Genomic DNA, 269,928 nt, shown 5'->3' with positions numbered 1-269,928 from the left:
GAAAAATCCGCAACCTTGACTTGAAAAAAATAGTCTGGGTGATGTGATGCAATGTTAAAGATGTAGATATTAATCAGGATGAGGTAAAAAAAAAATAGTTTTTCACTCTTATATGCTTTTATTAATTATGTTAGTTATTTCTGAAAATATTTGTATGGAATAACATGTAACAAAGCGAATTATAAAACATATAAGAGTTCCACTTATGAATGCACTCCATTCCAAACAAATGACAGATCGTACCATCAGATTAATATTGCTCACATTTTTTTTTTTTTTTTTCATTCAAATGGATTATAAAAATTGTTCTTTAAACACAAAAATTCAGTCTATGTACGGATATTTATTACACTAAAAATACAAAAATTCAACGTATATACGAATAACTGTTGTTTTCAAACTACAAAATCTACGAAAGAGTAATTATTAAACTTAAAACACAAAAATTCTTTCCATAACTGTGCAATCAATAATTATTGCACATAACGTGAAAAAAACATCCCTGATAAGTTCTCTACAGTATATAATAAAAAAACAAAATTTCTACGTGAAAATACGTTTTATTTCGAAATTTTTTAACGCTTGAAAGTGCGGATGATCCTAAATCAATGTGAAAGTTTATATATTTTATAAAAGTTTCAAAAATTAAATTCAAGACAAATATAAAAGCAGAAAAGTATGATACGATATAGTTTTTACAAATATGTTTTCCAAGATATGTAAAACTTAATATTGTGATAAACGGACTTCTATTCATATGCTAGTGATCGTTTCAATAAAGTTATTAGTTTATTTTATTGAAATGAAATAAAAGTCAAATTGTATCTTGAAAATCTGATTTTGAACAATTCAATGAGCCCTGGAAACCTCCTTTTCTTGTGTCTCCGCTCTAAATTTAAAATACTTTTTCAGATGATTGTGTCATCTCAAGTTGACATAAAAAACAAACACAATGAAATAAATGAAGTAAATACCCCGCCGATTTTTTATTTCATCTTAAATTCTGCGAGAAAACAGTGCCTAATTCATCAATAAATAAAAAATATATAAATATTCCGCAAAAAAGAAAAAAAACACGTAATTATCGTGTTTTGTATTTTTTAATATATACAACACATTAAATTATATTTCTAATTCTATTGCATATCATTACTCAAATTATATCTAACTTTGAAAAAGAAATTAAAGAAAAGCTTATTTACTTCAAAAATTTTCTTTTGATTGTAAATTAAAATTACGTTTTAATTGAAATCTTATCACCCTCATTTCCAAGACTTTTTATATAAAATAAATCATTCAAAATACGGAATCCGACGATGGTTTTTATGAATTCTAGCAAAAAACTTTTTGTTAGTCCGAGAATCTTACAGACAGACTTTGAAAGTAACATTATTACCATTGCAAAGACAAATAGATAAAATAAAAGTCAAAGCAAGAATTTTTTTTAATGAATTCTTTTCATCATCAAGAATTTTAAAAATTATTAGTTGAAATAAGAAAATAAAATAAATTATATAATGTAAGAAAATAAAAATAATGCTGCTGATTATTTTTTGGAATGAGATTTTTTCAACAAAATGAAGCCAAATAACGTATTCCTGGATCTCGTTGTAGGGTCGTATACTCTATTATTTCATCACTTTATAATCGAACTTAAATGTTTTGTACATATTTGAAACGATTTTAAAAAAAATCAATGATACATTTTTAATGCAGAATTTTAAGCGTATCAAAAGTAGCTATCTGAAATTTATTAATTCACGCCAAATTTCTTTGATTCATTTTTTTTTTTTTAACGAAACGAGAGTTAAATGTAAGTATTGATAGCAGATTAGACATAACATTATTTCCCTTTTAGAAGAAACCAATAGGATTGATCTCCTCAAACTTTCTCGCATACTTTCAAATAAATGTGCTACCCGCCCCTCTGTCCATTCGCATAAAGCTATGAAATTTGGCCTAGACTGTGAATGCCACAAGTGCTCAGATTTTTAGTTTCAGAGTCTCACAGAAAAGAGTTGTAGTATAGTGAAATAAATAAACAGTCTTAACTGCATGGCATTAGAGAACAGTAGTTACGAATTATTGATCTTTGGTTTCAATCTGATGTGTGATCCTTAGCGGGTTTTTTTGAGGAATGGCGGGGGCGATTAAACACTGGCATGCATTTAATACAAAAGCACTAGTGAATCCAATGCATATTTTGGACGACACTTTACCAATCAATTGAAACCAATTTTGACATAAAACTACAATTGTAGTCAGTCACAAGATCACATGCCAAATTTCATTTATTTAAATCATTGATTTTTTTAACTTCTTACGTTTTTATGTATGGAAATATACAGGCCAACAGACGATGTACCTTTAGTTATATACGATTCAAAATTGACACAGACTTGCAAATTAAATGTTAAACTTCTGTATCAAATTTTATTTATCAAGCGCATTACATTTTTTAAATATCATGCTCAATGGACAGCAGAACAAACAGACTTCTTCTCACTGAATTTTGTTCAAAATTTAATAGAAATCCACAAACATGTTGTTAAGTCCATGTATCAAATTCTATCCATCTCGCACGTCCACAGACAGATATAACCCGAAAATTTTGTTTTGCGCATTCAGGGAGGTATGAAGCATGGAGATTCGCCAAAATTTCGCGTTCAAATTTTTCTGACGACTGCAATCCTATGTATACCAGAAAGTGATGATTGAATCGCATTCATTTTTTTCTTACTCAGAAGTAATGTTCAAAAAGTTCTAATGTTACGAAATATGTATTTTCACGATTGTTAATTTCAAGAGTATATAAAGCAAGTATAAAGAGAAGTTTCATTTCTTTTCTTATTGATGTATATATTATGTGCTTCTTCAAGATATGTATTATCTTTATTTTATGATAGAGCATGTTGCATGTAAAATCAAAATAATGCTGTCTTCTGTAAAATACTATTGGTACTATTCTATTTTCACTTAAAAAGATGTTTTGTTACAAAATGTATATTTGCTAAAATATGTATTCGTCAATTAAAAACTGGAGCATTTTTTGAATATTTTTTTATTAATTTTTTGAATTTCAGATAATTTACTTTTACTATGATTTAGATATGTAAACTGATCCATATTAAAAATGCACTTCATATTTCACAGTCCTTATGGAAAAGAAATTATTTCTCCTTACTAAATAATAATTAATCATTTTCAAAATCAGTGTTTTTGAGATGTTTATGATTTTTTCAATTAGTAATTTCAGAATAGAATTTCAAATTAGAAATCCATCGAATTTTCTATTATTTACTGATATGATGAAGCGCTTTAAAACTTATAAAATTTTGTTTGTTTTATAGAAATAAATTTCTTTTTTTTTTTCATGAAAGAAAAAAGAGAACTTTGAATTGATATATTATTTGAATATATTGTTTGAACTTTGAATTTATATATTGTTGGCATACAACAAATGAAGAATAGAGAAATTACTCGTTGATAAAATTTTGGCAGTAAAATCCATCAAATTAAATTATTAATTGAAAAAATATTTAATCGTAAAAGAGCAACTTGTCTTTTATGATTCCATGAATAATATTTGCATTTTATGAGCTAAAAATAAAGCAGAAAAGTATGTATCTGGTTACGAATAAAGTTTTCCCCTTTATTGATGATTTGTTAACATATTGAAGATGAATTCTTATCGCTTTAGAAGATTGTACTTAAAACTGATAATTATAAATTGCAAGAATATGGATGTGTAAATAAATGAAACATTTTTTTCTCTCATAAGTTTTTTGTTGCGTAATCTTTTATTTATATGTTTTTATCATGTCGGAAAAGAGCTTTTAACATTAATAATGAAATATTTTTATATTCAAATGTTAGAAAGAATTATATAGAAAAAAAAATAAAGATTGTAAGATTGTTGCCAAAATCTTTATACATATAAACCGCTAACCTACATAGAGCAAAAATCATTCTTATTGCATGCTAGCCGCCTTTAGCGATCAGCCGGTTCGTCAGTATTAATGCCGTAAAAATATTCAATTAACTTAACCTATGATTAATATAAAGACGTATTTTTGTGTATCCCAGTATGTCTTTAAAAATATATATATGTGAACTGAAAGCAGATTCGTTCGGCATTGAAGTCTTATAAGCACTGCAGTACAATTTTCATCATTTATAATATCTCAAAGAATTATTCAAAAAAAATTTCACTGCTGCAATGAAAAATTCAGATTTTAGTTTTATTTGTAAAAGGAAATAAACGCTGTCAATAATAATATTTTATTTCTTTTTTCGGTTTTTAAATGTATTTCAAAAAATTATGAATTATGAAATTATGAAGAAGTTTAAACAGTCCTTTGGTCCAAAGGAAACATATTCTGCAAAATATTCTTACTCTCCAACTTTTAAATAAACAAATAAATGTTTCTATTTTCTACGTTCAAATCTGACCGATTTATTAAGTTTTGAATATTACAATATTAGAACAGTCAACATTTTCATAATCTAGGCCAATCACTTTTGATAAACCCTGGGAGATGATTGGCTTCTTTGAGACTGTCGATGAAGCAATCTATAGTCACCCGTTTTTATAGAAAACTGAAATTTTTATAAGTCTGCCAGCTTTTTAGTCAATTGGAGTGCAAATCTTTTATTTATTTAGTCGATTGAAGTGCAAATTTTTTAATTTAAAATATTTGTGTCTTAAGAATATTTTGTTAAATGTGACTCACAGGGTACAGCATATAAGTAAAAATTAAATTCGTAATTCATCAGCATTTATTGACATAAATTATATAAAATATAATTATTTATTTCATTTAGACCATTTGATTACAGATGTATGTCTGTTACTAACGGTTTATAAATTAGCTGTTAAACTTCGATTAGACTAGATATTTTGTACATATTAAACCATATTTGCCTTAAATAAAACTGTTTAATTGAATCAGTAATATAGGTATTGTAAAAATCATAGAAAACGTATCCTTGCACTTATTTTTCAAAAAATATCATGTTTCATATTTATTTAATTTCATACAGACACGTGCTGAAAATAACATTTTGATATATGTAATTTGAAATGATAGTTAACTTATTTTTTTAATATGAACTTTTATCAATATAATGACAAGTTTAGTTTAGTTTAGTTATATTAACGTCCCGTTTGAAGCAACACTAGGGCTATTTTGGGACGGACCTCGTAATTTTGAACCGCGGTCAGATGACGAGGACGACACCTGAGCTGGCACCCCCCTCTCCACACCACACCACACCAGCGGGAGGACGTATATAATGGCAAAGCGTTGATAAAAGTTAATTTTTTTTCTCTTTAACGCGGAACAAGCTCGTCCATCTTAAATTTTATTTTTAATTTGCTTGAAAAAAATTGTTGAAAAATATGATTAAATTATTTTTTAAAAATTCATTAAAAATAGAAATTTAATTTGTGTTTGTTAAAACATTAGTATCATTGAAAAGATTATTTCTTAAACTTCAATGTGATATAAAAATCAATTTTGTGCTGTAATATTTTTGGAAGTTATAGCGGGAAAATGCCAAAAAACCACTTAATTTTTAATTAATTGAAAAAATTTGTAAAAAATCGGTCCGAGATGCACATTCTCAGCTTCCAAAGTATACACACTTGCCAAATTTCGTAGCTGTAGGTAGAACAGTCTGGCCGGTAGAGCGCCAACACACACATTGAGCTTTATTATAAGTACAGATTGTTGAATGGTAACAGTCAAATGTAAACAAATCACTGTACGAACGTTTCAAACTCTTCATTAAACATTTTACAGCTACATTTAATTCAACGTTTTGCTGATTAACGAAGTTGCAAAATATTATCAAAAATTCTCGAGATAGGGATCGGCAAAAAACTCTTAGGAAAGGAAATAAGATATAAAAGAAATCAAGAAATAAGCGTTATATAAAGTTTAATAGAGTGCAAAATAGATTTAACCATTACCAGATAAGTAATGGTTCATAGGAACTTATCTATGGAATTAATGAACACTTCTTCCAAAACTATTATCTTAAAAAAATGATTTTTGAATTACATTAAAACTCAAGAAATTAACGTTTTATTGATATCAATTTTATTCCTATATGTTTTTATTTTTTATAATTTTTTAATGTAGTACACAATTTTTAATGGTAAGATGAAATTCACGTTCATTTATCAAAACATTCAATTGTGTGCTTTTGTGTGTGCACGCACGATGGATGAATAATATAAAAATAATTTATATAAAAAGTTAATATAAAGTATTTTTTTCTTTGAACATTAATTTCGATGCAGGGTTTTCTATCCAGTTTTTTTCGTAGTATGTAAGTTTTTAATATAAACGCTTTAGAACTGATATTGATTTATTCAATTAAATTCAAATCGTTTTCCGCTTTTATCAAATAACATTCAGTGAAATTAAAAAATGAATAAATGCGTACCATGTTGATATTTAAAAGCCTAAAAATTTAATTTGGCCGAACAAGCTGATTGCCAAAGCGGCTACTATCGTTTAATCTACATGACGCCCGTTTTTAAACATTATTTTGCCTATTCTGAAATTAAAAAGTAATATTATTTATAACTCCCCTAAAAAACAATTTATTCCTAAATCAAAAGTCGAACTTCAAAAAAAAATTATCAATTTAAAACTTATTTATGTGATTATTTTGGTGAATTTCGATTCCTTTTATTCGTTTTCTTTTTATTCTGTTGACATTAGGCTTGCAATTCTGCTCTGATATGAATAGTTGTCACACTTATTATCACTACTCAAAAAAAATAAGTTGTTACTTTAAAGAATCTCGTTTAATAATGTTGAGACGATGGCAAAATGTCGTATGTAACATTCGTAGCGCATATTTTCAAGCAAAATAAGCAAGTTGTTACTGTCATGTAAAATTTTTTAAACATAACATACAACATTTTGCTTTATTTGAATGCATAATTATAATGCTTACTTGTTATTTATAATATCTTGAAAATTATATAATCCATTATTAATAGAATTTTTTCGAGCTTCAAAATATTGTGTATATCACAAAATCAGATAAGTAATAGTAAAAAGCAAGTTGGCGATCCTCTTCAAAACAATCTACCCACACTAAAATAACCTTCACATACGGGAGTAAAATAAATACGGTAGACTTTGCATTATTTTCAATGATGGAATGGAAATTAGTGATGGCGGAACATATACTTTATCACTAACGGATCTGAGGTTCTACGGATTTCTGAGATTTTGCGGATTTACTTTACTATGGATCACAATGATAATAAAAATGATTAAATCAAATCAAATGATTAAATATCACGTCCTCTTTCCTTCCATATTCAAAGAAAACCTTTCCTTTGAATGTTAGTAACGTTTTTAAAATTCAAAAAGAAAAAAATATATAAACAATCTCATATATCGAAGCATTCTCGCTTATGGTCACATTGACATTAATACAAATCTTGAATAGATAGTAAGGAACCTTTTGAGACATTGTAAAGATCCAAATCTACTTCCGGTTCAAAAGGGTTAATTCCTGAAAGAAGAGTTGAAAACTCGGAGTTGATGACTGCTTAACACAAAATGAAAAGATTTCTTTTTATGGGAGACTTTTGAGTGGTGATGAGTTTGGATTTTTGATAAAACGAAAGTAAAATGTATCTCCCAAACGTTAAAATTCTGCATTATTATTATTTTTTCAATTTTCTTGTATCATTATGTAGCTCCGTGCTGTTGTAGTTTAAATAATAAAAAAGGATTTTTGAAGAGTGCTATAGACAGGATACATACATTTTGAAATTCAACTATCATGGCACAGCCACCTACTAGAATAAATTACTTTGAGAACCTTTACTGCTATTCTTATCAATAATTCAAATTGATATTTTGAAGTAAAAACGATTTGTTTATGTAAATATCATGAAAGTAGTCAAATGAAAAGCTTAAATGTAAGCAATTCTTAAATGTAACAAATGTAAGAGCCATGTAAGTGCCATGTTACCATTTTCGAATTTGTAAACTTTATTCAGTTTCGTCAATTGATTTTTAAATTGGCAAATTTAGAATCCTATTTCTAGGCATTTCAGTTATTGTAGTTCTTACATATATAGTTTGGTTATACAGTTTCGGTATTTAACGCAGTGGAATAGCATCGAGTGTGATGTGACTTAAATGTGCATAGATTCTCGGAACACCTGTCTTAGGTGAATTCATTGAGAAAAAATTGTTAGTGAGTTTATATCACTTTTTAAAGCAAAATATGATCAAGAGGCGAAAAAAATTATATCGTGTTCCAGCGCCACTGACCTTCACTCGCCGGCCAGAGATTCCCCGTGCGCTTGGTGGCTGATGCGCGTATAAATCTGTCGTGGTCTCAAAGTCCTAAATGCCGAGAGTAATGCCACTGGGGGTTCTGGATCAGAATGAAGTCCGCCCTGTAAAAAGGGTTGTGGCGTGTGAGTAGCTAAGTCGTAATCTTGGCCCTAGTTGGCGCTCCTAAAAAAACAAGAGACGCACCCCCACCAGCTTAAAATCGCTGTCTTTGTAACAGCGGGCTTGTCCATGACAACTGCCATAAGAAACAACAACAACAGAACTCACTTTGATCTGCTCCTATTGTTCAATATAAAGAAACGGTAAAAAATATAATAAAACAACTTTTTTTCCATTCATCTTGAGGATTGATTCAAATTGAAAACCAAGAAAGAATTTACATTGTGTCGCACACTTGTTAATGAATATGACTTGCCATATCAATTTTCATCTTATTTAATATTTTTATTTTACTTGAATGATTTTTTTCAAGATTTGTTCTTTTTATTTACTATCTGATAATATTATTCTCACTTTATGTGATCTTTTCCAATCTGAAAGCATCGTTTTGAATACACCATGACATCTAGACATCTCTTCCTGTTTCAAAAAAATTAAAAAGTGATTTTTTTTAAGGTTTTGGGAGTTTTGCACTTAGCATGATAGTAATTCATCAGCAATTTTAATGACGTTATTTATCATTATGGTTTCAATATTTAAAGTTTCTAGAACTTAATAACAATTATAACTAACTAATTTAATTAAGTGAAGATGTTTAATGTTCGCAGTTCAGTATTGTAACCATATAGTTATATATTGTAATTTCTTTTCTTAAAACTGAACTGTAATGTAATTTGAAAAAATATTTCAAAGTTTGAGTCTTGAAAGTAAATATGAGTAATCTAAATAAAATATTTCCTTTCCCCAAAATTTTTATTCAAATTCAAATTTCTCAAGAATTTACATCTGAAGTCACCTTTTCGAACTGGCAGCATAAAATAATAAATGAATAATTATATAATGTTTTCCATGATAAATCTAAGAAGCAGCGGATTTCCGACAAAGCAGGTTCTATGAACTGAGGGCTGACGATGAGGGGGAGGGGGGTGAAATAGATTAATAAGATGTAAATTAGACTAGTTGCCAAATAAAAAATGACTTTGTGAAAAAATACAAAGTGTACAATAATCTTTACACTTTGCCAAGTATAATTGGTTAGGTTCCAGTCAGTTTTATCACATTCACTAAGATATTACACTATTTATAAACATCGAACATCTGCTTAAATAATAGTGATTAAAAGCTGGGATGCCACACAGGTACGAGACATAATAAATGCATAGATTCATATGCATATTCATAAAGTTGCTATAATAAAAAGAAAACCTGAAATAAATCAGTGGTATGATGTTAAGCTAAAAATCTGGTGAAATGTGAAACTAAATTGACAGTTTAGTAAACGAGGGGACCACATACTGTGCATTGCCTTAGGCTGAAAAATAACTTAATCCGCCACTGAATCTAAGAAACGCCTCTTTTATTCTTCGATTCTTTCGTATCATTTGCATCCTTTCAAAATTGAAACAGCAAGAAGCTATCAAAGACTGAGAACCATCGCATGATTATCCCATTAATTTGAATTGATGAATAGCAAGAGAGAGGCGACGTTCTTCATCAAATGGCAAATGTATCTTTAATCTCTTACTAAGAAATAACTTTTACTACATCTTTTTGAGTAATCAATAAAGAATTTGACAAACTGCTCAATTCTCCTTCTTCTTTTTCTTTTTTTATCACACCTATTTCGATTCATTTTTCACTCTGTCCGTAACAGCGAATGCCTACTATTAACGATTTATATTGAAAGCCGCAGCTGTCCAATTCAAAGTCGAAAACCTCTACTTAACCCTTTGGCAGCTTATAAAATCGCCTATTGAACTATTTATCTTTTCCTTTTCTCGGTCCTCTTTCTTTATTTTTGTTATCGGAACGTGAGAACATTAACACTTCTCTATCTAATCGAGTGCCGTTGAAGACTGATTAATGTCAAGAGGGGGGCAACACAACATCCCCTATCGGTCCTGGCTTGCAATGTCTGGCCGGTCCTCTCAATGTTAGGGCGTCGATGTAGTTAGAGGCCCTAACATCGTAAATTAGGGACTCGGTGCTTTACTGGCAGTTGAGGAAAAACTACCAACTCATAGCCAACAAAGATTAGAAAAAAAGAAAGACAAATTGCGCTGTGATCGTGGATAGTTACTATATTCTACTGCAGATGCGCGTGAGGCATTCTAATGCTGTTTTCTTTAGCCGCAAATTGTTTTCGGTTTTTATTATTTATTATTTATTTCGGAGGTTAGTTAAGGTCTTGAAGAAGCGGTGACAGAATTTAAGGCTCGGCAACCCATTTCTCACCAAGTAACCTCGTGGAGAGAGAGAGCGTCTGGGTTTTGTTTTCTTCCGAACTCTTAAGAAACGATGTTTCTTATTTTAAAATTGAATACCATAATTTTGAAACTATAAAAGCTATCTAAGAGGGCCGGCCGAACACAAAGTAGAAGACCTCGTGTCAGGACGTCTGGGTGTTAGGTGAAAACTAGCATGAGGACACATTCTTTTCAGAGCGTGAACCGACTGCAGCTATTAGGACAGCATTTTGAAATAACCTTAGGGTCAGATTTGAAATTCTGTATCAAGTTTAAATACTTCTATAAATGAAATTTCACGATTCATAGAGGGCGACGAATATTTTTGAAGCAAAACATGCTAATTTCGAGCTTTACATGAGAAAAAAAATTGAATAAAAAGAACGCACCCTTTCTATCTCAAAAAGAAATCTTAAAAAATAAATGCAAAAACAGTAATCCGAAGTACTGAAAATCTAAGTATTATACGAATCAGCTCGTAAATAAGAGATAATAAGATTTTATTTTCTCTCTGAATAATTCAGCATTACATGCAATTTGCTTTTAAACGCTATAATAACATATGGATCTCATTTTTTTATTTGGCAGATTTTACAAATAAGTAGCAATGATAATATTTTATCTGGAATCCCTACCAAGTTAGAGATTTAATGATCTTAGTGTGATTTATACTGACGTTTTTCAACTGAATAAGCCAAGTTGATGATATTGCATTGTTATGGAAGTTCGATTATCACTTACATTATAGTATTTATGTTTAAAATTAACATAAATACTACAATTACGTCTATACTATAATTAATGGTGAACTAAAACTAACATAAAGATAAAAATTCACGAAAAAAAATCTGTTCCAATTTAACGCTTTATTTTATTTCATTTAACTTTTGTTTTTATTTCATTTTTATTTCAAAATTTACGATTTTATATGGCTCAGCCAGAAGATTATTCATATTTTATCACAATGTTATAGATATTTCTTTATTTCAAATTATGAACTTAAAAAGCATATCGAAGATAGACAAATTAACATATTGCCTTCTGTTCTTGTTTCTCATAAATACTTTCTTTGTAATTGTTAGAATGAATGTATTAATCGAATATCTATTTTCTGTAGAATTACGAATATTATGAAATATAGTTTTATATTAAAGATTTATTATTAACATGCGCCATTTCAGATGAATTAAAAACTTAAGAACGGTAAGTAAAATAAAAATCATTTCTAAAGTTTTGTTAACAATTAACTTTTTTTTTACATTTATTTATTTATTTTGTTATTATTGTTCTTTTTAATATAAAGTAAGGAAATTTTCATCAAATATTCTAATCATGTTCTATAAATAAAGCATTAAAAATAATTCTTTTCTAGCAATTTATTCTCCACTTAAACACGAATGATTGAACTAGTAAAATTCAGCGCAGCAAGTGTTACTTTATTCGAAATAAACTAGTAATATCCCTTAAATCCCCGAGTTACCAGAATTCAACTTCATGTCTAAATTAAAAACACATAGTCTTGATAAAGCAGATGCACTTTAAAGATGAATATGCGAGTGAATATTAGTTTCATTAATTTGGTTGGTATTAAAATTAAATATTAATAAAATTAATTTTCTAATATAATGTCTTCTGAAATTTATAATCACAAGTTTTTACTTTAAAGTCCGAATAACTATTTCTATAATTTTCCAGATAAATGGCCAAGTTGTCATCCCTGTATTAGTCATGATCGTTCGAATTTGTATTAAATGTTCCAGAGTGTTCTGAATAGCTGCCTTTGGCGACCTGGTTTTGGCCCATCATTCTAATGGCATTAATTAATATCAGCCAACTTTGATGAAGTACAACTTATTACTCCAAATGGAAGTAATATTTTAAAATACACTGACATATAACATCAGAAAAGCATTGATTACATATATATATTTCACATTATGAAATTAACAAGTTTTACGTCTTCCTTTTAACTTTCATTATATACAGATTATAAACAAACTTATATGAGTTGTGGCTGAATTATCGTGAAGACAAAATGCTTATCATAGAAAACTTTAATTATTATAGTTCTTTGTTTGTTTCCCTGCTATTTTTACTTTCTCGCTTACGAAGTATTTAAAGAGAAAATATTGTAATTGCCAAAAAAAAAAAAAAAAACTGGAACTCAACATTTTGGCGAATTTCAACGTTTTAGACATTCCAGAGTTTGACAAGCACATTTTTGGAATTATGTCTGTAGCTCAGTCTGCTACTCGAAAATATTTTGAGTTAAATAAATGATGTGTAATAAGTGGACATTATACCAAATTTGCAGATTTTCTATCAAATTTTTGAATGAAATTCATTCACAGGAAGTTTGTCTGGCTGGCTGTCTGAATAAAAGCGAATATGATAATTGCAAAACGTGAAGAGCTGTGTGGATAAAATTTGGTAGACAAATTCATCATCTAACTTGTAAAATTCTGCCAAAATTTAAACCAAATTCGATAAGGTATTGGCCGTCTGCCGGTTTGTACTTTCGCGTGCATATAAACAAGACAACTCGGAAATGGAAGTACTTAAGTAATTGAGATTTAATACCTTTTAAAGTATAGATTCTCATCAAATTTTGAACCAATCCGGTCAAAAGATTGACCGTCGGTCGGTCTGTGCAATCATATGCACATAAACGTGATAACTCAAAAATACAGTCTTACATAAATGAAATTTGATGTATGATTCCGTTTTTAAAATTGTTGTCCTATGTCAAAGTTTTGTTCCAATCAATTGAATAAAAAGTCTCCATAATGCACACTTATGTTTCTTTATTATATTACGAAGCACCAAACTCTCATGTGCAGGACTATTAAAATAAAAATTAGAACACTTGTAATTTTCAAAATCTTACCGAAGTTCATAATTTTAGGCGGAATTAGGAATCTCTTATGCTTTTATTAAAGAGTAAATGAGAAAGTTGTATGGAGACTACTCCTGCTGGTTTGAAATGTTTCGATAATTAACAAATTAATTTTTTTCTGATTTTTTTTTCTCAGATTGAAATTTAGGAATTTTGATCATTTTAGTGAAGACTGCTTATCTATCATAAGCTATGGATGGCAATTTAAAATTTTGTTTTATGTACATAACACTGAAATTATCTATACTAAACTTGAACTTTTATTCGAAAGACAAATAATTTTCATTTTGATTTTAAATATTTATATAAAGAATTTTAAGTAACAGTAGTGAATTTAAGAAAATGTATTTAAATCTCAATATATTGCTATGAGTAACCAGTGGGAGTGGTCTCCGAAAAACTTTCTCGCATACTCTCTATTAAACTTGGCATCCCAGAGAATGTCTTGCATCGCATTGGTGTGCAACAGTACGAAATATTAACGTTTGGCGTGGATATAGCATTTTTACTGAATCTATCATGTCATCCTTGGCGTGTTTTTTGGCGATTAATCCCTGGCCTGCCGTTAATAATATTTGAAAATCGAATTTGTGCTTTAGACACATTTTTCCCAACCAATTGAAAAAATATTGATACAAAACTGCAGTTGTAGCCTCAAAATCCCATACCAAATTTCATATATTTAGTTTACCAAAATTTAGCGTCTACATTATAGATGTTAAGTCTGTGCACCGAATTTTATCTCTCTATCTCTATTCGTTTTGTAGTTATTGTGTTAACTTACATTCGAACAACTGAACAGACAAACGACCTCTAGTCAGTTTTTGCTCAAAATTTGATAGAAATATGAAAATTTGGTGTAAAGATCGTATACCAAGTTTCAATAGTCTAGCTCAACGCGTTTTTGAGTTATCTTTGTCACAAACAGGTAGACAGACAGGCGAACATTTTCCAAAAATGTGTTTTTAACTCAAGGGGGTCTAAAACATGGTAATTCGTCAAAATTACATACATCTCTCTATATTACGTATATGAGAAAATAAAAAGTGACCCTTTCTTGTAAATACAGGATCTTCATATTCTTATAATCTAAATCTGACATTCTCAACCTTTTAAAATTCTGTATCACATAAATAAGAATAAAAAAATATGTGTATATGTTCCATCATCAAAATCATTTTTCAATTAATAATCAATGTATCATCGGAATTTTATGCTAAAATTTATAATGCTATTAAAATATAAATAGAATATTCAATATCATAATTATTTATGCAAAATGACAATAAATTTTAGTTGTTTTTAATTTGTTTTCCTAATCAGATTTATCTATTAAATTATGCAAATTTAATTTTTGAAGATAGCCTGTGAAATAATTTCCCACACTCGTACAGAGAAACCTATGACAATTTAATAAAAGACATATTTCGGGCATGATAAAAATTCTCCTCGCATGATATCATACAAGAAAGAGAAAAAGAAAATATGAAAATATTATTTTTATCTGTACTTATTGAGTTAATAGAATTCTAATATCATCATAATCTTTAAGCAATGAAATTTTTAATAAATTAAATTATAAAAAACAAGCGAAAAATAAAATGTGAATACATTAAAATAAAATATGAATATATTAATAATAAGGCAAAATATATGAATAAACAATGGAAAAAATAAATTGTTTTAAAATAAATCATTAAAAATTGCTGTAATAAAATTAATAATATAATTGTTAATGCATGATTAATTAACAGTTCATTGCTTTAATTTCATGATTTAAATTTAATCTTTGGACCTACGAATTTATTTAACTTTCTGATTAGATGACCTATTCTAATATGAATGTTTATTATTATTCTAATTTGTATAATAATATAAGAAGCATTAATTTCAAAGCATTTTTAAAGGATTTTTGCATTTTAAATTAGTATTTTCACTTAATTGCAGATTTAAAAGTAAAAATGCAGTAATTCAACGCGCGTTTCAGATAGGTTATTGTATGCGAAAGAGTTAATAGCATTCTACTTATTAATTCAGTTTCTTAATTCATGTCTAATTAATTCAACTATGACCAGTAAATAATTTCAAAGCGATTGAATACGTATATTGCTTAACCAATTAGAGGAAGAAATGTTAAGTTTCCGGCAATTAATCTGACTGTGTTTCTATCAGTCATGTGGGAATGTGATTTTAAAATAACACTCACAGTGTTTTATATAACTTTGTTTACATTCAATAAATTAGATAATTAGAAAGAATAATCCAAGATTAAAGTATTATAAGTGACAATATCTTGTAAATTAAATTTTTGGAATTAATCATAAATATGAGTATCTCAATTTGAGTTACGTTACTACATGAACTCAGTGGAAAATTGCATATTTTGAATAAAGTCGCCTAGTCTTATAACTGAGCCCCGCACAATCCTAATGTAAAACTCAATATATGAATGATAATTGAATCCAGATCAGAAAGATTTTGAGATGTATTACATTAATAATTATTCCAATGATAAACTATAAAGATTTATTAAATAAATAAATAGCTTGAAAAAATATACAGCGAGTCTCCATTCGAAGAATTTTGATTTAACTCAATTTTTTTTTGGAAGCATAAATCTTTTTAATCGATCTTTACATTTTTTTCTTCTTCTCAATAGAACAGAAGATAATTTCTATATAACGATTTCGATAGAACTTGGCTTCCATAGTTATAAAATAACACTCTCTGTTGGAGGCATCTATAACTAAAACTAATTAATGGAATGAAGCCAAATTCCTTATACAGGTTGAGAAAGGTATGAAAAGATAAAATTCATAAAACAAGTTGTTAATACGCTATCTTATGCACAAAAGTGAGATCAGTACATTGAAAATGTAACCATAAAGTACATTAATAAAAGAATGCTTTATGCCATTTTTATACTGCCTGTTATCGGTTTCTGCATATGCATTTTTTATCACTTATTTCTGCATGAGCATTTATTTCCAATGCTTTTTCCCCGTTTATCTTATCTATGCTATGTTTTATCACTCGAATATTAATATATTAATAAAATTCTGCATAATTCGTTTTCTGTTCATATTTCTTTTCAGTTCCAGTGGCTTTAATATGTCTCCAGTTGGAGAATTTTGTTATGAAGTTCTGTGTGTGTGTGCATGTAGAATTCATTTCACTTGTCTTCCACAGTGTATTAAATTTGGTTTAATTCTGTGCATCAGTTTTAGCTGCAAATGTCTCCAAATGGGGAAAGTTATTTCACACTCATCCTCCAGTATTTCTGACTAATTTTTTTTGTTTCATTTTTTTCTTCTTTTGTTATTTTCTTTTTGAAAATTGAGCACAAGCTTTCATTGATCGAAATTCTAAGAAAATAAATCAAGTCGCCTTCCGCGAAAAATGACAGTATCTGAAAGACTATCAATGATATCGATATAAGATGTAAAGTTTTTTCCACGTTGATGCTTAAATATATATATATATATATATATATATATATATATATATATATATATATGATCCGCCACTGTAAAATTATGCTATATTTTTAACCCCTTAGACTTTCCTAAGATTTTCTTTTATTTCCTCGAAAAATAAGTTTAAAGAAAGTACTAGAATGGGCGAAACAATTCGAACTCGAGATTTCAATGAATCTCGATGTTTCAAACCTCCCTGAATTCGGAAGACACATTTTCGGCATTATGTCTGTCTGTCTGCCTGTGAATATAATAATTCAAAAATTATTGACTTGGACAAATTTAGACCAATATGTTTGGTATATGGACTTGGCACAACTCTGAATATGGATCAAATCTGTGAATTTCTGTCGAATTTTGAAAACCCTTCTGAGAAAGTCTGTCTGTCCAGTTGGCTGAATGCAAATGAACACGATAATTACAAATCATAAAGATCTAGATGAATAAAATTCAGGTTCTTTTCAAAATTTGAACTAAATATGTCAAAGGGTTGACTGTCTCTCGGTCTATACTATCGTATGCATGCAAATGCAATATTCAAATCAGTAAAATTCGGTGTGTAATCTTGTGATTACAATTGCTGTTCCATGCCAAATTTTGATTTCAATCGGACGAGAAAAAAAAAAGCATCCAAAATATATATTCCCACCAAAAAGTTTGTAAAGATGTTAAATTCATGCCAAAGATAAGTATTTTGTAACTATTCTTCTCCAATGACGTGCAAGGCACTAGTGGCTTTAACCATGGTCGACAGTTTTATGCAGAAAGAGGGGGGGGGGTATGACTTTTATTTGAAAAAAATGTAGAAAGTTAATGGAAAATAACTCCCACTGACTTGAAATGGATCGAATTTACACCTAAGTTATTCAGAATTATAATTTCTCTGGTAGGAAAATATTTTTACATGGTTTGAATTTCTTATCCATACCGACAGATAAGGTAGACCCTAAAGCAAAGCTTATTTGAGTGGCTTTGAAAAATGAAATTCGTGCAACATAATAATAATAATATGTTGCATTTCACCATTTATTACAATGCAGAAATAGGTGTAATAAGAATTTGATTCAAATGTAAATGATAAATAATTAAAGGATTTTTATGAAGTTAACGATTTAGTCATAAATATATCCGTGATAATTTTTAAAAAATTGTATCTTCAGATGCTTATAAAATACAACGTGATATCTTAATAGATAACATGAAAATATTCTCAAAGTTAATATATTGTCTATTTCGGATTCGATAGATACAGTACCAAGGAAATAGATCGTTCTCAATTCTTTCAGTTTTCAGCAATTTTGTATTATTTTCAATCTTGTAATAAAATTCGAAGAACCCAATGTGCTTTGTATTAATAAATGTAAAATATGCAAAAAAAAATCGAATGAAAACATTCAAAGCTATGTATATTTGATTTAAAACAAAACAGAAAAGATGTGAAGACATTTTTCTGTTTGTAAAATTTCTGAGTGGTGTGGGGTCGCGTGTGTTCACGCAATTTTCAATCCCGTCAGACCGACCCGATAGAAAACAGATAGACGGCTTTCAAAAAATCATCTTCCTTATTTCTTTTAATAATTTGAAGCTGCTGAAAGCCTTATCCGATAATTGGATTAGATAAAAGCGATCATGGCAAATACATATCGAGTTCTGTGTCACAACTCATCTTCTGGGGAACTTCGCTCTAACCAATCCATCCTCCGAGGACTGGACGAAGACGGCAATCATTCCAAACCCGAGACGGCGACATGACGCGAGGGCATGTACACATCAGTTTTAATTACTACACGCCTGATTGAGACTGGAGGAAAGGAAGATAAAATAGTGCTTACAGCGTGGGCCTGAAAAACCGCAAATCACCATCGACGCCACAAACAACTCGCGCTTGGCTTTCCCGAAAAATAAAAATATAAAAAGGGGGGAAGGAATGTTTGGCCGCACCTGCCGAGCGGAAGGTCAGCTACAAAAACAGCCCTGCGACGCTAATAAAAGAGGCCAATAGGTGACACTTAAGAAAAGAGCTCCATTCCGTCCATACCATTTGCTGGTTGTCTCAATTTCAGCAGATTGCTGCGATGCACACCTGAACACAGTTTGGATAAGTTTTTGCAAAATGCGTGCATCGTGCGCCAGAAAAACAGGGCATGCTCGCTTTGGTTGTTCGACATAATTAACATCATCCTTGGAAGGTGTCGCTAAAGTGATACATCTCTTGAATTTTAAATAATGATTGTAATTGATGTTTATTTAATGCGATAATGACACCCATCAAACATCGTAAACAGTAGAAATTTTCTAGCCCACTGCGATACCTGGAAATCGGAGTTGTTAATTATATGTCTAATTACCTTAAATTAATGATGTTGGTGACTTTGATGGATTTAATTTGATTACATGCTTATTTTGCATGAAGTACTAAACAAGGAACTTATTTATGAACATTTTTTTATCCGAAAGTGAGTTGGGTTCTAAACAGATATTGGCTTAAAATTGAAGTAGCTTTTTTTCCAGCTTTACTTGGATTATTTCTTCAACCCTCAGGATTAGAAAAGAGAATTTATAAAAACTCTGAGACACTTTTAAAGGTGATGGTAGAGTGATAGTGATTTTAATTCAAAAGAGACAAAGTTAATTTTATCAACAACTATGAAAATGACACCCGAAATTTAGCAGACTGAAAATATACACGTTTCGTACAGTTTGAAACCTAAATGAGCCTAATTCTGAATGAACCCTAAATTCTTGTGGAAAGCCAAAGTCATTGTCTGTTCCAAAAATTAGTTTAAATTTCCAAAGAAGATGACAAGTAATCATTAGTATCAAAAAACTGGTCGACTGAAATTTTTAAAAAAATCGGTAATAAGGATTATTCAGAAATTTGAAGAAAAGTCAGATGTAACTTAAACCATAAATGTAAGAAATCTACATAAATTAAAGATTCTACTTTTTTGTCGTCATTCAGAGATATCCTAATATAAGTAGAAGATAGAAATTCGTGTCAAATAATCTTAAGGATTTTTTTTTCCCCTTACGGGAAGTGTTGTGGAACTGCAGTAGTTCGCAACAGAATCTCAGCTTCTGCTCCAGAAGGTTACAAGCTGGAGACTCTATTTCATGAATTCACTATTTGTATAGATCTAATGTGCGTGAAACCGATCAAAGATCAGATGCTATTCTAAAGGGTCGTTCTACTGATGTAGTGAGGAAGTTTGAAAAAGAATTAGGTACCATACTTACCATTTGATACAAGTTCAAAATTATAAGATACGTTTCAAATATTCATCACATAGCCGCAAAATAGTATGTTAATTTGATTAAACTAAACTAAACTGAAAATATAGTTTTTAATTAATTTAACGGAAACTGCAATTTCTAATTCGAAATATCAGAACATAATGTTTTACGTTTAATTTTTCTGTTTTTTGTTAAAAAAAAAAAAAGTCTAATATAATCTTAATTACGAGAAAGATAACATACATACAAAACTATGTTTAATATTATCGTATCCTCATATTCATTTGTATAGAAGAAGTAACGAAATAATGAAAATATTACTGTAAAATATACTTTAAAATATTTCGAAAGACTTGTCGAAATTAGAGAAAAAAAATGGCATGAAAATAAAATTAGTAACATTGAAAATTAATTTATTTTAAATTTTAAATAAATATAAAAATGCTTTATGTGCAAAAGTATGCTTCTAAATTACATAGAGAACTAAACGCTTGCCATTCAAAAGATAACCGAATGCCAAGTTTGGTAGCTTTAAATCTAATGCCCTGTCATGTAAAGCGTTTAAAAAAGTTTTTAATCTTGCAAGTCACTTCACGCATAAATTTATGTATGCTATGATTCCATATTGTGATTAATTATTACTGTGTTGGAAATAAAAGAAATTGATGACAGAAATTATATCTTTTTATAATTGTCTTCTTTTTTCTTTCTAAATTTTTCTTTATTATTTTATTGGTTGTTTCAAAAGGGGGGAGGGAGGTAATTCATAAAAAAAAAAAAAAATATGAAGCTGGAAATCTCAATTATACAAAAAAGTCAGAAAATATTGAGAAATATTTGCTTTTATACTTATTTTAATTGTTGTAAGTATTACCGTTGCTCTTTTGTGTTACCCAAGCACAGGTTGGGAAAGTTCAAGTAAATATAAACACCTAGACATTTTAAATTGATGTAATATTTGCTTCTTCAGCATGAGCTTCATTTCCAACTCACTTCTTCCTGAGCTTTCCATTTCAACACCCTTCATTTTCCAAAGATAAATTATTCTTATTCGTGAATCGTGATCTTGGTTTGATTAATCGTATTTCTTGTCAGAAGGTGGTGCAAAAATTAAATTACTTTTCTGCGTGTATCAGATAAAATCTCATGCTAGTTGAAAGTTTGTAGCGCGAAAAAGTCTTCAAATTAACACCTTCCCTTCCTTTTTAACCGAGAGTTTTGTTTATTCTTGAAGTCGTGACAGCAACTTAGATTACAAATAGAAAGGACTTTTTTTCCATTCCTGGAATATATTGTTTAATCATCTACCAATTTTAATGACAAGTATCGTATGAAAAATTACACTTTAAGCTGCATTCAATTTCGCATATTCTTGAGAAGGGATGTTTACAATATGAACACTAAAATTGTTTTTTTTTTTAAACATTGAGTCTAAAAGTATACACATAATTTTAAAAAGTAGATATGCATTAATCTTACGTGATAAATGTTATCTACACTTATAAAAGAAAGTGTGCATGTGTCTTTCTGCGCTATATAGGATATACCATTATATCTGCAACTTCCAGATTTGTCATAGATATTTCTTAGAATGTGAGAATATGTACTTAGTAGCGGTTTTTATAAAATTTTAATTAGAATTTTAATTCATGAACGAATTTTTAATTTTTTTCCGCCATAATTTTAGAAGATAATATCTCTCAAATTTGATTTTTGTGTCACTTTTAATGAAAAAAAAATTTTTTTTTATTGAAATCAGGCTAATTGCCGTGAAATCTTTTCCTAAATTTTTACAATTTAAAAATTTTTATATGATTTTCAACAATATATTTCATTGTTACAATGGATTTCAAATTGTTTCCAATCAATTCGTCAAATATTTATTTAATCGCATATTTTTTTCCACTGTAAAAGCTAAAGAAGAAGGATTCTGTTAAATATTTGCAAAACTCATATTAATAATCAGAAAGTCAAATTACGTTATCGCAGAAGACAACATGCAATTTGAAATAGATTATCCAGACATGACGTTTAATATGGAACTTGACTTCATCAGTCAAATGAGAGAATCATGAATATTAAGTCATACATAAGCGATTCAAATGATATTAAATACAACCAATTGATTCCTTAAGCTTTATTGTGATAGCATTATTTACTATATAAATATTTTAAAATGTTTAGTATGAGAAGATTTGCGAATGTTACTAATATTTGATGTTCCCTATATATATATATATATATATCAAGAAAACGAAATTTTCCATCAAATTTACTGTGCCATTTTTTTTTTACGAAGATGCGTGGAATTTGCTTTTATCACTATCAAAATGGTCAATAATGTAACTCCATTCCATTTTTTTTTCTGCCTCTTTGAATTATGAAAGATCGTCTCACAACCACGATCGTTTATAACACACCTCTTATTGAAAATTATCTTCAGTGTCAATTTTGATAGCTTTTTATAAAAAACTCGATGACTATTAAAATACTAGCCACCTTTGGAGATCAGTTTGTTTGCCGGGATTAATGTCTGCTAAAAATTTCAATTAAATATTTTGTGTAACTTTGTCTTAATGGCCTCTTCAGCAAAATGATTTTAAAGTTCAAATTTTGATAGATATATTTCATACTCTATTAGAAGCCTTATACCTTAGTGTCCATTGCAAAGTATTTTCCAAGTTTTATATCTTTATCATTCAATTATATCAAAGAAAATAACAATAAGGCTTAAAAATGGCTGCTTTTAAAAAAATGTTCATCATGAGTAGGAAATCAGAACTACACAAATACAGAAACACAAAACGTTCAAGGAGAATTTGCTGAAGAATAATACTCCAACTACTCTCTCAACTCGACTACACAATTGCTAATTCTCGTCTGAAGTCTTTCACTCTGAATAGGTCGCTTGACAGAATGTCGAATGTTCTAGAACAAACACTGAAACTCGACTCCTCATTGGACTATCGCCAAAATTCACAAATATTCGAGATCTTTCATTTTTGCCTCCAAATCGTCAAATAATTGTCAAATCAAATCGCCATGGCGGGAGTCATTGACTCAGTACCCATTGCTATATCTCTAAAATTATTTTCTTTACAGGTGACTTAGTTCACAGAGAAGCAATATTATAAATTCATAATAATATTCACAATTTGGAAAATAAGTTGCTCTTTCAAACCTTTCCTTCACTTTTTACATATTATTAATTAAGTCGGTAATTTAACATTACTTATAAAGATTTAATAATGCGTTTTTTAGCTATCCTGATAAAAGATTTAACAATGTTTTTTTGCTATCCTTATAAAGATATTCTTCTGGAATTATCATTCAAAATATGAACATAATTTGTCAAAATATGAACACAAAATCACATATTTTTACCATCGAGTTCATTTTTGGAAAAAACAATATAAGTAATTCTTTGATATTAATGAAAACTTTTTATATCCAATTATTTATCCATACACGAACTATATACTTTTAAGTTCCCTTCTTTAATCTCAATTTATAAAACACTGATGATTAGATATTTCATTATATTACTCTTTATATTTAGAATAAGAGTCACTCGAATATCCAGAGAAAAATAATATTAAAAAAATACTTTATTAGAATTATATTTTGCAAAAAACGACAAGTACATTCTTGTTTTTTAAAACTTCCTTAGCAATGAGATTTCCAAAATAAAATTTCCATGGAGCGACTGTTAAAATCAACTGCGAAAATTTTTTTGATGTGACTTTCATATTCAGTGGCTTTTTTTACTGTGTTTCTCCCAGGGATGCAATTATCACAGGTTTGGACCTCTAATTTAAAGTAATATCTATTATTTATTTCATTATTTAGTAAATATACAGTTAGATACACGTAGGAAAACCAGCAGTAATGGTCTCCCCAAAATTTTCTCGCTTTCTCTCTCATAAACTTGTCATTCCAGAAAATGCCTTGTATAACAATGGCGTACAAGATATACCAAATATATTTTTTGGCATGGATTTAGAATTTTTTACGGGATCTATCGTGCCATTCTTGGCGAAATATTTTTTTCACTTAATCCTTGGCAGGCCGTTAAAAGTATCCGAAAATCGAATTTGGGCTTTAGACAAATTTTTCTCAACCGATTGAAACAAAGATTTGACATAAAACTACCCCAGTAGTCACAAAATCTAACACCAAATTTCATATATTTATATTTTCATATATTTGGCTCAAAATTTGCTAGATGCCTACGCTATAGATGTTATCTCTGTGCACTGAATTTTATTTATCTCTCTTCGTTTTGTAATTATCGTATTAAATTTTATTCGAACAGCCGGACAGACGGACTTACTCTAAGCAGATTTTATTCTGAATTTGACAGAAATCTTCAAATTTGGTGCAAAGGCCGTATAACAAATTTTAACCGTTTAACTCAAGGCTTTTTTAATTTATCTTTGTCACAGATAAACGGACGGACATTTTCTAAAAATATCTTTTTCTAACTGAAGATTCGTCAAAAAGGCGAGTTCGAATTTTTTTAACGTTTACTATACTTCCTCTATACTATGTATAAGAGAAAGTAAAAATTCGTAAGAACTTGTTTTATAAAACTCTTACACAATACACAAAAGAAAAAGTCTAACTCTGAGGAAATATATACATTTATTTATACATACTAATAAGAAATTTCTTTGACAGATATTTCATACGCTATTAGCATTCTTTGTCTTTTTTTGCTACACAATCAACTCCTTTGCACCCAAAGAATAGGCTAATTTATCTATGTCGATGTGGTTCGGTTTCTTTCCTACACTAAGATCGAATATCTGCGGTAGGAACTTTCCGTCTCCACTGCCCTGAGACTGCCCGGCCACGCGGATGGCAGAAGTGACCACTTGAGACATCAGGGAACTCTGGGGTAACCCAGCGGCCGAAGCAGTGACGATTCTTCGCCGGGACTCTTGGCGAGTTCGATCAATGGTTTCTTGAAGAGGTTTCATCAGATCTTCCCGGATGGCGAATCCATTCTTATCTGAAAAGAAAGACAGAATATAGTGCTTTTAATTCTATTATAGCATTTTTAATTCGTTTTTTTTATTGTTATTTTGTTGAGCCTGTGATTGGTGGAAGAAGTATGATAAATTCTATAAAATTCGTGCCAAATGTAGAATATCCAGGTTTGTTAATTTTAATTATGTGAAAATCAGGCTATCAGCATGCCGTGTTATCTGATGACTATCGCAATTTTCTCAAACCGCTCTCAGAATGTTTTTTGTTGTTGTTGTTGTTGTTGTTGCTGTTGAAAAGTTGACAAGAATATTTTTCAAAAAGTGATTTTTTTTTAATAAAGTTTTATAGAAATCAGACTAAATATTTTCCCTACTGTCAGAACACACCTTTAATAAAGTTTTCAAGACATAAGAATGTAAGTATCTTTTCTAACGCTCTATTTTATGCTGCCTCTCAACCTGAAACACCTATATAAAATCCAGATATGGATTTGTGTGATTTAACTATTTCAAGTATTCTCCTATTCATTCTAATTCATTATTCGAGGAAAATCTTTTTTTTAATGTTATTATAATGTAATAATGTTGTTAATGCGTTTAATGCGCCAACGATAAATGAATTTTCTTTGCATCCGCTTACTGAAAATAGCTTGGTCTGGTGTCTTTGACAAAAGTTGAACGTGACTGAGGAGTGCCTTGTCTTTGATAAATTCGCAAAGTCTTGATTAGCAGTAAAAAAAACTTTATAAAAGTTATTAAATATTTGTTCATAGATTATCAAGTAACAATGATGTATAAGTAATAACGTTTAACAAATTTTAAATAAATTTGTAATGTGAATCAAAATATTGCTTTTAAAAAAATCTGTCATAATGTTTGCTTGTTTGGGTTGAAAATTTTGATTCTTTGTAATAAGTTAAATATATATTGACATTTTCATCCTAATATAATTTGTAATTAGGTAATATAAATTCGTAATAACACTTAATTTTTCAACAGTAATAATGCCTGGAGTTTAAGAAACCACTGAGACTATATATTCTCAGCTTCAACTTCAGAGCATTTAACCATATTTTGATACTGTTGTAATTAATATGATGATTATTTTCTATGTTAGTGTACTCTTTGTAAATTATATCTTACTCTCGAGCAACATATATGCTACGCAATATGAATGATAGGAAATAAAATAACGCTCTACAAGGAAGAATGTTGCTCTTAGAGCTAGTAAATTGGACAGGAAGTTACTTCTTGGAGCTCAAGAAAAAAGAAGTTTTCAAAACTTTAAATAGATTTTTAATTAAAAATAATAAAATTAACAATTCATGAAAATCTTTTTCGAATTGAAAAACTAGCTTTTAAGTTATATCAGTTTTCTGTCGGTACAATTTTTGCCCTGATTTTAATATAGTTTTTTAATTTACTTCACAAAAAAACTTTTCATTATTTTGTTATTTTTATTTATTTTCAGCCAACGATATAAGATACGTATTTTTGTGTGCATATGTTATATCACCTGTAAAAGATTATTCAAAATTGATCTATCATTGCCACAAGCGTTCAACTTTTGCAGAAAAATTGAAATTGAAAACACATTTTGTTTATTTGTCCAAAATTTAAAACAATATATAACGTTTCGAACAAAGTTGGGTATAGTCCCACTGTATTTTGAGTGGATCTTCAACCAATCAGGAACGTCAAATAAGGAAAAAATTTATCGTTTTCAGTAATATTTAAAAAATATTTCTAATTTACATGCTGAATAAAACATACCACTTATCCTTGAACTTCTACATTTTAACTCACGTTTTTCCTCAATTTGATATAAAGCGACTGAAAATAATCATATATCAAAATTTACAACTCAAACGTCAGCTATTGTTATCATAAAATGTAAATATTTAAAAACAAAATAAAGATAGACGAATCAAATCATACCATGCTACGCTGTTTCGAACTAGAATCTCGAATCGCATTTAATTTATTTTTTTAATTTCAAATTCTGAATCTCGAATCGCATTTAATTTATATTTTAACTTCAAATTCTAAAAGAAAATATTATTGCCGGTAAAAAAATATCAATAAACAGCAAAAAAAAAAAAATTCTTGTTAATTTTGATACAAAAATCAGATTAGGCCGTACTACGTCAAATACACATCACAAGCAAACAAGTAATAACAGAAATTGCTTGAGATTACAAATCTAGACATGCGTTGGCAAGTTAAATGTATTTCACTCAAGAATTTATGATGCCTGAAATATTCATTTTTATGTCAGTATCCTCATAACAATTCAGCTCCTATCCTGATTTATATATATTGACACCATTAGAAAGAATATATTAAAACATTGAAGATCTAGCTAATAATGCAGACAGTTGAATGGAATGCCAACTTATTATTAATATCCATCTCATTAATAGTTTAATTCTGCACGCGCGCTCTATATGCTATCTTTAGACTTTATTATGGATCACTATTTTATTTGATGATGAAAATAATGAAGGGATCATTAAGTGCAGCTAAAGATGATGAATATAATATCCATAAAGTAGAAGCAATAATCGCATAAATAAGTAACTACCCAAATTCTAAAAATAAAAAAATAAAGTATCAGGCTCTTAAGAACAACCATTTCGTGCCTCATTTGTTTACATGAATATTTATGCGTAACGGGTTTAATTTGCTCATAAAACTTGTTTTTGATACTGGCGAAAAATAACTCTTTCGAAAATGGTAATAAATCTAATTAAAACATAAGAATTTACGATGTCTGTAGGATACGCAAAGGTTTTACAAGTAAGGATGGTTTCCACCGTAAATGAAATTTGACAGTGTCTTACAGAGTGAAAGTGATTGTTTTTATGCCATTTGGAAATTTCTAAACATTAATAGCATTAATATTTCAAAACATTTTGAAATTTTGGAAAACGATCAAATAATATAATCTTTTTCTTTATTTCATTAACACACACACGTTTCTAAAGATTCCATTATGTATTCTTCTTCAGTTTTCAATCAGGTAGTAAATGTATTTTTTATGCCACTATTTTCCCCCAATAATAATAAAATCCGGAGGTAAAGAACTATTGAGTTCAAAAACTCCATTAACCCGTTTCTCATCGGCACGTTTTAAAAATAAAGAAATCTTCTGATAAGAATTGTGTAGAATAAAAAATATACGTAAAAGCAGAAAAGATATTATACATGTATATGATCTGCAATTCGAAGAATTTAAAATATTTTCTTTGAAATGTCAAATCTTAGAAATTTTCCCCATCTCACATCGCATATTCAACACTAGGTCATTTTTTGCTTGTCTTTGCAATTAGCATTCGTTAGCCTTAATATAAATTAAATTAATAAATTTTCGATGACAAAAGTGAATTAATCCAATTTATTTTATCAAAAGTCTACATTCTAAAATATTTTTTGTTTCCTCATAAGTAAAATGAGAAAGTACATTCTAAAATCGTCTAAATGTTCGATTTTGAGATTTTAATGCATGGATTCCCACAATATTTATATAAATCAGATCTTTGACTTATGTCTTTGTAAATACATCAGATAATACTCTATATATAACTCATCGTCAATTTGATATGCGCTCTAAACCTCTAAATTGTCGATTTATAACTAATTGAGAATAGAATCAATGGAGAATGGATTCAACAAGAAATTTTTTCATGTCTACCTGACCGTATGTGCGTGAATAAAATAACTCAAAGGAAGCAACGGGTTAAATAGATGAAATTCGTCATATAGTATTATGCTAGAATTACGGATATTTATCGTATTTGTATCTACTTCATAAATACGTTAGTTGCATATCGGTTTGTTCATTCGAATATAGATGAAATTGGTGACTCAATAAGTTAGATCCACGAATATTGGAATATGATATTGAGACAAAAATTTTGCATTAAATCCGTCAAAAGGCATATTATCTGTTTATTTCCTACTTGTAAGTGACTAAGTTAAATTAAAATCACAAAAGCCAGATAAATGAAATTTTGTATGAGATCTTAATAGCAATATTGTAAATCTATTTCAAAGTTTATATCTAATATAATAGCTGGAAAAGGCCCCATATACTATATTCTTTTCATTATTCTACAAAGCTAAATACAAAATGAGCCAAAATAAATTGAAATGGAAAACGGTTATATAAGATGATTTCAAAATATAGCATTAAAGGGAACAATTTACTAAAATTTTGAATGTATTATTGCCAGCTTTTACGTTTTCTATACGTTTAACGTTTGCCCATGTTTACAAAACTTTTTTATTTTCTTCTTTCAGATTACATTTAAAATGTAATCAATGTAAATTCTTTTTTTTATTATTTACGTTTTACCTCGGTTTACGTAACTAATCTTCTGGTCTCTTGAAAAGTATTAAAGAAGAGTTGTGTTTCTCTAAATTTCCCATTCTATTTGTTAGGATAAGTTAAGCCTCTATGACTAACATAATAAGTATGGTATTTTTTTTTCCTTGCTTCTTGAAATAAATTTCGCATTCGATCTTTTTATTTATTTATTTCCACTTTGGCTTATCCAGTAACTGCAAGCCTGCACGAAAGGTTATTTTCTATTAAAAGAATTAGTTATAGCACGCTAATAAGAAAAAAAAGAACCCTCTTCCTTCGATTCAACAGGTTGCATTGCCATTTCGTGCCCAGAAGTCTGCTTTCCTGGACAGGTTAAATTAGACTGTCTAACGTTTGATCTTTAGATAGCTTTGAATTCAAGCTTTATGTCCATAGGTTCCATGAAACAAATGCACTATTAAATAAATATATACGCCGAGGTGTCTGTTACGAGACTTCCGAAACCATTTAGGAGACTTCTAAATCAAATATCTATAATGCTTTTGTCTGGGATTTATTATTAACCTTTTTATGAGACTCTTTGAGCCGTGATGTCCAACCTGGCAAGATACTAGAATATATTTTAGATTTTTCTTTTCGCTTTCAGAGCTATATTATCTTTCGTTTCAAAACAAAAGTCTGATTTGCGTTCTTTTATTAGAGGATTAACTTTATGAGAGGTCTAAGTTAAATATACGTTTGAATATAAATGTTGTTGATAAGAGCATGCAATTTCAGTATCTAATAGTTGGAGATACAGGACTTAGGGATGAATTTTAGAAATGGTGAGATTTCAAAAATATTGAAGGTGTCTAGGCTAATGGTGTCTCAATATTTAATTTTTAACTATTAGAGTCTAACCAATTGATAGGCAGTATTTAACCAATTGATAGGTAGTATTCAACCAATTGATAGGCATATGCTATCAATTGGAAAAATACTTTAAATAATGTAGAGAATTAGAATTTATTTTTAATCGTACTGGTAAAAAGTAATGAAATCTAAATTTTTATACTGTTTCTTGGGGGTTTTTTTAATTAGATTTTGTAAAATATTCTTGACACACTAATATTTTAAACAGAAAGAAAATTCCACACTTTTGCGATTAAACCTAAACATTATAAAAATTTGGAATATCACCATTTTAGATCATCTTAATTTAATTTTTAAAGATCCGCGAAACAGCACACACATCGCTACCTCGAAGTTGCGATTGATTTATCTAAAATAATGAAATTCAAAGCTCCATAACTTTATCAGTTTTGAAAGCATAGAAGTGGAACTTTTTTCTTTGAAATGTTAACATATCAAGAATAATTTACTAAATATGACTAGAATTAGGGGTTGTATAAAAGTTTAGATTTTGTAATCTTTACAGCAGGGCATTCATTAATTACAATATAAAATAAAATTCTTTATGTCATATGAGGCATTTTCCCAAGTAGAAGTATAAACATTCTATCGCAATTAAGTTATCGTTACAATTAAGAGAAAAATTAAAAAATAAAATGTAAAGCTCAAAGAAAAAAATTTAAAATCATGTATTAATGAACATAAAATTAAAAAAAATTAACAAGGCGGAAAATAGGCTTATGTACATGAAGACATTCTTTATGTAAGTTTTAAATTTTAAAATCATCATGATCAGAATGTTACAGTTGTTGCAATCAAAGCAGATACAAAATCAAACTAAAAGAATCATGCCCTAAATATCATCATGTTTCGGATTATCGGTTTCAATTTCTTTAAGAAAAAGAAAAACTTTTCAATAAGACTGTCCATCCACTTACCTGCGATGTACTTGACGATTCTGGGACTTCTTTTAACTTCTGCTATGAAAGGTCTTTTGCCATCAAGAACGAAATTTTCCCTGGCTCGTCTCGGACTACCAGCCATTCTTGGTCTTTTTTGACGCCCTCGGCTTTCTACAAAATGGGATGAAGACCACGGCTTGGACAGTCGCTTGGGTCTTACAGGTTCGTTATCTGGGACACCTCGAAATCCGTCTTCGTACCTTTAGATTGATAATAACCGCAAATAAAAACAAGTCGATTTTTAAAAAATGAAAAGCTAATTACGTCCTAATTTTTTTATTTGTGAGGAGGGAAATTGTGTAGGTCAATTTTTTTTCCTATGAAATAATCACATTTTCAAGTTTGAATTTATAAGAGATTTCTTAAATTTTTTAACTCAATGTGTAGCATATTAGATAATGTTAAGGCAAGTTACGTTAAAAAGTCGACTTTTTGAGAATTAATGAAATTTTTTTTTATTTAATATTCTTACTGTTTGAACAGGTTTCTTTATAAAACTGTTAGATTTTGTTTCTAAGTCTATTTGTTGGCAAGTAACATTGATTTTTATATTTGCATTTACATGCTATTTTACATCTTTAGATGCTATTTTCAATGTAAAAAAAATGATAGAAGTTTCTTACGAAGAACTTCATAAGTTAAAATGTAATGCATATTTTTTGTTCAAATTTAGCATAATAATTTTTCAACATATTATGCAGTTCCCGAACTACAGAATAAGTAACCGATTCATTTAGAAATATTTTATAGTTGTTTTAGTGCTCTACAATGTGAAAAAAACTAAAAATTTCATCTTATTTATCATTTGAACTCCAATATTTAAAGAATGGATAGAAATACAGCTTATTTTTTAGATCAGGAACTAGATAATATATTTCTTAAGCTATCTGAAAAATTTTAAGCAAATCAATAGATAAATCTCTATGAAGATTTTTATTTTATACATCATTTTAGCAAAAAAAAAAGGGGGGGGGGGCTCTTTTTCTCATTTTTTAACTTTCGACACCTAACTGGTATATTTTGGTTTCATGGACAATTTTCAATCTTTTCCATGCAAATATTCAAAAACATAATTACTTTCAAACATTTTTCAAAAAATTCATTAGGAACGTAGTAATAATAGTTTTCAATAATTTTTTATAGTGATTTTTTATTCCTCGTTTAACTTTCTGTTCGACAGCAATGAAACTTTGCAATGTACTTGCTTCAGAAATAAGCTTTGTTATGTAGATCATTAATTAGTGAGCAAATCATTAATAACAAATTGCATTTTTCAACAAAATGTATAAATATTAAAATAAATAAAATATTTTCATTATTTCTTATTTATCCTTAATTATATTTACAGCATAATTATTGTGGAATCGACGTAGTTTATTTTTCCCAACATAATAATATTTACAGATTGGATGGAATCTGTGAACCGTTGAATGGCATGCATAACAGAAAAAGTTCCTTCAGAAAGTGGTACAGTTGAGACTAACAAGACTTACAGCTACCATATTTGGCACGTAGCTATTCTTTAGGTAATTGCTGCTCATCAAGATTTTTTTTTCAAAATTTTTATAACTTAATAAAATAAAAACGTTCTTCTTCAATAATTTTAGAGCACAAAGCTATTTTAACATTACTAAAATAAAAATAAAAATAGATTTCAGTGATATTAATTTTACTTCTGTGATTTTAATATTTAAAATAATATAATTTTCATTTTTTAATTACTGCATATATGCATACACTACCATATTATGTGCTATACCATATAATGGTATATATGTACAATAACATACGCATACTACGTACTGCCTATTTACATACATACCAGAAAAAAAATTACATCATTTTTAAATTAACAAAACAATAACATTGGTTTGATTTCCACGCAGTTTTTCCTTTAATTGCAATAAATTTTTAAAAATATTTTTAGATATCCTTTGCAATTATACTTTTGTTTGTTTTAGTTTCTACATTTGTACACACTCTTGTTGCCATAATTTTTGCGCGCATTATCGTTGCTATAATTAAAAGAAAAAATTTAACATTTTATACAACCTTTGGGATAAGCGAATCATCATGAAAAAGACCAACGCGAATCAAGCCAAAAACCTTATAATTTTAAGATAATTTGGATTAGAAGATAAAATTCGAAAGACATACTTATTTAACTATTTTTGCTTTTCAGTTAATATTGTATATAGTTTATCCAAACACTGAACTGCTCATAAACAACTAATTAATCAAACCAATTTAAAATATATTAATAAAAATTTCAATTTAAAAAATTTGTAATAATTTTTTGAACTTGGCATGAACAGAAGAATATTTTACTTTACCTAATATTTCTAGGCTCCAAATCTCTCGGTCCTTGAAATTTATCAAGTCTTCGGATCTGCAAATCTTTCACCCCTTGATATTTATCATTTCTTTCTCGAGGTTCATAGTTGGTCGTCCCTTGGTACTTGTCGTTTCTTGGTCGGCCGGAAAACTCCTTGGGCCCTTGAAAATTTCCATCGTAATGCCTTCTTTCAAAATCGCGTGAAATCCCGTGAAATTTCTCATCGCTCTGCCTGCTCTCGTAATCCCGTGCCTCCGGAAACTTGTTGATCCTTTGATGGTCCTCGAAATCTCTCACATCTCGAAGTTTGTCATCGAGACCATTCTGGTAGCCTCCGTAAGGCCTTCTGACGAACTCTCCTGCAGGTTGCTGTTGGTTGCTCTCAACGCTTGAGGACTGAGATCCGAAGCTTGAGAATTGGAAATGAGTCGGTTCGTGCAAGCTGTTGTATTGAAGAAAAGAGTGTGGCTCTTTGCGTTTAGAGAATTCCGTGTCTTCATATTGTTCGCTTAGGCATATAAAAGTGCTTAGAAAAACCTAAAAGTAAAAATTTGAATTAAAATATCAATATTTCCATACTTTTTTAAAGTATTGTATCGAATAACTAGGCATGACATGAAATAACAAACGTCGAATTGATAAGATATGAAAAAAATATTCAATAAAATGCATTTGGAAATGTAATTATAAAATAATACATGAGGGATTTTTGCACGCAAAGAGAAGAAAATCTTAATTTATTTTTCATTGAAGAGTAAACTAAAAATATGATTTAAATTGCATTTAATTAACTTGAAAAGTCATGTCCTTTCGATGAATTTTGTCTTGATTAAATTATTAATGAACATATGGAGATCTCATTTCAGTTGACAGATTAAAGTTACAGTCTTGTAAGTCGCATTTCCTTTGTTTTTCAAAAATGAACGTCTCTTAAAACATACTATAATATTCGACAGCAAAAATATCTCAACGTTATTATTTTAGTGATCTCTTAGATCCAAATTTAACATAAGAAATGAATTTAAATGGAATTATGCATTGCGTACTGTTTTAAACACTACTTTCTTATTTTTTAAAAAGTGACTTAACCCTTTCTAGGGCCGTGGGAAGTATGCTTTCCACCAAATTTATCAATCTCTGTATGAAATTATATAGGTTAACATCAGTTCTGACTTTTTTTTTAGAAAGACAGAAACTTAGATGCTTCAGTTCTTTATCTTACACAAAATGATGTGTCATGATTTGTTACTTAATTATTAATTAACCAAATTAATTAATTAATCAAATTAAATTTATTTAATAAGCTAAATGAATCCCTATCTTATTCTAATCTTATTCTAATTTTAAGCCTAAAAATATTTAAACATAATATGACTAGAAAAAAATGGCCCTTTAAAGGGTTAAATCACTAAAACGTTGACCCATCCAAATATAAGCAAAAGAGTAGCGGATAAGGTCTCAAGAGAACTTTCCCGTATGTTCTGTATTAAACGTACTTGTGTATTATTAGGCGCATGCCAACAGCAAATGATAATTAAGAAACAGCTTATTAGCGTGCTAAAATAGCTTTGGCGATTTTTTTCTCCGATAATTCACTGGGATGTCGTCGATACACAAGCTCTAGAAAACCGAATGTTTATTTTAAACTCCATTTTTTTTAACCAATTAAAACCAAAATTTGATACAAAAGTGCAATTGTAGTCACAGAATCACTTACCAAATTTCACATATTTAAGTCATTGCGTTCTGAGTCATCGCGTTTGCATTCTTGTGAAAATACAGATCGACAGAAGGATCTCTTTGTCGGATTTAATTCCAAATTTGAAAACTGTAACACTTTAAATGTTAAATATGTGTACAAATTTTATTCACCGAGCTTTATTCGTTTTGCAGTTACTATGTTTAGTTATATTCGAACAGTCGAATATATAAATTTCCTATAAATTGTTTAAAATTTCACAGAAAATGGCAAATTTGGTGTTAAGACCATATATCGAATTTCATTTGTTTTCCATCAAAGAGTTTTTTAATCATCGTGTTTACAGCCAGACAGACATAATTCCAAAAATATGTTTTTCGGGATTCATGGAAGTCTGGAATGTGGAGATGAGTCAAAATTTCGAATTCGAATTTTTTGACAATTATAATATTTTTTCTTTGTATATTACGTATATAAGAAAGTGATAAAGGTAACGCATGAATCAATAGTTAAAAACTTTGAAGGAGTTTCTAACCTTCATTTCTATGTCAAGAAATAAAGGAGTTTCTATGTCAATTGTTTTCAAATTAAATTTAAACATCGACTATTATTTGCAATTATTATTTAAAGAGCACATTTATCTTATTTTTAAGAGTTGGTTAAAATTTTTTGGTTTAAAACACTTCAGTTGTTCGATGCAAAAAAGTAATACCATCTATAAATTTATAGAAAATATCTTGAAATAATTTGCTGTTCGACCAAAGTGAATTTATAAATCTGAACAACTTTGAATAGAAACAATTATCTGAGAACTACTTGTAAATCAGAAATAAAAACAAGATACAAATGAATCCATGCGATTTTCATAGCAACACGACAACATTATGATCAATAATCCAGAAACAGAAAATAAAAACCTCCACAAGCAGGAATTTCATCTTATGTATGTGGTCATAATAATACAGAAATTCGCATAAAATTCCTTTTTCATAAGCGAAGATGCTTTTTAAAACACGAAATCTGTTCTTCAGTTTAAAATTAATCTTATAAAATTCCCTTAACTGAGTAAATTATTGACTATATCTAAACTGAAAAAATGTGGACTACTCTTTCAATTCCTTTGTTTGATTCTAAAAAGTGAAAAAAAGATAGGGACAAATAAACAATGAATATCTGCGGAATTCACCAATAATATGAATATTACGAAATAGAAAAAAAAAACGATGAACAGTAGCATTTTTCTTTTTTTTTTTTTAAGCACAAAGTCAAAATCGATAAATGATGTATTCTCAAAAAATTTGACTGATTCTAGACAATCAACGACTCCGAAGAATTTAAAAAACTTCAAGTGAATGTTAACAATTGCTAAAAAAAAGAGAGAGAGAAAAGAAGGAGGGAGAGGGGGGAACAGTGGTAGTTGTCTCCTCAAAACTTTCTCGCATACTCTCTAATAAAGGTGTTATACCAGAGAACGCCTTGCATGACACTGGCGTACAATAGTTACGAAATATTAACCTTTGATGTGAATTTAGCACTTATATTGAATCTGTCTTGACAACTTTGACAAGTTATTTGCTGGTTAATCCTTGCATGCAGTTAATAACATTTGAAAATCGAATTGGAAATTTAGATGCGTTTATCCCAACCTTTTGAAACCAAAATTTGATGGGTATCTTACACTATAGATGTTAAATATTTGTACCGAATCTTATCTATTAGCTTTTTCCGTTTTACAGTTATCTTGTTAAATTACATTTGAATAGCAGGATAGATAGATTTCCTCTAAACGAATTTTGCTCAAAATTGATAAAAATCTACAAATTTGGTGCAAATATCAAATACCAAATTTCATCCTTCTAGCTCAAAGCCTTTTGAGTTATCATTGTCACAGATAGACAGACGGATATTTTCCAAAAATGTGTTTTTCGAACTCATGTAGGTTAAAAACGTGAAAATTAGTCAAGAACTCGAGTTCGAATTTTTTGACTATTGCTATATTTTCTCTATACCATGTATACGAGAAAGTAGAGATGATGAAATGACCGAACTGCCTTTTTTAAAATCTTATATATTATCACAAAATCGAATTGTTGAGATCTCATAACCTCATGAAATTTTACTGCATCGACAGACATCATCAATAATTTATAATCAAACAAATTTTTTTCAAATCTGAGATGTTTTCTGCTCTATTATTAGAAACAATTGAGGGAATGTTACGAATTGGAATAAACGTAAAATGGCAAAACTATTTTCCTCAAAATTTTATCACAAAATCGAATTATTCAGATCAGAAATCATTCATAAAGTTTTACTAAATCGCGATAAATCACCATCAATAAATTTTGAAATATACAAATCTGAAATGTTTTCTGCTTTTTCCTGGAGAATACAGATAAGTAAGTGAATTTTACGAACTCGAAGGAACACAAAATTTTTACACTTATTCTATTCAAACAGAAAATACGTTACCAGTCCCAGAATCATCTTGCCACTTCTGAAGATGTTTGACCAAGAGAACGATATGACCGAGACACGATCTCAGAAAGCTTTTATATCCCTTCCCTACAGGATGTATCTGCTTTATTTGTTGTGAAATGGATAAGATTCTAAAGATGTCGTGCGAAACATAGATTCCACCTTTCGTATCCATTCAGATTTCTACATGGGCAGATGACCGTGAATTTTTGTGTGCATTCCCGTTTATTCTGGTGCATTCAGAGCGACAAATGAGTCATTGTGTGCAGCACAAAAGGTTGCTGATAGCTTCGCGTATTGCACCCGCTCGGCTCTGGTTACAATTTCCAAAGTACATAAGATCTTTTAAAGTATTCCGAATTTTGAAATCGAAGATAAAAGAAAAAAGTGCTTTTTTTCCCTTTAAATTTATGACTGATGTTTGAGTCCTTTAAAAATGCCAGGACTATTGTAACTATCTCAACCGGATGATCGTTCCATTAGGAATTACTTTCGTTTCCGTTAAACGTTTTTATTTATTTAAAAGGGCTTGTCCATGGCAAGTGCCATAAGAAACAACAACAACAACAACAATTTATTTGAAAGAATATTTTCTTCAGTTTCAGTTTGTTCAAAAATCTAAGGAAAAAAATAGCAAATTATTACTTTATTTAGTTACTTTTTGATGGCCTAGTTAAACTTCTGAATTTTCCCCTCTCTTCTAATATGTCTTTGTCCCGCCTGCCCCATCGCTTCTTATAAAGTATTAAGTGGATAATTTATGAAACAAAAATTCCGCTTTGTATCAAAATTTTGAAATCAGTTGATTGTTTTATCCAGTTGATTGTAACTATCAATCATTATTATATCAGTTCATTGTAACTATTCTGGATATCGATATGTTTATATAAAATCTCTCATGGTCCAATGTATCGAATGTGCTATATTAACTCTATAGAGTACGAACTTTTCTTCTATAAATGAAATAATATTTGAAAAATCTACTTCACTCGGCATTTTTTTTTTTTTTTTTTGTAAATTTGTGGGGTTTTTTTTAATGTTTTTTTTTTTTTGGACAAAATATTTAGATTCGAATCACATATTGATTACTTATGAATATTTTTCAATCTTGCCTTCTTATGAACCGGACATATAAATAAAAAAAAATCATGAATGCACTTAGTTTAACTTATTATTCGAAACAATCTGCTATATTACAGCATTCATTTTACAGTTGATCTGTCATTACTTATTTTTTGAACTTGCACTCAGTTTTACCATGCTGAAATCGGGTCCGAGATGGCGCTCTATGACATTGTCAGCATGAGAGTAGACAGCAAAAAAAAGCTTTAATAGTTAGTTATAAAAATATTTTGTTGTGTGTAAAATCGCGTTTTTTTCCTGGGAAAACACCTATATTAAAAAAAAAAAAAAAAAAAAAAAACTTCAAAAGTAAAATCCTAACTAAATATAAAATTTGATCCAAATCTTTAAAGCCGTTTCCCAGATACACGAAATAAATAAATTTATATATATATACAAGAATTGCTTGTTTCCAGTTATAAGATTCGCCTATTTTGATGTCATTTATATACATTTTAACTTCTATTATTCGATTATATTTCATTCTGTTTGCGAATAATTGCTTTACCTTTATAGACATTAAAAATCACTGCCAAGAGCCGCAAATGGTGCAAATCTGCTTCTGGTTAAAGCATTTGAAAATATTTAAAAAGATCAGATACGAGTTATTTTTTTTTTTTAATTTTGCAAGATCGAGGAAGCTATACTGAAATTGGAAAAATGGTACAAAACAAGAATATACATATGACTGTGCCATTCGCTATAGTCAAGTCACTGAATATGTTGCAACTTTGAGATTGTTTAGCTTCAAACCTTTTCAATATGATGCGATTGATAGTAATAATAATAAAGCTGTATAGTAAGTAAAAATGCTTGCTTTTCGGAAAAACGATGTTCTCAATAGTAAAATATATATCTGAAAGTCATTTTTTTTAAATGAGTCTGATAATGTATTTAACATGAACGAAACTGGTATTTTTTTATCAGGTGTTTACCTGATAACACTCTTACTTTGGAAAACTATAAAGGCTTTGTAGAGAGGTCCGAATAAAGGGAAGAAAATACTGCAAAGTGAATATGATCGGTAAGAAAAAAACTATTATTATTATTATTTATTTATTTATTTTGTGATAAGAAAAAACAAGCAGGTGTTTTGTTTCAAAGATAATATAGTCAATTTCATAACTTGAAATTGACTATGACTTAAAAACACTACCTAAAAATACTACCTAATCACGGTGATCCCCTCGCATGAAATTGATGTGTTCGCACAAGTATTGAGTTTTTTTTGTTTTGTTTTTTCAGAATTTCACACAGGAGAATTTTATGCCTCATAGTATAATGAAAAGCATGGATTATCTAGTACCTAGGTAATTCATATGAGAGTACCTACCATTGATTTTGAACGCTTTTTTTATGGACAGAGAGAAATCAAAATTAATAGCAATTTTAGTAACAAGATAACATACCAAATTTCATACATATAAGTTGATGCGCTCTTGCACGAACGAAAATGCACGCAAACATACGGTCAATCTCTTGACAGCTTTTGTTCAGATTTTGATACAGATATACATTTTAGATGTTTAAGCTGAGCACCAAATTTCACTAACCAGGGTCTAGGTTTTGTAATCATCTCGTAAATCGCATTTTGTAATCTTCTACTTGGAAAGACAGACAGATTTTCTTTGTATGGATTTCGTTCAACATTTTATAGAAATCTACAAATTCAATCTAAGGCCCCCACATCAAATCTAATCTATACTGATCAAGGCGTTTATGACAAGCAAATATAATTCCGAAGTAGATATAATTCATAGATAAACAGATGTAATTCCGAAAGAAAAAAAAATCCGGTCTCAAAGAAATATGAAACGTGAAAATTCGATCAAAGTCTCGATTTCGAGTGTTTTGACAATACATTCTCTTTGTATACTTCGTTTGTGATAAAGTAATAATCTTAAATGATCGAAGTTTTTTTTTTAAATTTTATTTTATTTATTTATTTGAAAAGTGGGTAATTAACTTTGCTAAACGAATGATGAAACACACATAGGAAAAACTTCTTTTTATGGACAACAGATTACCTCCATTCAATCGAAAGATAAATGACAAACTTTAACCTCATTTTCTTCGATCCTAAACAGCCATTATGACACAAGGATTAAAATATCATTAAAAATTTAAAAACTCATTAGCGAAACTAAATTCTCAAGTGTTTTATCCTTACTTTTAAAAATAACTAGTTGGCAAAAAAGTAAATATTTATATTACTTAAAGTATGAGAGCGTAATACTTTATTAACTAAGTTAAAAACTGTTTTGTTAAATCTGGCTTTGTAGAAGAAATTAAAAGAAAAAAAGCAAAAGGTAAAAAGGAACAAAAAGCAGAAAATAAAAGAGAAAATTGATACTGAAAATAAAAGGAACATCTCATTTTACCAGATGATAAAAACGACAGTATTCATTTTGTGTAATTTTTACACGTAGATGAGAATTAATTGTGACTGATTATCCCTTGATAAGAACATAATGAACAGCTTCAATGACCAAGATGAATCCAAAGATAATGATGTTAATAACAAAGATGCATAATTGAAACCTTCTTATTGATAATTGAGCCGAATTATTCAACCTGGCTCGAATTGTAACATTTTATTGGCATTTTTAAAGGAGATTAAAATTCTCGTCTGCAACATAGTAGAATGGCTTAATTAAGCTACTCTCATTTTATTTTTAAAATTCGCTGTAAATTATATATCTGTAAAAACTGGTGCACAAAAAATAGATTTGTTATCATTGAAACAGGCGTCGGTATAAATGTCGTAATTAATACATGAAAAAAACTGTTGTTCAAATGTACTTAAAAATATTCTTAGAAATTTATATATAATTAAAAAAAATAGCAAGGACATAAAATTTATTTTTTTGAATTCGAAAATATGCAAAAATCTTTCTTTGTGCGACAGTGTGTTTCAAAATTATTGATGAAATACGTTAAAAAGAAGATTAATTTTTAATTTAATATTTAATTCTTAAAACGTAATTCTATATTACGGGCCACATTTAGTAGTCCTAGATTCAACTGCGTTCTTTGTAGAGCATTTTGAATAATTTTTTTTTCATCATGTATGTCATATCCTAATATTTACAAATAGTAAACCAGCCTATAAACTTCATAACAATAAAAATAATTAATTTGTTTTTTTAGTATTGGAACATACATTTTTAATATGTTTTTAACAAATTTGGAAGCTGGATTCACATTTGTACATATTTTTATAAAAGTTTCTTTGGTAGTTTAATTTTTTAAGTTTTCTATAACGCTAAAAAATAAAAATTGTATAATTGTTTCTTATTAAGAAAGTGGTGAAAAGGTCACCAAAATGCACTTGTGTTTATATCAATATTTCTATACATCATCTTTCTTTCTTTTTTTTTTTTTTTAGCAAACTTTTTTTCCTTTGAAGTTTTATTTGCTTACTTCTCAAAGAGAGAAAAAAAAATGTTGCACGTGAAGGGTAAATATTGAAAGTCAAAATTTCACTCAGTTATACCATACTTCTGAATATGGCCTTAATTATCAGATTTCCAATACGCAAATTAATCTTTAGTTATTAGATCTTTTATGAAAGTATACATTTAAGTTAAAGAAAGCAAATTTTTGTTGAAAGAAGCACCATAACTGTATAGCAATTCTTTAATTAGCTGCAGATTTTCTCAATTATTATTTAATTGCACTTATAATTTTTAGAGCTCTTACTATTTCTACTAAACATTTTTTTTCACTAATACTACAAAAATAAAAATAGCAAATTAGAAAGATAGAACCGTGTAAAATATTAATTGCATTGCATATCTTTCATCATGATTTTTTAAAACTATTTTAGAACGATTTATTGCTACCAACAAATATCTTTAATTTCCAATTATCTGATTTTTTTTAATACTTTTTCATACCTCATTTCAATTTTCATTGGAAACCAAATGTAACGGCTCTTATTTACTGAAGATCAAATAGATAATTTTGGACTTTATTCCTACAAAACTGATAATTGAATGACAATTTCCAATTTTCCGAAAAGTTTGCAGTTTCACCGATTATTAAAGAATGTGGCGCCATCTATTTTTCAATAATGTTACTTTCCTTAATAACAATAAGAAAATTATATTTGTTTTAGATGCAATATCTTATGATTCGTTGCCATGGAAACAGAATTCTTTCATTTCTGTTTGCTCGCTACACTAATTTTCCTTGCATTTTTATCTTTGTATGGAGAATTATTCAGTTATCGAATATCATTATGAGTAGTAAAAATCAGCAGCCTTCAAAAGGAAGTGCTGTTACGAAGAAAGCAGAATTAGCACTGATTGAGAAACTGCTACCAGAGACTTACTGTAAGTATTTATTAATAAATCAATATCTTACCAAGATGTCGATAAATATTATTCGGGGATTATTTTGGTGTTTACTTAAATCCTTTAATATTATTCTTAAAAAAAGGGGGACAGAATATTTTAAACCTAACTTTGAAAAATGGACGTGCAAAGTTGAAAGCGATCTTACATTTCATTAATTAAAAATTATTTTTATACGAGAAAGATACTTCCTTTTTTTAATGTACTGTAAACACATTTGTAAAGAAGCATCTTTTACATGCGTTAAGTACGAGTACTTTTAAAAAACTTGTAGACAATAACAAAAAAAAAAAACCTTGTGCAAATTTTTACCACAAAAGTACAAGTTCTTTTATGATCTGTAAAGCTTACAGTGATTTATATTTAAAAGTAAAAATTTCAAAGTTATTTAAATTATATTATATATTTTGAATTAAAGTACTTTTAATTTAAGAGGGGAAATGTTATTCCATAGATTTCTAAAATTAATTTAAATATTAAATATCTTAAAGAGGCAAGCCACTGACATAAAAAACATAAAAACGCTTATAATGTAATTGCTTGGTCCTTTCTCTTAACTTTCGTGATACTTCAACTTCACTTTTTTATTCGCTTTGCAATTATTACACAAAATAGTTCGCTTTGCAGATATTACACAAAATAGTTCTCTCTTGATTTTCAACAAAAGACAAAAATCACATAATTAAATATTTGATGAAACAATAAGAATGGTATTAATTTCAAATGTATCTATCAAAACTATTGTTTGAATTTGCGTAAGAAAAATATTTTTAAAAAATGCCAAAAGGCTTGAAAACTTTTTCTTCACTACTTGACTGGTATTATTAAAAAAACTGGGGTTTTTTTTTTTTTTTTTTTTTTTTTAATTTTTAAAATAATGTAAAATTCAGTCTTGTGAATAATATTTTCGAAAGTCCTGGTGAAGAAAAATTTTGCTTAATTCCTTAATTAATTAAAATTTAAAAAAACTCTCTACGATGGACATATTTTCATCTTAGAAAGCAAAGCCAAATTCACTTTTTCAGCCAGCTTCTGAGCCAAATTTGGCAGCACTAGGTCTAGCAATTTGTCCTACAAAGCTCCAACATACATGCGTATTTTCATCTTTATTATTAATAGAGATAGAGATAAAATAAAAGATATCTCATTAATTACAGATTAAAGTTCGTATTCTTTAAACTTTTTATTTATAATTAATTTTATATACTATGAAAGGCAAATTATAATCCCTTTAGATATCCTATCTAACACGTCACAGAATTTAAATTAATAATATAACAATTTAAAATAATAGTATAATCAATACATTTCGATTTGAATTACATTACTTAAATAATATTTTTAAGGTTTTTATTCAGTAAAAATTCCTTAGCCCCATCTTTGTTTTTTTTAAAAGTTTAAACATCCATGATAAAAGCCAAAATTTAAATTTTAATAAAAGTTATAAATTTTAGTTATGTGTCTATCAAGGAAAAGCTATTTATCTTTCTTCGATATAAAAAAATTAATTCAGTGTTTTAATTTTCAGCTTGCAGATTAAGTGATCAAGACTATATTAATTATCATATATTATCTTCTTTTTTTTTTCAGTTTCTGAAAATGAGTTCAAATATATTATCAAATTCTTTAAAAAGCATTCAAATGAAACTCCTTTCATCGAAAAGCCGGACTTTCTGGAAATGCTGCATGAAGTTTTTGGATACACAGAGCATTTTTTCATGAACAGAGGTATATTTTTAAGCCTTTTTATTTAACTTGAATTTGTTTCATATTGTTTTGTCTGCTTAATTTTTATGTTTGCAAAAATGGAATTTCGTTATCAATTTTTCACCCTCATCCTAATGCAATAGTGCTCTGAAATATGTACATTTATGCTTTCATATACACAGAGACAGAAATTTGTATCTGTTGTGATTTTACCATTAGATTCTGATAGGGATTTCTTTGTCACTTGTCGATTTAGGCAGGGAAACATTAAGTATCTTTGAAAGGTAGGTGCAAGTGTTAGGAATTTTTATCCTTTCGCTCGGAGAGTGAGAAAATGCATGTCATCAGTTTTCTAAAGAGCGTGTTAAAAACATTTAAATAAAAAGTGGGAATTGGATCAGGAAATGATAAAACATTTTAGAATTAAGTTAATATGGGCTTAGTAAAGATAAGAAGGAAATTAATTAAGATTTAAATAAGATTTAAAAATATCGTTACATATATATCAATGACGTAAATAAGGAGATGAAACTGCTTTATATGTTTAAATGCTATTGATTATGTATTTTTTTTTTTTTCGAAAAATGCGTTGAAATAATTTTTCAAAATTCTAATTCGTAATATGTAATCAATTTTTTTCCCCTTAGTTTTTCTTCAGGCTGATATAAACAAAGACGGGAGAATCGGCTTGGAAGAATTCATTCGTTTAATGTCTCTGTTGCTTCGAGGAGCAAAAGAAGAAAAAATAAGATGTAAGGAATAGCAATTATTTTTTTTAATTTGCTTTTTATAGGTCTCTGTCTTAAGAATTTATACTGCACAGTGTTTTTCAAATATTGTTTGCCAGCGGATTCTAAAATCCTCCATGCTTTTGCGCATCCGTTAGGATGGGTTTAATTCGGCAAAATATAGGCGAGAGGAGAGAGAAAAGGAGATGTTTACATTAAACAATAATGTTAATTCCGGAAACTGCGCACATACTTCCGTGTGTCACCCCTTAGTGAGATAGAACCGCCGAAAAGTGGCCGTCTCAGAATACTGAAACGGACAGTAAGCCAGTTTTGAAATTATAAACACACAACTATACTTATTCTGTCAATTTTATTTTTACATAAAATATTTAACTTTAATTCATTTTTCAACAGAATGTTCACTATATAAAGACATTTGCCGTATCATATAACCATTTTTTGAGTTCTAACTTCATAAAAATCTAATTTCGTAAACACTACAGCACAGCCGTTTTGAGGTCATCATCATTCTCTCAGTGATGACCATCAAGAAGCTTAAAGTTAAACGCAGGAACAAGTGGTAGCCACTAGATCCAAGATCAGGTGTGAGCAGAGGGTGATCAAGTTTTTTCCAGCCAGTTAAGCGATAAGATCTTAAATATGGCTAACCTCTTGTGGACTGGCAATGTCATGAAATAAAACAGTCCACTTTTTTTAGCATACTAGGCTTTTTGTTTTGTATTCTATTGTATAGTTTAGTTAAAACCTCTCGACAAAGCTCAGAATTTATTGTATCATCGCAAGGTTAAAACTCCATAAGCACCCCCCCCCCCTGGATCTGTTACAAAATACAATATACGTGATTTGAGAGGCTGTAATTATTTGCCTGAATTTCATTTTCTAAAGTGATAATGAATGCCAAGATACCAAAAACTATTATTTCGATTTCGTACATAACATGGAGCATTCATGTTTCGTCGTTTATAAAAATATTGTAATATTCAAGGAAAGACAACATACTGGTTGTGTGCATCTCAGTCAACATTTTCGTTACCAAACGTGAACACAACTTATGATAATTTAAGTGTTCGACCGCAGATCCATAAAGAATACGCCCTGAACGTGAAGAAACTTGTTAGACAAAGATAAAATCATAAAGCGCCTGTTTTCGCCAACTTTTCCATCAACTTTCTATATCAAGTTTTCGGTAATGGCAGAGTCCACTCCGCTCCTCATCATTTACAAGCGCATTCATGCACCATCTTTAAATGCTCTAACCGATTTTCTTACTATTGCTTCGTTCATAATGTTTCCTCCATACATATCACTAATTTACTGATGAATTTCAACCATTTTCACTTTTGTAGAGCACGTTTCATTGTCAGTGGGATGAAGTCTGTTTTCCATGAAAAAGCTTTTCCTTGTTTTCATAAACATCATAGACATCATGAATAAATAGCTCTCTCCCTCGCACCTTTCTTTCTAGTATTTTTCAAAGCTAACCTATATAAGTCTCTCAATTTAGGTGAGCTTTCAAGAGCCACTAAATCTAAAAAATATCTTTAAATCAATTACCGAAAGTGAAATTCAAGAATATTGTATTCTTTTATCCAATACTGTATGCAAAGAGGATGTTACATTATGAATAAGAAAAACAATTAATTAGCATAAATATTTCCATACTAATAAACTGTTTTTGTAATTTTCCGTTATATTAATATTTTAATATTTTTTATTTCCTGAATATTTAGTATTTTAATATTTTTTATTTCCTGAATATTTAATATTAACAATCCAACAAAACCTAAATCATTTGAAGCGGGATAGGAGCTGAAAGTGTGGCAGTTTCGAACGGGTTTTCTCTGCTATTCAATTAATTTTGTCACTATTTAACACTTGTTAATATTAAAGAAAAATTTACTTTTTAAAGAAGTTTAATCATTAATTATATTTAAGCGAAGTTTAATATAATTAATATATTAATTACGATATTAAAGAAAACTTTAATATTAAGGAAAGTGATGCTTTTACTAATAAGAAGTTATAAAAACTATCCAATGAATATTTTTTTATTAAAAATCTATTTGGATTGACAGAAAATAAAAGAATGGAAATGGCTAAAAAGAAACCTGTATTTTTATAATTAAAATAATTCAAACCTAGTTGAACATATTTGTTTGCCATTTTATTTAAAAATCATATGTTAACTATTATTCACCTGATCAAATTATACAGTGAAAGTAATTGTTATTTTATTTATTTTTCTCTTATAGTATAAGGTATTTACAAAATCTGATCTTTAAAAAAATACCAAATGTTTAAAAACAATCTTTATGAAAGAACCGCATTATTTAAAACTAGAGTAATTAGAATTAAACTTTATGCTATCGCAAATTTTTTTCAACCATTTAAATAATTTTTGCAGTCCACAAACATTTTTTTGTATGCAAAATAATTCAAGCTGCTCATCATATTGACAGCATTATTTTAAGTAACGACGATTTTATCAATAAAAAATAATTAAATATCTGTACCTTGAATTCTAATGTTACTAATTCTTCGTCTTTTTGTTCAAATTTAAGCATTTATTTAACGATTCTTTTCCAGTTTGCTTCAATTGCTACGACTTGAATGAAACAATGCAACTGAGTCGAGATGTCATCATCACACTCCTTAATCAGACAAGTACAGAGGTGAGAAATTGAATTGAAAAAAAAAATCAATTTAAAAATACTGTTTATATTTTAGAGAATTTTGGAGATCGTATTTATCAATATTAATAATCGTCTGCTTAGTAAATAAAATACTGCCCGTTAACAAAATGTTTGCAAACGATTTTAATACTTAATAAATTAATTAATGAAAAAATGCGATAGCGGTTCCATAATCATGTGCAATTCATATTTGATACCATGTGAAAAGATGCATGGTATATTATTAAATCTTCTTAAATAGCGCAATCATGATCCTAATAAATTTAAAGCATATAAATAAAGCAAGTGATTTAATTAAATTGATAATAATAATTTTAATTTAAAGCTAATTTTAATTTAATCTGGTTAACAAAAATGAGTTTTTCGGAGAGAATACTGTTAGATTTTGCTTCTAAAGACCCTTTACATTTTTCAAACTTCTTTGAAGCAGTGACATATAACGACATTCTTAAGACTATTACTAATTGTAGATATTAATATTCATTATACACAAATTGATATTTACTTTTGATGAATGGAAAATCTCAATACTATTATTCCTATTTAAAATTAGATCAGAGCAATGGAAGTTTTTTTTAAAGCAAACATACCGAACACTAAATCAAGAGATAAAATTTCAAAGATATTTTTCATGTTCTTGAAGGGAAATGATCAGCTTTATTATGGGAAAAAGGGTGATTATTCCACGAGAAAGATGCCTCAAACATCAATCATCTCCTATTAGCACCAAAAATATGTATTTGCTGTATCCCCTCTAGATGCTTGCCAAGTTTCCCTATCAAAATCAATTAATCTTCAGTAAAACCACAATGTGAGTGCAAATGGTAGATGTGAATGAGTGAGTTCAAGTATCAATATTCCTTTTATTTTACTGAGTTAAATCAGCCTAATTATTTAGTAGCTATTGATTTTCAGAAATATTATTTGAACTAGTTCTTCACTTTCTTTTTTTTCGGGGGGGGGATTATTTTATACGATTGCTGGATTTTATACGTGCTATTTTATTTTCCTTTAATGCGAGTCAAGAAAGTAGTTCGTATTTTTATGCAACTTTTAATATAAGCTGTAGCAGCTAAATTGCATTAAACGAAATCAAAACTGACTGCAATTATCAAAAGAAAAAGAACAATTATTAAAGAGAAGAAAGAATTACCAAAGCTAAATTCTATTAAAAAAGATTTAAGCAAGGTTCACGCAAGGCCTACTATTCCGCTCAATGGAAGGCCACGCCTACTTCAGGAAGATCAAGTGACCGTAATAAGACAATGGCAAATAGTTGTCCCGAAGTGACAACCCCGAAGCGAAGCCATTGCCCCGTTGGAATCATGTGATGTTCCTGAGATAGGCGTGGCCTTCCATTGCGTGCAATAGTTGACCTCGTGTGAACGCTGCTTTAGAGAGGATAAAAAGCAAGTGGAATTTATAAAAAATCAGCGGCAGCGATCTCCTTGAAACTTTCTCACATATTCACCAATAAATTTTTTATGCCTCCCCGCGCATAAAATAGTAGACTTTGAATAAGACACAAAACTGCAGTTTTAGTCACAATAAAACATAACGAATTTCACTTATTTATGTCTTTGCTTTTATGAATTATCGCATTTGCTTGCATTACATTATAAGTACAAACCGACAGAAAGTTAATGATTTGACAGATTTGGTTCAAAATTTGATAAGAATCTGTATTTTAGATACTAAACCTTCGTACCAAATTACATCTGTATAGCTGTTTGCGTTTTGTAGTTATTCGAGTTCTCTTGTACTAGAACAGACACACTTCCTGTGAATGGAATTCATTCAAAATTTGATTTTAAAAATCTACAAATTTGGTTGTAGATTTCATCCATTTAGCTCAGAATGTTTTGGAGTTAGCGAGTTCATAGATCGACTGACCGATATACATAATGTCAAAAAATGTTTTTCAGGCTCAGGGAGATTTGAAATGTGGAGATGCATCAAAATCTGGAGTTCGAATTTTTTGGAATTTACAATATTTCTTTTATATTCCATATACGAGAAAATAAAAAGGAAGAGAAATTTCATTCAATATGTATTTCTAAATAAAATTAATTAGTTTTCATGAAAAGCTAGTTTATTTATATTGAAAAGAAATTTATAATCTTACTAATTTCATTTAAATTATTTATTATAATTACTTTATTGAATAGTTATCTTAATGATTATTTTATTGAAATAAAATTAATTTTCTTATTGAAAAGTCAATTATTGTTACTGGAAATTAAAAAAAAAATACTTAATGTTTCCAATCATTTTAAAGAAGTTCCGTTTTATCTTTCCCCTCTAACAAAATAAAACTTATTTTTTCAGGCAGTAGAGAGAAATCCAGATATGGTATTAGATCTTCTGGAAATGATACTGAAGAAAATGGTAGATTTCATTACATTTTTCATTTCCTAATCTCATTCTTTATCTAATTCTTAATTAATTAAACTTAAAGAACTTATTCTTTTTCTTTAATGCTGCATTCAGTCTTTCTATAAAAATCATGATTAGAAAAATGATTTCTTGTTCTATTACGTTATCAATTAACCATATAAAATCATTAATTTAAAAAAATTAATTTAAATTTATACCTGCAGTTTACTGCAGTTGGAAATTTATACAAATAAATGCAGCCAGATTTTCGAAAAACAATAAATTTCTTTCATTCTTGGAAATTAAGTATTATAAAATTTAGTTTAAGTTTAAAAAAACATTAATAGCAAAAGTGTTTCATGAAAATTATATAAAGTAAAAGCGTATTTGTCATTAAAATATATTTATAAATATAAATAACATAATTTTAGCAAATTCGTATTTTTTTTAAGCTCATTTTCAGGAACAAAAATTCCTTTAATTTTTTACAATGATTCTAAAAAAATAATAAAAATTCGTTCTCCCTTTCTTTCCCATACTAAAAAAGAAAATATTTCAAAAAAATTAATAATTCGTCTAAATATGGCACATAAATTATATATTAACTTAGTGTGCTTTATAAAGCTAAACATAAATATTTCAGAGCCCGTCTCTAATTTTAAACCTCAATCGGACAATTAAAAAAACATGAAATTTAAATAAGTTTCTAATTTTAAATTAGCCACCAAATACATGTCTTACAATCCAGATAGATTTAGCATATACTAATGTATCTTTATGAAAGGTCTGAAGCACTATCAATCCTATAGTCATACCATTAGGAAACTTTTTTGAAACCAAGTGGTCTCAGTAGCCTCAGTTTAGGGGTCGGAGGATCTTGATTCGAAATCCGATTCCACCTTAAAACCGCCGTTTAAGCGAGTCGTGTGCACGTTAATTCCGCCAAGGCCCTCCACTGATATAGCGCCGAAGTTTGAAGAAAGGGTTCCAGTTGAAGTGCAGTCCTCGTCATCTGCCATCATCTTACCGGAGTTAAAGATTATGAAGTTCTTCCCAAAATAGCCCTAGAGTTGTTTTCAAACGTTATATCAGCGTAACTAAACTAAGCTAAAGTTCTGCAACCAAAAATCTGCATAGTTGCATTCAGGAGATACAGTTTTGTTCATTTTCTTGAGAATCTCATCTATAAAAGAGATAATATGAATTATCCTAAAGTGGGTAATATTCAAAGTATTAATCCTGTTTTAACCCTTTTAGGGCCGTGGGAAGTATGCTTCCCACCAAATTTATCAATATTTGTATGGAACTATGTAGGTTGGCATATGTTCTGACAATTTTTTTACAAAGACATAAACTTAGATGCTCCGGTTCTTTATCTTACACAAAATAATGTGTCTTGATTTGTTACTTAATTAGTAATTAACCAAATTAATTAATTAATCAAATTAAATTTATCTAATAAGTTAAATGAATCCCTTTTCTTATTCTAATTTCAAGCCTAAAAATATTTTAATATGATATGACTAGAAAAAAAATGGCCCTTTAAAGGGTTAATACATTTACTATAGACTGTCATCAATATTTGCGTCTAAATAGTTTTCCATACATGCTGTTAACCCTTTGCATACAGCGACGAGTTTCATTCACGCATCAATTACTGAACTTTTAATTTTAAATATGCAAATAAGAAAAGGTATAAAATAATTTAAAATGAAAAAAAATCGTTTAATAATGTCTCAATACTTCAAAAGCCCTTCTATTATTATAGGAATTATAATAAATATCCCAAACAAAATGTAGAAGTTAAGCAAATTCGTAGGTCAAAGGGTTAAAAAAAAACTCAAAAGTAAACTTTCCATTGTAGATTGCTTCTTTCCCCAAGAAGAAACAACATTCTGACAAAACATTATGTTGTTACTATTTGTATACGAAATGTTCACTGATAAATGAGCAGAAGAATGGTTCCTTTAAAGCGTCTCTTTACTTTTCTTCTTCACATGCAAGGAAAAATGTTCCCCTCATAAACGATTTCAATTTTCTGTTGGATAATCATGGCCATGAAATGTGCTGTTAACAACCGTGCGAACAATAGAGAAGGGGGCAAAGGGATGCTTTCAAACCTTTTTTGCGCTAGAGATGAGATTTTTCCCTTGAAAACATTTCCTTGGGCCCTGGAATTTTCACGTGATATTGAGTCAATGGTAGAAGCTTAAATTACTGAAATTAGACCCAGAGAAAGTAAGAAAAACCAAAACTTAAAAGAAAGAGTTATCTTGTGAACAGGATTACTAGAATAATTTTATTTGGATTTTAACTGACTTGGAATACATTAAAGAAAACGAAAAACCTCGGACGAGTTCGTAGATGGGCAATCTAACCCAAAGTGGGTGAAAATGGTGGGGAGAAGTTGAAATTTTCATTTCGCTATAAATTTCTTAATATTGAAGAAAATAAAAATAAATGCAATTAGCCAAATTAGCACCTCATTAAGATAAACAACTTTTGTATTTAAATTTTTTTATAACTGTAATATCTTAGAAGTTAGAGGCTGAAAAGTGATCTTCAAGCCCTGATATTGACTATTTCTAACATCAACAATTTATGTTGCCAGATAGCAACTTAAATTCCTTATTCATTCACATCTTTATTATTTTAGGATCAAGACGGAGATGGTGTTCTCATCTTCGAGGAATTCAAAAACGCTGCTTTGGAAGACTGGCTATTGATAGAGGCATTCGGGCAATGTTTGCCAGATTATAAGGTAGGCAAAATAATAATAATATGCAATTTTGCCAATGGTTTCGAAATTATTGATTATTTTTCATTCTTTTTCTTTCAGTGCCATGTGTCTTTCCTGGAACGAATGGCTAAGCAATAAATCGAGAAATAATGAGAGAAATGATTTCTTCTTTTAGCTGATTATGTCTATATACTGGGTACTTTTATATGTATAAACTGCGAATTGTGAAAAATAAACATGTATGAAGCGACAAATACGATGCGACAAATACGAAGCGACAAATACGAAATAGGTACTTACTAAGCGAGGTTTTTCTGAATTTTTATTGAAAATGAATTTTACTAATGTCTTTATTCAAAGACTCACGAACGTATTGCTGCACAAAGAAAATCTTTGCATTATTTTAAAACTCATTCACTTAGCTTTATAGAGATGCCAATTTTTTAATGAAATGTGCTCTAATTTTGATCAATTAAAAAACGCTTATAACAATATTTTACAAAAAATACTTTTTAATTGTTTTAGTTACTGCGTTTGCAGACGAGAACGTTCTGAAGATATTTAATATTCTTTCTGAAAACTCATTTAGTCAGTTGTGCAGCTATTTCCTTTAGCTACACCACTGAGATTAATACCCTGTATTTCTGTAATAATGCCCTGTATGTGTGTGTGTTGCTATAATTAAGTGTAAGTTCCTAAAAATAGTATAAAGAATCCATTCTAAAGCATCTTTAAGTTTTCGAAATAGGGGTGAGAATCACCTATAAATTTTATTTTATTTTTTGATTGTCGCTTCCAAGCCTAATTTTGCCAACTATTCAAAAACTGAAGATCCTTTTTCATTCTTTTTCTTTCAATACCATGTCTCTTTCTTGATGTGAATGGAATAACCAATAAATCGAATGAAAATTGGAGAAATTGTTTCTTTCTTTTTTTTTTATCTTTTAGCGTTACGATTTTAAAAGAAATTATTTTTCATCGTTTTAAATAAATTAGAATTTCTTCTAAAAATATAATTAATTAACAATAGTTAAAATCAAATGGAAACAAGATAAAATACAATGAGATGGAATATGTTGTGATGTCGCAAGAACACCAGTTAAGACAAGATACATTACAACATTATTATGATATCTTCACACTTTAAAATATTCAAATCATCGAACAACATCGTGGAGATATCTGATAGGATATATCGAAGCAATATCTTGTGCTAATAGAGTTATGGAGTCCGAAATGTGTTATTCCTCCCTCTCCAAACATATTCCATAAATTCACTTCTACCCCAAAAGGTACGGTGCCTCCCCCTTCCTTTCTAGTCTTTACCCATCTATAAATATGCTTGTTTTTTCAGAAAAAGAATGTGGCAAAAAAAAAAAAAAGACGAGAAATATATACTGTATTTATACTGTATTTCGAGCTCCACTTTCTTTAATTACGCCACTGAGATGAATGTCCTGTATGTTTTGACATGAAATAAAATTGATTTGTACCGTATTTGTAATGAAAAGAACAATCACCAAAATCTTTTAAACTTTATTCTTGAGAAACAAGACTCAATAGGCAAGAACAGTAGCAGCAACAGTTACAAGTAGATCAATAACGCTAAAATAGGAATCGACAAAGTATTTACAAAAGGCATACTTTGGGAAAGCCAGCATAATGAATCACCCACTATCATCCAATATCAGACGCTTGGTTACTCATTTTCCGATTTGCACTTCCTCAGACGCTGTAATCCCGCTTCATCACTTGATTATGTATTTGTTATTTACTTAGTCAAACATATCGGAGAAAGAAGTTTCTCCTAATAAAAGAAAAAAATAAAGAAGCGTTAAGAGAGATTTGACACAGCACTGATGACAATTCATTAAAAGAAATTTAAAATTTTAGAATAAAATGTTCCATCAATGTAAAATTTATAGAGATGTTTTCTGAAAGTGTATGAACTATTTAAAGCATTATCTCTCCATCACTCATAACCAGCAGTAAATATTACAGGTATAGAAAAAGAATGAAAGTATACTATAAAGTAATATTAGAGATGTGTTTTCTTACAACAGTTACTACACAAGAATAACACATTAAGAATTTTAATAATGTTTCTAATTATACTTAACACTTCGAAAAAGGCACAGCTAATATGAAAATAATTGAAAACATTATTTACATATTTTGTACTTGAAGATGCTTGTTAAATTTGTTCTATAAATTTATTTTTTGACCTCCATAAAGGATATTTCGATTCAAAAAATTCATATTTATCTCTTCCTCTTTTACATTCTTAGATGTAATAACGGGTATGTAAATGATCAAAGAACAAGGATGATGCCAGTGGGGGCTTCTGGGAGGGGCCTACCTTCCCCCGAATTTTCGGGTGAAATAAAATATCTTGTGGGGAGGGGGGGTTCTGCTGGAGAAATTTTTGCATTTTTCTTCTTACTTGCAACTTTTCTTGATTTCGCTAAGCCATTACGACATTCATAGTGCACACATGGATAGCTGAGTCCTGGTCACTATTAGGCATATTGGCTTTGACAATACAGTCACCACTCTTTTGGAGACAAAATATATCTTGCTTTCGTCCTGGAATATATGTTTCCTGTTTTTGCAAGGAAACAAGATGCGTCTAAACCGAAAACATAATTAAATCTTCAAAGGTATATTTTTCGCGTTGCTGTTGTGTTTTATGAAATGAATAAAAGGATAAATATTGCATGCTCCCAACCATTGACAGCATATACATGGGAAAAAATGTTCGCACGATTTCAAATTGTTAAAAAAAATATATACGAACTACTATGGTTCAAAATAGGCTTCAAAACTTTATATCTTTAGAGTGCATAGTTGTAGATCAAGGAACTAGATATGCATTATATAATTGAAAAGCTTGATAAAAGTATTCAAAAGGCTGAAAAGCCGATAAAAGTATTTAAATGGCCAGGTGTACCTATTATCACTATGAGCTGGTTTATCATATTTTCTAATAAAGCATAATAAATTTCCCCATTTGTGGTATGTCTCTTTTGTGACATTACATTTATTTATTGCTATTCTCCTTTGGCGACCAACTGGTTCACCAGTGATATTGGTTACATTTAATTTCCTTTAACCTCTTAACTGTTTTGCCAGTATGCCATACGTACATCGATTTATCGAATTTTTATAGTAGTAAGCAAAAAATAAATCATTCATTACGATTATAATTCAATATTAAAATTACTTCGGTTACATAGATAAGTCAAGTATTCAATGGATTTCCATTTGAATTAAAATAAGAAAATATTCCCGAAATAGAAAGTGTCATCTTATTAAATAGTAAAGAAAATAAAACAGTTAAGTAGTTAAATCGTTTCGGTAAAACCTCATGGTAATATTCCATCAAAGTGATCGACATTAAAGCCGTATTATTTTAATAGTCTTACATATGTTCTGTTCATCGTATAATGAATTTCCTATAAAGACCAGTTCCATTACATTATATCGCTTTATGCTCGGTTCATCGCTAAATATAGCAGTATTTTAACTTCGCTTTTTGACTCGTCCTGTAAACTTCATAGATTTTAAATAGGATCCTTCTTTAGTTTTCAACAATAATAGAAAATCACACTATCAAAATTGTATTAAAACAATGAAAATTATTTCGATTTCCTTCAAATTAATGAAAAAATTGTTGTAGATATACTTATAAATATATTTCAAAGTTAATGGGGTCAATTCATGTGACGTAAAAGTCACATGTCATGAGCTATCCGCGCATGGCATTTAAGCTTCATCCGCACAGCTTTCGTCGATTAGTCTGCCATTAACGTTCTCCGCCGAGTATGAAGCGGATTTTTTTGTTTACATTTGAAGGTATAATTTTTTAGTCATTTTCTTTCCCCTTATTATGTGTTAAAAGAGGAAATACTGGTGTGCTGATGGATGCTTTAATGCGAAACACAAGAGTGACTGTCATGATAAAATGTTTTCTTATTTTCCTTTCAACAATCCTGCCTAGGGTTGGTACCTTTGGTATAGATTTTTTCAAGCCTTCGAAGTCGGTGATATGCTTCGATCATTTTGAAGAATTCATTTAGTGTGTGTTCATTTATTAAATCGTAAATGGAATTCCAGTAATCGCAAATGTTTCAGTAATTTTTTAGAAAAATTCTTCAAAAAAAAGAATTTGCTAAGCGATTTGCCAACAAAAACAATGAAACAAAATCGTAAGAGCATTTCTAATTCACTTTATTCACATTTGATGAAATTTCTGATAATTTTGAATATGCTTAGAAGGTTTTAAAATGTTTACATGAATATTACATTGCATTTTCTAAAAACTCTTATCTAAATTTAATTAATGTAAGTAAACAAACTCCTGCTGCAAAAATAACAACTGCTACAATGCTAAACTTAAGTGGAAGTGAATAAATTTCTTAAAGATTTATTTAATAAGTGAAATCTTTACTAACTACTGAAAATTGAATTTTCTTATTGACTGTTATAATATATATATAATTCATGTATTTTATTAAAAGTGCTCTTAATTTGATAAATTGAATGCTATATATAAGAAATATATATATATATATATATTTAAGTTTTGAAAACACATGTCATTTAATTAAGTATATAAATCAGTTAAGTAAAAACCATTAATTAACGTCAAATAATTTTTGCATTTGCTTTTTAGTTTTTGGCATTAAAATAAAATGCCTTATGAGGTTTTACTTTTTTATTATGAACCTTAAAGTTTCCTTTATCTTTTAGTAATTCATGTTATTCAGTTATTGATGGGTAATCATGTCTAATAACAAAAGAGCAAAATGGAGGACTCCAGAAACCATTATTACTAGTTTTCTAATTACACTTGCAGATTTGTGATGGATTTAAAGTGAATTTATATCAAACAACTTGTCTATTGTTAAAAATGAAATGTCAATAGTTTATTGTATTTAAACTGAGATTGACTGTTATCATAATATCATGTTATACCATTATGCACCTCAGTGATTTCTGTTTTAATAAATACAGGTCTTTTCATTGAAAATCAATTTCCATATCAGCATTTATTATATAATTTTTATTCCCAACTTCATTGCTACATGCATGTTTCACTTTTTATTTATTTTTACTTTTTTAACATATCAATTTTGAATCATAAAATTCTGTAAAAGCATAAAAGTGTTTCTTCTAACTCATCTTTATATCCTATTTAATTTCTCTCTCTCTCTCTCTCTCTCTCTCTCTCTCTCTATATATATATATATATATATATATATATATATATATATATATAAGATTCAACATTCAATAATATGTAAAAAAAAGAACATATGTAATTTTTCAAAAACACTGCCATAGTCATTTGTCAAAATGTATGCTTTGGATAAAAAAAGGATATGGGAAAGGAAAGTATAAAGCAGCACCAAACGAATTAAAAATCGACGTTAATTAATTATGCAAAAACAATAATTCCATTGAAAATACTAATTAAAATTTTAATATAAGAAATAAAATTATCTAACTACGAAAATTTGGAGAAAATAATTCAAAATAATATCTTTAAAAAAATCAGAAGTTTTTAATAATTGATCGGCTAGCGTAACATTTACTAAACAATGGTTTCATCAACGTTTTCGGCAGACACTCCGACATGCGCAGAACGGTTGAAAATTGAACAAAAAAGGTTTGTTTGGTACCTGACACGTGACCGTGAATTGACCCCATTAAATCTAGATTAAGGAATTTTACAGGCACTAAATTGGCATGTTTGAAAAGATCGGAGAACAGATTCGTTTTGTGTGGGATTATTTTCGGAAATTATTGTGGAAAAAAAACATCAAAATGTAGATTATTTTTAAGCTAATTAAATTATTTAAAAAAAGAAAGCGCTCTGAGGTGTAAATTATTACCTGCAAAGCAAATCTGGGCCAAATTTGGTAGCTCTAGGTTAACGGTCTGACTCATAAAGCTAAAAACATGCACACATTCATCTTTATTATAAGTAGAGATTATTTAAAAGTCCCATTTCTTTTGTAATGTTAATGTCTGAGAACGGAAATAAAATCGAACTATCTGCTAGTAAGTATTTAAATTAAATGTTTCTCACATGTTAAATGTATATCGCATATGCTCAGATATTCTTGTTCTTAATTTATCACAAAGGTTTCAATAATTCTTATTAAAATTCTTGTGATGTATGTAGTAAGAAAAAGTTAAAATGCTGTTTCTTAAAGTTGCTGAGATACACAAATTACATGTGTTATGGTAATTCTAAGATTTAAAATTTGACTGTCAGAACCTATTCCCGTGCTTTGTTTCAGCTGGAGTTAAATTGACAATAGTTAAATTGACATTATTATTAATAATAATAATAATAGAAAAACAGAATTACGTAATTTTGTCAGTGATGAAAACAATTATTTGTTTTGAAATGTGTATAGCCAGAATAATAAGCTACCTACAAAGAAGGTTTATCTGCAGATTTTGGCAATATTTTTTATACCCTGTTATGTAAGTATCATGCATTTTCATATCCCAGAAGCCAGTGAGCATTAATTTCCCAGTGGAACGTGAAATTTTAAAATTCTTTCGGGCAGGCGAAGATGAATGTTTAAGCATCGTGCTTGGAAATTTTGTCTCCTGTGTAAAATACAATATCCAAATCTCATATCCTTTGACAATATCTGTCAATCATTATCCTCTTGTTGTAGTGCTGCAAATTTTTCACATTGCAAGCAATTCTTCTTCCATTTTGCCTTTCCGACACTTGTTTCGAGACCAATCCTGAATACATTTTCTTCTAATTAAGCTTCTTATAAGCAATATCCCAGGAAGTTTCACAAAAAATGTTGAACTGTTTCTTTATTTCATTCAACATAGTCAAATAGTTCTCTCGTATGACATTATCAATTGCATTTTAATTTTCATAGATACTGACAAAATCTGACTTCATCACATTCGTTTTTTCATTTTTAAATATTTTACATCATCTTACAACGTTAACACTGGAACGTCCGTCGGCGTCGATTGGACTCCTGCATCTGTTTAGTTTGTTCTCCTTTCCACATTTTTGCAGGGAATTTTAAAATTTTTCATGACTTTTATTCATTTTCCATGGTGACTACACAGAAAAAGGTTTGTGGTTCTAGGTTAACTAGGAGAGATTTTACAATTAAATATATCTAGAATGCCCGCTGATGTCGTTCCGACACCAAGACAATTTATCGTTATAAATAGCTGTCATTCAACCAAAAATAGTCCACTAAGTAAAACAAACTTCCCAAAATGCTATCGCTCATTTATTTGAGCTTGAATGCAGTGTTATTGGGTTCATAGTGGAAATGGATCAATTATACTAAATTTTTTGTGTATAAGTATTTCGTTACATAGCAATTTTTTATCTGCTCATTCAAAAAAAATTCATTTGATTTTTGAACCCTGTGCAGAGCAGACACCCTGAAATGATGGCTCGTAGGAAAGGTCTAAGACTTGTTGAAATTGCTAATTTGTTGAGAGAGCTTTCTGAGAATGAATCGGATGATGGTGAACTGTCTTGTTCTAATTTAGATTCCGATGAAGACATAAGATTGCGTGAAAGTAACTGCGAAGAATCTGAAGAAAGTGTAGATGAAATTGATAATATTGAAAATTGAAATAATACTGAAATTAAAGGAACAAATTCTGAATTTAAAGGAATTATAATTTCGCTAAAACTCAAAAAGTGCGAAATTAAAGAGTGTTATGGAAATGCAACTAAAAAAAATGTGAAAATGATGTGCGAAAAATGTATAGAAAAAATTGAATATCACTGTATTCATTGCAAATGAGGCATGTACAAAACATTATGCATAAAAACGATAAATAATGATTTAAAAACTTGCATTCTCACAAAAATTACAATTTTGCTTATTATACTAATATTTATGAATATTATTGTTTTATTTCATTTTACAAGATTAAGTAATTTGTTTCGTTACAGTTTTTTTTAATGTTATAAAGGGTAATAATATATGATAACTACATGAAATGGTATTAAAAAGTCTTAAAACTAAACCCTACTGAACAGTACTCCTGCATTTATTGAGTTATTACAATTATTTTATATATTTTATATCGAGGTGTCGTGATTACACCGGTAGACGTTTAAGGCTAATCGAAATCCCGGACGTTTTAATGTTAATATAGCCAACACAGTCTACTCTAATATACTCTAAACAGTCTTTTCCCAATGGATTTTCCCAACTTCCTTTCCTTTTTAGTAACAGAAATCTTATCATTGCTCACTTCATCTTCACAATTGAAGAAATAATCGCAAATGGCATTTTAATGATAACGCACTCAACTGAAATGGAATTATTGTAATCTTCGCTTCATTTTGTACTCCATCTATTGCAACCATTCACAATTTTACCAAATAATTCCATACATGCTGTTCGGATTGGTGGGAAACAGAATACTGTTATTTCATTTAATTTTTTATAATCGATGCAAGATCTTCCTCCTCAGGGATTCAAAGGATTTCATTAATTTAATATGTTCAAATGCATCCGGTTTAATAACGCAAATGATTTTTTTTATCTTACTTTAATTGATACTTCCAACTGTCTGTTTTTGAAATACAGAAAATAAAAGTAAATCTCAGAAATATATGGTTTGAACTCCACATTTATTTTAGTTTACATCAAAAAAAAAAACCCATGAAACTTTCTTTATTTATTATTCTTTATTTTAAGAAAATTACTATTTTATCGAAAAATAAAACATCGTTACTTGAGTAATCTACTTTGATTATATAAACGTCCTTTTCCAACGAAACACAGCGCCCGTTTTGAACCTCGATCAGAAGACACTTAAGTCAAAATTCTCTTTCCGCAGTAAATACCTAGAGAATATTTTATCCCTGTCATATTTAACTTAGGGCAGTCCCGTATAAATATCAAATATGCTAAAGAAATAGATTTCAATTTCTCGACCCTTCACTTTCCATGTTCAAGCACAAGATCTATCTGTCCCCTTTGTGGGATGTTTTAGTGGAGAAGGTTGCAAATTGGGATAGTTAAGTTACATCCACACATAAAGAATGAGCGACGACTTTTTTTATATAAAAATAAACATCTTTTAATTTTTAACGCTAACACATCGACAGACAACAGATTTTGTGAAAGACCGGAAATTGATCTTTTTAATTCGCACAGCTTGCGCGCTTGATCGTAGATAACTGCTTCGTACTTCCGGTGCGCAGTTAGGAAAATAGTTTTTCGAATACAGTCATTTTGATGGAAGCAGGATCGCCACAGTACTCCCCTCTCTAGTAGTGCAGCAGGCACTGAAGTTAGAGGTAACGAGTGTTGAAGCGAACTCGTCGGCCAGATCTGGTCACATAAGGTACTGGAGTAGAATTTGTAGGTGACACAGGACTCGATGGAGACAGTTCAGGTACTGGTTTTGGTGAAGTCGGAACTGCAACTGGTGGTGATATTGCTGGTGCAGAGGACTGGTGAGAGTTCTCGAAGAACGCAGGCTTTAAGCGATCAATGTTGATCGTGGACTGTTTGCCGTTCTTTTCAATTGTGAACATTTTATCAGTTCGTTTGAGTACGAGGTATGGTCCATCGTATGGCGCTTGTAAAGGTTTTTTAACAGCATCGTGGCGCACGAACACATGTGAACAAGTGTCCAGAGCTGGATGAACGAATACTTTCTTGGTGTCATGAGGTGCAGTAGCAACAGGTTTAAGTTGATCCATCAAGGTCCGTAAATTTATTAGGAACTCATGAGGCTCGACGTTAATTGAAGGGGATTCAAAAAATTCTGATGGTAGTTTAAGGGTTGAGCCATAAACTAGTTCGGCCGATGTGCACTGTAGATTTTCTTTTAATGCGGTTCGGAGTCCGAGCAAAACCAAAGGAATTGATTCGGTCCATTTCGTAGATGCATGACATCGGAGGCTTTGTTTAAGAGATCGATGGAATCGCTCGACTATTCCATTGCTTTTTGGGTGGTATGGGGTCGTTCGGATCTTTTGGACACCCAAGAGTTTGCTGAGCAAAGAAAACAAGTTGCTTTGGAATTGTCGTCCTTGATCTGTCGTGATTATTGAAGGCAAACCGAAGCGTGAGATCCAATGAGTTATGAATGCACGCGCAACAGTTTCAGCAGAAATATCAGGAATGGGAATTGCCTCAGGCCATCGTGTGAAACGATCTATGCAGGTAAGTAGGTATCCGCAATTGTTTGAAGGTGGAAGAGGTCCTACGAGATCTAGATGAACATGATCGAATCTGGCTGCAGGTAATTGAAAAGATTTAAGAGGACTATTGGTGTGTCTAGCTATTTTAGATTTTTGGCAATCTAGACATGAACGGGTGAAATTTGAAATGTCCTTTTGCATGGACGGCCAAAAGAATCTCTCTGAAATCAAATGTTTAGTAGCACGGATACCTGGGTGGGAAATATTGTGCAAAGATAGAAAAACTTTCTTTCGGAAAATTTCTGGGACGTAAGGTCTAATTTTGTTTTGCTTGACATCACAGTAAAGTTTAGATGAATTGGGGTCGGTTGAGAGAGGTTTTAAACAAAGTGACAGTTCATTCTTTGCCAAAATAGTCTGAAGTTCTTCATCAGATGCTTGTGCTTCCGCCATGGCAGAAAAGTCTTTTTTTGGTAACTGTATTTCATTAATACGAGATAAGGTATCAGCTACAACGTTTTTTGAGCCCGATACGTGCCTGATGTCGGTGCTGAATTGTGCAATGAAATCAAGGTATCTTAGTTGTCTTGGAGAAGAAGAGTCAGATTTTTTGGTGAAAGCAAAAGTAAGAGGTCGATGATCTGTAAATATTATGAAATTTTGACCTTCCAACAAGTGTCGAAAATGTTTGATAGTTGCATATATCGCCAAAAGTTCCCTATCATACGTACTGTATTTACGTTCTGAGGGCGTAAGTTTTCGGGAATAAAATGCTAGAGGTTGTTGACCATTAGACGTAGTTGTATGGAGGACAGATCCGATGGCTGAGTCTGAAGCATCAACCATGATAGATAATTGCTGGTTAGGTGAATGGAAGTTCAAAGTAGCTGCATTTGCAATATCAGATTTGCATTTTTCGAAAGCTTCTGTAGTGAGGTCAGTCCAAGGAATAAGTCGCTTATCATTCTTTTTAGAGTTTTTTAAAAGTTCGTGTAGGCTAGCTTGAGTCTGAGCGGCATGAGGCAAAAATCGACGGTAAAAATTGAGCATGGCCAAGAAACGCTTTAGCTCAGATATATTTTGAGGTTTGGGAAAATCAGAAATGGCTTGAACTTTTTCCGGTAAAGGTTTCACGCCTTCAGATGTAATTAGACAACCTAGAAACTTTACCGATTGCTTCCCAAGGACGCATTTTGAATGGTTTAGTTTCAATCCGTGCTGAGATAATCGTTCAAATACTGTTTTTAAATGTTGTTTGTGCTGTCCTACATTATTTGATGCAATCAGTATGTCATCAAAATAAGGAATGCAGAAATCTAAATTTGGCAAAACTTGATGTATATAACGTTGAAAGGTTTGTCCCGCGTTTCTTAAACCAAAGGGCATATAAACATATTCAAAAAGACCAAATGGGGTTGTGATTGCTGTTTTTGGAATGTCCGCTGGGTTAATAGGAATTTGATGATAAGCTCGGATCAAATCCAGGGTGGAGAAAATGGTTTTATTGAAAAACATTTGAGTGCAATCTTGAATATGAGGAACTGGGTATCTATCAGGAACGGTAATTGAATTTAAACGACGGTAGTCGCCACACGGTCTCCATTCTCCATTAGACTTTTTCACCATGTGTAGAGGACTTGCCCATGGGCTACTAGAAGGACGGATAATACCTTGAGACATTAAAAATTCAAATTCCTGACGTGCAATTTTTAGCAACTCGGGAGATAAGCGACGAGGTCTCGAAAATACTGGTTGACCAGTTGTTTCAATAAAGTGATGTATTTTAGTTGATACTTTGCTTTTTGTTGGTTGAGATGGATTAGTGAGGTCTTGGAATTGCGATAAAATGTCATAGAATTCTGAATCACCAAGCAAAATGGATATACCAGAAGTTAATGAATCTGTGTTTGTATATTTGCCTTGAGTGGTTAATTTAGTTATGCCATCAATCAAACAACCACTTTTAACATCAACCAAAAGATTATAGTGTTTTAAAAAATCAACACCTATAATTGGTTGGTTCACATTTGCAATTATGAAAGACCAAGTAAAATTTCGCCGTAAATTTAAGTCTAGCGTAAGGCGTTTTTTACCAAAAGTGGCTATTTTTGTGCCATTAGCAGCTAAGAGGAGTAATTCATTAGAGGAATCAGCTTTAGGAGCATAATTGTTTGGTAAAACAGATACGTCTGCGCCTGTATCCACTAAAAATTTCCATTTACTAACTTTATCGGCCAGCATAATTCTATTAATTTTGCGATCGTGGCCAAGGCCAGTGGACGACCGCCGATTTAGTTTCCCGAATTCTTGAAAGAGCAAGGCAAACTACATTTTTTTGCTTTTGTGCCAAAATTTGTATGATAAAAGCAAATGCCATCAGCAGGTTCTTTATATTTTTTAAGCGATCACGAGAGCAACTACGACTGTTTTTAAAAGGTCGATTTCTATTTCTGCTTTGAGAGCGTGATTGGCGCATTGTTGTAGTAAGCTCGCCAACTAAAGTCGTCAAATGGGCGACTTGTTTTTCAAGTTGGGCTATTTGATTATTCGAAGATTGAGGAGTAACGGAATTAATGTTTGAATGGCCAGCCAAATCATTTATTTTATCTGCAACTGATGCTAAACCAGCTAAATCTTCATTCAAAGCAGTTAAAATAGTTTGTGTGCTGTTTGGCAGTCTTCCGAGCCAAAGAGATTTTAAGAGTGGCTCGCCAACAGTATCGCCCGCCAATGTTTTCATACGAGCTAATAACTGAGATGGTCGTTGGTCGCCAAGTTCTAGGCCTTGTAGCAGCGTACGTATTTTCGAAGCTTCACTTTCAGAATGCAACTCAATTAAACGTTTTTTTAATGTTGGATATTTATCAGTATCAGGAGGTTTCAATATTATATCGCTTACACAATTCAAAATATCAGAATCAACTGCAGAAATAACATGATTAAATTTTGTATCGTCAGCAGTAATTCCCGCCAAGGCGAATTGCGCCTCAAGTTGAACAAACCATAATGCAGGGTTAGCTTTCCAGAAAGGCGGAAGTTTGACGCCAACACGAGAAACTGTTGCGTCGTTGTTGGCGGAATTTGGAGTATCTCCTGGCATGTTTTATTCAAGAAATCAAAGGCACGTTATAAATATAATTTCACAAAACTGCTTTGAAATACGAAAATACAAATAATATACTGATAATCAGAGTAAATAATATGAAAATGCTAATCCAAATTATATAACAGAAGTTCGGATGGAAATTATTTAGGCTGTGAAAATAGAAACAATATTCAACGATACGCTTACCGCCATTAGGAAGAAATGCGCTATGTCGCCATTTAATGCATAAAGAAAACTGGGAAAGTTATCCTTTCACTTTTCGAGTCACCAAATGTGGGATGTTTTAGTGGAGAAGGTTGCAAATTGGGATAGTTAAGTTACATCCACACATAAAGAATGAGCGACGACTTTTTTTATATAAAAATAAACATCTTTTAATTTTTAACGCTAACACATCGACAGACAACAGATTTTGTGAAAGACCGGAAATTGATCTTTTTAATTCGCACAGCTTGCGCGCTTGATCGTAGATAACTGCTTCGTACTTCCGGTGCGCAGTTAGGAAAATAGTTTTTCGAATACAGTCATTTTGATGGAAGCAGGATCGCCACACCTTAAACGACCTGAAAGCAAGAGATATCTGCCCACCTGTCACCGTCTTCTGGATATCCTTTTAAAAGAAAATAAAAAAATCTCAAAGTCAAAAGAAAAGCATTCATTATTTAGAATCTAAGAAAAAGATTGGCCAGAAATAGTTAATTTTTAGAAATTTACATTTCAATTCTGCTGGATGTGCTTATCGGCGTATGACTCTGCGTTTTAATGTGCAGATTGTAAACGCTCGATACATAAAATAAACATTTCTTATTTTAGGATATTACGACCAACGATTTAAAGTATTTTAAAGAAATTAAAATAAAAACACAAACTACGTCAAATCCAAGCAACGGCGAGCATCTCACTCGTTCTATTTTATTTTTTACAATATAAATCTCGTTGCCAGATGCAACAGCAGAAAAATAGTTTCATTTAACACAAAAATAATATATAAAATATTTTTGATGCAATTACTTCAAAAACAAACATGAACAATTATAACAATTAAACAAATACAAAACATTAATAATTATTTATAATATTTAGTTACGTGTGAACCACAATAACTTGCGATGATGAGTTGCGTTACTTACAACCTGTTCCTACATCACTCCCTTGCCAGTAACGAAGTTACGCTAATTAGAAAAAAAAATTGAAAATGACATTTAAATTTAATATGAATATAATGCACTAGAACAACATTTTATGCATCGTCTGTAAAACGCACAGGTCGTTTTATTTTCCTTCCACAACGTGTTTGTGTGGTTAAAGCAGTCAGTTTCTCGTCCTTTATTGAATCACTTAATGCACTCTTATGTTGCATCCTTTCAGTTGAGTCACTTCTTTTGGGTTCACAAGATGCAGGACTGTTAACAGTTGATGGCAATGGAGCATCAGAAGTGTCAAAATGTGTTAACTTATAGGCTGGTTTAATTCGATCAATAGAAATATTTACATGTTCACCTTTGATTAACAACGTGAAAAATTTTTGCGTTCGTTGTAATACTAAAAATGGTCCTTCATATGGCGGTTCTAAGGGTTTTTTTACGCGATCAATCCTAAGAAATACGTGAGTAGTTGTATTTAAATCTTGTGGAACAAAAATGTGTTGTTTACATTTTTGCTTGGGTATTCTTGGTTTTATTAACTGCATCTGTTTTCGCAGATTATCAACAAAAGAATCTGTAATGGACACAGTTTTCGAATCTTCAAAAAATTCACCAGGTAATTTGATAGATTTACCAAATACCATTTCTGCTATTGTAAAACTACAATCGTCTCGAAGAGAAGCTCGTAAACCCATGAGAACCGTAGGCAACGACTCAGTCCATCGAATACAGTTGTGGCATCTAATGGCTGCTTTTAGCGTGCGATGTAGGCGTTCTATCTTTCCATTGCTTTGGGGATGATAAGACGTCGTATGCCGTAATTTTACACCACAAATGATTGCTAATTTTCTGAATAATTCTGAAGTAAACTGAGTTCCTCGATCCGTAACCACGAGAGAAGGTACTCCAAATCGTGTTATCCAGCATTCGTAAAAAGCTTGTGCAACAACTTCAGCAGTGATCTGCCGTAAAGGAACCACTTCCATCCAAGATGTGTGTCTATCGATGCATGTCAAACAATAGATGTATCCATCCGATGGAGAATACGGCCCAATCAAATCAATATGAATTACACTAAAACGATCATCTGGCGGTTTAAAAGTTCCACATTCGGATTTTGTATGCCGCGAAATTTTATTTTTTTGGCAATGTAGACATGCTCGTGTCCAGTTACGAACTTCCTGTTTCAGTGAAGACCAAATGAATCGTGATGACATTTCTTTAACTGTTGTACGAATTCCGGGGTGAGCTAAACAATGGATTTGTTGAAACATCCGCATACGGAAAGGCTTTGGAATAAAAGGTCTAACCTTTGATGTAGATGTGTCGCACCATAAAAATTTTCCGGATGGAAGTTGACACTGCTTAAATTTCAAGGATTTATTGTAAAGTCGCAGTTGTTTCAGTTCGTCATCATCAATTTGGGCATCAGCAATTTGATCATAGTCTATAGATAGCAGGTTAACATTAGCAATTCTCGATAATGTATCTGCGACAATATTTTCCTGACCATTTACATGACATATATTTGTGGTAAATTGAGAAATATACTGTAAATGTCTCAACTGTCTTGGCGACGCTTTGTCGTTCTTTTGCTTAAAAGCAAAAACTAAAGGTTTATGATCAGTGAAGATTTGGAAATCTCTACCTTCCAAATAATGCTTAAAATGTTTTACGGACAAATAAATAGCCAAAAGTTCACGATCGTACGTCGAATAATTGGTTTGTGCTTCATTTAACTTTTTTGAATAAAATGCGATAGGTTTCAACCCATCAGGTTCGTGTTGTTGCAAAACTGCTCCTATAGCCAAATCCGATGCGTCTGTGTGAAGAGACAGAGGATAATCGGAATTTGGATATGTCAACATTGCAACTTCTGCTATATCCATTTTGCATTTTTCAAATAATTTTACAGTTGCCTCACTCCAAGGCACTTTTCTCTGATCTTTCTTTTTGGCACCTTTTAAAAATTCATGAAGAGGGGCTTGAATTTCCGCAGCATTTTTTATGTATGGACGATAGAAGTTTAGCATACCCAAAAATGTACGCAATTTTTGGAGGGTATTTGGCAATGGATACTCTAATATGGCCTTTACTTTTTCAGGCAGGGGCCTTGATCCTTTAGCCGAAATTTTATAGCCCAAAAATTCTAGTGAATCAACTCCGAAAACTGATTTGCTGACATTTATGCGAAGGCCGTAATCATTTAAGCGTTGAAAAACAATTTTGAGATGTGAGCGATGTTCTTCTGCACTAGAAGAGGCAATCAATACATCATCTAAATAAGGGAACACAAAGTCTAAATTTCGAAATACTTCGTGAATAAATCTTTGGAATGTTGCCGGAGCATTCCGCAAACCAAAACTCATTCTGTTAAATTCGTAAAGTCCAAACGGAGTAATAATAGCCGTTTTTTTCTTGTCCTCCTCTGCAACAGGAATATGAAAATAGGCCTTAAAAAGGTCAATTTTAGAAAATATGACTTTGTTTGGCAAAATGTGCTGAAAATCTTCGAGTCTAGGAATTGGATATCTATCTGGGAGTGTTTGGTCATTCAACCTTCTGTAGTCCCCGCATGGTCGGAAAGATCCATCTTTCTTCGAGACCATATGCAGTGGACTGGCCCACTCTGATTTAGATGGACGAATAATATTATTGTCCAGCATAAACTTAAATTCCTGTTTGGCAGTTTCTAATTTCTTCGGATCTAATCGTCTTGCCTTAGAGTACACTGGTGGTCCCCTAGTTTCTATGTGGTGTTTTATAGTATGCTTTACATCAGAAATAAAAAAATTAGGTTTTGTAATAGATGGGTACAAATACAATAAATCTGAATATTTACAGGCACTGTACATTGTATTTACACTGACGTTTAAGGCAGGTGCAACTTTACCTTCAGTAGAGAGGTTAGTTATTCCATCAATTAATGTTTTATTCTTAACGTCAACTAACAAATGGAAACGATTTAGGAAATCTGCTCCTAAAATTGGCTGTTTTATATTTGCTATGATAAAAGGCCATTGGAATTCACGACGTAATCCCAAATCAAGGGTTAATACTTTCGTTCCATATGTTTCAATTTCAGTACCATTTGCAGCATATAATTTATAGTCACTAGTTGAAATTTGTTTTGCGGTATTGGGAATAATGCTAACATCAGCTCCACTGTCCACAAGAAAACGCAAACCCGTTGTTTTGTCAAAGACAAATAGACGGTATTTACGGCAATCCTGATTTACTTCCGCAGCAGAACTCGCCGTTAAGTCTGCTGCTGATGCTAGTTTTCCGAATTTGCATTTTTCCCCTCGCAAGGTTGTTTACATTTATCAGGGTAACATTTTGCTCCAAATTTATAATGAAAAAAACAGTACTTGCCAGCAGGATTAAATCGTTTACGAGACGCGCTGCGTCCCCGATTGTTTTTATTAGCAGCTCTGCTCCTTGAACGACTGCGTTCAAGTTGTAAGCGGTTGATTTTACGCTCTAAAGAAACAATCTGCGAACGTAAACGATTTATTTCACTATCCTGCTGTATATCATCTCTAGATGTAGCATATATTTCCCGATTCGGATGCATTTCTACAATACGGTCAGCCATTTCGGCAAGTTTCCGGATATCTTCATTGCTGACGATTAGGATATTTCGGATGGAATCCGGCATTTTTTGAAGAAATAGAGTTTTCAACACATTATCCGAAATCCCATCTGTCGCCAAACTACGCATTTTTTGAAGTAGTTGAGTTGGCCGTAAATCGCCTAACTCCATTTCTGACACGAGCCGCTGAATACGTCTATTTTCGCTTTCTTTAAAGGTATTCAGCAATCTCTCCTTCGCAGCGGTATATTTATTTTCATTAGCATCAGTGACTATATCCCATAAATTTTCAACAAATTTTGGTTCCATCTGCGCAATTAAATAATGAAATTTTGTTTCCTCTGATTTAATACCACTAATGGAAAATTGCGCCTCCACTTGGTAAAACCAAATTTCTGGTTTTTCTGTCCAAAATGGAGGAATTTTTACACTAACCTTGGCTACTTCACCATTAGATGCTGTAACCGCTGCACTTAGTTTCGGTTCGTCTTTTTCGCTGGTCGCCATTGCAGTTCTGTTTCCGGGTCACCACTTTATCGGCGTATGACTCTGCGTTTTAATGTGCAGATTGTAAACGCTCGATACATAAAATAAACATTTCTTATTTTAGAATATTACGACCAACGATTTAAAGTATTTTAAAGAAATTAAAATAAAAACACAAACTACGTCAAATCCAAGCAACGGCGAGCATCTCACTCGTTCTATTTTATTTTTTACAATATAAATCTCGTTGCCAGATGCAACAGCAGAAAAATAGTTTCATTTAACACAAAAATAATATATAAAATATTTTTGATGCAATTACTTCAAAAACAAACATGAACAATTATAACAATTAAACAAATACAAAACATTAATAATTATTTATAATATTTAGTTACGTGTGAACCACAATAACTTGCGATGATGAGTTGCGTTACTCACAACCTGTTCCTACATGCTACACCAGCCAATTGAAATGGAAGATTCCAGTAATTTTTAAGACTAATTAATAGAAGCTCAGATTAAATTGGTGAGCATTCTTTTAAAATGAATAAATGAAAAAGAAAGTCATTTAGAAATCTTTAAAATGAAATTCTAGTCTTTACTATCCGCAAAATGCTAATAGCGAGCTCCATATTCCAACTATTGTTCTGTAAGAAACATTTCTATAGCGGTGATTGGCAACAAACCTTTGGAACTGCAAGAAAACGTACTTCATTCATTTTGTTTCACGTGGACTTGAAACATCTAGGCCGGAGGTATGTAATCTTATTAATTAATAATTATAACTTCATAATATTATTATGATTTTCAACATTTTATCAATGTAAATTATACTTTCAGCCATGGGTCGTGTAATCAGAGCTCAACGTAAAGGTGCAGGTAGTGTGTTCAAATCCCATACGAAGCACAGAAAAGGTGCTCCAAAATTGCGTGCTGTAGATTATGCCGAGAGACATGGTTACATTAAAGGAATTGTCAAGGTAATTTTCTTAATCTGTTATGGCTAGCATTTCATTACATTTTTTGTTCATAATTGTTTTTATGCTTATTTTATCAGAATAAAATGAGAAATGGCGGAGTTGATTCAGTTACTAATTTATCTTGTAATTCATTAAAGTAAAGAAAAATTGATATTAGTAATGCAGATTTGAGTTGTAATACAGTATGTTTTTATGAAATTTATTCAACCTTTCAAATAAGCTATACAATATGAATTTGGAATCCACGCCGCTATTAGGCTTAACTGTTTGTTATACTCGTCTGTATAGTAATTGTTATTTATTGTTTAATTTTTTTTATGAGAAAAGTATATTTAAAGTCATTTTACTTCTGCTGTTTAATAAAACAGATCGATTGGTAAGAAGAGCGTCTTGGATTGAAATCAGTGATCTTCATTTTTATGTAAAATTTCATTTAACTGTAAGCTCGTAATGGTATAAAATAATGTGATTGAATTTTGCTTTGATTCTAATGTGCTTTTTCTATGAAAAAGATATTTCCTTTTGAAATGATATACAATCTTTATAAATTATTGTTTTGATTGCATCAAGATATGGTAACATTAAGAATCTTGAAATATATATCTTAATTTGGTTTCTTTAACTTCTCATTGTATTTTACTCTATTTAGTAAGTAATTAAATGCTTTGGATTCAAAGTTATGTATTTGTAAAACTAAAATTTGATGCACATTAAAAATGGTTGATTTGGATCTATTCGACAATGAATCTTTTATTTTGGGTTAAATTTCAAATATCTATTAATTTATATGACAACTGTTTAACATTTTTAAGTAGGCATTTCTTTTATAATTTAACAGGAAATTATTCACGACCCTGGTCGGGGTGCACCATTGGCAGTTGTCGTTTTCAGAGATCCATACAGATACAAGCAAAAGAAGGAATTATTTATTGCAGCTGAAGGAATGTACACAGGACAATTCATCTATTGTGGAAAAAAAGGTAATTTATTGATATATCCAAATGCATCAAAATGGCATCTTTGAAATTGAAATGCAATACAGATGAACAGAAAGTCTTGCGGAATTTGCAATAAAATAAAGTGTTCGATTTTAGTAGTTTAAGCACATGAATTTTTATAATCACACTGAACTCTAAACTCATCCAGTATAATTGAAATTTAAAATAATAATCTATTGCTTTTCATTTTGCCTTTTTATGAAGTAGTATGAAAGCTACTTGAATGTGGAATAATATCATATTTAAATATAACTTCCAAACTTGAGTAATTTTTTAAAGAATTAAATTGTTCAAAAATTTGATTTCGTACTTTTATTAATTTTGAATTTATTAAATTTTCAATTGTAGTTTATTAAATTTTAGTTTATAAACAAATAATTGTGTCTGTAAAATTAGTAGGGCTATTAAAGTTTCTAAGTACAGAAATCTGCTGCATATTGATTTACAGCATTTTACCATTGATTTGTGTAAATTTTTGTCTTATCTTTAGTTCAGTTAGTGTGCAATTGAGAGATTGTCGTTATAAATTGTGTACAGTATAAAATTCATCATTTAATCTTCAGCTGTGGCTACAAATTAAGCATTTGTGCCTTGTTTATTATTTTCATATAATCTTCCAGCATTTGGATTGTAATTTCTTGTGGAAGCTGACCTGACTTTGTATGTATCTTAATTTCCAGTGGGATAATGACATTTTCCTATTATTGCTTCCTCTTTCTCTACGTGCAATTATTTGTATCAAGAATGCACTATGAAAGTAGGGAACTTTTACTATTGAATAAATGTGTAACTCTTCATTACAATAAAGTGCAGAATAAGAATTGCATCCTATCATGGAATTAAGTATCTTTCAATTGGCTAGATTTCATAACTTTAAAAAATTTTTAGACTTCTACTTCTTTCAGATTTTTGCTCTGAAAATTTGGATTTACCTTTATGTATTTTAACATTGACTCGTACTTAAAATTTCAAGTGTTGTATTAAATATTCATAGATTTTCAGATTTACCTTTCTAATTATGTTTAATATGTTTCTTATAAGAATTTATGATAGTCTTTCAAGTAAATTATTTAACTTAAATCTCATTAAAATTTAATTTTAAATTATAATTTTCTTATTGTGTAGAAATTATTTTACTTCTGTAAAGTCATATCTATTGTCATAGAATTAATGCACACAATTATTATCCTATGAAGAAGGTCAATTTCTTATAAACATTTCTGGGAAAGTGGTTATCTGAAAGTTATAGTTCTGGAATATTTTACTGTATTCTTTACTATGTTAGATTTCTTTAAAAAAAGTAATAAGCCAGTTTTCTTGGCAAATGTTATCTGAGTGTTTCTGGCTCCTAAGAATATGGTTTGTGAACTGGTTAGAAAGTTATTAATGTTTTTATATTTTGATTCTGGAGCTATTGTTTTCAATTTGATCTTGTTATATCTGTTAAATTATTTTAACTCACATTTGCTTTTTTTTTTTTTTTTTTACCTTGTAGCTGTTTTACAAGTTGGAAATGTATTGCCTGTCGGAACAATGCCTGAAGGTACTATTATTTGTAATCTTGAAGAAAAGTCTGGAGACCGTGGTCGTCTTGCCAGAGGCTCTGGAAATTATGCTACTGTAATTTCTCACAATCCAGATTCTAAAAAAACTAGAGTAAAATTGCCCTCTGGAGCAAAAAAAGTTCTGCCATCCTCTAACAGAGCTATGGTTGGTAAGTAAAGTTTTGTCTTATCTTGAAAACAATACTGTTTGTAGATGTCTTTATTTGGCCATTCTTATTTTGCTTTTGTTTTTAACATTTGTATTTGTAATTTGACATTGCAATGTTTACAATTTTATTCTCTTTTATGTAAAAGTATGTGGACAGAATTTTTTAGAATAAAATTTTTGGCACACAATTAATGCTTTAATATTTTTATAATAGGTATTGTAGCTGGAGGTGGTCGTATTGACAAACCTATATTGAAGGCTGGCAGAGCATATCATAAGTACAAGGCTAAGAGAAACTCATGGCCTAAAGTTAGAGGTGTAGCCATGAACGTAAGTATCTTATTCCTTTTAATAAACTTCAAGATTTTAGGCTAAATATGTATAAAAAAATTATTTAAATATTTGCTTTAGTTTAAGCATCTTGTTCTGCCTTTTAATGAAAATTTAACATTTTAAAACTTGCTAAATTTTGAATTGTTTTTTCCTGGTGTATCTTATCTCAAGTAAATCTAAAGTATAATCGTGGATGTTTATATTTCTGTTTGTTTAAATTTCCAAGTTTTAATTGTCTTAAGCCTAAAGATTTTCAGATTCCTTTTCAATGTTGAAGCATTGAAACCAAACTTTGAAAATTAGTGTTAAGAATCTTCCTGGTGGTTTAATTTTTTGCAGATACTGTGACATCTAAAGTTATTAGAGAGGTCATTTCTTTATTATTAGAAGGTTTTTAAAGTTATATTTCAGAACATACTGGTTATATGTTGAAGTAATTTTAAAGGAAGGGGAGGTATTAAATTCTGTGATGGAAAAATATCAGAAAGTTCTTTTAAACTGAGAAATAAGGTTTTCTGATAAAAATGAGAAATACAGTACACTCCCGATTATCCACGGATAACTAAAGTCGCGGATAATCCGAAAAAAGCTAAAAATGGGTACAGCAAAAGAGAAAACAGTCATTCCAACTTTGAAAATCGTTTTATGTACAATAAAACGTAAAATAAACAGCAAGAAATGTTTAACACTTAATATTTTAGTATATCACTCAAAACTAACCTAAAATGCATTTTGTTAATGAAAACAGAAATGTGCTTTGTACTTACGAGAGTGGTTACACAGGATACACAGAAAAATTAATACATACGTACTGTTTTAATACTGTAATGTACTATGTAATTAAAAAGCATAACTGTAAAACTACACCTTTTTGAAGAAATTAGTCATTTGTGTTTGCTTCTTGCTTTGGAAACATTTTCTCTTGATTCGAGATTGCATTTTTCGTAACATAAGTTTCTTGGCCACCTCGGATCACTTGCTCATCAGAGGGGAAGGTTCCGAGAAGGCCTGGGATATTTTTGCCATAAATAAGCATGATGTTAGCAAATTTAACGTTTCGCTCAGTTTTGTGAACATATTTATTTTCTTTGCTTTACACTTGTAAAAAAAAACTTTTGTGCGGCAGGCGCGGATAATCGGAAGTCTACTGTATTAATATAGTTAACATTTCCTTTCTGATGTCTTTAATTAGTAGATTAGGGTACCTCATTAATAAAGAGGAAACCTATTCTGCTAATTAAAAGAAATCTTATTGTTATCGTTGTAAAGTGTATAGTATGAGGAAACAGCTTTAAAAAGTCATGTTTTAATTTCAAATAAGAAATTAAAACAAGATTGAAATTAATTTTTGAACTGCAATTTTAGTTGAGAAAAATAAAACTACGATCTCTACAGGTATAGACCTTAAATAGCGACTTTTAATCTGTTACAAAATAAATTGTTCTCAGTTGTGCAAAAACAAAGGATATGCAGTTATGAATGTAAATATTAAATGTTTTCCTTTTTATCAATACTTATACTACTGTATACATGTTATAATTAGAAAGTAAAATTGGGTATTTTTCTTAATGCACAGCATTTTATAGTAAAAAATATAAACAGCAATTTTTAGAACTTAACCTCAATATCAGTCAAGTTATTTAAATTAGACAATTGGTTTTTAAGCTGTCAGGGAAACAAATTAATATAATGGATTATTTTTTGTAAATTGTGTTATTCTATTAAATGTGACATTACTAATGATATTTTTAAATTATGTGTGTTTAAAGCATTCTTTGATTTAAAGATACAGATGTATAGTTCTTTAACAATTCTTATTCTTTATATTGAGGAATTTTAATCCATTAACAAGATTTCTTTGTAAGGATCATGATTAGTACAACATACTGAATAGGAAGGCGGAAAATAGTGAAGGAAGCCCGGAAAAGGAATTTGTTGATACTTTGTCATATGTTAAAATTATAATGGAGATAAAGTTTGAGTAATTAGGAAATTTTAATACATGTTTACCTTTTATGTTTTAAAGGTCATGTGAATATAAAATCGTTGATAGATTATTGCATGAATTTATTTTCAGAAAAATGTCTTGTATGTTTGTTTCATTTTGATTTTTGTGTAAAATAAGGTTTGTAATTTTTTATAATTTTGTTAATGAGTATGGTATCATTGTAGCCTGTTGAACATCCTCACGGTGGTGGTAACCATCAACATATTGGTAAAGCTTCAACTGTACGAAGAGATGCTTCTGCTGGTAGAAAGGTATGCGATATATTAATTTTGTATTTTAATGGCCTTTTTGACACTTTAATTGAAATATTTTCTGGTTTTTTTTTTTTTTTTTTTTTTTTTTTTTTAGTTTTAGTTTCCATTTGTATAATCGGCATAGTTTCATTTTAAATTCTATGGATTTTAATTATTTCAATTTTTAAGTTACTTATTTTTTATATTTTTAAAATATTTAAATGTTTATTTTTATCAGTCTATAAATATAATTTTGCAATTTTCTTGCTTACAGGTTGGTCTTATTGCTGCCCGTCGTACTGGTCGTATTCGTGGTGGCAAGACATCAGTACATGGAAAAGACGATTAGAAATTGTAATTTGTGTGAATAAAAAAATTTTTTGAACATTTCTTGTTTATCATTGCTAGTTTAAATTTAGAATGTAATTAAATGTATCTTGAATATCTTTAGGGAAAGAAAAGTCTGTTTGCTAAAAAGAATTGTCTGTTATCAGAAAGAATCATCTGTTAATTATATTTTGAGCATTAAATATGCTAAAGTACTTTTCTAGCTAAATATGTTAATTTTGGATACGAGAATATACATTTCAAGTAGGTGAGGTTTATATTTTCCTGTCTGCCAAAGTTTGCTCTGTAATGTACATTCAATTTTTACCCGATTTGGTCTCGTTTATATAGATCATTGTTCGATTTTAAAATTGATCTTGTAATTTTGAATTCAGTTAGAAGTCTCTACTTACTGTATCCCATTTTGAAAGAGGAAGATAAAATATGACCGTGACAAGAATATATAAATTTCTTTTTGTTGTTGTAAATGTATTATTTTATAATTGGGTTGTTCTGTTTAAATATAAAGTTTAAAAGGGTGTTTATTGATGCAATTCTGAGGAAGAAAGTTTAGATGTACAGTTTTGAATGCATGTGGCTGCATAATAGAAAATGTTAGTAGAATCTTCTAGATCTTCTTTTGGTCACTAGTTTTATAATAAAATTTATTGCGAAAATGATTTTAAATTTGTTTATTCTTAACTTTGTCAGGCTACAAGATCATTTTTAAAAATATATATTGCAGCTACAGAAAAAGTGTAATTTATTGAAAATTAAAGAGTTCAATTGACTGAACAAAATTACACGAGTGTGTATAGAGTGAAATGGAGCAAAGCAATTAAGTTGTGTAACTATTGCTTGATAGTGAATATATTTGGTCTAATTTTCAGAATCGTACGCAAAAAAAGTCATTTTAAGTTAAATTTTAAATTTATTAAACTAATTTAAAGTTTTACTCCACCCTGGATTCCTAAAACGATCTATTTAGAAAAGGAGAGATCTAATTATCATTCGATGGGCATGGCATAAAATATGCATTAGAGTAACATTGCACCTACAGCAAAATAAAAATGAGAATCGTGGCATCAAAAAATTGTCAATTTCAACGTTATTAGGAGTAAAAATATGAAACGTTGCCTGTGATTATTTTCAGTGTATTGATCCATTTACATTTCTACTGAATTATTTTCCATGTACATGGAGAATAATCCTGTAGAAATTATGGATAAAACGTTCTATTCCTTTCAATTTCTAGTGACAGCTACATTATTCTAGAATAATCGAAACTTGAAACAGAAATAAATGGTCAATTACTTGAAAAGACTTTTTGAGAATATATATTACAAACTTATCAATCTTTGGAAACAAAATATCTTGATTTCAAGGTATTTTTTGAAAGAAAAACCTGATTCATTCCATGGGAATTCATTATCAAGTCGAAATTAAGGCTGAAAACTATCATAGAGAGGATTCTAAATTTACATAATAAAAACAAGGTCTGTGACAATAGCTAAATAGAATAGTATTGACATAGGTAGAAATGAACGATAAAGCGATTTGGTAATTACCTTTTTTATTTTCAAGTAGAACTAGTTTATTTTGGGAACGGCAAGAATTTTATTGTTGATGGGGAATTTATTTTACGTAGTATTTTGATTTGACATCTTTTGGTATGGTGTTTACTCTAAATGGACGTAAATTAATGTTATTTTCAAAAAGTTCCGTTTTTTAATAAATTCCTTTTTGGAAGACTACCTATTGCAATGGCTGTCATGATACGACTCTTAAGAAAATTTCTGAAGATCTTCAGACTACCATAGTCCCTAGAACCCAAACCCATTCTTTGTTCAAAAATTATATATACATATAGGCGTGTGTAGTAATTTTGTTTGGATTATTACTGGTTTGGAATGTGTTGTAAGAAGTGTAAAACTTCGAACGAGTTCCATTTAGCTCAATGGGCGGGCTTTAAAATTTTAATTTACTTATAACCCCCTTAACCCTTATGTTCATTTTGTATAGTATACCATACATACAACTTTATAAAAATATACTACCATTATAAAATAATTTTAACTTAGTTTTATTGAACACATGACATTCTAGATTTTTTAAATTTATTTTTTGATGTTTTTATAGCGTAAAGAAGCTACCTATATACATTTTTTTTTCTTAAAAAAAGCAGTCTTGCCACGATGAGGGTTAATATTGAAGATAGAAAAATCAATCGAATTAGCTGCTCATCTAGACGAACAACTTTTGTATTTAAAGTTTTCGATTTCTTGGAAGTTAAGGGCTAACAAGCGATTTTCAACTCCTAATTTTGATTGTTTATAGCATCAACAATTTATGTTGTGACTTTTGAAAAAAATGAAATAAAGCTTCGATCCTTATTTCTTTTCCATAGTTTGAAATTGTTTAAATGTATATGAAGTAATGGAATAAAATAAAAGCAAAGAAATGAAAGATTTAATGGCAACATTATTTAAACTGGTCAGTAAAAAAAAATTACTGAGATGTTGCATTGTTTTTAGCTGTTGTAAATGTATTTCTTTAAAAAAAAAATTACAATTTGGCACCATACGACATGTATCCGATTTTCTTATACAGCCATTCCTTTTTTAAAATAAACCAAATTATTTTCTAAATTTGTATTTTCTTCGTGACAATATACAAAAAAAAAAGAGGGAGAAATATTACTCACTGATTTCGGAATTTCAATTATCATTAGGGATTCATTTGAAATTTTTCAAGAGTTGTTTCTTGATAATAAACGTCTTTAAATGTGATAAATATTCTGAATGTTTTAATCAATCTGTCGTGGCTGGTTCGTGAGTGCTTTGAAAAAAATTAGGCAAATAGAAAACTTAACAGATTTATTTCAGATTCGTTCGAGTTACTCTGCTCAGTAACTCCTTCTCCTCCAAGAGCCAACACTCGAATGACATCACTCTTTGAATTACACTCGCGCTAGTTGCCTAGCGCCATCTATGAACGTTTATTTTCTTAACGCTTCAAAATCCAATCACTACACCCCCAACGTAAGAGTAGTGTTTATATGAAAACATAAACATACCTCTGAATTAAAATTATGAATTGGATTTTAAAACGTATCTAATAACATCAAATTATCCAAATAAAAATAAACACAAATGCAAAGTTAACTCGAATGAATAACTAATTACTAACAAACATTTAAGAAAGCAACGAGGTAAAATAAGAAATGCACAATTGAATATAAATACCATCTTGATAATAAGAAACTCACTTATCAGTTAATATATACTTAATAATGTATATAATCACTTATCAACTAATAAACACAAATTTATAATGAATATAATCACTTAGTAAACATTAATACATAATTAAGAAAGGATTTCACTTGATAAACATTATTCAAATAATATTTCAAATATAACCAAAACTGCTGAATGAAAATTTATAACAAACACTAGAAAAAGTTATATTCCTATAACCAATCCTATTTCAAACAGTTTTGCACATTATACTCTTAAACTTGCGAATACCAATTATTCAACATATTAAGAAAATGATAATAACAAAAAAAAAAAAAAAACATTAAAACAAATATACATAATATCAAGTATAAATTATTATTATTTTATAGTCACTAATCCCATATTGATATATAAAACAGAAAAATGATATTAGTACTAAAAAAATGTTTTTCAGTCTATTTTGGTAATAAACGTGACAGGGCATCAGCATGCGGCATTTTAGAACCAGGGCAATGTTTTAATGTTATGTTGAATCTCTGCAAGGCAAATACCCACCTTTGTAGTCGAGATGACTGAGGAGCGCACTTGGTCAAATAAGGAAGGGGGTTATGATCGGTAAAAATGTGGATCTCGGATCCAAACACAAGGGTTTCAAACTTTTTCAAGCTCCAAACTATAGCAAATGCTTCCCGTTCGATTGTCGACCTAGATTGTTGGCTTTTGTTTAATTTTTGACTTGCATAAGCGATAGGGCACATTTTTCCATCAACAGTCTGTGATAAACACGAGCCAATCCCGATTGACGAGGCATCACAATGAATCACAAAGGGTTTGCTCATATTCGGAGTGTGTAGAGTAGGAGCGTGTAACAATGCTGATTTTAATTTTTCAAAAGCAACATTATGCATTTCACACCACGGTAATACATCAGGGCTTCTTTTCTTTGTTAGTTCCGTTAATGGAAAGGCAATCTCGGCGAAATTCGCAATATAATCACGATAATAGTTGAACAGGCCAAGAGCACCACGTAGTTGTTTCTTGGTTTCAGGTACGGGCAAACGAGAGATCGTTTCTAACTTAGCTGGATCAGCTTGATGCTTTCCTGAGCCAATTATATGTCCCAGGTATGAAATTTCAGATTTCGCGAAAGCACACTTTGAAAGATTAACAGTGAATTGCAACTCTTCCAATCTATCCAGCACCAAATGAAGATGTTTCAAGTGAGAGGAAATATCATTGGAGAATATAGCAATGTCATCAATATAAGCACGGCAAAATTCTCTGTATGGCGACAATGCTTTGTTCATTTCCCTTTGAAAAGTAGCAGCTGCATTTTTCAGCCCAAAAGGCATTACCTTAAAACGATATTGTGCTCTATGGGTCTTAAAAGATGTATAATCCCGCGAATCTTCTTCCATGGGAAGCGAATAGTACCCCTTCAAAAGATCTAACACACTAATCACATTTGCCTGTCCTATGGAATATATTAATTCCGTTGCGTCTTCCATGGGGAAATCGTCGGTTTTAGTCACTGCATTCAAAGCTCGATAATCCACGCACATCCTGATAGATCCATCCTTCTTGTTTACACAGACTATAGGATAAGCAATGTCAGCTGAGCTCTCTTCGATTAGATCTAGTTTTAGGAGTTCTTCGATTTGGGAGTCTATTTGAGGTTTCAACGCTTCAGGAATCCTGTACACGTAAGGTTTTTTCCTTTCTTTATCTTCCTCTAATTTTATCTTGTGATGACCAACCTTTGCAACTCTAACTTGTCCGGTAAATATTGAATGATGATTCCACAATAAGTTCAGGATTTGACATTTCACTTCCTCAGAAAGATGTCGCAAATCCACTTGATCAAATATCTCTTTCCGGTAACATACAGTTTTATAACTGGGGGATGAATAAACTTCTCCAAAGTCTGCATCATCTTCAAAGATCATGCCTACAGCATTAATTCTTGGATAGTATTTCCGAATTTTATTTGCATGACAATGCCGAATTTTTCCATCGCTAAGTTTTACTTTATATGAATGTGGAGGGCAATGCTCGATAATTTCTCCAGGACCAGTCCAACGGGCATACAATTTGTTCGATGAATCAGGTATTAATAAATAAACTTGGTCACCTGGCTTAAATTCCTTAGAAGCGGTTCGGCGGTTAAAATATTCTGCATATGCCTGTTGTTTACCAGAAGCGATGAGAGATGCTTCCTCTGCAGCTCTTTCTAAGTTTATTTTTTGCTCCTGTAAATAATCCACAACTGATTTCTCCATGTTTAACGGAATGGCAATATCACCACACCAGCTCGATTTTAGAACACTGAGAGGTCCTCGTGCTTCACGTCCATACATCAACTTGAATGGCGAAACACCCGTCGTACAGTTAGGAACTTCCCTGTACGCAAAAAGCATATATGGAATGTATTTATCCCAATTACTCGGATCAGTTCTGATAATGTGATGGAGTGAATTTTTGAACACCCTATTATATCTTTCTATAAGGCCATTCCCAGCTGGATGGTTAGGCGCCGTAAATCTGGGAGCAGAACCTAATATTTTCATGAATTCCTGGGTTAACTTAGAAATAAAGTTCGTTCCATTATCACTTGCAATAACATTGGGTATTCCAGTCCGCATGAATATCCCCAATAAAGCATCACACGTAGCTTTAGCCGTTAACGAACGAAGAGGGATAGCCTCAGGCCATCGAGAATGCTGGTCCATTAGACATAATACATACTTATGCCGACGAGCAGAAGGGGGTTCAATGGGTCCTATTAGGTCTATATTTACTATCTCAAATGGCAATTCCGGACGGAGAACAGGAGTAATAGGAATTTTATCAATCATTTTTTCCGGACTCCTCAACTGGCATTCTTTACAGGATTTATAAAAGTTTTTGATATCATCTGTCATATTTGGCCAATAAAAACTGTATTTAATTCTTTCACTAGTCTTTTTTAATCCCATATGGCATCCGAAAATTGATTCATGTGCTAATTTAAGAACTTGCTGTCTCTTATTTTTGGGCAAAACCAACTGATTCACTTTTTCGCCTAATATTTTATCCCGGTGGAATATTAATTCATCATTCATAAAAAAGTTTCCTTTTCCAAGGGATAAATTTTTTCTTACTGACAGCAAAGTATCACATTTTCTTTGTTCTTCTTTCAACGCATTAATTTTGTTTTTCTTATCCAAAGAATCGCTTTCATTTCCGCTCGGTTGTTCTTCGCTCTGACTAATTCCACAACAAATCATAAATTCATCAAAGCTCTCTTCCATCGGCGCCTCTAATCCAGACGTGTTTTGGCTGCGGCTGTGGTTTATGCTTTCTCCCAATAAGTTTAATACAGAGGGGGAATTGCTCTTGAATTCTATCCGTGACAGCTGCAACTATCTCAATAGGCCTGGAAAACCCTTCGTTGTTTTTATATTTTAATGATATTTGAAAACTCGAAAGAGTAGCGTTAATCCTTTCTCCAAATGCACTTTTTAAAATGATTTTTCCTTTTTCTTTTTGTTCACTCGACACATATTTAGAATTTAAAACTGGTATCATAGCACCTGAGTCAACTAGGGTTTTCAGTTCTCTATTGTCCACACAAATATCAACGTATTGTAAAGGGTTGATATTTAAGCTTTTTTCACCATTAATTAATTCCGACTGAATTTCCGCGGTTAAAATGTCTTCCCGTTTCTTTTCTGCCGCAGATTCTCTCAACTGCGATTTTTTATGTCTATTTGGGCAGTCTCTAGCAAAATGCGACAATCCACAAATGTAACAGTCTCTTGTTACTTTTCTTGAATTTGTAGTTTCGTTTTTATGAAAGTTTTTGTTTCTGAATTCTCGTTGATGCGGGGGTACATATTTCCGTTCCGAAAAATATCTCTCTTCTCTTTCGTCGTAGGTTTGATGTTTAGAACAGTTATTCTCTTGATATAGTTCTTTCTTTTTCCTCACACTGTTTGATTGCACATTTTCATAATCATCTAATTTGCTTGCAGTTTCGTTTGGGTTCGTGAATTGTGACCAAACATCAATAAAATGTTCTTTAATATCCGTAGGTACTTTTCGCTTTATCTGTTCTGTTATGATTAAACCCGACAAACTTTCAAAAGTAGTTATTTCCAATCCTTGAATCCATTGCTCAAAATAATTTTTAAGTTCGTAAGTAAAATCGCACCAGGTAGTCTCCGGTCTTTTAAAATGAGTCATAAACTTTTGCCTGAATTTTTCCGGGCTGAGTTTAAATCGTTTCACTAATAAACTCTTGATGTGGTCATAGTCCTTAACTTTCTCGATTGGCTCTCGAGCGATGAGTTGGGTTATATCCGTTGGCAATAATCCTAATAGATGCGACACGTAATCTTCTCGTTTTATTTGAGCCCACTCGGCTTGCCTCTCGAACAACAGCAAATATAAACTGATATCACTGTTCTTTTCATCGAATTTTTGCATCACGTGCCTGAGTTCTATCTTGGGAGTTGGTAATTCGACGTCCACGGGTACACTGGAATATTGCAGCTTCAGTTTCTCAAGTTCGAATTCTCGTTCTTCTTGTGCCTTTTTCTCCTGCAATTCCCGCTCTTCTTTAATTTTTCTTTCTTCAAATTCTCGTTCTTCTTTAATTTTTCTTTCTTCAAATTCTCGTTCTTCTTTAATTTTTCTTTCTTCCAATTCTCGTTCTTCTTGCTTTCGTTTTTGTTCTTCTTGCTTTCGTTTTTGATCTTCTCTCGCTTTTCTATCCTCTATGATAACTATCATTTGTTTCTTCACAAACTCTTCCTCGCAATTTTCACTTCCAGTAATTAATTTTTTTAAGTCCACAATTTTCATCTCTAATGAAACAGTTTCACCCAGCTCTTCCGCCAACAACTTCAAATCTTCCTTTTTCGCACTGCCTAGGAAGGCCATATCGATACCGAAAGCACACACCTTTATCGAATAAAGTTCGATTTCAAGTTCGTCAAAAATAGCACTCGATTCTCAATCCTTTCGACTGCGCCAAATGTCGTGGCTGGTTCGTGAGTGCTTTGAAAAAAATTTGGCAAATAGAAAACTTAACAGATTTATTTCAGATTCGTTCGAGTTACTCTGCTCAGTAACTCCTTCTCCTCCAAGAGCCAACACTCGAATGACATCACTCTTTGAATTACACTCGCGCTAGTTGCCTAGCGCCATCTATGAACGTTTATTTTCTTAACGCTTCAAAATCCAATCACTACACAATCCTCAACTATTTAAAGAAAATACTTAAGAAACTGACTGTCGTAGTGTTAAACCAATTTACTAACTAGATGTCAATTATGTTGTCAAAGTTTAAAATAATTTGCTGAATAAATATTGAATTATATTTTGCAATATTTATTATATGAGGAATAATTTTTTTATGATATTTTGCATATATTGTGAAATACACAATTTTTTTATTTAAATGCATTTATTGTTATGGAGGTTTTGTTTATTTTTCGGTCCTTTGGTTAGATGGCTGCCGTGTTACTGAAAAAGATAACCATTATAACTGTGTGGGTACTTGTATTAAACGCATAATAGCAATTTCCAAAATTAACATACTAGTTATTTTCTAGGCTCACACCTTCATGCAGTTAATATATAAATGCCGAAGTATATATTAAAAAAAATTGATTTAAAAAAAGAACTTCCTTTTACTAGAATTAATAATTATAATTGAATTATTCAAACCTGCAACAAATAAGATCTTTAATAAAGAAAAGCAGGCAGTTTTTTCCTACAATTGAAAGTAATAAGTCAAAGTAATTGAAAGTCATATTTTCTATCATAAAATGGTATTCTCTGAATTTAATTGAAAGAAGAATAATTACAAACGATAGCTAATTTCAAATGTGTTTAAAATACAAAGATAAGCTTTTAATTTTTGCCAAGTGATAAAAACTTTTGGATTTCTTTAAAAACGTCAAAGATTTTCAGTAATATAAACTTTGAAACAAACCTGTATCTGTAAACTATTTTTATAATATTTGTAGTCTTAATATTATTTATTTTGCAATATTATTTAATAATTGAAATTATTAATAATTTTTTTTTTATCCCTTCACAACGAATTTCAATAAATAATAAAATAAAATGCAGACTTATTTTGATTGTTCATTGAATTCGTTACCTGTTTGAACTTGAAAGAGGACCTAACAAATCACATTTTTTGTTGGGAAATGTTTCTCAAGGTCACTGTCATAATTCTTACTGAATATATTACTTGCTCCATTTTATTATTGTACAACTCTCTAAACATGCAATTAAACATTTGGCAATTTTACTCAAAAGTATAAATTTAAATTCCAAAGTTACTTTTTTTTTTTTTTTTTTTGTGCAATGCATAAGATAATTTTTATTTTTAAAACTGGAGACAGTATCAGCATTAACCATTAACATACTATGTGAAATAAATATTTTCTTAATTTGCAAAAATCTAAATTTTATTCCCATGGTACTATGGTTTCCTCAATCCCATCTTCTGATTTCACCTAAGACGATATTTTGGGTATTTTTTTACATTCTATCAAATTACTATTTTTTAATAAATAAAAAAATATCTGAACTCATTAAATTTTTAAACATATCAAACCAAATATTTGCAGCCTTTTTTTTTTTTTAATATGATTACCAAACAAGTCATTAACCTCAAATTTCATCAAATAGAAATCTATTTCTTAACTTAAAATAAAAAAATTAATGGGAAAATAAATTTTTAAAAAAACGCTCACATCAATTGTTTTTCTTAGGAAATGCTTTGTAAAACACTTCATATCAGTCATGTTTTTATGGTTGATCTCGCAACCGAAAAATAGTAAACAATAATTACTACGAGCAGATAATGGGGAATTTCACAAAAATATGGAAAGCAGATTGTTTGGTATTTGTCACTTGAGGATGAATTGATCCCTTTGCAAAGGGTAGCCTCATTTTCGTACTTAAGATAATAAAATACGTTTGCTTATAAATATAAAGTAATTTGAAAGAAAAAAATGTTATGGACCATAAAACAATAGAAGTATTTTTATAAAACATAACAAAGTATAGTTGAAATTAAAAAAAGAAAACAATCCTAAAACATATATTTTTATAAAATATTTCATCTACAGGTAACGAAAAATAATAAAATAATTTTCAAGCTAGTTTTTCATTTACGAATTATTAATTAAGCTTACAAAAAACTAAATGGTTTGTAAATAGAGAAATTTTATTTATGAAATTCTTTTTAATAAAGATATTAAATAATACTTTTTTAATAAAGATACAGCTTTATTTCAGAAGTCGAATACATAGAGAAAATTATATCTAAACATTCAAATATTCAGAGTTATTAATGATGTTTCTGGGCTAATATAGTTGTCCATTGTTTCTAATGTCGATAAACATACGCAAGTATTTTTTCTAAATTAGATGCTATATTTATAAGTTTTTTTTTTTTTTTTTTTTTTGTTCTTACTGCACTTGGCGATAAATTTGAGTAAAAGAGAAAGCATGTTCCTTTCAATCTTTATAAAATAAAGATTGAAGTTAGTATTTTGGAATAATTCATTTAATCTTTTAAAATATTTATCAATTCTTTTCTTTATTTTTGTTGTTGTTTGTTCTTGTTTATAATGGCACTTGCCAAGGACAAGCTCGCTGACGAAGTCAGTTTATTTTTGTAATTTCTTATAAATACTTTATATATATATATACTAACTGACCCGGCAATCGTTGTTCTACCATATAAATCATTTCTAGTGAATATTTTGGCTGTTAATTAAAAAATAAAGAATGTATTGTGTGTAGGGATGGGATCTATGACAGAAAGAGGAATGGAGCGCTGTAGACGATGATCGCCAATAAAAACAAAAAAACACCAACCATTCATTTTTTCAATACAATGCATTTCATTAACGTAACGAACATATACATTGTTTGATCTCTTAAAAGTTAAACATAAAATGAAAAAAGTAATATATTTTTTGTCCTAAAGTATAAAAATGAAATAAAGAAAATCAATATTCATTTCGAAGAGCAATTGAGTGTAGGATATTTTTTCTCAGTCCGTCTTTAGCCAACACAATAAGCTCGATGATTTGCCCATACCAGAACATGCCACATATAATTGTCTGCGTGAAAAACATGGTGTGCCCTAATCTAAGCCGCAAGCAGACATCGTTTGGCCTTGCTACTTATTGATTGTCACGGCGAATGCGAAACTAATAGGAAATTGAACGCGTTTGAATTCGATTGGCATGTCTGTGAGAATCAATGGAATTCGTGGCAACAAAACATTTTCGGCTCGGAATTTGCCATTCAAAATGGTGGCTTCGATAGCGTTTTTCATCAACTTTTTAATGACCAATCGCGTGTCATTGCACAGCTATGGTGGGTTCAAATTCCGAAGTAAAATAACCGGAGATCCAACTTTCAGTCGAAGTTGTAGTGACATGTCTGGCAAATCCAGTGAGTTCAAATCTCTGTTGGATAATTTACAGCTTCGTTAGCATCGGAAACTGTATTGATCGATTTGTATGATATCATGTCGCCTGGGAATGACTGCTATATCTTGAAGTTTAAATCGTCGACGTCCACATATTTTGCTGCCAAAATGTCTCTTTCTGCCAGCCACGCATGATTTATGTATTGTGTGCGTATATCGGGAAATATGCGGTCAATGAGAGCATTTTGCGAATCAACGACAGAACAGAAATTAGTGCGCAATTTTATGCCTCCAGTATTTTCAAAGACAGCAACTTTTCCATCGCCGATATCTAACAATTGGTCCGAGAATGTGTCAACAGATGGATTTTGTAGCATTTGGACACGCATATTTATTTTTACCTGGACTTTTTCAACATTACGTCACAGTGGCGATGATTTCAAGCAAGCGTTGATCTCCTCATCGGAAAGTGAACGTGGATAGGAACACCCTAATTACTTAGCGTTGTGAAATATTCTTTACGACCTATTCCCATACCTACCAAATACACATAAAAAATTTCATGAAAATCGGTCGAGCCGTTTCGGAGGAGAACGAACACAAACACCGTGATATGAGATTTTTACATATTAGATATATGATCAAATATTGTTGCAGGATGACAAGGGTACTAAACCTTATTAGCACTTACAAAGATATTTAACTACATTATGCAATATTTTCAATGTCATGCAATATTGCAAAGCATTTTATGTTTAAGGAAGTCATGAAAATCCTATATATGAAAGGAAATACTGTTTTTAGTGTGAAAAAATATGTCTTGCAAGATTTTCACAAAAAACTCAAAACATTTTATGAAGACACTATTTGTTGACTGTCGCACCACAACGAATAAAATACCCCCTCCCCAGTCTTCTTGAACTTCTACTTCAACTGCTGTCTGATTTCGTCTGCTTTTGTTATTAGTTGTAATAAAACCGTGCGACTTGTGGATTTAAAATGTCTTGTTTTCCTTTTCCTCTTTGAAGTGAAAATATTTACCAAAAATTGTTTTGAATATCATGCAGATATATTTTACTAAACTTTCTTTTATAATGCTATAAAAATGTCATGTTTAATTGGAGCCGCAAATTTAAAAAGTATGTATTTTTTTGTGAAATGTAAATGGAAATGATCAAATATTATATTGATTGTTTCGAATTTTCGCTTTTGATTGCGTACTGTTATTAGTTGAACAATTTTCATTATTTGAAGTTCTTTTTAAAAATGAAGCTTTTTGATGAATATAAACAATTTAATTTGTGTCATAAATTTTTTAAAAATGTAATTGGGGCCATATTCTCTATAAATATTTACCAGTGAAATATAAAAATCATTTTTTTAGCTGAAATAATTAATTTGTAGTTCACACTGGTTTTTTATACTCATGCAGTGAAATACGAAATACATATACATTTTAAATGCATTTTCATAATCAATCATCTGATTGTATCTGCTTTTTCATTCCTTAAGAATCAATGAAGTATACTTGAATCATGACGTGTAACTTTCGAATTGCAACTTTTAGAATAACTTCACTTTTGTTGTTAGAGCTGCTGTCATTAAAAAAAATGGATTCTGTGAGAATATTTTAAGCAACTGGAATTTTATATTTATCTCTAATAAATAATATTAAAGTTGGAATTTTTCATATAACTATCATAATCTTTTTTTTTACATCCTTTCTAGAAAAGATGCGCACACACAAATATTTTTTTATAAATATTTTGTATGTTACGGTTTTCTTTTTCTTCTCAATTTTATCTGTTAAAAGTTCAGTTCTCTGTCTAATTTATCAATCTTTTGTTTGAAGATATTCAATAAACATATTTTTTGGATACAAGATCATATTTATAATGTATAAATTCTTTGCAATAAATTTAGAAAAATAGAAATGTTAATCATATTTTGAATATCTTAAAATGAAAAAATTATTTCCTTAATGTTTAATTTTAAATTTCTGTTAGTGTTAATTTTTTTAAAAAAATTATGAATAAATCACATTTAGAATTAGTTTATGATCCTATAAAGTATAGTACATAAATTTAACATTTTTTTCTCTATCAAACCTTTTACATTATTAAAACCTTACTTTTTAAATATTAAAAGATTTAATATTTAAAAATACCTATGTCCTAATTTAAATATACTTATAATTTATCTAAGAGTTAATTATGCTACAGCAATCAAGGTGTTAAATATTTATATACTTAGTATTCAACATTTTAAAATATTAGATATTATTAGTTATGCTACAGCAATCAAGGTGTTAAATATTTATACACTTAGTATTCGACATTTTAAAATATTAGATATTATTAATTATGCTACAGCAATCAAGGTGTAAAATATTTATATACTTAGTATTCAACATTTTAAAATATTAGATATTATCTGAAATTGTCTAGTAAATTATAGATAGTTTTTGATATATATTAGCTTTGTAGCATGGAAGATAATTTACAGCTGAATCTCTCAACATCAAGTCGGATATTATTTTATTCTGTATATTAATTTTGTTTTATAGTTTTGATGAAATCCTTATAAACCTGTTATATGTTCTCTTTAGCAAAAATAATGTATTAAAATTTATTTAGTATTAATTTGCTATGCTTAATTTCCCGATTACAAGAGAATTGATGTTTTAATTCTATTTTTATTCTTTTAAATATGATTTGTAAAAATTACTGGATTTACAAAATTTATTATTAAGTTTTGATCATGTGAATATTTGTACATGTTTTTATATTTTATGTGTGTTGCAGTTTTCGGTAAAGCTTTTCATGCATTGATACGCATTGCTGATGACTTGTATATAGAAGCTCTACCGTCTGGAGTATGTATATTATAAACATTAAATATAGTTAACATTTTTTTAAATAAATTTTAGGTTTTTCTATAAATATTGTAATGCTTGTTTCTATATTTTTTCAGTTAGTTTTTCACACTGTCAATTCATCCAAATCTGCATATGCTTGTTTTACATTTAAACCAGATTTCTTCATATCTTATAGAGATGATTCAGCTGAAAAAAGAAAAGTGTTGCTTAAGGTACTTTTGATTATTTAATTTTTTTTAATGTGTAAAAATATATTTAATTGAAAATTTAATTTTGATCTCTTTTTCTTTTATATTTCATTTGATTGAACTTTTGCAAATACAAATTAGCTGGGATATGTATATTTGATTATCAACCATTATATTTATACTATGAAAATTGTTTTATAAATTTTACAGTTTTTGCTACCATTTTATACACTTGCATAAAACCATGTTTTGTAAGATGTAAATCAATAAAATTGTATACCCATAAAATGACGACAATGTAAAAAAAATTGTCTTACAAAATTTTAACTATTTGTGAAAGTTTCATACTATCAGAACAAATTTTATGATTAAGTATTTTGAGAATAATAATAATTTTGTTGTGAATTTAAGGAAGATATTTCAGGTTTATTAATTTTTTTTTCTTTTTATCTGTTTAGTCGTGTTTGATGGCATTTCGGTCCTTGCCACATTTAGAAAAAACTGTTGAAAAGTTTCTGTTTGATTTAACATCCTCATCAGATTATCTACTTCTCAAATTCTTTTGCAAACATGGTAAGGAAAAAAAAAATTACTATTTTATTATTTTTTTCTTTAGTAAATGATTATTAGCATTCTTGAGATATAAAATTTAATCATTCATTTGATACTGTAATTTTAGCCTTTTCCCCTTTCAACATATTTATATTTCTTGAAAATATTCAAATAGAAATAACTGAATTTTCTTCACCTTCATAAATTTTGTTGATTACCAGTGAATTTTAGTGAAATATTTATGATCCATAATTTTAATAAAGAAAAATGTAAAATATATATTTGTAACTATTTAGATTTTTTTTAGTACAATTTATGTAATATTTAATTTGCACAATTCTAACTGTTGCTAAGTATTTTTTGGAAGTTTTAAGAATTTTCTAAAATAGTCAACAGGGACTTATGGAATTCTAAAATGCATTCCTTAAATTTCAAGATACTCGTTACTTATTAATTTATATGGTTATTATAAATATGAGCACTTAATAATACTGAATTAGACTGTAGCTATTATAATTTGTATTTTATTTATGATGCATACTTTTTATAACATTACAATCAATTTCAGTTTAATATATTTTTAGTATGTAGAATACAAACTTAGTCATAACTAGTATAAGAGACAGTTGTTTGAGAATTTCATAATATTATTGCCAATATATTTATTTATTCTTTTAATTTGCTGGCAAGCTACTATATATATATTTAAAAAAAATTTAGGAATTTTTTTATATTTAATATTTAAATTGATGACTCTTTAATAGATTCTCAATAATCTAGTAGATATCAGATTAGAAGACTAAATATTTATTGAAAAAGAATGCATTATAATAACAAAACCTGTGTTTATTGCACATTAATTACATATCGTACTAAATTATACAGAAAATTATACTATTTATTATAAATATTTTAAAATAATATAATATTTTAATAAAATATTCAAAATAAAATCTGTCATAATAAGGCTACTGAAATTCATATAAAATAACTTGTTTTTTCTGCATTTCTGCCTTATAGTGGTTTTCTGATTTTATGGTCAAGATAGTGTGAAATAAATTATTCTTTTTGAAAAGAAATTACATATGTGATTTAATTTAAATTAATTGTTTCTTGCATTTTTGTTTTAGTGTATCATAATTATATCCAGTTTTAAATCATAGATTTTAGAGAAATTTTCATTTTGTTAACAATAAGTTGATTAGTTTACTGGCTTTTAAAAAAATTAAATTTTCAGCAATATAATATAGACTATGGCTATGTTATTTAAAAAATTTTGATGGTCCAAGTGATAAAAATTATGATTCATTTAAAAGGAACATATATTTCATAAAACAAAGGAAAATTTTGTATGTAATTTTTATATACTTGGTAAGTTGTATTTCAAATAGATGCTACTATACTAAAAATTAATGATGAGGCAAATATAAAGAAAATATAAATTAAAGAACCTATCCACATGCTTCCAAAGTGCCCAGCTGCCATAATGAGTCTTAAGGTTCTCACTGGGATAGCACAAAATATTATATCATTTTCAGAATTTCATTTATATTTTTAAATAAATTTTATAAGGTATGATATTTTTGCTAATACTTATGAAAGCTTATCGTCTGGATTAAAAATATCAACAATTTTGCATGAATTGAAGATTCCTTTTAATGCCATTATTTTTAAAAAATTAATATCCTTTCTTAAGTGCTAAAATAATTTTTTTTATTTTTTTTTATTTCACTTACTTCTCATTTGTGCACTGCTGGGTTTTCTGTAGTTATTGTCTTAAAGGCTTGATTCAAATCTATGATTTGAAAAAATATGCAATAATTAATACCCATTCTAATAATTATTATATTTATTGAATAAATTTTTATTTAATATAATTTTTTTTTTGTTTAACTATAATAAAAGTTTTACTATCTATAAAGGTTTACTATTTTGTTAAAAAATTATTTGGAGTTTTATCATTAGTACTATGGGTAGAGGATGGAAATCTAGATTCACCAAGGCTGCCAAAAAAAAAAAAAAAAAAAAAAAAAGTATCTTAGGAACTACTGAGTTATTAGTCTTTCTCTCTTTTTTTTTCATACCTTTATTTATAAAGTTTTGGTTTATATAGATGTTCTATTAAAAAGGTATGTAGATATTGCAGATTGTTCTTCGTTAGTACCTAATTGTGATTCAATAATTAACTGCATTAAATGGAATTTCTCTATTATTTTGAACTACTGGTTCACACATTGCCCTTTTAATATAAATAAATGTTGTATGTTAATTCATGAATTAAAATTTTAATTTTAAATTTATAAATTAAACAATACTGACATATGATTTTGAATTAAAGTAATCTTATGAGATTATCTTAATATTTTCAGATAATTCATTCTTAAAATTTATTTAAATATATTACTTAACTTCAATTTATCGAGCTTGCTTATTAATAATCCCCGCAAAAAATCTAAATTCTGAGTAAATGTCCAAAAAGTAATAATTTTATCTGAATGTTCATGAAATGATAATCATTATCATTTATTTAGGTATGGTTAAGATATATCAACTGCATTATGTGGAGAATGAAACTGTGCAAGGTTCATTTCCAACTAGTGGATTCTTATGTCAGCTAAATGCTTCATCACGGTAGGGGCCAAGTAGTATATAATTGTTTTTTCATTTTACTATTTTTCTTGATATTATAATAAAGCAAAAATTTGAAGTACAAGATGTTTTATGTGTCATTATCATTCTAAAATAATTTTTTAAATTATGAAGTTGAAAATTTAAATTTAAGGATTACTAATTTTTGATTTTAAAGCTTTTTATCTTTATTCATTTCCAATTTTTTTTTTTTTTTTTTTTTAGTTTGCTCCATGATGGTATTCAAAATTTCAGTACATCAGTTGAAGAAGTAACTTTAACAGTTTGTTCAAATAAGGTTTTATTACGAAACTATGTTGATGATGAGCCAGGTATTTGTTCTAAATTTTAATTTTTCAAACTTTAAATTTCATAGATTTCCTAATCAAAAGAAAATGAAAATATCCTATTTTTTTTCTAATACATTATTTAATTTTGGTTCCTGAGAGTGCCAATTACAAAAAGAATATTGAAAATTTACTATTTGATATATTAGAAAAGGTGGAAATAAAAATTTGTATTTAAATTTCAAGAAATATTTTTAAAATATTGATTATCTTCTATGTCTTCCTTGTTAGCTTTATCAAAATTTCCTACCATTTATGATACTATTTATTGTAAGTATTTCCATGCAGATCCAAATAAAGTTGTGCATACAGAATTAACATTAGAATCAGAAGAATTTGAATTGTTTGAAGTTGACCAAGAAACAAAAATTACATTTTGTTTAAAAGAATTGAAAGTAAGTGTGGTATTTTTATTTCTTCATATTTATTTGCAAAATTTTATAAATAGTCAATGAAAAGTTATATAAGCCATTTTAGAACATTTATTATTATTTTAAAGAAATATATAATATAATTTTTTTCCATATATTAAAGGTGTTTGAAATTCAGTTTCTATTGTTCTTCTTTATGACACAAAAAAGTTAATTGAAATCCTTCTGAAGAAATTGTTACCTCCTTAAGATTATTTTTCCTGTTAGCCATGTTTCATAGTTTTTGTTCATATATTTCACTATAAATTAATTCTTTGTAGTGAAAAGTTCAATTGTTTATTGAATGTTTTAAAGAAGAACACTGATGAATCTTCCAGTTAGATATTGGGCCCCCAAAAGGAAGAGGCTTGAATAAAAAAAATTAATTACCTAGATACAAAATATATAAATATTCAAAAAATTATCTTTGAATCATAAATTATTATGATGCAATATGTGTTCCCATTGAATTACTGTTATTAAATAAATTAAAGTATAATTAAATGCTTTTTTATTGTATATTGGATATATAAATATTAATTTAATTGGTTATGCTGTTTTTCACTTGAGAGGTCGTGTAAAATATTGATATAATATTGTAAAATATTAAATGTTATATTTGTTTGAAGTTTATTATTACTTTACAAATTGTCATAATAATTAAATGCTTTGACTGTGAGAAATTTATTAGCTAAACACATTATAATTGATTTTTCAAGAATATTATTACTTTAGTTACTTTTTCCATATACATATATTAAAAATGTAAATGAATAAAAACATATTATTAAGTTTAAAAAAATTCATTTGAAGTAAATTGTTTGCTTATTAATTAAATTAAAAATGTTTTGAAATGTTAAACTAAACTGGCCAGTTATTTAAAGAGAGGGTTTATAATATGCACTGCTTGAGGCTGCAGTGCTACATTTTCCACTGTCAAAAAGTGTGATTTTTTCCCTTCCTAGTTAAAGAAATGATTTATTAGCATTTTTATATATATGGTAGAAATTTTCTTATTCATTTAAATTATTTAAAAAGAAATTTAGCAATGAAATGTAAACATGTGCCCATTTAAATTATATCTACATATATAATATCTATCTTTCATTCTATTTTTAACTGTTGGGAAATTTAGATAGTTTGTAATCACTTTTATACTTAAAAAAGAAAAACTTGCAGTCCTTTCAATTAAATTAATGTTTTATTCAAGTCTTAGTTCAGAAATTCAAGCACACCAAGCAAAATATTATAGTTAAAATAGTGAAAGTTTTTGATAAATATAGTTTATTCAGTTATGAATTTTTAAACCTTAAATTTACGAATCAGTTTTAAAATTAATGAGTGTAAATAACTATTTATTCACTTTGGAACTAATCTTACTAGGTTTTCTTTTCTAGGCTGTGTTAAATTTTTGTGAAGGTTTTAATGTTCCTGTTTCAATCAAATGCCAAACAGGAGGAAGGTAAGAAGTTTTTAAAATATGATATGGTATTTCAACATCAAAATAACTCTAAATGTCTTTAAAATACCATTTTTTTCCCTATATTACACATGTTATAAGTTTGTTTTAATCCTTTTTTTTTTTTTTTTAAGACCAATCACATTTAGCGTAACTGGGTTACGTGGGGTTGATGTGCAGTTCGTATTAGCAACTTTAGCTGACAGAGAAAGTCAATCGTTATCTTCTAGTTGTGTTTCTAGAAGTTCAGTTGCTCAGACATCACAGATTGTCAAAAAGTAACTTTTTTTTTAGAATTATTTTTGCTGAATTTGCATTATTAAAAAGATAATTTGTCTATTTTATACATTGATTACTTCTGAATATTATTTTAGGGGTGGAATTTTGATTATTGTTGATGAAATAATTAAATAAGCATGAAAATGTTAAAGTCTAAGAAAAAATAATTTCATTATGAAAATATTTAGCTGATGGGATTTTGTGGGAATTATTAAAGCTATTTGTTTTTAATACGGTTTTCGAATCAAAAATATAATCAATTGACAGACAAGCAAATTAAAGTGAATGGGAAACATTAAATAAAAATCATTAAAACAAAATTCATTGAATAAATAGGAAAGATTTATAAACGAGATAATTATTTTGAATGCATTAATTCACGTTTGGAAATGGTAGAAATTGAAATGAGAAAATAGAACACACACACACACATATATATATAGTATAATACTATGGTGCTTTTCTTTTCTTTTTTTGGTTTTAGTTTGAATTATAAATAATTTTTAGTTGCAATTCCAAAATTATTTAATTTTGTTTAAAAAATACTTTTAATTTTAGATATGGTTTCTTATATATATATATTATATATATAAATACATACATAATTCAATTCAGTAAACTTGAAAATACAATAATACTCTTGCAAAATCAATTTTTCGAATGTATTTGCTTACACTTCACTATATTTTGATTCATTTGGGAGAAGGGACTTTTTTTAAATAAATGAATTCTTAGTTTTATTCTCAATCCAGGCTTTTTGTGGTCAATAAAGACAATCAATTAATCTAGCTTGTTTTTAATTATTTTGGGCTGATAAAAATTGTATAATCTGAACTATATTTTTAAATATTTGATAAACAGCTGGATTCAGTGTTATTTGCTCGGTTATCATTAATTTATCTGAATTCCTTTGTCAATAACTTTTTTTTTTTTTTTTTTTTTTTTTTTTTACAATTGGCTTGCTAAATGGCATAAATTAATCCAAAGGTTAATCTGATGAAAAGTATAATTAAAATACTTCGCTCACTTCTGAGATCCTTCTTTCCTGAATGTCCTTTTCTGAAATTATGACATCTGGATTGTTGGGGAGTGATATATATTTTTTTAATGTTCAACATGTGTATGAATAGAAAATAAGTACTTTGTCATGTTAAAAATCATTATATCTTCCTTATATTGGAATGAGTATGCTGAAGGCCAAGTTAGTTAAATTTGCAGATTGGAAATTGTACAAAGTTGAATTACAAAGTTGTACATTCAAACAAATAGTTTCTTATATCAATCTCTTGACATCACAATTTTTGCACTTAGTGTTTGATTGGGGATATTGACATATACAAACAGGAACTTAGGATGTGTACTGTTTTTTTGCTCTGTGAGCTGGTTTGCTATCTTTTATTATGTATCATTGTTTAAACTTTTTTTAAAAATTAGTGCTGAAGTAATAGTTTGCTAATTATATTTAGTAATAAAAATAAACAATAAAATTGTTTAGTAAGTCCTTCGACTTCATTTTCTAAGATTTAATATCCATTTACAGTTATTTTTCCATCAATGTAGCTAAAGGCCCTTACATATTTAGAAGCCAAATGACTAGAGATTTGCTCACAAGTAGTGATTTTTTTTTTTTTTTTGGTTTTATTTGGAAAAAAAAAATCTTATTCGTTTTACAATAAATGCAAGGGATATGCAGTTTAAATGTGTTCATGCAGTTTATCATTCTTGGTCAAATTTGCAAAGCAGGAATTTTGTGTAAACATTTCTTGGAATTGTTTTGTGCTTGTTTATTTTCTTCCACTGTTATTTTAAAAAATTAATTACACAATTACTATTTTATTAATATGGATACTATACATTTTTATATAATTTTCATTTATTATTAATAATAATTTTATACTATATTATTTTTATAACTTAGCTATTATTTAACTTTGTTTTATGTATAAAATTAGGCACCAATGATGACCAATTTGTTTACTTCCAATATTGATCTTCTTGGAAGTAATGTTGAGAATAATGAGAATGCAAATATTTAAAATTATAACTTCATTCTTCAATAAGATTGAAAATATGATTTTAATAAAAAATGAAAGTGCAAAAAATGCTTTTATGTAAAAAAGAACGTCTTCACTGCTGGAAATGAGGCATTTTAATTAAAAGTGTTTAGGACTCTATGTCAGTGAGTAAACATGACAGCAAAAATTTAACAGGTGAGAAAAGTTGCAAAATATTTACATCATTAAACATATTGAATGAAAGAGTATGAAAGCTAAAACTAAATGAATCTTGAAAAGCTAAATTAAATTACATAATAAAATTTTTTCTTTTTTAAAACAGTATCAAGAAAAGTATTAAATATCATTTTAAAAAGAGAATTAACTGTCAGAATTTATAAATAATATATTTGAAATTATTAATAATTTTGTGATGAATAATAATTTATTATTATTTTTTAAGTCAGAAGATTAAAAATAAGGAAAATCTGAATTATAATAGTTAAAAATATATATATAAAATTCTTCTTAAAATCTGTAATAAAAAACAAAGCAAAAAGTAAATACCTTTTATTAGATAAAAAAAATGATGAATTTCAAATTAGTGTGAGCAAATATTTAACTTTATAAAATTTATTAAATAAATCAAAATTACTTCATTTAATAGGTTTAAGTGCAAGTCTGCTTTGGAATTAATGGAGGAAAGAAAACATTTTTAATCATAGGCTTTACAATGAAATATAAAATTAATTTCATAGTGTGAGCAAATATTTAACTTTATAAAATTTATTAAATAAATCAAAATTACTTCATTCATGGAGGTTTAAGTGCAAGTCTGATTTGGAATTAATGGAGGAAAGAAAACATTGTTAATCATAGGCTTTACAACGAAATATAAAATTGATTTCATTTTTTTTTTATTAGAACAAAAACAAGAATCAGTTGAAGTAGTGACTTATTCTTATGAAAGGAAATAAGTTTTGGATAAAGTCCTATATATTGATATCGATTTTATTTTAGTTTTGAAATAGAAACCATTGAAAATATGATTTCATTTGAAATAGGGAAGTAGAGACATTCACTATCATACTTTTCAAAAAAAAAATATTATTTTGTAAAATTGAATAGTCTTATCCCCTCTTCTTACAGCTATCGTTTCATAAGATCTTTTTCATTTGGCCCACATCATATTTGATATTCTTGTTGATTAATTTTTAGAAATAACGGAAGTGTTATTTCTTGAATTTAACAATGACAATGCTTTGAGGAATGTAAAAAAAAACACTAACATTTTGTACTGGCTTCCATAATAAAAATATATTTAATACTTATATTAGGCACATATCTACAATGGATGATTTTTATAAGATTGATTTTAAAAAATCACATCTTGTATTTTTTTTATATACAGTTATAAACTGTTTGACTTAGAGGCATATTTTAATAATATATGTTTGAATAAGTTCTTCATTACATGAACTTATTTATAACCATTCCAATGTATTTATTTTTAGTTTGCATACAGAGAAAAAGAGAAATAATGCAGACACTCAGAGTATATCAAGCAATTCGCAAGCTAATTCATTCAGTAGTTCTCTTCCAAATTCATCTACTACACATAAGGTTCAACCAGTTGTTTTAACACTTAGTAGTGATGATGATGATAACGACAACAATGATGTAATGCTTCAGGATCCTATTCCTGATGATGATGTGATTCCTTCTACCCCACCTCATAAAAAGGTAAGCATTACCAATTGCTTATTGTCTAATGTTTAGTTTCTTTAAAAAGAAAATATGCTTTCAGTAATAATTGTTTTTTAAATAAATTTCAGAAATTTATGAAAATATATTTATTGGTTTCTGTTTGAATCGTAAGTGATTCACACCTACTTTCTATTTACGACTTCTCTTCTATAATTAAAAATAGCAAAGAAAGGATGGTCTATTTAGATAGATGACCCAGTTTACAGGACATGAATCATGTTAAATATTAATCATGTTGGAAAGAGAGAGTGAGAGAAAAAAAAAAGTGAAATAGTAAGGTATTTTCAGCTTAAAATAAAAATATTTCCCAAAAAATAAGCTTATTATTATTTTCAGAATTGTTCTTGCTTATATTAGTTGCAATTAATTTTAAAATTTGCACTTTACTAGGATCAGTATCATAGAAAAATTAAACAATTTTTGCTGATATACTTATTATTCTTTTACTGAATAAGACTTGTAAGTTGCAAAGAAATATTGTTAATTCTGATTTCAAGTCAATTAAACAACAATGATATTTTATGTGCAAGTAAGATGCTAAACAACATTATGACTGCTATCAAATATTTTGCTGAAGAAATAAATAAACTGTTAAAGCACTATTGGCTAATAAAGAATTCGACTAGAATTCTTCAAATCAAAGCTTTAAAATACCTTTAATTAATGTAATAATACTACTACCTTACCTTGATACAACTATTCATTGTGATAATTTAAACTGAGAAAACAATGGAAATATTTAAATTTTATAACAATTAAGAATTAGTGAAAAAAAAAAAAAAAAAAGGCACAGCCTTTTATCAGTTTTATTCAAATGTAACAAATTTTTATTTAAATATTATTTTCTCAAGAATCACTCCATAAAAAGTATGTAAAATTGAAATAAGGCATACTTTTTACCACTGTCTGAAATACGTAATATTGATAGTGCAAATGTTTGTGCAATAATATCACTAGCAGAACATTTTCCCAATATTGGTGATTTGGTTACTTATCAAAAGTGACAATGAATGTTGTATTCTAACAGTTTATTTATTTAATTTTGAGAATTTAAATAATTTACAAGAATATATTTATTGAAATTTGTTTTCTTATGTAATGAATTTCTTTTTTTTTTTTTCTAGTTTCGATCAATGTTTTTGGGTTTATCACAAGCAACATATACAACTATGGCACCAGATCCAGATGAAGTGCTTGTTGCTAACAGTGATGATGAGCATGGATGAATTCAAAAAAGTGCACAGAAAATAATATCGACTATATGATATACCCATGTAAGAGAGCTTATTATGTCCTTTATTGATCCTGTCACAAAGTTCCGAAATGCTATGGATCTCCATATTTCATTTCAAAATATGTGGCATTTTTATTGATTTATTAAAATAAATCACTTTTATAGTTGCTTTATTATTTTAACTAAATAAATACAAAATAATCAAAATATTCAAATCGTTTATTTTCTATAAATTGAAACTATTACATTCTTTGTTCATTTAGAAAAATGCATACATCAGATTCTCATATAAACACATCTATATCATGCTTATACATTAAAAATAAATATTCAATAATACACAAATAACAAGCAGACCAACTCAGTTGCAAAGAATTGGTTATACACAATATTTAACACCGAAAAATAATCTCATGCTATTTATAGTTTTGAACATGGAAAAACTGCAAATATAATTAATTTTTTTTTTTATCGTAATGAAGTTATTTAACAAGCAACACTACTTATTTCAATTTTCCATAGGAAGAAAACTTTTTAAAAAATCTATTTAAAGCAAATTACAATCTTGTAATGGAACCCCCCCCCACTTCTCTTGTAAAAATGGAAAATTGAAATAGGTATTATTGTTAGGCAATCTATAATTTCTTAGTTTTAAAAAATAAGAATTGATATTACACATAATCAGCTTAGAGTACAACATTTTAAATTGGTCCCTTGTCTCTAAAGCAAATAAATTACTAGGATAATAATATTTTTACAGAAATGTATCTGTTAATATCAAATCAAATAAATCAACTATCAAATAAAATATAATATATCATCAACAAACATTAATTTTATGGATTCTATAGTTTTTGAATAAGTAAATGAATGAGCTTATTTATTAGATTTTTAAGTAATAGGCATAATTAACAATAAAGTAAAAGATTTTGTACCCTTTTATTGGTATTCAGAGTATTATTCCACAATAAAAAAAATTATATATATATATATAAAAAACTATAGAGCATCTCATTTAATCACTGTTACTCAGTTTTTCCAGCCTTTGTAAAGAATAAATAGTTTCAATAGGAGACGATCATGCAGTATTACTGAATAACTGTAAAAATTAATTAATTTACAATATATCTTTACAATTTTTTACGATAAATTCCTTAAATTATTCAAAGGGAGGGCATTCACCGGTATCAAGATCAGACTTTTTTTTTTTTTTTATTACTTTAGACTCCACTCTTCCCTTTTCATAAATTAAAGAAATCTTTTTTAGATTGAACATTCAATTTCCACCACACAAGAACATCACAGAAAGTATCAAAACACACAAAAATATACCACTGCCAACAAATATATGTCATTACAGAATGTTTATATTACACTAGTATATAAGGAGTATTTACAAAATTATAAACATTTCTCATTAAAAAAAAAAAAGCTTAAATGAAAGAATGATTTGGAAGAAACAAATTAAAAGTTTATAGGGGGAAAAAAAAAAAAAAATGTCAGGATTTTTTTCTACTGTAACAAAATATTAAATATACAATATAAAATCTATGCATAAAAATTTTAATCTAATTCCTTTTAATAAAATGCATTAATTACTTTTAAGTTTGTGCAAAATAAAATTTGTGAGGAAAATATGAAAAAAAAAAAAAAAAAAAAAATTACAAAATGTTTTAAAAGCATGTATTGAAGTGTCAAATTGAAAAGCATTGATCTCAAGCATAATTTTAAAATGTTTTCAAACAAATATTGGGCAATTTGGTCTTTTTTAACTAAATTTTTGGTGTAATTATAAATAAACATATTCACACATCAAATAAATAAAGTTTTCTTGGGATAAAATTTTTCTTAAAATAAATAATTTGCACAATTGGAAGGATGTTCCATATTCTATTAATCAGTCTTTTTTTTTTTTTTTTTTTTTAATTCATGGCTCAGCTAAAAAAATTAATACATAGTTGATATAGATTAAAGTACCAGATTTAAAAAGGAGATTTATAATAGTGCAGTCAAAAATAATAATTACTTAGAATATTAATGTACAATGATATGTGAAATGATAATTGGCACAGTAAAAATGTTCCCTGATGTAAATAAAGTCTAAACTTGTTTAAAATCATAATCATTCATATACATTTTAGGCTTAATAAACTGCATTTTTATGAAGCCTACAATTGCTAATGACTATCATTTTATTATGATCCATGCTGACAAATTAAAAACATACTTATTATCTTCTTAACCATGCAATAAATTTTTATGCAAGGGAATATTGAGTTTTTAGAATCTTAAAGATTTTTTAAAAAACTTTAAACGTTTATTTATAGGCCCAAAAATTTAAAATAAAGGTGAATTTAACAAATCTTTAATGTGGATGCATCATACCTTTATTTAAAAATCTCGTTAGAACGTTTTGTATATTCTCTTCCTTTCATCATAAATATTTTCAAAACAATGAAATAATCTTATCTTAATTATTTTAAATACATACATTAAAATTCAAATGTAATAATATACTTTTTGCTTCCTTCAATCCACATGTAGCTTAAAAATAATACTACTAAATGCATTAGTAGCGCTTTTTTTTTAAATTACTAAATTGATAGCTAAATTCTGTAAGTTCTATCAACACATCTAATCCATCTTCAATTATCACTTTTCTTTCTCTATAATCATTGTAAGATATAAAAACAAGATATCTTCTTTCTTAGAAATTATTATCATCCATGATCTGATGAGCAAGTATGTTGAGCAACTACAGCAGCAATAGAGTCTGACTTTTCACCAAATAAATTAGTGACAGCAGCCAATAACACAGTTACATCATCTGGTTTACCACCTACAAAAGAAATAAAATATTCAATTTTACTGTTAATAGAAAATTTGATATAAATACGAAGAATAAGAAGTAAATAAGAAGATAAATTAAAAGTGATAAGTAAGTAAAACAAATACAATCATTTATAGTTATGAAGAACACATTCAACACAGTTATAAAATTCATAAAGTACCAGCCTCTTTGTAATGCAGGATTGTAATAAAAGAAAAGTTGCTCTGCTGGTGGTACTGAATTAACCCTTTTTTTTAATTATTAACCAACAAATTATGTATATTGTAATGCATATGTGTTCTGCTATTAGTAAATATTTCTAGAAGCCACATTAGTTCAAGCTTTCAAAATTATTAAATTTATTGCACCATCATAATAAGAAATTAAAGGCATTATCAGTTTAAACTTTTCTTAAAAACAATTTTATGATATTAATATATTTATCATAAAACAAAAACTAATTTAATGAAGGTAATCTTTAATTACTTAAAAGTAAAAGTTGTTAAAAATACATTTGACAAATATAAAAGGATTAAATTAAAAAGGTTGCAAAAATAAGCTATTAATTACACACAAATACTGCAATATCAAATGAATTACGTTACCTAGAACATCGATGCCATTTTCTCGTGCTCTTTTAGAAAAAGGTGACAGATAATTTGCATCAAATGCTAATCGATGTGCTTGAAATGCTAATGAATTTACCATTTTCTGCAAATTTTCCATGTTATGATCCTATAAAATAATTTAAATAAATACAACCAGAAATATTATAATAATATTTACAACTATGATGAAACAATCTAATTAATATGCGATTTCCATTAAAAATGATTCCTGAAAAATTTTCCATTAAAAATAATAAATATGTTCAATAATTCTTTAATAAACCTATTTTTCCTTAAAGCAAAATTGTAAATTAAATATTTGAATTTGTTTCATGCAAGTAATAGCAGAGACTAAATATTTGACAAATAATTTTAAAAGAAAAATACAGTAATAAAATATCAATGATATAAATCAAAAAGGAATGTGATGCAGATAAAGAAATGGTATAAAATTTTAGATGATTTGTTAAAAGTTAGTTTTAATCACAAGTATATTTTATACTTTGATTTGAAGAACTGAACAGAGAAGTAAACTTCTTACAATTTTTTTTGTTAAAATAATAGAATGAATAAAGCATCTTTTATTGCAATAAAATACTACGTATGAATTGAGAACACTGAACATTTAAATATGAAAAGGCAAACAATTGCAAATTGCTAGATAATGTGGAAATTAAGCTAAACAAATTATACATACAACACATATTTCATGTAAATTGTTTTAAGTTTAAATTGAATCTTTATTAATGGATCATCACCAAAATAGAAATGAACAATCAGCTAACTAAAAAAAAAGCAATCATTAAGGGGAAAAAAAAAAAAAAAAAAAAACTGAACAGACACTATTTGAAATTAAAATTTGCTATTGTCATGAAGGTCACTTTTCAAAAAGTTAAATGCTATTCAACAGCTAAAATTCCAATACCAATGCACACATTAAATATCATCATAGATTTAAAATAATAATTTGATTTCTTTAAATTCCAACCAAAAAAGAATAAATTAATATTTAGGCATTTCTTCTGAACTAGTTAACAGTCAGTTAAGCACAAAAATACACACAAAAGCCAAGATGATACCAAATCAATAGTCTGTTGTACATGTATGTTCATCCATCTCCCCTTCCATTTCTGTCATTTTCCCCAATTCCTCAATAATGTCTTTCTTAATTCATAGCTCTATACATATATAAAATTCCTACTTTTAAAGAGAAGTGTTTTTGTTTTTGGTTGTGCTGCAATTAAGAGAAATAATCTTTAAGAGCTTGAGATAATCTCCACCATATGATCGTTTATCAAGACAAGAAAATTTATTGTATTATTTCTGTTGCATTACAGATTTAGTGAAAAAAAAAAAAAAGTGTGTTGCTTATTTTATTAAGAATTTGGAGAATCGTGACAAACTTTAGGTCCCACACTATGCACATAATATGTGGTTAGAAAGTTTGATTATTCCAGACAAGATTTTATTTCCACCACTTCATGTAAAATATCTCTAAAATAATTTAATAAAGCCTTATCAAAAAGTGAATATTTCAGCTATCTTTGTGAACAATTTCTGGACACATCCAAAGCAAGGCTGAAGGAAGAAGTATTTGTACGATCTGACATCAAGAAACTAATGAAGAACAAAAGTTTTCATTTCAAAGTGGACACAAACAATCAAAAAGCATGAAAATCTTTCGAACTTACGGTAACTAGTCAACTTGGAAACTACAAATTTATTATAGCAGAAGTATTGGCTACTTTCAAGATAGCAATAAGAACAAAAATTTCATTTTCCCCAGTTATACAAAGCTGTTCCCACCCACTTCTGAAAATTTAAATGCAATCAATGAAACACAAAGTGTAAGAATTTACCAAAATATAAAAGAAATGTAAAAAGACATCAATGGAAGTTGAATATCAGCTTGATTGCCAGCTACTGCTAAATATTCATATAAGGGGGAAAAGAGAGAGAGAGAGAGAGAGAGAGAGAGAGAGAGAGAGAGAAAAATACTATTTTGTGAAGTTTTAATTTTTTAAAAATAAACTTAACATTTAAAAATGATCAAGAATAAAAATGCAAAGTATGTATGCACTAAAATAACATTATTGCATTTTTTTATTTATTAATTTCTCTCACATTATGAAAAAAATTTGTGGGAAAAAAAAATAAATTTAGGCAACGAAAAAAAGCTTTCCTTTTACAACTAAACTCAAAACTTTCCTTTACAAAAAAAGTACTAAAATTACATAAAAATCTATTATCAATTTAAATGTTTTCCAAAAAGTTTCTTTTTCAGATTTGTGCAATTGGGAATTAAGAACTGATTTATATAAACTACAATTAATATATTTCATTCGAAAAACATAAAAATCTCTTTCCAGATTTCCCTTCAAATAAAATTTTTGTCATCTCCTTTAGTAGTGTTTATTCTTCAGCTTTTTTTTTTTTTTTTTTTTAAATAAGGAAAATCTACCAACTGCAGTATATCTCCCATTTAAATAATCAACAGACAGGGCAAAACAATAATAAGCAGCAAAACTGTATCATAATACATACCCCAAGTTTTGATAGTTGTTGTACAATAACTGATTCTGGAAGATTGTCAAACAAGCCGTCAGTTGCAAGAAGAATAAGATCTCCTTCTTGTACTGGTAGTGAAGATGTGTCTGCAGTGTCAGGACTATGCAGAAAATTTAAAATGTATAATAAATACAATTAATTATAGTAGAAATGTTTATTTACAGTTGAGCAAATTAAAAGAATAATGCTCCCAAAGAATTTATGTTATAAAAAAAAGCTTTGAAAATATTAGCCCTACCTATCGCTATGAACAAGACCTGTGATATTTACTGGAGCTAAAGATAGTTGAAATGGAGTATTAAAATAATGCTGCTGTTCTTCAGACCTATGCACTACCTGTCCATTGCGCATCACTAAAAATCCACTATCACCTATATTAGCAGTGTACAGCATTTGATCTGTTCTATTGAGCACAACAACACAAGCAGTACTGCTACCTGTGTAAGAATCAGAAAATACAGAAAACAAAATATTAATTTTTAAATTCTTCTGAAAATATGAGAATAAAATTTTTCAAGACCACATACAGATTTTTATTATGTCAGCATTTATTTCTAAACTTTTTGTAAAGAGCGACAATTTATAATAATAAATTAATTGCAGTAAAAAAAAAAAAAAAAACTAAAAGAGAATTGAAATGCTATGAAGTTTACATAAATATTATATTTAATATTGCAGAAGTTTTCTTTAAATATAAAACAAAAAAATAAAGCTGTTATAAAAATTTTCAACTTGTGATTTACAACATTTTTAAACAAACAAAAAAAAAGAGGTATCTTCAATCATTTATTATTACGGTAATAATTAGCTATGGCTAAATCTAGTACTCATACTTTAAATTCAAGCTGTGGCTAAACAATTTTAAAATCTAAATAGCATGAAAATGCCAAAAGCTTTTATTCAACAATTCATCAAATTTGTCTAAGTAGTACAGACAGTTAGCGTAAAAATAAAGAGAAAGAACATGATGAGTAAAAAGAGAGATTACTTCATTCATAATTTGTTTAATTAGTCAAGAGGAGAGATAAATTGGAATAGAATTTAAAACGGACTACAAATAAGAACACAGATGTTTAAAAATATACAGCACAATGAAAGCAGAAGGAAAATAAGTAAAGTAAAATACTTTAGATACAGTAAATAAAATTTATGCTTGTATATAAAAGGTTAAGATATACCTAAAATTTGCTCCTTATTTTCTAGCAGCTCATAATAACTAGCTGCTATTAAATGACCAGGATTTCTAGGGTTAAACCTTCCACTAACAACAAGTCTTTCACATGTTTCCATTAGGGTGTAAGAAAAAAGAGAAGGGTCGATGCCATAATTTCTCCAACCACCAACCCCATCTGCTACACCTTTAAAAAAATCAGAAAAAATAAATTAATAATGAACAATAGTAAAGGGGGGAAAAAAAAAGATACAATGAATCACTACACAAAAGTCATGCACATTAATTTATTCATACACGTCTCATTTTAATATTATTACTAATAGTAATTTTATGACATGTAGCTAATGCTACATATTCCAAACTTTCCAATAACATAGTTCTTTTCATATCTAATCTTTGATAGCTTTAGAACTATTATACACAGTTTTCTAAATGATGGAGTGAATAATAACTCTCATCTCATCACATTCCTAAGAATCATAATTTTAATATCTCTATTCATTCCTTTCTTTTCCCATTTACAAGCAAACAGATAAGTGAGAGTGAAGCATCTTGTTAGGTATGTATAGCTTTTATATATAATTTCAATATAATTAATTGTATTTTTTCTTTTATTAAACAGTATAAAGTACACAGAATGTTTCTGTTAATTCTTATTAATGAACCAACTGACTTAGGTCATCAGCTGATTTGCCTGAGACACTGCTTATATTTCATTTCAGTTAAACTGTTTCAATATAACTTCATTCCACGATTCATGAAATTATTAGTCATTAAAGCAGTGTTATTTTGATTGCAAATATTCTGATTACCTGTAATGAACCTTTTTAATAGGGAACAATTTAATGATATCATAGTGCTATTAAAAGTGTAAATGTATGGTTAATCTATTTTCAAAATTGTGTGATATTGTAACTTCAGTTTTTTTTCATCTATCCTGTAAATTACACAGATATTAAACAGAGTCCTTCTTTTTTTAGCTTTCAATAATGGAAGTAAATCATATGATTAACTATTTGAAGAAACAATGCAAAAACAATTAGAATTTCAAAGCAACAAGTAATCTAGTGTTGAAAATTAAATAAAAGAATAATACATAAATTCTCAGAATTCAGAAAAAAATACAGGACTATCAAATAAGTAAAATTAAAAAGACAGTTTTTTTAAATTTTAAAATGATATAAAAATTATTTTTTGGAATATTTCTGGAAGTTAGGAGGAAAAACATGAAAATTTTGACTAATTTGTAAGTTATGACTAATTTGTAGTTAAAATTAAAAAAAAAAAAAAAAAAAAAAAAAAAAAATCTAAAGCATTTATTGTTTTGAATTTCTAAGATGTATGTGTCATGTCCAATTTGATAGCTGCAGACCAAACGATCTGGCCAGTAGAGCATCAGCATACACATTCATTTGTATTATCAGCAGAGACTTAAGAACATATTTTGAAGAATGACTATGTATGAGAAAATTCCACAAAAGAAATACACAATTGATTTTTTAAATAGATGTATAAATAGATAAGCAAATTTTTTAATTTACAAAAAATTTATAGTTTTAATTTTTAAATACATCTTCCAAACAGAACAGTTTCAAAACTTCTGTTATGAATGAAATGGCTGGCATAACCACAAAAAAATTAAATTTATAAATTTGACCAATAAATTGTTTAATGATATAAATTAAATTATTAGCAAATCAAAAAGACAGAAGCTCCTTTCACAAAGAGATCGCAAAATTCATATCTCAAAGTAAGGAAATTAATTACTCAAATTTCATGCCTTATGACAGATATCTATAATTCACAGGATAGTCTCGAATTTTGATAATTTGCTCTGCATTATCTAGCTTTTTGTTTTTAGTTGATCAGTTGCAAATGGAAATACTTCATATATGATTGTTAAATTGTTCATGAACAATATGATGAATCATTATACTTGTTGACAAAGAGTATTTTAATTGAATTGAATTGCAGGAAATATTGAATGCAAAGATATTAGATATGTTAACTGAATTTAAAATCTTTTTTTAATAAAAATTATCAGCAAATTTCTCCTTACTATAAAAAAAAGAGAAAATATTACAATTTTTAAATAATTCCAAGATTTGGATGTATCAGTACTTGATCTTTCTGACCCTTAAAAAAAACATTTTTGGAATTTTTTTGTGTATACTTATGAGCATGAGATGTAATTCCTAAACATCACAATGTAAATGTATGAAATTTGACATAGAATCTTTACAAAAATCATAAACTTCTAACAAATTTTTACTTGAATATATTTAAATAAAGCACATTTCTGAGTCTATCAGCATATAAGTGAGAATAATAACTCAAAACAAAGCAAGTTAGATAAAATTTTGTACATGAATTCCTTACTAGAATCTCAAATTTACATCAAATTTTTGACTAAATAAGTCAAAAAGTTAATTGTCTATTCATTCATATGCAAACATGATAATTGCAAAAAAAAAAAAAAAAAAAAAAAAAAAAAAAAACTAACTGGATGAATTTTTAATGCATGATCTTAAAATTGAAACTGCAGGTATCTTTCTAATTATGAGCTATATAAATAATGGCTAATTTGTCTCATAAGATGCATTTCCTTTACTATCAAAGTATGCATATACATTATTATCAATAATTCTTCTTCATATATGATCTCCTTATTGTTGCACATCAAAACATTATATAAATAAAAAAAAAATAAGACAAACTAATAAATATGTAAATTTCCTAAATATGAATACCAAAAGCGAGCACACACACACATTTAAATTCTACTATTGCTTCTTAAAGTGAACATGTGAAATTTTAAAAATAATTCACAAAGAGGCACCAATATTGTGTCTAGATAATAACTGGGACTCCACTAAAAGAATATTATTCATTTTATGTCAAGTGGTATTTCCAAAATAAATAATTACTTTCTAGCATCATATTTTGGCTACGATATTTTTAAATTAAAGTAATTTTTTCCTCTAATTAAAAAGTATCATTGCCAAAAAATAATATTTGTAAATAATATAATCATACTTTTTAGGAATGATGTTGTCACAAATTATGATTTCAAATCATAAAACAGTAGAAATATGCAAGAAAGGATTTTGCACCTTCCCAGATCATACTGCAATGGAGTTTGATAACAAAATTTTAAATTAGGGGAAAAAAACTGATTAAAAAATTAAAACTAGTTCACATAAACTTCAGTACCACATAATATAGGATGACAACACATTTAAAATTTCATTATAAGCCAAATGAAAATTTTCAGCAGCAAATGCCTAAATAATAAATTTCTAGAAGTGAAGTTCTAATAGAGGCTGTTGAATATAAAGAATGACATATTTAAAATCTGATAAATTTAAACAACCTTCATAGGTAAGATAGAGGAACATGAAAGGTAGAATTACTTTTTTATTAAATAAATAATAACATTTTAAATTCCCGCAATACAGAAAAAATAAAATCTTATGATTTACAATAATTCCTCAATGTCAAAAATATATTTTATAATGCATTTTATATAATCAATGTGTATTATATGGAACAAATGTACTATTTAAATGAAACCAACCAAGTTCAAGAACGAGTCAAGGGGAAAAAAAATATATATTAAACTACATTTGTTTCATAAGTACATATACACAATTCTTTCTTTTTTCCCCTTTTTGTCTAATAATATATGCTTGGATAGAAATTATTAATAAGAACTATTACAAAATGTTACACAAAAGGAAACATTTCTATTTTTTGTTTTAAAAAATTACACTTTTGCAGACTTTGAAAATGGATAATGCAATAACCTTGCAGCAGTATTTCAGCCTTCATTATACTTAATTCTAAATTTTTGGCTAATCACCTTTCACATTTAGGCGCAAAATTTCATTATATGCTTATACCAAATATAATTTGAAGTCTGTGGCATAATAAGGTAAACAAAAAAAGTTTAAACGAAAAATAGTTTACTTATATCAATAAAATAATATTACAAAGGCCTGCATTCACATGATAAAGAAAATAAATTTTGAACAAAATATGAACGACATTCCCATTATTTGAAGGTCATAGGTTTTCATTCATATTTTAAACAGAAAATTAATACATATCTTAACAAATTTGAAAAATAATCTATAGATATTTGAAACTAACAAACTAAAAGAAAAATAAAATAAAAATGGATTTACCTAAGACATCAGCTGTTTTATACCTGGCAAAGAAACTAGCATCATCACCGTATCGTCCACGATTCAAAAGTGCCGAAAATCGAGAAGACACTTTCGGAAATCCACAAGCTACAGCTAGTAGTCTAAAATCTCTTTCTCTTTTACGATTAACAGCTGCTTCTGTACTGCTCGAATAATTATATACACCATTTATTAAAGCACGGGTTAAGAACCGACCGTATACCAAGACAGACTGCATTCTTTATGGTGTTCTCATTTTCATGGATAATCAACACAAATAACAAACTTTAGAGTTTCGTGAGATTCCGTGTAATAATAATGGTTTGTATCAGATGTTCAACTATCATTCTTTACGAAAAAAATCCAAACATACACAAGAGAATTCCAATCAGTGCAACACCATGGCATACAATACACCACGTGGTACAAATATTCTATACGCACAAGCTACGCCAAACGCTGCGCATTTCGTAATTTCAATCTGTTACTAAGCAGACAAACAAAGCGAAAATTACTGAAAATAGACACAATCCTTGAGAAATTACTTACATAGTAAATAATATGCATTTTTTACACCAAACAGTTTATTTAGAACATATAAATGCTGTAAAAGATTTTTAAAAAACTTTGGGTCATGTTATAATCATTAATAAGGTCATATTATAATCATTAATAACAAAGGGAAAAAATTAGTCGATTTTTTAAAATTTAATTCCTTTATATCCAAATAAATCAAAATTCTTCTTTTAAATCTGATACAAACATGTTATCAAAAATTTATTTTTCATGCAGAAACGCATAAAATAGAAATCCAACAGTTTATCATTGTTTACTTAGCCAAAAGTAAAATAAAACTTCCAGCAAAATACCATTCACTATCTTCAGTTTCAGAAATTGATCCCTTATAAACAAGTGAAAAGACTAATTAAACTTAAAGTATTATATTAAAAAAAAATAAAGTATATATTAAAAAAATATATATTTTGTAAATCGATAATCTGCGAACAACACCCGCTTTTCATTCTGAATCTTTTACTTTTTTTTAAAAAAAAAAGGTAAAATAAAAGCTTTAATCACATATTAAAGGTATTAAAATTAAAATTATCTTTAATTTGTACAACGATTTTTCATTTCCTCTGCAAGTAAAATATGCTGAAGCTAACACACATGAATTTTTGAGATGGATAATGCGATAAGATAAATAAATGCGCCAAAATGGAGTGAATAATTTCGGGAAAAAAAAAAAGGCATCTTTTAAAAGTAAATAAAGATTTGTATGTCTGTTTTTTTCAATAAAGAAACTGAGAAATCGTCGTTTTATTTTCGATTTCACAAGGACAGAAGAAATTTCTTTGTTTTGAAGTGTGTTGCCACTCTACAAATATTCCTTATTTGGATATTAAATCCCCGCAGGCTAGATTGATCAGTATGGCTTCAGTATTCCTTACGGGATGGCTGTGATGTACGACTGCTTTGATCTTGTGTATTTAGGATGTTATATTTAATGATCATTTAAACGTGAAGAAATGAATTCTGTGTTCAGTATGCTGTTTTTCGAAAGTTGATATTCAGCTGCAAATGCGTGAAACATAAAATATCAAAATCTCTTGTACATTGTATATTTATTCAAAAATAATACTTAAATCTGGCTAGACATGACGAACATTTGATATTAAATCTTAATTACTTGGCCATTTTAAAATTCATTTCATGTCAAAAATATGTCAATTTCATGTCTACACTTCGGAATATGAGTGTAAATTAAAGTAATTATGAAACGTTGAATCAGAACATCTAATACAAAGCAACTGAGAGAGATTTGCTCTGGTGTTTACATCAACTATTTATCACTTAGATAAATGTTGGAAATGTCTGAATACCAATGGTAAGATATTTGGAAATTTATATTTGCGTGAATTGATCTTAAGCTAATTTTTTCATATGTATTTCAATTACAATGTTGAACATTGATGAAAAAAATTTGTTTTGTCATTAACTGAATTAGAATATTAGTATTTTTTCATAGTTTTAAAGCTATTGAAGAGTCGATTCTGTTAATAAATATGCATACAAAATATTTTCATTTCTGAAATCACTTAAGTTAATTGTATTAATCCGAATACTATAATTTTTAATATTATTAGATATTAATATTTAAAAAAATGCTGTCTGTTGCAATTTGTATTGAAATTTTAGAGATCTTTGCCGTTTTAAATATTTTACTTTAAATTAAGCTGATTTGGATTGTCTAATGGTTTTGTTTAATTTGAAATGACATTATGCTTTTGAGCTGTGCTCACAAGAATTTTGTCTGTTCCTTATAATTTATAAAACACTTATCATATGCTATTTTCATCTAAATTTGATTTTCAAACTATTGTTACTGTATTCCCCCACCAAAAAAAAAGAAAAAGAGGAGTTCGGATATGTTATTAATTTATTCTCTATAAAAATGCTACAGATGTCATTCAATCAATTCATATTAAATGTTAAAATTTAATTCAGTTTCTTTTGTCATTTCCCCCTTTATTTAGCATAATGATTTTGCCCATTATAAAGTAGAAATTTGTATCTGTTCTTAATTTTGTTGAATAATTCCTTTCTTTTTTTTTCTTTTTGCTTAAACTGAAGATTAAACTTTTAAGATTTGCTTAAACTTGATGTTGAATTAAATAAAGCTGTTGAAATATATGTTATCAAAAATAATTTTAGATTAGAAATCCTGCATTTTATTTTGAAATTTCCTTTCATCTTTTTGTGTTTTACTAAAAGAAAATAATTATAATGATTTTTGTTCATGTATATAAATAATTTAGATGTAAAGGGATTTATTTATTATTTAAGTAATGTTAACAATTACAACAAGTATAACTAATTTTTTTGGAAAAATTTTCTGAAAAGTTGTTTTTTATATTGTTGCAACTAAAATTCTTTTTTTGTTTTCAGAAAGTTTTTTTAATAATAATATATTGCTTCGAAGTATGTTTAAGTATGATATCAAATACATGACATTATCCATCTGAGTAGGATTTTTTTTAAAGTTTATTAATATAAATGTTATAAGAGTATTAAGATTATAATGTTGGTTTCAGCTGTTGATTATTAGAGAATGTTTGCATTTTAGAAAGCTTAAATGAATTTTTCAGTCAAAGAAGCAAGGAGGAAAAGAAAACAATATATTATTATGTTAGTTAATGCATATTATTAGTTTTTACTTTAGAATTTCTTAATATTACTTTTTTAATTGTTCTAGAAAGTTTTATGGTCGAATTTTAAAATGCAGTTTTTGTTTGTTTGCTACGGAATTAAATTTCTGGAAACAATGTAAAGGTTTTTTTTACATTTTTTTTATTGATAATATCAGAAAAATATTAGCTAAAACTAATGAATGAAAGTGAAGATGGTAATGTTTTTTAAAATTAAATATTTTTATTATTTTTAAAGAGAATGCTTGTATTATGAAGTAGAATAATATTAGCATAATAAAATTTGAGAGTGATTGATGGACTAACATCAAGGGGATCACAGATGGCAACACTTGAAATATATTTTAAGGAACTGAAATTTTGCCATCTTCTTCTAATAGTACATCTTCTGTGATCATTATAAAGCACTGTTGTCACGTTGAAATTTTGAAATATGTAATTGCATTGAATATTTACGCTTTTTATTCTATATTGTACTGTATGATATGGAATATGAAGTGAAAGATTTTAATATATTTAAAAAATATTTTATTAAATAATGAAAATTAGATTGCTTTTCCTGAAACATTGAAAGAGCATTTGTAATAAACATTTATACTAATCATAGTGCATTTAATAGCCTAAATTTATGATGGTCAGTGGCTAAATGACAATGTGCTAAAACACAAATATTCGTAAATCATAGAGACAAAACATAAGTATATGTCTATTATTTTTTAAAGCTAAATATGATGAGAGATTTTTAAATAATGCAGTATACTCCAAATGCCATTCATTGTTTCTATTTGATTAATGACATTTGGGGCAAAAAAACAAAAATGCTTTTGTCCATTGTCACCTATTATCCTCACAATGCTATCGCTGATGCTATAAAAACAATTAAAAAGAAAAAAAAATAGATGAGGAATAAAATTTTATATGGTATGCAATAATTTCCAGAAAATAATAAAAATTTCTATTTAGAGCAATTTAACTAATTTTGAAGTTATTATAATTGGCAAAGTGGCTTCTGAAGTTGAATTTTCATATCTTTCTAAGAATCTTTCTAAGAAGTTGAATTTTCATATCTTTCATTTTCTTTCTTACTGGTGGAAATATCTAAAATCTTACTTCTCATGTATACATAAAAATTTAAACTATTCTCTAAAATAATAATAAATATTTTTTAAAATGAAATTTAAGAAAAATACAATTAAGTTATATTAAATGAATTGAATTATATTAAATCATATGTGAACAAATTAAATTCCAAATTTTATTTACAATTTTAATTGAAATAGAATTTTTATCATAATCTTTGTTTATATTTTATGTTTTATTCTGTAATTTTAAATAACTTGATGTGGTTGATATTATTTAAAATAATGTTTCTATAATATTTTGCTATTTCAATATAAAATAATAAAAATAATTGAAAAGCAGTTAGATTTTGATTATTATTATTTTGCTTGGCACATGTGAACATTCATAACTTTTAGTTGCTAGTTTTTGACAATTCTTGATATAGGAATATTAAAAGCAACCTTTTTTAGTGTAGTGATTTTTTAGTTTAATGTTTTTTAGTGTAGATTTATTGATATTATTCTACTGCTTTCAGTTTCTTAGAGGCTGTTTTGAAATATTACAAATGAAATATCAATATTCTTGTTATTTCTGCTTAAAAACTAAAATTTGAAATTTAAATGTGCTTTTATTTTATTAATTTTCTTTCCTATAGGGCGTATTCACTTGTGGATTCGTCACGAGTATCAACATTTCTCATTTCCATACTCCTCATTGTGTATGGAAGTTTCAGGTATTACCATCTTGAAATATTTTTCATGTATTTAAAATTATTTATTAAAAGTTGATAAACAATAAATTTCTTCATAAACTGTTTGACATATTTGAGAAAAAATTATTTTTATGTTACAATTTTCTGTGAGATTTCATCTTCTCTTATTTTATTTATATCAGTTTCAATGAAATCTTCTTAAATATGCTATAATTTTCCTGTCTATGTTTTTGATAGACCTTTCAAAATGTTTTCTGGCATTAAATTTGCAAAAACTTTTATGGTTCTGGTAAATAATACAAATATAAATGAATAAAAAGTAATAAAAAACAAAATATAATCTAGTGTTACAATTAAGCAATATACCAATGTGCAGAAAAATAAATTTTTTTTAATGTAATATGCTTTATCAAATCAGTATATATGGATTTTTTTTATGTGATTTACCATGTAATTTTTTTCTTTATTATTTTGTGAACAAAATTTATAACTATTTGTAGCATTTTGGAAAATATTTTTTCACTTTTTTTATGCGATTCTATTCACTGCACAAAACTAATTTTGGACACACAATATTATTAATATAAAAAGAACTTTTGTATAAAATTTCATAGTGTATAACATTCCACTCTTAATCTATTTTATTTTGAATTAATATTACAATATTGCTTTGGTCCAGGTATTTTTAAATTTCATAGCTTTTTGAGAAAGCTATAAAATTAAATAATTTTTCAAAACTTTCAAAATCTTAAGTTTTAGTTATCTGATTAAAATAAATTATTAAAAATTTAAATGAATGAATTTTATTTAATTAAATTTATTAAAATAATTTAACAAAATTTAATTAAAAACTGAAGGTGATATGAATATAATTATTTAAAATATTTTTAATATTTTCATTTAATAGAAATTGTAATACTATTACTAAAATGCTTCCTTTGTGTGGAAACATAATTTTTACATAACAAGGAATTAACTATTTAATTATCGTGAAAATTTCTCCAAAACTTTATTTTTTTTTTGCTTTAGAATATTTTGAAAGAAATGTGATAAGAAATATATTGAAAAGTTTAGATTTTTCTTACCTATGCACTATTTATGAATTTCTATTTATGACTATTATTTATATAGATGATAACGAAATACCATTTCCTTAAAACTTGTTCATTTTCTAAAATTTCTTTGTCATTTATTTAACAACAGATAAGAAAGTACTTAATCTCAGTTTATTAATCTTTAATATAAAAATTTGTTAATAAAGCATTTCATAGACTTAAAATTTTTTTTTTATTCACATTTTATGCTTGTAAATAAACTTGCTTAGGAGTATCGTATTTTGATTTGAAATTTTTAAATTATTTTATTTAAACGATAAAATATATTTGCAGTTTCCTTATAATTACTTTTGAATTGAACCAGTTTCTCCTCCTCTCCCCCCACCTTAATTTGGCTGAATGAGATTTAGCATTTTGTAAAATAGCCCTTTTAATACAATTGTAAGGTGAATTGTGTTGAAATGAAAGTAATTATATGTATTTCTGCCATAATATGAGGCATTGTATAAAATATTTTTCATCTAAACATTTAGTTTGGCATATCATTTATTAATCTATCATTAAATATCACTGCAAGAATTTCTATTATCAATTAGTTAATAGTTTATAAATTTTTTTTGAAAATTCATAATCTTAAAAATTAATTTTCAAATAATCTGTATTTTTATTGGTTAATAAATTCAACAAAATACAGGATATTTTTTCAAAATTGGAACAGAAGGCTTCTGATTATCAATTTACCTTTTCTATTTCTAAATGTTAATTTTTTCTAATGTTAAAAAAAATTCAACAGTCATTGAACCTGAACGATCAATATAATGAATATTTTCTTACCTAAAAATGATGGAAGCTAATAAGGTAAGAATGTATGCATTGATCAGTTTGCAATGACTTTCTAATTAACTTGAATTAAACTATTGTAAAGCAACATTATTTATGAAAAAAGAATTTCTTAACAAAGATTACAGAGAAATATTTTTTCATTATCGATATATTGGATTAGGAAATTGGTTGTTAAAAAAGCAATTAATTGCAGTTTTCAAATAGCAGTTTCATTTGAAAAGATTAAAGTTATTTGAAGTTGGCTTTTTAAAATTGAGATCAATAATTTCAAGAACTGATTAATTTAATCGATACAAGTATTATTTAAACTAGTGGTTTGGTTGCTTTTGGGAAAATGGGAGAAACTTAAGATGCATAGCAGGTGATTATGCGAGAGTATAATTGTAACTAAAATCTTATAATAGGACTAAGCATTTATTATAATATAAAGATGGGTATTAAACATGTATTGTAGTATAAAGAGTTTACCTATTTAAATTAATATAATAATATTTTTTCTTTTGCATGTTGTTTTATCTCAAAATATAATCAATACATTACAAGCAAGTCTGATAAAATGTTTATTTGTCCTAGTTTTGATGTCTAATTTGTTTTTATGATGCTTAAGCAAGAATCTTGATCATTTGCATTTTTCAATTTCAACTTTTGAATTTTGATGCCAAGAAATAAATTGTGAAGTGCTAATTATGATATTTTCAATGATGATATCGGTGCCGATTGAGTAAAAGATAAAACTTGATTGCTGTAACAAAATAAATTCAATGTTTTAAACAACTGATTCAGTTAGTGTTTTTGATGATGAATGCTTCATTTCTCTGTATTTCAAGTTTTCTCTCTTTCCTTAATATATAAATTAAGATGTAACATTTAGCAATTTTATTTAATGTTCTGCTATTGATTAATTTATTTTGTAGATTTCAAAAATTCAGTTTCTTGTCCTGCAATTTTCTGTTAACCTTTTCCTATGGCCATTTTCTAGTAAACATTTTTAAAAATTTAAGTTTATTAATTTTAAGTTAATTTTTATAATTTTTTTTAAAAAATTTGTGCCCTGAAAAAAAACATTTTCTTGATTAAGATAGAAATGTAATGTAACATAATTGCTTGGATAATTTAACATTTCTTTTATATCTAGTTTTTATTAGGCTATCAAATCTGACTTCATTATTATTAAAAGCAATCAGATTTAGTTTTTTAAAGTATTTACATACATTGATGAAATATGTTTATATAAAGTTCAGGTTAGCTGAGGTAGCAATTGATGCATCATTAGAAGTGTTGATGCTTGTTATTTTTCAAATTTCAAAATTAATTCAATAGATCAATTGAATTGATGTATCAGTTGATAGTCATTTGGAGTAATGATTTTAATGTAAAACTAAAACTAAAATAAAATGTACTATGCATATGTATAGCTTCTTTGTTAAATGAAATCCATATATATATTTCCTCTGCAAGACACTAATTTTTATCAGTTTACCATAGAGTAACTGAATTAATGATAGATTGATCTATTTTGTATTTTATATAATTTTATTTTGTATTTTATATAATTTTAGATGGTACTTTTAAAAAGCTTAATTATTTATAAAAATATTATTTCTTAAAGTAATTATATGTAAAAAAAGAAATACTAAAGTTGCAATGTGTTATTCATTCTATTTGCATTCCCCCCTCCCTTCTAATTTTCAAGATGTAAAAAAGTTAGTGTAAAAAGCAGTATTTTTCATAGATCCTCAGTAGCTTTCAAGTACCTAGGACATAATATTTATTTTTTTGTCCCTTGTTTCATTCTGGGTTTCCTATATTACAATAGATGCTATATGTATCCCTTGAATAATTTAACTAACCACAAATGTTTTAATATTTAAATAAATAAAAACTAATATTTTCTCTAATTTATGTTGATTTTTTTTTTTTTTTGAGTGTGTGTGTATCTTCTACAATTGAAATGTAACGTTATTACTTCTTGCCATGTTTGAATTAAAAAAAGAAATATTAAAAAATTGATTGATAATATTTAAGTAATTGTTTATAACTATTACGTGATTGATATTATTATTTTTAATATCGAGGAATTAGCAAGAAAAGTTTAAGAGAAGAATATGAGGTTTTCTTAGTTTTGTTTCGTCTTTTTTCTAGCGTTTTGCGCGCATGATTACTCGAATTTCAAATTGAATATTTTTTTATTTTAGCTTTCGGAATTAATCTTATTTATTACATTATATTTCGAACTGGATATCCGGGTTACCTCTTTTCTTAAATTTTTTTTTTCTTTTAATGAAATAAATTGGGGATGTAAGAATTGAATTAAAAGATGTTATTTTTTTTAAAGTTTTTTTTGTAACTGTTTTTTTCTGACTACTTATATAAAAAAGACGATGAGATGCTAGTCTTGTGTGACGTACAAAAAGTCATGCTTCTTGGCCTGGAACCGACATCCAAGGTCACTGACATATACATACCCTAAGATAGCGACCTCTTTCCTCTTTGTTTTAAATGACCGGAAGTTTTCTATCTGTGAAGGATTGACTACTCGAAAGGAAAATTTCTTTTCTTTGTTCATTTACAAACATCGATAGTTATATTTTATTATTGAATACATTATCCATTGATATCACAAAGTTAACTATGATTGGTTATGAAATAGTTATTACTTTGTAAGAATCGTGGCTGATTTGTTATTCTTCTTTCGGAATTAGATTTTTTACAGTATTTTTTGTGAAATAACTGTATTCCGTTATAGAAAACACAATTTGCATTGATTTTGTTTGCAAATTTAAAACATCTGAGCTAGCAGTTTAGCAGTTTAGCTTATCAATTCTGTGAAAATTCAACGGTTTCATCCTGAATAGCAAACACGCACGCACGCACGCACGCACGCACGCACGCACACACACACACACACACACACGCACGCGCGCACACACACACGCACGCACACACACACGCACACACACACACACACGCACGCACACACACACACACACACACACACACACACACACACGACTCGAAAAGTTTATTTGGCATCTCAATCTGTTCTAATCGATGTATATAAAATAAAATTATTATATTTTGAACTTAGAAATAAAGATGTAACTTATTTCAAAAGTATGTAAACAAACAAAAAGGAAGCATAAATATTACAATTATTGCCGTTACCTTTATTATTAGGAAAAATGATAATCGTAATGGGTCAATCATATTAAGATGACTATTTTCTCCACCTTCATAAACTTTTTAAAAATATAAATCTTATTAATCATTTTATAATATAGACAGATAAATAAAAATTGGCACAATCCAGAATACTTCTTACATTCATTAGCAAAGGGTGGACAGTTCGAATAACCGAAATTCTGAATCGGGTCAGATGTGCCGTTCAGCGTTAAATTTTTCATTTACTAAAATTGTTGAAAAAGTCATGCCTTATTTTAGGATAGATAACTTATGCATTTTTTTGAAGCAACTATTACATAGTATTAAGACATTCAGTATAATTTGAAGCTTTTGATAAAATAAAAAAAAAACCTTTTTATTTATATATATATTTTTAACATTTTAAGAAAGTTTAGATAAATATAATTTCTCTATCCAGTGTGCTTAATTTGTAGATCTGGTTGGTAGGGTTTATTCTTCAAAATTTTATAGACAAAGCACGTAGGGTTTTTTTAAAAAAATTATTTTATTAAAAATATCTTGCTTGCGTTTCTAATCGTTTAATGCTGTGTGTTATCACTGTTTCCATGTAGTCAATTATTTTATAAATGTATAACGAGTTCTTTTTATATAAAAGTAATATACAAAACTGTAGGAATTTGTCGACCATGTTTAATTCAATATGATTACTAAATATTGCAAACTTCCTATTATCCACGGTATTTACTGTCGAGGCAATCACTGATAACCGAATTTCGCTGACAATTTAAAAACGGTTGTTAAAGAATGCTAATCAGCACGAAACTGCTTTTAATCTTTTTTTTTTTTTTTTTAATTTGCTGCAGGTAAATCTGTGTATACAGCTGTGGCTTACTTAAAAGTAGAATTTTGTATTTCTTCGTTGGTTTATTTTTCTTTATACAAATAAATTGCCAATTTTTTTATAAAACATTTTTTTTTCAATTGTGAGTAGTTTTTAACGATTTCGGATCGTAATAAAAAATATGTTTAATCAACAATCTATTTTATTGAAAAATTGGTTTATATGTTTTATAATTAATTATATACAGTCAAATCTCGTTTATAGAACATCGCTTATAACGAGCAAACAAATTGTAAAAAAAAGTGACTCGTTTAATAGGCACTGTTTCGCCGCACCAGTAGCGCAGAGACACTTCTGACGTCACATGCTGGATTGGCTTTTATCAGACTGTATTGAATGTTTGTTTCAAGAGAGCTTTTATATCTACAAAAAAAGAAATAGAGAAACGGATAGCGTTGTCAAACACGACTTTGAGCGGTTTTGAGCAAGTGCCTGTGGAGTCTTAATCGACGAGATTTTGTCTCTGGCCAATATTGTGGAGCTAGAAGTAGATAGCAACGTCATTAATGAGTTGATGGAAGAACAAAACCAGAAACTACCAAACAGCTTATAGAACTGCATTCTGTATCACAGCAAAAGGCTGTGAAGGAAATTTGGTAAGATGAAGAAATGATAGACGCAAAAGAGCAATAACGTTCCAATGAAACAACAGACATGCTGAAAACATCGAAAATTATTGCATTGTATATTGAGCAACATCATCTTGGTAAGGCATTAGCGGTATGCACTACAAATTCCTTTAACGACAATTATTTTTGTCAAATTTTGAAGCGTAGCTATAGACAAATATTCTATATTTTTTTCGGAATGGAACACATTGGCCTATTTTACATAGATTTCTATGGAAAAATCGTTACATTTAACGAGTATTTCCATTACGAGTAAGATTTGTGAATGAATTATATTTAAACGAGGTTCCGCTGTAATGTAAATTTCCAATATTGATCTAATTCTGGGATATTAATAGTCGTGGCAGGTCATCCGAATCTCTTGTATATCCTATTAACACAATTCACTGAAGAAACTACAAAAGCGTGGATATGTATTCTAATTTTTTTTTAAAGTTCATCTTCATTTATTGTTTTGCAAGAATTTTAGTTTTAAGTTCTAAACTGCTCTTTTTCATTTATTCTCTAAAACAGCCATATTTGTCCACGTTTTAATAAAATGATGACTTTAAATTCTCTCTCTCCCTCTTTTTTTTAAAGTAGAATTAAAAAAAAAAAAATTACAGCAGGCTTGTGTTGTTTTGTTACCTTCGAGTCTAAAATAAGCACAACTAAAGAAAGAAATAAGTTTTTGTGGTCACTGCCGAGTACAGGTTGAGAATAGAGGCGAAAAAAAAAAAAAAAAAATCGTTATGGAGAAGAGGTCAAGTGTAGAGTTGTATAAGAATTGGTTGTTTAAACGTTAAGTAGTGCGTGAAGTACAAAATGTTTCTTCAGCACGCGAGTTCAAACAGAAAAATTCACTTCTTGGTTTTCGATGTGTTTCCGTGACATAGGCATGTAAAAAATCGTTGTTATGATAGTTTTTGAACACAGATGTTTCAAAAGGGGGGGGGTAAATGAATTTCTTTCTTAATACTTGGCATATGTGAAATATGAATTCTCTGAATTGCAATAATTAATATTTTAGATAGTTATACCCTCCCCCCCCTTTTTTTTTCTCTGCCTCATTCTCTGTAACGATTAGATTTTTAAAGGTAATATTAAACTATATATTAAAACAATATTTTCAAAGTGAAACATTTTATTATAAAGTATATAGACATCCTCTGCAGTGGCATGGAATTATTCAGGATTATCAGTAAGTGAAAAGACAATCGCTAAACCACTTTTTGTGATTTTTTTTTTTTCGCTCTAGAGATTAATTTTGCCTTTAAAAAAGTTTGATTCCAGATAGCTTTTGTTTTTATACAAAACTGTGGTTAAATTTATTAAATTCTGAAGAGTAAGTGTACTAGCCTTGAAATCCAACGGGTTTTCACACATCTTTTGTTCGGGAAGACAACTATTCTTTTCTTCTTTTTTTTATTACGTATTTTTATTGCAACTTGTAGTCGATTATTTGTTTTAATGTGGACAATAGTAACATTAGCGCAAGTTAAATCTAACATGTCCCGAATGTCCATGCATTTATATTGAGCCATCCCTACATTGAACTTATGATTTACTGTTTTTCGAAAATTGGGAGGTCGTTGCTGGCGATTAAATGAATCTCGTAGTGCAAAACTTTACTCAATAAAAAAAGAGCCACGGTGGCGTGGTGGTAAGATCTCGTCTTCGGGACCTGAGGATACAAGTTCGAGACCCGATTTCACCGAAGAACCGAGCTATAAGCTGGTCTGGTGCACGCTTGTCAGGGCCAAATACCCCCCCCCCCCGCCCGCGCTGGTATAGAGCTGAAGTTTGTAGAGAGTGGTACCAGCTGAGATGTCGCTCTCATCATCTGACTACGGTTCAGAATTTCGAGGTCCGCCCCAAAATAGTCCTAGTGTTGCTTTAAAATGGGATATTAATATAATTAAAATTAAACTAAAATTAGACAATCTGAATGAAGCAGGATGTTCTATTAACAGTCACATTATACTTTTTTCTAAATAAAAGCTTAAAGTAAAATCATTTAAAAAATGTTTGTCCAAATAGTTACATAATTGAAAAGTTAAAATCAAATTTTTGGAAAATTTTATTTAAAATTTCTTATAAAATGCATCTTTTTTTAAAAAACACCTATGATATAAATACAAAATTGTCTTTTTGACTATTATGTCAAGTTCTTTCGAAATAAATATTTTTGATTATTTAATAGTTTTTATTTTCATATATCAGTGCAGAAACTGTTTTGTAATTTACTTTATGGGGACTTCGTATGCGATTTTTAAAGCAATTTGCGTTTCTTGTGTTTTTTCAATTTTATTGGCTGTTTCCGTGACAGTACAATTTATCTATTATTGTTTTTGTAGTACATATACATCTTGTAATGCTTCTTATTAGTATTCATATATTTTAAAGCAGAAACTATTATTCCGCTATTGACTCGTGTTCTAATTATGACTATTCATTTCGTTCATGCCAAACTAATTTTATTGTACTGAGTTCTCCATTTTAATTTACTATTAGTTGCATTTTTATTTTTTTGAGTTATGTGTGTTTTACTATTCATTTATCGATTGCAATCGTTGAAACTGAAGTCTCAGTTTCACCGTCCTTTTCAATTATGAATGCAGATTCACATAATTCTAAAAATACATTCAATCAATAATACAAGAATGCTTTGGTTGTGTAGCAACAAGTAATTTTTATTTAGCTAATTGAGGGGTTACTTCAATAGCTGTTTCGAAGATACGCTTCTGATTTGCTTTTGTATTGAGGCGTTCAAATATTAGATGCATGTTTGGTATTTTCAGTTATGATAATTTAAAAATTAATCTTTAATGAGACGAGCTACTTATAAATAATAAATTATTTTACTTTCCATGCATAGAAAACTTTTAATATATTTGTTTTTACAGTAAACAATATAGTATATTCGGTAATAATCATAATCCTATATGTAATTCGTATTGTGGAATAGAATTAATGGAAAATGACAACGGAGTTTGTTTCAGCAGTGGTTATCAAGTTATCGGTTATAAGATATTTATTAGATAATAATATTATATGCAACTTTTTTTTTCAATAATATATTGAATAAAGAATTTTTATTTCTTTGAAAAGATATTAAAACTAAGACTGAATGGATGAAAATTTTATTGATGAATTAAGCAATTAGTTTTCTATTTTTGGATAACCATGAGTAAAAATTTAATTTCAATTAATTAGATTTTTATTTATTTACCTTAGCAAAAGCAGAATAATTAAATATTTTGGTTTCATATTCATTTCTGAATCTGATTGAGCTTTTAGTATTCTCTGAGAATTTTTATTCCGTTCGTTTTCAAATATGATCCTTGACATCTGCAGGTAAGTGAACAAGTTTACATTTTCCCACATGATTTCAAAAGAATAAGGGAGGGGGGAAAACGGGCCAACCGGAAGTCACGTATATTTTCACATGCTCCTCCTCTCCCAACTTCCGGCTTGTCAGCCTTTTTTTTCTTTCTTTTTTTTTTCTTTCTTTAACCCACTCCGTGCAGGGATTAAAAATTCCGAAAGTTATCATGCCATTCCTCTTTGTTACATGTGCAAAGAAATGGCCTTGAAAGACTAATTGAATTATGGTGTATTTTTCTTGATATTGTGTTTATGAGGTCAGGAGTCGTGCTGTTCCCAATCTAGGTCTCGCTCAAAAACAGCACAATAATTAGTAAAAGACATATCAGCCCTTGAAAGAATATATGGATAAAGGGTTGTAATTTGTGAGTTCCTTGAACTACAAGCTTTATTTTTCGTACAAGCTGATACGGTTTTGAAATGTAAGATAAGGTGTAACAAAAAATATCGCGGATCGTATTTTCTATCTCTTATCAATTCATATGTCAGCGTTTGTTGTTAAACATAGAAGTCCAGATTGTTACTGTCACAAAATTTCTTGCATTGTAATTGATTCGCAAACATGGGGTAATATTTATTCTTAGATTGATTGTGATTAAAAGTTGTGACAGATTGTGTTTTGTCTGCCATTTTTGTTCCTGGATAAAGTAAAAAGTGACTGTGTGGGGGTGATAAAAAGGCATTCGATTTTTTTTTTTTTTTTATAGAAGGGATTATTTGCAGGTATAGCAACTGCGCTTTAGATTTTGAAATTTAATGCTTTTTTGCTTTAGATTTTGAAATTTAATGTTACTAACTATTTATAGTTAATTTTTCTGTGTAACATTTGGTATTTGATCTCCATTTAAAGTGATTTCAGATATTGACTTCAGTTTCATTTAATGATATTTTCTATGATTTAAAATTTTATGTTTGATGAAAAGAAAAAAACTATATTGTAAAATTTTGGTTTTCCTTAGCTCTTTTCTTCAAATAAAAATTTATTATGAAAAAAGTATCAAAGCTTGTTAAATATTAAAAAAATATTAAATTTCGTATGTCTTTTTTTTACATTCATGTCGCGTGAATGTTTGACGAATCTGATGCTAGCTATCCGGTTTTATCTCCATTGTCTGACCATGTTTAAAAATTGAAATGTTACTATTAGGAATCTTAATGTTTAATAACTCCTAATAAAGAAACATGATTCTAATACAGATATACCATTAAAGTCTAGATTAAAACGATATGCACTTTAAAAGTAAAAGTAAAGAAATAATTTAAAAGTAAAAGTAAAGAAGCAATTTAAAAGTAAAAGTAAAGAAACAATTTAAAAGTAAAAGTAAAGAAATAATTTAAAAGTAAAAGTAAAGAATTAAGTTAAATGTAAAAGTCTGTTTTTTTTTTTTTTTTTTTTAATGACTTGCGTTTTTAATTCATTCCTATTTCTTACTTTGTAAAGATATTTAATGGTATCAGACATGTCCAAATCATTTGCAACGTATCTGCACATTTTTAGATAAAAAGGCTTCTGAAGCCATCTTTACGGTATGAAGAATCCTTAGAAAGGGTCGAATTTTCTAGCAAAATCAGAGTTATAGAAAAATAGCTATATTTTTCCTTTATGTCTGAAAACACTGTGAAATGAATCATCAGAGATTTGGGGAGCAGGTTTTTGCTTACTCTTCGTTTCAGTGATGACCACTTTTCGGCGGTTCTATCTCACTAAGGGGTGTGCCATTTCTGGAATTTACTTTATTGTTAAATTTAGGTTTCTCCTCCCACCCCTATTTTGCCGACCTAACTCATCCTAACGCATGCGCAAAACCCTGGTGGGTTTTAGAATCCGTTGGCAACTCGAATACACTCGAATTTCTGCATTAAGTTCTGGTCGAGTTCTTTGTAAAGAACTTTTCAGATTTGTTTAAATATGCAGTTAATAAAAGTAAATTATAATTAATTAGCAAGTTAGCTTTCTTTTCTGTGATTTGAGAGGTAAAATAAAACTGCTTTTTTCATCATCATCATTTTTGATTAATTATATTAATTAAAATTCTTATAATTTATAAATGACAATTTATATTAATAAATCATGTTAATTAAATTATATTAAATTTTTTTATAAATTTATATTAATTGAAGATCGTTTGTTAATAGAAACCCGTCTTTTATGATCTTAGAGAATCTTCTAAAAAATTTAGGCCTTTTCGCGGATTTTATTAAATGCGTAAAAGAATTCCTTCGTGAATGATAGTAAAAATTGTTTTTTCGTCCTATTCAATTAAAATTTGTAGATAATGATAAAATGCTTAGATCATTCATCACTCATCATCTTCTGAAAATGCAATCTGCATTGATAACGAAGTGAATCTTCCTAACTGGCTTTTTTTTTTCTGTTATTAGATGGCATCTTTTATTTGGAATTTTTTTTTTGTGGTATTGATTTAAATGGAAATCTATCAAATACTGAGACATTTGTGTATTCTACCTAATGCTAGTGTTTAATCATAACATTTATGAATGGTTTGATGGCTTTTTAAAAGTGTAAAAATGCGGCAAATCGATTGCACGTACGGTATGTGGTCAAACCGGTTAAGGGGTTAAATGTATTTCTGATAAATGTAAACTGTATAATGCTTAATTTTTTTTTGTCTAATAAAAGTAAAGAAAGCAAATTGAAATGTTAGCATTCATTTCAAGGGCCACGGAGTTATTCTTGTGTATGAAAAATTATGTAGATCGGAATGTACAGTATTTTCAAAACCGCGTTTTATCCGTAAATGCAGTATCTGTATCTGTTTTATCCATAGCTGTCTAAGATAAAGAAACCAGGCCAATCCATAAAGGATATGTGACTACCCATAGATATATAAAAGATATCCATATTAACAATTAATTCCTTTTTTGCGCATTGAAATATTATAAATGTCATAAAATACCTATTTTGTTGAGCCTCTCTAATGCCGAAAAAAATGTGTGAATATCTTTGTGTCTGTGTGATTGTGTTATTTTAACATTACAGCTCAAGAGATTGGATAAAAATTTTTTAGCTATACAGATTATTTGTAGAGGTATATTAAATTTTGACCAAAATCCATTTGTCATAAAAAAGCAGTTATTATTTTTTTTTTAATTAGGGAAAAAAATTAAAATTATGAAAAGCCTTTTTTGATGAGAACCAAATTTGCAATAGGTATCTACATGCCAAATTTCAAAGTTCAATTATCTGCTCTGTAGACTATTCGGATCAATTTTCCCCCCTCTCAACCATATGGAATCATGCAATTTGAAGAACATGCCAATCTAAAAGCATTATTATATTAAAAGAAAATGTCTACTTTGTAACTGATGTCATTGAATAGAGATAATTTTATTAAATTTTGAGAGACTGAAAATTGTTTTCTTCATATAAGATTCCAAAGGCTTCACTAGAAAGTATCAAAATTATGAAAGAGAGAGAGAGAGAGAGAGAAAAAAAAAAAATGTTTACGTGGTAAATGTAATTTTTTAAGCTGTTCAGAATTTCTCGACATCTTTCATAAATTCATTTTTTAATATCAGTTTGACAAATTTATTTTTAGCTAAATGTTATATAACATGTCCTTTATATGGAAAAATCTGATACAGTCGTTGGGAGAACAACTTCAGTTTTAATAATATTGAGCGAAAAAATATGATTCTGCTCTTTTTTAATAACTTTGTCAAAATACTGCTTGCATTCAAGTGAATCTCGGAAACTCTTGTATTTGACATTCATTTTTACTAGTACGAGACATCTGCCAAAAGTGTAAAAACTAATTATTTTTAGCTCCAAAAGGCGTTTGAGTTTTATTCGGAATTAACTACATTTGCAAGAATTGTTGTTATTTAATGGTATTGGGAATTGCTTTAAAAGCGCACCATTGTGTACACACGCACGCACACACACACAGAGAGAGAGAGAATTTTTAGGTTAGCTGTATGCTTTTGTAATTAAATTATATTAATTAAAAATTGTATTAATTTAAAGCATAAATTCTACGGGAGCTAACAGAGAATTAGAGAGATACATATTACGTTATGGCTGAAGGCCTTTATTATATTATGAGTAAATTATATGATTATCAAAATTTGAAGTTTTAAAATATTTTATGAAGAAGCTATTCAAATGGGAGTTACATAAAATATTTAATTATTAAAATTTGAACGAGCATTAAGACTGGCGAACCGGCTGGTTGCCAAAGGCGGCTAGTTTAACAATAAAATAAACTCGGGATTACTAGCAGACTGAATTAAAATAATGCGGTCAAAAACGACATGTTATTCACATACAAGTGAAAAAAATTCAACAAAAAGTATCTAATAGGACGAAAATCAAGGTCAAAGAATGACGAAGACTTCTGGAAATGGGCTCATTCTTCCGCTTCTCTCCCCTTAATGAGATAGAATCGTCGAAAAGTGGTCGTCTCAAAATACTGAAACGAACAATACCTAAATTTCCGGCAAAAATTATTTCTGTGATTTCATTTGAATTGGATTTTAAATTCATAAAAAAGATTATTATGCAAATGAATATTGTAGATTCGATAATTTAGGTAATTATAAAAATTTTGTTAATTGGCATATCAAAATAAAACACGAGTTCTTCCGAAGTTACATGAAAAATATTTTTCATTAGTTGATTCAGATTCGATTCGAATCGAATTGTGAGCTTTAACGTCAAGTTGAAAGAAAACTCTTGATTTAAATTAGACTGATAAAACTGTTTATGTCGAAACTCTGATTTCACTATCTATATCAAATAGTCCCGTCTAGTGTAATCTATTATTTAAAATTGCAAATTCTGCTATCTCGGTTTTTTGCAAACTCATTGATTATTAGTTTTTCACCATTCCCAACAAATTTTAATGTACTAGCATGTGATGTTGTATCATCAGCTTTCAGAATGATTGCTTATTTTTCCAAATTTCTGAAATTATATAAAAATTCGGAGATTTTAAGATTTTATTATAATGGCGACTTTTTAATTTTTTTTATTCGTCACGCAGTTTACCATTTCATTGGAAGCGATTTTTAATTGTTTTTCTTAATTATTAGTTTTTTCTTATCAACTCTAAAAAAACCAGGTAAAGAAAACCTCATGTATTTCTAAGTTTTAACTTTTTTTTGTTAATATTTCATTGAATATAATTCCATACACCAAGGGACTATAAAATTTAGGCCTCTTAATTTTTTCAAAAATATATTTATTGGTTGAAATAAAATAAAATATTATTTATATCTTGAAAATTCTTTTGAAAGTAAAAACTAAAAACTGAATTTTATGATCAATCAAAGTAATTTTTATTGAATAATTCTTTGAGATATTATACGTATTATAAAAAAAAAATATTCTGTATGGCACATAAGACTTCAGTGCTGAACGATTCTGTTTTCTGTTCTCATATTTTTTTTATAAAAAATATTTGTTTTCTGCAAAAATTTTTTCGCGTTAATTGAAGTTTGGTTACCTTCGATTCAATTTAAGGTTCATATTTTGAGGGAGAGAATTAGTGAGATCTATAGCACAATGAATATAACAACGTAATTTTTTTTAATAGTATGAGCTATATGGCTATCAAAATATAAATAAAAATATTTTTCTTAAGGAGTTGTTAAAAGACCAAGTTACATAAAATATTTAATTGAAAATTTTAACGAGCATTAATCCTAATCAACCAGCTGGTCGTTAGAGGCGGTTAGTTTAATATAAAATGAGGCATTTTTGTTATTTGCCTGTTTTGTTCAATATACTTATTTCCATTATTTGAACCAAATTTATTCAGATGTTGATCATGTTTTCTAACAGGGCCATCTCTGGTTTGTTCAAAAGGTGTAAACGCGAAACTGAAATAATAGGAAAGAAAAAAGAAAGGGAAGGGAGAACGGAAAAATAAATCCAGCAAAAATATATTTTGGGAAGATTTGCAAGCTCATATTTGTTTGTTGCAGGATATTGCAGATGATTATTGCAGTTAAAAATATAATGATATAAAACATTTTTTAATTTTTTTTTTTTGTGTATCAATATGTTTATATCTAGTGACGAATACTTAATCTGGATTTACGTTTCCCACGTTTATTTTTTATTGTTAGTACAGTTTAGTTTATTATTCCACTAAAATTCTTTCATAATGATAGCCATTGTCTTTCCCCAGTAATTATACTTAATATGAGTTTGGCTCTTCTTTTTCCATGATGTGCAATAGCCGTAAAAGTGCTTTCTTATATGATGATTGTTCCGGTCTCACATTAATCAATTTAATTAACACTTGAAGTCCGGCTTCGACGAAGCGATAAGAAAGCTGGTTAGTATTGATCTCACGACCAAAGTCTGATAAATTGCTTTATCGCTGGTTAATCCACCTATTGGGAAGGGGAGGGGGGGATGGCGTCCTGACTCCTGCTTTCGGAACAAGAAGCACCCAAATTGAATCGTTTAGAACATCTCTTTTCTTTTTTTCTTTCTTTTTCGAAACGTTTTTTCTGAAAAGCTAGTGACGGTAGGACTGTGGGTTGCTGACTGTTATCTCGAATGATTTCCGAAATTCTCAGTGAATAATAGTGTGATATTGTTCATTTCAAATTCTTGTTTCTTCTTTTCACCTTTCTTCTTCCTTTTTCTTTTCTTTTAAGATGTTCGTTTGAAATGCGGATAATGGTTTTTTTTTTCTTCTTTGAAAACAGTGACGCAAAAAGAATCTTTCAAAGTGAATAAGTATTTTCAACGAATGGCATTCAATATTATGTAGATTATTTCCCATTTTATTTCTTTTTTTATGTGACCTGAGGGTTTTCCAAATTATTTCCTTGTGAGAAATAATGATGTAGGTTTTTTGATTTTTTCTTCTTTGTTTTGTTTACTTATTACTTATTTTGAAACTTTGGAAGTTTACTTTGAAAAGAATCTTGAGAGAGTAAATGTTTAAAACTGTGGAAAATAAGCCATTAAATCGTAGTTGCTTGAAAAAAGTTTGAAACTGAAAAATAAGTCATTAAATCGTAGTAGTTGTTTGAAATGATTTCCAGTGTGAAATAGGCATTGAAACTGCATTTTAGAATTATAGTTAGGTAAAGAATTTATAAATCTTTAATCTGCTTTAATTTAGATATTTTCTGTTTCCCGAATAATGGATTGGTTACATTTAACATTTCGTAAGATAACGGTAATATAATTTTTATATCTCTTAAGTTTGTTCTTCAAGCATTTTATAAAACTAGCTGCTTTTGATGACCAGATGATTCGCATAGGTTACAGGGTTTTTTGGTTATTAAATCATGATTGTGGAATGCATTTTTTGTAGAATCTCACCTTGTTGTCTGATATGACTGAAAAAAATTTAGTTTAAATAAAAAATGTGCTAATTAATTACTGTGGGTGCAAATTATAGTGGAAGTAAAAATCCTAGAAAGCAATTTTTTAAATTCTAATTTTAAATTAGTAAAAGTATGTATGTTATGATGGAAGAATTTCACCATAACATTAAAAGCATAGTTACAAGTGCTTTTAATTGCAACGTTTGGTATCTTGTTCAAATAGCATAATTATGAGCGAATAAACAGAAAACAGGATTTTTTACTTTGTTTAAAGGATTACTAGCAAAGCCTTGTTTTACAAGCAGCATAAGTCAGTAAAATTTAAAATAGTTACACATTGTGTATTGCATTAAAACTTTTTTTTATTAAAGATAAAGAAAAAAAGTTGTACAGAAGGGAATTTGATATAATTATAAAGGTGCGTTCCTATTTGTATTTTAAGATAATGTAAAAGCTATTTTTGTAAAATAATAGTTTTGGAAGGCATTGCCATCAATTTGCATGGATAAGTCATAAAAATTAGTCATCTGGCGACGATTAATCTTCTTTTCATGCTGGATTAAACTTTGTTTGACGCCAGTTTCTTGATGTCCTTTACATGTTCTGTCCTCTGACTGAATGGAGTTTTTGGTGACATGACTCCATTAACTAGTGAAGCGGTGAATAATCACAGCTAGAAGAACGCTCAATAAAGAAGTCTGATGTGTTCGTACAGCGATTTGTTTATATTTGAATATTGCCATCTAACAATAAGTAATGAGGGCAGTTTCTCTCCATGTACGTTAGCATTTTGTTTATATATAATCATTTGCTGATTGTATTCATAATTTCATATTAATCAGTCTCCTGAATGATTATTCATAGATTACCTTGTATATGAACTCCGTTTCATATGCAATCGGTATCAACTTGATTTTAAAATCTTGATAAATAACACTTATTAATACATCGTTTGCGTTGTTACTGTTAATATTGTGGACGTTCTGTTTTCTTTATGTAAAGGTAGTCGTTACATTGAAAATTTTTATTATAAATTGAGTTATCAAATTTTGTGTATTGAAGATACTGAATTTTTTTAGCACAAGTGTTGACATGATCTTTTTGTAAATGTTGGTTGCAATTATCACGGATGAAGAGGAAACATGGAAAGAGCTATTCAGATTTTTGGCGGAACTTTTTATAGTTTCGAAACAAGTGATATTCTTAATTTGGGATTCAAGAAGTAAGAAATAACTGGTTGGGGCACTTTGGCAGGATTCGAGAAGTTCATTGGAACTTGCCAATCGACTAAGTCAAAATTAGTTGTAGTATTTTGACTTGAAAATCGCGTTTAAGGAAAAAGAATTTATTACACACTATCTTGATATATTATACTTACCATTACTTGATATAGAATTTCATGTTTGTTAATGAAATTCCATTTGTCACTAATGAAAAAATAGCGATTTAATTAATTTGCACACAATTTTTTTCCTTCAATTTTACTTATACCTGAGCCTTTTTCAGAAAAAAATTTAAATTTATCTTATGCAAGAAAACTAACAATCTATTTAATATTTGCAATTGATTGAATTCCAACGCATATTCAAAAATAATACATAATTTGCTTTCAATGCAAAATATATGAAAAGCTATAATATATAAATTTTTGCTATCCTCAGAAACTTATATTTTAATTTAAATGAAAAGAGTTTTAAAATATTGATTGTTCCAAAGGATTTTTAAAAACCGCTGAAAGTGATTCTCTCCATGTGTTAATAAAATTATTTTAAGAAAATTATTTGAAATACAGTTAAAAATTGTGAGTGACAACTTAAACGTTTGTTTACAATACGGATTATGAAGGTAGCCATTTTCAACAGTTTCAATTTCCATCGGCCAAGTTTTGAATTAATTTGAATTAACTGAAACCTCAAATTAATTTTTCTAAGTAAAGAAAATATTTTTCAGTATCAATGAGATAAAAGAAATCCTATTTAAATATCTATTTCCCATTCTTTTAAAATGTTCAGTTCACTAAATAAGCTTTAAGCATTATTATGCTGTTTGCTTGTGCTTCATCTCGCATCTGCAAAGAAAATATAATTTTTAATTAATAAAAAAATTAACTATTATAATTTTTATACTTAGTAGTATCGTAAGAAAAATTTAAAGAGGATTTCTGTAGTGAATATAAGAATTGCCTCGTCAGTTTTTTCCCCACCTGTACTAATGGAGAAAGTTTATGTATACAAATTATAAGCTTTAAAATTTATATCGAAACCTTGCATTTTGAATTCTATGAAGGTTCATCGAAATTTTTTTCGGTTAAAAAAATCTATTGGCCGTATTTGCTTTATTCATTTGCAATCTAAGTCGATTAATTTGTGTTTTAATAAATCGTTTCGATTATATAATACGACTTCTCGTATCCTCTTCCCATCGAATTCATAACAAAACAAAATACATGCTGATTTCAGCTATTTAAAGAATGCCGACACAAAAAAATTTGCGTATTAAATGACATTCATGTGTTGCGAGCTCATTTATCATGAATCACGAATAGAATTTACTTTCCAGTATTGTGAACCGCTTTCCCAAATCTAAATATATATTGAAAATTTAAATTAAATATTTGCTGTCGCCATGAAATCTGCTGGCAGTTTCTTTTTCCTTATTGCTGAATTAAATTGAAAAGCAACCGTCAGATGTTTGATGAATTTGAACTCATTTTCTTCTAAGAAAAAAAAAACTCATTGTTTTGTATTTAAATCGTACGTTAACTTTCATAGATTTAAAAATGTAAAATTGCATTTTAAAATCTCCAGAAAAAAAATAATAAAGAATATATTCACATAGTGTTTAATTGAAAGTGTATATGCCCAACATTGAAGCTAAATATTTCCATTTTTTGTTTTGTTTTATTTATAATAAACATTTAAACTATAGAGTATTAAATAAGGGGCTTATAACTGGTGAAGTTATCAAAAAGTAATGATTTATAATACCAAGGTTCGGTAAGACCATTATAATACCTGCCAGTTGTGATAATTTCACAAATAATAAATTCTAACAGTTTTACTTACATAAATAAAGGTCCATTGAAAAATAAATTAACGGATAAAAACTTATAATGCAAGAATTAATCAAGCTTGAATAATATAAATCTCCAAAGGCTATAATTTATCCCAGTTAATTGATTGTTACAAGCTCAGTCTTTTCAGTCACTCCTACCTCCTAATATCATTTAGTTTTAATTAATTAATATAGAAATAGGTGAATTAATTATTGACATTAATTTTTTTATATGCCAATTTAATTATTTGTATTTGCCAATTTGTAAGATGAAATTTAATATATGCAATATAAAAATCCTTTTAATTTTCTAACTGTAATGAATTTTTAACCTTTTTTAAATCTTCGAGTGCTTTATAGTGGAGAATTATTGATTGAACATTGATTGTTTCATTTCCCTATCATTATAAAAGAATTAAGCTTTATTGCTGCTGACCAATGCATCATAAATTGAATGCTTTCAGTAAATACAGCCTGCCTATTACAAGCAGCATTAGTATTCTGAAGATTTTTTTCGAGCACTTATGTAATATACCATCTTCTATTCTATCACCCTCTGAAATATCTAAATATAAGCGGGAGCAGGTAGTATAGGAAAGGAAGCGATACACCCCTGAAGATCACCACAGTCCGCAAGCATGAGTGGTCTTCCCCCCCATTTCCATGCAATGACGATGTATGACATGCTTTGAGCCCTATAATATAATACAGATAACCGCGTATGCATTCCTTTCCACCTATTGAATCGAAAATTTTATCAAGATATACAATTTTGCTTACAAGATTGAATGATAAATTTTGTTTATCTAAATCATGGCATTTTTGAGTAATTTGACTCAAAGATAGGCAGACATAATTACAAAGTGTTTGCTTTTGGACTCGGGGGGGGGGGGAATCTGTACACATAGATTTACCAAAATCCGTAGGTCGATTTCTTTTTAACGATTACAGCACAATCATTTTTTTTTTTTTTTTTTTTTTTTTTTTTTACAATTAGAGTGAAATTATCATAAATCCAATTTTTATTTTCTCTTTTTGACTTCATATGAACAAAAGTTGAAAGGGATGATTTTAATCGATTATCATTTATAAGATCTTGTATAGGTGATTATACAAGATCTTATAAATGTATCTGTCTGCACATTAGTTCGAAACGGAAAATACTGCATTCTCGTTTCGTAATGGCGTTACTCAATGTGATAGTTGATGCATTAAAGTCTGATAGATATAGTCAGTTCTATGATTTATTTCGTAATAATTGCTGACTTTTCCTTATTGAGAGTTCATTATGTTATGCAAATAAAGGTGAAACTATTTGTTAACCAAATAGTATAACTACAATAATGTTGTGAAAACCGGTTGCTATTTCATGAAACATCACTACGAAATAAATTAATAAGCAGAAAACTAGCACTGAATATCTTGAATTTTTGCTCATAATCAATTAATACTCATGGCAAGATAACATTTGAATAAGTATTATATTTTCAGACCGATATTGGTCATGTTGCCCCCCTTTCCCATATTGCATATTATTATGCCATTTCTCTTATCTACTATTAGCAATGTTGAATGTGTGTGTGTATTTATACCCTACAGGCCGATCGTTTGATCTAAAGCTATAAAACTTTTCCATATATACACTTTGAAATATGGGAATGTGCACTGTTTCGTTTTTTTAAAAAATTGATTTAAACTGTTTAAAAATTGGGTAAAGTTTTGACATTTTCCTACAATAACTTCCAAACATATTACTGGATAAAAATATTTATATATATATTTTTTATTTTTAGTTAATTAAAGTAAGCGTATTTTACAAAAAAAAAAAAAAAAAAAAAAAAAAAATTACTGTAAGAGTTAAATTGAAATAATTTTTATTAATGCTGTTATTAATGTTGCATCGGCATATATTATCAACAAAATATTATAAATAAAAAACTTTTCTATTTAACAAAATGCTGGAACATCAGATTGTTTTAATCCGTGAAATTGATATGGAACTAGACAAATTTGCTTTTGTGAAAAGAATTTTAATGAAACCAATATTTACAAAAAAAAAAAAAAAAAAAAAAAAAAGCGTAAAGAATTTTATTAAATTATCGTTTGCGTTTTTCAAGAAATTGTTAAGTTGAGAGGTTTAAATAAAATCATGTACTCGACAATTAATATTTCATTTAAACTTTGTTGATCAAAATATAATCTTGAATAGGTTTAAATAAAAGGGATGCATTTATTAAAACTTTAGAAATTTTGTTGTACTTACAATTAAAGTTCAATTCTAGAATCAAACAATAGTGAACATATTTTAAAGTGCGCTAATTTTTAAACATTGTTGTTTCCTGGATTATAATTGGATGTATAAAGACAGAAAATTGGGGAATAAATGGTGCAGTGAATAGAACAGTGTAAAGCTTCTAACATAGTATAATTTACATATCTATCAAAATATGAAGTTTAAAAATATTTTTCTGAGGAAACCATTTAGCCATTAAGACAGAAATTGTGTAATTGAAATTTTAGCAGCCATTAATCTAGGTGAAACAAATGACTTCCTGGTTGATTGTTAAATATGGAAAAAAAAGGAGGAAAAAAAAATCACCTTTTGGAACATTTTAATGTTTTATTGAAATATTTTCATATATCTGTTTGAAATTACGACGCACATTAACTGTGAGGACCTTGCAAGGAAAGCTACACATCCAAACTAGTTGAAGCGATGACACTTTTAGCTGAAATTTACGATGGCAGGATGAACTACTTTCAAAGAACAGAAAAAGGTGAACTGGATCAAGTGGGATGTTATGAAACAGCCTTAGTCGGTTTTGTTTTCTTCATAAAAGCAGACTGGATTGCGGAAGAAAAAGTCATTACGGTCAAATGATAACAAATAAAATGATTTGTTCTTCTGCTTTCCTTGAAGTCATTTCGAAACTGTAATAATTCGAAACTATCTTTTCTTGAGAAGAGAGGAGACAGTAATTAAGATTCTGCTTATGTAGTTACTATAAACAATTCAGTTACCCAAAATTTCCAATTGTTCCCCTTCCCATAATAAAATGTATACAAGTTAATAAGAATCTCTTACTGAATGTTTCTCATTGGTGGATTGAGACATTTTGAAACCATAAGAAGTGCACATTTTGACGCCACTCGATTAAAAAACTGGTTAACTTAGTTTTAGATTCCAGCATATATTTTATCTTAATCATTATTTTAATTATTTATTTTATATTTTTGTTATTTTAGTAATTTCATGAAAATGTTTTATTTATTTATTTATTATGTCTTATAGCTTTATTCATGTTTGTTCACAATATTGAGAAATTGGCAATTGAAAATATTGTAATAACTAAGTGAACATAGAACTACATATAAGAACCAATTATACTTGACAAAATGTTAATATTGTCCTAATATTTTATAATTCATAAAATTTGTTTTTTATTATCAATTTATTTAGCTAATAGACTAATAATATTTTTTAAACGATTTATCTGCGTTACCTTTCCAATCTAACGGTTCTACCTGTTCTGATTTGACGTCATCTGCTACTGATGCTTTGCGTTAAATTAAAATATAGCATATTTTCATTTATCTCTCGGTTGCGTAGAAAATGGTTATTGGTTAAATTTAGCCATTAACCAACGTATTAATTTTTTTTTTGTGAAAATTCCGAATTATAAATAAATTGATACTCTGCATGAAATCCAAATTTAATTTTTGTCTTAGCAATTAATACTGTATTTTCACTCTTAGGCTATATATAATTCCCAAATTAATACCAAACATTAAATATAACAAATTTTTTGAATTGTATTTTGAATTTTGAATATGATTGCATAAAAGACAGATAACTACTTAGTTTTTCATATATTCATCAGAGAAAGGAATTGAAAAAGTGTATTAACAGTGAGATATAGACATTAGAAAAGTTAATTTTGGAGTAATTTGTTTTAAATTTTTTAAAAATATTTTTTATAATTATTTTATACCTTAGAAATTATTACTAATTTTGGGTATTTTAATATTGTTTTATTTTCAAATTCTTAAAATACGCTTTAATAAGGTATATTTAATCAGGTTTGGAATTTTATCTGAAATATTAAATACATGAAATCTTCTGTAGTTGGCAATGCTTGTTTGTAGTCAGGTTCTCAAATCACGGCACTTATACACTATTTGTTTATTATATTGATTTTCGTAATATAGTTTTTAGCTAGAGACTTTAATCAGTGTTCAAAATGAATGTAAAACAGCATTCCTTTTTTTTACATTTTTTTTTGTTATTTTTCAGATATTGATTTGAATTCTTTCACATTATTTCAAACAGTTAAAAAAAAAAAAAGATTTTTTTTTAAGTAAAAAAAAATGCAATATTGCTGTAATTCAAGTCAATATTTAACAGATAATCGTTTGCAGTTATTGAAATCATAGTTTATACATTTATAAAAGAAAACATTGATATGATTAAAAATTTAGTGAAATATTAAACAGATTTTTTTTTAAATCTCTTCTATTCTATTTGTGATGTTATAATTGAGTTGGTTGAGAAATTCTCTCTATGTAGTTTGAAACAGCATTAAAACTTTGAACAAGGCAACATATAGAAAGATGACTTTTCACTTTTTAATATGATTAGGAAGTATTTTTCGCTTAAAATGCTTTTAAAATGTTTGACAATTATACAAAAAATTGTACAAAAAAGAAAAAAAAAAAAAAAAAACACACATCTTAAAATCTGACCATTATTTATTAAAAATTAAAAATTTCGAGCAAACTTTTATCGGTGGTTGGTGAACTGTAGTTCTGAGGTAGTAACATTGAACATCCGAAGCAAAAATGGGGAATTGGGAAAGAGAATAAAATCCTCTCTATTCAGGTCAAAAATGGAGCAGTAAGCTTGACCTAGATTCACGACCTTGCAGTGAAGAATATTATCAATTTCGTTAACTTTTGCTAATTTTTCAGTGATACTTTAAGCATTTTTTTTTAATTAGATAAAATATCCTACAGGAAAAAGAACACTTGGAAAGATAAAATTTTGCACTTTAAAAATACCATGAAAATAATTATCTCTGGGAAAAAATGATCTAATAGTTCAAAACTGACTTACTTAGCAAATTAGAATAAACTGAAAAAAAAAAAAAAATGATCCCAGAGTGCACATTTTCAGCATTTAAAGTATACCTGTGTCAAATTGGGTAGTTAGTCATCAACTGTCTCTAAATTAGACAGTTTGTTGCCTACAAACAGTCAGTCTTTCATCTTTATTAGTATTAAAGATAAACCCAGCATACCGTAATTATTTATAATAAAACAGGCTCGCTTGTCGCATTAATTGTTGTCAGTTACAAATCTTTAATGTTTTTGTTATGTATTGCTATCCACTTTTTACTACAATATACCAAGAATTTATATTTTTAAAATAAGAGTTTGATTTACGAATATAAATGAATGATATAAATTTAAAACGCTTTATTCTCTTTGAATATTAATACTGTATTTATGCTGCATTGGCTTTTAAAGTTTCAACTCTTTAGGTATACGTTTCAGAGCGTAATGCATTTTTTGATTTATGTTTTTTTTTTTTTTTTTTTTTTTTTGTAATACTTAATATTCTAAGTTATCTCAATATCATGAATAATATGAAATAAATGAATTTTTGCATAAAATCTACTGCTTTTAACTATCCAAAAAATTGTGTCCTAAATGAAAAAAAAAAAAAAAAAGTGTATCTAAAAGGTTAATTCAGTATTCTAAACTTCTGAACTGTTTTTGTTTTTATAACTGCTTGGATTTTAGGAAGTTACCTTCATTTTCTCGAATTCTTACTTTTGTTAAAATCTTAAGCTTACGAAGAACCTCATAAACTAAAATCTAATGTATATTTGTTATTAAAATTTGGTGTAATGATTTTTGAACATGTTCTGCAGTTTCTGAACTACAAGATAAAAAATCTTCATTTAGAATAATTTAAGTTGTTTTAATGCGAAAAAAAAAATTGGAAAATTTCATGCTATTTATCGAACTTATCGGACGGTAATATTTAATTAAAGATAGAAATACAGCGTGTTTCTTGTTCAAGAATTAGGTAATATATTTTTAAAATTAGTTTCCTAATTTTGAAAATTAGTTAAAAAAATATTTTTATGTAAAACTTTCTACAATATTTTTCATTGTTGCAGTAACATTTAAACAATTTTCATTGTTTCATCATGCATTTGCTTGCCTATTTTCCTTCAGTGCATGGAAAATTAAGCATTATTGTTAAAGGACAAGAAATAAAAATTTTGTTTACACTTTTATATTCTTTGATTATATCGTAATGACTTTTTATTTTCTGATTTTATTTTATACAGATCTTTTGAAATTTTTAAATAAAGTTCAGTAAAATGTTAGACATATTCTGAAATGCATTCGGGATGCTAAATTATCATTGTTATTATGTTCTTATTTTTTTGTTTTTTGTATCAGTATGTATCTACCCATACTATATCTATATAGTTTTCCTTACTATATCTGTCATCTGCCCATATTATATCTATCTTTTTCTCATACTATATCTATGTATCTATTTATTGAACGTGCTCATGCAATGTTCTTAAATGCTCATATAATGCCCATTAATGTTGGAAATAGCTAATTTTGCTTAAGAAATAAGAATTTGTATTTATAGCAGTGCACAAGACAACGGAAAGTTAGATAATATGGACAGATACGTTTTTTATCCTATTGGAACATGACTTCATTAAATAGTACAATAGGCGTGATGCTACTAAAACAACATTGCTTAAATTTCTAAATCAATTTTGAATTTATTTTTTTATTTTTCTGTAAGAGGGGGGAAAAATATTTTGCTGAGGTTTCATTGGTTGCAAAAGGAAATAATCATTCTAAATGTTTAAATGAGATTTTCATTTATTTTTAAAGAAGTTGAGTTTTCGCTTTTATTTACACCAAAAGTTGTGAATATGATCATGCTCTGCCGGTGATTAATGCAAAACTTCTGAAACTCAATATACTATTTCACTTATTTATTTAAACGTCTGATTATTCAATCTGGGGTACATTTAAGCATCCCAAAAAAAGAATAAGATGATAAAGTATATCTTTTTATTTTGCTTTTTTATTCCTTGGACAAAAATACTGCATTTTTCCATTATAGTAGCTCTGCTCTTATTCAGATCATGCATGAAAGTATAGTTCTATAAAAACCTTTTCTAGAAACTAAATTTAATTTTTTTTTCATTCGTCTACCCTACAGTAATATCTTTATAAACTTAATTTAGTCAAATCTTTAAACATTTTTAAAATCAAGTTAAAAAAACTTTATCAAGAGTTTTTTTTTTCTTCTTTTCTCTCTCTCTCTCTTTTTTTTAAAACATGGTTATCTTTTAGGCTGGTTTTTCATTTTTTTAGTCTGCTGCAGTAATCTACCTCATTCAGTATTGTTTGTAAATTTGTTGTTTGTAAAATAAAATACTTGAATTATTATTTATAATATTAATATATAATTGAAATACTATAAATAATAATTCGAGATTCTTATTTACATTAATATTATAATTATATAATCTTGAATTATTAATTATAATTAATTCAAGAAGTAACTGTGTTAATTAATTTTAACACAGTTACCTCTTGAATAATAAGAGCTCGTCAGGAAAGGGTTTTTAATTAAAAATGAATCGAAATTTTAATATTTTTCGTCAGTATCTTCGGAATATAATATCTGACAAACATTTTTTATACCGCTTTAAAATCCAATAAATATTAGCTTTTCAATGATATCAATTTTATTTCGGTGCAATATTTTTATTAACCCAAATAAATTGTTCTGGATTTCTGATATAACAGCTGATTCTGTACATTTTCCCATGAAATGCTTAATAGACTGTTTAATCGGAGAATCTGCATGTACAGTAAAAGCTTTAATTCAAAAGATTTTAAAGCCATTTTAAAAATTTTATATTTAATCTATGAAAATTTCACATTTTTTAAAATATAATTTTATGATTTTGTAAAATTGATTTAGAAACGGCAACAAAATAGTATGAATCGCAGACAATAAAATAATGTTTTTATCATAAAACTACCATACTACGATTTTCGAACTAAAGGTTCGAATACTTTTATATATTTTTGCTTCTTTAGAGCTGTAATTGAAATGTAATTATTTACTCTTTTCACTACCTTAAAGATTTAGATTGCCTTGTGGTGTGTGCTTGTTTCTTTTTGGGGGATCACTGCAATACTGCTTGTGAATTATGCTGCTTGAGGCACGCTGCTAAAGATACCCGTAGTCTAGTAATTAAAAAAAAAATTAAATATACTCGATCTTAAATATTTTATTTTTAAAGTCTACTCTTTATTTTAGAACAGTGTGTGTGTGTGTGTGTGTGTCAGTGCGCGCGCATCCAAATATTTAATATCATTGCAATGTATGCGAATATAAAGGCAGTAACTGAAAGAATAAAAAACATTGTTGTAAAACATACTTAGAAATAGTTTTAAACATTTATTATAATTAGTGGGAAAAAAACTGTACTAAAATCAAATTGAAATATTGATGATAAAATTAATAGGTAAGTAAAGGGTTAGACGATTTTTTCATAATGCATGTTGCATTTTAGAGATAGTGTGTTAACCTATAAACATTATCACTAATAAATGTGCTATTGTTACTAGATTATTAGTAGTTATGTCTGTGCGTATTAACGTATGATTATAAAGATGATTTGTATGGATGTGATTGCTTCTGTAAATGCTGTTAGAACTAAAGAACTCTTTCTGTGAGAAAGATAATTGGTCTGAGTTGTAGCTAATATAGGATTTTTTTTTTAACCTCTTTATTTTGAGTTTTGTGGAGTCATAATTCTTTTTCCGAGTTGCTAATCAAACCTTACTGATCTTTTGTTGGCTTTTCCTTCACAGGTCGCTGAACATGGAACAAGAGGCGAAACAGAAAGAAAAAGAAAGGAATGGGCAACCTGATAACAGTGAGTAGTAGAAGTATTTTATTTACAGCTTTTCATAATTTGTCTGTGTGCGGTGAATTTTTCCTATTGAAATTACTGCCAAATTAGTTGAAATTCTTGCAGCGATTTCAGTTTTTCAATTTATCTATTTCTTGTCATTTTATTGAAAAATTAAATCGAGTGAATAAACATATGCCAAATGTTACATTTTTAAATTGGATGCTAGGTGAATCAACTTTAATTTTTTTTACGAATTTTTCTGTTCTGGAAATAACGTAATATATCAAAATTGTGTCATACTACCTTTTTAAACAAGAACCGGGCCTTTTTGACCAAAGGAATTTTTAGAGCTCCAGATAAGGACGGTTCCAGAGTATTCGATGTCCTATGTGTGATATTATTGTGACGCCATAGTCCTTTGTACATACACTGTATATTGATACATATGCTTAGTCCTGAATAGGGTGAAAGCATATAAGTAATTCTTTCAATGCATATTGAAAATGCAGTTAAAGGGGAAAAAGAGTATAAGAGGTTAAAAATAGTAGATGACATTTTATTATCTTATGCCACTTAAGTTTATTAAATCCCAAGGGATGAATTGTGTAGGTTCAAAGTTAAAAAAAAAAAAAAAAAAAAAATCGTTGAAATTTATGCTATTCTTTAAAGCTTATAACCGTATATCATATATAAGATTTTTCTGGGGGGGGGGGAACTTCATGGAATATATTTAAGATGAATTTTTTTTTTTCATTTTTTTACGATTAAGCTAGATTAATAAAAGATTTAACTGTGCTATGAAGACAATCCGCCAATAATACTATATTATTATTAATTTCACAAATGCTTATAAATTAGGAAACGTAACATTTCAATCGACTATATTTATCGCTATTATTTCGATGTTTGTGTTTAATTTCCGTTTTTGTTGGAGTCATATTCTGGTGCACAAATTTTCAAATGTATGATGGGAATTGTCGTCTTTACATACTCGGTGCTACAAGTGTGCAAGTTGCAAACCCTTGGAGCCAGCTCTGCTTCCGGGAAACAAATACAAATATCCAGTATATCAAAATAGATTTTTTAAAATTAAAAACTGTAAATTTGGGCAAAATATATTGTTTTTTTTTCTCTATTGAGAGGCTTCATCAAGGAATGCCCAATGCTTTTTAGTATTCTATGATCAATATTAGTTTGTTTCGATGTTTAATCATAATAAATATAATATTTTATTTGTTTTATTTGAATGAAGAACAGTAAATTCAATATCTGACCATTATCACAACAATTGCCTTTCATATAACATTATTTGTAATTCCTAATTATTTTAAAGAGACAGCTCTTCATGTAGGAGTTTATTTTGGAAATTCTTTTTATTCTGGGTTTTTTACTTTACCGATTCACATTTCCATTTTGGTTAGAAGCGGGGTGCGGATAAAAAAATGCATAAGCGACATTAAAAGTTTATAAGGATATAAGAAATGAAGTATTAATGAATAATTAAAGCAAGATTAAAGGTAATAATAAAAAAAGTATTATTGTCTTTTAAATAATTGTTTTTATTTATAAACGTGGAAAAAAAAAACCTGAAAAAAGTTTTCTCAAATCGAGCAATTTTCTGTGTTACCTTACTTGGAATTTCACCTCACAGTTTAGAGAGGCCTGGTCGTTGTGTTCCGCGTTTTCATATGTGAATTTACAAAAGTATCCGGAAATTTGACCATATGAGGTTGAGGATGTGCCTCTAAATATAGTGCATCTATTAAAATATTGCATTTTTTATCTTGGAAACTTATAATGCATTATTCTTACGTTTTGTATCATCTACAACGAATCACAAAGCTCATTAATGTCTTTAAATCAAATATGTAGTCGAACGTAAGCGGGGCATTTAACAAGATAATAATCTTTAGGGGCTGGCATTTTTGTAAATTTCATGATGTGACACGCATGATGGCGGGAAAAAAATCATCTAAAAGGGAGGCTAGATCATGAACCTAGAATTACCAAATTTGACTCATAGGTAATACTGTGAAAAGAATTTCGAAACTTGTTAGATTTTTAATTAAAAAAATAATTAAAATATTAATGATTTTTTTTCAGTAACATCGGAGCTAACATTAGTGCGCAAAAATCACTTTAATGCCATTTCAAGAAGTGATCTTTTCAATGTTATCAATTTTATTTCCGTAATATTTTAAGCATATTTTACTACCATACTTTTTATTGTTTTAATCTTAGATTTATATTCATGAGAGCTACGACGAAATTAAATACATTTTCTTTGTGTAAATATTTTCTCTGCTATATAATTAAGAGCAAAATTTAAAATTAAGATAGACGAATCAAGCATAAAATATTACCATGCAAAGATGTTTTGAATTAGTTCTCAACTCTTTTTTTTTCTTTCTTTTTTTTAAAGTCTGGGTTATTTATAGGATAAATATAGTTTAGGTGGAATCACGAATTATTTGTGGGAAAGGGATACCGGAAATGGTTTGGAATGGAATCAGCAAATGCCTATTCCACACCAGTGATAAGGAATGGAATTAGCAAATGCTTGATTTTAGTTCCACAGCAAGAAAATGCACAACAATATAGATATGAGTTTTTATATTTATTAATGAGGTTTTTAATTCAACATTTACTTAATATTCAAGTGCTTATTATTATAATATGCAGAATGCAGCGATATTTGTTTAATATTTAGATTTGCTTGAAAAAATTTAAATAAAGGAAAAAAATATCCGAAAAAGATTTTAGTCTAAATCTATGTAAAACTTTTTAGAATAGCTACGGAGGAGACGGGTGCTGGCCCTTATTCTTAAAGCCAAATCCTATCATCCATAACGTTGATATCTCCTTAAACTAAAATCAGGATGCTGTTTTCAGATACTGATGCTGTAATTTCTTGAGTAATTTAAAACTGCAAATTTGCACACAGATAACAACAAACGAAAAAAAAAAATATTGCAGCATATTAATACAAATTAACATAAAACCATTGCTAAAATTGTTTTGTGTATTTATGGTCAAATTTAAATATATGCATCCTAATTTGGCTATGGGGAAAAAAAAAATATCTGTGAAGCCATGTATTTTATGTTATTATTTGATTGACTAAACTAAAATTACATTTATGTTCCGATTGATAAATCATATAAACTTATAAAGCGAATGTTGACCAGTAGTTGCGTTGTTAATAATCAAATCATAACAAACCTCTTTGCTTTGTTTTAAAACAATAATTATGCAAATTTTACATGTGATGTATATGTAAAACTGTGTTCGGGTGAAAGCAACTTGCAATACATTGTTCGGATTGTGTTGCAATACATTGTTCTTAATGTGTTTGATTACAACATTAACATTTTTTAATTCATCCTGTTTCAGTGGAAACATGTTTCATGAATAAAATTTTTATTTCAAAATCTTAGTGTTCTTTTAAAAAATAATTTACTTTTAAAAATATTTTTAATAAGAAGCAAAAAATAAGTTAACAAGAAACAATCAGAAAATATCCAGCATTCATTCTCTGGATATTTTTTGATTGTTTCTTGTTGAAATTTGTCGGTTCTGAATCAAGCGATTGTGACATCAGCATTACGTCATCATTATCTTGATGGGTTATTTTAGCGGAAGAGTATCGTTTGGAAGAACCAATTTAAAAAAAAAAATCATATCATTGGATGTCTTGCAATTTATTAAAAATGTGTTATTCTCCTAAAATTATAACTCATGATGGTCATTCAGAATAATATTTTATGCAGTTACTGATTGTCAGTTGCGTTTGTGAAATCGAAAAATATGATTTTCAGATTTCAAGCATTTTTTTTTTATTTCCAAAAGATTTAGCTTTGTAATTTTTAAAATGAACATATAAGATTCTGAACTTTTTAGTTAGGATGTTAGCTGACGTTCTTTACATCTGTTATTAAAAATATTTTTTTATTATAAACTAGTCGCTTCTGGCGACCAACTGGTTTCCGAAGATATTATTTTTAATAAAATTTCAGTTAGATTACTTAGACGAAATTTCATGTCAATGATTATGCCAAATTGTCAGACATTAAAGCCGTGTTATTTTAAATGTGGTGCATTTGATTTGTTTATTATGTACATGGAACTTTCTAATGAAGACCAGATCCATATCATAGCGCTATTAAAAATGTGAGTGCCCCGATCTTAACATAATCGAACGGTAATGGTTTATTTTGTAGCGTTCAAACCGGAATTAATATCTTCCACTGGCATCTCTACCGGAACTTTCACAATGTCTCCAGGAAGAAATGATCCAATATTCCTCTAAACACCATTCAGCGCTTGTATGATTCGATTCCGAAGCGAATCTCAGCCATATTACATGCTAAAGGTGGCTTTAAATAATTTTAATGAAGATTTGTATTTGTTTGTGATGTTTCCATTATTTTGATAATTACCTTCACATTTAAGAGGGGAAATGGTGTAAATATAGTAAAGTTTATGCAGTTTCATCCGATAATGTCCAGATGAATAATGAATTTTATATTTTTATACAGACAGTCGATGCTATGAATCATATTTAATAAAATATTCTTGAGACATAAACTTTTTAAATTAAAGGGAAGCACCACTGTATTGCCACTAAAACTGCGTAAGTTATGAAAAGTCGAATCGAAAATGCGCGATTTTAGACCACACCATAAACTGTCTTAAAGGAGATATGCTATTCAGCGTCCAGAGTTTCTCAAGATTGATTGGCCTAAGATTATGAAAATATTGATTGTTCTAAATTTGTAATATTCAACACTATAATACGGCCAGATTAGGTCGCAGAAGATAGAAATGTTTATTTTTGAAGTGTCAAGAATATTTCAAAGAATATGATTCCTTTGGAACAAAGGAGTGATTTCTTAATTCCTTAGACGTCTTAATTTTTTCGAAAGTACATTAATTGATTGTAACAAAATAAAATATTATTTACATCATTGAAATCCATTTAAAAATAAAAATAAAAACTGAATTTTATGATGAACCAGAGAAATTTTTATTAAATAATTCGAGAATTATTTAATTTAATAATTTGAGATATTACATAAATTATGAAAATTATTCTGTCGTGGTCATAAAACGAACTAAGACAGTTTTAGAGAGAAGATAAGATAGTTTTGAATGCCAAACGATTCTGTTTTTTTCCTACTCAGGCGAATTGTCGAATGCATAAAATAGCGTGCTTAGTTTCAGCAAAAAAATGTTCTTATATTTATAGAAGTTTAATTATTTCTACTTAATTTAAATTACTCTTTTTATGTGAGTTGACGGATCATTAGATACATAATACAATGAACAGAACGGCTTAAGGCTTCTATAATAGAATATAAGTTATATGAACCATCGAAATTTGAAAAATATTTGCTGTAGAACCTATTAAAAGACCAAATTACATTAAATATTTAATTACAAATTTTAATTAGCTAGTCGCCAAAGTCAGCTAATATTTATTAATTTATTATCTTTTCGCCTTTACTAGCATTTTCTAATGCGATAATAGTTTTCAGGCTGGCATACTATTTCTAAATTGTGAAATTCGAAAATCTTTATGTAAAGGATGCAACATTTTATTGGATCTCTGTGCCTAGAGTTATCGAATTTGATCTGCAATTATTTTCTGGGTCATAACTGGTTTTAACTTTCAAAATTTTAACCAGACTTTTTAATTAAGCAAAATTTATTAGAAATTGGAAAATTACTTTAAAAAGAGTAACTTTGCAGTAAAATCAATTTTATTTCTATGCAATTTTTTTCTTTTTAATAAATTTTTCGGTATTACTTATTGACACAATTTAAAGCAACGCTTTTTATAGTTGTAATGAAATTCAAATCAGTTTTATTATTCAATCAAATTTTCCACTTGTATTTTTTTTTGTTAATGTTATGATAAAAAATATCATTAAAACTTTTCTAAAGCAGCTGTTATTAGTATATTAATATTTTTAGGCAGACATTTTTTTCTATAAACTGAGTGATGTAGAAACGATTTCACACATAATATAATGAATGAAGACTGATGAATCGATCTTAATATACTATCATGCTTTGCACTAAAGATTTGATATTTAAGATTTTTTTTTTTTTTAATGTGGGTGGCTTTTTTTTCTTTTCTTTTTTACCTGGTTATCGACCATTAAATTTAAATATCATCTGTTTTAAAGTAGGAAATGAATGTGCAACATTCTGATTCATTTTTTAATTCTCCAGTTGATAATACTCATTTCGATATACTCCGATGTTCTTTATCGATTTATCTTTAAAGAATTTAATATTTCACAATAATCATTTTACCTGTGTATCATTCAAACTCGTCAGCTGCTTTGAATGCTTTGTTTTGTTGTTTTTTGAGATAAGCGTGCTTATTCATTTTTTTTTGTTTTTGAAAATTTAGAATTCTGTTTGAAATAAGAACTTTTCCAACGATGTATCTTTTAAAATATATTACATAATATTCTAAAGAAAAAAAATTATGTTGTGACATAGTACAATGCAAATCATTTGGAATAAATATCATTCGCATGAAATATTTTTAAACATTCTTGGAATTAATTCTAATTTGAATTCTAAAAAGGTCATTATTCAAAGAAATTTTTAATTCATTTGAATAGTCCATTCTGTACCCGTTTTAGTCCTACATAAGCATACAGCACTGAAATTCAAGCAGTTGTTAGGTATGCGAATTGCTTACCTAATTGCAAACACAGTCATTTTTTTTTCTTCAGTCGGTTCACTTTTAGCCTTTTCTTGTTTACTTTTCTAAAGCGATGAAAGTTCATGAGCAGCAGACTGAAAACAGCTCAGTCTGCCAACTCGTATTTGGTTAAGCTTAAAATTTTCCTTCAGGCTAAACTTCGACATTTCGATTTGTTACTTGCGATCGTGAGATAATGTTTTCAAATGGGATAGGGAAATACATTTTAAATTTAAAAAAAAAAAAAAAAATTAAGTTCAAATTCTTAATATTCATGTGTAGTTGTCAGATAATTTTCACTGCTGAAGAGAATTTTCTTTTCGTTAAAACTAACTTGAATTTCGTTTAGAGATTTAATTTAAAAGATTTTTTTTTTATGTATTTGGAGACCGGGAATGAATTCCGAAAGACAGGAATAAGTCAAGGAAATTTATTCTAAAACTGGAATTTTTTTTTATATCAGTAATTCTTATCGAACTTGACAGTGCGTTGGTGTTTTTTTATAAATAGAATTAAACATCGTTTACAACCAAGGAAAATTATTCATTTACCGGTAGTCAAAAACAGACTATCCGTGTTAAGCATTTTGTCAGTATGCAAAATTTTTAAAAATTATTATTCTAATTGTGGGTTAAAAGTTGATGCAATTTTGCAATAATTGGATAATTTTTCTCATTTTAATACAGTGTTTTCATTTTGCGTTTGTAAATAATTTTTCGCCCTATTAATAGAATTATTGTTTTTTTTTTTTTTTTTTTTTTTTTTCTGATTTGTTTTTTGATTAATAGTATGCATGGGTGAAAGACCTCATTGGAAGAAAACTAATCATTTCATTCTTAAGCACTCTCTCAATGTACGTAAAATTCAGTTTAGATGGCTATTCATCTTCTAGTATTGGTAAATATATTTGAAAAAAAAAAGTAATTAAAAAGTGTTTACATAATTGAAGCTAACTTGAAATCCATTAAGTGAAATTGTTTTGTTTCCTGAACATTTAATTTTATTTTACATTCATTTTAGTAAAGATTAGAACAGTTTTTAACATATAGTTAAGAATATATTGTGCAATAAATAAACAAAATAAAATAAAGCAATAATATTCTAAAGATATTAGATACATCCGAAAGTTTTGTATATGTATTGGATACAAAAAAAAATTGTTATAAAACTTGGAAATATCAGCGAAAAAGTGAGAAAATCAAACAGCAGAAATGATGGTCACAGTGACTAAATTTAATTTCGAAACAACATTTATTATTTGCTTAGTAATTTTACCCTTCAGGAGATCGACAATCAACAATGGTTTGAATGCTATTAAAATGTTTGAAACTTTATATAGATAAAGATATAATCTTGCTAATATAGGAAAAATGTTTCATCAGATTCTGTCGCATTTTCAAGTGTATTGCGACATTTGCGTAATAGAAAGAAATAGCTAATAAATTCCTATTTGAAGTTGCATTTTGTTCATAAAAGTTTCATTTTGTTATAAAAGTTTTTTAAATTACAGCCAGACACCCTTTTACCACAGAACTAAGCCTTATAAACTGAGCTTATTGTGACTGGTTGTTATGGTCATTAATTATGCAGTTTTTGCATAATATTTTGTTAAAATCATCACTCTCCATAATGAGTTTCCCTCTAATTTCGTCGCATTTTGTTATGTAATGCTAAATCGAGCCTATTTACCCACATATAGTTTTTTTTTAATAGTTTATTTGACTACTGTGGCGGAGTTTCGATTTGCCACAATCGTCATGTCAGTTACTTGTTATCCTTCAATTATCTGTTAAAAACTTCACTATTCAAAATTAGGTGAAGCAATAGTGCTGCTGACGATACCAGAATATGAAATTTTTTCATACGCATTTGGTGGCTAGTACGGGACATAAGTTATTAATCAGAATTTGCAATAAGTTATGAAAATTAAAAAAAACTCAATTGTAAAACAATGCCTAGTTTTTAAAGGAACTCAGTTTTGTCTTTAAAAATAATATTTAAAACTAATTTGGCACGATACTATTTCACAAATTATGCATTTCAAAGAACAAACAAAAACAAAAATGCATTATGCAAAGTATTCGAGTGCTAGTAACTTTGTTGCTAGTAATATCTCTTCTTGTAAATAAAGCGCTTAAATGGCAAAAATACTAAAAGCATTTTCTTTCTCTTTCTTTGTATAATTTTTTTCTTTCCTTTTTAGGCAGCATTTTAATTATGGACATTTTATATATGTGTTCTGATTTAAAAGAGGATTATTCTTGTTTCTTTTTACTTTATTTTGTTTTTTAGAATATTTGTATTTAACTGGTAGCCATCTAAAAATATGCTTTTTATTTGATTCTCTATTCATATGCTTGAAAACGAAAAGTGTTTTAATACCTTTTGTTCCATATATTTTTAGTGTCATAAACGAAGTAGTTTTTGCACATTAAAATAACCTTTCTTTTTGTTGGTTTCACAAAGAAGTTAAAGGCCATTAAACATCCTTGAGTGGCTTACAAGTTTCTTAAATTTGTGTTCTGAAAAAAAACCCATCAAAATGTTCTTGAGGAAAGTATTTATGCACAATAGCGTTAGTACTTCAGGGGACTTTATGGTAACAACCACATAAAAATTTTCATGCAGGCACTGTTAAATCATCCTTTTCTAATGCCGGGGTTTCATTTGTTTTCCGTTACTTTAGCAAACATTTAGCTTTAGTGAAGTTGAAAATGGACGCTATTCTCTGAAATGTAGCCAATGATCTAAAACTAATGTTTGCTAGCCTTTTCATAGTGATTCTATATCTATTCATTTCTAATGTTTTAATTTCTGTTAAAGAGAGCCATAAAATGTCTTCAGCAGAAAATAACTGTTTTAGTCAAAAAGCTTTATATTTTTCTCTAAAATTTTGTATCCTTTCTGCTTTTAATAGTTTTTGTGGGTTAAGAGGACTGCAATACGAGGTGATTTTACTTGATGCCATTTTATATGACATGAATATAAACTGTTTTGACCGCTTTTATAGCTGATTAAGCGGTGGTAAAATCAATTGCTTTCTTGTATACGGCATTAACTAATTTTGATACGATTTCTCGAATGTTTCTTGTTATGATTCATCATTTTCGTATCAAAAGTAAAATGATTTGGATACAGTTTAAAAAGTAGCAAACATAAACATACATAGATATTCCATAATTTAACGCTCTCGTTGTATAGGTGAAAGCAAATTAAAATCGATCTGAGCTTGTTTTACATGTAATAAAATACGAAATTAGGAACTCGATTTTTTTTTTGTACACATGCACACTCGATTCCCTCATCTCGGTATAGAATTTTTATATTTTAAATTTAACAAATACTATTGCATGTGTTATATTGTACTTTGGGTCACCGATACAGTGTCAATAACGCAATTTTATAGCAGTCGGATTACATATTTAATCCTGTCTGTGTTTATCTAACCAAATAAAGATGTACTTAAAAAAATTTAATTGATACCTTTTTTTTAATGTTTTTAAAGAGTTTATTTTCGAATGGCATTTTATTTAGAATTAATTTATGCTGATTGTACGTACGAGGCAGCGGCTGGAGATTTCATTTAAGAATTCTTATAATATATTTTACTGAATACTTTTGTAATATGTTTATATTTTTTATAATATGTTTACTGAATAATATGTTTTTAAATTTTATGAATTGTCAATAATTATTATGAAATTTTGAAATTGTTTAAAACTGTGTTGAAACTGTGAATTAGTTTAAACTCTGTTTAATTAATTAAAACTCAAATTAGTTTAAACTAATTTAAGTTTTAAAACTGTTCTTTATAATGGGAAATTTAAGTATATCGGTGAAATGTATACCTATTTTATTGGCATCTTCTTTCGATTGAACCATATATGAGAATTTGAAATTACATGATAACAAGAATAATTTATTCATTTTTATCTAGAGACTTATAAAATAGTTTGCATTTTAGTTTCCAATTAACACTTCGTTTATTGTGTTTTAATGACTTTCAAATAATTAGACATTTTTTTCAGCAAAAATTGAATCGGAAAATTTTTACTCTAAAGCTTCCTGTGCTTTAAGAGAAATATGAATATACTTAAAAAATAATTACGTTTAATCTAGTGAAGAAAATGCGACGAATTATTTGGATTTTTTTCTCTTTCGATATTTGTTTCGAATTGTAAATGCATTTGATTTCAGATTCATATGCTTTTGTTGGCTTTCAGCTATGGCTTGATGCTCTTTTATAGGACGGCTATTTATTGAATGATGATTCTGTAGATAGTTGGTGTTGCTCACATTACTTTCGCGTCCAAAGTTTCCTCTCCTTTGCATTTCCAAAGCTGTTCCATGAATTTAATGTTCCTGACAAATACAAATTGTCGATTTAAGAGGCTATATTAGTTTGATCGGTGATACGAATCAAAATGAGCGCAACTGTTTCGATTTTATTTATTTTTACTCTGTTTTCTATCTGTTGCTGAAAATTCTGTGCTTGAGTGTATGCTCTGCAACGCATGCATCCTGTAAAGAAATTGGATTGATCTTGCCATGAAAAGTAACTGATAACAACCGAAAAATAAATGTTATATAACGAACTATAATTATCTGCGAAGTGATAAACGTTAGATAACCGAGATTTATTTTAGGCTTCTGTGAATTAGACCAGATTCGAGACAAACGAATTATTATAGAAACTCTTTTAGATTCTTCAAGACCAGCATCAGATCTGTATTTGCATCTTTTGAATCTTTTTTTTTAACCGTTTCGTAGCAAACTCAGATATTCCATCAGCTGGCTATCTCTGTAGCAGCTTTCCAGACAATAAAATATTGCTGTTATTAATAAATAATAAGCATAACCTTAAATAACAACATTTAGATTGAAGCGATACGTGTTTATATTTTGCAGTTATTGTAAAATTATCCTTTAGAATAATAATATTCATTTTGGAAAATATGCACCTTTTTATTATTTTATCAGAAGGACATTGAACAGAATTATCTTATTTGAAATAAGTAGTTATAGAAATAAGAAGCAAACTGCATAGGAAAAGGAAGCAAAATAGGAATAATCAAGAGGTGGAGGTGGAACTTAGACACTTATGATTAAAAAAAAAAAAAAAAAAAAAATCGCCCAAAACTTTTTTTTGAAAAGGGCTGATATTCAAAATGTGCATATTAAACGATGAATTGCTAATCATTTTCTCGATTCAGATATCCCTTATTTTTAATAGTGATAGCCGCTTATGATCGTTTAGAAAATTTTTCGGTTATGGACCTACCCAGTCATTGATATATCTAGAACTTCTCAGTCCTATCATTACCTTTGGGAAACACTAAATTACAATTCTTTTATATTTCCACCATGTTAGTTAAAATTCTTCTGGCTTAGAAAAAAATATTATTTTTATAATTATATATTTTTTAAAAATAAAATGCATAATTTTCTAAAAAAATAATTTAAAAAAAATTGGAATTAAAAAAAATATTTTTCTAATATTCTTTTATTTATCTAAAACTGATTATCAGAAAAAGTAATGAAATTTTTAATTTAGAACTGATCAGGTTTAAAGAGACTAATCTGTTTTTTTTTTAAAAAGAATTTTTTAGCTCATTCAGACATTTATTACTTTATTAATATTTACTTAAATGATCGATGATAAGTATGGTGCTGTATTTTATGTCACTTACAATTTTAGTTTATCATTCTTAATATACGTCTGTACATATTCTTAATATTCTTCTGTGCATTAATATGAAATAGAAATTAATGCATAAAATGATTCCAAATGTGATTAATAATGCTAAGATTTACTAAATGTTGGAATAAGTCAACTATATACTTCTGAAAAAATTTTTTCGAACTCATTCTTAATATTCTTTTGTACGTTAATATGAAAAAGAAATTAATGCATAAAATGATTCCAAATGTGATTAATAATGCTAAAATATACTACATATTTTAATAAGTCAAATATATTCTCTAGAAGCTTAATATGATTAGGATTTTTATTTATACCGATGCAACAAAATCTCACTACAATGAAATGAATGCTTGATTTCTTCCTTAAATATATCCAACAGTCTGTGGAACAGTTTCAAAGGAACGTATGTAAATATGCTATTGTTAAGTACATATTTTCCTTTCTACTTTTTTTTACTGATAAAAGTAAATAAATTTCGGCGAAAAGGCACGAATTTCTTCAATCTTTTTGACATGCATTTATGCAGTCCCGTTTTCTCTATTTATGGTTACCCTGGTTAATATTCAGTTGTAATGCTAAACAAAGGTCATACAATCTCACGCCGTGTAAAATTTATTACTTGAAAGGAGCAGTGATATTGAATGCTGGCGGAAGAGTATAATTCTTGAAGGAGCTAAGTTTTCTTGGTATAGCAAAATGTCTTTATTTCTAACCACTGCTACTATTTAATTTCGCAACAATGTTCTTTTGTTTTTCTCGTGTACGAAGTATATATACAAAAAGAAAGGAATTTTTCTCGTGTACGAAGTATATATACAAAAAGAAAGGAATTTTTCTCGTGTACGAAGTATATATACAAAAAGAAAGGAATTTTTCTCGTGTACAAAGTATATATACAAAAAGAAAGGAATTTTTCTCGTGTACAAAGTATATATACAAAAAGAAAGGAATTTTTCTCGTGTACAAAGTATATATACAAAAAGAAAGGAATTTTTCTCGTGTACAAAGTATATATACAAAAAGAAAGGAATTTTTCTCGTGTACAAAGTATATATACAAAAAGAAAGGAATTTTTCTCGTGTACAAAGTATATATACAAAAAGAAAGGAATTTTTCTCGTGTACGAAGTATATATACAAAAAGAAAAGATTGTAATCATCAAAAATTTGAACTCTTTTAAGTTATGACAGATTTTCCACGCTTCCGATCTCCTTGAGGTTGAAAAATAATTTTTGGAATTAAGTCTGTGTTTGTGAACACGATAATTCATAAACGTTTTAAGCTAGACAGATGAAATTTGCTACATGGTCTTTACATCAACTTTGTAAATTTCTCTCGAATTTTGAACGAAATCCCTTCAGAAGTCTATCCGGCTGTGCAATTACAAATGAACACAATAAGTGCAACGAGCTAGATTGATTAAATTTGGTCAACAGGTTTAACATTTTAAATGTAGGTTCGTATTAAACTTGGCACCAAATCCATCAAAGGACTGACCGTCTGTCGGACTGTTTTTCGCTTGCATATAAATACTGTTACTCCAAAACACAAGGACTTAAATAAATGAAGGTTGGAATGTGTTCTGATGATTAAAATTGTAGCTAGTTTCAATCAATCGAGGGAAAAAAAAGCGTTGAAAATACATATTCGCCTTTCTTTACTGTTCTATAAAACACACTATACTCTCACGTGTGGAACCCAGAAAATAAAAATCTGAGTACTTGGGGTGTTCAGGGCCTTTTCCAAAGCTCGTAATTTTATGGGTTGGTATTCTAGAGAGTATTCGAGAAAGTTTTGGGAAAATCTGTTCCGCTGGTTCTTTGCCTTAGTTTCTTAAAATTAATGACGCCATTAAAGAATTACCAGATAACAGAACTAAGCAAAATATTGCGAGGAACCCTGAAATGGGAAATTTCCTGTTGCACTTAAGTAATGTTACTTTGATCAGGTTTTTTTTTTTTTTTTTTTTTTTTTTGTTATTACGTTATTATTTATTTGTCTCGTACCAGATAAATATTCCTTATTCAATTTTAAGAACAATAATGCTACATTGTTTGTTGAAAACAAACTTTTAATAATTAATTTGTTCATTTTCATGTAAATTAAATATAGCCTTAATAAAATTGTACGTATTGTTATGGAGACATTCGTCGAATTTCGATATCCATTTTTTGATGTGTCTGCATGTTTTAGATCTCCTTGAAACCGGGCGAAAAAAAAATATTTTTTGGGGGAGCTATATATATATATATATAATATATATATATTGCCTGTCTGTGAAATCAGCAACTTAAAAACTGAATGACTTAGATGAGTGAAATTTGGTATCTGGCTTTTCGCCTCAAAATTATAGTTCAGACAGCATCTGTCAAAAGGAGGTCAACTGATTTGTGTGTATGTGAACTCGACAAGTAAATTCAATGAGCTTGCTGTATCAAATTTGATATTTGATTTAATCACCATGATTGTTGTTTTATGTGAAATTTTCAATCTAATCGGTCAATGGGTAGAGTGTTTAATAGTGTAAATGAACATAATAATTCAGAAAACAAATGAAATTCTTTTTCACAGCCTTTATACAAGAGCTGCAATCTATATTAGAAGTGATTCAAAGTGCCTGCCCCATTCTCTTCTATATACGACGAGATATATATATAATATCAACAAATCTAATGCTTCGTTTAAATTTCTCCTTGTTTTATGAGGCTATCCAGATAAAACATTTAGTAAATTGATTTTCTTTTCTGAGAAATATATTTTCAAATCTTACCCGCATATTTTAGGAAAAATGAAAAACTCGTTACTATATTACTCAATTTAGTAATAACATTATTGTGGTTTTTGTGAAAGTCGATCACTTTTATCCATTTTTGTTAATCGATAAATTAAACGCCGTTTTACCGTTAGGAAGCCGTTTTTCAATCGAAAATATGTTGACATTAGTTTCTTCTCCCTGAGCATGATAATGATGTGCCACTAGAAAACTAGTTTCGGTTGGTTAACGGTTTGGAAGAATGATTCTGGTATAACTATGCAACCTTTTAGTACCTGCGGTCGATTCTCTCAACAAAGAAAAATGAATTACCTTTGGGAAACGAAAGGTACAGGTGACTGCCCTTTTTTGTGGTGCTGCTTTTGATGCAAATATGACTAATGAAGTGCGAGATCGATTTTGTCTGGGTTGAACATTCCGAGTTTTGATTTTCTTTTCTGCTAATCATGGCATTTGTATTAATTTTGGAAACGATATAAATACAATATTCAGATTGTTTTTGTCGGGACAATTTGTCTGAATTGTATCTGACAGCATAAACCTCATTTTCAGTGGATCGTAAAGATTGGTGTGTGATAATTTATCTTTTTTGAGCTCTGATGTTGAAATTTAAAATAAAAAGAAAACTATGTGACAGATTTCAAAATGATTTCATTTAGTTATTTCTAGTCGCCTTTGGCGACCAGCTGTTGCGCCGGAGATATTAGTTGTATTTTTATTTCAAATCAGTCCTCACCAATGATTCCGGCCAGATTGTCAGACATAGAAAATGTGTTATTTTAATTGTCTTATGTATGCTCTATACTTTATGTACCTGAACCTTTTTATTGATGACTAGTCCCATCACATCTTTGTGCTATTTAGAAACGTTAGTGTTCTTTTTATATTCAAACAAAATCCTTTTTCTTTGGCTTTCAATAGTTGAAGAAAATCACACAATTAAATATTTGGTGGCACAGTAAAAAAAAGTTTGAATCCCTAGGTAACAATGTAATTTATTGTTGGAAATTAGATAAACAAAAGTATTTAAATTCAGAACAAATTTTCAGGACTATCATACTAATATAATCAAAAAGACAATTTTGAAGCGATGTGAAGTTCATTTTCGTCCAGTATTTTCGGAAGTTATTGCGAAAAAATGCCAGGAATACATTTAATGTTTAATTGAAAATTGTAATTAAAATAGAGAAAAAAAAATCGCTCCGAAGTGCCTATTCCCACCCTCCAAGCTATATAGTATCAAATTTGGAAATGCATGCGCGCTCATATACCCCACACCCCACCCCACCTTTATCTTTATTTGAGAAATTCTGTTTCGATTTATTATAAAGTATTGCATATTTTGTCTATCGAAGAGTTTTTGAATTAGCTATTCACTTTTCACCTTTAAAGATACTAGCTTCTAAAATCGTTAATTTAATTAAAGCAATCAATCATTGATTGATTTTTTTAAATGTTGTCTTACGTGTGTCATTCTATGAAACTTCTCAAAGTATATATAGTGCATTAAATTCTTTTTTCGTGAACTTGATTGATGCCGGAAAAAAAAATACATTTAATTGTCATACACCATTCTAAAGGCTCAAATTATTTTTTTAAAAAAATTGATTTTTAAATATGTGAACGGGATTTTGCGATATTTATATGGCAAATGCATGTTTTAAATGTGATCTTTGTCATCTAATTACGTTTCAGAATTGTCAACTCACGTAGTTCTAAAAAAAAATATGTTAATGATTAATCAAATAATTCATTATCACTTGGCAAATACGTAATTAATTTTGTGGAGGATTGCTTAAATGTTTGAGAAATATAAAAATTGTGTCGGATTTAATTTGTAAAGTCATTGGATTCTAAACATTTGATATTTGGTAAAAATTCTTCGCAAAATAAACTAAATGTGATTATCTTTAAAATAGCTTAAATATAATACAGAAAGGTTTTATTTATACAATGAGCTTGACTAGGTTTTATTTGTATTATCAGCTTTATATATATATATATATATATATATATATATATATATATATATATATATATATATATATATATATATATATATATATATATATATATATATATATATATATATATATATATATATAATATAATAACTTGCTTCTGATAAATTAATACCACTTATCTGAAGAACTGATAATTTCTCTCAAAACATGTGTATAAAGCCTTTTTTAAACCCGTAATAAAATGAGTAAATATTTTTTTTTTTTTTTTTTTTAATTTCTAATCTTGTCAATGAGCTGCAGTGTTGTCGGCACTTGCTGCCGTTTTAGATCTCACACATTTGACGAAAAAACATTCATAGTACTCGTCTGACTAAAAAAAAAAATATTCGTTTATTTATTTCTATCGGATCTTTTACAAACTAAGAGTTTCATTGATTTTTAATTTAAAAAAAAATGTTTCAAAAATGTTAATAAGCGAAACGTAATATTTAACTAAATTGTCTATTCCAACCATTATACTGCTTATCTTTTTTGTAAGTTCGTTGAAAATTAATTTATAATCGTAACATGCAGTTTTGAAATAGCACTTTATTTCTTTTGGTTGGAAAAAATTAAATATATATGCTGTTAAAGTTTAAAACGATTACTCTAATTGATTAGTACTGGCAATATTTTTTTCAACCGTATTTGAAACTTATTTTATCTGTTTATTTATCTCTCACTAGCTATATCTACCCCAAAGAGTGTAAGGTACATGGCAGCCATTTCCTCTTTTTTTTTCTTTTTTTTTTTCCATTTCTCAATAATAATAATAGATCTATCCATTTCCCTTACCCCTTGGGTGATACAGACACCTGGTGATACAAACAACCAGAGGATTAGAGATTCCATCAGCTGCCTCTTTGTGAAGAATGAAAACCTATTGTCATTTTTGTTTCTTGTACAGCTTTTAAGCCAGTCATAAAGAGAGTTTTCTATTATACCACTTATACAATTCTTAAGCATAAGGTTAAGTAGTATTAATTTTAAAGGAAGAAGGGGATTAAGAACAAAATTAATCTTCAGTTGAATATTTCATTTTTCAATGCAATATATTATTCTATTTCTTTTTGAAATAAAATTATATACATGCTGCTATTTTCTGTATCAAATGTTTCGTGATCTTAGAAAAAAAACAAAAACATTCTGTTATTTTACTGTGATGTTTTTTTCATTCAGCAATGGGCATTTTTTGGCTTGTAATGCTTTAAGGAAATAAATAAATTTTATCTTTGAACTTTACTTAATTATAGTGATCAGATAATGATGTTATATTTCAAGCGATCAAAATAATTATATTATTTTGATTGCTTGAAATCATGAAAATTTTTACTTCACTCTTTAAGTTTAAAAGTTTTCTCTGTTCTATTTGTTAGAAAAATGATAGTGAAACAATTTTCTGTATCATTTGCCTTTTCCTTTAGTAGCCATGATTCATCTTTACATTTATCATTATGTCTAAAATTTTGTGTCTAATTATTTTTGTTAATAATGGAACATTATAACAACTAAAATTGTAGCTTCTTTCTTTTTAGATGTGCAGACATTGGACACAATGCAGGCATTGTGTCTTCCTCTGGGCGCTTCAATATCACTACTTGTCATGTTTTTCTTTTTTGATTCTATGCAAATGCTCTTTGCTATATGTACAGCAAGTATGAAATTTTCCTAAAATTTTAAACCTGTATGTATTATTTTTCTATCGTATCAAATCAATATATTGGTTTTCAAATTGAAAATTTGGTGACATTCTATTCTGGAAATCATTAGTGGTATTAGCCTTTGATAATTAAATCTTAGCATGAGGTCTACCAAATTCTATTAATTTGTTTTCTCTTTATTCTCCCTTTTTATTTCTTCTATCAATGAAATTCATTTTATATATGCCTTTATATACTTATATATATATTTCCATTGATTTTATCAGTAATTTTGCATTAATATTATTGTGTGTTAGAATACTCATTCTATAAATTTAAAACTAAAATCCATCCATGTCTTTAAATAGACAATATTTTTTTTAAAATTCTTTATATCAAATTCTATGGTTCATACGAGGTCTCTCAAAAAATCATTGATACTTTTTCATTTATTATTCTGTTTATTATTATTATTTTATTTCATTTATTAAACTGTCTCTCCTTTTTTGTGTAAAGTTTGTTTTTATTGTTTTTTTAATGTTTTTAAATAATTTAATATTATTAAATTCATGATTATATGTTTTAATTAATAGACTATTGTTTTAGCTAATTTGGCTTTAATACTATATCGATTATAATTGATCACATTTGCTGCTATAAATGAAATGTTTATGTTTAGTGTTAATATATTTACATTCTTGGTTAGCAGTGTATTTGATTATAATTTCTTTTATTAATTATAATCATATAAAATATTTTATGATATAAAATTTTGTTTTAAATTGTTGTGTCTAAATTTGCTTAATTTGAAAAATCATCCCCCTTTAATTTTTTATTGATATCTATTTATTATTTTGTTAAAATTGATAGTCAATAATTTGAGAACTAATTTGAAATTTGATTTGATTTGATTTCATAATAAAAGATTTAATTCTTAATCTGTAGCAACTAGCTCATCTCAAGAGAAAATTTTGAATTTATATACTTAAAATACTTTTTTTAAATGCTACTAAGAAGATTGGATTTTTCCATTTAAAACAGGAAGTAAACTGGGGAAATTGCATAAATCCTTTTTACTTTGCATAGAAAAGGTCTGTTTAAAAAAAATTCTTCACTCACTATTGTTCTTTTCTTTTTATGTAGTTTTCGAAATGCTATTATTTTTGAAATATTTTCAGTCAATCATTATTGAATAATAATTAAAACATTTTTTAATGCACCATTTTGATTATTTTTTTCCTTTTTTATGAAACTTGCAAATTTCTTTTTAATACTAAGGAATTGAAATACAACAGTATTTGCTTTTAAGTTTGACTTGAAGTTCATAAACTGAATTTTTTTTTGGTGCAGTGCTTTACTTTTTAGTTTTAGTATAATGTTAGTTTCTTAATCTTTTTCTCTGTAGATTTGAAAATATTTAAGTATTATTTATGTTTCCCATCCAGGTCGGAGTGTAGTGAGTTCTTTTGCTGTATGCTGACTCCAGCTGAAACTTGAGATTTCTCATTAAAATTCCTGGGATCTGGCAGTACTTAGTTTGGGGCTTATTCCCATTAACTTGTATATTTATCATGTTTAATTACCTCTGTCTTCATACTGTCATTTGATTTCATAAAAATAGATTGAAATTCTTTCTTAATTCTCCCATGTTTCTTTTTTTTTGTTCCTTGAAAATTTTTAAACACATTGACATATTTTCTTTCCTTGTTTTTCAGTCATAGCAACAATAGCATTAGCGTTTCTTTTATTGCCAATGTGTCAATATATCATCCGACCTTGTTCTGATGGAAATAAGTGAGTTGTATTAAGTGTATTCACTGTACATTTAAAATTACATTTTGTGATAAGAAATACTGTATTTTCGGACTTTGAAATTGAAATAATGCTTAATTTGAAATTATATTAATAGTTACATGTCTTTACAGTCAACACATTAGTATCAGGCAAATTTTGAGTTATAAAATGTTTTTAAGGTTTTATAATTTTAATAAATTTTCAGATAAAGTTGATTTTTTTAATGGCTGATTTTCTTTATTCTATAGTCTAATTCATTTGTACCTGGGGTGAAAACATAAAAAAATCTACATTAAGTGTTTATATGTAAAAAGTCATTCCCTTCTAATAAAAATTACAAAATCATCACAACTTTTAAGTTAATTAAAGATAAAAAAATGTATTGGGTTCTTATTAACTATAAAATTATTAAATGCTGTCTAAAGTAACATATGCAGTTACATAAAAAGTAGCAGCTCATGATTACAAGCTAAATAAGGGGAGATTCTCTTTGTATTATCTGAAGCTTCGATTTCTCTTCCATTTGCAATTTCTGTTTATATTAATAATTGAAACTATATTATATCATTTATTGGAACAATGTTCCTTTTATTGCAGAGAAAATTATTTTTGTTTACAGATTATTCCAAGAAAATATTATTTTAATTAATATATATTTATATGAAAAATCATTAATTTTCTTCATATAAAAGTGTACTGTGAATTATTTGTAACCATTGAATTAAATAAGCACACTTTGTGTATTGTGCAGTGATAAATAACATTATTTGGAGCAGAAGATGCCACATATTGAAGGTAGAAAATTCGAGATTTTCATCTTAAACACAGATTAATTTGAAGAGAAGGGATGTGAATTGTTATGATGATATGAATTAAAATATAGGCATATATTTTAAAAAAAGAGGGGAAAGAGGATTTGTTGCATTTGACAATATTTAGGAAGTTTGACTAAATCGTATTTATTTGAATTCCTAACAAATAAAACAGCGGCTGTTCCATATCTATGAATGTTCTGAAGTCGATATCACTAACTGATATGTATTTTATGTAGATATGTATAGAAAATTAAATATATACAAAAATTTAAATAAAATGAATTTGGATTTAAATATTTTATCCAATTTTTTTTTATATGAATAAGGAATTAAGCTTAATTTATCACTAATTATTAATAAATTTGCTTATATATATTTTAGGCATTAGTGTAGAAAATCCTTACTGTCAGTATCTTGGATTTATTGATTAAGAATTGTGAGTTTAAGGCCGTTTCTCTAAGTTGTGTTGATATATCAAATCCAATAACATACTTTGATGCTTAAAAATGTGTTGCCAATCTAGCAAATGAATTCAACTTTTCATACATTTATGTTTTTAGGAAAATAATTCTATAACAAAGAATTTGTATTGGTAAAATAATTCTTTAATGGTATTATTAACTTTTTAAATATTTATTTCATTATTTTTTTATATATATAGAATATCATTTGGGATGTGTGGACGATTCACTGCAGCTGAATTGGTCTCATTTGCCTTGTCAGTTACAATTGTATGCATCTGGGTTCTTACTGGGCATTGGCTGCTAATGGATGGTTTGTCCCTTTTTTTTATGAATCAAATTTTTGTCTCCTTTGTCCTTGTATATTTTTGTTTCAATTTTAGGTTTTCATTGTTAGTCTTAAATTAGTTGACTGTTATTTAAGGAATATATATATAGATTTTTTATATGCATATATATTATTTTTAATAATTTTAAATGCAACTGGAGTACCATGAATTTTAAATAGTTACACTAAAATGTTTCTTTTCTTTCTTCTTTCTCAGCAATGGGGATGGGACTATGTGTTGCCTTTATTGCTTTTGTGCGGCTACCAAGTCTTAAAGTTTCCACTCTTCTACTTACAGGCCTTTTAATATATGATGTTTTTTGGGTAAGTATTCATTATACAATACTTTTTTAATTTTTAGGGATTTGATTCATACTTTATTAAAAAATTTTTATTAATTTGTTTTTATCTTTTTTATTTCACTTTTAAAATTGTTTAATGTTTCATTTTATTAATTTAGGTTTTCTTTTCGTCATACATATTCAATGCAAATGTGATGGTTAAAGTGGCAACAAGACCAGCAGAAAATCCGGTAGATTTTGTATTTGGTCTATTATAATTTGTTATTCATTTAGTCTATTATTAATTCATATAATCTATTAATGCAATCTAAGTATTCCTGATGTAAATAAAATAATACACTTTAAAAATGTACCTCACTCAATATAACATTTATATTATTATTCACATTCAAATTGAAAATTGAGGCCTATAAAAAGATTTGATATATTAAAAATGTCTTTGTATAGTTAAAATTTCTTAATTTATCTTATAATAGGCAACCAATATTTGGCTAATGAAATATTGAAACTTCTTTTAGTTATATTTCCTGAGGCAAAGGGTATAATTTTATACACAGAAATGATCTGCACAAATTTCTAGTTATATCTTTGGGAGTAAAAGGTGCTTGAATCTTCAAGAGTGTTTGTGGTTAGCCTCTACTTAATTTCTTAAAATAATTCAAAAGATTAATTGGAACACACTTTCCAGTATGAATTACGTGTTGAATGAAAGATTTTTTCTACCTTGTTCAATTATAATTTGGACCTGTTTAAACTTTCCTTTGTCATTCATGATTATAATTAATCAGTCATCTATAGATCATCATCTTACATCTCTTTTTAAAAAATTCTAATTAGCTAACTGCTGCCAGCATTACATTGCAGAAATTCTCCTTAATTGATGTAAGCTAGTTACCATGAGTTCAGCTTTTATTTCTGCATTTAGAAATAATAGAATGTTTTTTTATGTTCCTATTCTTAAAAATGAAGGAGTTGACATTCAGAAGTCATATTCTTTATCCGAGTTTTTTCGTGTCAATTATATAACAATTATAATCTATCCTGGGGAAAAAATTCAAGATTTTTTTTTATCATCTTATACTTAATTTTTAAGATTATATAATTTAACTTTCATTTATTTTATTTATTAATTTACAAATAAATTTATTTATTTTTACGTACAACATAATTTTGTTTTCTGATAATCATTGAAGTGGGCTTCATGTTTTCATAATTAAATGTTTTCATAAATGTATTTAACTTGCAGTTGCTTTCATATCCTCAAACGTTCTGGCAGCATTTTTAAAAAACATTCACTCAATTAAGTTTCTGTATTTAAAACCTTTATTCCCAATAAAATATAATTATTAAATTTAACTATTTCTGAAACTTTCTCTTGATTATTTATTAAAAAAAAAACATTCTAATCACTAGCATTTAAATTGTTAGTGCAAAAAAGTGGAAGATAGGGACTTAATATATACTTTGTTTTATTATATTTTCAACAGTTGATTCATTTGAAATTTATTAGTCAATTGGAAGAGAAATTGTCTTCTCAAATTGCCTAATTTAGAATTTGTCCTGTAAAAATAGAATTAAATTGCATGCTATTTTTGCAGAATGATTACATTTAAAGTAAAAGTAATTCAATGATTACAATGAAATAAAATGCAATCGCTGAAATATTGTGTAGCTTTTATTCTCTTATTTGAAATTAAATTCAATTTGTTATTTAAAGTTGCATTTATTTTTCAGGTTGGCATTGTTGCTAAAAAACTTCATTTGGGAGGAGTTGTTAGAGAAGCCCCTAAATTATCTCTTCCAGGAAAACTAGTTTTCCCCAGGTAGTAGTGCAACATCTCTGCCTTTCTGTAAAGAAATTTTAATTTCAAACATAGATATTAGCAGAATAATTTATATTGATTCATTTTACTACAGTCTGTATTTTGTTTGTATATGCTTTGCAGTTTTCATACACTGTAGTTTTTTTATTCTTTCTAATTGAATAGCTTCTGTATATGGATTTAAAAAGCAATGAAATGCTATACATTATTTCTGCTTATTGGAGAAATTATTAAATCAGATCCATTCTATATTGAATATTTTGGATTTATAAAATATTTGATTCTTTCTTAGTTTCATTTGTATAAATTGATAGAAATGTTTGTTGATTGTAAATTTTATACCAAGTTTGACAAATTCCTGTACTAATAGCTTGTTGAAAGTTGGGAAAATCTTTCATTTTATTTCTCTTAAAAAGGTATTGGCTAATGTGACTAAATGATGAGTTTTTATAATAAATTGTTGTCAATTGAGAGTGTTGACAATTTAAATATGACCGTAATGTAATTTTTAAAATTTACTTTTAACGGTTTTAAAGATAATCATATTATAACATCTTATATCGTATTTTAGTAATACATGTATATCAATAACTGTATGGATTATAATTCATTAGTTTTTGATCTACATGCATTTTAAAAATAATGTATATGTGTATATATATTGTTAAATATTTTTTCTTTCTTAGCATGCACAATAATGGTCACTTTTCTATGCTGGGACTTGGTGACATTGTAAGTTGACTGAATTCTTTTGATTCTGCTTATCAAGTTTAGTGAATTATCGAACAGTTTTGTGTTGAAAAATGACATATATTTATAAATGAGATAACCTTGCTATTTTTTAAAAATTACTTTCAGTTGATTTATGTATAGCAGATTCTTTTTAAATAACTATTTGTTCATTTTTATTAGGTAATGCCTGGTCTATTGTTGTGTTTTGTACTCAGATATGATGCATATAAGAAAGCTCAGATCTGTTCAGCTGAAACTGGAGTTCCTCCACCCAATCAACTTAATAAAATATCATATTTTCATTGTTCTCTCATAGGATACTTTTTAGGTAATTTATAAAATTGTTACATTTTTGTTTTCAATTATTTTATGAATGTTATATCGAAAATAATATCTTGTAATATGGAGGGGGAAAAAAGAGCCAGGCTTTATTGAAGTATGGGATGTATTGATTATGTTTTCTAATACTTTGATGTATTTTAACATCTGATTATCAAATTATTTTACATATGTGTAGTTTTTTTCAAGATGCTTTAATGCTTTCATTTAGTTTTGATGCTGCTTATCCAAAGAATGTATCAAGATAAATTCTCATTCATATTTTTAAATAATAAAATGGTTATTTTGGACTATATCATTATTCTGCAGCACCTGACCTGATAATGACATAAATGAGTTTATCAAGAGAAATGATCAGATCTTTGTATAATTTAATGAATTTAGCATTTAATGTAGATTTTAGCATTTAATGTAAAAGCAATTTTTTTTTTTTTTTTTTTTGCTGAGTAGATACAAAAATACAAGCATGCATCTTTGTATCAATTTGATCATGCCTGTTAATTCTCTCTATAAGTAAAAATGTAAAAAGAGACATTGGAGAGAGAGTAAAATTGAAATTTTTCTGAAATCATGTACAAAATTATGTTCATCAATTTTTTTAATGATTTTTATGGCGCCTGAACAGAATTTGATTTCTGCTTTTATTTATTTTTTAATTTATTGTAAAATTTAACCATTGGTGACTGAATAATAAGGCATAGTTCTGATGAATGGATAGTGACATATATATTGTTTTGCAGATTCATAATAATTGTAGCATATGTAGCAAATTATTTTTTATTCTTTTATTTTTTTTGCTTACAAATTAAGGCCAGTAGTATGACACTGAGTTTTTAGAACTGAAAATTCTCTTTCAAATTAATTTTGGTTTTAATTTTTAATTAAAATTTAATAAAAAATTAAATATATTTTGAATTTTTTTGTTGTGCATCACACTTTTCTAACTTTTATTGACCATTACATTACCAAGATAAATACACAAACTGCAAAAAAGAGGCATATTTTATTCAGAATGAAAATACATGTAAATCATGTTTGTTATTTAAAAAAAAATATGTATTAAACTATAGGCATCTATTAAAATTTAATTCTGAGCCTTATTTTGTCTAATCAGTTTTAATAAATGAATAGCATCTACTGCAGTTTGTAATAAACACTATTTTATTATAGGTTTACTGACTGCCACCGTATCATCAGAAGTATTCAAAGCAGCTCAACCAGCATTGTTGTATCTTGTCCCTTTTACTCTTTTACCTTTGCTCACCATGGCATACCTCAAGGTAACATTATTACTCCATTACGTGCCTGATCATAATGTTTCATGGCAATATAAAAATTCTCATTTAAAATCCATGGTAGGAAGCAGTTGAAATAACATTTATTCTTAGTGTTGTATTCAGTTGGAAATTTTAATTTTGTTTCACATTTAAAACAAAATGAACAAGACAGTTTAATTTTCTCTCTCATACACAAAAGTACAACTAAAACCAGCTGATAGTACAGTACATGAAAGTCTTGCAGTTTGAGGAAGTTTCCATTATCATTAAGATCTTTGAGCAGCTAGAATTATAATTTTCTGATGTAGCCACAATTTCTTTTTCTTGTTGATGAATCCGTAACTTGAATTCTAATATGATAAATGCAGCAAAAGGATGCAAGATAATGGCAATACTTGGGAATGCTACTGACTTGACGTCATAAAATTCTCAATAACATTTATTGATTGACACTCTTACTAACCTCGGTGATTCATTTTAGTGATAATTGGCATTTTTTTTACACATTTGGGAACAACCATACCGAATTCTAATCTTTGAATAGGTATGAAGAAAAATTTTTTTTATACAATAGAAAAAAAATACTGGAGCCATGTTCAAAGGCAGGCTCCCTCCCAATGTGGTCCACAACATTAAAAGCAATAAATAGAAAAAATAAGCACAATTTTCACCAGATATGTTTAATATTTATTTTAAATTTTTTGTCTTTGAAAATTCTTTGGGGGCATTGTAAATATTTTTTGCATCTGTGCTCTTTTATAGTGATGACTGTCCTGTATTTAATTATATGAAGAAAATTTTCAGTCTCTGTTCTGGTAGAAAACAGGAATATGAGAAATTATTTTAACTGATTTATTAAAATTTTTATTTCCAGAAAATGATTAAAATGAAAGTTGAAGTAATATTATGGTAAAATTTGCAATGCAAAAGATTTGCAACTTGCAAATTATATATGATGATTAATGACAGAAAATAGAGATTATAATTTTATCTCTTAATATTTATTTATTGATCTTTTGTAAATATTGCAAAAATTATCTTTCTGTCATAAAATTCCAATATTTTAAATCGTTAAATTTATATTTTTATGTAAAATTTAAAATTTTCGTATATTTTTCTGAAATATTGATGATTTATTGAAATGAAATAGTTAGAAATAAAAATTTTCAGTTAAACCGAATAATTATTTATGTATTAGAAATTTAGGTAAGATTATATTTTATGCACTTTACTCATTGATTTGTATATTGAAAACACATACAAGTGGTTTAAGATTTTTAATGTAATGAATCTGATTGATGTATACATCTCAAATTGGAAAACTTTACATATAAATTGAGAAGGCACAAGGTTGATTTACATGTTTTAAAAAATATTTTTACAGGGTGATCTTCGTAGAATGTGGAGTGAACCTTTTATAGTAACAATACCTTCAAAACACCAAGAAGTTTGACGAATCATCAGTGGCAGTTGCTTTTTTATGTCCAAAGTTACTGCTGCTATAATATTCAATTTTGTATAGAAAAGTGTTTTCACTACAAAGACAGAATCTGAATCCTAAATATATTCATACCAATAGTTTTTTTTTTTCTTCTTTGGTGGAGGACTGAAATTTGTAGATCATGGTATATTGATATATGTGATAAATTAATAGAAATTTAATGCAGGCGAATTTATTTATAATTTGTAGTAAAAATACTTAACATGATTATTATACTAACAAAGTGTTTTTGTTATAAATTTTTATCAAGTTTTTTTTTTTTTGTTGTTGATAACAATGTATATTTTACATTAGTGTTGAATCAAGATCTTTTATATTTTTTACACATTTATTTTATATCATATCCCGATGAAAATTTCTTTTGAAAATATGTGATTTAAATGATTATTGATATTACTGAATGCATGGACCTGTGATTAAATCCTATCAGTTTATCATGACCACATTTGAAATATTCATGACAGGAATTTGTACATATGTATATATGATATATATCTATATATATATCAAGATTTATTTATTTAGCAATATAGTGAATATTTCTGATGTAAATAAAACATTATTCAAATGAATTATTCTATATCGCAAAACAAAGTTCAAAATCATGCATTTAGTTCAAGAGCTTAAATTTGCAATGATTAGAGAAAATGTAATTTTATGTCTGTTTTATTTATCTGTTAAAGGAAATTGTAGTTCTTTTGATTGGTTAATCTTTTAAGAAACTTTTCTTCGCTCAAAGAATTCAAAAATACTTTTATTCTAGATCTGCTATTTTTCTTGAAAATTTTATCTTGCTCATTTTTGCTTTTGATAATCAAATCAATCATATTTTAATATATTTAATGATGATGTATTTTTATTTCTATGAATTAGTAACAATTGTTTTCTTTGTGATTAAAATAGTATTAATCTTGAAGTTTTTAACAGCCTGTGTTGAAATTCTTTAATTTTTATTTATGGCTATTTCAAACTGTCACATTTCAAAAACATCTATTTTTAAAGCTAAACAGTCAAAAATTTCTATACTTTCAGTCATAATTTTGCATTTAGATGAAAGATGGCTTATACTTAAAATTACTTTTTCTCTATCATTTAAAACTTAAAAAGTTATCAGCAATGAAAATTTAGAATGTATGCAATCAATGAAAAAAAAAAAAATCAAAAATGTTTTTCTTCCTAAAATGAAATGCAATAATTTATAAGCTTCCTTTTTGAATCGATAATTAATATTTTTACTTAACAGAAGAAAAAAATTAAAGTTAAAAAAATGGCTTTATTTACATATGTTATGTAAAGAAAGGTTTGCATAATGAAGTACTATTTAGCTTATTAATAATTTAGAAAATTAAAACACATTTGTATTTGTTAAGATGAAGAATTAGAAATTAACTTTTAGTATTAAAAATAATTGACACAGTTTTATCGCTAAATATATTTTCTTGGTTTGTGTTTATTATTGTAATTCTGTGTTGGAATAAGTTGCAGTATGAACCAATGGGGATTTTTGAGATTAAAATAATTGCAAATACAACAGTCAAATTTAATAATTTAACTTATTTGCTACTTATATTGTTTTTATACATATATCACTGCCCATTTTTATGATATGTTTTAAAGTGGTTGTAAGAGAAATGAGACATTTTTGTTCTTGTGTTGAATATAAACTCATTTCTCATTCTTAATTATTTTGTAAAACTGTTATTTGTCTCTAATGTGTTTTAAGTAGTTATTTTTATGACATACGTATTATCACTCCTTACTTAAACATTTCTCCAAACAACTGGAAAATACTGCATTAAACACATATTGCTTTCACATACAATTATATAATTTGCAAATGTGTATGCCAGATATTATACAATATCATTTTATCATAGCACAAATAGAATTTTTTTATACAAATAAAACCAAATTACTAAGCATATTTCAATGTTTTTATTCCCCTGTAGCACACACACATATATATTATTTAGCCTAATGATACTTATTTTATGTTTTATGCACTTAAAATGCGATTCATTTCAAACACATTCTCAGTTTATCACCAGAATGTGTTATCATTAAATCTGTGTATGCCAAAACTATTGTAAAATTTCATTACTTGATGAAATCTTATAAATGACTGAGATCCCAATACTTTTGTTTTATTATCTTTACTAGTTCTGCACACTATGTGTGTTTTCTTATACAAGTTATAGTTTATTAAATTGTATATACTTCCAGTTTTGATACTCAACTTTAAGGGAAAAAAATCATGTTATAAATAAAATAATGTCATTTTTTTCACTGTTGTCATTTTTATTGTGTTTTTTTCACTAACTCTAAAATTTCAATAAATCAAAAATGAGTTTCTGTTTCAAGAAAGCATCAAATTAATTTAGAACATATTTTAAATGGGGAAGGAAGATTATTAATTTTTCTGCTCTGCCTTTAAGATACCAATTTGATATTTTTAATTATTGGATTATTTAAGAAATTTGGACTATTGTCTAATATACAGAACATTAAAAAATGAAGAAAAAAACCTCTTGAAAGTTTAATAGAACATGTAATTTAAAGACTTTGGGGGGGGGGGGCACAGGATACAGAAGTGGCCAAGTCTTTATTCTATCAGATGGTACAGGTCATAAGTCAAATCACTGCTGTCCTTTGTTCTGAAATCAGATGTCTTGTTTGCATCATAATGAAATAATTAATGAGACATGCTGTAATATTTTCAGGTTTGAGTTATACAAATTTATAGTTGAAGCTGACTAACTTTTTTGAATCTTTTCCAATTAAATATAAGATTTTGTTATAATTGCCACATGTGCTATTTTATTCAATATCAATTAAAGATTTCTTTAGTGAAATTTTGCATTTTTTTTTGTCACTATCCAAGAAGATAGCTAATTAGTAAACATTTTACAAACTTGGTAACAAGGCTTTAGAATTAATTCTATTTGAACCAAATATATCATAATATTTAATTTTTATTGAATTTATAAGACTAGGCATATTTATGATGAATACATTCTCTAAATTTATTTAGAATCATTGCAAAGTTCATTTATTAAGTAAAGAAACTAAATGAACCAATTAAATTCTGAAAATAGTGATCTCTAAAGAAATATGCATGTTATAATTTTGACATTACAATTTACAACTCAAAATCTAAGCTATGAAGGAAATATAACTTGATATAAATTTTGATATAATTATCATATTGTTTTTATTACACCATAAAATGAAGTTTTATTAGTTATTCAATGTGACTGATTATAAAATGCTTTATTTAATATTTTACTAAATAAGAATAAATCTTGAATTTTGTCAATAAATTTGAATCAAGGATATAGATCCCTTGTAGTTCCTAAAAGTTGAGAGTGTTAAATGCTGTACAATAAATATATGTCGAATGCTGTTTTTTATAGAAACATTAAGAAAATATTTGTATAAATTAATCAATTTATTAGATCTATGCAACAACTACATGAATTAGAATGTCTTTTTTGAAAGCTTCTTTTAGAGCATTTCTGTATCTTTCAACACAGTTAGTAATATGACTTCCACCAGGTCCAATCACAAAGCGCTGCAAGAAAAATATTATACATATATTCATGCCATTTTTCTTAGGCTGATAGATGCATTTTTAATATGTTTCTAATGTAAATGGTATTAAACTTTAAATGGCTTAAAAATTAGCAGTTGTCAAAATGTTAAATAATACTACCTTATGTCTTGAATTAGAACATACAATCTTTACTGAGATTTCAGGACTGCCAGTAGGTAATGTTTCCCATTGAGTGATTCTCTAAAATGAAAATATTTTTATTGTAATAAATAAAGAAGAATGAGTATTATATAATGTTTACAGTTTCCCTACCCTTTTAAACTAAACTTGTGAAAATAAATATATCCAATTAAAAATTACTTTTTTATATCTGAGGGCTAAAATAAGTAGTTTTTTTTTCAGATATCATTTTAATTTTAAGCATTTAATAGAACATTGCGATAAGTCACAATGGGAAAAGAAAAATAGTATGCCTTACTATCTACAACTAATGTTTTCAGAGAACTATATAAAGTAATTTTGTAAGAAAGTAAAAGAATTATGACTAACTAGATATTGCATTTGAAAGAGTAAAACATGTTTATAATCTTACCAAATCAAGCTTATATGGTATTTCCTCTGGCAAGTATTCCAGAAGTTTCTCCCGAAGAATTAGAAGAGCAATGTCATGTGGATGCTGATCAGTAACTGTGCTGCTATGATATATCCATTCTCCTGGGTGAGCTTCATTCAATAAATAGTTCTGAAAAACAAAATGTTATAAATTTCAAAAGAAAAGGAAAAATTCAGCATACATTTATCAAGACATTTTTGGAAAGAAAATTTATATGCATGTTATATATAAATATAATATTTAAGGAAATATGCTGAAACATTAATATTATTCATATTTATTTGCAATGGCAATGATTGAGATGAAATTTCACCTACATGATTCCATGTTCATTAGTACCTTGAACTTATCTGCAAAGAAATGCAAGTTGCTGGATCTAATTTTATCTTGAGTATTGGAAAAGATTTCAGACTCATTATGTGCTAGGATGTTAAGTAAACTTAATTTTGTCTTGAAATAGACAAACAATATTACCGGAATATTTTTTTTCATTATATTTCCTCAACATTGTTCAGTTTGAATATTATTACTGTTATACTTAACTGATCTTATGGTAATATGGAACAAAATTATTTTAAGGAAAATAAATTCTAAATGTTAGTGAATTTCGCTCATGCTTTTGTTCCCCCTTCCCTTATTTTTTAATAAAACAAATATGCAGAAAACTATTAACTTTAAATAAATATCTTTCATCTTTTTGATGTTGCTTGGTTGTAATGAAATTCTTTAAAAATATGCTTAAAAATACTTTATAGAAATTTAATATAGTCTTTAAATTTTATTGGTATTTTTATCATCAAAAAATTCAAAACTAAAATTTCATAAAAATAATATATAAGTTAAGGCAAATGATTTCTTCAAAACTAGCTATGTAAAGAATCAATTATTATATGCAGAATTATCATTTAAACAATAAATTAGCTGAAATTTGAAATCATAATAATTTTTAATTCCTTGATAATTAAGACTAAAATACAACAAGTGCATCGAGACATGCTATACTTAAAATAAATTATCGTGTATTCAAATAACTACTTTTGGTTTTTGTAAAATAAACAATATACTTTATTAAAAAAAAATTAGACTTACCCTTAATTCATCAATTCCATCATTTTTTAAGGCAGACACCATAAAAACTTTAGAAAATGATGGCCAGCCTCTTTTATGGCTTTTACTGGCAGTAACAGCAGAATTTGAAATATTTTTTTCATCTGATTCTAGATCTGATAAGTCTTCCGTTGAAGTAACATTCTCAGATACTTCTGTTGAATTTTCAATACCACTTATCGTACCACAGGTCAGTATTTTTGTAAAACTGAGTAATCTGCCTTTCGATTTCATTGCGTCTATCTGTGGATGAATTAAGCTATATTCAAAACATATCAAGATAAAAATAGTCTTAAAAATTATTTCTTTTTCATCTTTATTTAATGTTTATTTTTATTTATTTCATACAATGAAGATAATATGGCATTGAGAAAAAATGCCAATAAAAACATTCTGTAGCATGTTTCATTTAAAATTTTAAAATACTCCTTATGAAAACCTAAAAATATGAATATAGTAATAATAGACAATGTGTAACAAAATTATATACATTTAAGAAAATTACTATTTTATTAATGTATTACTATTAGAAATATATATTAATGATAAACAATATAAGTATTTGTAAATTTTTTGAGTTAATAAGTAATGAATGAGATATATACATAATAGAGCTTAAAAATGCTTATAATAGTTGATTTAAAAGAATCCAGGAATTTCCTTAATTTCTAAACAACCACATAATTAAACTATCTGGATACACAATCCAAAATATGATGAATGGAAAGGTGTAAAATTTAATAATTAATAATGTGCAATTAAGAAAATTCATTTTTTTAAAACTTGCCTGGAAAAGATGTTTTCAGTTCCATATTTATAATAAATTCTAACAATTGTAACATGTATTTCCACAATAAAAATAAAGTTGATCTAAAACTATTATACTAATTGAGTCCATAAAATATATTTTAAAGAAATAACATAATAATAATTCTTAATATAAATAAAAATTATTATTTTGGCTATGTATATATAGATGTTCTTAATCTCCTTCTAAATGAACTGAGACGATTTTAACCATAAGTTGCAAGCTTTTTTGTTAAAACTTTTTCAAGAGCAAAAGTTAATATATTAAATAAATTAGATATTAGCTGAAATTTTATCGTTTTCCCGCAGTAATTTCAAAACAAGCAATTGTGCAAGAAATATTTCCCATATCACTTGAATATCAATTTTATTTTTCCACAACCTTTTATTTCAAAAAAAAAAAAAAAAAAAGCACTAAAATGAATGTTGATTTTGAAATATTCTATCATTGCGTTTTAATTTCTGTTTTATTTTAATAGATACATTTTTGCCAAATTTTTATTTATTTCAAAGTATTGGTTTAACAATGCCTAAAAGTAAGCAAAATCAATCACTGAAGCACAGGCAAGAAATAGAAAGACAATGTGAGTAAATGAAATACATTTGTTGATGGCAGCCACTTCAGGCTGTCAAAATTCAACAAATATTTTCCGTTTCTTCCATTGAAAATTCAGAGAAAATCCGAAAAACATTTAAGACAACGATAAAAAAAAATGCCTTTTCACCAATCAAATTTTATTTTGGGGCAATTTATCTTTTATTTTTATTAATTCTTTAAAAAAAATTTTAAATTAACATTTTTTTAAAAATTTAATGTAGACGATTCTGAAATAAGGAAATTTGAAGGTAGGCACTCCTTTCATGGACAACATTAAGACTTTTAACTAAACTTATTAATATTTCTATCACTATTAAATTTTTTTTTAATTTCAAAACATATATCATAAAATGATTTTTATATATAATAATTTATTCAAAAGAAATTTATATATGAAAAACACTGTATATAAAAGGATTTTAATCCCAAGCAACATTGGGCATATCAGGTAGTTACTATAAAATATTTTCTAATATTTAAAGAATAATGTCAAAAAGAATTCTTTTGAGATATGACAAATTTTAAAAAATGGTTACAGAATTTTTTCACATATTAAATTTTAACTATCAAACAATAATAATAAAAAATTATTTTCTTTATTGTTAACTGTTACAAATAATATTTTCTTAAAACTGGGGAATAAAGAAATAATAACAGACAAAGTAAACTTGGCATATAAATTTCTATGCCGGAAACAACTCGCAATAATTATCCAACCAAAACTGAAAAAATATCTTTGTACAAAGTTTATTATATCAAAATTGTATATTTCTTGATTCTATATATAAAAAAAATGGGTGAAACTTTTACAATAAATGTGCAATTGAAATAAGTCACTCGTATAAAATAAACATATAGCCACCATCTGATGTATTTCATTAATTGTTTTAAAAAAACATTAGAAGTTAACAAAAAATTCTTTTATTTTTATTATAAGATTTTATGACAATATTTACCTTATTTAAAATCAGAATGGATTTCTTATGCCTATATTCTTCTAAAACTTCTAAAATATTTTCATTTATTCTGTTATTTGTCCATTTATTGGAAATATCAACAACTACAGCAACTGAAATTTAAAATAAAACAACAGTTAAAGTCTCTAAAAATTATTAATAAAAATTGAATAAATTTTTTTGTTCAAAGATGCATAGATGCATAAAATACTTACCAATATCAGATTCATTTATTGATCTTCGTGGATCCATGACAAATGCAGCCTCTAAATGATGTCTAAATCCAACAGAAACAGAATTAAAAAAATTAAATTTAATTTAGTAACAGTTTTTTTAATAGCAAAGAATAATCAATTGAGAAATTACTTTTTGATTAATTCTGGAGTAACAAAACCAGGCGTATCTAGAAATACCTGAAATATATATAATAAATATTTATTAATTCCTTCCATTGTCTACTTATATACAATGAGAAAACTTTGTTACTAGGTTTGTTAATGTTGTTATTTTAAACACTCCCCCCCCAATAAGTAACTATACACACTTACATATTTTGAAATTTTTCTATAACAATACTATGGATCGTGCTAAAATATTGTTATTGGCAGGTTATTGTTATAAACCGATTGAACATATAAAATTAATTTCTTAAACTTTTCATAAAAATTTCAAAATACAAATTTTATTAACAAGATATATCCATAAATGAAGGTAAACACTAATTTTTTGTTATCCATTTCAGATAATGGGGTGTGGTCTTCCAAGTGGGGGAAAAAAAGGGATAATAAGCACTATTTGCTTTTAAAGAGGAATAATTACTATCACAGAGAGGAATAACTATAAAGTGTCTATTATTGTATGCAGATTACAAATGCATTGAGTAAAGGGGAATTTTGCTAAACCAAGAGAAAATTTCGATAGGTTTATCATTATACATATATATTCATCACAAAGAATTGAGATATTTTCTCTTCTTAAAAAGAATATAAAAATTACAAAAAGAAAAGAAAAAAGTATGAGAATTTTTAAAAGAACATTCATAAAAACTTTGAAACAATGTATCAACATAATTGAAAGCTTTAATAAACAGACATCTTTATCATAGATCTAAAATGAAATTATAATTTATTTCTGAATAATACAAAATAAATAATTACACCTACCACAGGTGGAAATCTTAATCAATTTTTTTAATGCAAGGGCACCTAAAAATAAACAATATCTAAATAAAATAGATTTTTTTTTTAAGCCAATAATTTTTTCCCCCGCCTGAAAGCACTGGTACCTCAAGTCTCATTAATACTGCAAATTAATGCAAGAACAATAATAAAAAAATGAAATAAAGTTCTTGATGTTTCTCCTGATTTCATCCAAAAAGCAAAAAACTTACAATTTGTTTATTATCTTCCACAAAAATTGCAGCAGCTTTTTTCCTTGTTGTGTGAACTTTTTTTGAAACAGCACATACCTATAAACAAAAATAGTTTGATGACCATTTAATCAGAAAGAATTTGTTGATTAACAAATTTATACTTGCAATATTTTAAATACACTATAAGTAATTAATAAAAAGACAACTAATATTATCTAATTGGCTGCTAAAGCAACAAGACAAAATCTTTTGAATGACTGGATTATTTTTCAAGTTTAAAAGTAAGAAAATAATTTGACAAACGGCATCTGAAAATAAAGATTTTACTTTGAGAGTTTAATTTTAATTCAATAAAACAATATTAGTACTTATCTAAATCTTCAAAAATCCATTAAAGCATTTTTTTCTGTTTTGCAGGCCCTGCTAATTTATTGAATGTACAGATTTTGTACCTATTCATAAAATTTTTTCACACTCTCCACCATCAATATGATGATATTCTATCTCTGAAGACAGACTCAATATGTACAGAGTCCACATATGTGGTGGTTTCTTACAATATGATGTAATGATTTTCTAATCTCAAAGTTGAAGATTCACCAACAAATTTCTATAACTTCAATTAACAATAAAAACATATTTCAATTACAATGGGGAATAAAAGGAACAGTTGTGATGTTAAGAGGTCCCTACATCCCTTACACAAACACACACCATAAAAACATAGGAATGTTTAATGAGCGATTCTTACATTGCGACTATCTATGTTTGCACACTCAGGAGACCATGATTTCCAGGCACTTTCTTTGAGTTGCAAGAAATGTTTTCTTAAAATCATGTCTGATTTTGTTTCTATTTTATTTTTTATCTACTAAAATTTTGAAAACATCACACACCACTCCAAATATCTAAGAAAACACCATTTATTTATTTTTCAAGCAAATTAAAAAAATTTGGAGAAGGGAACTTTGGGAGAAGGGATGATTAGGTTCTAGATGCTTCTTTGTGGTATTTTCATGATACTTTAATTTTGTGCTTTCATTTGATTCACAAGTACCATGTACTTAAACATTTCTAGTTAAAATAAAGTACTACCAAAATTTCATTATTCTTAGAACTTTTTTTTTTTTTTTTTTACACTTTATTCTCAGTTTTGGGGAATTTTAAGCATTAAAATATTTCAAAACATTTGTAATTTTTTTCACCATTATGTTTAAAACTATTTTTAAATTAGCATTTTCTTATGAAGGAAATACTGAAACCTTTCTTTAGAGCTACTGACTATACATATTTGGCTATTTCAGTTTGTAATGGTATTTATTATTTAAAAATTGCTTACATAGAAATTAAACGAAAATCAATAAAAACTATGTTGTTTCAAAAATTAGGAACAGAAAATTATGTATTAGTTTACCAAAATTTTATTGCTGAAAGGTTCCAATTATGCTTAATCCAGGTTTACAATGCTTCATTGCATTACAAAAGTTTAAATTAAATATAATACATGAAATTTTATCAAATAATGATTCTATATAAGAAAAAGAGAAGGTGGCATAAGAAGGCATACTTACACTTAAAGTTTTAAAATTGTTTTGATCATGCAACATTATAATGATGCAAATAAAACAATTTAAAGGAAATCAAATCAACTAAAAACAACATAATTTTTTAATAATTAATGAAGTTTTTTAATAATAATTTATTGAATAAAACAATTTTAATCTCTATCATATATTACTTACTTTCCATTTAACAAGTTTGTTTGTTAAGGTAGATTTTCCCACATTTGGTTCTCCTAAAATTGAAACTTTTAAAAGATGAGGATTCACAGGTTGACAAGGGGTTAATTCTTTTTGCATCTTAAATTCCTCTGAAATGAAGAATTTAATAACCTCATTTTTAGATTTTTTTTTTCATTAACAGATTTAATACATACTAAAAACATGGTAAATTTTTTTCCTTATTCTTAACTTTCTATTAAAGAAGTTAACATTAATTCATCTGAATTTAAATTATATTGGTAGATTTATAGTTGTCATAGTCCACAAAAGAAAAATGAAAATATGAAGAAATTGAATGTTTGCATACAGCTAAAGGAGAGTAAGTAACTAAAAAAGAGTATTGGAAGAGTTGCATTATTTTATTTAACAATTTTGAGGATTTTGATAATCAGTTTCATAGAGCAGATAATAATTTTACATACAGAATTCATTTTCATATTCAATACATATTTTCTTTTCTTTTCTTTTTTTTTTTTTGGCTCATGACATGTTATTTTCATGTTATATTGATTATATTTGACTGAAAAAGTAGATATAATTACCATTCTGCAAAATTACAAGTTTGGTGTACTGATAATTAATTAAACCAATTATTGTATTTGCAACATATGGATCTCCAACCAAGAATGATCAATTTAAAATTGTATTCAAAATTCAATTTTATGGTACAAAAAATAAATAAAATAAAATAAGGTTTATTTGAAGCATGACTGATTTAAGAGATTACCAGAGATTAAGAGATAGAATATTTTTTAAAGAAATATACAAAAAAAATTAACAAATTTTCCATTTTTCCTAATCCAGTTTCCTAGAAAATACTTTACTTTAGAAAATTGTTTCTTGTGATTACAATTATTATACAGATTTCTGCAAACTGCAGATAAAAATAGAAATATTTCCTCTATGTTATTGAAATATGAATGATCAATAGTAGAGCAAAATATTTAATGCATTATGGGAAAGTGAATAATATCATTATATACAAGTGAAGTGAGACAGTTTGCTAGATTTAAAATTAGTTATTTGTTTTTATTTTGCACCCATTTATCTCTTCATGAGTTTAGCTTCATTTTATAATTCTAATTTTTCAATATTTGTGAGTTTGTATTTTTCACAGTTTGTATATTTAAAATATAAGAATATATCATATACAAAAGAAAATTCTTATAATGTAATAGTAAGATAGATTATGAGACTAGATCCAGAGAATCAATAATCATTGCACACAGCACCATTATATTTTAAACAAATGTGCTTATTGAAACATAGATACCAAATAAATGACAGAAATTGGTCAGCAAATACTCCCTTCAAATTGCTGTTCATCAATTATTTCCTACACTGTAATCTGTCAAGGAATTTTTCTACTATGATACAGATGTGAAGAATGTATAGAATAAAAGAAATGTCTCTTTATATTCTGTACTAATAATTTTTTCAGATAATTAATTTGAAAGTTGAGACGATGCTTATAAAACTCTTCTGATAATCTTTATAAAAGAAAATATAAATTTTAATAAAGGCGGGTCTTCTCTATGGCATGCTGCTGTTAGCATGAAAATATAAGATATGATATTAAAATCCTCTTATATTAAGGAATTAAAAAAAAACATGAAGAAATTATGTAGGTTGCTATAACATGGACATCTGTAAAGCAAAGTTAATATAATTGTGAAGTTCTCAGAAATATGGTAGACAAGTGTGGTACTGGATTAATGAGGTCAACATAATGGTGATAATTCTGTAAGTAAGTGCATAAATGCATGCAAAAAATTTATATGGACACACCTCTCCATACAACTATGAAAAAAAAATATTCATTATTCAGTTACTTCTATAGTATTCTTTGTTCATGCAGAATGTAACCAAAGTTATAAAACTTTAATTTATGTAGTGATTATTATGAATGATGAAATTAATATTTGAATTATTAATATATATATATATATATCTGATCTCAAATGTGGGGAGGCGATGATAACAGTTTGTTATCTTTACATTGTACTTTAAGATTCTCTAGCAATTTGTATATAATAAAATATTCTAGTAATTTGAATAAATAAGAATTCTTTAACATTTAATGCTGATATTAACAATGCAAATCCAACAAGAAATAAAACTTTATTTAGGTCACATGCAAGATATTTATCAAGACATGGACTCAGCAGGTTACAAAAACTACTGGGAAATAATCTTTGCTAATGTTAATAAAATAGTATACTCTTAATTTTCTCAAATTGGATGGCTAAGTTTCAAAGCTCTGAAAAGATTCCATTCCAGAGATTTCCATTTCATCTCTCAAATATGTCACTTATGGGCTAATTTTTCCCTATCAGAACAGTTTAAACCAGATAATTTTCTCTAATGAATCGATATCAATGTACTTTAACCTATGAAAGCACTTTTTTTTTCTTTTAGTTTTGAAGCAACATCAGAATATTTTTTGTTGGTTCCTAGATACTAAATTTGTTGTAAGATTCAGTTTGTAGAGAGCATTGATATGTTTTACACAAATCTTCAGCTGCTTGTCATACCACAGTTCTTTCCTTAATTTCATTTGTACACATATGTACCAGTTTTCTGGCTTTTCTTTCATTAATTTCTGTCTTTTGCTCAAAATCTTCTTGGATGAGCTGCACTTTTTTGAAAATTCTTGCCAATAAAATTTGAGGTGGAAAAGAAGCAGATTCAGAGATAACTAAATTAAACCTTCTGGTGGCCATAATGAAATCACATTCTAAGTCTTGCTTTCTTATAAACATGCAAATTGCAGTGTCTACAAATGTTAGAAAAAATTGTTTAAATAATGAATCTTGTTTATAAGTCAACGCATATAGAAGAGGGATGTGTGCAGTTCAGAACTTTTTGATCATTCAGTGTAACTTAAATCATTAGATGAAAATCATGATAAATTAGGACACATTGCAGTGACAATACTTGCCTCTCTTTATATGGACATTGAATTTCTTCTACTAGTGTGTGTATATATATATATATATATATATATATATATATATATATATATATATACAGTGGTGGCCAAAAGTGTGGACATTTTTTGAAAGTTTCATGTTTTTCAACTTTGTGTGCTTGTAGAATATATTAATTTTCACTTAAATACAAATGTTTATATATCAAATTGAAGGTAATTTAATGTAGAATTTAATAACAAAAACAGTATTACACTATCTGTATTACAAAAAAAGTTACGCTCATTTTAGTAGAACAAACAAACACAAATCGTTTTGAATAATGACGTGTTTTGTAATAAAAGCGTACTAGCCAATCACAAAACTGTTCTGAGGACCAATCAAATGTCTGTAACTATAGTTTAGATTATTTGGATGGTAAGAGAGTTATTGTTGTGGAAATATTTTGCGGAATGATGCATACTAGTACAATTAAATAGAGTACTGCTGTTTTTTAATATTTTAAGTCCTTTTTTTTAATTAAACTAATTTTAAACAATGTAACCAACAAGAAGAACTGATTGGACATCTACAAAAAGAAGCTGAATTGTCATATTGAGAGAAAATGGCCTCTCTTATGCTGAAATTGCAAGACAAGTTGGTGGTTCAGTGACTTGTTCTGGTGTACGAAAGTTCTGTTTACGTTACGAAAAAACGGAATCAGTGGGAAATAAGGCCAAATCAGGCCGAAAAAAATGCACAAGTGCTACTGCCGATAGAAAAATTAAACGGCTATGCCTTCAAGATAGAAAAATTTCATCAGATGCCATTAGATCTGAAATGAGTGCAGCGAGTATTGCAGTAAGTTCAAGAACAATAAGGTTATCAGGATTTGGACTACAAGCTAGAATTCTAAGGAAAAAACCATATTTAAATCAAAAGCAACGGGAAAAACGAGTTAAATGGGCAAAAGAACACATTAAATGGTCAGAAAATCAATGGAAGCAAGTAATCTGGAGCGATGAGACTAAAATATCGCTCTTTGGTAGCGATGGTAGAAAATACGTGAGATGAAGCGCTTCATCCTCATTGCATTGAAGCAACTATGAAAACAACAACAAATGCCATGATTTGGGCATGTAAGTCTGCAAATGGTGTGGGCCGAATTCAAGTGATTGATGGCATTCTGAATGCCAAAAAATACATCGAAACTGTCCTGGAACTAAAATTGATACCTTCCATCAGGGATTTCTTCCCCAACAAAGCACCATTTATTTTTCAGCAGGATTCAGCTCCATGCCACACAGCAAAAGTATGCAAAGCATGGTTTCAAAATAAAGGCATATATGTATTACCATGGCCAGGAAACAATCCTGATCTCAATCCAATTGAAAATTTGTGGCGACGTTTGAAAATTCTTGTACGACAAAAACGTCCATCCAATAAAAGACAACTTATTGAATCTATAATTGATTCTTGGCACCATGTTATTCCGAAAGATGAACTCCAAACAGTCGTTCACTCGATGAAAATACGCTGTGAAGCTGTCTTAAAAAATAAGGGTTATCCTACTAAGTATTGATTATGTAAGTATCACTTTAAAAAAATGCAAATCTAAGATACATCTTACTAAAATTAGCGCAACTTTGTTTGTAATACAGATATTGTAATACTGTTTTTGTTATTAAATCCTACATTAAATTACCTTCAATTTGATATATAAACATTTGTATTTAAGCGAAAATTAATATATTCTACAAGCACGCAAAGTTGAAAAACATGAAACTTTCAAAAAATGTCCACACTTTTGGCCACCACTGTATATATATATATATATTATCAAAGAAATTAAGATATACTTTTGATTCTAAAAATTAGAAGTCTTCCATCCCAGACATTTCTTTTATATACATGGGGGTATCAACACACCAGTAGATAGGCAAGACAAGCGAGACTTAATTATATGAAAGATATGAAGCTTAAGAGCAATTAATTGTTTATGAAATATTTTGTTTTAATCATTTAGTAATACTTCGATAATTGGAATTGAAAAAATTAATGACAGTTTTAAAAAATTGATCTTGTATCTAAATTGTATTGAATTGATCTAATTGAAATAGTATTCAATGTTATTTACTAGATGATATTATATTATTATAATATGATGGTTTCTATAGCTATTTATATAATTTAAGAGATTATCTTGAAATGCCTAGCATTTTCTTTAAGTTTTCTTTCAATTAATTTACTTTAAAAAGATAACTTATTAAACCCTTATAAATATGAAAAATAATAATATAGATTCTTCACATTGTGGTGAATTGCATATAAGCCAGTAACAGTGCTTCTGTCCGAACAGCTGTTTTGGCAAAATCGGTTAGTTACTGGACTGCTAACCAAAAGGTCACAGGTTCTATCCTCACGCGTCTTATATGGTGACCTCGGACGCTGAACCTTCAACCTTCGTACAGCTGTTGTGGCGCCAAATACCCGCAACTAAAGTCGCCAGACTCACTTGGCGCAGCAAAGTTGTCAAACTCACATGACGCAGCAACCCCAAAAGTCGCCAGACACACTTGGCGCATCAGCACCCACAAACGCTCGCCATAACGCTTGGCGCTATTCAAACTGGGTACGGCCCATTAAGACAACAACTACTAATAACTTAATACATCACCACTCAACATCCAAATCGTTCGTCTCCCCTTCGACTCACTGGAGGGAGAGTACTGTGGTGAATTCCATATAAGCCAGTAACAGCGCTTCTGCCCGAACAGCTATTTTGGCAAAATCGGTTAGTTACTGGACTGCTAACCAAAGGGTCCCAGGTTCTATCCTCACGCGTCTTATACCTCTAAAACATCTTTTAGAATAATTTACTTATAAAATATAAATTATGAAATTAGTGATTAATGGAAGATTTGTTAATAGCATAAAGTTAATTAAAATTTTGTAATTCTTTCATCTTGGATTTTCTAAAAAGTTTTGATGGGGCATTTTTGCACTTATAAAAGGTTAGTATAATCATTAATATTAATATTTTTTTTTTTTTTTTTTTTTTTAGAATTTCAAATAAATTCAAGAGAGTGAATGGTTACAGTCATTAAACAATTTTAAAAGAATTGACAGTTTTAACAGTAGACTGGAAAAGATATATATCACTACAAGCTACCATATTCTATGTGAGATGCTAAAATACATAAACAAGTAATGAAATTTTCTCTAATTTTGATATGAGCTTAATTCCATTGACACTTATAAGTGCATATACTATATCTTGTACATGAATATGAGTAGTCAAGCATATAAATGTGACCAAAGTGCAATAAAAAAATAATTAAAAAAATAAAAACAGAAATTTTTAAATTTAAAATCTTACATGTAATTAATTTGCATTAACATTACAATTTATAAAAACAATATAACACAATTAATATTTTGAAATAGAAAATAGTTTCATGAATAAAAAAAAATCCAACACTTCTTACTCACCAACTTTAATAGGAATTCTTTTGTTCCAAAAGTGTGAACTCTGGGTCGATGATTGGGCAGCAGTATCATGCATATCAGTTTGCCCATCAATAGAATCAATAGTATTAGCAGATGTAGAAAAAATTCTATTATAACGAGCTTCAAAAAAAGGTATGATTAAGTAATAAATTAGAGTGATATAAAAATAAAATAAATAATCTAATCTATAACCCGGCTTTTATATTTATCTTACCAGAAAAAAGTTCTGAATTCTTCAGAAATATGAACAAACTTCGATTAATTCTTGAGAGAACCATCATGAAAATAATGTTATACAATACATGAGACAATTATGTTTACTCTTGTCTTCTAAAAAAATTCTTCAAACATTTAACTTCACTTTTCCCAACCATCTGCGTTTATCGAAATAGTTTGTTTACAAACAATCTATTCTACGGTTATGAGTAAAAGATTATTAAAGTCTAAAATTTTATTATAGTGAAAGTTTAGAACGAACATCAGAAAAATAAAGTAATTAATAAATAAAAAGATTTTTTTCTTTGTGTCTAAACAAAATATTGATATCATTTGGCCATTTATTTTACTTTTCAAACAATTTTTCCGTAGCAAAAGAATAATACGCAGACACTTGAAATATATAAAAAATAGGTATCCAAAAGAAATTAATCAAAAATAATCAACCAAAATAAAAACAATCAAAAGAAGCAGTCTAATAAATAATGGCTCCATTTTTTCACAGCTTAATGCACAGAGAAGAAAGTTTATTGCTCATAGATGGCAATGAGAATTAAACCCCGTGGTTTTTGTTTGTGTTGGTGATTTGAAAGGTTTCTGTCGGTAGATCTAGCAGAAAGAAAGGACAATAGGCCGAGTAAGCTTTTATATTAGCGTAACATCATTCAATTTTATAATTGTGATACAATTTATGAAAGCAATAGTTAATTTATTTGAAAATAATTTCTTGGCGAAGTATCTTTTTTCAATTTTTTATGTTCATAAAAAGTTACTATTGTCTAAACTGAATATTACATAATGATTTTTTTATTATTATTTATGTAACAGTGTTGCTAATTAGATGTCTGTTTTTAAATGCATGAAATTAATGTTAGAGTGGAAATTACCAACTGTTACGATGACTTTTATTTGAGATTTATTTATTTAAAATGTTTAAATGAGGGAAAAAAAAATGTTTGTGATTTAACCAGACTTGTTAAAATTTTCAATCTACAAAATGTCTTTAAAAAATTGTTTTAAAATTTCTAAAATTAAAAAAAAAAAATTCCAGCATTTCAGTGTTTTTTTTTTAATTGAACAAATTAAACCTAACTTAAACTTAATTATTTTTAATAAATCAGTGAGTTTTCCTTTAATTTTTCTTATGCATTAATCGATTATTTTTTATTTGGAGTTTTTAAAAATTTTAACTAAAAATGCGTGGTTTTTCTCTGAAATTGTTTTGCATTTATTTATATATTATGAGCACTTATAAATCAAGCAATTAATTGTAAAAAAAAAAAAAAATCTATGCTAATAGACTTTTTTTGTAGCTGATTTTTTCAAAAAAATATGTTATTAATATATAAGAATCTGATTATTTTATCACTTTATTGTTTTAATGGGATAATTTTTTTTTGTAATTTTAATGAAATGGTATTAAATTAACAATCTTCATATAAGTTAAAAATACAGTCTTTCTCAGAAGAAATTAATAGATCATGTCAAAGTGTGCATTTAAAAATGTGTCATTTTATTTTGTATATTAAAAATCATTGAAAAGAATGTTTAAGTTTTATCTTAAATTTTCCATACATCCTTTTGTGTACATTTTATATGAAAAAAAAAGTCAATGACTGAAAAATGTTTTTTCTTGCTTGTGTATTTTTATAAATTACCACATGTATTTTCCCTCCCTCTTTTAGACATGGCTTCAGCAACAATAGAAACTTTTTGTTGTATGCCCTCAAAAGCTGAGCCTACTTTTCTAAGACACCTTGAAATCCAATCACTGCCATACAATATAGTTTGTGTGATTTCATCAGCACTGGGTATGATAGGAGCTTTATATCAAGTCCTGCCATCGCCTTCAACATCTTTCTCTCGCAGACATAGAAATATTGGACATACCCAAAAAGCTATCATTAACTGGCTGGCAATGGCAGATTTCTTTGCTGCATCTGGTAAAATATTGCTCGTTTTATCTTAAGTAATATGATGAAAAGTATTTTAAAACAATGTTGTTAAATTATTGTAGAGTATTAAAATATTCTTATGTCAAAAAATTCTTTGTACCAAATATTAGTTAGTATTATTCTTTAGTAATTCTGGTTTTAACTCCTGGAAATAATATTATAATAGGGATATGAAGAAACTACTTGTGGGAGTTTATATCCATCAAGGTTTCATAGAGCATTTTCCCTAAATAAAATAATAATAATAATTTAAAAGAAAAACCCTTGTATTTTTGTTTTTATCTTATTTGTTTACTTTCTCACACTCAATTCACCAAATTACATTTGATTTCTTCAAAGCTAGATTATCAATGAAAATGACCAATTATAGTAATATAAATAAATCAATAAATAAGAGAGACATAATAGAGTTGCACTGCTAAAAAGTGTATAATTTTATATTGCATAGCTGAAAACCCTATTAGAAAATGAAGAGTCTTTGGGTTTTTTTAGCAATAACTGAGCTGAGATATTTACTGCTTTGTTTAGTACTTGGCTAACTGTTACTGTTTTTAATTTTTCCTCCTTTCCAAATCTTGCATTCTCTTTCCTGTTTTTGTTTTGATTTATTATATTTCAGTTTGCTTTGTTTCCATGTTTTCTTGAAGGCATTACATTTGCATAATACATATTCATATATGTATATATTATTTTGAGCCTCATATTTAAAAAAGTAATATTAATAATTGTTTAAAAAGAAATGTAGTAATATTTGAACTACATTAATATTATAGGTGCTTTAAAGAAAAAGAAAGCTGCATTTTAATCATTTATCCATGCAAAATGCTTTTTGCAGCACTACTAGTTGATGAGTTGTCATTTCTGGAACTTAGCCACATGTAAATATAACATTTCCTTAAAGTCAGTGGTAAAGGGATTTCTAATTCCTTGGAATCAATTTATATAAAATAAATTCATAACCGTAAATTTAGACTGTGCTGATTTCATATGAAAAAAAAATCAATATCATAATCTTTAATTATGACCCATGTTGAATTGTGTTTAATGAGCCCTTGTACACAATTTTTATTTTTTATACTTCACAAGTATTTACTCAAACTTTTATCATAGATACATTTACAGAATTTTTACAATCGCATATTTTACTGTCCATATTTACATTGTCCTTTTAAAATACAATTTTGACTAAATTATCTTTAAGAAAATAACCTGAAATGACATGTTTTGAGATAAAATGATGATATATGGACAGAAGTTACATCTGTGTGTTGTTTTTTATTAGCTATTGCATTTTATGTAAAGTTTGTTGTGCAATAAAATACTTTTTTTTGATAAATTGCAGTTCTACACATTTCTCATTAATGAAACAAAATTTAAAAAGTCGATTATTGGTTCCTTATTATAATATTGCAATTAAACAGACATTTATATAAATTTCTTGTTTAGTTTTAAATTTGTAAGATTATTTGAATCACTAAAACGTTATTTCAGTTTATGCTATTTATTAATGACTGAAAAATTCAATATAAAATTTTATCTAGATAGTTAAATTTAAAACATGTCCATCAAATTTCATTTCCTTTTTTAATGATGCTATATGCATATATACAAAATTTAATTCATTTTAAAAAATGTTTGTTATTCAAATTTTATTACTCGTGTATTAAAAGTATAAGATTTATATTATAGTTTTATTTTTAATTAACAAAACTTTTTATTACATATTTTTGTTTATTTATCAGCAATGATAAAAGCATGATGGCAACAAAAATAGAAAAGTGAAAATTTCAAGTTTACTCTCCATTTGATGAATAAATTTTATTTCTTTTTGATGCCTTCAAAATTGCAAAATCAACTCTGAATTATACCTTAAAATCCCTCCTTTTTTTAAAAAAACCAAATTTCTTTTATACAGTATGTGCATTTAAATTTTCAAAATAAAAGCTTTTGTAACTTAAAGTTTGAACTGCACCATTTTGATGAGTTTAGTTTTATTTTATAATATTAAGTTCCATATTAATTTAACAAAATAAAACAATGTCCAAATGCAGTACATATATAATCTTTTTATATTAGTTCCAGAGCTTGTCAATTCCAATTTAAGCATTTGCTTAAGATTTCTCATTACAAACTTCAGGAGAAAAATGATTTTTACTAAACTATTTGTTGTTGTATTGTTGTTGTTTGTACCATTGTATGTTGATTAAATTAGTACTTATATTTTAATAACATCCTAGAAATCAATCATTCCCTCCCCAAACATATAATCACCAATCATATGTTTATTGTAACTAATGATTAATTGTTAAAAATTACTTTCTAAAATGTCATGTCCATCTGTTGATTTCACAGTTAAGCCAAAAGTTCACTAATTCCATGTGATTAATACACAAGTACCAATAAATGTTCTCTTTTTGGATAGCAAATTGAGCACATACAAAGCAATATTTAAAATTTGTTCAAATATATTTAAAAGAAAATTTTATATAAGTTTTCTTTTAAATATAAAGACACAACTATTTTGCAGGCCCATTTTAAATAGTTAATAATTTGAGTTAAACCTGGAGAGCTTATCTAAAAGGTGTAGAAAAAAGTGTTTATTTTTTGTCATGGACCATGCTGCTATATATATAACAAATAGAATTAAACAAAATTGAACTAATAATATTAAATTTGAAATGTTTTTTTTTCTTCTAAATATGTATAGGATATCATTTAAAAAAACATTTTAGATATGGTTGAAATATTTGATATATTTGAAGTTAGATATATTTGAAATAGATATATTTGAAAAATATCAATCATGCTCTTAATACACAATGAACTGCAATTGCCACAATACTTTTATTGGATCAGGGACATTCATCCTTTTTCAAATGTGTATTTCACACTGCACAAAAGGCAAGTTGTTTAAAATTAGTGGCTGAAACAGGAAATAGGTCTAAACTGTTTTTGACTTCAATTTCAGGGAATGGAAATAGTTTTTTCAGACTTGAATTACATCTGATTGTCAATTTCTCATTAAATAAAAGTTTGACAAATGTATTTGAAATATTTTGCAAGAAGTATTGCAGATTTATCTATTATTTCTGTTCTAATCTGTAGATTTATATATTTTTATTTCCATTTATTTTTAAAATAAAATTTGGAAAGAAAAAAATTGTAAATGCAAAATGAGAATAGTTATTTATTTTTTGTAGGTGTTGAAAAGGAAATTACACTAATGAAATGTTGTGATGGAATTGAGTGCTTGATTTATTAAATGTGCTCAGTATTTCATTTCAGTTTGATATTTTTTTTCTTACATTTCCTAATTATTTTCAGGAATTCTTCTTCGCTCTGCTTTTTGGTTGTGGAAAGGTGATATTGTTCATCAGAATGGATGGAATTTAATTGTCTGTGCTATTTTTGCTGTAAGTGGGAACTTTCTTTGCTCTTTATTTTAAGCTGCACTCATATGGAAATGTTGAATTCTTTTACATTATATTCTGTTTGTAATTTTTTTTCTTTCACTTCAAAAAAGAAGAAAAAAATCTAATTTGGAATAAACTTTTTGTACAAGAAACAGTATAATGAAGAAATAACTAATAAATGTATTTTTGTTTTATTTTCTGTAAGAGCATCCATTAATTAAAAGGAGAAAAGAAATTGACTTATTATTATTTGTTAAGTTTATAACAATTGAATTCTTTTTTTTTTTCCTTCAAAAAAATTAAGAATTTTTATATATAGAAATTCGTATTATACAATTTCTTACAATTTATGTTTCAGATTTGGATTAGGTTTTTCTACATTGCAACATATATGTGGACTTTTTTTTATGCTATAGATGTTTATTTAGTCTGCAGACAAAAAACTGGGTAAATATAAGATTTTGCATGAGTTTTTGTAACAAAACTTATTTTAAGTATGTGGAATCCTTAGTATATTAGAACAAGTGATTTTACTTTTACTGAACATAACTTTTTTTTTTGTAATTATGATATTGGAAATATTTTTAGATTTAAAAATATTTTAAGTATGCAATTTTACAAATATATTTATACATACAATTTATACATACCTACATACAATTCACGTTATTTATACAATTATGGTATTGAGCCTAATGCACATATTTGTAAATATTGCTGAAGTCAAAGTGTTGTCATTCAAATATTAGTTTTCAAAGAATGTATGTAATAAGTTTGTGTTTAAGTATAATTTTATTCACAAAGCTAATTTTTACTATAATGTAAATTTGTGTTATCAAGATATTATTAAATAAAATTGTATTTATAAATTAAAATAAATATTTAGTATTTTCTTTGAAAAATTAGCTACTTTGGAAGAACTTTAATTTTGTTAGATATACCTATATACTTGAATGCAGTAATAGTTGTCGAGGGGGGGGGGAATTTGTAACTTTCTTTTAAATAATATTTGTTGTTTGTCTGAATGTATCTTCTTTAGTATTTTACTGGTTTCACTGAGTAAGAATAATTATTACAAGTAACAACTATATTTCAAAAATTTAGCATTGTCTTACAAAAATTTAATATTACAATTGTTTTTTTTTTGGAAACTAAGTAATGTACTATTTTTCTTGCTATAAATTTTCCATATTTTTTCCTTGTTTTATATTACTAATTTAAATGTAGTATCTCTTTAATTTTTATATAAATCTTTGGATGAATATTTTTATAGATTGCTATATGTAATTTTAAAATATTATATTAAAAACTGATGCTTTTTTAAAACAATCTCTCTATTTTTTTTTAGAAATCAAAAAGTCTATCATGCAGTTACTTGGCTTATTTCATTAATTATGACAACAGTTGGTTTAGGTACCCTATATTTGCCTGAATTTAAGTAAGTTGAGATTGACATAATGCATAGTTTTAAGTAAGTAATTTAATTCTTAAAAATTATGAGTATGTATAATGTGCTTTGTATTTGAAAAAATGTCATTTTATTGCGTATTGTTAAAGCTATGTATAATAGTGAATAATTATTATACATTACTATGTATACTTATTAATGTAGAATTATTATATTAATACTATGTATAATATAATTATGCTATGTATAATTATTAATATTAATATTTTTTTTGTTTCTTAAGTTGAAAACAAGTTTATATTCAAATGATAATTATTGTTATTGTAATACTTTCATGTAGATCCCTTAAAGACTTACTACCTACTGCTATGGTTCTCTTGGCACAACTTTGAAAAAAAATTTACAGATCATCATCAATCATAGACTTTAGAATTTTAAAATGTTCCTTATTCAAAAGTTAAAGCATTATGTTCTGCCACTATTAACTGTAGTAATAACTTGAATATAAACAGAGATGGATATAGTGACAAAGGCTATTTAGTAGGTATCAAAATGCTTGAAGGTTTGAATGAAGATGCTTAGATGATGTTTGTTTGCAAAAGCTTTAGCAAAAAAAAAAAAAAAAAAAAAAGACAAAGGAAATGTTTGGTTGTTTGATTTTAAGTTTTTTCCAGAGTGCAGCTTTGTAGATTGTATACTTTGAATATTTTAACAAGATGTGGAAAATGTTATCTTTGGTGCACTTGATGCATGTGTTAACTGCAGTAATTTGATCAGATTTGAATGGGCAAAGAAAATGTTGCTAGAAGGGCAAATATCTCATTCATGTTTATATCTGAGCCATCCTTTATGAAACGGATAGAAATGATGAAGGGTTGAAACTTTTCTTTCTGGTACTCTCATATGATTGAAGATAAAAAAATGATTCAAATTAAGCAAATTATTTTCTCAACATTGTGAACAACTTTGCATCAGCAATTCAATAGCCATCAGATATTTTAATACTTGCATCAGCTTGAAAATTTAGGATTGAAATATTTTCTTGATCCTTTAGTTTTGACACTTTGAAAAGCTTTCATTGACTGCAATTTCTCAACCCTCTATCATCTTTCTACCTGTGACTTTAATAAATTTAAAGAAATAAATTGCAGAGTGTGTGAATCCCCTGTATCTTTGGACAAGATTACCTTTAGGTTCAGCTTGTTACCCTCTTTTATTGGGGAAGTTGTATAATATGGGAATAAATATTGATGTTTATTTTTTAATTTGTTAATGAATAGAGATATTGTGCTATGCTCTATATTTTTCTTATTATTAAACTTCCTACTGAATGAGTTGATTGTGAACTTAATTCTTTCTGATATGTATTACTTATTTAATGTTTGCTATCCCTTATGGAGTTTTAAGAATTTTTATAATTGCAATTCAATCTAAATTAGTATAGATGAGCATGATCACATATAATTGTTGTCACTTTAATAAAAAATAGTAATTATTTTCACAGGTGCACATTGATTTTTTTTAAACATATGGTAAAAGTTTTTCAAATGAAGAAATTCTATTAAAAAAATTAGTTATTCTATTATATCTATTTCTGAATTTTAATATTCTTTTAATGTATTATTATTTTTACTTTTAGTTAACAATTTTCTTTAATTTTATAGGTGCCATTCAGGACCATGGAGAGTTTTACCTAACTATTTGTTGTCTTATATTCCAATTGTAGTTGTTATGATTTTGAATCCTCTATTATATTATTTGTCTTCAAAGAATGGTATGTTTGTGTTTAATTTATGCTGAAAAATTATCAATGCTTTGTATTAGTCTTTTGTTTAAGTATTCACCAATTATTGATTTATTTATTTAAATTAATAATGAAATTAAAATTTGTTAAAGATGAATTTGTTTTGGAATACTTCATTTGAAATATGAATTTATGCTTATTAAATTTATATTTATTTTTTCCTATAAATAGTCACATCAATAAATAATAAAACATGATTTTGTTTACTTCATCTGTCAGTTTTTAAATCAGTTATTATTTGAAGAAAAAAAAATCAGTGACAGAGCATCAATTTTAGCCTCATAGTTTAACATAATATTTATAATATGTGATATTTAAACCAAAGTACATTTCTTAAAAAGTGTTAAATTATTAAAATGGAAAATTCTAAACCCTTTAAGATTTCCGAATGTTCTCTATATATATCTTGGAGCATATGAAGTTATTATAATTATTTAATCTTTTATTTGCAGATACATTCTATATTTTTAATTAAATACACTGTTAAAAATTGATTGATAGAATAGAATCAATTCAATAGATGAAATAAAAATAAACTGTTTTTTTCTGATTATAACTATAAAATTTAATACATCTAGGAATGCGTTTTCAGTTAACCTTTACAAGAGAAATCATTTAAACTAATTATTTCATAGCATACGTCACTTATACAATTAGTATTATATATATTAAAGAATTAAGGTTTCTTTATAATAGTTACATCACATATAATTCAAATTGTTTAGAAATGATTTTGCATCATTTGAATTTTTATCAAAAATTTGCAAGTAATATGCCTAATAAATATTGGAAACATTTTTAAATTTGATATCTTAAAAAATTAAATAGCAATTTAGTGCTGATATCTGTTGATAAAACTTTTAATTAGTTTTTATTTTGTTATTCCATTGAATCAATAATTGTATTGAGATATTGAATGCTGTAAAGGTTTTAAATGTGATTATCTTTGATATCTGGCTTATTAAATTTAATTAACGTGTTTGATAATATTTTTCTTTGTATATGAAAAAAATGTTTATGCATTATAATTTTAATTTAGTAAGAATTTTATTAACTGGTGGACTTGGCCAACTTACCTACTTAGAGCACAACTTGTTAGCTGCTTTAAAAGAAAAGTTTTTCTGCATTGTTCTTGTGTTTTATGTTTGGTGAGTTTATTAATTATTTTTGTAAATATGTATAAATGGAGTGATGTTAGTATTTTAAAAATAACTATTAGTTTAGTGGTTGTGGTTCATCAAAAATTTATTTCCCTGAGTATTAAGTTTTTATGTACCTAGTTCATTAAATCAGCACTTCTCTGGAATACTAAATTTACAGATTGTTAATTTTAAAATCCAAATTTTATATATTAATTGAAGTAATAATTTTTCTGTTTAGTTTTTTTTTCTATTTATTAATCTAGTTATAGTAACATTATACTTTTAAACATTTTTTTTTAATTTAAAAAAGAAATTTTTAATAAAAATATTTAAATTCAGATCAAAAATTTAGATTCAATAATATCTGTATGAATTGAAAATGTATAAATATGTGAATTTTATTTTTTGTTTTTTAAGCTTCTTGTAAGATGGAATGATTCATTAAAATTTCTACTCTGTAATTTTTTTTATATTTACACAATTATTTTTGTTTGTGTTAATGTTGTTTTTTATTTTAGATAGGATATTCTTTGAAACTAATGCATAAAAATGATAATTTTATAATTTATTATGTTTTCAATTCATAATTTTGAGCTACATTTATTAAATACATAAAATATTCAACTACAACTTACATTTGTTTGATTTTTCTGCTTTCCTCTTATGTGAAAGTGATTTTTTTATAATTTATATCAAAATGCAAATGAAAATGTATGTTTTAAAATTAATTTAATTTTGAGATAGACAGTTTTTTTTTTAAAATTACAAAGCCAATTTATTTTAAAGTTAAGAAAATGTTAATTTGTTGATATTCTTACTTTTTCATTTCTTTGGTACGTATCATGTTATAAGTTATTATTTATACAGGGTGTTTATAAAGTCCCGGACCCATTTTGATGTTTAATAACTCGTAAAATAATAAAGATATAAACAAACTTATGGCATTTATTGATGGAATAACTCATATATTTTCCTTTTCAGGTTTGAATATTTTTACTTTTGTAAATATCGTCTGCACATGTGGTTAATTTCAGATAATTTCATTTTCCAGTCTAAATATCTGTACTTTTCTAAATATTGTCTGCTTATTAATTGCATTTTTCTCTCTTTTGTTTTTGGCAACTATTGCAATATTATGTTTACTTTGGATGTGTTTGTTCTATGTAGTACTTTTGTATGTGATGTTTTATTCGAGCGGATATTAAGGAGAATGCTTACACCACAAGAGAAAGCACAGATTTTATGGTGGTTCATAGAAATGAAATCGATAGTGCAAGCACAGAGACATTTCAGTAGAATTTACCAAAAAGATCCTCCATCCCAAAACAGCATCTTGCGGTGGAAAAAGAATTTTCTAGAAATTGGAAGTATCGAAGATAAGAAACGTTCCAGACATCCTTGCACAAGTGATTTTGATGTTGAGCGTGTCAGAGAGGCATTTTTACACAATCCTAAAATATCTGTGAGATCAGCGGCAACAGAATCGGATATGCCCATTTCGACGGTGCACAAGGTTATTAAGAAAAAATTAAGACTGCATGCATACAAAGTTCAAATTGTTCAAGTTTTGGAACCGAACGATAGGCCTAGGAGGATGGCCTTTGCAACAGATATGCTAAGGAGGATAGAAGATGCTGCTGATTTCCTGAAGAGCATAATGTTCTCCGATGAAGCATCCTTTCATGTTTCTGGTATTGTTAATCGCCATAATGTGCGCAAATGGCTCTGTGGATGCCGACATGCTTGTTGCTACCTGGCGTGAAATTGACTATCGACTTGATATTCTCCGTACGACTAAGTGTGCACACGTGGAAGTTCATTGACAAGGGTCATGACACTTTTTGAGTCTATTTAACCATTTATGTTATTAATTTTAATCTATCTTTATTATTTTATGAGTTATTAAACATCAAAATGGGTCCGGGACTTTATAAACACCCTGTATATTATTGATTCTGAAATTCTTATTTTTAGAAGTTTCTGGCAAGTAGTAGTATTACCAACATATTATGATATACTAGAATTGTCTGCTATTACATAAGCTAAGCAAAGTGTTTAGTAAATTCAAAAAAAAATCATTGAAAGATCTATGTAATTCTTAATTTTTTTATATTTTAGTTGGTTTCCAAATGTATTGAATGGAATTATGTTATGGGGTTTCTTTGAGAGTCTTTCTTATAAATTTATGCTTGGTCTGTGGTATGTTATGGTAAGTTAAATTTATATCTTTTCAATACTTATGTATATCTTGTATAACAGAAATTTTATTAAGTCTAGAACTATATTATTTTGTACTTTTCCTATTACACTTTATTATATATTGATTTGACAGATATGAGAGGATTAAACAGTGATGAACTTCTTAACTACAGCATTAAATTTTATTTTAATTTCTCTTCTAATGGAGAATAAATGTTCATTCTTGGGCAGTGCAGAGTATATAAGTTTTTCTTGTTTCTGTTAAATTAGGAGGTTGATTGTACATCAGTGATGCTGCTTACTCGAGTTTTTGCTTGAAACTTATTGGTTCTTACATTTGTCCACCTGAGAGTAATACAATATATAAGCAGAGTTACTTGATGATGTAACACAGATAACAATTAAAGTTTTTTATGGAAATATTTTTTAAATTTCTGTGTGTTTTGAATTTATTACATTGCATAATCATTTTTTTATCTAAAAGCTGCTAACATGTTTTTATTTGCATGCGAAGTCCTTGAGAGAATCATAATTAAAAAAAATAAGGGTATTCCATATTTTAAATAATTATAAGAGGTAGAAGGAAAAAAAAAACCTATTTAATTATGAAAATATTTCTTCTGTGGTTATAAGATTTGTACATCCATCCATATGATTCTCTTTTTTTTAATCAAGAAATTCTGAGTGTAATATATTTGAGTTTAATAATAGTTGTCATGAAAGAGATTTTTTTAACATTTGATGCCATAATTTCTGGAAAGAATTAATAATAGTTTAGAGAGGGATTTCTGAAAGAACATAACAGATGAACACTTTTCATAAGAGCTGTTTCTTACCAATCAATGTTTATTAAATAATATTGCTTATGATAGAGAATATATTGAAAAGAAATGGTGATATTAAATAACAGTTTGAGATTTTCAAAAATTCATTTCTTTGAATGCATTTGCCATTTATATTATTTTTTGACCTATAGGCTGTTTTGAATCCACTTCAAGCGATTTTGAATTCTTTGGTATACAAGGGTTGGGATGATTGTAGAAGTTCATGGCGAGAAGTGAAATCACTTTGCTGTTGTAGAGATCAGCCCCATCCTGGCTTAATGTTAGAAGTATCAGATTCAGATCATCAATTCACTCCAGAAAGACCAACATTTTCTACGAACCATCATTTTGATTAATGGATAAAAATCTGTTTTTAATCTTTCTTTATAATGCATTTTAAATGTTACTTTCCTATGCTGCATTTTTTAAAGAAGATTTGAAACTATTTCAATAGCTGCATGTCTTTTTTGGGAAGCATTTAAATATTTTTTCTTTCTGGTTTTATTGTTTATAATTTGCCATATTTAAAAAAAAAATCTAATTGCCATTTACACAATTCTATGCTATATTATTGTTTTACATTTAGATTATTTTTATGAATTGTAATACCACTAGTTTTCTAATGTGATTTAATGGAAAACTTTTGGCATATGTCAGATTAAAAAAAAATGATGATGCTTCAAAACCGTCTTTTTATATTAACTGTTTTATTAATAAGGATTTTTTTTTCATTTTTACAGTAATTGAAATTTATTTTTTTTATAATTAGATTTAAAAAAATTATTGCCTTTGTTATATGCTTTTGATCTAAAATCTAATTATTTAGTAAAATGAGTTTATTGAATTAAAATAATTTAACTCTAGTCTTTCTTGTTTTTTTTTAACCTAATACATTGGATGTTTCTGAAAAGAATCTTGTACTATTATTACATGTTTTGTAATGATACTACAATTCTAGTACTTAATTTATTGTAATATAAAATGCTATGCATCATTGCATATCATGGTAATTGTTTTAAACTTTCGGAATTAAATTGGATTTAAATGATAGATTTTTATAATTATTATATGAATTTTTATTATATATAAAATTTTAAATTGGTTTGGTTTTAAATTTGTTATAAAATTATTTCTAAAATTATCAATGTTTAAAAAATTAACATATTTTGAATATTTCTATTGTTTTTTATCTTATTATTTATGTTTTTAAATCAATATTATTTATCTTTTGTTTTTTATTTTATCTCCACAAGTGAAAATATTTGCTTTTTATTATTAAAGCAACTATTTTTAAAACTTTGTTATCACAATTTTTTAGCGATCTATTGTTATATTAAATAATATTGATTTAAAAGCATTTTAATATTGAAATTAATTTTTAAAGTTTCATAAGATGGCATATGTATTATTTTTTATATTTATAACTATTTTATATTTAATTACTTTTATGAATCTCAAATGATATTTTTTGCCTATATTATTTCTATGTGTTTGTTTTTCTGTGCCATTTTTATATTTAAAATATTTTTTCTTTCCTTATTCATGTATATTCTATTATTTTAGCCATTAGTTATAAAACTAAAACATTTAACATATGGCTTGAAAACTACATTCCCCCATCAACTTATATGTGTTTAAAAATATTTGAATTTTTATTTTTGATAACTCTCAGCTTTTAAACATGTGTTCAGAAATTGCAGTGAATATTATTATTTTTTTTATGATAATACATTTAAACATGTATAAATAAGTTGGAAGAATGTTAAATTTCTGAACTGTATGGCAATATTTCATTAATTTCATTCATTTGTTTGCAAAAGTACAAAATTTACAATATATTATAAAAATGGGGAAAAAAGGATTTTTTTAAAAAAATTGTCTATTAAATTTTATATTACTGTAAATGTTTATTTTCAATTTGAGATGGTGTTTGAAGAATGGTACTCTAATATAAAATTTTTATAGTAATATGTCCTTTGAAATTTGTGGAAATTAATAGATTCTTACTGAGATAGGAATGGAGAATAAGCATTGTGCATTTGTAAAGTTAAGAACAAAATATTTTAGATCTTCTGACTGATAATGATATATTTGATTATTAAAGATTTATATTTTATTTTCCGTAGTATTATAAAATATTTTTTGGAAGTTAAATATAGATATAATGATTTTTGTTTCATTTATGGTAGATATATTTGGGTTAAATTGTTTGTCTTTGGGTGGTATATGGGTTTCCTTTTTGGGTAAAACTTAAAATATTATTGACTAATGATATGATACTGAAGTTTGTGATTATTTTGTAATGAGTATGAAAATGAAAGGTATAATAACACAAGTTGTGAGCAGTCAATAGTATTTGAGCATGAAAATATGAATTGACTTATGTGCAGTTAACAATGTGTTAATATAATTTTTCTTCAATTGTATCAAACTATTTTTTTTATATTTGAATCACATATTATTATTAACTGTCAAGTTTTCCTTTTATTGTATCAAGTACAAGAGATGGAAAATGAGCGATTCCAGAATAAGGTTGTATAATTGTGTTCTGTTAGAGGAATTATAGTTCCTATTAAATAACTATTTTTCTAAGGTAAACTTAGAGCAAATACATGAAATTATTTTAAGATTTTATATTTTTTTGTGTATCTATTTTGTTTATGTATATAGACATTGATAATCTTAATGCTTTTTTCTAAGAGCACATATTTTTTTAAAAAAAATGAAAAGTTGCATGTATTTTTCATTATTGTCTCACCCTATCTAATAAGGTTTTATCTTAACCCATTCTTACACTAATCATTTTAACTCATTGCATGAATTTTTCGTCATCTTCCTGCCTATTAATGTTGTATTTTTGCCTATTCTTGCTCTTATAACATTTGCTAAGAATGGTCGTATCTTTTTGATTTATACAATTTTTAAAACTAAAGAGAAAGTAAAAAGATGTAATTTGAGATTTCTACAGAGTTAAAATGAAGGATTTTTTTCTAGTAACTGACTGTTTTTGTTGTTTTTTTTTTTAGGTATTTGGCAAAATTTTACAAATGACAAGTCAGTTTTTCCAGATATATAACTTAAGAATACTTTTCAAATACTTCTTTCAGATCTCTATTCTTAAAGGACAATTTAATTTACTTATTACTTGTTTAAATTTTGAGTTGTAAAAGGCTGTAATTAGTCATCTCAAAATAAATCTTTAAAATCTTGACCAGTGAGAATATATCAAATTTCTAGTATACCTTTTAAAAATATATATATATGTGTGTTATTTATTTGAAAAATGTTTTAATTCTTCTAACAATAGTTAAAGCATTTAGATCTACTTTTATTGTTGAAAATCAATGCATTATTTATTTAAATAAAAAAATAGTTTAAATTAATGTAATTAGATTGAAAATATTTTTTATTTTAAACAACTCTTAATTGCTACAAGCACACTATATAAATAATTAAAAGTGAAATGTAAGCATTTTGTTTGTGACTTGACAAAAAACTGTTTTTATTCAGTTAATGCTGAGTGATTTAATTGTACTTATTGGTTAGAATTTGACCCCCTCCACCCTCACCCCCTAAAAAAAAGATATCAGAAACTTATTTTAAGGCTAGAGAGTTTGAAGTTGAATCTTTCTTATTTTGCTTTCTGTGCATATTTTCTAAAATTGTTGTAGACGATTGTAAAAAGTTTTGCCATTCGGGATTTAATTTTTATTCAAAAGTAAGAAAAAAAAAAATGTTTCTAAAACTTATTACGTGTTTTTGATGATGATGTTCATTCATCAAAATATAATTAAGTATTTAAATGAATTTAATCCTTTAAGAAATTCAAGAAGGATATGGATCTTTTTATTTTTGTAATACTTTACAGTGCCATAATCTGTTTTATAAACCTTCACATTGAGCTTTTCTTATCTTGTAAGTATGCTTATCCTTATATAAAACTGTGACGAGTTTTTCCATTTTTTGAAAAAAAAATTGAGTCGTTTTTTAAAAATTGAATGCAATCTTATTATAATAATGATTTTAAATGAAATTTTTGTTTTTTTATAATGATGTTTATCTTTCTTAAAAGCTTATTTAATGTTTAAAGGGGGAATCTGTTGATATTTTAATCTTATTATTTAATTAAGCAGATTATAATTATGTATTAAACTAAGCAGTATAAATATAATAACATTATTGAGAGCCACTCTCCTCCTTCTAAATTCTATTTTGGAAATTTTGATCAATTTTTTTTAGAATAATGTTTGGGACTGTGATCAAAAGTTTAAACTTAAATTTTTTTGTAAATGAAAGTAGTATTAATTTTGTTGTATTTCATTTTTTTTTTATTTTCTTCTGTTTATAAAGGCAGGATTTTTTTAAATGTAAAGCATTAGTTGTGATATATGTGATGTTTTAATAATTCCTTTTATATACTACTGCCAGTATAAAATTGAATAATTACTTTATATAAAATTCTGAAAGTGTTAATTTTAAAACTGAATTCATTTTGAAATTTTTTTTTCTTTCCCTGTTGTTGCTATTTTTCTGTTAATATTTTGAAAACATATTTAATGGATATCTTTATTATATGAAAAAAAAATTAGACTATAAAATATATTTTTGTATATGTTTTATGCACATTCAGAAATAACTTTAAAGATTGATATTTAAAAAGATAGATTAATGAGTTTTCTAGAGATTTTACTTTAATGTGCAATTATTATATAGAATTTGCCGAGATCAACTTGTGCAGGATTTTAATCATACCCATTTTGTTAATAAACATTGATTTTTACTTCTGTTTTGTGTGTATATTTCTTTGTATTCATATAAATACAAAGAAATACTTTTTTTTATGTTTATTTGATAGTTTTGTGACATTTTTATTTTGTATTACTACTTCATTATCAGAATTATGTAGTTTCATGTTTTTCTTTATACTTTTTGTGATATCATTAAATTTGTAATTTAAAAAAAAAATGTTAATGTTTTATGAATTTTTTTGTACATAGTGTGTTATTCATGAAATATAACCTAATAAATGATTTCTTTGTTTCAGCAATTTGCAAAAGATTTAATTTTTAATAAATGTTAAAAATTCTTTGTTAAATTCATGTTATAGAGCAGTGCTTTTACCACAGCAAGGTAGGAAGCAAGAAAAAAATGTGGAAAATATTATCTTTGAATAATTTCTCAAACATAAATGAACAGGCATTTATTTTAGAACATGATATTGCCACTTTCTGTTGTACAATTAAAGTTACAGAAATTAGACCCTGAGAAGCATGAATAAACAAACCCTAAACAACTCAGAAGTGAAGTTTGATTTTGAGTGATTGGAAAATTAACTAAGAAAATGGATAATTTAAATTTATGATATATATATATGAGGTCAAAGAGAGATAAAGCATTTTGAGCTTCTATTATTCCATCCCAGGAGGTATAACGAACGAGGAATGTCTATCTACAGCACAACACAAGAACGAAAAGAGGCAGAAATATTTTTTTTCCCAAGAATTATATAGTATAAGATTCAGATAGGGATTTTTTTACATGTGTTGATTTAGGAAAGGGGAACATAGGTGTCTTTTAAAAGAATTTGTTTAGAATAACAAAGTTTTTCCCCATCTTTTTGGAGCATAAGATGCTGATTTTTGCAGAGCTCATGTAGCCTTAATTAAATAAAAAAGGTGGAATTGGATCAGGAAATAAGAAATTAATTTAATTAGATTTAGAGATATCTTGGCATTATAAACTGATATCTACGACAAATTATATATCAACTTTTAAATTGCATTTTTGATGTTTTTTAAAAGCCTTTTTTTAGTTTCTCTTAAAATATAAGATTTGCTGTTAATCATAATAAACTATTATGTAATTACAAAACATAATTTTTTAAAGACATTCTGATGTATGCTTTTTAAAACATTATCCAAAGTTAAGAATAATTAATATTTAGATTTTAACCCATTTTGTGTTCAAAATTTATTGTAAAATTAATGCAAGTTGTTAACAAACTTTCTGTAAAGAAATTTTTATTGCATCGTTATAATTTCTTTTGTATAATGATGTATAAGAGCTGAGTACACAAGCATTTTATATATAGTGTTATGCTTTCTGGTGATTTGTAAAAGAGAATTCTCATATCAAAAATTTTCTCTTGTTTCATCACTGAAAATCCTTTTACTTAAGTAAGGCATGACACTGTGTAAAATTTTTACAATGTTATATTGCATTCTTCGTTTATTCAGAGCATTTAATATATATATATATATAAAAGCTTCATGCTTTCATTGTGTTTATTCTTTTTGCTTTTGTTAGTTTTGTTGTAAGGGCATTATTGACTTTGGTAATACATAGCATAAGTGAGTATAATTTCAGTATCTAACAGTATCTGAATAATGAACAGTTTACCTTTTTTCTTTTATTTGTCATTTTATATGTAGAAGGTTTCCTTGTGTTCGCTCTGGTTGCCTAACCTAAAAAGAGAAAAAAAAAATTTTTTTTAAACAAATAAAATATTAATAAAGATTTTATCATATGAAGACTTTCATATATTATTTGTCTGGAACAAATATTTTTAAATATACATTTATGTATACATATAAGCTATAAACTTTTTATCTACTTATTTTCTTCTTTAAGTGCATAATGTTTATAAATGAAATATTGATTAAATTTCTACTCAATTTTATATGTATTATTTACATGTAAATGTTTCTATTTTCTGTGTTTCTTTAACAAAGCTTGCAAAGTTGTATTTTATTACTTTTTTAAAGAAATAAAAATATTTAAAAAAGTTCTTGTATTTAATGTACACTTTTTTGGAATTGAATCTTTTAATGGTTGTTTAACTGGGAGGTGGGTTTGGGCTTAAATTTGTAAGCATAAATATAAGTTATTTATTGAAGTACAATATAAAAATGGAATAAATTCAGTAGATATAAAATTAACAATCTATTGAATGGTATTTACATTAATAGAAAATCAATTTATATCAATTTCTTATTTTAATGTTTTAAATGCATATGTTTAGAATACCAGGCAAATAGACTTATGGTCTTTATTTTTATATGAAAAATTTGTTATAAATGTGCAGTAAATAACCCATTGAATTGATTTATGTTATTAGGAGATATGAATTTATTTTCTATTCAATGAATTGTATGTTTTTTTTTTAAACTCATTACCCATTCTAAGAGCAGGAAAAGACCATAATGTCACAACATATTAAACAATGCACACTTAAATGGCAAAATTCATTTCAAATGATCCCCATGGTGTATGCTGTTCCTGAATGTTAAAATTTTTGCTGAATTTACACTTTAAAAATTAGAAAGAAAATAAGCTAATGTATAAGGGAAACAAACTAGTAACGAAAAGAAATGAACTGTTTACTAATATAAAGAGAATGGCGCTTAGCTTTCGAATTTAAGAAATACTGACCATCTAAGATAGCTCGCAGTTCGTTCATCATCTATACATAAAAAATAATAGACAAAACCAAATGTCTATTTCACAGACACACTGTGCGAGTATGGCAATTTTTATTTCATATGAATTTAGTTACCTTCGGTTACATGAATTTCGTAACAATTCAATGGTCCCTTTCTCGCAGCGTCGTCCATTTCCGAAGAATATTTTAAAAGCGTTATTTCATTGTGAATTCCTTATGGATTAAAGCCTTAATAGAGTTAGCTAGTTTACAATCACTAAATAAAATGAAATACTTGATGTATCGAATTTACTAATTTTTATTTTGTATGAATGCTCACGATCTTTAGATACGCTATGGAGTTTGCATCTTCCACATCCATTTTCGTGAAATATTGCAGAATAAGGCTTAGATAAGGGCCCCCAATATCAATGACTGAACGATTTTCATTCCAATTAATTTTGGCACTTTGCAAGCATCTCTAAGAAATTAGAATGCACTATCATTATTATGCATTCATAATTTGAAATAGTATTTTCTTTAGTTTTGATAAAAACCATTGAATTAAAATTGATTGATTTCATCAAAATTCGTTGGTGTGACTACATTAATATGGTTGCCAAAGACATTAAAAGCATGTAGCATTAAAAACAGGTAGTTATAGCAGACAATTTTAATGAGCTACATCGTATCAAAATAAAAGTATGGTTTACTGTACAACTTTTAGGCATATTATTAATGATAAAGCCTTCTGATTAGGTAATTTTATTTCAAAGTGGAGAAACTTTGCCAATTTTTAAGACTGAAGAATATGTCAAGGTTTTAATTCGCACTATTTCTCAAAATGTAGAGGAAAAGGGTAGACAATCAATTATGACTTGACAAGGAATCGGAAGCATTTATAAGAAACAAACAGAGATTTTTGGAATCGGTAGATTTTGTAGCTAGGAACTCTGTCGGGATTTTTCTCTCTGGAAAATGTGCAGAGAAGTAGTCTGCTTTCGACTTTTACAAAATTGATGAACGGTGGGTTGCAAGCAACCTTTGATCACATATCTAGGGGTCATAACCTTCCATATGAAGTAAAATATTTTGAAATCGGTTTGGTAGTTTGAGCAGGCAGATTTTGTCGCAAGATTTCTCCATAGATAAAGCAAGGTGGGACTTAAAGTATATATATATATATATATTTCAGTTACAAATATTTGACGAGTGAACCTTCCATATCACGACGAATATTTAATCTCTAGACAAGTTTGTACCACACATTGCGAAGTTTTGTTTTGTCAATGGTCTTTAAAGCAGCATTGATGAGTTTAGTAAATTCGTCCGCTATTTTCTGCACTGAGTGCTTATGAAGAAGGTTTTTGGTGTAATCTTATAAAAAAGAAATCACATAGGTAAGATCACAAGACCTTGGTGGCTATATGACGAAAGATAAATTAATATTATCTCACGTCCAGTCCAGCATTGCGGAAGCTCCTGATTTAGAACCCAATGGGATAGGGCCCATTTTGTTAAGAGATAAAACTCGTACTGTCCTTACGTAATTGTAAAAACATGCTAAACATGTTTTTACATGTTGGTAACATGTCCAAATAATTTCCACGTATTAAAAAAATGTGAAAAACAAAATTTGGAACGGTTTTCTGCATTTTCATATATTACTAATTATACTATAAGCAATATTTTAAATACATAAATTTTTTAAATCCAACAATTTATTAATGCTAACCCAGTATTTGACAGCAACTGGTGTATTGGAAGAAGATTGAATATGGACGCTGATATTAAATATTTTGCTTAACAAAATTCTGCATCTAAATTCAAAATTATTAAATTCATGCATTTCATTCCGAAAATGTAGATACATAGAAATTTGTATAAAACACTCACAGATTATTTGATTTTATAATTATATAATGATAATTTCCTAATTTCTATTTTAAATTGTTACTTTATTCTAAAATTTTCTCTTATTTCTTAATCACGGTTTTTATTCAATTATTGCCCACAAGTGCGCAAAAATTTCCCTTTTCTTTGTTTCCCACACCATAAGTGAAGGGATAAAAATTCTTGGCGTCGACGTAGGTGTTTCAAAGATACTTAAGATTTACTTTCCTAATTCGATACGTGTCAAAGGAATCAATATCGGAATCTCGTAATTCCCTTGTTCATGTTGAAAAATTATGCCTCCCTTGTTAAAATAATTGAAGTTCTTTCGAAAAGGCTCCTCCTTTCGGCCACGTAACTGCCAAAATTATACTGCACGCGCGCGCACACACCTCTTTAACCCTTTCTAGGGCCGTGGGAAGTATGCTTCCCACCAAATTTATCAATCTTTGTATGAAATTATGTAGGTTGGCATAAGTTCTGACAAATTTTTTTAGTAAAACAGAAACTAAGATACTTCAGTTCTTTATCTCACACAAAATGATGTGCCTAGATTTGTTACTTAATTATTAATTAATCAAATTAAATTTATCTAATAAGTTAAATGAATCTCTTTCTTTATTCTAATTTCAAGCCCAAAAATATTTTAACATAATATGACTAGAAAAAAATGGCCCTTTAAAGGGTTAAAGTATCCACTTGTCTTTGATTTCCAAAAGCTTTCTTTAAAAGATTTAACCATGTTAAAAAAAAGCCATCGGATGAAATCAAGTGAGAAAAAAAAGATATTTAAGCTGTTAAAAACTATTATATAAATACCTTCCAGATTGAAAAAATAAATAAAAATAACAACAAAAAAAAAATATTTCTTCAGAATTTTTCTGTTCTATAAGAAATTATCGATTCCACTATGAAGAGTCAATCACGTCGATACTAATTGAAATATTTAAATAGCCGAAATTCACATCGAATACATTGTTAATTTATCCAATTCTTTTTTCACTGCAGGGTATGCTTAATTGAATTATGTCAAAGTTCAGGACAGAAATATCTCACAAAAGTTTGTTCTTCGAGAGTATGTAATGCAACTTTGTTTGATTACTTATAAAATTATAAAGCGCTCCTAATATTTTCACAATTCATCAAAGAACATGTTTACTCTTCTTCTTTCATGAGAAAAATGGTACCTGCTAGCATTTTGCTTAGTACGGTATATTTCCTGGGTCAATTTCACTGTCAAATGATGATATAGCAAGCTTTTCTTAAATTTTTCCTTTCTCAGTTAATATTGTTAGCAAGAAAGGTGTGCGCTCAAAAGTGATTCATTATAAGATTATGCTTAATTGGAAGCATGTTTTGTGAAAATTCAGCTGTGCGTAAATAACTAATTAATGAAATGTACCTTACGGTCTTTCTAGATAATTAACGATCGGTACCAAAATGTCAAGTCCAACTTCTGCATAGCATAATATTTTTCAGGAAATATTCATAAATTTTTAAGATGTCAATAAAAGAGGTTTTTTTTTTTTTTTTTTTTTCGGTTTTCTCCAATTTCTTTAAAAAGTATTTATTTGGACACTGAGGTCATGATTTCAGCTTTATTAATTAACCCTTTAAAGGGCCATTTTTTTCTAGACATATTATATTAAAATATTTTTAGGCTTGAAATAAAAATAAGAAAAGGGATTCATTTAACTTATTAGATAAATTTAATTGGATTAATTAATTAATTTGGTTAATTAGTAATTAAGTAACAAATCAAGACACATCATTTTGTGTAAGATAAAGAACTGAAGCCTCTAAGTTTCTGTCTTTCTAAAAAAATTCGTCAGAACTTATGCCAACCTACATAATTTCATACGAAGATTGATAAATTTGGTGGCGAGCATACTTCCCACGGCCCTAGAAAGGGTTAATCTACATTAATTGCCAACAAAAACAATATGTATTAAGTTTTATTAAAAGTCATTCGTTTTTTGCGTGATTTCGATTTTTCCTAATTAAAATAGGCGTAGTTTGACATTAAATTATAGATTCTTTATAAGTCTTATCTAAGAAATCTAGATTAATTTAAAATATGCCTTTTATGACAAAATGGTATAAGGTCTGGAGTTACATAAACTGTTTTCGAAATTAAATGTTTAATATCAAAATGTTTCATAAAGTAAAAATATTGTAGCATGGTGCATATATGATGAAAAAGGCTTAAAATAAATATATTTATTAATGTTTTTCCACTTTTATTCTTATCTCAATAGCTAGTGAAAAGTAATCGCACAAGTGGATACAAAAATAATCATGAAAGGAAAATCTTATCCATATACAAAAACAAACAAACAAACATTTAAATTAAATTTTCTTAATTAGTATCTTGAATAAATATTATAAATACAATGCACTGCTGATTTATAACAATTTAATGTCATTTATATATGCAATTTCCCAAAGAAATTAAAGAGGAGGAAAGAGGAGAGTTTAAAAAAACCCAATGCACATGCAATTTACATTTTTTCATTCTGAACCAACGCGAGGGCTTTTTTTTGTGACGGACTTCGAAGTCTTGAAGCGTGGGCAGATGCCGAGGACGATGCATGAATCAGTAGGCCCAGTCACCAATAGGACAGCATATGAGCCTGGACATTAGGTTCAGAAACTTAGTTATAAGGCTAATCCTAATATCTTCATAGATTATTATGGATATCGTGTTTTTAATAAACGGTTATTTTGTCTGAGATTTTACTGATAAGTTATATTCAAAATGAGTATATGATCTTCTTACTTTCAATTAGTATTTTATTTTTGTCAAACAGTAAATTTAATATATTATGAAAAACGAATTTTTCATTCTTTTATTTAGATTGACTTATTTCGCGTTGTAAAAGCAGAATTTTACAATTGACGTTTCTCTCATTTCATAACATGTTATACTGTGAAAGCCTGCATAAATGTATGTTTCTAATTTAATATTTTCAGCACTTGATTATCAATTAATCGATAAATTTAAATTGCATATAAACATTTCACCAATTTGAAAAAAAAGAATGATTATGAGGTGAGAATTATGAAACATATGAGAATAAAGAAGAAATAAAAATAAAAACAAATTTTAAAGACTATGCTTTTATAAATATACCAGAAATAATTATACCAGAAAATAGGAAACAACTTTTTTGTCATGGATATAGAGATAAAAATGAAATCGAAAAATCCCTAAGACAGTGAAGAGAATGATTTAAGGAAATGAAAAGTACAATGAATATTATAAACAAAAAAAATTACAAATATTCTTTAAAAATTGGAAAAATATTATGAATTGCGGTTAAAATTTTAATCAGAATATTTCTCTCACTGATGCACGCTTTTATATTTTTGCCTTAATCTCTACATTTTTTAGTAAAAAAAAAAAAAAAAAAAAAAAAAAAAAAAGCTTTTTAATTTTTTTAGTACATTTACGAAAATGACATTTTAAATTTTTTTTATTTATTTAATAAAAAGTAGAAACAATTTTAAGTAAATCTTTCATATACCTTAATTATTAATTGTATAATATATCATCATATTTTTTGAGAGCATACATTTTGAATATTGAAACAGCTACTTATAACATCTATATTATTTTTTATTTTTATTGACTATTTAATTTTATAAAAAGAAAAGTAGTTCAGATACATTTTTGATAGAATATGTAATCTTTTTTTTTTTTAAATAAATATGCTAAATCTACTCTATTATGTATTCGTTCTTTCCGAAGTGCTTTGATGTTTAAAATAAAAATCCTTTTAATAATTTTTAAAATAAAAATTCTTTTAATAATTTTTAGAATAAAAATTCTTTTAAAAATTTTGGTTTTAAGAAAACACTTACTGCATCACTTTACACAAAAGAGACAGTTTCTAACTTACGTGTTCTTATTTATTCCTTCTTACCCATGCATTCTGTCATTATTTCCTGGTATTCAGTCGACTGATTAACAGCCCAGAGCGGAAAAATTTTCCGAAGTGATTTAAATTTCGTAGAAAACTTTCTGAAACCTTTTAAACTCCTTTTGTGGTGCAGGCAAAGATAGATTATAGCTTTTGTTTGGAAAGTTTTGCAATCGGGAATTTCAGAAAATATATTTATTTTCTCGTATATAAAGTATACAAAGAGAATGTCTTGTAATCGTTTAAAAGTTCGATATCGGGGTTTTGACGAATTTACACGTTTCAGACTTTCAGGAGTTTTTGGAATTATATCTGTCTGTTCACGATACAAGAACTCAAAAATGCTTTGAGGTAAATAGATGGAATTTAGTATACGGTCTTTATATCAAATTACAAATCAATATCAATATTTAATTTTTCATTTAAAAAAGTAATCAGTTGATTTTTTTCGCCTTCAACCTCATCTGAATTCTTCGAAAGCTTTTTTTTTGTATACAGCCGACCACCCCTCCACCTCTGAACATAGCACTATCGACAGGATTCGTTTTGGCCGACTGTTATCTTTAGCATAGTCCGTCCATAACACTAACCGATTAACCAAACTGACATTTTCTTCGAGGTAATTGATCCCTAGCCACAAAGTGGTCAAACAATGACCTTCCTTCGCATTTTCCCATTCACCTGTCCATCACTTAGAAAAAATCTCCTGGAAATTCTCAATATTCCTCCAAATCGTCGTTTCAGAATACCAGAAATTCAAACACTTTCATACAGTTAGTAAAAAAACTGACAATTTTTAACATCATGGCCTTCAGAAATTTAAGATTAAATCTTCGAAAGCTAAGGAAATCTGACGTGTAAAATTAAAAAAGGATATTTTATTCTTGAAATTTTAGTGAAGATTTTATTCTGCCTAATCTGTTATCTGCGTCCATAAATTCTCTTCGTCTGTTAATAAAACCAGCGGAAGTGTCTCCCAAAAATTTTCTCGCATACTCTCTAATAAACGTGTCATGCCAGAGAACGCTTTACATGATATTGGCGTACAATAGTTACGAAATATTAACTTTTGGCGTGAATTTAGCATTTTTACTGAATCTATCGTGTCATCCTTGGCGAGATTTTTGATTATTAATCCCTGTCATGTGATTAATAATATCCGAAAACCGAATTTGGGTTTTAGACACGTTTTTCGTAATTGATTGAAATAAAAACTTGACACAAAGCTAGACTTGTAGTCGCAAAAACCACATACCAAATTTGATATATTTAAGTCGTTGCGTTTTGGAATTATCGCCTTACATATTTCTGAAAGTACAGACTGACAGACGATTGATACTGTTACAAATCTGTAATTTTGCTACCCGGCCCGAATAGTGTCATCGTAAGAAAGACAATTGTACGATCTGTCCTGTGCATGTTGAGTGGATGCCGCGTCAATAACCTCGGAGCTTGGCGACAAATTTGGCGACAGTTTGGCGAGTTGGCGATGAATTTGGCGAGTTTGGCGACTAAATGGATACTACTGGAAAGTTCGAGAACTTTCACGATCCATCCACTAAGACCCAAGATACAGCCAGGTACGCCCTGATTGATCCGAAGATTCCAGCCCCGCCTCCCGGAATTATAAAAGACGGGCACTCAGAAGCTACGGGGAAGTCGTGTCGTGTGTATCGGAAGAAGTCGTGTGGATAGTAAGAAGAAGTGTGTGTATCGGCGGAAGTTGTGTGTGAGAGAGTCGGAGCCGCCGACAGGTAAAGAAACTGGAGGATTAGACAGCAAGCAAGCTGCTAAACTTACAATTAAATGCGCTGAGTAATTACAATTGAGTGGCGGTATTTGTTGTAGAAGAAAAATTTTGTAACAATACATTGTTAGTTTTGGCAAATTTGACAAGACACTTAGATGTTAAATCTGTAAATCGAATCTTGTCTGTCTTCATTATTCAGTTATCGCGTTAACTTACATTCGAACAGCCGTTAACAGATTTTGCTCAAAATATGACAGAAATCTGCAAACTTGTTTTAGAGACAGTATACCAAATTTCATTCTGGTAGCTCAAAACGCTTTTGAGTTATCTTTTTCAGAGACAGACAGACGAGGGACATTTAAAAGAAAAATGTGTTTTTCAACCTTAGGGAGGTTTAAAACATGGAGATTCGTCAAAATCTCAAATTCGGTTTTCTTTAACGGTTACTATACAATCCCTAAACTTCGTATAAGCGAAAGTAACACAGAATATATATATATATATATATATATCTGTGCATCTCATGGATCACATGAACTATGAAATTATTGCACCACATAAATTATAAAATACATTAATTATCATTAATTATTGTCGGGGTTTCCGTACCTCATAACTTTCGAATAAAAAATATTACGCAAAAACCGATTACGTATTCGTAAATTACAACTCAAAGAATTTTATTAATGATATTAAAAAGATTAATGAATTTGCACATGGCTGCCCTTCGTGGCTCGTAGCACATCGAGACGAAATTCGATTTCCCTCCAAGTGTTCTCCAGCATTTGTGGGGTAACATTTTGGATCGCAGTAACAATTCTGCGCTTCAGTTCATCAAGGGAGGGCACAGGGGCTTGTGCACAATGTTCTTGACAAACCCCCTTAGAAAGAAGTCCAGCGGTGTTATATCTGGTGATCTCGGAGGCCGTGGGATTGGTCCACCTCTTCCACACCACCTGTCGGGAAAATTCTCGTCTAAAAAGTCACGTACAATCATGCCCCAATGTGGGGATGCACCATCCTGTTGAAATATCACATCTGGCTGACGTTGCTGCATCTGAGGAACCACATACATCTCCAGCATGTCAAGGTATGTCACGGAGTTTATTGTTGTTTCAGCAAAGAAGAAAGGTCCAATAACTTCAGTATGTGATAAAGCGCATCAAAAATTCACCTTTGGGCTATCTCTTTCCAATTCCGATAATAGTGCTGTTTCTCCGAGTCCCATATTCTACAGTTATGTTTATTAACTTTTTCTGACACATGAAAAGTGGATTGATCACTGAAGAACCATTTCCGAAGGTAATTTTCATCATCCTCAATTCGAGTCAAAATTTGTTCAGCGAACTCAAAACGACGCGGTTTATCATTCGGGTGTAAAGCTTGCACAATTTGCACTTTGTAGGCATTCAGATGAAGGCGGTTATGGAGAACGTTCCACATCGTCGTATGCGGCATATGTAACTGCACAGCTGCTTGTCTCGTTGATTTTCGAGGACTGCGAGTAAACGTTTCTTGGATGCGATCAACATTTTCCTGCGAAGTGCTCGGTCTTCCAGCTCCCTTTCGGTGTAGAACGCTACCAGTTTCCTGAAATTGTGTTAAACAGCATCTGATAGAATTATCCGAAAGGAGGATCTTTCTTGTACGTGGTCCTGAAGCGACGTTGAGTAGTTATGTCTGATTTAGTTTCGAAAAACCACAATACACATATTGCTTTTTCTTGCACGGTCGCCATTTTTATTTATGAAGTCATAATTACCCAGACTGCAAATGCGCTAATATCGATTTGTTGCCTCGTAAAATTCTTTGAGTTGTAATTTACGAATACATAATCGCCTTCAGCTGAATGCCTACGAAGTGCAAACTTTACACTTTAAAATCATTAATAAAATTCTTTGAGTTGTAATTTACGAATACGTAATCGGTTTTTTGCGTAATATTTTTTTATTCGAAAGTTATGAGGTACGGAAACCCCGACAATAATTAATTAACATCTTGTATATATTTGAATTATATGCAAAACATCAATGGTGAATGCTTTTGCTTTCTATTATTGAATATTTTACGAAAATGCTTAAACCCAAGGAAAAATATTAATTAAAGTTTAAACACTTACCGCCTACAATTAAAGATCAAATTTAAATGAAATGAGAGTCAATTACTCAACAGCAGTTTGAGTAAAACAATGAATTATTTTAAAAATGGTACAAGTTACTTGTCTATCAAAATTTGAAACTTTAGTTATAAATGAATATGAAATTAAGATGAATTTACGGATAAAACATTTTACTGAAAATTTTCAATGCTAATAATATTGGCGAACCAACATGTCGTCAAAAACGGCCTGTATCTAACCAAAAAAAAAAAAAAAAAAGGAATGCTTTATGAATTTTTTTTTTATTACTGAATAGTTATGTGACAAACAATTCAGTTAATCTAATTCAAGCTCATCGAAAATCAGCAACATGAATCAATAAAGCCTTCAGGGCATTAGAACATCCAAAATTAACAAATATATTCCAGAAACCCTCACAAATTACATATATATGTTTTATTTCTGAAAGATGATTATAGCTCAAATCTTTAATTAAATCAATTAATTTTTTTTTCTAATCAACTTCTTTAGCTGAAGATAAACTTTCCAAATATGATATGCACGTATAGGAACATTAAAAAAATATTTAAAAACTTAATTGCACGAAATGATTGTTGTGTTTAATTTATAAATATTCAGTCTCAGTTAACAAATATCAAATGAAAATATTTTGGATTTCAATTATAAGATATCATTTACAAATTACAACTACTTTCTTCAAGAAATGTTCAATTTGCTATTTTTTGCAATACTTTTTGATATGATCATTAAAAATTCCGATATAACTGTGAAGCAGAAATCACAGCATTCGAAATCTGAAAAGTTTTGCTCAGTAATAGGTTCAAACGAAATTTTATTAATTATATTAAAAAAACGTTATATTTTTTCTTGCTTTATAGCAGGAAAAAAATTTATTCTTTTAGAATCTAAAGTTGAGAGTTTTTGAACTCTGAAACGAAGTAAACATTATTTTTGTATGGAAATTTTTTCGGAAGTTATCAAGAAAAAAATGGCAAACTCTTTTAATTTTTGAATAATTAAAATTTCAAAATTCGTTGTAAAGAGAGCGACGGAGATTGCTACATCAGTGAAATCTCCCCAATGGATAGCTGCAGCAAGAGAACCTGTCATGTGTGTCTCTATTAGCCTAGAACTATATTCATTTGAACGATCACGTGATTCCATCAAGATTACATGAAAATTATGTGATTAATCATGTGAATATCAATTCATCAAACTTCTAAAATAGTTAATTAAAACTGAAATATTACTCATCTAGTAGAATCTTCTTTAAGAAAAACTCCGGATATTTTAGAATATGTTGGGCTGTAGTGTTTTATATAGATTGAAATAAAGATACTAATAAGAATTTAGTACTCTTTTAGTGAAATAAATTTCATTTTTAGAATCCTTTGACAGCAACATTTTATTTTATGATCTGATCTGATAAATTTTATTTTCAGTTTAAAATATATCCTAATCCTTTTTTGTTTTGATAAGAAATTATGTCTTCATAATCTTAAAAAAGAAGTCTTTTTTTGTGTCTTGGTCAGTAAAATGAAACCTTTTGAAGAGGGGAAAAATTGAATTCTCTGAAGAATTAAAAAAATATATATTAAGCTGATTATTAATAAAAAGTCAACTGTTTTTTTTAATAATAAATATAATGTAAGACTTAAGACTTACTTTGTTTCCTAAAAATTTTCTAATTAAATTTTAAAACTAATAAAACCCAAAAAGCAATTATACAGCCATGCAAAAATACATTGCGTAAGATAAAAAAAAATTGCATTTTAATTTCAAGTTCTTACACGAAAAAAAAAAAGAAATCATGTTTGCGAAAAAGTCAGGAAAAAAAAAAAAAAAAAAAAAAGCCACATTTGCAAAGGAACATAATTAGTTTTGGAACGTATTCATCGCCCCGTTTCGAAGTTGCTCTTCTGTAATCTATATTTCGAACAGTAAAGCCTTATACGCCCACATTTTGCATTACTTGCTGCTGAAATTTCTTGTTTTAGATTGGGTCGTCTCATTTCTCGGTTGCCAGATTAAAGAAAGTTCCTCGCTAAGAGGATTATGAGCCTAATAATCATCGCAGCAGCTGAAAGAGAGTTACGGAGTTAGTTCCTAGCAGACGATATGTATGTATGAATATGTGAAAAGTTTTGAGGTTTGTGTGGCAACTGCATAGTGAACTTCATAAAGTATTCTTAATGAGCCTGTCTCATTAAAAGGAACGAGTGTTTTTCTACGCATAAACTTTATTATAAATGTTGTTATAAAGTTTGTGGATTTGATCTGAGGTTTGTTGGAGATAATTGCCCACATTTTATAACTCGGATAAATAAAACTGATTAGTTTATTTTTAGATGGTAGTTTAAGTTCTTGCTGATTCTTTTTATTGAAAGATTAATGCATGTCTTTTGCAAAATGTTATAAAAATTTAGAAAAATATAAACTAGTAACTTAAAAATGAGATTTTGCCGTATCTTCCTAAATATCTTTTCATTGTCAAAACAAGTGAAAATTATTTATTTTAGTGGTAATTTAAGAATCTTTTCGAAAGTTTATTAGTTTGATAGTTATATCTAGAATTTACTGATTAGAAATCCATAATGTTACTGTAGCAAGCAAACAAAATATTACTTATAATGCCTATTTTTATAAATGATAGAGAAATTTTATTTTACATTAGATTTAAGACCAAACATATTCCTTAATGTAGCATTAAATCAGTTATGAAATGCAATTCATTTCTAAATAGTTATGAATTTCAACGGAAATTCATTTTATACGTGGAGATGGCCGAAGTGAACTATGACACATTCACCCTTAACTGGGAACGTGCGGTCTGTGAGACCGCTAGCGATGGATTTTCGGTCACCCCTATTCTATTTTTAGCTCAATTGAATGGATTTACCCTATAGCTTTTTGTTTTGTGACCTTCAATACACGTGCACTTTTTCAACCGATTTCAGTTGATGCTTTTAAAAATAATTCAGTTATTTCTTTAAGCGCGGTCTCTAAGACCGCACCTCCCTGTTAGTGTCCCAGTGATAAACAAGGTTTAGCAGATAGCGCTAAAACTTCGGCCAAGAATTATCATCCAATTTACTGATCCTATTATGAAGCAGTGTTCCATGCACTTTTAAATGAAGCAGAAAGTGATTTTAGTGATAAAGATAATTGTACAGAAGAGTTTTTCGATGAAAGTTCGCATTCAACTGATTCTGATATGTATGTTCAAACATAATTAATTTTTTTAGTGATAATGTATTTCAAAATTTTACAAAATATATTAATATACCAAGATATATATATATACAGAATTTATAGGTTGATTTTTATGCTAGTTCTTAACCTTATGTTTAAAATGCCATAGAAAACCGTGCTTGAAAATCACACAAGTCGATAACAAAAGAGCAAATTTTACCCATTCTCAATTTTTTTATTTTTCATATAATTGTTGAATTTTACATTATATTATCTTCTATATATCTTCATATACTGTAAAAATAAATATGATTTAAAAAGTAAAATGTTTTTTCAAGAATATTATTTATCGCAACATGTAATTTGAGAAGAAAATGCATGTTCCAACGCATTTACTTTTTTCAATGATAATACATTTTGAAAAATTTCTAAAACATATCTATATATCAAGAAAAATATCTGCAAAATATAGCGGCAATTTTTCATACTAATACATTCATTAGAAAATTTAATGAGTGTAAATGAAATGCGGTCTCGTAGACCACACCTCCCCAGTTAAGTTCTAAAATCTCATCTCCCCAGTTAAAGGTTAATGAAGTGTGGAGGTTTGAAGAAAAGAATGATTTAAAAGCGGTAAATGTTTTAGTGCCCCCCTCCCTTCCGCCATCTAATAAAAGGTAAAATATTTCTTTCCTGGTCCCCGTTCCACCAATAGGAATAATGTCAGTGATACCTATACCACGCCCTTTCTTCAATACGCCAAAAGAGAAGGGATATATGTGCCAAATCAAATACTCTGCTAGTCATCTGACATGGTTTAGAATAGCAAGATTCATCTTTCATGGATTCCTTCAAGATTCATCCGAGCATTCTTCATGGAGCTTCAAAATAAGTTTTTATTTAAACAGAATTTATATCCTAATCCTGGTGCAATAGCTAATTTCTAAGCAATTACAGATAAATAATACATCCAATATCCCTTCCCTCCAGCAAAAAGATGTAAAAATTTATACTTCATATCATTTAAGTCAATAAATAATATAGCTAAAAAATTATAAAGTTATACACCACCTAAAATTATACATACATTTTTTATACACCTCCAGGTTCCATCAGATATATTTAATAAAATATTCTTTATGTATAAACACTTTAAATTACAGCGACAAAAAAGATTCCAGTATTCAGCGATTTAAACTGACCGAGTTATTAAACTTCAAATTTCATTATTTCATAACACCTAATGGCGGTATCAAGGAACAGCGTGAACTGATCGGTGGAAGGTCCTCGGGGCAGCCAATGAAATAATCTAAAATCTTCTGAAATAATGACATACTACATAACTTTAAGACTTGGTAAATATTAAACATAGAAGTATGGAGCGTTTTATGTTTAAAATATTAGTGTGCAAAAATATTGTACATAGTACGACAAAGGATGCTCCATGTATATATTTATGAGCAACTATGTGCACCCACATAAAAATATTTATAATTTATTACACCATAACATGAAAATATTCATAATTTATTACATTGCAGAAGTTTTGGGCATATTTTCTAATAATTATTTTGAGAGTGACTACGTAAAATCAAAATAGAAAACAAATAAAATATATATTATGTCAAAAAAAGTTGGTAAAGCAGAATTGAAATCTTAAAAAAAAAAATCTTTGCCATATTTTTTTCCCGATTCAAAATTCTGCTTTAAATTTCGATAAAGAAATAACCAAAATTGATCTCGTGAGAAAATCTTGTAATTTTAATAATGTCTCCAAGTCGAAAAAGGAAGAATTTAATCTTTTAACTCATTTTTTCAAGTCTGTAAAAAACAGAAAGTCGAACTTTTGTAATGATGCAGTGAAAGCTACACCGAAAATTCCAAAGTATATGCCAGATTTCGTGTCTTCAATTGAAGGGATCTAAGGATCCGTTTACTACTTTCTTTACGAGCTAAAAGACGAAAATTACATTCAGAATGATGAAAAGTTCTAGAAAAAGTATAGATTACATCTCTCGAAAAGCAAAGGAGATATTACATTTTTTTCATCAATCCATTCCTCTCTTTGAACTTTTATTTGTACATGTTTTATGTCGTATAAGATTGAACAGACAGTTTCATTTGGTCCCATTGTTCCAATACATATTAAAGATTATTGCAATACAGCATATAAGAAACTGTTCTTTGAGATCAGATTCTGTCTTTTATTCGACACCATTTCAGAATTTTTTTTTCTGGAATGTATCAAGTGTTTTTCTCAGTTTTAAGTGACATGTTCGGAAATTACATTTTATTTAAATATGTGTTTCTGTATCAATAACCTTAAATTACTTTTCGAGATGAATGAAAGAGACATTTCTTATTCGTTTGATAAAAAAAAGGAATGGAAAATACTGAAATACATTTATTTGGGACCAAGTTTGCTTTGTTACATTAAATATTTTTAATTAGACACGCAATGACTTCTTAATTTTATAAACCATTTTTATATAAAAAATTTAGAAAAAATAACCCATTTTTCTTTGGAATATTGAAAGTTACAGATTCTATATTAGATTCCAATATATGAAGAAATTCATTTTACCGTTAAAAGAGTTATTAGAGTTGCTCCAGTCTCTATTGATAATAAAGATAAATGATTATGCGTCTGTCTGTGCGTATTGGAATTCTTTAGATCTTTTAGCATTTAACTTAGGATTATCAAACTTCGTACTCATATTCTTTAAATAGACAAAATATGAATTCTGGTGTAATTTCTTGAAATTTTAATTAGAATTTTAATGAATAGTTAAATTTAATGAAATTTAATCACGAACATTTTCAAAATATTACAGAATAAAAATGATTTTTACATCTTAAATTCAAAAGATTAACTTTTCACTGATATCATTTTGAATTATATAAATTCTCATATTTTATTTAATTTAAAATTATTTTTAAACATAATTTACTACAATCTTTAATTGTTAAAGTGAAATTCAAGCTCATTTTATTGTTACTATTAATATTTTATACCGACTTTTTTCTATTGTTAATAATATGGGCTTTTCTTTTTTAATTCAGGGCTAAAATTCAACTTGTTTTTCCATGTTCAGCAAGTTTCTGATTAAGGCGTATAATGGAACTCTTGAAAATTTGTTGTACTTGAAGTTTAACTTCAGAATCAAGCAATGGCGAAATTTCTTTTTTAAAAAACGGTATCTATTTTTAAATACACTTAATCTTTCTTGTGATATAATTGGATGCATAAAGATATTGATGGCATTGGTAATTTCTTTATTCCAGATAAATATATATTTGAGTTGAGAAAATGCTCTGAATGATGTAAGTAGTAATATTTTATTTTGTTTCCATCAATAAATGTATTTCTGAAAAAAATTATGAAATCTCAATTTTGAATTGTCTTTAGATCTATGAATCTCATTCAGAAAATATTCTTCATCAAAATGGTAACCACAAATTTTAATTTTGTAGTTCAAACTGTATTACTTGTTCCAGTCATTATTATATTCTACCTGTAATGGTTTGGTTATATTAACGTCCCGTTTGAAGCAACACTAGGGCTATTTTGGGACGGACATCGTAATTTTGAACCACGATCAGATGACGAGGACGACACCTGAGCTGGCATCCTCCTCTCCACACCACATCACACCAGCGAGAGGACGTTTGGTCATGACGGAATTAACGTGCAACAGACCCCCTTACACAACGGTTCTTCGGTGGAATCGGGTCTCCAACCTGAAACACTCCGGCTCCAAAGCCGGGACCTTACCACCAGGCCACCGCAGCCCCCTACCTGTAATGTGTGATGTATATAGATTAAACCAGCTAGCGTGGTTTTATTGAAATTTTATTATATACTCTTTCCAGCGCATAATTCTGAAAGATTAAGGTAAGACAATACATTCCACAAATGCTCAGATTTTTATTTTTAGATTTCATTCGCACTTGAAAGCTTTTTATTTCTTAGTATAGTAAAGAAATATTTTATCGATCAATTGAAAGCAAGATTTGTAGCAGAACCATAATTTTAGAAACAATATCACAACTGAATTTTATTTATTAACTAGCCGCCTTTGGCGACCAGCTGGTTCGCCAATCTTAATGTTCGTTTAAATTTTAATAATTAAATATTTTACGCAATTCCTACTTTAATAGATTATTCATCAAAATATTTTAAAATTTCAAATTTTGATAGTCATATAATTCACTCATAATATTATAAAGGCCTTCAGTCATAACGTGACATGTATCTCTCTAATTTTCTGTTACCCCTCGTAGAATTTATGCTTTAAATTAAAGTGTAAATGATTAATCTGCAATTAATATAATATTTTTTACTGAAACAAAGCATTTTTTTTAATAATATGATTACTGATAATAGTCACTGAGCGTTTAAACTTTATGGGCACTAAAGAATATCTTTCTTAATTTATGTAATATCCCAAGAATTTGTCACCAAAATTTTCTCAGATTCATCATGAACAGATCGATTCATTAACAATGTTTAATTTTAAATGCATCAAACACTAAGAAAATAAAATGAATAGTTTAAAATAATCGGTCGAAAACAGGTTTAAAAAAACTACTTAAAAAACGATGTACTTAAAACTATAAGCATATACAAAAAAAATATATAACTAACATAAATGCAATTTAATTACAAAAGCATGCAACTAACCTAAAAATAATTTAAATCATTGAAAACAGGTTAAAAAAAACTACTTAAAAACGATGTACTTAAAACTATAAGCAAATACAAAAATATATAACTAACATAAATACAATTTACTTACAAAAGCATACAACTAACCTAAAAGTAATTTAAATCGTCCGTTGATAATGGTTGCCATGCCAACAATCAGAAGACAATGCGCAGGCGTGAATTTTCTTCGCCTTTTACGGTAACGCAAATGCTTGAATTTTTCTACGCCAGGTGGGGTAACGCTATGCAGATTATACGTTTTTAATTTCCTTTATTCTGTGTTATTTTAATTCAAAAGTACTTCAGAATGAATCTGAAACATGGATTAATTAACAATGTTTCATTTTAAATGCATCAAACATTAAGAAAATAAACAGAATCGTTTGAAATAATCCGCCGAAAAACGTTAACCCTAGCCTCATTACTGTTGGGAGAAAAAAACTGAAGCCTTACTCATTTGACGGTGGGATAAAATGGATGATTTTTTTTGGCGGAAAAGTTGGCGGTGGGGAAAATGGAATATTTTTTTGGCGGGAAAGTTAGTTTTAATTAATAATTAAAATTCTAATTAAAATTTCAAAAAAAGGGACCCCAGGTGCGCATTCCCGACCTCTAAGGTATACATGTATCAAATTTGGTAGCTGTAGGTTGAATGGTCTGGCCTGTAGAGCGCCAACACACACACATACACACACACACACACACACACACACACACACACACACACACACACACACACACACACACACACACACACACACACACACACACACATTGAGCTTTATTATAAGTATAGATATAAATATCATTAATTTTCCGAGTTAACGCGTTTACAGACATACAATATTACTGGCCAATAGATAACCAACCCTTCGAAGCCTTTAATTCAAAATCTGATAAGGATTTACATTTTAGATGCTTAAAATGTATATCAAATTTTATTTATCCAAGTAGTGTCTTTGAATTTTTGTACTTGTATTTATATGAATACACATATTGGTAAACGATCAACCCTTTGACAGACTTTATTGAAATATTGAAGAAAAATTACTCTTAATATGCTAAAGTAATGTATGCTGGATTTCATTTACGTGTTACATTTTTAAATTATGCATACGAAAGTACAGAACGATGGTCGGTTTAGACATTGATGGATTTGTTTCGAAATTTTTATACGGATTAACATTTTATCTGACTAACATTTTAAGTTTTCGCACTTTTTAATTTCTCAGGGACAAGCAATCTTGTGAGCGGATTTCGTTCAAAATTGGATTAAAAGTTACAAATTTGATGTAAATAAATATTAAATTCCGTCCATTTAGCTCAAAGCATTTTTGAGTGATAGCAGTCATAGACAGACAGACATAATTCAAAATACGCATTTTTTCGGACTTTGGGTGGTTCGAAACGTAAAGATTCGTCAAAATCAGAATTCCAATTAATCGAAAATTAATTTTTTTCTTTGTCTTCTTTATATATACCTATGAAAAAGAAAAAAGTACATGCAGGTTGTTTAGAAATTCAATAGAATTTCAATGGGAGGGGGCCAATGAGTAGACTTTTTCCGATAGACAGGTAAACTGTGGAATCTTGAAAGCTGCGATGAGAAATGTTTTGATAAAGATAGGTACTTTTTCTTTTTTTATTTTGTTTTGTTTTCTGGCTGGGACCAATAAAACCCAACTTAGATTAAATTTGTTTTAAATTTGTCTACTGCCCCATATTTCCCACTCTTAAAATTATTTTTTCTTTGTGATGGTATAAAAAATCGTAGTTGCTTCTGATACCATTCATGCAAAGTGCAATTATTTTAAGATCATTTACTGATTTTAAAGAATTTTTAAAAATTTAACAAACTTGTGAATAACTCTGTCTAAAAGCAAATATAAATAGTCAATGACAACTGTAAAATCAAGCAAAATTTGAACTAATTGCGAATAATGTTTTATGGTATTAGTAGTTTTAACGACAATTAAAAAAACGCCAAGAAAAAATTTCGCCAAAATTATAAATATATATATATATATGCATAAATATACATATAATATATATGTGCATAAATATAGATCACATCACATGCTGCCAAATAAAATCGCCAAATTGGCGAAATTTTTTTCTTAAGCTTTTTGATCGCCGTTACAACTATCTATCGCCTATTTTATTTCCGAGATCTTCCTCCTCAAAAATCATACCTGAAAAACTTTATTATATATATATATATATATATATATATATAATTCCCATTTCCGTTGCTTTGCTACTATCTTTGTATAGTCGATCGACAGTGTCAAAGTTTACTTGCTTCAGTCTTCAGCCAATGGCGAATTTTAGTTCATTGTTTTCATCGTTGATTTTATTTCCTTAGTAGCCGCCTTTGGCGACCAGCCGGTTCGCCAATCTTAATGTTCGTTAAAATTTTAATAATTAAATATTTTAAGCAATTCCTACTTTAATAGCTTCTTCATCAAAATATTTTAAAACTTCAAATTTTGATTGTCATATAATTCATTCATTATATTATAAAGGTCTTCAGTCATAACGTAATATGTATCTCTCTAATTTTATGTTAGCACCTGTACAATTTATGCTTTAAATTAAAGTGGAAAGAATTAATCTTCAATTAATATACTAATATTTTTTCTGAAACAAAGCATTTTTTTATAATCTGATTACTGAAAATAGAGTCACTCAGCGTTTATACTTTATGGGCACTAAATAATATCTTTTTTACTTTATTTAATATCTCAAGAATTTGTCAACAAAATTTTCTTAGATTCATTATGAGTAGATCGATTAATTAACAATGTTTAATTTTAAATGCATCAAACACTAAGAAAATAAAACGAATCGTTTATTTTAAACGGTTGAAAACAGGTTTTAAAAAAACTACTTAAAAAATGATGTACTTAAAACTATAAGCATATACAAAAAATATATAACTAACATTTTAATTACAAAAGCATAAAACGAACCTAAAAATAATTTAAATCCAGTCCGCATCCGTTGATAATAATTGTCAACACAATGCGGAATTCAGAACACAATGCGCATGCGTGAATTTTCAACGCCAGTTACGGTAACGCAAATACGTGATTTTTTCTACGCCAGTTGGGGTAACGCTATGCGGATTAGAAATTTTTAATTTCCTTTATCTGTTTTAATTTAATTCAAAAGTACTTCAGAATGAATATGAAAGATCGATTCATTAACAATGTTTAATTTTAAATGCATCAAACATTAAGAAAATAAACAGAATCGTTTGAAATAATCCGCCGAAAAATATTAACCCTAGTCTCATTACTGTTGGTAGAAAAAAAACTGAAGCCTTACTGATTTGGCGGTGGGGAAAATGGAAGATTATTTTGGCGGGAAAGTTAGTTTTTAATTAATAATTAGTTAATTAATAGTTAAATTCGAAAAAAGGAACCCCAGGTGCACATTCCCAACCTCCAAGGTATACATGTACCAAATTTGGTAGCTGTAGGTCAAACGGTCTGGCCTGTAGAGCGCCAACACACACACACACACACACACACACACTGAGCTTTATTATAAGTAATAGCCGCCTTTGGCGACCAGCCGGTTCGCCAATCTTAATGTTCGTTAAAATTTTAATAATTAAATATTTTATGCAATTCCAACTTTAATAGATCCTTCAGCAAAATATTTTAGAACTTCAAATTTTGATAGTCATATGATTCACTCATAATATTATAAAGGCCTTCAGTCATAACGTGATATGTATCTTTCTAATTTTCTGTTAACCCTCATAGAATTTATGCTTTAAATTAAAGTGTAAATGATTAATCTGCAATTAATATAATAATATTTTTTACTGAAACAAAGCATTTTTTTAATAATATGATTACTGATAATAGATTCACTGAGCGTTTAAACTTTATGGGCACTAAAGAATATCTTTCTTAATTTATGTAATATCCCAAGAATTTGTCACCAAAATTTTCTCAGATTCATCATGAACAGATCGATTCATTAACAATGTTTAATTTTAAATGCATGAAACACTAAGAAAATAAAATGAATCGTTTAAAATAATCGGTCTAAAACAGGTTTAAAAAAACTACTTAAAAAACGATGTACTTAAAACTATAAGCATATACAAAAAAATATATAACTAACATAAATACAATTTAATTACAAAAGCATGCAACTAACCTAAAAATAATTGAAATCATTGAAAACAGGTTTAAAAAAACTACTTAAAAAACAGTGTACTTAAAACTATAAGTATATACAAAAAATATATAACTAACATAAATACAATTTACTTACAAAAGCATGCAACTAACCTAAAAATAATTTAAATCATCCGTTGATAGTGGTTGTCATGCAACAATCAGAAAAATGCGCATGCGTGAATTTTCTTCGCCAGTTAGGTAACGCAAATGCGTGAATTTTTCTACGCCAGTTGGGGTAGCGCTATGCAGATTATACATTTTTAATTTCCTTTATTCTGTGTTATTTTAATTCAAAAGTACTTCAGAATGAATCTGAAACATGGATTAATTAACAATGTTTCATTTTAAATGCATCAAACATTAAGAAAATAAACGGAATCGTTTGAAATAATCCGCCGAAAAATATTAACCCTAGCCTCATTACTGTTGGGAGAAAAAATAAACTGAAGCCTTACTGATTTGGCGGTGGGGAAAATGGAATATTTTTTTGGCGGGAAAGTTAGTTTTTAATTAATAATTAAAATTCTAATTAAAATTTCAAAAAAAGGGACCCCAGGTGCACATTCCTGACCTCTAAGGTATACATGTACGAAATTTGATAGCTGTATGTCAAATGACCTGGCCTGTAGAGCGCCAACACACACACACACACACACACACACACACACACACACACACACACACACACACACACACACACACACACACACACACACACACACACACACACACACACACACACACACACACACACACACACACACACACACACACACACACACACATTGAGCTTTATTATAAGTATATAGATAGATAAGTTATCAAAATCAAATAAATGTGAGGAAAGCAAGTCTTAAATATATTTTTAGAAAGAAAAACAAAACTTTATAAAATTAAGTTACTAATTTTGAATGAATTCTTATACTGCATTTTAGAATTTTCTTTTTGGATTCGAAATGAAGAGATATAAATTAATGAAAAAGAAAGACTTATTAAAAAGAAAGAAAAAAAAAAAGAAACCAAATGTGTTTAGAAAATCGAAAGACCGAAATATTCGACGGATGCAATTATGTAATCATCTTAGCAGCGCTGAAAAATTCCATTCAATGATAAATTTTTCTAAAATGGTCAAGTTCACCTGAAGAATATTTTTGAGAAATAGCTCTAACTATTCATAATTATACTTAAACTATTTTGCCTAATAATTCAATTTGAAAACTGAGCTGATTAAAAAAACAATAAGTATGCAAATTCGATAACTTCTTACCTTTAGGCTGAATTTAAAAACTAAATTAGAAATTAGTTACAATAAGTAACTTTTCTAAATGCCTCCTTTAGAAAATTCTTTTCTTGGAAATTTAAAATTCACCCGCATTTGAGATATTTATTTTCATTTTCGGGCTAAAATGACGGTAAAATAATATTTTTTTCCTGTTTATTTATTACATACATTAAATACAAGATAATCTCAATAAAAAAACAAAACAAAAAAAATTAATGCTATAAAAAAGCAATGCATCATAATAACGTAAATTATCATTATCTGGCTTTCATTTGCTAATTAAATTGTTTGTTTATATTCATTTTGAAAATAAACACTAAAGGTAACGGTTAAATAACTTTTCACTCGAGTTATTTTTTTAATGCTTTTATAATTGGTACTGGAAATTAAAATATAATGAATATATTGCCTATCATAAATTTTGTAACTTCAAGCCAAAAAGCCTCAATGAAAAATTCATTAGTGTATAAAATATTCAAAATTAAAAAGCACTAAGGTAAGTTTTTCGGTAAGTGTTGCCACCGCTTACTTCATATAAATCAATCATTTACGACCTTTTTTATTCAAAAGCAAAGTTGTGACCGTTTTCTATGGGAAAAAAATCGTTTGGTGTGATAAATGATGCAAAACGCGTTTCCCGCTTTAAGTAGGGAAAAATTTCAAAAATGAATTCTTTTCTGCCGGCGTCTCTCTAAAAGGAATAAAAAGCAAAATTATTTAATGTGGTTTTCATCGAGAAATGCAATTTTGGTGTTATCGCCATAATGTCGGGCTGGCGCTTTCATGCTTTCTAAAGCTTCTGATTTATCGCATAACGATTTTTTACACCTTTGCAAAACAGTTAAACTCGTTAAAACAAAAGAAATTATAGTCTAATTTAAATGGGTTTTATACCTTGGATGAAGCATGATAGTTTTCTTATTAATGATATATATATATATATATATATATATATATATATATATATATATATATATATATATATATATATATAGTAATGAGAAATATAAAAAGAATAGTTATGGCTGCATGCAAATTTAAAAATATAATTACATCTTTTTTAGCTTTTGTTTTCTCTATAAAATTTCTACAAATTTAGATTATTTTGTTTCAATTTTTTTAGAATAGATATTTTTAAAATAATAAAACATTTACATGCATGATTTATAGAAATGGAAATTTATTTATTTTTACTAAATAAGGGAGAAAAGAGAAACGCGGGGTGGGAGATTCCGTTCACAGTTGTTTTCGGTAATTAATAGAGCGGGAGATGGTTTTGGATCAGCACCCTATAACATAAGAGAGGCATGTATCTAAGTTTGATCCCTCAGTTTTTGATACTCATCAGTCTTCGAGAATTTTTGGGCATTTAAATTAATGGGCATTTTTCTTAAAGTTTGATTCTTCGATTTTTAAGATAAGCCTCTTTTTGAAAGCAATAATAAAGATCTGTGAATATTATCAAATTTGCCATTTTTCATTAGAATAGACGATATTTTTAAGCCAATACATTCAATTTAAGCCGAAAAGAGACCAGTTAAATGAATAAATTTTGTTTAAAGTAATTCTGCATAGCACGGAAATTGGTGCGCACCCTATAACATAAGGCAATTTGGGTAAAAATAAAAACTTTTCCTAATATTACCTGAAAATTTATGAACAATTTGTGAAAGATATATGTTAATTGAAAAAAGAGTCTATAAGCTACAAAAATCCGATTAACAATGTTGCAAAAAGCCTACGGAAGTATTGGGACAAAAGGGAATGACGCAATTCTGCGTCTTAGAATCCTAGGAAATTGTCAAATAGCATTATTGAGGTTTGTTCTTTTAAGACTTCCGAATTTTAAACTTTGAATTAGGAAAATGGTTATAAATTTAGTTGCTGAGTTTGCTCTGGTAAGACTCAAAGATTGCTGTAGATAGGAAAGTTACGTTAATTTTAACCTTATTATCTTAAATTTGTTTAATAGCGTTCATTATTTTAATAATTTATTCTTTATTTTAATTATATATATATGAGGATTTTGGATCAAATTTGATAAATATTTTCAATTATGTCTATAGTGTTTCCATGAAAGTGTTTTTACACCTTATTCATAAAATTTCAGTGCAAAACTACATGCACAATATTCTTCGCAGTGTGCGGAATTACTCGTCACATATTGGTAATACCACATAAAGGAACGTTTTAGAAAGTTGATTATTTTATAAAAAAGTAAATTGGTTAAACGAAAACTAACTGCACACTTAATGGCTGCATTTTCGCTGTCCAATTTCAATATTCATCAACATTTAAATTGACAGTAAAAAAAAATCATTGCTAAATTTAGGACTGTAAAACTCTTTTTGGTGAGCGGAATTCCCCCAATATTCTATATATTAATTATGATTCTGTTGTGACTTGTATCGAGCTTTTTCTTTTATGCAGCTGGTTAAAATAATCTCAAGGCAAACTTATTAATTCAACATATTGTTACAAACCTATAATATTGCTACGCGGCACGAATAGAGTCATCGTAAGAAAGACCGTTGTACGATCGGTCCTGTACGTGCTGAGATCAATGAACTTAGAGCTTGGCGACAGACTTGGCGAGCATTTGGCGACTTGGCGATAAATTTGGCGAGTTTGGCGACTAAAGGGATAATATCGGAAAGTTCGAGAACTTTCACGATCCATCTAGTAAGACCCGAGGTACAGCCAGATGCGCCCTGATTGGTCAGAAGATTCTAGCCCCGCCTCCCGGAACTATACCTGCAATCTGAAGCTGCGAGGAAGAAGTCGTGTGTATCGTCAGACGTTGTGTGGATAGTCAGAGGCGGTGTGTGGTGAGCAGTCGGAGTCGCCGACAAAATAAGGTATTGGAGGATTAGACAGCAAGAAAGCTGCGGAACTATAGCAATTAAATGTGCTGCGCTATTACAATTGATTAGCGATATTTGTTGTAGAAGAAAAATTTTGTAACAATATTCAACAATGAAACTTACCAGTTTCTTAATTATACATATCAATGTTTTCTTAATTATATTATGTTTAAGTTTTCATAATTTATATTTTCTTATTTATGCTTATCAACAGTAAATATGTAGAAAAATTAATAAATATATGAAAAATAAATATTTAAAAATATTAATAATAAAATAAATAATTTTACAGATTTTAAATTTGTGATTCCACACTTAACGACCCAGAATAAAGTTGATATTAAAAAAAAACATTTTCTTTTGATAGAAGTATATGAAATTAACATAACTGATTTTGATTTTCTGTTTCATAATTATTGCAGTTATTTCGGATTTTAATCAGATTTGTAAGGCAATATAACAAGAATGCACTAGTAATTTTGTTGCTTTCTTTATACAGTTTTTTCGTTTACTCGCCGTATTTCTTTTTTCTTCATGTTAAGCAATATGAGCTGCTCACACATGGTCACGAGTTATATGATTGTAGATATGATTGAAGGTATTTTGATCCTGTTTATCGAAACAATGACATGAAAATTCATTTTGGGGTAATTACCATGCTTATAAATAAAACATAAATCGAATGAAAATACATGTGGGTTAAGGAGTTACACCCCTATGTTCGCTTCATCCCAAAGAATTCTGTTGTAATTCTATCGGTATCACTATGTGATCCCAAACCGCTTCGCCCGCTCCCCATTACAGTTAAGCATTTCTGCTGGCTACAAGAAGTTAAAAATACATTACTATTAAAAGTAAATTTCTATTTGTAAAATAGTATTTGTTTATTATTAAAAGTAAATATGTAAATATTAGAAAGTAAAAAGATAGGATTTTAAAAATCGAAAGTGAATTTACCTTTTTTTTTCTGTTTTGTTAAGACGTATTTCATAAAAATTGGTCGACTAATGTTAATATAATTTAAATAATCGCCAAAGATGGCGAGTATTAATAAATACGTCTTATTAAAAAAAGATAAAATATAATTTATTATTACATTTGACAATATTATTTTAAATTAGACTTGAGCAACAATGATAGAGCATTCTGAGTGGTTAGCTGTATTTCAAAGTAGCGAAATCAATTGGTAATCTGTAGTTCAGAAACTTTTTTTTCTGAAAATTAAAACGTGTACACTTCTATTTCGTGCATTCTAACTGGATCTTGTTATGAATGATTCTTCATCATTTTCATTCGTCTTAACTTCTCCTCTTCGACGATTTAAATTTTTATTCGAAACTGCTAAATTTGCATTATTTTTTTCGTATTATTCAATTTTAAAAAAATAGTACATGGTAAAGGCAACAAAGACATCCTCTATTTCTCAAATTGTCTCCGATTCTTCCACCAGGACCATCGTGTAAACACTCCGAAGTGCGAGCTGTTGCCAAATTATGATTAACTAACTCAACCTGAAACTGTATCCATATAAGCGTTTTATATATGTGGATTGCAGTGAAAAAATTGCTTATATATTTGTACATTCTTCCATACCAGCTGTTATAGCATTTAATTTTTTCTAACTTCAGAATAATTTTATATATATATATATATATATATATATATATATATATATATATATATATATATCAAAATTATGCCATCTCCTTTATTTTCGTATTTGAGAGTTCAGCCACAATTCTTTAATTTTTTAAGTTCAAATATAATTTTCCCAAAAGCTACTGCTCTTTCTAAACAACAAGGGTGCATGCGTAAATCTATACTTATAATAAAGCTCAATGTGTGTGTGTGTGTGTGTTGGCGCTCTACAGGCCAGACCGTTTGACATACAGCTACCAAATTTGGTACATGTATACCTTGGAGGTTGGGAATGTGCACCTGGGGTTTCTTTTTTCGAATTTTTTAATTAGAATTTTAATTATTAATTAAAAACTAACTTTCCCTCCAAAAAAATCTTCCATTTTCCCCACCGCCAACTTTTCCGCCAAAAAAATCTTCCATTATCCCCAGCGCCAAACGAGAAAGGCTTCAGTTTTTTTTTCTCCCAACAGTAATGAGGCTAGGGTTAAAATTTTTCGGCGGATTATTTCAATCGGTTCTGTTTATTTTCTTAATGTTTGATGCATTTAAAATTAAACATTGTTAATGAATCAATCTTTCAGATTCATTCTGAAGTACTTTTGAATTAAAATAAAACAGAATAAAGGAAATTAAAAATTTCTAATCCGCATAGCGTTACCCCAACTGGCGTAGAAAAAATCACGTATTTGCGTTACGTAACAGGCGAAGAAAATTCACGCATGCGCATTCTGCTCTGATTGTTGCCATGACAACGTTATCAATGGATGATTTAAATTATTTTTGGGTTAGTTGCATGCTTTTGTAAGTAAATTGTATTTATGTTAGCTATATATTTTTTGTATATGCTTATAGTTTTAAGTACATCGTTTTGAAGTAGTTTTTTTAAAACCTGTTTTCAACCGTTTATTTTAAACGATTCGTTTTATTTTCATAGTGTTTGATGCATTTAAATTTAAACATTGTTAATGAATCGATCTGCTCATAATGAATCTAAGAAAATTTTGTTGACCAACTCTTGAGATATTACATAAATTAAAAAAGATATTCTTTAGTGCCCATAAAATTTAAACGCTGAGTGACTCTATTTTCAGTGATCAGATTATAAAAAAATGCTTTGTTTCAGTAAAAAATATTATATTAATTGAAGATAAATTCTTTCCACTTTAATTTAAAGCATAAATTCTACGGGTGCTAACAGAAAATGAGAGAGATACATATTACGTTATGACTGAAGACCTTTATAATATTATGAATGAATTATATGATAATCAAAATTTGAAGTTTTAAAATATTTTGATGAAGAAGCTATTAAAGTAAAAATTGCATAAAATATTTAATTATTAAAATTTTAACGAACATTAAGATTGGTGAACCGGCTGGTCGCCAAAGGCGGCTAGTTAATAATAAAAGATAAGGGATTTAAATGCCGTCTTATCAGAAATATATAAAAACTTGCATAGTATTAAAAAATAGAAACGATTTCTTTTGTACGTAATACACAAAAAGGAAATGGTATAATCGTAAAAAGATTCTATAATGAGAATTTCACGAATCTTTAGTTTTTAGACGAAACTGAGTTCGAGAACATATTTTTAAAATTAGATCTATCTAACATTGACCATATAATTGAAAAGTGGAAGGATCTCGACAAGTGGAATTTGGTAGGTACTTGGTCTTTACAGTAAAACTACAAATCTGTATTAAATTTTGGATCAAATTTTTCTGCAGGAAATATATCTGATCTTTCGTCCTAGGGCATCCAACCAGGGTAACGATAAAATGAAAGAAGCTGCATGGATTGGTTTTTGGCATATGAATTTGTCAAATTTTGAATCTAGATCAAATTTTGAACGAAAGCCTTTAAGGACTGATTTCTATTTGTCCGTACATCAGTTAATATGTATGTGAACATAATGAATCGAAATCACAATAAACTAGGTTTATGAATTCTGGTATATGATAATTACATCAAATTTGATCCATATCAAATTTTGACTTTTGCCGGTCAAAGGAAAAATATTTAAATTCATATTAAAGCCTCTTCAATTTATACGAAGCTAAACACAAAGCATATCACATTTTGTGAATATATGAGGTAATCGAAAGGAAAAACTCACCTTTTTGCATTTTCCAGTATAGTAATTTATTCCCAGTATCCAATAATTCATTTTATCGCCAAACTTTATTATTTAACTAAAATAATCATAATCGTCAAGGAAGAAAGCATGAGGATAAATGAATAATTTAAAAAAAGAAAAAAGTTATATCTAAAAGTAAATCTTCTTTAATTCCCGCTTTTAATCTGAAACACTATAGCTTAGCTTATTTTAAACTTAATTTGCACATTTTGAATTTGTCTGTATTGGTTTCATCAGTCGTTGCATTCTGCGCATAATAGTTTTTACTTCATACAGTTAACAGGAAGTATGCCAGCATAAACACATTATCATTATAATAAAGAGAAATGAAAATTTTGTTTTGAAATTAACGTCCACGAAAAGAATTTTTTTCTTCATAATGTTAAGAATGATAAAAACATGTGACAGAAAGATTTGAGAAGAATATTAATATTGGTTTGAACTGCAATAAAACAATGATACTTATAGAGTTTCAAATTAATTTCGAAAAATTTATTAAAATTAATGAAAAAAAAAACTGCTTGAAAACAAAATAAGTTATCACTTAAAAATTAATCTTAAAGTCTCAAGATATGTAAAAATGATTTTTATGTAATAATATATCGCAAGTTATGGATAACCAATTTATAATTTCTATTGAATTTTATTTAATTGGAAATCTAATTAAATTTTTATAAATCTTTTCTTGGTAAGAAAAGAAAAGCAAGGGAAAGAGTACAAACCAAATTTAGTGGATCTAAGTCCAAGAATCTGTCTTGTAGAACACAGCATTATGAACATAAGGTACACGTTTTTATTTACACATAGTTTATATAAAACATGTCAGTTTAAAAACATTATTGTTTTAAGAACATCAATAATTTTTGAAATGTTCAACTAATTGCAATACTAACGGCTTCGCCTGAATTTATTTGTTCTTTTCGTTTTTAAACAAAAGCAAAAAAAAAAAAAAAAATGTATTCCTTTATGTCTAGCAGTTTTAGAATTAACATTATAATCAAACCTTTAAATCTCTTTAGAATCCTTAACGCTGATTAATAATTAATTAATTATTACTCTAAAATTTCGGGTTAAACAATAGTTTTAGTTTCGTTATTCGGCTCATAATAAAAGTGAACGAATTTATCAAATATATTAAAATCTTATTTAATGAACTCAAAATTTAACTCAAGATAAAAATATAGTTAAAAAAATTCAGATAATAAAGAAACTGGACTATTTAAAACTTTCAGAAATACTCAAATATCAAATAAAATTAGATAGTTCAAATAATAGTTATTCATTAAATAGTTAATCATTAAATAGTTAAAAAAATTGGTTTGCGAAATTGGCGAAATAGGTTTAATATTTAATCAAAAAATTGGAAGTAATAAAAATTCGGTTTAAATTAAGTTTGGAAAAATGATTAAAACTCAGAGAAAAGAAATCTAACAATAAAACATGTTACCATAAAGCAACATTTTTTTTTTTAAGATGGTATAAAAATATTTCTTGTGCGGCGAATTTTTTTATCAGAAGTTATGGCAGAAAATTATAATATTTTTATAGTTCCGCTCCCATTTCTGCCTCCTCTAGATAGTTTTGGAAACTTTATGATAGCACTGAAAATTTTTCTAGGTGTTAAAGAGTATGTATACAAAATTTCGTTCGAATCTATCAAGGATTGTTGAATTATATAAGGTTCTAACAAGCAAAATTATTTTCAATTTTATATATGTAGATCAATGCGAGAGAAACTATTTACGAATTCAAAGAATTTGAAAACAACAATCCGAAATCAAATTTAGTGTGCACAAAAAGAAACTGAGCAACACGCCATCTTACTATCTGACGATGTAAATTCAGCACGGGAAACAGAACTGCTGATACTAGTCACTCCACAAAGTATCATGCGCCAGTTGGCAAATATTCATCTTTGACATTTGTCGCATTTTCAGCTTTTCCAGAAATTTCGAAAAGAAAAATACAGGAGACAGGTTAGACGTGATTCTCATACTTTGATATCGCAGCATCAGAAAGAATTGGTTTGAAGCTGAAGAAGAAAGGAAGTGACTGAGAAAAAGGTAGACATTTTGTATTAAAAAAAAGAGAGAAGGAGAGACCAGAATATAATCTTGTGCTTATAAAATTGCTACGTCAGCGAAGAATACGTAGAAGAAATATATCAAAATGGAAGGGAGCAAGTCCGTAATTTTTTTTTGCTGCTAGAAAGTATATCAGCTGAAGAATTTAAATGGCGCATGCATGAAAGAATTTATACGAACAAATTCGTCAAAGTTAAAGTTTTTGTTAAAACAAAAGAACAGTGATTAATAAAATTTTTATATTCAAACAAAAGAATTATTATGAAAGAAATATTTTTGGATACATATTAGTTTTATAAATTCTGTTCCAAAACGAATATATTCTTCATTATATATTCTGTTACAATAAGAATATGTTTTTCTTGATATATTCTGATGCAATAATTTTCCGGAAAATTGGGTTACTGAATGACTCGAAAATGCAATATTCATATTCTGACAACTGCAAAAATAATAATAAATTATATATATTACGTGCTATAATTATATATACATACATTATATATTGATCGCCTAGTTTAAGGAGATAATAATTAGAAATTCTAAACTTTTAATTATTAATGTTTTAAAAATCAGCATTGAGTTAAAAAGACAAATTTAGATAAATATTTATAATTCAAAAAATTTTCGAAACTAAGGAATCATTTTATAAATCCAACCATTGGTCAATTTTTTTTCCTTTATCTGAAAATCATGTGCCCCTAGATATGTCACTGAGGGTTGTGCCATATTGGACTTTATTTTCGAGAGAAATCTAAAATCTACTTCTTCATTGTTTATTCTTTAAGAAAAAAAATCACTCATATTTTATCAGCCATAACCACTGAAAAGATTTTTACAATTTTTATTTTCATAAAAAGTCAAGACTTATAAAAATTTCCATTCCAGACAAATCTCAAAATCACATTTCTTTTCTCCAAAGCATAATGAATTATACTTTCACCATGGGTACAAACATGCATTTTGACAGAATTCCGAAGCAAAAACTACAGAACCGATTTCGATTATTTTTATTTCATAAGAAAGCTAATGATTTCAAGTTAATCATATATTATAGGCATAGAGATATCCTAAAATGAAACCTTGATAAAGACCCAGTCTCCCTATTTGCGCTAATTTTGCAATTTTTTTGATAAGTATTTACTGTCTTGAAAGCAAAGCTAATTATTTTATTATTGGGGCAATTATAATTTAACCAGCGGATTTAACTCCCACATAAAATCGTGAATTTTTGTGTAAAGGCATGGATTTGACGAAAATAGTTACGAAATTTAGCACTTTGGCATGAATATAAAGGGGTATTGAATATAGAATGCGATATTTTACACGTGTATTAATCGCTAGCATGCGGTTAATGTACAAATATAACTTAATAATGCACTTAAAATAATATAATAATTAGCAAATATTAACTAAAAATTAAAATATAAATAATCTTATAATTTTAAATGAGTAATTCTAGTATATATTGTATATATTATATAAATTTATTTCGTGCATTTCGGAAATAGCCCTAACAATTTGGATCAAATTTTATATTTAGATAATTATTTTTATTTATATAATTGTTTTTCCTGAAAGAAAAAAAAATGCTATTTTACACAAAAATACTCCCATTTTTTAAAAATAACTATTAGAGACTTCTTCTATCTGCTCTCATGTTAACAATGTCATTTAGCGTCATCTCGTAAATTTTTATGTACTTGCGTTGTTGCCATAGGCTGATAACCTACTGGTACCTCAAAATTTTGTGGGAGGGCGCTATATGACATTATCCGAATCGGAATACGTTCGGCTCACATCCAATAGCAAGGATGCAATTATTGTGTTAATCAATTCAAATAATATGTTAAACTAAGAGAATGCAGGACTTTTATATTTAAACAACAAGTTCATATGTAGATAAGATTGAAAGATATTCATATGTAATCAGTGTGTGATTTGTATCTGAATATTTTCTCCAAAAAAACACGATTTTACAAAAAAAGACTGCCCAGCGGAGCTTAGTCCACCTGGAACTATATTAAATATAAATAATATCTGCTGAAAGGAAAATTTACTGTCAATATCCTAGGAAAGAGGATATCTATAAGAACCACGAAACATAGAAAATTAAATACGAAACATCGATTTATTAAAACTTATAAAAGACCTTTCTAAAAGTTTTCTTCGAGAGATACTACATGTTCAGGAATTTCTTTTGAGAAACAACATTTTCATGAAATTATTTTTCTTTTACCATACCAGAAAGCATAAAAGTGGAACAGATATATTTTTTATCACACTTGAACAACAAATAATTATCAGAGAACAAAAGATCACCAAACTGATAAATTTCAGAAGCTTTTACATCTTAAAACTTGAAAATGACGAGAAAAACTAACAATCTGGGAGCATCTTAACACCTCCAGAGGCTGGAAGGCATAGAATCGTAATATAAACATAAACTCTCTCAAATGAAGCATTTAAATTGCAGGTATCACCAAACAAGCCCCGAGCTCTGCGTATCTGTTTTCGAAATTGCATTAGTCCCTTTAATTTGAGTTGCGAGAGCTGAGAATTTCACTGTTTTCTGTTCTGCCACGGGGCGTTTCCAAATGAGGAGATAGACATTTCTCAGTTATCGCTTACAAACGTGCTTTTATTTCACTGATCGCATCATTAAAACACATTTAATGCTTTCACTCCAGGGTGAATGCTATGAAAACGTTCCTTAGATTCGATGCGATATCCAGAGGCTTGTTAAAACAAGATTTGCACATTCCACAATAAAGTTTAAGAAAGTGCGAAGCTAAGATTGCATCAGAGTTTTCAAAATTGTTTTTACTTTTATTTAGTGAGAGATAAATGTTTACAGAACCATCATCAAAAATAAGTAGTTTGTATTTAATAAGCCTAATGATTGTCAATTTGTGGCCCTCAAATTGCCTTCATCGGGCACAAATTCTTCTTGTTAATGGGATTTCGTTTTTCCGCCAGTATATATTCATTCTTTAAATATATTTAGCAGAAGTTTTCAAGCACGATTTGTTCGAGTTGTTCAATAACTGATTACCCAAAGGATAATTAAAATCTTGAGGAAGAGTTTTAAACTTAATATCCTGTTTCTAGCCAAGCATGGCAAAATGAAGCCAACCTCCCAAAAAGTAGAAAGTCCGCTATCTGAATGATGCAAGACATGGTAAAAATATGACCTTTTCTATAAAAATGGTTAGGATTACATTTGATAAAAAATCCTCCCCCCCCCTCCCCAGAAAAAAATTTCCTTGCATAATTCGAATTAATTTCCAACGTTTCAAGTTGTTTTTCATTACGGATTACTATTCTGAAACCTTCATTAAAATTTCCAGATTAAAGCACTCCTTATAAAAAAAAGTAACATTATTTTTATATGCAAGACGATAATAAATTTTAAGTTTTGAAAAGACATGCACTGAAATTCACATTGGCATTAAAAGGATTTATTTGGTTATTCATATTCATTGATTGTTCAATTCTTGTTGCATGGTGAAATTCTTATTTTATTTGTTCCTTTCAATTACAGTAAGTTTGGAGTTGCAGTTAGTTAGAACTCGAAGTTAAATGAGGAAATGATCAGAACGTGATGTTAATACTTCAAGAAAAACGTTTCCTAAGGTTCATTACAGCTACAGAGTTCTTTTAATGGTTTCTTAGTTTCTTTTTTTAAAAATCAGTGCCTTATTTTTAACTTAAAAGGAATGCAGATAAAATGGAAACTAAAAATAACTAATGTAAAAAATCTATATATAACTAATCTATATATGACACTAAAAGATGTAGCACAGAAAAAGCTCTTATTGATCTTATTACTTATTATCGAATGGCAACAATCAAAGGCAAACAAATTCCTATACGAATCTTTTAGACTGGTTTTTAGACATGTTAGCCGTTTTTACAGCTGTCCTTAATTCAATACTTCGCTAATTAATGGAGTTACAAAATATTATTTGAAATGTGCTGTAGAGGGTCCGCGTTGTCAACAAAAATTCGATCAAATCAGTGAATAATGTTTGTAAAGGAAATCACAAAATAGGCACAAAACAAAGTTTAATCGAGCGCAAAATAGGTTCAATCCTCGGTATATGGGTAATCACTGTTTTTGTATTATTTTAAACCAAAAATACCTTTTTATTATATCACTTTAATTTTGGTAAAGTTTTTTAAATAAATTTATACTAAATTATTAAAATGTAATTTGATGTACAATGCATAGCTTTGTTTTTAATGTTATGTTAGAATTCAAATTTATTGATTAAAACATTCAATCGCGTGCTTTTGCAAATGTTAAAATCGAGATAAAAATTTTTTTTTGGAAGGGGTGGAGTCGTATTTTCCAAAATTAGATTTTCACATCCGCTTTTATTTCGCAGTATATAACTTTTTAATTTGCACTTGCAGTAAATTTACAGCCGATTTATTCAGTTACAATTGTATTAAATAAATTGCAGTTAAAAAAGATGCTATACAAATTAATCACTTAATCTAAAAAATCAGTAATCTGTACCAATAAGCTAGTCATTAAAGGTGGCTAGTAACTTGTTTATTGACTTCAAATATTATTTGAAATTGAAATGAAACAAGTTCTTTACAATAATATGAGTAAAAAAAATAATTGGATATAAATAAGAACATATGATAAACTTATAAAATTTTATTTCAAATAAACATCGAAAGACTTGTTATTTGAATGATTTTCTTTTGAAAGCTTAATTAAGACAGTTGTTCAATTTTATCAAATATATATTACAAAATATTCCACTTTTCTTAGAATACATTGTCGGTTGAAATTTTAATTCTTTTCAAGACAAAAATTTATTTTATCACCATTGATATCCCTGCGTTGGTCGAAATTAAATTGTATTCATGTGTAATGTTTTTATGCCGGGTTTACACTCGGCCAGTTATAAGACAACTACAATTTCATAAGATAGATTCAAGCATTCCATGCTTGGCTATAAATTGTCGCGTTGGCGTCCCTGAATTTTTCTTTTCCACTACGTATCATATTAAAATGATGAATATTTACACACACACACATACATACATACAAAAAACATGATAAAAAAAAGGTCAAGTTACTTAAATTTGGAAAAGTTTAGAAAAGAAATGGCAAATAAAATTTTTAAACAAGCACAACCTCACAACAGAAAGAACAAAGAGCAAAAAATGTCCGTATTAATCTACGATAAGTGATCAATTTTTTTCACGCCAGAAAAAAACCTCCCGCCAAATTCTACAAACGCAGGCGCAGTAAGAAAAAATACAATTCAGCGGCTTGTGGTTGTGCGGTCGGGACAAATACTTGCCACGGTACAGCATTTTTCAGCCTTTTTACGCATGCGCTACCTATTTGCCGTCTTATAACTGGCGATAACATTCAATTATTGATAAAATTTGAAAAATTTATAAAAAATGAAGGAACAGAAATGAAATTAAAATTATTCCAAATATAAAATTTTAAATTTTAGGATATTATAAAAACATTTCTTTTGCAATAATTTTCACCATACTGCAGAAAAACGTTAAATTTATAGTTAATTTGTAATTAATTGAGCGTTTAATTAATTTTTACACTTTAAAAAGTAAACATGGTTTATTCTCTCGCCTTAAATAATATGCGTGCAAAGTTTGCATATAAGAACATGGGAACATATACAACCACAATAACTTCGTTTATTTACATTAAAATTAAATAAAATTTACAATAAAAATGTTTAAATATCTATTATTTTAAATTAAATTTTTAATTAAAATAAATATGTAGTATTAAAAGTATTGAAATAAAGCAAAATAGTTTCAATTAGTGGTGTATTTTCTACTAGTATCAAAATTTTATTAAGCTGAATTCTTTTACTTTTAAAACTAAATTAAAGCGAAATAGCAAGAAAATAGACGGTGAAATGCTTTTGAAAAATAATCTGTTTAATGCCATTCCTGTTTTTCAAATAATGAATCAATGAATGCAAATTTTCAGCATAAAAATTTTAAAATTTAAAAGGGAAGAAAAAAATTCTTTATTTAAACAATATTTTGAGAATGTTATAATTGGATTACAAATGCTTCTCATGAAAAATATTCCTTTAGTATTTATTATCTTCAAAATTAGCAAATTTCATTAATTAAGACTTATCAACAGTTTTAAATTCGTTAATTTAAACGCATGAGGGACTCTTCTAATTAATATACAAACTCTTTAATTAAGACACAGATCATAAAAAAATTGTTAGAAACAAAAAAGGATTAAATAGATCCTCCAATAATCAAACCATCCACTAATTAAAATGCTGTTTTTCTTCCTCCAGTGGCTTGTTAAACTAAAAAAAAAAATCATCTTTCTTTTTACGCTTCCTTTACGTTTTTAGAGGATTACTGAAGAAAGCATTTAAGAAACAAGAAAGGACAGCCTTTTAAGCCCAGTACAAATGTTTTGATATTGATTTTTTTTGTTTTACTTATTTTGAAAGAAAGCAGTTTTAAAGCTTCCCTATAAACACGCTTGAATTTTTCACCCACATTTAACATCTCCAGATGTTTCAAGGATTTCAATGAACTTGTAAACATGGTGTTTGGTCCATTAAATTCTTAGACGGAAACTTTGTTGACGTGTAATTTCGTTGGTTTGTGCACTCAGTGACTATTCGGGTGTGAATTTACGCTTATTAGCTTCGTGTACATGAATTTTTCTCTCTTCTGCTAATGAATTTGATATCAATCGTAAGACTACAAAGGAAATCTATCCGTGAAGTTAACTTTAGCAAATGTTAAGTTGATATGCCGTTTATTCCTTTTTTTTTTATCTTACTTTTGTTTGAATTTAAAGTTTTCGAATTGCGGCAATCGATGCATGAAAATTATGGATTATTTTTCATCGAAAGGTAATCTATAATAAAGGTAATTTAAAGAAACTGTTTAAATTATAAAAGATTCTTTTATATATTTTTTGTAGAAAGTAAATATTTGTTTGAATTAATGAATTCAATAATTAATGATAAGTATCTTGCTTATATTTTTTTTATGAATTCCTTTTAATCTAGTATATCTAATCTTCTTAGTTTCAGATATCTATCCGATTTCAAGGGGCAAGAATTCAAGATAAAGGATAATTGGCGAATTCTCCGTTCGTTAAAGTACCCAAATAAGTACCTAGTACCTAGTTAAAGTACCTAGATATCACCCGATGTAGATGATTGATTTAGCTCCAGTGTATATGCGTAGATTGTCTCAGAGAACGTTAGGCTATATATGTGTTTATCTGGGAGGAAAACCGAAGAAAACCTCCAGTTGCTAACTTTACGGCTGGAAACAATTCCACTAGGCGTCACGGCGAGTCTTTGGATGAGAAATTTAGATCAATAAGAAAGTTCTCGCTTTCCCTGTGCTTATATTAATGTTCGGTGTAGGATTGAGATATCTGCACTTCGATGGCATAACGTATCCACCATAGCTGGTGAAGGTCATTAGGATTACGCGCTCAGTTTTCGAGTACCGCAGCAATAACAATCATTGAATTGAATACGAGTTGTCCAGTAGTAAAAAGTACATGTGAATCTGATTATATCGGTGATTATCAAAATGATGGAAATGCCACAAATGAATAGAAGAATCTTTATTAATAGGGCGTAGGGTCAACTTTGGTATATGACACAGTTTGGAATCGCCTGGGAATCGAACCATGGAAGTGCTGAACAGTGTTTAGAGAAATATTGTATCATTCGTCATGGGATATTGTGAAAGTACCAGGAGAGAACTGGTGGAAGATATCGATTCCGGATTGAAAATGTGTTTGTGATGGACTAAAGATCATTATGATCCGTGCAATGGAAGCAACAAGATGTATGTTTTAGGGGGCATTTCTTTAATGATCACATTTCATACCGAACGAAGACAAGACAAGACATTCACACGCGCTCTTAACATAACAGCTTATCATCTTCGTATAATTACAATCGCAATGCACCATGGGATGCTTACCTAATGAGGTATCGCCATCTATTATCCAAAAGAAAAGATAGAATAAGGCAACTGCTACATGTTTAGATTTAATAAATTTGTAACGCACGTTTTTATAAAATTAATATTTCTATTTAAGATTTCAAAAAGCCACTTTTCTTCTTCTTAAGCCACACTTTTCTTGTTCACAAAGAAGTCATATTTTTTATTTGACTTCAAAAAGCCACTTTTCTTCTTCTTAAGCCACACTTTTCTTGTTCATAAAGAAGTTATATTTCTTATTTAAGATTTCAAAAAGCCACTTTTCTTCTTCTTAAGCCACACTTTTCTTGTTCACAAAGAAGTTATATTTCTTATTTAGCACATTTAATTTCAATGTCTAATCTTAGTCGAATAGTATGATCTAGATTTCTTCTTCTTTTTTACAAATCTATTCAACCAATAACATATTTTTAGACAGACAAACAATGCGTGCTGCCCTCTAGAGTAATGAAAACTGAGAAATTCCTCGTGGGCCATTTCTAAGGATCAGACTAGTTGTTGTCAATCGAATGTTATATCTGGCATTTATTGTCTGTGTACTAGTTAGTTTAAATTAAAATTCCTCGGAGGTATGAGTTTCGGTTGCATCTTTCATAACTTCTGTCCCATCGGGAAAGTCTGTTTAGTTTAAGAATGCTACAAAATATTTTAGAATATTTAAAGGCAAAAATATTTAACTTTCCGCAACCAAAACATTCCAGAAAATGGATAAAAATATTTTGTTAAATATCTAATAGAAGGTTATAATGAATGAACAAAATAACCCAAATTAAAAGCAAGAAATTATTTTTAAAACAAATACTTAGTCTGCTAGTTCATAATAATTTCATCTTCGCAAAATATAAAAAAAATTAAAAGATTTGGACATTGCACACAATAAGAATTATTTTCTCAAAATAAATATTTCTTGAAAAAAATATAGCGTTTTTTCCCCGAATGTTAATCAATATTAATAATATTGATGAAAAATATAATACTATTTCACATATAAATAATAATGTGATCAGTGAAGGGAATAAATCTTTTTTGATAATATGCAGGATATTCTTTTAAAAGAAATGGAAAATATAAGCAATATTAAAAAAAAGCAGAATTGTCTCTATAAAAGATTTTGGCATATTCTCTAATAAATATATAATTCTCCCTCCATGCGAACAAAATTTTGGACTTTGAAAAAGCTTTGAATTTCACGAGTGCTCAGATTTTTATTTTTGGAGTCTCATGCATGAAAGTTATGTGCTTCACAATATATGGAAAGAAAACCGGTACGTGTCTATTAATTGCATAACAATGGCTAACCATAGATAAGAAATATGGAGTTTTTGGCATAAATCAAGATTGCGATCATTGCCGTTTTTTCTTTTCTTTTTTTTTATTGCTGTTTCTCTGCCGTGGCATACATTCAAAATTTGATATGAATCTGTAGAACTGGATGAAAAGATCAGATTCAAATTTCATTCATCCAGCTCAAAGCATCTTTGAGTTATTGTGTTCACAGACAAACAGAGTGATCGATATACAGACATAATTCCAAAAATGTGTTTTTCGAATTGAAGGAGGTCTGAATCGTGAAGATTCATCAAAACTTCAAGTTTGAATTTTGGAAGATAACAATACTCTGCTCTGTCCTTGTTGTTGTTGTTGTGTGACTATTTTAAGCCAAGTTTTTTCGCAGTAGCTTTTGAGGTTAAAGACTCTTGAGCACCCGAAGGCAGAAGTCTGACTTCTAGCTCATATGAAGATGGCACACACACACTCGCTTGCACAACCACTTTTTACAGGGGGGACTCATTCAAGCATCTCACAGATAGAACATAGGGTAGAGAACAACCATGCCCGAACCAGGGACGCCTAGATTATGGGGAAGACGAGCTACCCCAAGGCCAGGACACCGGCTGTTCCATACTTCGTGCTCGAAAAAGTAAAAAGAGAGCCGACTAGATAATAATGTTGAAATATCGAGCTTTGATACATTAAATATTGCCGGTAAGTAAGCAGTTCGTATTACGAATCTAAAAGGGCGAAAAAAATCCAGTTTTTAAAATTTTTGACTATTGATAGAAACGGTCATACAAAAAGACATCGGAAGAATTTCATTATAATCATGAAAAAATATATTTGACATCAGTACTGATATTTACAAATTCTTCATATTCTCGTTATTTATTGCAAAGAATAAATTTGTAAAACGGTTATCAATAGATGGTATGTAATAAATTTATTTATTTGAAATTAATTTAAAACAGAAAAAAAGTTTTAAATTTCTACAAAATATTATGGCATTGATATTAATCAGTGAATTTTTTTCAGCTTTTATAAGTTAAATCTCATGAAAAAAAATAAAAATATTAATGAAATGATCCCCAAAGAGGTAAGAATAACATTTTTAGAATGAGGCCGACTTCCATTCGATTTTTGCGGTCTGTTTGAATAGATTAATTAAATCCTACTCCCACTTTTCTAACCTTCATTTAAACGATTTCTTTAACTCATAAAACCGATGACTTCCGAAAAAAATACCAGTTTTAAATAACATTGCACACCAGATATCCGATATCCCTCTATTGTACAATATATTACTAGGCTCTAAATTATCATTTACCACGGCTTAATTTATATACAAAACTTCCATTTTGTGCTTGTTTGCGAATAATATAAATTAATCGATAAAAGTATAAATAATTTCGGTGATAAAGATTTTAATGGCCATTCACAGTTTTTTAGATTATACTGAAATAGCGACAAGAAATTCATATTTTACTAGTGCAAACAGTGGACATTCGTCGATACTTTTAAAAAGGAAAAAAAAAAAAAAACAAAAACAGAAAAAGGATAATTCTACAAAGAATTGTGGTAAAATTTGATTGCTTTTCGTTTGTTAATTTCAAATCAATTCTTTAAAAACATTAAAAGTTTATAGCTTAGTAGTAAAGTAGTAAAGGTAACATTATAATTAGTGATGCATATTGTCGGTAAATAGCTAAAAAAAACCAAGCTAAAAAAAAAAAAGAATTTTTTTCTGTTGTTCCATAATGTTTTCTTTAAAAAGAATTTCCGACATATCACTATATCTGTCGCATAAATTGCATGCTGGCGATATATTGTTGTATGTGTTTTTCTCTCTTACAGACAAGATATTTCAGCGAATCAAAAATATATTAACTCCTTTTTTCCTTTTCGCTTGCTTTGGTCACTTTTAGTTGCATTATGACGATATTTATTTAAAGATGATGATTTCTTTTTAGTTTATGTATTCATTAAATATATTTTAGTAGACTTATAGAGTGAAATAGTAAGGATAGAGTTTATTTGAAAATAGTACATCATTTTGATATTCATAATCATAGAAAGCTTTAAAATATGTTGCTGCCAAAAGCGATCAAGTTAAATTAAAAAAAATAAGAGTTCATGCGTTTTCGTTGTTTAAAATGACATTTGTATGAAAAAAAAACTATGCATATCATATTGTATGTTGTAATATATGTACAAACAGGATTTTTTTTCTTGTATAAAAAAGATAAAAGTTTAAATTGACAAAAATGCATTAACATTTTTTTTATTTGCCATTTTTTTCAGTATACCGTCTATATATGTATGTTGATAGACATCCACATTCATATATTATAGACATCCAAAACCTGCAATAAATAGCTGAAATTTTGATACATTTATTTGTAGTGAAAGGAATGATATTTGTGCAGAACCAAGCGTTAAGAGAAACGAGAAAAATAGACAAATTTAACACAGAAACTTTCAAAACGTATTTCCTATTCTGTGCCATTATCAGCTCAAAAAGTAACGGAATTCTTTGGCTATTTCCATTTACGCCCATTTGATCTGTAACTCAATTTATTCTACTTGAAAAATTCTACTGTTAGGTCCTTTGATCAACTAATTCCATTAACTTCAGTCACAAAATTAGTACTTCAATTATTCAAATTAATTCTCTCGTCTGCTTGTTTAAAAGTCTCAACAAATTCTTTAATAGACAGCGCAAGATTTCCTGGCCACGTTGAAGTTGTGATTAGTACAAAACTTGTATATTTTAGAGCAGGGAAATTTTGAACTAAAGATTTTGTCTTTTTTAAAAGAGGAAGTCGTCAGAGAATTAAAGAAACAATACTGATTCATAATTTATTGCAAAATAAAAAAAATTAAAATCCGTTGACTGTTTTATAATTAAATTTAGACGAAATTGGAAATCAATGACTTGTAAAGAAGATTAAATGTTAAATTAGAAGGATTAAAAATCAGGTTATAGAATTTATATGAAAAATGTGAAAAGAAATGTATCGAAAGTTAAATTACTTATTTAAATTATATTTTAAGAAATTAACCACAAAGTATCTAGAAAAATAAATTTTAAAATTATTTGTAAAACCAAAAATTTACTACTACATTAAAAAAGTTTTACTTTTTTCTTGTTCTACATAGTATAATAGGACAAAATACTTCTTAATTATATCGCAGAAAGTCATAGAATGTAGCATTATCCAGTTATTGATTCTTGCTTGATATGCGTCTTTCAATGTACCATTAATAAGGATAGATACTAGGTAATAGATTGAGTAATATCCAAGATAAAAATATTTTCATATTTGATATTTATAATGCAAAAAACTATTACGAATAAAATTATTTGTAATGCACAAAATACTTATATCATCAGAATAATAATTTTTAATTAAAATTAGGTTATCAATTGAACCTTACAGTTTGTAAAATCGTTCGCTAATTAAATTTTTCTTTATCAATAAACAAAATTAATAGTTGTTCCTGTCAATCGTCTGTTTTTAAAAACTATTCTTTTAGCGTTCGTCTAGGATTCTACGAATGTGTTTTGGCAACAATTTTTCGTATTCATTCTTATTCTTTAACTATACAAAATATGATTACAGATGCTGTACAAATTGTTTTTTTTTAAAACCAATAAAAGCATTTCCAAAATATTTAAAAAATAGAGCAGAAACATTGTAAAATAAAGGTAAAGCAATTCAAAGTCACACCGTTGTCTAATAACGGAGCATCTACAGATTTCTTTTCTTCTAATCGTCTGCATTGATTTATTTAAATTTTTTATTAACATTAAAAATATTAATTAAAATTGCATGAAAAAGAAATTTATATCTTTAAATAGGTAAAATTTTAAATTTTAATATAGAATAAGAATATTCTTTTTTATTGAATAAACTTCTCCGAAATAACCGGGAAAAAAATGGCTAACTTTTTTTTCAAAGCAAATTTTGGTTTATTTCTAATTAATATAGTTTTCAATTGACTTCTGATCATTGTAAATTTGACGGTATTCTTTCTATTGTAATAAATAATGTAAATAAAGTTCAGATGAATTTGGCTCTGTTGCTTTAAAAAATGTATAGCTTATATAGATGCTGACATTTATACAAAGCCGCAGTAACTTTTTATTTCGATTAAGATAAAAAAAGACAAACACATCGCATAAAAATATTTTTTGAAGAAACTGCTTTCCCCAATATAATTAAAAGAAGGTGGAAAACAGCGAAACTTGCCGATTTCAGTTCTGATCAATCAAGAAGTATACTTCAAAGTTTCAAGTTTTCAGATACAATTGTTCATAGTTAAAGTTGAAGCACTACTTACATAATTCTGAAAAGTTTAACTTGCGAAGGAACGATCGTTACCACTCTTCAAAGAAGGACTCTATAGTTCCGAAGTTAACAAAGACAGGAATGTACGGTTTCCATTTATTTTATTTTACAGTAAAATTAGATTTTAAAGCAGATGAAATATCTTGGTTCAAAGTATTTTCCAGCTGATGGGTGTGCCATTTTACTTAATCGTATAACCTTAGACTTTACTTAAAGACGAGGAATTATAGAACTCTGAAAAATAAAAAGAAATAAGATTTAATTAAGAATTAAATATATTTGATGACTTACATGAATAATCTATATGAAATTATAAAAAATTAACTTATTTCCCTTGTTGATTATCTATCAGTATCAAGATTTTTGATTAAAAAAAATCTTTTCTTACCTAATTCAGCACGATTTTGTGAATTTCAAGTATCTACAATGCATGAATTTTAAATGAATATAAAAGTACAGAAAAGAAAATTTTAAAAATTAATTTTAAGTGTTTACGACTTTTTTTCATTAAAAATAAATTTTATGTATAAAAATTAAAATGCCAGATATATCATTCACTAATAAAATTTTTTTTTTCCAAATCACTAAATGAAAATTTGCACTTCTACAAAAACGAAATATTAAATTTGGTAACTTTAAGTCAAAAATAAAATTGATTTTAAGATAATAAACAACAACAAAAAAGTGCAGACGGAAAATAAGATACAATGAAATTGAAGTAAATAATTTGCAATGTTTTTTTTCATAGCTAGATGTTATTAAAATATAGAATTATCTTTGACTTTAACTGAGATAGAAGAAAGTTAATATGAATCGAGAACCATATTGACAGTATTGAATTCCTTTTACTTTTTAATGAGTTGGTTGACTTCTAAGAATCCAGTGTTGTGTTTTCTTTCTGATATATTGGCATGATCAATTGGATGAGAAACATCTTCCTTATGGTCAATTAGTTTAGTTATTAATGTCCCGTTGTAACGCAACACTAGGGATATTTTCGGACGGACCTCGCAATTTTGAACCGCGGTCAGATGACGAGGACGACACTTAAGCTGGCACCCCCCTCTCCACATTGCACCACACCATACAAGCGGGGGGACTCCTTATGGTCAATATCTACATTCTTGAGATCATGCGACATAGAACTGTTTATATTAAATTCCATTTATATATTATTATAAACTTTTACAAGTTCAATCTACCATTTTCACACAAAAACAATCTTATTTGAATCTTTTAAATTTTATAAATGTTCTTAGGTGCAAAAAATAAATTTAAATTATTGGAACAATAAAATAAATACATTTAAAATAATTACACAATATTACTTATAAAAATAACATTCCCATTATTATATCATTAATAATTTCTCATCTCGTATTTATTAGCCGAATATATGATTTTCTGATTTTTGCGGCTTATATAGCATTTACTTCTTTTATTGAAATAAGCCATGATTTATGTCTATTTTTGACACAATGTCTATTTTGACATTTTTTTAATGTTTTATATTAAATTCGAGTATCCTTTTTTGTCGGAGCATAGTAGAATTATTAAATAGATAGAAATACTTATATTAAAGACATTTTGAATATAAGCTTAATAAAAGCATGATGCTATCCTCCAATCGAAAAATATATAGCATATTAAATTTTTATTCATATTTTTCGACTTTATATATGAAGTATTTATCATTGATATACGACGCAATAAAAAATAAGGATCTATGTCCATTCCTTTTTATGATATAGGGAAAATGGTTCTGCAGTTTGTCTTTATAGTGTCTTGACGAGAGGATTCCATTTCGAGACATATAAAATCAAAAATGAATCTTTATAAATAAAGGAATGGGTAATTTTAAAGATTTATATATCACATAAAGTGGAAAAAAATTACTTGTTAGGTGGAACTCGAGACATGGGATGGAATGCTGTATTGGGAATGATAAGATACTTCAAACTAAACTCATACCATGAAAAATTTAATGCAATATGTTTTAAAGCCCTTAATTGTTAAAATTTAATGGCTTTTAATTCTTCAATAAGAAATTCATTAATAGAATATTTTAATATTTTCAAATTAAATATATTTTATAGAGCATATCGTATTCTATCGTATTATATCAGTTTCGTATAGATCATCTATATCTTGATTTATAATCTGCTTTGATATTGATTTCGAAAGATAAATTTAAGATGTAAAGTTAATTAATTTAACTCTTTGCACTTGGTTGGTATTTCATACTCACCAATCAGGACGGTGCATCATTTTGACGTTTATTTATTTATTTTTCAATTTTTATTGTTAAAAACGCTTACAGAATGGTAAGAAGATGTAAATTAATTTTTCAAAGAAATTTGACTTAAAACAGTTATGTATATTTATTTTTAAGAGCAATAAACAAATCTTTGCATTATGTGAATAATTATGCATCAAATTACTTTTCCGAGTACAAAGGGAATGTAATTTCCAAGTTTGGTGGGAAATGTAGATCTTTTTAGCATTTTATACTGGTTTATAGCTCGTAAAAAAGAATAACTTCATGCGGAAAAAAATATTGGATGAGAACAGCTATAAATGATACGTTTTTTTAATAGATTAAAAATTAGCTCATTTTGTTGTGAAAAACTGCACAGATTTTCCAAAAAATTAATGACAATCGAATATATCTTCAGCTAATCAGGCAATTTTACCAAGATGATTGATATATTTTTTAAGAAAATAGGTATAAAAAAAAGAGAAAAATGGTGAAAAATGTTTGTAATAAATGTTTCATAACGTAGAAAAAGGCAGTTTCTACCTCCGTTTTTTCATTATCTTTCCTATGTAATTAATCGGTAAATATAAGACTAATACAGGTTTAGTTCAAGACTAATACACTAAGGATTAAGTGTCATTCATTTGTATGATCTCCTTATAGAGTAAGTTGATTGAGGTACTGTCCTCATCATCTGAACAAGAATGAAGATTACAAAGGACAGCTTGAAAAAGCTTAATATAAGAAACAAGATATTGATGTAACCAAAACTTAATTCTGAAATTAATAAATTTTTGACGACTAATTTTTTTTCTAGCCTTGAAAAAAATATGCTGTATTTAATTAAAACATTTTTTATCTTTTGAATTCCAGTCAACAAATATGATTCATATGGAGAATAATATAAACTTTCAATGTTTACACCATATGACGAAAAATAAAGCACTAAACTTTGAACACTCATTTATTCAAAGAGCAAAAGAAGTCTTACGATGGTCCAGGAAAAAAAGAAACGAAAACTACAATTAGTTAAACAAAAGAAAAATGTCATCACTTCCGTTATACGGCAAGATCAGCAGGTCATGTTATTTACATCTTGATTTCGTATTTATGTGTTGGAACATTCTAAAGCAGCTAATTTACCTCGTTAAGAGCGAGAATTTATGCATGTAATTAGTTTCAGTAAATTATCTCATCACCGTTTTTTTGAAAGGAAGAGTTCCTATTGTTCCATTAACCTCGTCTGACGAAGCACGAGAACTTACAGATGGTGAGAATTCTCACCAGATGGAAGTTTGGATAAGCATGCAAAGATATGCTGAAATATTAAAAATTCTAAGAAGAGGATTAGATTCTGAGTTATGGTGATTATTCCTATCCTGTCTGGAATTTAAGCAAAGGACAAAGGTTTAATAATATCTAAACTTTTTTTTATTAAAATTTTACTCTTAATGCTACTACTACTGGTGTGTTAATCAACATAAGAATTTTCTATTATCTTTTATATCTATGTCGATGATATGAAATCTGTTAAAAAATCAGAATTGTGCTAGAAAATGATAATATGAGTATTTTATTTAAATATTTGGGGATTTATCAAATCTAAATTCTAATGACTTTCGTAAATATGATTTTTTAGAAATCTTTTCTACTACTTTTACTAATGTAAACGCATGTATACATCACTGACGCTTTTATTTTATTACTAACAATATACCCAGATTGAAAATAAACCTTAAGTTCTGTCTTGAAAAGAAATATTTTTTCTTCTCTAAAAGTGTGCACTTTTTTTGAAACAGAAGGTTGAGAAATTTCAATGGATATCTTTTTTTTAGTTACATTGTTACTTGGCACATGCGCATATCTTATCTTTGAAATAAATTAATTTAAAACATATTAAATAAATATATTAATTAAATAAATATATTAATTATAAATATATATTTTTAAAAATTTATAAGATTAATTTTTATGTATCATTTTTACTTTCTCGTTTAAGTACTACAGAGAAAGTATTGTAATGCTCAAAAGACTCTTTAGATCTCCCTCAGTTCGAAAAATATATTTTAGAAAAATGTTCATTTGTCCATCTGTCTGTCTGTGATAAAGATAACTCACAGACGTTCTAGACTATGCTAAGGCTTTTAGCTAGACTACGGTATACAGTCCTTACATCAATTTTGTATATTTATATCAAATTTTAAGCGAAATCTTTTTAGAGGAAGCCCGTCTGTCCGGCTGTTCGAAATGAGTTAACATGATAACTACAAAACATAGAGAGCTAGATGGATAAAATTCGGTAACACCTATAGTGTAGACACCCATGAAATCTTAAGGAGTGACCATCTATCGTCTGTAATTTCAGTAGCGTATCAATGTAATAAGTCAAAAAATGATACGAGTTAAATATATTAATTTTGACATGGGATTTTGTGACTACAAGTGAAGCTTTGTGTCAAGATTTTGTTTCAAATGGTTGGGAAACCCCGTTTTTTTCTATGCTATTAACCGCATGCCATGAATTAATCGCCAAAAAACTCGCCAATCATTACATAACAGATTCAATAAAAATGTTATATTCAAGTCCAAGGTTTATATTTCGTGACTATTGTACGCCAATGCCATGCAAGGCGTTCTCTTGAATTCACCTTTATTAGAGAGTATGCTAGAACGTTATAGGAAGACCACTCCCGGTGGTTTATTTAAGCGGGTCACTTTGATTTTGCCGGCATCCTGGCATAGGGGTAGAGCCCCCGTGTTCCCCGTGTTCTGGGCGTCCCGGTTCGGACATGGTTGTTCCACTCCTGTGTTCCATCTGTGAGGTGTGTGAATGTGCCCCCCCCCTGTAAAAAGGGGTTGTGCAAGCGAATGTGACGCATGAAGTAGCTAAGTCGTACTCTTGGCCCTAGTTGGCGCTACTGAAAAAGAAAGAGATGCTCACTCGGCTTAAAACGCTGACAGATCTGTCAGCGGACATGTAAAGTGCCATAACAACATCTTTGATTTTAGGAACAGCATAACAGGTGATTCTGAATGATGAGACCAGATTTTCATTATTTGACAGCGAGAGCATAAAATACTAAAATGTAGTAGTGTTGTAAAGAATAAGATTTTCATCCTGACTGCATTGCATCTATTGTTAAATACCCAGTTCATATTATGATCAGAGGTTTTATAACAGCAGAAGACACGGACAGATTTGTGTGATTACTAGGAATATAAATGCCTGAAAAAAAACATTCATGAAACACTCGTTCATAAACTATTGTTCATACTTCTGCCCAGATAGTGAAAAATTTAGATTTCAACAGAATTTAGCTCTATGTCATGTTGGCATTGTAAGTAAAAACTTGTTTCAAGACAATCATATTTTACTACTGGTATGACTTGCTTTCAAGAAATTTGATCAATTCCTTAAGTTCTTTTCAAAATCACATTTAAAGGAACGTCACGCCAAGGTATTTTCCAGTCAACTGAATTTTATTCCACAAAAATAATTTATTTACAAAGCCGTTGCCACAAAAATTAAGATAAATAAATGAATAAAAATTATAAAGGTTCTAGTTCGTCCACTTGCTACCTTAGTTTATCATAAAACTGGAACGGCTTAGGAATAGTCTAAACCTTAAGCTGATTGAAAATCCATGGTGTCGGCTAAAGAAGCAACTTCAGAATAAAATCCAATAAATTAAAGCAATAATTCAATCATGGTTTTACATTATAATAGCTTGGTTTTGGTCTACCCCACGACGACCGCATAACATTAATAATTCCAAGAATTATTAAATACCTACGAAAGGTTGTAAGACCTTAAAGATCGCCGGGGAAAGAACCATTATTTATTAAAAAGCTTACAGTCACCGCCAGAATATGGGCGGTAAATAAGGGTATACATTATAGTTCATTTGACTAAAATAAAATATTTAAATTAAATAGTAAACTATCCGGTTCTGGGTTCATTTGGTTTAAGATGAGATTAATTTGAAAAGAACATATAAAAAGCAGTAATACACAAAAAGCATAAAAAATATCACAATGTCCAAAGGATGGAACATTATAACAGCTGAAGAACTAAAAACATTTGTGAATTCCATGGAACGGCATTGAAGACCGTAATGGATGCTAAAGGTTAACCCAATTAAGAATTAATCGCCATAAGTGAGAATTTTTGCGTATGTCACAATATAATTATCCATTTTAAAATTATTCTTTAAAATACCGAATTAAATTGTCTTGAAAATGATACATAATTTAAGGTACTTCATTCAATAAAATTGCTGTTATGAGTCATCAAATTTCAAAAATGCTTTCTAAAAGGTTTTCACAACTTGGGCACTACTGTACATTATATTAAAAAAATGATTTCGTATATCCCGAGGATTTATTTATATCCACAGACGATAGAATTGCAAAGTTGATCTTTAGTAGCAAAACTCGTAATATGACATTAATTTTCTGCACTGTATCCTATAAAGTAATTGACAACCACATACAAATTTTAAATAAATATAAAACCGAAGTTTTTAAAGACGTATCACTTCATCACTTTGAGAATAGATTATAAATGTCTAATATTACAGTTACGATAAAAAAATCAGTCTACCTATTTATTAATTCTTCGGATTATTAATTTTAGATCTTCTTTTATGATGAAAATAGACTCAAAGCACTTCACGGCCCATCTATTCCTTTTTTTTATGGGTAATATTGATGGTAATCTAAGAGCATAATTCGGCTCGGTCATAATTAATTATTGATAGAATTAATAATGCAAAAGACTCAGTAATTACGAGCTGTAAGTCTCCGTTCTCGATTTATAAAGTAGCAAATGGTATGCTAAAACTAATGCTAAAAATAGAAAAAGGGCAAAAATCTCGTTGAGTCATACAAGGTCAATTATATTGGATAAACATAGATAGAAAAGGCTAATATTTTTTTTTTTTGCAAGAAACAAACAAATATGTACTTTTTTAATCTATTTGCTTTAAGTTGCCTTTATAAAAGGTAATTAGAAATTATTATTGCATTATTTATCAAAATTATCATTTTTATCAATTATTATATTTAATTAAAATTAATCATTAATATATTTAAGATAATTTCAAAAATGATATATACTTAGAAATTTAAAATTACATAAATTTTTTGTTTCAAATTACATTGCTGAAATAGAAATTAAAAAAATATTTATAAGAACGGTTTAAGCAACATACAAAAAAATATTTTTTTGAAAAAAAAAAAAAAAAAAAAAAAAAAAGAAGATATTTTTCAGATGAAAATACTGAGAAAAGTGGTGTTTTTGTCAGAAAAGTTTAAATCCCATTCAAATATTAAATGGGATTTTAAATTAATTTAATTTAAAATAATTTGAATAAAAAAAGGATATTAAATTATCAATAATATATATAAGGTTTTAGAATTAAAAATTAGATTTAATAAATTATTTTAAAAACAAAAATGATTTATAAAAATCATTTATATTAATGACTCACTTCAGGTTTACACAAAAATTAATTATTCAAAATTTTTAATAAATTATAAACAGTATGAAGGGAAGATATTATTCTTCTTATATGTTTATAAAAAAAAATAAAGGATAAAATTTTTTTCCAAAAAGTGGAAAATTTCTTTAAAGTATATTTAATAAAATTTAATACATTATTTGCGACTTTTTTAGCATAGAAGATTTAACGTTATTCCAATTTATATATTAAAGGTTTGTAGAATTGTCATATGGCCATAAAACGACGATTTTCCAAATAGACAGTTGGAAGCGTATTGGTTATTTTATTTGATAAAGAAATCTCCCAAGGAATTTTTGAATGCTAAATTTTTATGGTAATCATATCCTCTTAATATCCTTTCTATACTCCCGTACATTTATATAAAACTCATTCTAACAATGCAATTATCAGAAGTGGTAACATCTACATCAAAGAAACTCATGTACAGAATAAACTGTCAGTAAATTAAAACATTTTTTAATTATCAAAAATATTGTCGCGTAGATAAACTGTGTGTTAACTAAAGTCAAAAATAACACTCGCTAATATTAACTCGAGACTTTATTCAAGGAATTAAACCTTACATCTGTTTTTTTTCCACAAGATGAAATGATTTAAATCTTCAAGATTTAGAAAGATACACAAATTATAAGAACATTCTAGAACAAACGAGAAAAAAAAAGTAAACCAATTACCAAACAATTTTTAGGCAACTTGGCTGCAGTCAGATTAGAACTTGCGAACTGGCGCTTTCAGTTCATAACATTCTACCACTAAGCTATTCAGTCAATTAGAACAAGTTTCGTTACAATTAGGGATTGCAATATCGGACCAAAAGTTCAATACCGGTATTCGGTAATTTTTAGATCTTAATACCGGGATACCGGTTTTAATATCGGTAGTAGAAATTTTAGAAAAAGAAAGAAAACACTGGTGTTTCTTTGTTTTATTTGCCAGTTTTATTAGAAAGGGACATATCACAAAAAATAAT

General features: G+C 28.0%; 8 protein-coding genes across 9 annotated transcripts; 5 read left to right on the top strand and 3 right to left on the bottom strand.

The window, feature by feature from the left end:
* Positions 1 to 25,068: 25,068 nt before the first annotated feature.
* LOC129966373 (uncharacterized) lies at positions 25,069 to 38,055 on the bottom strand. Its single transcript, XM_056080796.1, has 4 exons — positions 38,031 to 38,055; positions 33,858 to 34,396; positions 31,501 to 31,724; positions 25,069 to 25,364 (listed from the first exon to the last, which is right to left on the bottom strand). The coding sequence occupies exons 1-4, from the start codon at positions 38,043 to 38,045 to the stop codon at positions 25,069 to 25,071; spliced, it is 1,074 nt and encodes a 357-aa protein (XP_055936771.1). The 5' UTR covers positions 38,046 to 38,055.
* A 5,269-nt stretch (positions 38,056 to 43,324) lies between these two features.
* LOC129965424 (calaxin-like) lies at positions 43,325 to 54,021 on the top strand. Its single transcript, XM_056079283.1, has 7 exons — positions 43,325 to 43,495; positions 45,107 to 45,244; positions 45,871 to 45,975; positions 48,562 to 48,647; positions 50,997 to 51,056; positions 53,701 to 53,805; positions 53,884 to 54,021. Exons 1-7 carry the CDS (start codon positions 43,402 to 43,404, stop codon positions 53,920 to 53,922), a joined length of 627 nt encoding a protein of 208 aa, XP_055935258.1. The 5' UTR covers positions 43,325 to 43,401; the 3' UTR covers positions 53,923 to 54,021.
* Positions 54,022 to 72,947: 18,926 nt separating this feature from the next.
* LOC129966759 (60S ribosomal protein L8) lies at positions 72,948 to 78,948 on the top strand. The gene is made up of 7 exons (XM_056081318.1): positions 72,948 to 73,051; positions 73,137 to 73,276; positions 74,115 to 74,256; positions 75,770 to 75,988; positions 76,202 to 76,317; positions 78,493 to 78,579; positions 78,836 to 78,948. The coding sequence occupies exons 2-7, from the start codon at positions 73,139 to 73,141 to the stop codon at positions 78,908 to 78,910; spliced, it is 777 nt and encodes a 258-aa protein (XP_055937293.1). The 5' UTR covers positions 72,948 to 73,051; positions 73,137 to 73,138; the 3' UTR covers positions 78,911 to 78,948.
* A 12,560-nt stretch (positions 78,949 to 91,508) lies between these two features.
* LOC129965943 (cell cycle checkpoint control protein RAD9A-like) lies at positions 91,509 to 104,481 on the top strand. The gene is made up of 11 exons (XM_056080246.1): positions 91,509 to 91,715; positions 93,381 to 93,451; positions 93,550 to 93,666; positions 94,101 to 94,215; positions 96,726 to 96,825; positions 97,048 to 97,154; positions 97,458 to 97,564; positions 98,977 to 99,041; positions 99,173 to 99,316; positions 102,826 to 103,054; positions 104,203 to 104,481. The coding sequence occupies exons 1-11, from the start codon at positions 91,682 to 91,684 to the stop codon at positions 104,302 to 104,304; spliced, it is 1,191 nt and encodes a 396-aa protein (XP_055936221.1). The 5' UTR covers positions 91,509 to 91,681; the 3' UTR covers positions 104,305 to 104,481.
* A 32-nt stretch (positions 104,482 to 104,513) lies between these two features.
* On the bottom strand, positions 104,514 to 116,125 carry LOC129965944 (protein phosphatase PTC7 homolog). The gene is made up of 6 exons (XM_056080247.1): positions 115,680 to 116,125; positions 111,497 to 111,676; positions 110,557 to 110,755; positions 110,295 to 110,418; positions 107,748 to 107,877; positions 104,514 to 107,151 (listed from the first exon to the last, which is right to left on the bottom strand). The coding sequence occupies exons 1-6, from the start codon at positions 115,915 to 115,917 to the stop codon at positions 107,033 to 107,035; spliced, it is 990 nt and encodes a 329-aa protein (XP_055936222.1). The 5' UTR covers positions 115,918 to 116,125; the 3' UTR covers positions 104,514 to 107,032.
* A 973-nt stretch (positions 116,126 to 117,098) lies between these two features.
* Positions 117,099 to 180,442, top strand: LOC129966135 (signal peptide peptidase-like 3). 2 transcript variants are annotated; one of them, XM_056080523.1, is made up of 13 exons: positions 117,099 to 117,564; positions 120,603 to 120,680; positions 149,900 to 149,964; positions 168,680 to 168,799; positions 170,500 to 170,578; positions 172,055 to 172,167; positions 172,400 to 172,506; positions 172,643 to 172,714; positions 174,219 to 174,307; positions 174,994 to 175,039; positions 175,220 to 175,367; positions 176,549 to 176,658; positions 178,040 to 180,442. In XM_056080523.1, exons 1-13 carry the CDS (start codon positions 117,539 to 117,541, stop codon positions 178,106 to 178,108), a joined length of 1,122 nt encoding a protein of 373 aa, XP_055936498.1. In that variant the 5' UTR covers positions 117,099 to 117,538; the 3' UTR covers positions 178,109 to 180,442. The 2 variants fall into 2 exon arrangements, with proteins under 2 accessions (XP_055936498.1, XP_055936497.1); XM_056080522.1 differs by having other exon boundaries at positions 168,665 to 168,799.
* Positions 180,443 to 181,585: 1,143 nt separating this feature from the next.
* Positions 181,586 to 195,826, bottom strand: LOC129966591 (GTPase Era, mitochondrial-like). Its single transcript, XM_056081077.1, has 11 exons — positions 195,577 to 195,826; positions 195,345 to 195,482; positions 188,905 to 189,032; positions 187,181 to 187,258; positions 186,157 to 186,203; positions 186,006 to 186,067; positions 185,791 to 185,903; positions 183,412 to 183,672; positions 182,302 to 182,451; positions 181,869 to 181,949; positions 181,586 to 181,727 (listed from the first exon to the last, which is right to left on the bottom strand). Exons 1-11 carry the CDS (start codon positions 195,641 to 195,643, stop codon positions 181,614 to 181,616), a joined length of 1,239 nt encoding a protein of 412 aa, XP_055937052.1. The 5' UTR covers positions 195,644 to 195,826; the 3' UTR covers positions 181,586 to 181,613.
* A 217-nt stretch (positions 195,827 to 196,043) lies between these two features.
* Positions 196,044 to 209,026, top strand: LOC129966593 (G-protein coupled receptor 143-like). The gene is made up of 9 exons (XM_056081078.1): positions 196,044 to 196,215; positions 197,264 to 197,521; positions 200,858 to 200,946; positions 201,305 to 201,393; positions 202,295 to 202,384; positions 204,019 to 204,128; positions 205,198 to 205,306; positions 207,419 to 207,509; positions 208,476 to 209,026. Exons 2-9 carry the CDS (start codon positions 197,266 to 197,268, stop codon positions 208,677 to 208,679), a joined length of 1,038 nt encoding a protein of 345 aa, XP_055937053.1. The 5' UTR covers positions 196,044 to 196,215; positions 197,264 to 197,265; the 3' UTR covers positions 208,680 to 209,026.
* The last annotated feature ends 60,902 nt before the right edge of the window (positions 209,027 to 269,928 follow it).

The sequence above is a fragment of the Argiope bruennichi genome, chromosome 4 (genome assembly GCF_947563725.1).
Source record: "Argiope bruennichi chromosome 4, qqArgBrue1.1, whole genome shotgun sequence".
Taxonomy (NCBI): Eukaryota; Metazoa; Arthropoda; class Arachnida; order Araneae; family Araneidae; genus Argiope; species Argiope bruennichi.
The sequence above is the reverse complement of the archived record's forward strand: the minus strand, read 5'-3'. Positions and strand labels throughout refer to the sequence as shown.

Bases quoted from the DNA above. Each gene is read 5' to 3' on its own strand.
- LOC129965944 (XM_056080247.1), bottom strand. From the start codon at position 115,917: ATGCAGTCTGTCTTGGTATACGGTCGGTTCTTAACCCGTGCTTTAATA. The intron at 111,677-115,679 runs GTAAATCCATTT...ATTTTTTTAAAG, and splicing joins TAAAACAGCTGATGTCTTAG to GTGTAGCAGATGGGGTTGGT. The intron at 107,878-110,294 runs GTATGTATTATG...ATTATTTTATAG, and splicing joins AACAACTATCAAAACTTGGG to GATCATAACATGGAAAATTT.
- LOC129965943 (XM_056080246.1), top strand. From the start codon at position 91,682: ATGTCATGTTTAATTGGAGCCGCAAATTTAAAAA. The intron at 97,155-97,457 runs GTATTTGTTCTA...ATTTCCATGCAG, and splicing joins CTATGTTGATGATGAGCCAG to ATCCAAATAAAGTTGTGCAT. The intron at 103,055-104,202 runs GTAAGCATTACC...TTTTTTTTCTAG, and splicing joins CTACCCCACCTCATAAAAAG to TTTCGATCAATGTTTTTGGG.
- LOC129966591 (XM_056081077.1), bottom strand. From the start codon at position 195,643: ATGATGGTTCTCTCAAGAATTAATCGAAGTTTGTTCATATTTCTGAAG. The intron at 187,259-188,904 runs GTAAGTAATATA...TTTTGTTTATAG, and splicing joins ACAAACTTGTTAAATGGAAA to GTATGTGCTGTTTCAAAAAA. The intron at 186,068-186,156 runs GTAATTTCTCAA...TGTTGGATTTAG, and splicing joins ACTCCAGAATTAATCAAAAA to ACATCATTTAGAGGCTGCAT.
- LOC129966373 (XM_056080796.1), bottom strand. The intron at 31,725-33,857 runs GTAAAGTAAAAT...ATCAATCTAAAG, and splicing joins TTGGAGCCTAGAAATATTAG to GTACGAAGACGGATTTCGAG. The intron at 25,365-31,500 runs GTAAGTGGATGG...CTTTCTTTTCAG, and splicing joins AATCGTCAAGTACATCGCAG to ATAAGAATGGATTCGCCATC.
- LOC129965424 (XM_056079283.1), top strand. From the start codon at position 43,402: ATGAGTAGTAAAAATCAGCAGCCTTCAAAAGGAAGTGCTGTTACGAAG. The intron at 48,648-50,996 runs GTGAGAAATTGA...TTATTTTTTCAG, and splicing joins TTAATCAGACAAGTACAGAG to GCAGTAGAGAGAAATCCAGA. The intron at 53,806-53,883 runs GTAGGCAAAATA...TTTTTCTTTCAG, and splicing joins AATGTTTGCCAGATTATAAG to TGCCATGTGTCTTTCCTGGA.
- LOC129966593 (XM_056081078.1), top strand. From the start codon at position 197,266: ATGGCTTCAGCAACAATAGAAACTTTTTGTTGTATGCCCTCAAAAGCT. The intron at 201,394-202,294 runs GTAAATATAAGA...ATTTTTTTTTAG, and splicing joins GTCTGCAGACAAAAAACTGG to AAATCAAAAAGTCTATCATG. The intron at 205,307-207,418 runs GTGAGTTTATTA...TTTATATTTTAG, and splicing joins GTTCTTGTGTTTTATGTTTG to TTGGTTTCCAAATGTATTGA.
- LOC129966135 (XM_056080522.1), top strand. From the start codon at position 117,539: ATGTTGGAAATGTCTGAATACCAATG. The intron at 117,565-120,602 runs GTAAGATATTTG...TCTTTCCTATAG, and splicing joins GAAATGTCTGAATACCAATG to GGCGTATTCACTTGTGGATT. The intron at 172,507-172,642 runs GTAAGTATTCAT...TTATTAATTTAG, and splicing joins TAATATATGATGTTTTTTGG to GTTTTCTTTTCGTCATACAT.
- LOC129966759 (XM_056081318.1), top strand. From the start codon at position 73,139: ATGGGTCGTGTAATCAGAGCTCAACGTAAAGGTGCAGGTAGTGTGTTC. The intron at 76,318-78,492 runs GTAAGTATCTTA...GTATCATTGTAG, and splicing joins TTAGAGGTGTAGCCATGAAC to CCTGTTGAACATCCTCACGG. The intron at 78,580-78,835 runs GTATGCGATATA...TCTTGCTTACAG, and splicing joins ATGCTTCTGCTGGTAGAAAG to GTTGGTCTTATTGCTGCCCG.